Source organism: Maylandia zebra, linkage group LG6 (genome assembly GCF_041146795.1).
Source record: "Maylandia zebra isolate NMK-2024a linkage group LG6, Mzebra_GT3a, whole genome shotgun sequence".
Taxonomy (NCBI): domain Eukaryota; kingdom Metazoa; phylum Chordata; class Actinopteri; order Cichliformes; family Cichlidae; genus Maylandia; species Maylandia zebra.
The window spans coordinates 29,252,192-29,538,265 of NC_135172.1; the positions used below are offsets into that span (position 1 = coordinate 29,252,192).

The following is a 286,074-nucleotide window of genomic DNA, read 5'->3' on the forward strand; positions in this document are numbered from 1 at the left end:
GGGACCGGCATTGCTGCACAGCTTTGCAGACAGTTTTCTATATGTTGTAGCTGTTTATTGTCACCAGGGGGCAGTGTCAAATTTCTTTAGAACAACCAGTTTGTGGGAGAAGAGCTAAGTGGTAACACACGAAGCGCTGAAGTGAAACACTGTACAAAGTGTCGAGTGCAGCCACTGTCTGTGCCTTTAATGCTGCTTTTCTTGCACTTCTGTCTATGTGTGGTGACTTTACTGTCATCCCCTGACACTTTTGAACAATCAGCTTTTAACCTTAGCAGCCCCGCTCAAAAGCATGCTGTCTTTATGGTCTTTTTTTTTTTAATTATTAAGAATCATAATTAATAAAATAAACATTGTGCTGTATACTTAAAACTAACTGACGCCATAAACACAACTAGAAAGCACTGAGGATCACTTTCCTATCGACTTGTATACAAAGCGACTTCTTTTTGCAGTCAACCGTCGCCTCGCTGATGACCAATAGAAAGAATGAGGTTTTTAGGCACGTCCTCAGTGGCTTCTCTTTTCAAACACGTATCCATCTGTTATAGACAGCGTATGGCACTGACACCGCTTCTACACTATCCTCTGGATATACTGCGCTGCATGAATTGATTTTCTTTTAAGAAAATCTTTTGAGCACATGCTGCTTTTTACAAACGGACTGGATAATTTATAAGCAGGTATTTAACATTATCTAATATATGACAAGTTCAAGACCAAGCTAGTCATTCTTTTAGCGTTGGAGGAGTTTAGCAGTGGAGCTTTGGCCCACTTACATCCAAAAAGATATTCACTCAATATGCTTGAGGGAAACTGCTCCAAAATCAAATTCAGTTGTCAAGTTTCAAAGTAAAATCAGAAATAAATAACACAAAAAGCCACCAAAAACATAATTATACTGATATGCCTTTTTCAAAATCCTCTTCTTCTTGTATGTTTTTATGCTCCTGCATGTTTCCTACATGTTCCTGCATGTATTTATTTATCTTGTTGATTTGGTGCACTTTCAACCAGAAAAATTGTTTTTTCCGCTTTGCACATTAAACGATGAAACGGGGCTCGTGGCAGTAATTGCATGCAGTAACTTACAGAAAAAGGACACAATTTATGGTGAATGCAAAGGCAAAAACAAAGACAAAAGTGACCCGCAGCAGAACTGAATAACATGCCAGCATGCCTGGAGTTTCTTTGAAGAAAAGTCAGGAACCCTTAAGGTTCAGAAAGGAGAAAAACCTGATTTCTGTTCCTCTGCATTTTTCTTTGTCCTTCTAGCCCTCCCTTCTACTCCTTCCCTCCTCCCCCCTTTTTTCTAATTTTCCTGAGGACGGAGGTGCCTGCCTGCCTGGCACATGACATTGATTTCCATCAGTGCTTGGAAATAACCTCAGAGCCGTTGCCAGGGCAACCCGCATCTACCTTTTCGCATTTTTGCATATTGCCACTGAGGGTTTTTTCCTGTTTTTTTTTTTTTTCTTTCACTGTGTCGGCCGCAGCTCGCAGTAAGCGAGGATGACAAATGCTTCCAGGTAGAGAGGCGATGGCACGGGATGGAGAAGCAGCATGAGGAGGGGGGTGTTGGAAGAGAGAAGTAGAGAGAAGCGGGTGGGTGGTGGGTGATATAAGAAGAGGGAGTGCACAGAGATGGATGGCTATGCCAGGCGAGAGCAGCCAGGGCCGTGGATACTCTGGCATGAAATGTGTGTTGGGGGAGAGGGTTATTGATGTCTCCCAGTTGGGGACTGGGGGGGGGGGGGGGGGGAGCCAAGAAGGGGAAGACAATAAAACACCAGAGAAATGACACCAATGGACTCCTGCCTCCTAATTAACCACATAAAGGACACGCTCAGATATTCAAAGAGAGAAAGAAGAAAAATGCATGCAGAGGGTTGGAATGAAAAGTGAGAAAAGAAAGGACAAATCAAACCAGAAAGATGCTACTTTCTTACTAGCATGAAGCATCTGCCACACCAACATCTGTATGTGGTGCAGGCCAGCACGCCACTGCCACTCACCACGTGTAAGAGACTGTCGTCGCTGTGTGTTAATATGCATATGCATGTATTGTTGTGTGGCTATCACGAGTGGCTTTCTTACTTTGGTCATCAGTTCAGCGGAGTAGAGACCGAGGCTTCCTTGTTATTTTGAGGGTTCCTTCAAATTTGTATGTGCACGGGAGCATGGGGCGTGTGAATGGATGCGTGGGGTTGGCTATCAAATCACCGAAGTGTGTCATGAGAAATGTTGATGCACACACAGAGAGAAAACGAGAGCGAGGGAGGGCGAGAGAGAGGCCAAGCTACCTACTCCGACGTTTGCCTCCTGATTTCTCTTCCCTGTATCAACAGCCCAGTCAAAGCGCAGCCAGGGGGAAAATTAATTTCTTATTACCTGATTATATTATTGGGTTTCGCTTGGAGTGTCTGTTAAATATTCTATATCAGCATTCATGCTGGGTATAGCATGGTATAGAGGACTGTATTGTAAAGAAGGGCTATGGGCCGAGCGGGGCAGGCCAGCAGCACGAGCCTGAGTTTGGGGCTGTAATCGTCTGAGACATGCCTTCTCGTCCTGGGGAATAAAGACTGGCGGTGGCAATATGCTGGCAGAAAGCAATTTGCTCGAAAGCTATTCCCTCCACCGGACACACACACCCCTGCATGTGCACACTAAGTGCAAAGCCTAGCCGAGTTTCAGTCGGGTAAAGCACTCACCATCATACACATTTTCTGGCCCTCACTTGTACACATACACAACTACAAATACGTTTTTTTTTTATTTTCATTTTTTTCAGTAAAATAAGTGTCATCCATCCAGCCCTCAAATTTGCCTTTACAGAGGATTTCAGACATGACCAGTAACTCGGTGCACTCTGGCATCTCCCCATGTTGCACAAACACTAACTGATAGTGGAATTTAGAGGTCATCACATGGAGAAAATGAAAAATAATACACAGAACACTGCAGCGGCAGCAGCCAACAGTATATAGACTAAAACAGATCGACATTTCAGGTGTAAATCAAGCTCTCATATATCCCGATAAGTCTTGGAGGAGGTACGGTAAACAAAATTGATCATTACAAAATTCATGAGGTCCAGAAATCCTAACTTGGGCCTCTTTCCTCCTGGAGGGCAATGTTATTATTTTTTACCTCATTCCTTGCAACAAATCTACACACCATGTGGCTCGAAGACTCAAGAAAAGGGCAAATTTGCATACCCTCCATAAGGAAGAAAATCTGATCATATAAATGTAAATAAGGTGAGCTTAACTTATATTTTCCTTGAGAAAAACTGTGAATTGATAACATGAGTGAGCAGCAGGCAAAGGAGCGGTGGATGGAGTGGAGAAGGTTCCAAGGTGCCTGTGGATCAGTATATATATTAATACTGGGGACCAACAGTAGGGAATTAGTTTGTTTTTGGAGGGGTTTTTGGCCTCAAATGCTACAGCTGTGGACAAACAGCACGAGGCAATGGTGCAACATCAGGAGCACAACCATGTGCCTTCTGAATGTTTTACTCTGATAGGCAGTTTTTTAATGTTGCATTATCATTTGTTCTTTAATCGGTCGAGTACTTATTCTGAAACATTAAATGTACTGTTACAAATAACACTAAATACTATATAACCCTACACTGTGCAGCAAATAAATAACTAATATACATCATTGCATTCAAAATGGTTCTTGGCTTGTGTTAAATCACAAAGCTTTGTTTCTTTGCATAACTTCTAATTGAAACTTACAGTGAGGTCAAATATTGTCTATAACCAACTGAGTAAAAAGCATCGGTCACTAAAACTGAAAACAATCAACCATAAACTACAATGACTGGCAGATAGATGGTGACAAGGGAGGCTGTAGCAGTTAGCTTTCTGCTAGGCTACAACACAACTAATTTGAGTCACTGAAGTGAACCTTTAGGGTTTTCCAATAGGTGGTAGTACCTAGTACCAGGTATTTTTTTAGCACATACTTGACCAGGGTTCGCCTTGACATCCTCCTTTGTCGTAGCGTTTATGTTGCATACAAATGACTAAAGCAGTTAATTTCACAGGCAGACAAGTAACAACCTCAAACAACCACTCACTAACCACTTTTTGCTAGGGACCGGTGGGGTGTGTGTGTGTGTGTGTGTGTGTGTCACCAACTCCACCTTCTGGGCAATGGCACACTGCCAAAGTGCTAGCTTTAACACCAGGCTTCATAAACCAGGATGACATCCTCTTGGTTATATCCATCTTTTATATACAATCTTTGCTTTAAACATTACTAATTCAGTTTTTGTTTAGTTTGGGTTTGGGTTTTTTTGGTGCTGCACAGTGCAACAGCCCCTTACCTACAATGTCTTCTGGACAGTATGTTGGCTCCTCCATGTTTTCCTCTCTCTGTCTTTTCCTGTGCATCTACAACTCCAGGTGTCCATGCTGTAAATTGACCTATTGATGTAGATTACTGTAGCTACTGAAACCAATATGCTTTCAATATACTAGAAAAAGGGAAAACACAGTGCCACAGTGGTTAGCACTGATACCTTATAGCAAGAAGGTCCTGGGTATGAACCTCCCAAAGACATGCAGCTAGAGGGATTAGCTTAATTGGTGATTCTAAAATGCCTGTAGATGTAAATGTGAGCATGAATGGTTGTCCGGGTGCGACCTGCCCAGGGTGCAAGCAGCCTCTTGCCCTATGGTAGCTGGCTCCAGTTAAGTATTCTCTTAACCAAGGCTAAATCACTTCACTGTTTTATCAGCTCACTATATTTATGTAAAACTACATATAAATATTTTTTTTTATCTTTTAAAGTTTTGTCTTTCTTGTCCTTAAACTATATCTAAACAAATAGAGGTTTTTTTGCTGAGAACTAGACTTCTCCAATGACTTCTCATTGAGATCAACAAAAGCATCTGACTGCTTCATTTTAGTTAATATACTGTATTTGGCTGCAAGGCACAAATGCTTCCAGACTGAATGTAATTGTGACAGAGAAAAGTTCATGGCTGAGAAGACACAAGACAAGCATTCTATTAGTCTGCTCGGGGACACGCTGCTCTGCCTACAGAGAAAATGAAAGGACAATCTCTCTGGCTGTAGGCGCACCGTGGGCTCAAATCTGATTATGTTCCCCACCTATTGTGACTCAGAATTTGATCTTTTCATTTCTGTCAAACAAACAATCTAATTTTCTTCTTATTTTGACATACAATGAAAACATTAGACGTATGCAACATACTCTAAGAGCAACACAAGAAGAAGAAAAAAAACAAAACAGGTTTGGGCTTTCATTTTCTCTCTGAGCAGTACGAGCTACAGACCAACACAATGTGATTCATATTATCTTGACCTCGAAGGGGGTTTCATTACAGTGAGACTGCGAGGATGCCAACTCGGTCAATGGTGCATGAAACTGCCTCCTTTTATTGGCATGGCATTCAATCAGCTCCTCTTGGGTATATGTCCTTGGCTTTGCAGTGGGGCCACCTATAATAGCGCTCCATGCACCTGCCCACATCTTACTACCCCTTTTAATGCCTTTCCCCCCCAACCGCACTTCCATTCCTGCATAAATATAATCAGCCCTGTCAAGAAAACCAGAACCACTTGCTCTCTTCCTCTATTGTTTCTGATGGTTTATGCAGAGCAACCAACACTTTCTCCTCTCAATTCCTCCCCATGTCTTTGAATTCAACCAGAGCTGGCTCGATGCCAGCAGATCCTCCCCCAGCGTTCCTGCTTGCACTGTTTAACCCTACAGCATGCCCACCTGCCTATACATCACCCCTCTTTCATCTCTTGGACAACTATCACCCTCAACTAGTAATAGCAAAAGGAGAATAAAGCAGGGGAAAGATGCCGTTTAGGAATTTATCCATTCAGACTAACAGTAACAAGGATTCAGGTAATTATTCATGCAACTGTAGGTTTGTTGCAATCATTGTAAGACCAAACTGAAGAACTATAACTGTAGGTCTAGGTGACTTCTGTCACAGCAACAACTTATTTCTCTGAAAAGCTGAAAATGTTCTGGGGAAGCAACGTTTTGTCTGTCACCCAGTCCACAGGGAACAGTCTATCTGCCACAGAGTGGAGGGATGGCCACACGACAAGCCATTTTATTACACAGACACCGGGTTTACTGTTTTCTCGCAGCAGCCTGGCAGCGGTTGGTGGAAATAGAACTGACTTGGCATGCCAAAGTACCTTGAAGGCTGGTCTATATTTCATTGTCAATTGCTTTGGTTATCATGCAGTGTGCATTCATTCACATTCTGCATCAGTGTGAGCTTTAAATTATGTGCCAGTCAGTCAGCCCCATTAAACCCCAAAGCAGTCCCTGGGCAGCCCTTTCGTCTCCTCTATTTGTTCCCCACTGCAGCACTAAACAGCAGCTCCCACAACACTGACTCCAGCTAAACAACCTTTGCATCCCTGGAGAGGTATACTTTTTCTTGTCTCATCTACACTGGTGACTTTAATGAAATGTGCAGCTGTCTTTAAATCAAAACACGACCAATTTGCATACGGACCGGGACGGGACAGTGGACACTCCCCTCCGTCCTGACCACGTCAGAGCTGGCTGCGATCTAAGCAGATGAGCACTCTGATGTCTGAGCAGTATGAAGGAGACAGCGAGGAGGGGTTGGAGGAGGAGGAGCAGGAGACATAGAAGGTGTGGATGGGGGGTGAGGGGAGGGAGAGGTGGAGTAGGAGGGGCGGGAACATGGCTGGAAACAAGAAAAATCTAAATTAAACAAACAGATGGATGTGGCACATTTGCATACATCAACAATAAACAGGGGTACTATGCTTCATGTCCAGCAGGGCTCAAGGGTAAACCGGGCAGAGGATTACAGAGAGCGCTGGTCTGTGTACACGTATTTGTTTTGGTGTAAATAAGTTTGCCGAATCTAAAGGTGCTGATTAGCCCGGGGTGAGCTGGATGCCACGCAAAACAACTGTCAGCATGCACAGCTTTAATAAATGCAAACGAACAGCGAATTAATTACCGGCAAATTACCTTGCATCGATTACTCTGAAGGCGCTGCGGAGCGAAGCAGGGGATGTGGGAGCTGGGCAACGGGTAGCAGCCTTTTGTTTTGGGTGTTTTGCGGCTGAGGACTGAGGAACAGGCAGAAATAAGAGAGTTCTCTCCTGTTGTGTGTGTGCATGTGTGTGTGTGTATAAGTAGCTGTGAAGGAGACTGGCTGAGGAAAGATGTGTGTGTGTGTGTGTGTGTGTGTGTGTGTGTGTGTGTGTGTGTGTGTGTGTGATTTTGGGACTGAGACAAGCAAGCAAAGTAGCCACTAGTGCCTCACCAGTGCAGACGGGCGTTGGCTCGCTCAATGACAAACTTACCAGGCAGATGGTAAACTGGCTGAGTGGAAGTCTATGTGGTTGGCGTGCTGGTTGTCTGGCTAGACCGGTGGCTCATTGGCTGTCTGGCTGGAAGAACTCTGCCTGGTAACGACGGAGCCAGTGAAGGAACAAGGAAGCCTGTGTTTTTGAACCCTGCTTTTCTTCTCTCTGTTCCTTCTCTAAATCTGGCTTTGACTCTTCTTTGTTATTTAGTATTTGTTTACACACAAAAGTATATCCTGTCGTGTGGAAAAGGCGGAACGGTGTCTTATCTTTGTTGTTAAATGAACAACATGCAACGTAACCCACCTGTCTGTGTTCCTACCAACGGGCACTAGTGATGTGCCGCATTAGAGCAGTATGGCTGTGGATGAAGTGCAGTGATATATTAGGTGATATGATCCAGCTGAGACACATTATGTACCTGCTCTTAGAGTTGGTGGGAGTTTCTATATTTCTAAAGCACTGTGATGGAGGGGAGTCTGGCTGCCATTTGCTTTATCAGAATTAATCAGTTCAGAGTTACAGTGAAGCCTTCTTTTTTTTTTCATCCCTCTGAAAGAGCTCTCAATTATTATCCAGCCTCACTGAAAAAAAGGCACACATTCATACCTTGTCAAACTCCAGCTGCCCCATCACCGCCGTCAATCCAGCCGACACTTCATCAGTGAGGCACAAGCCCAGCCGGCCACCTGCAGATGGGCCGCTCGCTGACTGAGAGAAAGCAGGAAAACATATTTCACCATCACTTGCTGTCAAATTTAAACACACATCAGATCTGCTTTGGTTGATCTTACATAGCTTCAAACGATGCCGTGTAGCTAGTGTTGTCGAAAGCCTAATTAATTCAGGCCTCCCACAGCTTTACAATGTGACACTACACGTTGGCTCGTTGCCTGAACTGAGCATTGGTTGTCTGCAAAAACACAATGTAACTCAATATGTGTTGCATCAGCTATCCGCGGAAAATACTCAGAAACATAAAGCAGCCCCAGGGGCTGTCTCTGCTGTTCTTGTGACTTATTTGTTAGGAAACAAAGCCTGTGATGAGCGATGGCGGTGATGATGATGATGATGAGTCAGAAGTCTTTCTGAAGTGCTGAGCAGGACGTTTCCAGCAATCAGTGCCAGCAATGAGCTTTGTTTGTTCAGATGATCAGAAACATCCTGAGCTGCCATTCAGTAAAGACTGTGGTAAGCTCCTGACACCAGATAACAAACGAACAGATGAAGGCACGAGGGCAGTCCAGAATCTATACATTTCAGTATAGATTCAGTAAATATGGTTAGTATATTGCAGTTATGGGGTGGCTGTAGCTCAGAAGGTAGAGCAGGTCATCTACTGATCGTAAGGTTAGTGGTTCGATCCCTGGCTCCAGTCTACATGTTAGGTAGAAACAGTACTTGTGTGATTGGATGAATGTGGCATGTTGTATAGAGCACTTTGAATACTCCAGGAGAGTAGAAAAGTGCTATATAAGAATCAGTCCATTTACCAATACTTATTCAAAATCATAATATACATTTCTACTAAAACAGACATTACATTAAATGAGAAATGCAGACCGGCAAGTAACAGGGATCAATAAGGATATCCTCAGCTAAGCATTTTATATAATAGTACAATACAATACAAATAAGTAGAGCAAAGTCAGGTTTTATAAATTCCCCACGGATACAGAAACAAAAACAAAACAACCTTGTAAGCTGGATGTGTAAAAGTGAGTTGACTTACCTATCCATTCACTAATCTCTCAGTTTAGTTTTATTCTTTATTTTTACCAGGACCATGCATAAGAAAAGTGACTCTCATAACAACAACATTTGCTACTACCTAATTTCAGACCCTAGGCAGGCACAGCATTTCACAAAGCTAGGTCGCTGGATAACCCTCGTGCAGCCAGTTAGCATAATTGAAATGACACAGATAAATATATATATTTCTGTTTTGTACAAAGCTTATGTATTTTGGTTCAAATGATCCTTATATCAGTGTATGAAATAGTCTAATCACAAACAGTACAGCAGAAGTCTACTTTTATTTATGTCTGTTGCACATACAATGGCGCAAATGTATAAATTAGATGGTTGGCAAAACTTAAGATGGAAAAGAGAAATAAATAAAAACATACCTGATGCAGAAACTCCCTTTTTTTCTTTTTTTCAGTGACAAGACTTCAGATGAAATTCCTCCCTCTCCTCCCACATCCTGCCACTCTTCCTCTCAACCTCCGAACCAACCAGGCCACAACAGTGTTTCGGTCATTATTAACACCATGTTTTCGTCATCTTACTCATATTTTGAAAAGAAGTTGGCAAAAGTTTTAATCCACCTGCACCAAACTGCATTAGCAACATTCAGTTTCTCTTGTCATTAGTGCCAACAGCTAACCGTGCTAACGTTGGGTTTGCCTGCTAGCGGCACTCCTGCAGTAATGCAGTGGGAGAGGAGGGCAGCTGTCCTCCTGTCTCCAAGGCTGTCATACAAACATTGCTGGAGAACTGCACCTATCAATAGCCACAAAGGAGGAAAACAGCTGTGTGCAGCAGCAGCACTTTGGTAATGTGTTTGCACTATACAATATAAAATATGTATCATGGACCTCATTGGATATTGATAATTTCCACTCCCAAAAGAGCAGAGACAGGCCTTTTTTTGCTTGTTTATGCTGGTGAATTTGAGATCAAAACACAAAACAGTGATAAAAACCTACTTTGATTTCATAATATTTATTATAGGCACACAGAACATGTAAGATATATCTCATAAAAAATATCCCAAAATTGAATGTATATATCCTAAAGTATCATCAGCACAGTGAAATGATTGGTTCCTTTCCATTAACATATATTGCTCTGTGTGTTATGTTTTCATGCTGGTTTCTTAATCCTGATGAAGGCCATGTGGTGAAACATATCAGCTTGTTAAAGTGCAGATGCTTCTAGCAAGGCACTTGGCATTGCCAAGTTGTTTATATCTTTGGCTTAGACAGTCTATTTCTGTGACATAAAATAACCAGCTTGGCTTCACAGCAAATCTGCTCTGGTGTCATTAAATGTAAACACTCTGCTTTACACTTGCTTAGTAACTGCTGCTTAGTGATTCTGAAAGTTTAGTTTTAGGCAGTCTGTGAAAGGCCACCTCTTGCCCACTTTATTGCTCTGATGTACGATTTCCACTGGAACGGCTAACTGTAGGAGACGAACGGCAGCAGTGAGAAAGTACAGATGTCAGTTTATATGCACCAATAAATTGGTCTGCCTCTGCTAGCCAGTGAATCTGGCACTGTCATAGCAGTGTCAGAGATGTCATTATCACTCACCTTCATGACTTTGGGTGGCTGCCAGGGAAACTGTTTAGACAGAGGTGTCAAAGTTACGCGAGTTTTCAGTAGATACTGATCTTTCTGCAAATTTCATTGTCTCTCACCTTCACATTTGTCATTTGTCACCAGAGCGGCGTCGTCCTCGGCAAAGAGGACTTTCAAACCGAGGACTGAATCTAACACAAGAGACGGCTGCAAAAGCACCAGCAGGAGCTGCAACGTGTGAAAGGATGACAATGACCTTCGACAAGCAACGGTGTCAACACGTTACAATCGACAGAATAGTTGAGAAAGTGTGAAAGGAGGTGTAAATGAAAAGCCCTATTAAACCGGTGCTATGTGGGCATGGTGTGATGCCGCTGCAAAGACATATTTCCTCTCAGTTGGATTTGTTTTGTGAATGCGGTGCTTGATGGTCAGTATATTACATGATTGAAAGCTATTAGGAACTGCACTCAGAAAAGGAAATTATTTCTTTTTGTCAGTACCTTTATCATAACATCGCAATGACTGACTCGGCTCAGAAAGCATATGTGCGACCTGGTGTGCTTTATATCCACCAGAAAAAAGTTAGTCATTTAGAGATTACTTCATTAACAACACTCAGTGTCATTTCTTCAATTTAAATAGAGTTTTTTGATTTTTTTATTCTTGCTTTGCACAGTTTGATAAGTGAAAAACAGTAACAACAGTACAACAATATAACAATATAGTTAGTGATATATTTAACTCTGACTTCAGAACTGCCGCAGGGTCAACAAGGTGCCAGAAATATTCTTCAGAGATTTTGATTCATAGTCACGTGACATCACCTCGTGGTTACTGCAGATTTGGCTGCACATCCATAATATAAATCTCTTGTCCCAACACATCCCAAAGCTGGATTGAGGTCTGGTGACTGTGGAGGCCATTTGAGTACAGTGAACTCGTTATCATGTTCAAAACCAGTTTAAGATGGCTTGAGCTTTGTGATGTGGTGTCTTATCCTGCTGGAAGCAGCCATCAAAAGATGGATACACTGTGGTTGCAAAGGGATGATTAGCAACAAAACTCAGGCTGTGGCTTTAGACAATGCTCATTATTTTGCCCTAAAGGTCTAAAGTGTACTAAGAAAATACCTCCCACACCATTACACCACCACAACCCCGAACCACTGATACAAGATAGGCTGGATTCATGCTTTCATGTTGCTTATGTCAAATTCTGACCCTACCATCAGTGTCGTAGCAGAAATCAAGACTCATGAGACCAAGCAAACTTTTTCCATCTCCTTATGTCCAATTTTGATGGGCCCATGTGAAATGCAGCTTTAGTTTCCAGTTCTTAGCTGACAGAAATGTTACCCAGGGTGGTCTGCTACCGAAGCCCATCTGCTTCAAAGGTTTAGAGATGCTCTACTGCTTGCCTTGGTTCTATCAGCTCAAAGTAGCCTGGTTGATCTTGAGTTAACAACGTATTATTGATAGGGATTACAAAGAAAGTGCATATTTCTCCTATACTGGCGTCTCCCCTCTTCTTCTCTTGGCTCCCTGTTAAATTCAGAATTGAATTCAAAATCCTTCTGCTCACATATTAGGACTTGACTTATGAGGCTCCATCTTATCCTAAAAATCTCATCGTACCATATCACCCCAATAGAGCACTTCGCTCTCAGACTGCTGGCTTACTTGTGCTTCCTGAGGGGATTTAAAAGTAAAATGAGAAGCAGCTTTCAGGCTCCTCTTCTGTGGAACCAGTTCCCAGTTTGGATTCAGGAGACAGACACCCTCTCTACTTTTAAGATTAGGCTCAAAACTTTCAATTCTGATAAAGCTTAAAGTTATGGCTCGATCGGATTACCCCGAGTCCTCACTTTGTTACACACCATTAGGCCTTGGCTGCTGGGGGCTTCTCATGATGCCCTGAGTTTTTCATCTTCACTCAACGATCGCTGACTCTGGAGGTCTGTTCCTGCCTTCCTAAATGGGAGTTTTTCCTTCCCACTGTCGCCAAGTTCTTGCTCTTACGGGATCACCTGATTGTTGGGATTTCTTTCTATAATTATGAATGGGGATTATGCACCATATAAATAAATAAAACTGAACTGAATTAAACGGCTGTACCCAAAATAAGTTTTGCTCAATTAACTTTTGACTTTCATTTAACTGATTGGGGGGGGAAAGATCTGCCTTCAAAAACCAGGTATATGAGGTGTAGTCTTAAATATGAAAAAAAGGAGTACCGTAATTGTCGGGCTATAAGCCGCTACTTTTTGCACAAGCTTTGAACCCTGCGGCTTTTAGTCAGGTGCGGCTAATGTATGTACAAAACAGGATTTTCCCCTGATTTTAGCTTGTGCAGCTAATATTCAGGTGCGCTTTGTAGTCCGGGAAATACGGTAAACTGAAATTAGAATTTTTGAAATGATTATCCTTTTAACCGTAGGCGGTAAGTGATGAGATACTAGCATGCTGTGAGGAGTGTAAACACTGTGAGGACTGCTTTTCAAAAATGAAATGAATGGCCCAAAGTAAAAAATGACCTCTACCCTTCTTCATTTGTACATTTTGGAGAAAAAAAATAAACAACTATTAAACAATAAAAATATCAATCTTTATTCTTTGAGATAGCATATCAAAGATAAACCTTGATCTATAATACCATGACAAATTACACAAGAACTATACAACGGTAAACAGTGTAACCCAATAACTTTCTCTTGATAAACAATAGTTTTGTTTTTCTTTTCTTTACTCTTAAGTAATGAAAATATCTTTGACTTCAATTATACTGTTGACTCTCTTTTGGAAATTAGAATGGTATATTTAGATGTAGTCTCTATAAAATATCCCATGAGCTTTTAAAAATACTTCCCCCCCCCAAAGAATATAATCACGTGATGTATATCATATGATATGACAGGCAACATTTAGAGGTATCATTTCAGGCTTTTAGGTACAAATTGTTCTGCCACAACTGCGAGGGACATCTGCCTCTGATGAAATGATGTAAGCTTGCAATGTAAAAGTCACCGTCTTCCCATTATTTGTTGGCATGACTGATTGTAAATAATAAAATTCAATGTACAAAATGATCAATTCTTGGAAAGTTACTGGTTGCCAGGTACGGTAAAGTCTCACAAACAGCGTACAAAATACTGCATGATACAAAAAACCCAAACATATTCTAAATCTAAATTATCATCACTGGTTAAGACCTGCAACAAACCGGAAGCCAACAGCTGGAATCAACGATGAATTAAAGTGATTACATTAAACACACACATAAATACCTATTGATAAAATCAGATCTATACTGTATACTGTATGTGCTTCTCTTTAGAAAAGAAAATGGACTTTTATTTGGTCAGAAAAAAAAGGACAAAACGGCTGCATGGGATAACAGTTGCACCCCCATCTTACACAATAAAATTAGAACATTAGCAATTAAAATACAACAGTAAAAGAGCAATGCAAAATGACTGTATTACACAACATTGGCATTATATGGAAAGAGACAATATTGTTTGGCAAAAAAAGGGGGGAGGGTTTTAAAAAACATCCTAAAAACACTGGAAAATTACAAGACTCGTTGTTTCCAAAAGCTACTCCACACTGCTACCGCTTGTCTGTTTAATTCTACAATGCGGAGGTGTCAACAATATCTTTACTTTCTCTGTAACACTATAAGCCTAACCTACATATCCCTACTTAACCCTAGCGACTATACAATACTATACACCACAACACAAGTCTTACTGGGTCAGTGGCACTAAGTTAGGTGTAGTTTAGAGCTAATCTACTGGCATCTCAAAAGCTCTACTGTACTCTGCAACATGACATTTCTCCTCATCCGTGCAGCCTTGGCTCGCCAACACTTCTGTCGACCCATAATTTCGATTATCTGTGTGTGTGGATGACTTCTGTGGATTTCTGTAAACAATCCTGAATGTAGATTGGACTTGACAGTTATCATGACGGGAAAACGAACTAAAAGAAAGTAAGAAAGAAATAGATCACTGTATGATATTGTGGCCCACAGCGAGGATGTGATTTTGCTTTCAACTGTAATGATGTAAAAAGATGAGAAAACAGCTCCATGGATGGAAAAATGTAGGAATTTACTCTCCGCTCTGTTTCTTGTAACTTCCTGATAAATTAAAAGATGTAGTTAGGTAGTCCTTCTTGGTAATAAAAATGATCTTCACAGCATGAATGCGTGTGTGTGTGTGTGTGTGTTTGTGTACATCTGGGCTTGTTTTTGTAAACAGAATATATGCAAGAGAGTGTACGCTTTGTGCCAAGCTGTGTCCTGATATCATAAATTGGCAATTTGGCTCCACATTAGACCCTCTACATCTCGTGGGACAAGGCTTCGTGCTGAGCAGCGACTCCGTTTGGCTGCGGGGTGGCGGGCTGCTCCTCGGGCTGGCCATTGGCCTTTGGCTGAACAGCAGGATGGTCAGGCGGGTTAGAGGTGAAAAGGATGTTGGATTCATTTAACCGGCGAACACGATATGTCTCATAGTGGATGCTGCATGTGATGTCTTTGATGTTCTGCATATGTGTCCTGAAAACAAGACGAAGAAGAGAGTATTACATCTAATGAGAAAATACCGCAAAGCAAGCTTAACAGGAAATGCCTACAACAGGTATCACTCTATATTTATGGTCATGTGTTGTGGAAACAATCGCATGTATTTGCATACTGTGTGCGAGGAGTCAGTCCTACACTAACAAGCTTAAATGCACAGATTCATTGGAAGAACCCGAGTAGAAATGCCTGCTCTACCACTGTCTAGGGAAGCACTCAAAACATCAAAAGGAATTTCATTGGTATTGATTTCAGTCGGAAATTGAAGCTTTATAGAATCACTCCTGTCTCCAATTCATTTCAGCACATCTAAAAGACAGAGTGAGCTCTGATTTAGCAAAATGGTGAACCTGTAGCTGGGTTTTTATTCAAATCACACTATACCCCTAAAAAACAAAAACATTAAAATAAATGTAGAAGTGTGATGGATGCTCACCTGATTAGGAGATCTCGGAGATAAGCAAACTCACAGTGTGCAATGTTCTCAACTGCAAAGAGAGAAAGAGCAAATCGCTGAGACTAAATTCACAAAACAATCCCAAATCCTTTCCAATCCTGCTTTCTTGCAATTCCTTAAAAAGGTCACAAGATGGCAGTGCCGTTCACAATCCAGTTGAAGGGCGTCCTCTAACATGACATCTACAGCATTTTTCTTAAGCCATGATAACTCCCTCCTCCACTTTCCAGCAATTTAACACATCGGAGCTCTTCACTGTATTGGAGAACTTTAAGTAAGACGTTTTAACAAATTCCCTATGACAAGCTTGTGGTGCCTTTAGTAGGCCTAACATGTTTGAATTATAGATTATGTCTAGTGAAAATGAAGTAAAGGAGGCTACTACTTAAGTAAAGCTTTGAAATCCAGGGCAGGAAATTTAATTCTCTTTGAAAGTGGGAGAGTGGAATAACTGCTGGGCCTGTGAGCGCTGATTAACGGCATCAAGGGAACAAGATACCAACTTGTAACGAGCTGAACTGCTGGTGTCTAGACGCTCTACTCCTCAACTAGCAGTGAGGAGCTGTTATATCAATCGATATGTATGTCTAATATACCCGTTACCAACACAGCCCCTGAAAATAAACAGTATTTTCAGTGCTTGTGATAGTATAGAGACTTAGTCCTCCTCTGAGGCCTAATTTATGATGATGGTGCCGGCATGTCCGGGAGCTTTCTCTCCCTTTCTTTTCCCTGTTCCCGCTCTCTTACTACTTGGCTTAACCAGAACTGAGCCACTGTTCTCTTAGCCAGACAAGACTGCATTTGTCCTGAAATTCTTGTACTCTATCTCCCTCACCTTGCGGTTCTACAGAATTCATTTGTAAGCTTTCGTATGAGTAGACTGGACATCTTCAGAATGTAAAATTGAAAGGTTAAAAGTCCAAAGTACCATGTTTTGAGGAGGAAGAAAAGTCTGCATGCACCTCTGAATATAAAGCAGGTTTATACACTAGAAGTACAAAGTCAAACCTGAAAGTATTGGGATACCGTGCGACATGTACATTAAAAACAGAATGCAATGATTGCAATTTCATAAACCTATATTGTATTTATCATAAAACAATTAATCTTTAAACTAAGAAAATGTACCACCAAGGTCAGTTTGAATTTGATGGCAAAATGTTTCATAAAAGATGAGGAAGTGCTGTGTTTACAGCTGTAAACATCTGGGAGCTGAGAAGAGCAGCTGCTGGACTTTTGGGGGAGGAATGTTGTCCCATTTTAGTCTGATAAATGATTATAGCTGCTCAACAGTCTTGGGTTGTCTTTGTCATATTTTTGCTTTATGATGTTTTGGTGAAAGGTCTGGATTACAGGCAGGCTAGTTCAGCACCCAGACTCTTCTACTACAGAACCAGTGCTTACAATAGATCCAGTATGTGATTTAGCATCGTCTTGCTGAAATATCCAAGGTCTTCCCTGAAAAAGAGGTCATCTCAGTGAAGCGTATGTTGCTCTAGACCCTGTATTTACTTTGCAGCACTGATGATGCCATTCATGATGTGCAAGCTGCCAATTCCACAGCCACTAATGCACCCCGACACCATCAGAGATGCAGGCTTTTGAACTGAGAGCTGATGAACAAGCCAGATGGGTCCTCTGTTTTAGTCTGGAGCACATGGTGTTTTCAAAAAATAATTTCAACTTTTGATCCGTCTGACCACCGAACGGTTTCCCACTTTGCCTCAGTCCATTTTAAGTGATTTTAAATATTCAAAGTCATTGCAATTATTATTCATTAATAATTTATATCCACTGTTCTGAAATGATTCTACAATGTATAGACAGCTTTTTGCAGGTTGAACCCATCCATCCATTTTTTATACCCAGTCATGTTACTGACCCGATGCCAGTTGATCTCAGTTAATCTAAAATGTTCCTCCAGCTGTTTCCTCTTAGTACAACTTACTTTTCCAGCCTTTTGTTGCTCCGTCCATACTTTTTTCTTCAGTTGCTACCATCACATTCAAAATGAGCATGAGTCTCTCAGTTTAAACATTTGATATGTTTTCTATGTGCTATCGAATAAAATACAGGTTTACAAATCACTGCATTTTGTTTATTTGCATTTGAATCCTTATCTTTGAAATCATTTTTTTATTTTTATCCCAGTGTTTTCTGCTCGAAGCGTCACGCCAAGTCTTGCATGCTACCATACTGTTTAGATACTTGTGTGATTGAAATGCTCTTGTTTATCTGAACATTTGTTGTGTTTCAGACACAGTATTTCAAGGTCATATTTCATAGTGAACACTGGGCGTTTCCCCAGCTACACTGAATCACAAAACAAACATAGTCTGAGTCATTTACATTTATCATTTACATGATATTAAATAGCTTGAGGGGTTTTTTTGGTGAATGATTTATACATTACAATGCATTTATAGGACAGCAAATGAACTAGATGCTCTGCAAGGACTGTGCTGAAGGGTGTCCTTAGCAGGAGACACTATTAAACAGTGATAGGTCCCTGCTGAGCTATCCTTCCGTTGGCTTTTTGTCTTTTTGCTACGTGTCCAGAGAGATGTCCTCGCTCTTTCTCCATCTCTACACACACACTTGCACAATTGTGAGTAATGCAAGTACAGTTACTTGCTAAGAACCTCTTTGGCACTGTGAGCGTGCAGCACCGGCCAACAAATGTAAACCACATCACAGAAGTTATTGCATGCAAGTGTGTCTGTGAGACAGTGTGCGTGTGTTTTATGTTTCTTCCTGTAATCTCAAAGGACATAGAAAGTGTCTGCAAATCTTTTCCTCCTGTCTCCTACGTCTCCCAAGTTACAGACTCAGAGAAACTTATATAAACAAGGATTCAAACAGCAGATGGTTAAACTAGCTGGCCACGTTTTCAAGCAGCAGTCTCTAACTTTCCACATGCTGAAAGTTCACCAAAATCAGTCTGCTGGTTTTGCTGGTCATTTTGCCACCACAAATACCAGCATGAGCAAGGTGAGACAACTCAACTGTAGTTAGTAACTGCATGCTGCTGTATTATTTATTGGGTGAAGTCAGATGGCTTTGGCACTGTCGTCTGGACAGGTGCGACCCAGTCATGAGTACAGGAAATGGGCCGTTTTAACATTTGACCAGATGGACATTATAACATTATTAGGCCAAGCCAAGTATTTTTTTAACTGCTTTGCTGGAGCAATTAGTGGCACTGGCAGTGACAGCTACATGTCGACATGGCCGATCTACATCGAGACAGTAAATAAATGATCACATTGTTCTACCTTGTTATTCATTTTCTATTATCTGGCAGGGAAACTAACCAGCTGTGGTGTTTTATTTGCAAGTGTGTATTACCCTCTATGGTGCCCCACTTTGTTTTCCTTCCCAGAATCCTCTTTCCGTTCACCTGGTACTCCTGGTCGCTGCCCACCACAGCAAAAGGGGTCATCTCCTGTTGAGTGCACACATGCAAACATGAAGAGAAAACGCTGAAGTGTTTGCACCGATTCATTTTCAGGTCATGTTTGACTTGTTGCAATTTCCCCAGTTATCATGGATTTTCCAAAGAAACACATACCGGAGATCAAAAAAGTTGCATCTAACAAAGGCTTACATTACATCCATGCTGTAGCCACAGGATGCTATTCTTTAGGTTTGCTGTTAAAATTCGAAGTGAATGAACAAAGCAGTATCAACTTACCCTGATTTTGTCATTGATCATCCTGTCCTCTGCATCCTCATCAAACTCTTTCTGAGGATAAACATCGATCCCATTGGCTCGCAGCTCTTCCCTAATCTATACACAAGTAAAGAATGACACACAAAAACAATAAAGTTAAGATGACAAAAAATGCAAAAAAGTCACACCGGCACATAATATATAAATGAAGATGCTTCAGTCTACGCAGATAAAAATGTACAAACGGAGAGTGAGACTGTGGCAGTTGTGCACAAACTCACTTGACTGTGTCCTGGAGCATTTTGTCAAACCAGTATAACAGAATATAAGCTAGCTGTTGATACCCGTGACAGAAAGGGGCAGGGACACGCTGGTTAACAACAGACTTTCTTGAGAAGTCTGACATCCAGACAGAGGTACAGCTCATAAAATCTCCACCCCTCAATTTCAGCATGCTTTTAAAACGACTAAAACTCGGGCACGGGCGCAGGAAAGTTTCTGAGAGAAATGTCCTTTTAATGAATGACTGTTCACTCCCACAATTACTACTCTGACAATTTCCACTTGGTCCTTGATCAAACATTTTTATTGTGCATCCTTAGAAGCTTTCTCAGGGTTACATTAAAGGATGCGAACCAAGTGAAATCCTACAAAAAAGCCACATCAGCGGTGGTTATGTGAACACACATTCATAGTTGAACACACCGAGACCCAACATTTAATAAAAAACAAAACAAAAAAAATTCAGCTTGTTCTGGTTGCATGTTAAGTTGCTGCGGGGATAATGGGAGGGAAAAAAAAACTGGCACGAGAAGCTTTTAGTCAATAATCTTCAGGGTCAAACAGAGCATGTGCAGCCAACCAAAACAATCCAGCTACAAGCCCCGAGGCTTCGACTCTCTGCCAGGGCCTGGCACAGAAACCAGAAAGCAGACTCTGCTTTGTACTTATTGGACTGTGTTACTGGGATAGAGGGGAGACTGGTAGCCAAGACACCCATTGTGCTTCCACCTCTCTAAAATGAATAAAGCTTTTGGGAAGTCTGCATTCTTAAAACAAGGGATGTGACACAGAGAAAAAGATGGAGGAAGGCAGGTGGCTGTCTGCCTCCTGTGGAGTGAAAATAATCCAGCAGAGAAACGCAGCGAGGAAGAGATTCAGCATCACGTAGGGACTCAACCCAGGTGAAGCAGGAATCTGTTTAGCAGGGAAAGCCATGATAAGAAGGTGAGCGGTGTGAGGCTACAGATTGTCAGGTTTACAAGTCAAAGTGTTGACTGTAAAGCCAAATATACCCCCAAATTACACTCTGTGGATGAAAGCCTGCACAGATTTACAGTGGTTAGCCTGGATGCATTTGCTAAAATGTGCTTAAAAAACTTCAGTGACAATAAAGATTTCTTGCCATTTGCCAAAAATAAAAAATGCCCATCATGTTGCTGAAATAGAGGAAAAGCCAGGAGATCATAAAATTCATTATGTTGTTTAGTTTGGGAACCGTAACTGCATGTATAAAAGCTCTGCGGCGTTAAAAAAAAACAGTATGGGACTTAACAATGAAAAAATAAACTCACGTATCAAAAACGGGCAAATTATCTCAGATTATTTAGAGAAACTGATGAATATTCAGGGTTTACTAAAATGCTAATTTTGAACTCATTTAATTCTAGTCATGTTTTATTGCACAGTGGAGACCTCTTTGAGCTTGGCTGTATTGTATGCTCACCCCATAATTCAGTGGTAGCCAAACGAAGAGCCTGTCTGCTTAGCTGGAAAGTGGGCTTAAATCTCTTGGATTGTTGCTTAGATAAACAGTTCTTAAATATCTGTAATTAATAAGAGCTTAAAATGTTCACAGTTCACAGAGATAATAGAGTATTTCCCAGGATGGATGGAGTGTGAGTTTGCACAGATGGCTTCAGTTTGTGGTTAAGCCTGGCAGCTTCTATACACCAGTGATTAATGATTATTACTGGTTACTGAACACACCTGTGTTCATGAACACACTCTGTCGTCCGATCTACCAACGCACTGCATTTATTTATCTTAAGCACACTCTGAAGCGCTCCTACAGGCTACTGCAAGCCAGGTCTCGCACACAGCTAACACGATGCAGTTACCAAGACCCAGCAATGCATGCAAACACACTTCTCTCACCGTCTTTTTAAAGGAGTCCCTCTCCTCCAGGGTGAGAGTGTCGGCCTTGGCAATGACAGGAACGATGTTGACCACCTTACTGAGATGCCTCATAAACTCCACATCCAGAGGCCTAAGACTGGAAGATGAAAAAGACAACAAAATTCAATTTTACTTTAAGTAAAATAATTCATATTTTACACATAAATGCGCAAGGAGGTTCTAAATTAAGAGGTCTTACACTATGGAAGGACAAAGCAATTTATACTACAGATAAAAAGACACCAAGATGTAAACACCTTGTTTCATTTTTAAGTGAATAGTAATAATAATTTAATTAAAAGTGCAGGAACGTCAGTTTAGGTTTTAGATATTGTATACAGGAATCGCCACATACAGGATCAATCAGTTAGGCAGGTACCTAAATAAAATATTCCAAATGTTTGCTAATAATATGAAATAATCAATAATTCCAGGAGCTTGCGCCTGATGATGTTCTCCAGTGTGAGCACTGACCAATGCCTGGCTTGCAGTAAAAGAGAAGAACGGGGGGGACTCAAACTGTTTCTTTTCAGTAGTTGACTGCACCAAAAATAGCAAACGTGGTTAATTACATGTACTTCACTGCTCCAAACAGGCAACTGGAAGTTATATTTAAGAACTGACATGACTGTAAGGAAAGAGAACAACCACTAGAGAGCAGTCATGGTCCACTGCAGTCTTTCTGTTCGCCCTGAAACCATGTCGCTGTAACACACAGAGGGGCTTTCTCATTTTGACAGGTTCACCATTTTCCCCATTTGTCCTTAATATCCTGCTTTCGCCTAACTCAAAGCCAGTTTAGATAAAAGCATTCCTCCTCACTGGCTTTGTGAATCTTTCACATCTTAACAGTGTGTTTGATTAAAGTTGTTTACGTTTCTCCTTTAGCAGCCTGTAATCGTGCCTAGCGTAGCAATGATTAGGACCGTCAGTGTGCACACTGTTGTTCCATGTTGCCTCCAGTTGCTGCTGCACACAGTTTCCTTTCATGCTGTCTGCTCTGCCCTCCAATTAACCTCAGCCAGCCTGGTTCAAAGACCCAGAGGCAGCTGGAGGGAGGAAGGATGCCAGGCAAGTTCTCCAGAGCAACTGACAGACATGTCACCATCAAAATGGGATGAGCTTGTGCTACACAGAGCACAGAGACAGGACAAGAGAAACAGAGCAGCAGAGGTAAAGAGAGAGGAGCGATGCAGAATAAGCGAGGCATCAAATGCTCAGGGGGCAAAATGTCACGTGAAATAAATACGCAGACAGGAAGGATATCCCCCCCTCCAAAAAAAGAAAAACTGTGGCTCACGATCCATGTGTGTCAGTGCATAAATAAACTGGGGCTATATGTACATGTGTGCAGCATCACATGCATGACAGAGCATACATGCACACTTTCAGATGTACACATGCACTCTTACCGCAACATATGCAGCATGGACAGGCTTTATAAATTAAACATGGATGCATGCACAGACGTACAACTGTATGTCTGTGCATGCATGAATAAATCCTTCTGTCTAGCAAGTCGAAGAACATAGCAGTGACGTTTAAATGAACTGAGAATGGTTAGCTCGGTGGTCAAATGAAATGAGGAGAAAACAACCAACCACACTGCGAGCAGCACTCCCCTCCCACCATTTCAGCAACGGGTCAGAAAACCAGCTCGGAGTTGACGAGAGCCAAAGTGGAGTCTTTGTTTTCTCGTGACAACATGAAAATAATGTGCCTGATGCTGCCATTATCGGAAATGGCTTCTTTGATGCCAAGGCTGTGTCTTGCTTCACTGAGCGCTGCTCTTCGATCCGAAACCACAGTAGCAACCGAAATGCACATCTCCAACGATAGAGGCTTATGAAAGCTCAATCTGTCGTCATTTTGCTTCCTGTCATTCTTGGTCACATGGCGCAGGCATCCAGAAGCCTTTGGCATTGTGTCTGGGTAATTGGTAACAGGCCTCATTTAAAAAACCTTCAGCTAACATTACTGTGAGAATTTAAAATGAGAAAATAAGCAAGCAGAGCATAATAGGGTAAGAGTTTTGTGATTCTTTCAGGGACTTATGTTCTTATTTTATTTGTGAATCACTTCTACTAAGTTAAAAAAAAAAAAAAAAACAACTGCAAAGATCTGCCGTAGGTTTGTAAGTATCCTTATATGTACGTATGAAACTACCAAACAGGAACTCTCTACCACGTGCCATACTCCAACGGTAGCCCCAGCAGATGTCTCCTTTATTCTTGCATACAACTCTCTGGATAGCTGTAAGGAAGATCACTTCCTGACAGATGTTTATAACTTTTGATTAAGAAAAAAGGTGTGAATTTTTGCAAAGCGGGCACCTCTGCTTATGAGCAGTATCTGACCTGCAGCAATACTATGATTACAAAGATGACGCTGGAGGATTTAGGCACTAAGAGAAGCAATGCACAGTCACAATAGAAGAGGGTGGACTGAACTCTGCAGCTGTAAGCACAATTATCCACAAACACATTCAGGGTATCCACATATGCGCACCCGTGCAAGTTTCAGCATGCCCACTGCCCACTTGAGTCCACTCCCTGCGCCCTGCTTTACAAGAACAAGGGTACACACGAACACACACTCGCTGAAGCAACAGCTGTGGTGACATGAGCAGATGATGAGGGGGTCTGTCAAACTGTGGGGCTCGCACATGTCATCCCTCGATCCTTGAAAAACATTTAAGTGGACAACTGTTGAGTTATTGGTGCACAGAAATATGCGACTGGGTTGGATCTGCGGTAAGAAAGCCAGTTAATGGGTGTTTACAGTTGGTGCGCATTAAAGCTTTGAGTGTTTTAATTCACATATGTACAATATTTTAAAGCCAAGGTGGCTTTATCAATCACACACACTCAAGAGACAGTATCTTTCTTGCTCCTGAGGTAACACAAGGACACTAGCATTAGTTGCTAAATGAGACACCTGCACTCTTTTGGTCCACACTTTGGTATGTTAGAATCATTCACACCATTTTGTTTCTGCTTTAGCCTCCAACCACGTCTTTTGCACATTTGGCGGCTCAGTGAAACACGCTCGTCTCCGACCACTGTCGCACTGGATTTCATCATCAAGTTTCCGTCAACTGCTCGATATCACATCTCTCTATTCAGTCACAGATGATAAAGCCGAGAGATATTTAAGAGAGAGACGGCTCAGAATGAAAGGAATACAGCGGAAGCTGCAGAGTTCAGTTTCTTTGTGAAATGTGACCCTTCGAGTGACTCTTACGTGTCTTTGAGGAGAGAACGAGTTCCACATGTGGTCATTAGAGAGTGAGATGAAAAAGACCAGGAAAGCGATGTGGTTAAAGAGCTAGAAAGAGACAATAGGTCGGGGGAGGTCCCCTGAAGACCCTCTGTAGTTGTGGTGAGAAAAAAGGAGTAGGAGCTTGTATCATTTTAATACAGGCTCTTACCAGTGGCCAGTGGGAGGTATGAAGTATATGCAGCAGTGCACCCTGGAGTCTGGGATCCTTTTCTTCCTGTTAATGTTGATTTCCTCTTGCAGGTAGGATTCATACTGGTCATTGATGAACTTCATGATGGGTTGCCAGCTGTAACAAAGAAAATTAAGGAAAGAAACTATTACCTCAAAACCTCTTGTAAACAGTTACTCTGCTACAGTGACTCCTTTTGTTCTGCAACATTAACTTATAAGCTCCAAAGAAATTTGTAAAGAAAAAACTACGGATTTTTTTTTCCTTTTCGGTGATATAGCGATATTATAACATGCAGCATTGCCTCCAGGGAGGCAAATGTTCCTGTAATGCTAAAGACACTTTTAAGACATTATAACTTCTAATTAAATCATGCATATTTTACTTACACAAAAACTGAATCACATTTCCTCAACACTTAAATTATAAAATAATAACATGAAATCCACCGTCTTGATTAAACAAAATAAAATGGAAAAAGTGTTTAAAAAAAACAAAAACAGAAAGAAATTGAGTTTCAGCTTTGAGACAAATTGAATAAGTACAGGAAGTGATTGTAGGCAGGTAGATCAAGTCTGGGCTCACCAGTTTTCATTGTTGATTTGATCCCCAAAGCCAGGAGTGTCAATAACTGTTAGCTTCATCCTAACACCTTTCTCTTCAACATCTACAGAAAGAAAAAGTGATTCGTGTAATTTAGGACACTTCACTTTTGCCAGAACGATGTACCGTTTATATATTTATAATGACAGATTAGACAGAAAGCCCATATTTCATATTATTAATGCAATATGTGCTGCATCAGGTGGTAGGCTACAAAACACGGCATACCGTGACTGACGGACTTGATCTCGACTGTCTTGGGGATCCTCTCCTCCACGTTGGGCTGCACAGACTTACGGCTCACCTTGGATTTGAACAGCGTGTTCATCAGAGTGGACTTTCCCAGGCCGCTTTGCCCTGATCCGAAAAACGAACAGACGAACATGCAACATTTAGTAAAAGTAGGAAAACAACCATCTTAGGCGGTCAGAAGGGAAATCCCTCTGAAGACAAAAGCACAATTCAGCTTCTCTTTTTTAAAACCTCAGAGTGGGGAAAACTACATCTTATAACAGGACCTTACGCTCTTCTGCATGGGTTGTGTGGTGGGTGTGTAGTTGCATTGGGAGCCTCGTTATAGCCCCCAGAAGAGCCACCTTTGGACGCCACAGTATTGTACAGACCACACACAGAGATGCAGACATACACAAGATACATCACCCACTAGGGGCTGAATCCTCTTACGTTGTGTCTCCAGTATTATATAATTCTACTGAATATGGTCTTAGTGAGATGGGGTGGGTGGAAACTAAGTAGAAAGTGCATATATACTTATTATACAATATTATAGTGTCATTTCTCTTACTTAATTAAAAAAGGTCCACTGCTGTTGATACCATGAATAAAAATGCAATTTCCCCTTCCACAGTGTATACTTATCATACTTGTCAATACATTACATTTAGTATTTATTAATCAGTACAAGAGTTATACTCCGACATCTAATAGCCTCAAAAAATGTGCACCTGCATAGTATGGTATCCAGAGTCGTTCGGCTACGTTTCTTTTTTTGACTTCCAAATGAATTTAAAATTTAGTCAATCTGCTCATTTCCACTTCTACATTTTTACTCTAAAGACTGAGGTAGATTTGCATAATTCACAGTTGCTGTAGCTCCCTTTCCTGTAGCTCAACTTTACTCTGACTGGCTTAAGCATTAGCTGTATGCCTGACGACATCATTATTTAAAACCATGACACGCACGATTGTCAGATAGTAAATATGTCGAACTTGTGGACAGAGGATGCCAACATGGCGAGTCTATGAAGTTAAAGGTGACTTACAGCGATACTGTGATGCTATTCATTGCTTGTTTAGCCAATGGAAACATCGACTAAACAAATGCGTGCTTGTGCTGAAACAACAACGAGTTGGTTTCCTTTGACTGGACGAAAATAATACAAGGTGGAAGCGAAAATCTTGATTTGATACTAGCATCATTTTGAAACATTAGGAGTAACCGGATTAACGGGTCACTGCACACAGACCCACTCTGTGTGCCATGTCCCACATTTCCTATCCTAAATGTAGACTCTGTGGGTATCTGATAGGGCATATGGAGAGTCGCCAAGCTGCCAGTCCCTTTGTGACCCCTCTTGGTGGCCTTTACCGCCTCTCTCTCACCTTACATAAACACACTGCCTCTTTAGCACACACTTCACATGCAGTCTGCTCTGCTGTATGCATTAACCCACAAGCACATGGTCCCATTTTCTTTCCTTCTTCTACTGACATACACACTTAGACACATTGGCCAGGACTAGGTAGCTGAGGGGAGAAATTAGGGTCAAATGCATTCTCTGAATACCACAAGACCACAAGGGACAAGACCAACACCAGTTAACCTTTTACATTTCAACTAACCACTCAAATAGCAAATCTGTTAGCCAGCAGGAACTTTATTAGAATGGGAATAGATTATCTCTTAACGTTAACTAAAAGAAATCTAACAAATCTAACTACAGAAAAAAACAACAACAACAACAAAACAGTAGTAATCTGACTACACACGGTAGCCAGATTCCTACTGTGTTTCATGGCCTTGAGCAAGAGCTGAAGACAGTCTCACAATTATCACCAAAATGATGCACACCCTGCTGTCAAAACAGTCAGAACCCAATGGCAGGCCAGCACTGAACGGAAAGTAAGAAGTAGATGCCAATCGTGTGCTAGGTGTTTGCTAACACATTGCCCGAGGAACTTGACACGTTGCTATAGTGATGTACTTTAAAGCTCCCTTTGGCAATCAAGACGCCTCGTGCCGGTTGAAACTTGCCTTTTCTTTTCCTAGTGAGCGTTATTTAACAGCGATAGACTTTATCAGTTAATTTTCAGTTATCCTTGATGCATTTGGGGCACTGCAAGCAAACATGTCAATGTTGGGTAGAAATCTGCAGTTTTCCTGCAACAACACAAATGTGTAAGCAGGGATGCAAATCTCACAGAGATTGAAACGCGCTGCTGTTTCACTCGGGAGCTTTTTGTGTTTACTCAGAAAATAAACGTTCGGTGAGTCATGTTCCACCATCATGCTCTCAATATAAATCTGACACTCTCACTTCACACTCAATGCAATAAACAGTAACTATGCAGCAGCCCTCATTTGCCATGCTATGATCCATTTCCATGAAGCTGCACTGACATGCCACCGTACTAAACATAGCCCCGAAGAGCCTCAAATCAGAGTTTTACAGTTACTTCCAACAGGCCAGTACCAACAAACAAAACAGATAAAATCTCTGATTGTTATGTAGCTTGATAACATTCCTTTGTTTATAAGCAACATTAGCATAGGTCTGTGTCTCTTGTATGCATGTATGCACACAGGTGCAGGATTGGATAGATGTACTGACACTTTGATGGTGAGGCTTAACTGGAGGTGCGTAGCTGCTTTCTGAGGACGTGAAGTCTCACACAGAGTGTGTGCTTCAGCTTGTCAGAGTAATCACCATCGTTATAGCAATTACTCAGCCTGACAGCCTAAGTTTATCCTCTCAAGTGAGAGTGTTTGTCTGATAAACTGTGGACACTCAAAAAGAGAGCTTGTTGAGGAAGTCGCCACGTTAGCTGACTGTTACCAGAACAAGGGAAGTAGAACCACACTATCAAACACGCACGGTTCGTCCTGCCTTTGCTCTTTACGGCAGCCTCGTAATAGATATAAAAAGCGATTTTCTGAATCGACAGCAAGCAAACCAAGCATGTCCTCTTTTAACTGGCGATATGTGTGCTCCTGATGTGTGTTGCGTCTCAGTTAAATGCTGACTCATGTGTTACTTGAACCACAACTCTTCTTTCGTTGCTTTGTTCTGCATTTTGAGTTGTTGCTGCACAAACTGAAAAGTTTTAAATGACTCCCATGTGATTCCCCCCCCTTTTTTTTGCTTTGCTGAAATCAGGACTGGGACAATATCTGTTGCAAACACACCACATTTGGGAGCAATTACAGCTTCAAGCCTTCTTGGACACATCTGTGCTAGTTTAAACTGGTTACATAGTTATATTCAAATCTAACATGAAGGCATAATAAACATTAAAGTGTGAGGTCAGACTAGATGGGAGGAAAACATTTAGAATTAGGCCTTTACATCATTCCACAGATTTGTACGAAAGCGACCACCTTTACTCACTGTAATTATCTTTTTTATATGCCATAATTTAGCATCTTTAGCATCCCCCGCTTCTCCATTTAATAATAATAATAATAATAATAATAATAATAATGGATTGGATTTATATAGCGCTTTTCTAGGCACCCAAAGCGCTTTACAATACCACTATTCATTCACTCTCACATTCATACACTGGTGGAGGCAGCTACAGTTGTAGCCACAGCTGCCCTGGGGCAGACTGACAGAAGCGAGGCTGCCATATCGCGCCATCGGCCCCTCTGGCCATTTAATTTGACAAGACAGGGTTAGAGTCAACAGCACAGGTTTTCACTGGGTAATGTTGTGTGTCTTACTCACCCACAACCATGACATTGAACTCAAAGCCTTGTTTCATGGCCTTCCTCCTCATTTGCTCCAGGATGGCATCGATGCCCACATAGCTGGTGTCGCTGATCGGGGTCTTCTCCCCCTTAGCTTGAGGTTGGGGCTTGGTGGCTTCAGACATGTTGCTATGGCTCAGATTGACCTCTGACCCTAAGGGACACAAAGAGGGGGACAAATTAGTGTATTTTGTTGGTGTTTATCCCCAAAGCTTGATGTTTGAGCACATTAGTTTATGAAGTTAACGTTTAAATTTAGTACATTTGAACAAGCAACATAAATTCAAGTGAAACCTTATTAACTGCAGTGAACACCAAGTTAGGAGTGCAAATCATACACGATACTCATCTGAGAGGCTGACTTCCTGTGTGAAACAGGATACCAGACTCAAAATTCATAGCACCAACCCCCTTTTACAAGTTACTGTGTAAATGAGACATTATAGAAGAACAAGAAACTTTCCAGCAACCACCTCACGCTAGCAACCCATTGCACAAAAGCTGTTGACTTTTTCAAAAAATAATGATGTGGAAGTTGGAGCCACAGTCAAACAATGCAGCTGTGTTTTGCAGTAAAGATAAACTAATAAGGAAGACAAAAGAAACAGACCTCGGTGGAAGAAGCGACCAAATATAAATCACAGCTTACCTCACTTTAAGGCGGATCAATTGAAGGCGAAGGCTGTGTGCCAAAGCACTGCTGCAACAGGCAAAATAAAAAAAACAGTTCAACCCTACCAACTGTACTAGTATGTGCTTGCATCAACAGCAAGACTCACTCCTATGGTAGGAGGAGATATCATTTCCTGTACTGTGACAGCGTGTGCCGATGCCTGCGTGAGGTCTGCAGTCAAAGACACTACAAACCACAGACGTGTACCTGAAACTGAATCTGTTACAGCCATCCTGGATTTATCTTTATATGAGGCACGCTAAAACAACAGCTTGTCCATAAAGTGCTTTCTGCAGCATCATGCCTTTTAACGCTATAAATATAAATGAAGCAGTTATGACAATGAACTTTCTGATACTGCTCCCTGCTCAGAGTTTCTCTCTTCCTGGGTATGGGTAAGACAAAAACATTTTTTTGTGAGCGTTTTGTTTTTATATTGATACCATGCTGGTTGTTTACAGGCATAGAAAACAGAGATTTACCCACAGAGGCTGAAAGTCAAAGACTCACAAGATTGTGGGTGTCCACTCTCAAGTGGACACCATTAGTCAGCACAAGCCTGAAAACCACAGACTTTTCTACTTTACAAGTCATGCATGCTTCCCTTAGCCAAGATTAGAAAAACAGTGCACACATGTTCACCGATACCCAGTTATTTTAATAGATATAACACAAAAATTAGGTAAACTACATGCATGACGAGAAGGTAGGAAGTTAAATAAGAGTTTTCAAACAGGAATGGCTGCAGTGCTATCAGACTACCTTGACAACTTTCCTTTTGGTTAAACCTTACAGTTAGGGTTGGCCCTTAACCACCATAACTTTAGTTATGCTGCTATAGGCTCAGGCTGCTGGGGGACGTCCCATTCTCCACTCACTTTTGTCGACTCCCTGCGCATTCATGCGTCACTAATGCATGTCATTACCATCTGTCTACATTGTCCCATAGTTTGTGTTGTTTCCTGTTCATGGTGTCTCTGTGTCATCTTTTTTTCTACGTTCCTCCACTTAGCAACCAACTAACCGGTGTAGCAGACGGCTGCCCCTTCCTGAGCCTGCTGCAGGTTTCTTCCTGTTAAAACTGAGTTCTTCCACCCCACCGTCTCCAAGTTCTTGCTCATTGGGGAGCATTTGACCATCACTGGTTCTGTCTCAAAGATGGGTGCTTCAATTTATAATACAAAGCACCCTGAGAAGCTTGTGTGAGCTTGTGCGATATACATAAACCTGAACTGAACTGAATGTCTACTAACATAACATAATTTCAACCTTCTACACACTTGCATAATACTGAGTACGTCTGAAATCAATGACCGCTTCTTCTCTGAGCGAGACAAAGAGCCACAATTTTGGACCACGAGTAAGGTTATTGCACCTTCAGCAGTCTCTGTGGTATCCATCAGACCTCTGACTTTCAGACTCTGATGGCCAAATGTTTAGTGGACGAACTACTCATGTGGCTTGGCTAAAATTCAACAAATCAATCATCAGGCAATAAGTGATCACTAAACAATGCATTTCTCTTGAGAAATCACTCAACTGAAATTAAAATGCTATTTCTTTTTCAATTCGATGGGGGGAAAATCCATCCAACACAACAATTCAGGAGTTTAACCCATGCTGTGATGTAAACCTCCTGGCAATACTGCACAGTGTGATCATTTCGAGCAGCACAGCTGTCCTCAGGAAACCCAACACATAACTGCTGTCTGTTGGACATGATACAATAAGGTTTTTGGATTGGTATTTCTTTAGCCTGTGTTTCAGAATATTTGTACAGGTTTACAAATTGTTGTTTGGCTAACTATGCACAATGACATCAAACGTGAATGCAACAGTAGCTTCTTGAATGACAGAATGAAAGATCGCTTTAATGACGATATCCAGAGCATTTGCCAAACTGCCTTCTGGTCACCCTGACCATGCCAGCCCCAGACCACCTACTACGTTATAAGTCTGCTTTCTAATAATGGACAGCCACCAGCTAGGTGGGGCAAACAAGCCAGGCTACTGAAATCCTGCAAAAACAGACAAATGTGTGATACACGTAGGGAAAAAGGAGAACAAGTATCAATACCAGGAAAGTGCCTGAAAGCTCTCTGCTGTCAAGCATACTGAAACTGTTTTTAAAGTCACTTCTCCTTTTCCAAGGAGAACCAAGAACTTTCATTTTTAATCTCTGAGCTAACCCACAGCTAATTGATTAATATAATTAATCGCTGAGCTATACATTAACTGACCACTAGCGGGCATCTACTTTACTAAGAATTATTTGTGGTCTTCACGTACATAAGAGCCAATTCTGCTAAAACCATTTCTTCATCAGATCTTGATTATAATGTTGTAAAGTTCCACAAGAAAAGCACCAATAACGCTTGCTAGTGGCAGAACATATTAATCGCCAAACCTCATTCATAAATGAACATAAACAAAGGCTGTGACTCAGATCATGATTTGGCTGCCACAGCCGTTGAATAAAGACTGCTTCTACATGAGAGAGACTCAGCAGAGTCATCATAATGGAACAACATATCAAACTGTGAGATGCAAGCAATTGATGGCAAAGTGCAGTGGACTACAACGATGCATCAAGGAGCCTCAGCGAGCACCTATACCGATAAAGCACACTACATTTATTTTACCGCCCTTGAATCTTACTTCAAATGAAAACAGCTTTATTAATCTGCAAAAATATTCTGTCTTAAGATCACTTTGAAGAGGACAAAAGAAGAAAAAAAAAACCCCACTAGACAGAGGATGTTTTGCCTCGTAATATGAAAAAGCAGCACTTTGGGATTAACTGATTTCAGAGCTCTGTTTAATGAATGGAGAGGAGTTCAAGCCTTTTCCCTGCATGAATGGATAGATCCCATCAAAGAGATTACTCCAATCTCTTGTTAGTTATTTTCAAATGAGGGCACTTTATGGGAAGCTGACGTTCATTTGCACTCAAGATGGCATCTTGCTGTTTTGTTCTTGCTCTTTAGAAGTCGACACAGTTTTCCACACAAACATATTTTATGTTGTCTTAATGGCGAAATGTGTCTTTATTTAATAGGAGTTGCATGCTACAAAATAATTGCTCTATTAAAACGAGTTTCAGTTGTGCACGTTTTCTAAAAGATTTCCTGTTTGTCACAGAAGGCCTCACAGCAGACAAACCACAGCATTTACATCCGCACTGAAACGGTTTGTACAGCTTAAAGGCATACACCAGCAAACTGTACTCATGAGGATCAATTAATTTGCCACAAGAAATATCACTTAGCACTTGTACAGTATCCTCCATTTCTCTGAATTTAACCTTGTCAAGTCTGTGAAAGTAATCCCGAGGTTGTTAGACACGTCATCGGGGATATTTTAGCCTTACAGAGTTTTGTACATGCAGATACTGCAAAGGATATTTAGGCCTTATCTTATAGAAATGTACCACTGAATAAACCAACTATTGTTTAATGAACTATTATTTCTTATCATTTTCCATAGCGATCCCATTTGATACCTAATGTAATAGAAATGGACTGACATGTAGATCGTGCTTTTCCAGCCTGAAACGACAAGTCCTATTTAACCATACATTCCTAAAGTGCTTTGGTCCATAGACTTCTTTTGCCTTAAATCGACAACCAAGTTAGAGTCAATGACTGACTTAACGTGCATGTCTATGAGCTGGTGCAGGACATGGAGGAAGCCCATGCAATTACAGAGACAGCTTGCAAACTTTGATCGCTACGATCAGGACAGTGAAATCTGAAAACCTCTTAGATTTAGGTGACAGTGCTACAGAACATCTCAGTTTAAAATAGATAATTATCTGCATCTACTATATGAAAAAGCTTTCACAAAGCCTGCAATAAACTGTCTCTGACTTAAATTTACGTCATACAAAAATATGAACTATTCTGGGAGAACCAAGTTGTTGAATTTCATGCAGTTGCCCTTTGACACATGTAGCACACGGCTGCTGATAGTTTGCCCTAGCTGGGTGGTTTAGGTGAAGGTGCATTATCAAGGACGCGTGACAACCCCTCGCTCACTGGTAATTAACTGGAAAGTTATCTGCCCTATTCTTACATGGCCCCATATGGGCATTACTCAGACTTCGTACCAGTCAGGGGGCAGATTAAAGACATTTTAATCTCCATCAGGTAATGTCCTCAGAGGACTGCGGAGGGAGTGAAAGTGAGGAGAGCTCAACATCCACGACTCACAGAACAGAAATGATTGCCGTTTATCTTCAACACCAGCAGTTTTTTGTAGACAAAAACACAGAACGGCTTTCAGGCAGCAATTCTTATATCATAAGAGTAGAAAGATAGACCACTTTGAGATTTCAAAACTTGCATACAGCTGACAGATCAAAAAGTGCAATCCTGGACACCAAACCCACTGCATTGTAATATAACCTTCCTGGAAAACTAACACACAGTATTACTCTTCCGTCAGATATAATACTCTGTTTGGCTGTAACAGAGAATCCCCTTCCCATTCCACATTCACACATAACTCAACACTCCCTCCCAAGCCCTTCATTAAAATCCCATCAGGCATATCATATCCAACTCTACATTTAATATTCACCATGTGAAACTTGAACATGCCTTCCCAAGAAACAAAGCCTTTATTGTCTTCTCGAAAAGCCTCCTCAAACCAAAGAAATTCAGTTTCCATCGATCCGCGGACGCCACATCACCACTTTTCAGCCCTGCTTTAAATTACATGAAAGTTTTTCTCTGTTATTGTTCGACTACAGCCAAGACCCTGACAATGCTGCAGAGGGAAAAGGAAGCAGGAGGTGAAGGAGAGATAGAAGAAATGAGTAAAATGAATCAGTGCGTGTACAGCATGTAATTAGCGCAAATGAGCCAAACTGTTTAAACGCTGTGGTCGATGACTGACACTTTGAAATTTGTGCATTTTGAGGATTTTACAGCACCCCCCTAAAGACTTACTGTGAGGCTTTTTAGCCTTTATTTTTGAGACGACAGTAGAGTAGACAGGAAAACAAAGGGTGGGGGTTGGGGAGAGAGCAGCAAATGGTCAAGATGCACTCAAACCTGGGCCCCGGCAAAAGCAATATGCTGCTTAACCCAGTATCTGAGGATTTTACAGCTGGACATAACTTTCTTTTTTTCTGGATTCAAACAGTTCATCAGATAAATGGTTTAAAGTGCATGAAGCTACAAAAGTTTCTAGCCTCATAGAAAGGAAAGACAGAATTATGAAAAACTTTTTGCTAGTATCCTCCGAAGCAGTCAGAGAGTATTTAACTTTGTTGCACTGAGGCTCATCAGAATGCCAAAATAACCAAGGACATGGTCTGCAAATTACTCGTGGCTAGAATTCCTACATATATTGCATTGGTTGAATTTTTGTTTACATGCAGCAATGTTAATAAGCAGCATCTCTGTTATAATAAAATACAAACACAAGACTTGGTTTATGTCTTGGACTCACTTGAGTTTTTAAAAATCTACTGCACTTTACATTTTCAGATCTTGATTACCTCCCTGAAAGTTACTTGTTAAAGAGTCAGATTCTTTACTCTAAGTGAAGCGTTTAATGTCTGTTGACGAAAAAAGAAAAATTCTCTGGGAAATCTTGATTAGCTCTTATACTTAAATCACTGATAAGTCCACTTTCATTCAATTAATCTTAATAATGAGGGTAAATGTGCATTACAGTTTGAGATTCTCCTTTTTCTTCCTGTGTTCAAAACCTCTCCAGTCCCTCCTGAGGGGAAGTGAACCCTGGGTAAAAGGAAGATCAGGTTTGTTGTCGCACTCACACAGCTTTTTAACATCATCTGCTTTCTGAATGCTCTGTTATGTTTTTAAAAGTCATGGTTCCCATGAGTCAAATCCCCTGATCCTTTCCTTTCCCATGTGTGTGTGTTTTTCTGTTGCTGTCCTCATCCCTTCCTCTCTTCTTAAACCAGAAATTACATTTCCAGAGGTGGCGTCTCGCTCTCGAGAGGAAGAGATCGTTAAATTTTATGCCAGCTGCTGTCTAGAGTTCAATAGATAGACCAGAGAGAAGAAGGAAGCCACAAGAGTACACAGTAATAGAAGTGTGGGGTTAATATACGCACAATTTAGCATCCTCTAATAATTTAATGGAATGTTTCTATGCCAAATATCAGTTAAAGAATTTAAAAAGATTTTCATCTTCAGGCAAAATTGCATTAAAACTCAGTTCTACTCAAAGCTGCTGTTTTTTTTTAACCATTTTCACCAATAGTTGCAATATCAGACAAAAGTATCCTATAGAAACTGTGACACAGACAAAATAACGCAATTAAAAAAACGAAACAAATAGAGCATACAATATTGCACTTACACTTCAAATATATGCCTATATTAGCATCAACTCCTGCTACAAGGGCGTACAACATTGTCTTCAAAGAAATGAGATAAAACTGAATCACCTAAATCACACAAGCATGAACGAATTCTTGTGAAGGACTCCAGTCATAATGATCACATACGCCAAACACAGGTCTGAAGTTTAAACACACAAAAGCTATAAAGTCGACTAGTCTAAATAACACGACTGCGTATCGTGTGAGAATGCTACGAATTCTTCTCCACAGCACTAGCTCACATTTCCTTTTTCCGTCAAGGTCTATTTCCAAGTGGTGTTTGTATCATCTTATCCATATTGTAAACGCTCAATCCACAAGTCCTTCTTAAATCCTCATGAAAGCCTATGACAGGTTTTGCCTGGTGAAGCTGACAGCAGCACAGGCCCCTAGCTTAATCCTTCCCTGTGTTCTGTTTGATGGAGATAACATGATGACATGTTTACAGAAGGCAGTGACAGAGCGAGGCTGACAGCTCAAAGTTGGAAGGGTAGTGGAGCCTCTCACTGGGCTCTCATGTGTATCCCTGACAGAGGAAATCCCTCAAACATAATCCCCCCCAATCTGTAAGTTCAAACCACAGGAACACAATGATTAAAAAGGGACCTATTATCCTTTGCATTCTAGTAGACTAGCTTTGCATGATTCTTATTTCAAAATAATCTTTATTTATCTGCTGGGCCTTTTTGCAGCCCCTCAGTTCACACTGAAACAAGCTGTTTTAGCTCTTTTGCCTACACTTTGTTGCACTTTCTTCTAATTAACTGAAGGTTTCAAAAGCAAGTCTGAGCGGCTGCTGTATAATGTCTCAGTGGCATAATAATGATCCAGGAGTAGAAAAAAATTGGGGGGGGAAACCCCTAACAGATCCACTTTTAAAGGTTCTCCTTTCTCCGTAAAATGGCGTGATTTTGTGAGGTCAGTCAAGGAAAGAGCTGACACAAACTGAAATGAGAACTCAAGAAAAGGTCTGGAAAAGGCTACTGGCCCACTTCATCTTTCAGTCTTGTAACATGACAGCCCACTGAGAACGCAGCCGCTGTCCCGGTGTGGAGCAAAAGCAGATGGTGTTGATATGCTTGTCACTCGTAAACGTCTGTTAAGGACCTTTAACAAAATACCTCACAAAGATTGAAAGAGTGAGAGTGGATGACCAGAGAAAGCTGTAAATGGAGGACCCTTTAGGTGAAGGACGAGTCAAGAAAAGAAAAAAGGAAAAGAAACATGAGCCAAATGAAACAATATCAGTGACAAGCTGAAAAACAATAGGAGAATACAAAGCCCAGCGCAGCAGGGCAGACACTGTGGTGCTGTGTACCACTGTGAGAGCCTGCTGTTCTGGGCAGCACTCAGCAGACTGAGAGACCACAGCTGTAACTCAGAAGCCCGGGCGTTTCTGAGAAACATGGAAGGGGAACTAGGAGGGTCTCACCACAGAACCATCCACAGCTGCAATAAGGGAAGTAGGATAGGGCAAAGGACAAACAAAGACCATAAAGGAATAAATCAAGCAACCACTAAGCATCAAGTGGGAAAGGGGCTGGCTTGTTTGCATATATCAATGGGCAGCACTTAATTGGGGGAAATGAGAAGCAACTCGCTGTGCACAAATGGCTTCTGCACTTCTTCTGCACACAGTTTTGTTGTACCCTTTATCTGTTCAGAAAAACATCCAGCTAATCGGGTCTATTAACGGACCCTTTTCAATGCAATTATATAGACAAGCTACAAGTCAAGACTTCAGAGTGAGCCAAAGCTAAAAACTGATTCTAATTTAAAGAACCATGAGGTATCTATGTGCAAGCCATAGACCAAATTGTATCATTTTCTATTACCAGTTTAGAGTCAAGATGCCACAGCAGAGCATAATATTATAGACTGGTGCAGTTCTGTAGAGCAGACCACCGCAAATAATAATCCACTCTAACCCCCTCCACCCACCCAGTGTCGGCAGGTCCTCAAACTGTCACCTCTGACAGGACGTGACATGTCTGACTTCCTCCAGGCACTGACATACGTACAGACAGAAAATGTCAGCTGTGGGCAGATAAACAAGCCATTTTTTAAACAAAATGTGACATTTATGACTCGTGCATTTTTATTTCCTACCACCACCTGACAAAGACAAGAATGAATAAAAACTTCACAATGGCGAACAAGAAAGACAAGCAAGCTTTTAACATGTGGGTAAAAGGTGTGCACGCTAATGTGTGAAAACATATTGTCAGCCTGTTTCTTAATAGTAAAACAAGTTCACACTACTCCTCTCCACTCAGCTCTTCTTCCTTCGGGGAAAATTCTTTGGTCAAGAACACCAAAAGTGTGTTGAATGTCAAAAATGACACCAGCAGTGGGTTATGTGTCCACAGGGGTGGATTTATACCTTTAAAGGATCAGGTTTGAAGTCTTTATGCGCTCGCAAAACAACAATAAGTCTCTGAAAATGATCCATCTGCCAAAGCTCACGATAATGCAAGACTTAATTACAGAAGGGGAAGTAACCCCCTTCATTTATTTTGGGCTGCTAGCCCCAAACAATCCTAATGAAGCGTTTATCTGTTGTGATTGAATTACTTATTATTATCCAGCTACAGTAATCTGATTAGTAGCATGTAAACAATGGATGACTGACTTTAACCAAAGGATTTTGTAATAATGCTTCATGTAAATCAGACGTGAGGCATTAGGAGTAAGTAATATCAAATGTATTGTGTGATAAGCTGTAACAGTGACAGCAACACGACTGCTGTGGGGAAAAACACATTTAAATTAATTTCCTAATTCAATAATGTTCTGGTGGTATTGTGGCGCTACAGTGACTTCAGGGTAGCAACACAAAATGCATGCATTTATTCATGCAGACGCAATACGCAAGGATGAATGCATCTCTTTACTTATCAGACATTAAGATGAAATGCAGCTGGTTCGTGTTGGTTAACGAGAACATTTCCAATAACACAACAAGAGAGCAAATGGAGCGGAAAGATCCATCTGCTACATTAGCTATGAGATGAGTGGGATTCAAGGGCATCGTATCCAACAAAGCAACTGTTCAGCTACTGTACTAAAAAAAATGGGTAAGAGAAGATCATCGGAGACACCAAAAGTATGAGATCACAGCTAAAGTGACTAATCACATCCTTGCACAATTTTCTTCCTGCTTGAAGCAACTGACAGGAGTTAGAGGAAGAGATAAGTCCTTCCCTGAGAAAGTCTCAAGGCAAATCTCAAACTCACAGCATGACCTGTTTGACTCTTCACCTTTAGCTGAACTTGGCAACAAACTCTCTGGAGAGAAGACACAAGGGATTGACAAAATTAAATCACATCACAACAGCTTAGGTCCATCGGTCCTTGGCTAATCCACTGCACTGGATCAAACAGAGCCTTGAAACTGTGATGTGAGGAGAGCTGAGGCTAAAAGAAGGGATCCTTACTACAGAGAACCCTGGAGGCATGCAACTTAAAGAGGAATACGGGCTACCCTGATTGGTCAATCACTCTGCCTCTTTATGCGAGGCTGACTACCCATCCATGCTTCAGAGTTGAGGACACAATGGGGAGGGAAAGCAAGAAAGAAAGGGAGAGGGTGGGAGGAGGGGGAAAGTAAGGAGGGGGGAGAGTAGCAATGCTGACCCCCCAAACTCTTCCCGATAGTTGAACAATAGGAAAGAAGAAGAAGAGTGGGAAAGGGAGAAAAATTAAGGTATTTACACTAAATTTGGCTAGCTGTACAGATCTCCTGCAAAAAAAACCCCATCTAATCTACTCCCAGCTTCAAAACTTTACTTTCTGAGCACACATGAAGCACCTAGCAAACTAACTCTGACACCAAACAGCCCCAGAGGACACATTTACCCCCTCCCCACACACCGACACACCGCCCTTTTGTTTCCCTTTCCCTCCCTCTTACAGCCTGCCCCCTTTTATACTTTTTCTAAAACCATTCCCCACTGTTACTGCGAAACAGAAAAGTACACGGTAAACATAAAAATCCACAACTCACCCAACCCTTTCCTCTCCTCTCTTTCTTCCTCTCAATCACAGATTCAGCTGTAGAGGCCAGGCTGCCGCTTCTCCTCCCGGCCACGCCCACACGTGGTCATGTGACTGCCATCCCAAGTGGCTAAGAAGGCATTCGGCAGTCACACCCCTCATTCAAAGAAAGTGAATGAGGAATATTGTGGATATAGCGAGCTATCCTAAACCACATTTATTATAGATAAAGTTTTATGTCTTTATGGGAAAAGGAAATTACAAAAGAAGAGTGTGTGTTTGCACAATACAACAGGCAATACCTACTTCCCTGTCCTTATGTGTGCCCATATGCTCTCTACCACCCCCAACTGCTTTGCTTCACAGCAAGAAGTGTAACAGATTATCTGTGTGTGCACACTAACAGCATTTGGTCTTTCCTTCAGTCCTCATTGCGCCTCTTTCTGAAATAATAGGCAGCACACACACACACCAACATGCATCCACTCCCTCCAGCTGTAGCTGACTCATGACCAAAACCATGACTAATTCAGAACATTTCAGAGTTTATAAAAATAAAACTACATAAAGGAATATTTTGCGAAAAATGCTGTAAAAGGATCTACTTGTTTTATGCACCGTTCCCTTTTCAGCTTCGATTTCCCTCTAAAAACTGGCAACAAGGAAATAAGCTCATAGTTTGTAAGAACGCCCCCACCCCCAGTAAAGCTTACCAAACAATTAGTGAGTGTTGTTTTGGAGGGTTATGTGTTGACCAGGTATAGTGGCTTCCTGTGGTCCAAGGCGGTTGATATAAAGACTCAAGGAATGATTAACTTTAGTTGTTTTCTTCTCCTTTCAGTTGTTATGCTTAGCCAGCTGGGCTTTAGCTTTGCCTCAGTGGGCTTTAGGTACACTCTTAATTGGTAGACGTAAGAGAAGTCTTTGCCGTTTTAACCTGCAACCAAAAACCCAATACGGTTATTTCCAGTGATGCCAAACTACTTGTTTTCCAACAGAAAACGTATGTCCTGGATGTTCCCCCTGTTACACATGCTGTTTTTATTTTGCTGTGGTAACCCAGCACCGCTCAGTGTATGAAATAGTCGTGTAAGAACTAGACTGTACTTGTGTGAAGCTGCACTGAAGTAAGCATTGGCTGCGAAACAGCAGAAAGTATTTCCAAATCCCAAATGTTCCTTGGAAATGTGTAGGCCTTGTGCTCCTGCTTCCTGTGTCCCTCCTCTCCAACAACATAGAGGTTCACATTGATCAAATCCATCCCTCCGACTGAGAAATACTAATAGTGCAGTCAGCGTGCGAGGAGCTGTTTTCTGAGAACAGATTTTTATGAATAAAGACAAAGAAAGATTTCTGCTACAAAGTGGATTTAATCTTAACTTACTGGAAGAAGAGCGTGATTAATTTGTTCCTTTGTTGACTTGGCTCTGCTTTTTTTTTCCATCAGCATGCAGGCTGAAGGTCTGACAGAGGTTTTCATAACATTCAGCAGAAATACTTCCTTCCTGTCAAAAATGGAGCTGAATCTGACTCTTGGCAGCGGTTTTGTTGTGAATATGAAACCAAAGCAAACGTGCAATATGGTGTGTTGTGGGTATCAGGTACCCAAACATATTCACTGCTGTTATCAGTTTGCATATACAAGCTACGAGTTTTTAAGATACACCTATTAAGAAATCTCAAACATAGAAACAGCAAATCGATTTAATACTGAGCAACTGCTCAGAAAGTTTACATTCACTTCCTTCACTCGGACCATGATAAAAGATTAGCTTTACCACAGGACCGGATCAACCATGTTATCTGATGTCTGTATCTAGAACACCAGCATAACTTTGTGAGACATCATTTATGGTTAATTCTCCTGTGATCTATATGACTAAAGCATCTAACAACTTTAAGCTATATGCAGCAGTTCCAAGGTTCAGTTTAGGCTATGTCCTGGGCTTGTATCACAGCTGTCATCAGATTCAATTATGAATATAAATCTAATGAACTTTTGCTACATAAGGAAAAAAAAAACAAAAAGATAAATGTTTTCACTGTCCCACATGCCTTTTCGGGTGACACGCTTTCTGACAAATTTCTGTTTTATCAAAGAAGATATTTTCCCTTCAGTTGTCACCAGACAATAAACAATGTTGTCAGTATGGACCTTGCGACACACCAGTGTCTGAAGTTCCCATTTCCTCTTGGAGGAAACAAACATCAAAGGAGAGGAGACATTTTATTAGTGCTGCAAAGAGCCTAAAAGACGGATTTCAGAAAAAGCAGGCGGGGGTGCAATATGTGTGTTTGTGTATTATAGATACATTTCCTTACTTATCAATGTATATTTAGAGTGTAGTATGCATCCCATGCTAAAATGCTATGACTCATATCTGCACAACAAATAAGTGATTCAGACGGCCAAAATAACCCAACAATCACCTCTACTTCAGCCACACAGTGCTATCTGTGGCCTGATCCACGTATCGCTGCTTCACTGTAAATCTAAATAAATAAAGAGTTTCCTCTTTCACTTTAATTTCAGCTCAAATACATCAAGCCATTAAAACCTGTGGTAACCGAATGCTAATATGTAGGGATGGCTGAGGGGAATACGAGCTTTGCCTTAAGGCCAAAGCTGATTTCTGAAGGCTACCCAATCAGGGCAGAGCACATACTGAGCTGATTAAAAGAGTCGCTTCCATGACTCAGCGGACTCAGTGACACATCCTCCCCAGGAGAGGTTGGGGAGCTGAGGAGAGAGCAGAAAGCAAAGGGAAGGAAGGCCGGGAGGGAAAGAGGAGGCAGAGAAGAGAGATAGCAGCAGGAAAAGTAGCGGGTGGGGGTGGTTGGGAAAGTAAGGAACAAGACAGAGAAGGGGAAAGAAGAAGAACATCTGTCTTGGCCTAGATATCTATGGGGAAGATAGCTGGGTCTGCTGGAGACTTCCTGTTGTGTTTTTTTTGCTGTGGTTGCTCTGCTCTCCTGTGGTGCAAATGGAGACAGCATGTGTGATGAGCGAGGACACCCAAAAGTGTTCTCGCAAGACTCAACTTCTGGTTAAAATCGCCAAACATATATTAACAGTTCTGCTGGATTAGTCTGCAAATATATCTCCAGCTACTTCACATGTTGACAGTAAAATATTTCACTGCTCCAGGTTTTTTTCTTCAGCCTGCAGCTTGGACAATTTATCTCAAGGCTACTATGACGTATGCTCATGCTTGTATTTTATTAGCTTTTCACTGTACCAAACTAGAAAAGAATGTGCTTCGTTCTTTCTTTCTTTTTGTTTTTAACAATGATGAAACCATTGAAGATAAAGTGATTTTGTGGTCCGAGCAGTTGTTTAAAGAGATGTGTCTGCTTGTGGTTTACTGTTTCTCTTAAAAAGCCACTAAAGCATTCCCAGCTGGACTGCTTAATACAGAGATGAGTTAAAAAGACAAAGAGAAGTAGAAGCCTCTTCCACTTTCAATTACCATATTTAAAAAAAAATCCCACTCATTCTTCTATAACAATGTTTTCTTTCAAATGTAACCACATCACCATTCTGGTAAGAACAACATGTTTTTCCAATTCATAGGAATGAAAGGAGGAAGTGCAGAATGGTGTCTCATAAGACATTAAAACACTGATCTTTGCAAAATTGTGAATTGAAAAAATGTTGAAAAAAAAACTCTTTTCCTGCACCAATTTCCCTGCATCCCCATCTGAGGAGGATTCATTGTTCATCCTTTTCCATGATTGTCCTTAATGGAAACCAGACAGTTATTCTGCCTCTGTAAGGAGATAGTCCAAAACAGCCAAGCTCTCCCACAGATACAAAAAAGACAATGCCTGAACAGATACTCACACAGGGGTTCTGTCTTGTGGTTGTTGTACATCTCGCTGCAAGTAGAAGTCATATCTCCTCAAAGCGCCTTTCCTTCTGCACCTCTTTCTTACTTTCACAAGTGAAAGACCAGGAGTTAAACTTCTAGTCCATACAAGCCAGTGTGTGATCTCTCACAATGTCCTCTAGTCTTCCCTGCTGACCACCAAGCAGAAAAACTACAGAGAACTGGCCTTCTGGGGAATCCCTAGCCCCCTGCTAGGTCTGCGGGGGCCAGGATTGGGGATGACTCAGTTCTAAAAATGAAAACAGGACGGAAGGAGCTCTGTGATTAAACTGTTTGTGCGGTCACGGCATGTCTTCGTGAAACATCTAACTATGTTATGATGCTAATTAAATCTAAACAGAAACCTGGGATGTGCACAGACATGGAAGCAGATAGAGATGGAAAATGAAGTTCAGCTTCTGACATTATAAATATCCTTCTTCTGTAACTGGTGTCAGCATTCGTTTGTCGACAGGACAAAAATACCACATAAGGCTTCCACTGAACATTGAACCTCAGTTTGATGGTGCATGAGAGACGAATGAATCTGAGGAAACTTGTCATTTCTCTGTGCAGTTGTGTTTTCCACCCTCATCTGCCCGCTCTGCCGCTGAGTGATGCTGATGACTACAGTTGGCTGTGTACCATTAGCAAATCCTTCACACCATCGAGGCTGGACGTGAAAGTTCACCCAAAGTTCCTTCAAGCTCAATTGGTACATTTCTTTTCTCAACAGATGACGGGGTTCTTCAAACAAGGTAATTGCACTAAAAACCACAAAGCTGCAGGCATATTATCTAAATCCCTAAACTATCATTGTAAATCCCATTTATAGCAAAAGATCCAGATCACTGCTTTTAGAGTCTGTGCTGATTATTGGAAAGTAAAGACTTGAGCATCAGTAATGATGCTTGCCCTTTCTGAACTGAGAAACCAATCAGTCAGCAGCGCAGCATGTCTGAATCAGGCTTACAAAGCTAATCTAACACATTAATCAGCAGGGTGAAGGTAAGAGCGCAAAAGAGGCGATGAAGATTATTAATATAAAAAGTTATGTAGCACTTCAGTTTTTTTTCTAAACTTCATTCTCTGTTATGAAATGTCATTTACTGACACTGAAATTTTATACTTTTAAATTTCACATGTGCAGAGTCTGCACAGTTTTTATAACTGCGCTGTCTTTAAGTGGTTTAAGATAATCACCTGTTGTTGGTGCACAATGAGGGACGAGACTGCACAATCTCATCTTTATTTTTGGGTTCTTTTCCACGCACATTCACTTCAGACATACTAACACACCAGTCCCTCCGCTTTACTCGTTTCAGCAGATGGTAAGTCTGTGATGCAAAAGGCCATCTGTCTGTCCATGCACAAAACAGCCCCCTATCAGCCAACAAGTGGATAAAACATCATTAGTAGAAAATGTGGAGACAAACACATGAACTTTTCTCCTGCACTGAAACGACTCTAAACAATCAATATCTGAAATGTATTTTACCCCGACTCACACAGATCCATGAAACACGCTTGAGTGAGCAAGAGGCGTTAACCAAACGAGCTCACCAGATTTAAAAGTGGGAAAAAACTGTTTTTGTCAACTTTAGAATTGGAGTTATATACGTGTAATGCTTCTTACTATCATAATTATGCAATTCATCGTCATTCTGGTCACGTTTTAGGTTTGTTTGTAAATGTTTTTGATATGATAATAGTGGATTTAATGCTCAGTTTCACCACCTGAACATATCTGAAGATCAGTTCTTTAAATTTATCAAAGTTTTACTGAAAAAACAAAACAATGGCTGATAATAGCATGCCATATTCCATTTTAACCTCCTCTTTAATTTCATGACCAAGATAAGAGGTATGATTTTCTCATCAGCTTTTCCAAGACAAATGAATCACTAGCCCCATATCTAGATAAATAACAAGGAAGAATCATACGCCGGAAGGCCAGATAAATGAAGATAATGTCAACAGACTAAATGCTATCTTGCCTTCCTTCATTAGGCTCTGATGGCCCATATCCTACTATCTGTCTTTTTCTCTTACGGCAAGGTCGCTGCTTCTTTGTGATGTGTGTGCGTGTGTGAAAGTCTAAAGCTGAGCTGTTTACGTTTTGCCAAAAGTTAATTTCCTAGTCAGATGAGTTTAGTATATTCAAAGTAGTAAATGCTTGGGTATACATATGCTTTAAAATATAAGTGAAGGAGAACTATGTGAACATGTTTGGGTTCACAGCATGCAGGGGTAACTGAATGGAGAAGGGGGTGTTTACAGCAGTTTGGGGATTTGGCATAATGACTTAACAGGACAGAGGTCTTTCTGCAGTGGTGGGAAACTTCTTTAACCCTTGACTTCCCCCAGATGCTCAGTGTAAACTTTAACTTCCGAAAGCCTTTTCTGGGTGAGAGGGGAACTGTGTGTGTCTGTGGTCTGTGTGTGTGCGTGTGTATGTGGGACTATTTATCTGAGGCAGAAGGGCTGTCCCTTTCCCATTATTCAGCTCCACCTTCCAGTGTAAGATGTTCATTGTAAATAAGGAAAACATTTCATGTCAAGTCTTTTTAGTGTCTGCACACTTCAAAGAACTGCAAAGCAGTTTATTGAAAAAATGTCTATCCCACTGATATATTGGTGTATTAAAAACATTCATAACATATGAATGGAAAAGCCTGACATCTCTTTTCTGCACCAGCATGGTTCAAATTTCTGACCCTGGAGCTTTTTTCTTCATTAAGCTCCAGCCATGAGAGAAAGCGCAGTTGTATGATAACATTTTTCATTTGAAAATTAAACTGTCTGAAAAAGCATGAAACACAGCTTTATTTTACCTGCCACCCAGACTCATTTCATTTCATTTCATTTATTTATTTATTTATTTATTTATTTATTTATTTATTTATTTATTTATTTCACACTTGGTACAACAGTTTCCACAGTTAGTTCTTTCAGACAAACCAACCACACTTTCTGTCAGTAAAGCACTGCAACAATGTGTGAAAAGGAGCAGGAAGAAGAAAATGTTCTTATTAAACCCTGCCCCCTATCTACAATCCAACTTATATTGCAAGTGGGCACCACAAATAAAGGAACAAACTAACATTAACATTTATCTCCGGTCCTGACTCAAACCAAACAACAAATTTACAATCAGAATATACCACTCCACATAGTAACAAGGAGAAAAGATAAGAAAATAAAATAAATAAAACAAAAAACAATGGATCCTTTTTCAATGAACTCCAATTTCATTCACATTCTTCATATTGAGTTATCGTTTTAAGCATGTCACACTTTTTAAAACAATGTAAATTTATACAATTCTTTAAATTATAATGAAGAGAGTTCCACAGTCGTATACCCCTAACCGTTGGACTCATTAATCTTTGTGTAGTCCTAGCTAGCTGATGCTTAAAAGAAAATTTCCTTCTGCTGTCTTCTCCCCCCGAACACATTAAAAATACTCTTTGTAACTTAAAAGGCAAAATATTACTTTTAGCATTAAACATAATTAATTATATTAATTAACAATTTCGATTTTATAAATAATTTATTTGTATGTTCCCTTTATTTAATATTATGAATCATTCATATCACTTTCTTCTGTAATAAGTTTAGAGGTTTTATAGTATTCTCATATGTATTCCCCCAAACTTCGACACAGTAACTAAAGTATGAGAAAAACAATGAAAAATATAAAATGCGCATTGTTTTGTAGTCTAATAAATCTCTTACATTTCCCAAAATATAAATGTTTTTAACCATCTTCTTTCTAATATACTCGATATGTGATTTCCACATCAAATTTTCATCTACTATGACACCCAAAAAGCAAAATTCAGTAACTCTTTCAATCAATTCTCCATTAATGGACATAATGACTTCTTCCTCCTTTACACGATTGCCAAATATCATGAATTTCGTTTTTGTCAGATTCAAAGATAATTTATTTACATAGGGTTACTCAAGATTTACTAATCACACACTGCCTCCTGCTGGCTTGTTGGGGAAGCACAGTGACAGTGAAAGTCATGCACAAGATAATAGGAACTGACGCTTGTCACTGCTGTCACTGCAGGGCGTTTTTTGAACTGAAAAAATAGATGTAAACTCGAGGCTCGCTGACTTCACATGAGCAAAAGTGCTCATTAATTTGCAGCACAGCCAAAGACGCAGACACGAAGAGTCTCCCCTTCAGCGCAAGAGCGTCATTTTAAGCCACAAATTTCTCATCATCATGATCAAGGATCTTGAATTATTTGGCAAACATGTACTTCTATCTAAAAAAATATTATTATAATCCAACAGAAGAGAGGATTTTCAAACAATTCAAACAAAATGATTCTCGCGTTAATGAAAGAACAACAAACTAAAGTAGGATTTTATTCCCATTAAGGAACAGCTCCTCCTCACAAGCGCATAGGTAAAGCCTGCCCCCGCTCTCATTTTTTTCCTTGGCAATTAGCCGAAGGGTCACACTGAGTAATGGTCTGGGATCAGTCCAGAGTAATTACACTGGGAGAGGATTGACCCCACATGTGCCTCTGCCGGAGGCTGCGTGTTTGCATGTGTGTGTGTCGATGAGAGACAACAAAAACACGCATACACACAAAAAGAGAGATTAAGAAAGCATGCTTGTTTGTGTGTGCATGTGTGTGTGCGTGTGTGGCCTTTTTTGACCTTTGGACAAGCAGAGACAAATCGCCCTCCACCCTCTGTGGACGCCTCCTCCTCACTTTTAGAAGGTCAGTCCAAACTAAAGACAAATGGCCTCACTTGGTCTTTCTTTCACAGTGACCACATTTTAATTATGAACAGAAATGTCAATAATAATAGGAATCAATTAAGGCAATAGGCAGACATATTCTGTCCAGCTGAAATGAGGATATCACTTTTGTTCCGTACCATCACAACAGGAAGACAGGACACAATGGCACTACATGAAGCGACTCCTCAGTAACACCCATTAAATACACATTTACTCTCAAAGCCATAGCCTTGGTTTCCTTTGCAATTGTATTTTTAGTGTGTTACAGTTTACACTTTCTGATGTTCTGAATTTCCTCTCTACCCTTATCACAACAAAATACTAAAGAAGTGAGCAAATGAGGTTACTGGATGTTACCCTTTCCCAATGATAACCTATACCAGTCCCATCATCCCACAGATAAAGACACTATTTATGGTCAGCCACTCTAATGAGTTACTATAAAAGTCCATGCTTGATCTTAAAATAAAGGCTTTTCCGGCAAGAAGAAATTGTATTAAAGTTGAAAAATGTGTCAGAAAAAAAGTGCTAAAAAAATTCTGACTACAGGTGGTTCAAGCATTTCTGTCCAGAGATATTACGGCTCCTTCTGCAATGAACTGGTGAATAGCAGGCCTAACTGTCAAGATAACGAGTGGACCAGATACCCATCAGAATGCCTCTGGCCTGAAGTGAAGCTTTGTTGTTACATTTCTTAGATGTGCTGGATCAGTTTAAAGCTGTTACTTAAAAAAGCTGCTTCTTTCTGCTTCAAGTACTTAAGCTGCCATCTATCACAGCTGAACCGAGACAATATTGAGGTCTTTTGATATTTCACCACATTATACAAGATAGAAAATTCTGAATTTGTTTGAGATTTAAACACGTCTCTCCCTGTTCAGCTCAACCCCTTGGTTATTATCAGCAAAATTTTGACTAGAATTCTGTAATGAAACAGTTTTTTAACACTAAACTTTTTATGGAACCTAATAGACTAAAAGGGTGAATAAACTGAAGACAGTGGCTTACAGATAAATATAAGAAAACTCCAACAAGTGTTAATGTCAAGTCCAAATGTGCATTTGAGTCTTTGTGCATCTGTTGGGAGTAGAACAGCCGTCCACGTCCCTAGCTAAAACACCATAATGAACTTAGTATGTACAGTTGCCTGAGATGACATCTGTTGCTATGATTTGGTGCAGTATAATAAAATTTGACAGAATTGTGCGGCCTCTGTTGACTTAACCCTCTTCAGATGACGTATGTGCTATTCATTGATCTACCAGTGATTGTAAGTCACACAGCAGTGGATGTGCGTGCACATTTCTTTTCATGCTGACCTTTTACCTAAACATCCTGGCGTATTTCATTCCCCTTAATGCTCACATCAAAGTACGGAGGGATATTGTCGAGGAAGCTGACTAACTTAGATCACATGACCCCTGTGAGAGGAAGCGCTCTGCTGTGAGGTCAGCTGCAGGGGAAACAATCACACTGAGAGAACACGGAAGGAAGCAAGCACAGCGTACACTATGTGTGTGTGTGTGTGTGTGTGTGTGTGCGCACATGTGCGTGTGTGCATATGCACTCATATGATGTGTAATGTCATTTTTCTGGAAAAACTGAATAGGCCGGAAATCAGGGCAAAACACTTTAAAAAAGTAATATGGAAAAAATAATCAAATCATAATCATTAGTTGAAGTGTTGCAAATAACTTTCCCTGTTATCTATGAGGCAGATACACTTCAGAAATTTCAAATCTGTGACAGTAGTGCATTTATAAGCATAACTTTGCAGATGTGTTTTTGCCACAGTTCTCTTTTGCGTTTCTGCCGAAGAGGGCGGGCCCATTCAGGTCACCCCTCATTTAGACCCCTATTTGGGCCTCTCCCTGTGGACAAATAAGTGGCTACAGCTCACATAATCTCGAAGAGAACCGTTTAAAACTCTCAGCACACCGTCAAGAGATTTATAGTAATATGCAATAAAAAAAGACTATAAGTACAACGTGACATACTTACAGCACAGGCACATGGGCGCACTGGGACACTTTTGAACAACAAAAAATCTGCCAGATGATAAAGTGCAGTTTTCATGGTAAAACTAGTGTAATATTTCAAACCAGGTAAATATAAAATTAAATGTCTAAAATCAGCAGGAAAACACACACATTATGTTTCATCAAGTGATAATTGCAAAATACTTGGCATTGTTTATAAAAGCTGATATATCCAGCTTATATCCAGTACAGCAGAGTTTTGCATTTTTATACTAGCTTTGGAATGATGCAAGCTAATGGCCATTTAATTGGCATTCGCGGCTAAAGGTGCAGCCAAAAACTTAACAAATAAAGCAGATGGCTGTAGAGTCTGTGGCCATAATCCAATTTTTCTATAATAACAATTTAATAAATGACACTGTGAAAACAGTGTGACATGACAGTGGTTACTCCCAGTGATTAAAATACTTAATCATCACCTGAATCTGTGAAAGAGATTTATAGTCATTTTGCTAATTAATCCTAATGATGATCTTTAAAAGCCATTTGCAAATTAATTTGCAGATCCAAATAATCGACACTCCAAGGAAATAAAAAGAAAATGTCACGTTTAAGTTTTATACCAAAAACTACACAAAGCTACCAATTCATACATTCCTTATCCATATTTGTATCCATCACTGAACAGGTTGCTGGGCTCTCCCAGTGTTAATACAGAGAAGCAGACCTTCACACTCATGCCCAATTTAGTATCATCAGTTACTCATAAGTACAGAAGACAAGGTTTATTCTTTATGTTTACTTCTGCCACTTATGCTGAAAGAGCTCAAAGGTATTTAATTCAATTCAATTCAGTCAAATCATAACAACAGTTGCCTCAAAACACTTTATATAGTAAGGAAATGAACCTACAATAATACAAAGAAAAAAAGAGAAAACCCCAAGAATCTTATGACCTCCTATGAGCAAGAACTTTGGTGACAGTGGGAAGGAAAAACTCCCTTTTAACAGGAAGAAACTGTTCTAAGCCTAATCTTAAAAGTAGAGATAGTGTCTGTCTCCCAAATCCAAACTAGAAGTTGGTCCATGAAAAGGGGCCTGAAAGCTGAAGGCTCTGCCTACTATTCTGCTTCTTAAATACTTTAGGAACAACAAGTAAGCCTGCAGTCTGAGAGCGAAGTGCTCTAATAGGGTGATATGGTACTACAAGGTCATTAAGATAAGATGGGGCCTGATTATTTAAGACCTTGTATGTGAGGAGCAGGATTTTGAATTCAATTCTGGATTTAACAGGAAGCCAATGAAGGGAAGCCAAAACAGGAGAAATATGTTCTCTCTTTCTAGTCCCTGTCAGGACTCTTGCTGCAGCAGTTTGGATTAACTTGAGGCTTTTCAGGAAGTTTTTAGGAGATCGTGATAATAACGAATTACTGTAGTCCAGCCTAGAAGTAATAAATGCATGAACTAGTTTTGCAGTGTCACTCTGAGACAGGATGTTCCTAATTTTAGAGATATTGCGCAAATGGAAGAAAACAGTCTTACATATTTGTTTAATATGTGTATTGAAGGACACATCCTGGTTAAAAATGACTCCAAGGTTCCTCACAGTGTTACTGGAGTCCAGTGTAATGCCATCCAGACTAAGAATCTGGTTGGAAACTGCATTTTAAGATTTTTAAGGATGAGTTCAAAAACCTCAGTTTTATCTGAATTTAGAAGCAGAAAGTTAGAGGTCATCCAGGTCTTCATGTCTTTAAGACGTTCCTCCAGTTTTACTAATTGGTGTGTGTTATCTTACTTTATGGAAAGATAAAGTTGGGTGTCAAATGTGTATATCAATAAAATGTATGCTCTGAAACCTGAAGGAAACTATTCAATTAAAACCATTCCTCCGCAGATGATCATTTACCTTCTTTATATCTACTCTTTTAAGAATTTTTGAGATAAAAGGAATGTTGGAGATTGGCCTATAATTACCTAAGACAGTTCAAATGATGACTTTTTTAGTAACGGTTTAACTACTGCCAGCTGACCTTTGCCAGCCCAGCTACAGTGCTGAAGAGAAAGCTAGGGTTGTTTGTATTTCATTCAATCAGTGAAGATGTTCTAGCTTTACAGAGGGCTTTCTGGGCCAAATTATGATCTTTTAAATTAGCGAGGCACCATTTCCTCTCCAGTTTTCGAGTTACCTGCTTTAAGGTGTGCATTTGAGAGTTATACCAGGGAAGTATGACTTAAGGCTTTCTTTTTCAGAGGAACTACTGTGTCTAGAATTGTACTCATTGAAGAAGTAAAAATATTAAAAAGACAATCGAGCTCTGTGGGAGCAGCGTTCAGGTAGCTGCTCTACACTGAGTTGGTGCAAGGCACATAGCATAGCACAAGGCATGTAGCTGGATGTAGAGTTTTCAGAAAACACTATGTCTAGATGAACAGAATAAATGTTTTGAGACACTATCTATAGGTTTTTAATTAAATTGGCTTCGCAAAAAACACAACTGCGAGTTGTAACATGAACAGGAAGTGATGCTCTACCATAGAGAGACCCAATACATAAAGAAGTTTGTCAAATACCACATTTACCTGAACATAAACATAACCAAAAATTATATTCTGTATCACGATCAGTCATTTGAGCTTCGAGCGGCTCGAAATACAACACAGTCCTGTGGGATAAAATCATTTCATGGTCTTACTTCATCTTTCTTACCTTGTACTTAAGACAAATACTATTTAGCTGCCATAATTACTATAAAGGTCAGGCTTTCATCGTATCACAAAACTGCCCCGGCTCTAATGCGCTGTTCAGGAGAGACATGGATAACCACAAACACAGACAGCCCAGTCTACTGTTTCTACCCAGAAACAGGCCTCTAAAGATAAGTTTCCTTGTATTACTGACAGATACGCAGACATCAGATTAATCAAACCAGCTGCTCTTACTGCTGCTTTTTCCTTGGTTAGAGATCTGATACTTGGGTCACTTTGTGCAGAATGGAGCAGTGTGCAGTGTGAGTACAGAAGGGAGCAGGAAAAAATAAAGTCCAAATGGAAGTCCAATAACACCAGAGATCAAATAAAATGCAATCTGGAAAATGTGACAACATTTCTCACTGGGGGATTTTCAAATGTAAACTCGCAGCCAGGAGTTTAAAGTTGCTGTTTCTCATCACATGAGAAAATGTAATTGGTTTCATTTGACTTTAAGACAGTCTTTTATAATCCTTTTAATCTCTTTTCCACTGATGATATTCCCACATCAATATGGTAAGTCAATGCTAAAGCAATTACACAAGCTGGTGAACTATATCAATGCACCAAAGCACCACTTTACTAAAGACGTTAGAATGCATGAGTAGACAGCATGTTAACAAATCTGAGCAGTTTGTCAAAGAGAATTTTCCAAATCAACAACCAACAGCATCCATTTGAAACAACAGCCTTAAGGGTGCGTGATACAAGTAGCAGATGAGAGGCTAACAAATAACCTAACAAATCTCATGGAGATACCATAAAGTTACTGTGTTTCAGACGTGTTTTTTCAAAAAGAGTTCAGCAGACATAATTTCAGGGCACGACTAGAAGGAAAAATATGAGTGGAATAAGCGTGGGTTGGACTGATATATGGTGAAAGCAGACTTACTGTCAGGGTTGGGGGATTTGCGTCCATGGTTAGGCGAGGAGCAGCGGAAAGTGGTGACGATGGTGTTGTGGTGAGGGTTGGGGTGGTGCGGGTGGTGCACTGCTGGATGGTGGCCATTGTTCTCGGGAGGTGGTTTAGTGATGCTGATATCAGGTTTACGGATATCCCCTGGACTAGGGGGCTCAAACTTGCGGGTGTGATTTTGCTCAGGGGCTCGGCTGGTCCCGTTGTTGTTCATGCTGCTCTCATTGCGGCGTGTGACCGGGGAGTCAGTTGGCGTCTTGGCAAAAGTCACCTCCCTCTTGTGGCTTGTCTCGGGCGTCTTGGAGTGCCCCAGGACTTCTGGGCGTTTCAGGGCGCTGTTGCTCACAAAGCGTGCGGAAGCAGGGCTGGTGACATTATCGACCTGCTTGCTGGAGGAAGAGATGTCGATGGAGAGTTCAGAACGGCGGGACACAGGCTCCGGAGTCTTGGAACCTCCTCCACCCATGATAGAGCGGGGCTGGGTATAGTTGAGGTTGTTGTTGTTAGTGGCCGGGGTGGCAGAACCGAGGTCACGATAATAGATGCTGGTGGGAGACATGGCGTTACGGTGAGGTGAGTTGGTTGTCCGGCGGGAGCCGGGTGAAGAGTGAGATGAAGTGTCAACATCCTCTACCTCAAAGGACCTCTTCAGGGCTGCATGAAGGAGACCAAGACAGCGTTTTATTCATACAGTCATTCAAGTGCACGCAAGCAGTTACAAAGTGCTTTACAAGTGATCTAGAAAAAAAGCAAAAAGTTGGTGGATTCACAATAAAATATTATAGAAAATTAAAGCGCTGATTAATAACAACACAAAATCTAGTTAAAATACAGGTTAAATAACACAAAAGTATTGGTCTATATTGGTAAAAGTGTTACCCACTACATATGTAATTAAAGTAAGCAAATAGTAGTACATAAGTACAAAAACAATCTTCAGAAATGTATGAACAACATAACTAAGCTATTGTTGTTCCTGTAGAAATGCTTCAATTCACAAGTAGCAGTTTGCTCTTTTACTGCTGTCTGGCATCAAAATAGTTTAAATTATATTTATATTCATATCACAGGTCATTGTAACAAGTGTGGAATTGTTAATGAAGTAAAAAAGAGGAAAAACACTCTTCTGCTTGACAAATGCATGCAAGCAGTATCTCTAACTTGTACTAAACATACTTGGTTACTTTTCACATAAAACAGAACACAACTGGTTGAAAGCTCGTTAATTTACTGGTACAATTTCTTAAATAAATCAAGTACATCCTTCGCTTATAAACGGTGACATTTACAAGTAGCAGGAACAAAGTCATAAAAAAGTCATCAAAAAGGTCAAACCAATTAAGTGAGAAATATAAAAAGTTAACTGTTTTTTCTAAAGGCATTATGAACAGCACCCAAGTAGTAAAGCGCCTGGGGTTTGAGGGTGGAGAAGCTGTAGGAACAGTTTTGGTGGCACTCGAGAGAAACAGCATGCGCTAGTAATTAAGCCGTGTACTGTATCTAATTTCATTCTCAATCACCAGCAGCAAGTTTTTCGCTGCCGTATGGACTGACATGTTTAAGCCAGTCCATGCCTTTCTTTGTCATGACCTTGCTTGCTACGTGTGTGGTACGCTACAATATAAAATTCTAGGCTTTCACACAGAGTCACTCGAAGCGTTTCACGGCATGTTATAGCGCACGCAATCAGTCAAACATCGACTGCCAAGCATCTGGGCAAAAAAAAGTCCCAAGACTCCCTGTTTTTGAGCAAAGTCAACACACAGATAAAGGCACATAGTTCCCCAAGGTTAGTTGTGATGTGAGAAAATAACAGCACTGTCCAAGAAGACACTGAAGGATGGAATCACCCCCTGGTAAGACTGTGCTGGCTGAGAGTCAACTTGAATTTGACTCTCAGAGTTGCTGTGCCAAGCCAGTGGCCAGGAGCTGGCATCATAATGATATACTAGTAAGACTAGTCCACTCACGCACACCCTTTAAGAGCATCTCTAGTTTCTTACAATCCAAAGCACAGTGCTGATTATTTGATCTGTTTGTGGCTTGCGGTGTTCCCAAGTGTGCCTATGTCTTTATGCAACTATTTGGAGTTTTGTTCAAAATGCTTGTAAAGACATGTAAGTATGTGTTGAGGGAATGTATACATGTTTATTTTTAAGCAACTACACAGGGAGGACACAGAGCTGCAGCTTCACTGCTCTCAAAACTCTGCGGAACTCAACACAATCACATCAAAGCTGCACATCAGCCAGCATCCCTAATCTGATTTACTGCCATGAGATGCCTCCTAGCAGCATGGTGGACATTTGATACAATTTGCTGTCTAAGAAAAATTCAGGCCAAAGCCGATGTCTTGTTCTCCTTTTTGTGTTAGTTGGACACACCAAGGAAATTCCCATGCACCGCGGGAATAAATAAATCTGATCTCACATCTTGGAGTTCGTGGTGATTTGTCTTACAAATCCCTTTAACTCCCCGCACCTCCCTGTACACCACTCATCTGGACCTTGAGGTACAGTTACCTTTCATCCTTGGCACTATTACTATGTAGAAGACTGGTTTTATAAATGTTGTCTTAGCCATTAGGCAGATAAAACCTGAAGTCACTGAATATAATGTAGCTGTGCAACGCCTGTGCTATGCGTGGAAAACATCTGTTTTACTAAGAAAAGTTGAAACGTTGACAAAAGATCATTAACAACTACTAATAAACACTTTAACAATATTCTTTCTCACAATTCTGTTTCTTATTGCCTGAAGTTCAATATCCAACTTTACAGTCTATTACTTGAATATGCAATCTGTAAATGGTGTCCAAACCCACACTGCAACCGAACTATGCCCTTCTTACGCCTGCTGTCTTGTTTTTGATGATTCCTAAGAGGGAGTCCAAGGTTATGGCTACTTTCAACTCTGACCAGAAAATGAGTCGGTGTGCCAAAATCAGTCTGCACATTTCACAGGAAGCAAAGAGGCTGTGATACATGCATGAGTCTAATCAGTGAGGCATTCTTTTTAACCTCCTCTGCAGTCAGGACTGCAGACACCCGTGCACACTCTTAACTTTTCTTGACACTTGCTGTAGACTTTTGTTTAACTTTGGAGAAGTTGCAAGTGTGAGAAGCGAAACCTGGGGGATATATTCACAAGTCTGACCAAAATCAGAGAGCTGAACCAAAATGTTTTCCAGTGACCTGTTAAGTGATTGCAGATTAGTATTTCTGGTCTTGGCTGCTTTGTGATTATATGCCTTCAGGCACGTGACTGGAGCAAAGGGTTTGAGTGCTTTGCTCTCAGGTTGTTTGTATTTAGAGGCCGTGCAGCCAAGTGTACATAATTTAAGAGCACAAGTGTATTTTAATCTTTCTCTGCTTTTTTTTTTCTAGGAATAAAGAGAGTGGAAAAGGGCATTCGGGGGCATTTTTCATTCACTCATCAGTCAACTCTTATATTCTTATTCATAAAGTCTGTCATACCTCGTTCTGTTTTCTTGTTTAGCCAAAGAAAAAAGAGGAAGAAAGAATATCCTAAGTACAGGATCATATAGCAATAGAAATTGTATTTCTGCAGGACTGACAGATGGATGAAAGAGCATAGTTCCCTGTGAAAGAGCATTCCCAGACTATGAGCAAGAAATGAGAGGTCCAGTCTACCCCAGAGGAAACTCATTAACAGGAGCCAGAGGCCTCATCTCCCCACGTCCCTCCACTACCTATCACTGCCCAGTGTTCCAGTATCTCACACTATCTCCTGTGGGAAGATAATGCAGCTCAGACAATGTATCTCAGGACTACCACTATAAAAAAACCCCAAAACAAAACACACACAAAAACAGAAGCAGCTGTTCACTGTCATTTATCCTATATGCAGCCCAGGTGCCTAGCCACACTGTCTCTTTATCATCAGTGTCATCACTTACTCTCAAGGACATCCCAACAAATGAACGCAAACATTCGGTATCATCTCAGTGCAGATGGACTAATAAGAGATAGTCAGGGCTTTGAGGGCGGAAAACAAACACAAAAGAAAGGAGGGAAAGGCAGAACACTAGAAAGTGGGAGAAGCCAAAACAAAACTGTAAGCACTTCTATTACTGGCATGAGCTGGGAGTGAGGGCTTTCCACACTGATTTGGTATGTCAAAGGCGCACATCATTTGTTAAGGGATGAGCTGACACATTATTACATTGCTGCAATAAGATTGCAAAGGTCGTAAGACTGGAAATATAATAATATAATTGACAAAAATCTTACAACATGAAATATATTGCATATGGTGCTGGCAAGTTTTAGAGATGACTGGTTCTTATTTCAGTGATTAAAAACACTGATTTTTATTTTTTTATTTTTAAATTGATTGATGTTCAGTTCCTGTTAATGAACTTCACCACTTGTTATGTATGTAGCCCAATAAAGGTCCGCTGGGAAAGGGAAGGGATTATGCATCTGAACTGCTGTAAGGCATTTAATGTGGAACAGATGGGTAAAGTGCTTAGTTTGCATTAACAGCAAACTGCTTTAACAGCAAATGAACACCATAAACAGGAGCAGATTAGAAAATTATGTCTTTTTAAACTAAGATGACAAAACTGGGAGAATTACAAATAAAGGACTGTCAGATAAAAGGCGTAGTTTTACAGCACACCTGCAAACATTTCATTCATTTGAGTATTGTGGTAACGTCCTTTTAGATGGTAAATGTATATAAAAGTATATTGCATATATACTGCATATATTGCAGTGCAAACAACAACAACAACAACATAAACAAAACAGTACATCAGTATTTTGATTAATAAGAGGGCGTACTTCATTTTACATAGCCTTGAACTCACAACTGGGTCCAGTAATTCTAGCCTCAGAGTCATACGTCAAGTGATTAAGACAGTTGCTGTCTGTCACACACTGGTTATTTAAGACCATTTTATGCACAGTGCAGTTTATCTGATGTCAGTAGCCACTGAATATATATCGATGTGGTCAGGCAAGGAAAAACATGACCAAGGCTTTAATTGACAGGACAAGGCCAAACAATAAACGATAGAATTTCACACTATGCTATTCTGCTGGGTAAGACAAAACCTTAATGCTAAACTGTCAAACACACACTTCCTTCAGCTGCCCACTGACGGTGTTGGGTTAGCTAATGGTGCCCGGGAGCAGTACATCTCAGTGTGTCAGATTTACTGCACTGGTCTGCACTGGTCTGGCCGAGGAAAATGAAATTCTGGGAATGTTATAGGTGTTGTGGTGAAGTGGAAAGACATTAGAGGAGAAGCGAGTGTGGAGAAATGACCAAAATTTGCATTTTTAGTTTTTATTTTTTGCCATAATGTTGATGAAGCAGATGCTTAAAACCAAGATCTGAGCTCTAATCAGAACCAAGAGGTAGTTTCACCTGTTAGATTTTTTAATGCGCACACTTTCCAAACTGATTGGAGTCTGATGTTGAAAGGCTACCCCAGTTCTTGGCTTTAGGTTCTCAAGGCTGTAACCTGAGAGATAAATCCTTATTCTTGTACTTTGATCATCCACTGGCTAACTGTATTCCACATGAATAAACAGATTTACATCAGTGATCAGTGAAGGTATAAAGAAAGTTGTTGCATTCCACTTACCGACAGATAACAAACTGATTGGGCTTAAAGTCCTGATATAAAGGGAGTGAGGGGGAGAGAAAGTGGTTGACAAAATGCAGATTAAACATGTGATTCACTGGAGCTTAGTGACCTCAAAGTAGAAACGATGATGTTCAAATGAAGAACTTTTTGCAAGATGAATCACACAACACACATTAGAAGATGCCTCAGCAAAAAAAGAATTCTTTAAACGAAGCAGGTGCACTGAATCTGCCACTAAACTAACAGATAAAGGATGTGACGATCCAGCGCTGTCAGCTGTATCTCTAGCCTCTGGGTGTGATGATGTCACAAGCAGCAAACGCAGATTCACTAACAAGGGGCTGGAATCGAATTCCTTGCAGGTCAGAGAATCCAAGCATACAATACTTAAAGAAATCTCTGCTCTATCTAACTGGCATATTAGCAATAACTTACCACCTGCACTGTAATATGTCTGCCTCAGAATGAACAGGACCACAGAGAACCGTAAAGAATGTGTTGCATATATGCACATAATCCACTCATACCAACTTAATAACACACTTGCCTCTCTGCCAAGTTTGGAAAATGTGCCACACACAGACACTCTGTTCATTTCGATGTTAATTTCCTCTCTGTCTATGCATGTCACGCGGGACAAAAATGTTGCACCTGTAAGCAGATAATGTGCCTAAATGTCTTGGCTCTGTTTAGGCTGGAAGAAACATGAGAGGCCCACTGTTCAAACGTCTCTGTGAATATATAAATATGGACTTGTTCCTAAGGTTAGACAGATACGTTCTCTTCCTTTCAGAAAGTCATAATATTATTTCAGTGTGTAGTTTCTATGGAGGTTTCAGTCACCCATATTCCATTATTGGGTCTATCCGAAGAGGAATTATTACATCTTCAGTGTGTTCACCAATTAAATTGCCTTTTTGTTTCGGTACCCATTTCCTCCTCAGTGTGAAATATAGTGGAGTGCAATGCACTGTAAAGCATAATGATGTGGGGTAAAATGGGGATTTACTCAGTCAAGTGTTTGCTGTGCAGCTTTCTCTACCCTGAATGGAAAATGTAGTCAGTGTAATAACACATTGAATGGCCACAACATTAAAACCACCAATGCAAAGTACACATTCATCTGGATGTTACTTTGAGGCGTTTCATCAATCTAAAAGCTGTTACAGACGTAGCACACCCCGCCACGGTAATGACACTCCCCAGAGGCAGTGGTCTCAGCAAGAGAATGCAGCTTGTGAAACAGCAAAAAAGGCTCAAGAAGGGAAACGAGAAACACCCAGGCTTGACCCATCCTCCAAACTCCACAGATCCCAATCTGATCAAGCATCCATGGGATGCGTCCTAACAAGCCTAATCCACAGAGGCCCCAATGCAAAGCATCTGCTGCCAGTGTCTGTCTAATTTCTGCATCGGTGCATTCAATTCAGTGGATGAGACTTTTCTTATATAATTGAAAAAGTGTTTTAAAGAAAAAAAATCCTTAGCTGAATGTGACCAAAACAAGCTCATATGTAAATACCTCTGAAAGAGTGCCGGGACACAACACACAATAAGCATGAAACCGTTATATCGCCTTTTATTTTTTGAATCTATGGATATTATCCCCGTCTACAGCTTAACTGCATCAAAGCTGTATCAAATCACTGTAAACCAGATTACTGGGTAGAAGTTGCTTTACTTAAACAATTCAAACACAAGTGTAATTTCAATAATCTGGTCAATCTCAAGGATACAGAAGTCAGCATCAGCCCATGACGTCTGACGGTAAGCATCAGGCCAAACAGCAGCTGTAGGAACTGACAGGAGGAGGAACAGGAAAGAAACAAGCGAGGAGGAAGGAAGAAAGACAGAATAGCAGAGGAAAAGGAGGACAAAGGCAATCAGTGCTAGTTCCACACTGGCTTGACAAACAGAGACAGAGTTGTGAGTTTTTTTATGAGGGGTTAGACAGATGTTAGTTCTTACTGCTGAGGTTTTCACTGTCTCCCTTTCAGTGTTTACAGCTGAAGGCTTTCCGGTGATGGTATTGTGTCGTCTCAATACTGCGTTTCTTTCTGTTATTGCTGTAACCTCAGTATAATCAATAACAGACAAAAGGTACAGGAAGCTAGCATCCATCCAGCGCTATGTTTTTTTGTTTTGTTTTTTTAAATACATGCACAAGTGCCCCCGCCCACAGAAACATATTTGAAACTAAGAAAAGCACAATGTACATTAACACCACCTATTGATCAATTTTAGCCTTTAGCCAATGAAAATGTCTTACAGATGGAGTGAAAGAAATGCAGAAAAATACATAACAAACCTTCAAAATCTGAAATAATTCCCTCCAAGTGTGGGTTGACTCCAGAATCAGACATTTTTTCAGGCAGAAACCTTTTCTTTCAACTTCTAAAGAAAGTTTGTTGCTTTTGAACAAACTCAAAAATAGAATCAGTGTGAAACAAGTCGGAGCCCACAAGTTTCTCTTAAAGTATCAGCTGTTTCTCTCAGACTTCCCACCAACTTCTCTATGTTGCTGCATTCAGACTTCAGAGAGAGAGAGAAAAGGCAAGCCTCCTCCCTTCTCCTCCTCCCTGTAGTTACACACCCACCCTTCTCCCAAATGTCCTGTGTACGTGTGTTTCCCCTGCCCCCCACACACTCATACATGCACACTCATGTAGACAACAGACGTCACTCTGAGACCCTTTCCAACCAACCAACCAACCTGAGGTGTGATTTCCTCAGTCAGCCTCTGAACAGCTCTGAGAGCCGAAGTGGACAGCATGTCAAAAACCAAATTAAACTCAGATCAGACATCTTTGTTACAACTGTGGCTGTTATGATCACCTTCATAAAGAATACCTTCATTCTGGCACAGCTAGAGCGGGACTACAGTTAAAGTGAGCCTTTGAGGTTTCAGTTTTGGGTAAACAACCTCTAAAACTGGCTGACATGTTAATTAGAGTGCAGTCACTTCAGGAGTAGCTGCTTTCCTGTGACACGAAAACCTGAGAGACTTCCTGGAGAAAGTTGACATTAGGGATATACAATGGCGCCTCAGGGCAATCAGCAAGTGATTTGTGCACCAGCCCGCCTTGTGTGACTGTGTTATCAGGAGAAACATGGGAATTCAAGCTCCGTGGACACAGGTAATATAGCACTACTGCACTTCTGCTGGCAGTGGCACTGATGAAAAGCCTGCTTTTTGATGTGGTAGATATGGTTACATTGCTCGTCCTTGAGGCTGCTCTAACCAATTTGGTGACTGATCTTTGTAGCGATAGAGAAATCGTGTTGAAAAGGTGCTGACAAAACAACCCAAAGTGGTGAAATATCAAAGTTAGCCATGCGTTTACTTAACCACTTCCACTGTCTCCCTGTGGGACGTCCTACTGGATTTCTTATGCGGGAATCTACTGCGGAGTCAATGCAGCAGTGATGCTATCACGATAATTGATGATTGGTCATGAGTGAGCAGCTTATCACAACTTCCTGTTTGGAGACAGGAATGACTGCAAATGAGAATTGTGGCAAATACACTCTGATCCTGGGTTAGTTTTACAGTTTCCACACTAATGGTAGCGGTCATAAGCATTAATGTAGCAGATGATTCCCGACTGGCATTGAAGGGAAACCCAAAACTAAAGAATAAACCACAGGAAGCTGGTATTTCCTACTTCAGTGTCACACATTAGGTATCACAAATTAAATGGCGTCTTTCACCACAAGAATGGACAAAGAGGCTTAAGTGTTGCGTGGCACATTTACAGCTTTTAAGAAGCATTCGCGGAATCCTATCTGAATGAAAAGCTTCATTTTAAGGTGCACTGGGTGCCAAGCCCACCCAGTGGCCCCTAACCCTAACACCCGAGAGGTCAACAGTAACACAGAATAACACTGTGTGTTTGTGGTGCAGTGTCATTACTTCATACAACTGCTGTGAAGGTGTCTCAGGACAAAAAACAGAGCACAGCACATGCAGTGTATTCCAAATCCAATAGTAAAATATTAACATTTATTTTCACGTGTTGAGCTTTAAGTCCACCTTAATAAAGGACAGAGCAAAGTAATGATTAAGCTGTGTGTTCAGGTCTTTATAGTGTATATTAGTGTGTGTGTGTGTGTGTGTGTGTGTGTGGGCTCTCTCTGTATGCTGACTGTAGATTTTGTGCTGCACTGTGGACAATATGCAACATGATTCTGTAGCAGTTGCACTAAAGGACACACGGCTTGTGAAACACACACCTCATTTAAGCTTGTGTGTATTTATCCAAACATGGATACACAATCCAGGCAGGGCAACAGCATGAGCTCAAAAATCCAGAGTGACATCTGGAGTGACAAATCTGTGAGTAACATTACATGAAAATGTGCCTTTGTGTAAACTGACTGTAACTGCAGGCGCAGGTTTGTTTGTGAGTGTCTGCGGGTCCGTGTCCCTGAAAGAGCTCTGTAACAAACCGAGCCCGAATCATTCAGCGTCCTGTCTCTTTGGCAGTGAAAGACACCAGAACTGTTTGCTTTGTGTCTTTTACCTGTGCGCGAGTGTTCAACCCTTTAAGCAATGCGTTATTCCCAGAGCAGTTTAATGTTTTCACGAGCGGGGTTTGAATGGGATTTAATGATTCACGCTGAGATCACCTTGATGGGATTTTCCAGAGACATTGCATTTAATTGCACATTTATATTATAATCAATGCCTCAAAGAACACAAATACAATTTTTACTTTGAAGTGTTGGAGATGTAGAGCATTTCTAACATAGCAAAATCACAGATACTCTTAGGAAAAAGACATAATTTAATCACTTTGTTTTCTATATAGATTTGACATTAGGCCTGGATCAAAGTTGCACATTTTGCAGTCACCTAGGGTAGCACTGGCACATAAGGCCTTGCTTTAACTATGACTGTTCACTGGAAAAACTAGTGAGAACATAAAATGATTCATGTTGTCTCCATCGTAGTAAGATAAATTGGCTTAAAATTTGCGTGGACAATTTATAGTGGCAGGAGGCTGTCGTGGTCTGCAGACTTGGATGCTAGTCCCTGTGTAAGTAATTGGCCTCCTAAGTTTTTGGGTGAGACATACATTATGAGGGATGAAAAGCAAGCCTGAGTATTTTGTCCATGAAATGTTCCCACAAGTTCCCCATACACAGCTATCGCTTTGTTCATATTTTGACACTTTACCACTATTGTACAGTTGTTCGCACCCGAATGAACTTTTCAGAGGAGTTTGTTTATCTCTGTTTTCTCACCCTTATAATAACCCATGTTTCCATCATGTTGAGTAACATCACCTGTCAGAAATCCTCTCTCAGGAGGAGTGAAGGTGGGGCTTCCCTATCAGTTTCCTTTACTCTATGCACTGTTTTCATGGCTCCCTCATTTATCATTACTAAGTAATAATAAAAGAAACAATATGAGGTGAGATACTGGGAGAGCAGCGGGAGGAGAACTGCGAGGCGTTCACTCGTAGAGGATGTCCTGTACACCTTTTTTATGGAACATGGTGAGCTGAGTGATTTCCTTGATTTCCTTCAACTCTGGGTTCATGTGTATTTGTGGATGTGGGTGAGGTTATGTGCACGTGTCTTTTAGGGTGAGGGTATACAGCTCTCAGAGTGGATACACCACAACAGCACTTCTACAACCCCATATGCATGTGCTAAAAGAGTGAACAGTTAATTAAAGACAGAAGTTGCAGACTGTGTGCTCAGATTCATCTGAAGGCTAAAATTAAAAAATAATGCTAAACGTTGCGTGCTGATGTTTACGAATATAAATAGCCACAAACATAATTAGACATCTAAGATGCATTTTTAGAATATAATAACTTCGAGGAGAAAAGCAAACGTCGTATTCACATAAACCAAAAAGTTGCAAACAAAGTGGACTGCATTTTTAATGATAGATACAGTCTTTTGAAAACAGAGGGAAAAAGCACATCCTATGATTCAGTAGCCTGTAGAAGCTCGTTTAGCAGATATAAGTTGAAGTAATCCTTTTCTGTACAACTTTATCAATCTCTTACATCATTGTGGAAGAACTCTGGCCCGCTCTTCTTTACAGTGTTCCTTCAGTTCATTGAAGTTTCAAGTATTTATTTATGCACAGCTCTCTTCAGGTCCCACCACAGCATTTCTATCACGCTGATGTCTGGAATTTGACAGGGCCATAGCAACACCTCAATTTTTCAATACTTTTTCAGCCATTCTGTTGTAGATTTGTGCTTGGGATCATTGGCCTGTTGTATGACCTAAGCTTTATCTGTCGGACCGATGTGGTCTTATGGTCAACTCACTGACTGTAAGGCACCCTGATCCCGTGGCTGCAAAACAAGCTCAAATCATTGCTCTTCCACCACTGTGCTTGACAATTGGTATGAGGTGTTTGTGCTGATATGCTATGTTTGGTTTTTACCAAACATGGGGCTGTGCACTGTGGCCAGACATCTCCACTTCTCAGAAGAACACAAGTAGTGTGGTTTGTTCAGTAGCAACTTTCCAAACCCCAAGCTGTGCTTTCCTGATCTTCTTAGTGAAAAGAGGCTTTCTCCTGGGAACCCTTCCAAACAAGTCATACTTGTTCGGTCTTTTTCTAACTGTACTGTCATGAACTTTAACATTTAACATGCTAACTGAGGCCTGCAGAGTCTAAGATGCAGCTTGGACTCTACTGAGCATTGCACAGTCTGAGCTTTGGATGAATTTGCTGGGTCATCACTGTGTTAACAAAACCTGACCAGACTAACTTTGTGTTTAGAGTTTATATAATGCATCATACTAAGACGTGTCGAGACAAGAACTTGATGAAACTTCTTGATCTTAACAAATGTGAGGAGATGTTTATTTGCCTTATTTCCCAAAGGAAGTGTATCAACTTGTCTTTTTAAAACTATCAAAGAGGGCTTTAACCGTCCTATTTAATATCCTTTTTACATCTACTGAATTATTGTCATTTGATTCTAAACAGGCCACAAAATACTGCAATTAATGTAATCGCAACAGTCATGATGGCTATTTCCTTCCAGTTTAAATGCTAACACATAAAGCAACTTGACACATCTCTTATGTCAAGTCGTAGGCTTTGATTTATTTTCCTTTAGTTGTATTTTCAAAGTAATTCTAACAAGTCAATGTGTTCACCATACAGGACAGCCATGGTAGATGACATCTCATGTTGAACATATTACTTCAATCCCAAACAGATGAAGAAAAGGAACAAGATGGTTGTGTTACAAATGCACACAAGAATTATTTTTGCACTTTTAAGCAATCACAGTCTTAGCTCTTACCATTTACAAAACAGAGGCTGAGAGGATCAGCGATGGGTGGTGTAAGGGCTGGGGCAGCTGTCAAGACAACAGGTCCAAACTAAACCATACAGCACAGACGGAAAACCAGGAAACAGCCATGCAAGACTTCCTTAAATAAGAGGAAGTCTTGCATGGACCAGGGTGAAGTCATATCTAACTACAATGCTTTCTTGTTGGCAAAACAATGCTCTGTCACATATCTCGAAAACACCACCCGTGACCGCCTCCCAGTTATTGTGACAGTCTTTACTAAATTCATCAACCTCCATAAGAATCACTTCAGCTGTAAAATATGAATCATCCACAAGGGAAATTTCACAAACTGAGAGAAATGGTGACTACAGTGCAGGAGATAAAATGACACTGCAACAGTGCCATCAAGTGGAAACAAAGATAGGTGTGCCATGTGTGTCTATGCATAATGCCACTCACTGAGCTCAAACACCTGATTTAAAGAGACTGTTGCTCATCTTGATGCCAGGATTTAATTATTTAAAAAAAGCTCAATAAGTCAGATTAGAGATTTAGCAAATCTATACATTTAAAAAGAGTATAGAATAGAAGAGAACTAAGTAGCAGCAGATGCAAGAAAGTTGAAAGAGTTTTCTTTCCAGAGCTAAATCGTATTAGCAGGAATATTAGCTCTGCTTCCTATCCCCCTCAATTTAAAATAAACTGCATGTGCCAGCTAGAACTAATCTGACAACTAGGCTGTGCAGCTTAAAATGCTGTGATGACAGCAAGGAGACTCAGCTCTGTCTATCTACTGATGGGCTGTGTATGTGGATCAAATGTACCCAAAGCTGGTAGCTTCAGTTCAGCAGCAACTGGAAGATTTCTCTTTCTGGGAAGTCATATTTGACAGCTCATCACATGAGATTTACTCACTGGCTCTTTGTGTGCGAGAGCTGATAGAAATAGTCTGAGCACTTTACAGCCTACTGTACCTGTGGCTGTGCGTTCAATCAATGATAAACAAAGAAGAAAAGTTGAAGGTTTGTAGCTCATGCAACATCTATGAGACGTAGATCAGAAGGTTAAAGTTGACCTGTAGACGGACGCGCACACACAAACACACACAGACACACACAGACACACAAACACACACAGACACAGGGCAGCGGCTCCCACCGCAACAGATCAAGCAATGCAAACGCAAGTGGGGTGGCTATAGCTGAATGCTGCCGTACTGCTAAGAAGCTGCTTCCATCTGAAGTCTAACCAAAAGAAAAGAAGCTACGCTGAACAAAACGTTGAACTTACCAGCTATTCTGTCTCGCTCCATAACTCAATGGCTACCTCAGATAGCCACATGCAACCCTCTCGCTTTTCTCTCCTCTCTTTCCTTCCCTCTCTTTTTTCTGCTTGAAGACTTCCCCTTTCTCCTGACTTAGTCACCCTGTCCCCCTCTTCCAACCCTCCCTCTCTCCTCCCTCCTCTTCCTCCCTCCGTCTCCCTTGCTCTTACTTCCTCCAAGTTTTAATGTCTTCAGTCTGTCAGAATAACAAGTGAACAGAACAGACAACCACAGCCATGTGCGAGTCATATGGAGTCCCTCTTTCTTGCTTTCTTTTCTTTCTCTCTTTCTTGATTTTCTCTCCTACACACATATTTCACAGACTTTTATCATAAGCGGACACTTTTTCACTGTCGCCTTTTTTCTCCCTCCACTTTTCTTTTTCCAGTGTTTTATATTATCCCCATGATACCGAAACGAGTCCTCCTTTCTCTTTATCTCGCCTGCTCCCGTGACACTGAGGCTGTATTATCTCTTTCAAATAGAACTTCAGCCCACTTGGCCATAGGTCCTCATGTGAAAATAAACTCGCTTATTTCAAGAGAAATACTCTTAACAGTCCACAAGGACTCCCTGAACTACTCCAAGAACACACACTACATGTTTCCATGTCATCATTGCTATACTAATTATGCTATCAGGATATACAAACCCTACATTCACCAAGGCCAACATTTCAAACCACAGATGAGTCTCTAAGTGGATTAAAGAGATTTCTCATCCAACCTAATCTAAAAACACTTCAGTCCTGGCACTCATGAATGAGGAGCCTCTCAATGAGGCTTCTTTGCAACTTGCTAATAATCGTCATTACAAGATCTCCACCAACAAGCTTGTTGACCTCTGTGTCTGTGTCTTTCAGCTCAGCATTTAGGAAATGACAACATTTTTCACAGTCTGAAAGCATAATTGTTCTGTGAAACCAAAACCAGATTTAGCAGCAGAAATCACTGGTGCTCCAGAGCAGCATGCACACATACTTCACACATCATGCCTGACCCTCTGCTTGCTGCTCAACAAGGTCAAGGGCCACTTAGGGAGCTGCTCTCTTGGCAAAACAAACTCATACGCATCCATCTTTGTTTTTGTGTCTGGGAAAGAATGAGGAGTAATAGACTAACATGCAACGACTCACTTCCTCTTTCTTAGAAGGAACATCCCTTCTTTAAATTGCAAAGCTAACGTCAGCAGAAAGCATAAACCTAAAACAGTCTTTGTATCACCCACAAAAAAATACATGAAAACAAGCGGATAGACAACATCTCTCTTTATTCAGACCTTGGACAAAGTGGTCAAATAACCTGTAAGGATTACTGTCCAAAAGTCTTGAGCCGCTCTTCTTCTCTTTATATTTTGTTAGGAAAATGGGAAATACGTGCAGCGATTTACTGAAACATGTGCAAACATAATGGAAAGTATGCAAGGCAAAGAGAGAGTTTATACAATTGTAATGAGCTTGAAATTCAATATTTGGTATGACCACCTCCATTCTTCAAACACAGCCTGAACTCTCTTAGACAGGATTTGTTGTAATTTCTTTAAACAGTCTTCAGGAATAGTTCTTCGGGCTTCTTGAAGGGCATTCAGAGCTCTTCTTTGGATGTTGGCTGCCTTTTGCTCTGTACTTTGTCAAGATGATCGTACACTGCCGCGACGATGTTGAGCTCTTGGGTCTTGGAACACAAGTTCACGACTGAAAGAGTTCCATTGTGTGTTTTTCTATTCAGGTATGTATTCACTGCATTGGCAGTGAGTTTGGGATCACTGTAATGCTAACAAATGAAGCTGCTTTCAGTCCCAAGCTTTCCTGATGGTACTGCATGGTAGATCCAAATGTTTTCAGTCCATCAATTTTGACAAGATCTCAACGCAGAACCCAAACCATGACAGAGCCTTCACCATGTTTACTTCTGGACAGTCACCCTCATTTCTGATGAGTCAGATATATTTCTCAGGTCCTGCCAGGTCATTACAACAAATATAACAAATAACAATATAGCAAGAAACAAAAGAAGTACAGTGACAATCAGTATAGTAAGAAAGTGCCTAAAGATGTAATTAAAATGGGTTATGCATAAATATAACACCGGTTCATCTCTTGAGTTAGATGCCTTTTTATGCTTAGATGATTTTTAGGTGAGCGTTAAGTGGCTGAACTAACAAAACACATTAAAATGGTCAAAGAATGGACTGAAAGTGAGTGAAAAAGCAGCCAATGTCCAAAGAAAAACATTCATAAAACCTTGAGAATTATTGCAGAAGACAACTTTTAAAAAAATTACAGCCAGGTCTGGCTCCTTTTGTCTGGCGCCGTTGCACAGTACTGTATTTCCTGTAATGATGAGAAGATTTTCTCTATTTGGAGTGCACTTTTACCAGAGCACTTTCATCTTCAGTCTTTTGTAACCAAATGTTTGTTTTGCTTTGTCTGTGTTTCAAATTTCAGGGCTAGTAAGGGAAAGATTATTCCCATTATTTCACATTTTTCAACACGCTTTTCCACATGAAATGAACACAAATGGTAGAGGGGTGGATCATCCTGACTAAAACAGGAAGCGCCACTAACATACAAAAAAATACACAGCTTCCACTCTTCTGTAGTCCCGGGGGCCATCATTTGACATCTGCAAAAGGGAAGTGAGGAGAAGCAGAGCAGAAGAAACAGATTAGGGATATTCAAGTGTAGGTGCGATGTGAGGATTTAAGTAGCTTTAGCTCCAGGGAGGCTCTGTGGCTAATTGCAATAATTAGAGTTTTAATAATACCTAGAATAAAAACAATCATTTTATATATCATTAACAAGGTTAATAAAACAAAATAACTATTTTAAAAATAAAAACACATGGATTATAGCGCACATAAGTTGGTTGTAATTAAGATTTCCATTTATATTTCTAAACATCCATATGCATTTATAAATTGCAATGTTTTTACCTTGGAAAGTCTGCCTCAGATCAGCCATTTTTTCAAGGGCTGAGAACAATTACCGCAGCTCTGAATTCCACCCGTCTGGTGAGTTTAGATGACGATAAAATTCTGATGGAGGAGACCTTTTAAACCCCAAATCGGAATAAAAACACAGACAAATTGTGAGTGAGCGTCCTGGCGTTGAATCCATATGGCAAGCAGGAAGTCGATGTTGTGACAAAAGTGTGCGTTTAAAAATAGAGATATGTCTGTTTTGGCCACTGGCTCTTTCTGCCCCACGATGATTTTCCAGACTTACAAAGCTGCAGTTAATCACAAGGTCAGAACCCCCCCCCCCCCCCCCCCCCCCCCCCGCCCCCCACACACACACACACACACACACACACACACACACACACACACACACACACACACACCAAACACACAACATGTGCTTGTGCATTTGTTGACTCACTCACATATAACACAACAGAAATGTAGTTTTTGATGCTGCAAAATGTGTTAAAATGCCACGTTTGACATTAAGAGCTACTTTTGTTTTCTTTTATTTTTGGATGGAGACAAGTTATGCTCCAGAATCATGTTTCTTGCACTCTCTCCCTGTTATATATGTCTCACTCTTCTTCTCTGATTTGTGTGTGCAGGTATCTATTAGTACACAGGAATGTGCACATTTACATGGAAACATCCTTTAAATGGCGCCGATGATGTGGATGCAGGAGCTAGGGTTAGTAAAGATTATTATAACTTAAGGATAAATAGACATTCCATGACTTAGTTTACTTATTTAATATGAAAGTGAAAACAAAGATAAAAAAACCCCAAAATAACATTTTAGATATTTTATCATTTTATTTATGAGTTTAATTACCATTTCTTTTCCTAATTATCTCACATAACCTAGTTTGGGGAAGTGTTGCTGGAAGATTACTCGCAGCAGTGCTTTGGATCTTTATTTAAAGTGACACTGACCTTTCAGCTTTATTTATTTAAATGTTCTTTTTCTGCTTGAATGTAAATTACAAGTTTAAAGAGGGACATTATTAGCTTCAAACAGCTCATAAAAAGGGGTTTAACTGTGTTAGTTTTGAGAGAATTCATGTTCCCAGTGAATAAACATGACATTTATGGCCTCGTTTCTCTTGCATATGCCTTCTGTTTAACTATACTATTTTGCTTGTTTTAATCAATTTTAAATCATGCTTTTTATTTGTTCTTGTTTCTAATGTCTCTGTAAAGCACTTTGAATCACCTTGTTGTTGAATTGTGCTATACAAATAAACTTGCCTTGCCTTGCCTTGCCTATACATAGTAAACTGGCCTTGGTCCTAGAAAGAATCTCTTTTGTATAGCAAAACCCAAACATTTTAGATGTATGTGACAGACCAAAAGACTTTATTTTGGGTGCTGCAAAACAAAATTTGTGCGTAGTTTATGGGAAATTTGTTTCTTTGAGCTTGTAAAAGACATAAATCAGACAGTTTGGGGGACAGACAGAGACAGACAGAGGCCTCCCTCATTCATACCTTTCAACACCTCTCTATCACCTGCTGGAGAGATAACCTCCTATCACACACACACACACACACACACACACACACACACACACACACACACACACACACACACACACACACACACACACACACACACACACACACACATAATCAGCCTCTATTATCTGTATGTGCCTCTGTTATGAATTTAAGTCATTTCATTGACATAAATACACAAACACTATATTCAGCATGTAGCCTACAATTTCACCCAATAAGGCAGATGGTCATGAGACAGAAAGGCACGTGCGCTCGTTCACTCATGGGCGACAAGCTCAACCCCCACCCACCCTGTCCAGATGAACGCAAGGTTATCACACATTGACTAAGAGTGGATGGAGAGCCTTGGGGTGCACATTAATGTAAGCCGTCACTGCATAGCCCGACCTATGGGCAAAACGTGACTCAAACATGCTAAATTTAGTTATATAACAGTCGGGCAAAAAAGCTCACCAGCATGTAAGCCAACACTAAAGGGATGCCTGCAGGGCAGCGGTGCACAATGAAGGAGAAAGAAACAGCGAGTAGAAGATAAAAGATGAAATGAGAAGAGGAGGAGCGAGCATGGGAAGCGGTGAAAGAGGCAAATTGAGGGGAAAGAGAGGAGAAAAGGTGAGAGCTGAAAGCTTCTTGTGTCTTCAGGAGTGAAAAACACCTTTTAGATGGATCTACACTCAGACTGCATACTCTACAGACAAAACTAAACTTGGCAAATTAAAACTGATTTGTAGTTGAGTGTTTATTTTCAGCTAGTTTTACAGCCGCTGCAATGCAAGAGTTGTAAAAAGAAAATCTACAAACATTGTGCTTTCATGGGAAGATATTTTTACTGGGAGATGGGGGAGAACAGTTTAAAATGAAATGAATGATGGTTGGATTTCATTTGGCTGCTTGACTTTCAGGGTCTTGGCATTGTGCGCGGTTGGTCAGTGTAACAATGGCATGGTTAACAGGGACAGAACAAGAAAGCCATTATGAATGTTCCTGCTGACACTTGTGCTACAAACTAAAGTGAATTATTACCTTTAGATGTCACATATTTACTTTACATGTGATGATTATTAAAAGGCCAAATTATCCTATTTACATTGTTAATTTACTTGTGAGAGTGATGATGTTCGCACGGACGAGCCTTCCAGGGGAGATTGGCTTCTGATTGGCTAACTGAGTCTGTCTTGAACTTGTTTGGTGTCTTTAGAGTCATGTAGGAGAAAACAAACTCAGCCCACAATAACCAGTCATCATGTTTGTGATCTTCATGTGACCATGAATTCTGCTACATTTAAGAGAAAGTGCACTTTAGCCAGAGCAAACTTTATAAGTATGGATTCCAGGTTAAAGAAATAAATCTCTGCTGTTACACCTCATTTACACGTAAGAATAAATCTGGCTTCAAGTAAACAGACAAGCACCTGTCAAAACACAGGCAGACATACAGAAACACATTGCAATTTATGCTGCGCATTCACGCTGCAGTGCAAACACATATATTCATATGTAATAACAGAGACAGTGACATGCCTAACTGCACACACATACACACACACGTGCACAGCTCGCTCAAATCCTCTCTTTTCTCCAAATGTTCAGTATTCAAGAATCCCATCTGCACTCAGGAGATGGTGGAGAGCTAAAAAAAACAGTAATAACAAAAAGTGATGTGGTGCTGTTAGCCACAGTCTGATGACCTCACCACAGAGCTACGCAGCACTCATCTTCCCCCTGCTGCATGTGCACCACACACATACACAGTGAGACACACACACAGAGAGAGAGAAAGGCACTGTCCTCCTCATTTACGTCCCCTGCTGCTTCTGCTGCTCCAGCCTACACACACAACCTGGGGCATGTACAGGGAAGACACAACACTTCACATCACTCATCTACACAAGCCAAATTTAGAACTGGGCCCATGTGCTCACACAAACCTCGTGAAATGCATTTTTGTAAACAGAAAAGAACTCCGACGCTACAGTACTGAACTAAAAATAACAATCCACCTTCTAAGTCACTAAATCACAAAAAGCCCAGGAGCTATTCAGACACTTTTAGACCGTGAGAGCTCATCGTTACAGCAATCTGGGAATTAGAAAAAGAAAGAACGAGAGAAGATCTTATCCCAGGTTTTTAGATCGTAGACTCCCGGCCCAGCTGCACGGCCCTGCAGACAATCTACTGGGTGAAGTTTTTTTTCTATTCAATGCATCAGATATGTTTGAAATAATACATGTCAGCTATGTATGGAAGCTGAACAACCCAGCCTGCTTCCCATTCATCATCATGCAGATTTTGAACTGCTGATCTGTTGGCTTAAGTGAATCAAGTCAGGCTGGATTCAGTAAAAAGAATAAACGACTGTCTAAGTATTGTAAACATTTCATTTATATGAACCATATAAATCTCTGTGGGGAAACCCCCTTTGAGATTTCCATGTAGCCACTTCGACATTTGGGGTTGTTCAAAAGAAAGATTTACAAAATGTTAGTGCGAAAGACTGAAAACATGAGAAAAAATATAGCAGCAACTAGAGGTCTCAAACCACGACCGAATCTGCAATACAAACACCTACCGGCTCCATTTCTCAGTCTTATTCCATGTTAAGAAATCAGCCACGAGAAACTGTAAACCACCTTTTTAAAACATGCAAGTCACAATGTTTAGAGCTCCTGTGGGTAAAGAACAAAATTTGAGTTTATTTTGTGGTAATAATCCAATCATGATGGAGTCGTTACATGTTTTTATGCATGCTTTTCATCATATTAAAAAAACGCAAGAAGAATAAACAGGTCATAATTGACTTGGATGTAAATTAATTTAACACAACAAATATGACCTAAAGTGATAAAAACAAATAAATCTCAGATGTGTTACTGATATGAGAACCACTATGGCTAGCCACATGGCCTGCACTCTTGTGAGTGTGCACAGCTCTGTGTGTTAAATTGGGAGTTTAAGATGGTTCCGCTTTTTCAACAAGCTCCCACTGCTCATTGTGCGAACGACACAATCACAGAATGAACAGCAATGGAAACTATAGAAACAACACAAGAACAAACAGAAGAGAAACGGCGCAGTTCCCGATCTAATGACGATGCCGTAAGTCAGCAAAGTCGCTATTAATCATGTCGTATTGCTAAGTATTTCCTGTTATTTAAACCGCAACCCTCTGTATTGGTGAGATTATAGGAAGGAAAAGGCAACAGATTGACCTGAAAAGTGTTTGTAGATGCATTAGAGGCCACTGAAGGCAACAAAGTGGAACAGCCGTGGCATAAACCACTCACCGCCTGGAAGTAAGAGCAGCTTGCAGTCACACCAGCGGCACGGTGAGGCTGTGATTAAATATAGCAGTGCTGCAGGTATAATGTCTACCATGATCACCAGCTTACTGAAGCATGTTAGCGTGTTTATGAACCTGAACAGAACTTGTGGTGACGCTAAATACAAGTTCAAGGGGGTTCCAAGATTTAGTGGGATTCATCCCTTGAGTATCTCCGAGGTCTGTAAATAATTTCAAAGCAAGCCATCCAATATCTCAAGACAGTTAAGGCTCCGCCCGAGAAGATGTTTCACAGCTCATAATATTAGCAGTACAAAACACATAGCTGAAGTAATTACTGATGCTGACTCAGCAGCTGGTACATCCTTGTTGAGATGCACTCAAGCAATCCTCTGTGAGAACCAGAAAGTGAACCAATCCATGACACACACTTACGCAGAGTGAAACACGCTCACACAGTCCATCCAGCCAAATCCAGTTCACAGGAAAGCCCATTCCTTTAAGCTATAACTTACACAGGCTCCTCTCTCCCAGTTCTCTGACAATTTAAATCCCATTCTCAGGTCATTTGGACTGTCGGAGGCTGTAAAAGTGCTAGTAGTGCAGTCTGCATGTCTGTCCATCCCAGCGTGGTTGTGGTAACACTGCTGGCTATTTCCTATTCACCATAAGGTAATCATTAGATGTGATAGTGGGCTGGCAGCAGTCTGCATAAAATGGGATATCCTAAAAGTTCTTGATCCCTTGCAGGAAATAAGGCGTCTGTTGCAGCAACTGATAAATATTTGGACACTAAGTAGATGCTGCAGACAGTAGCCGAAGCCGCTGTGCATCGTTATTAACCGTGCAGGACTTCTTGTTTTCTAAAAAGCTCATTTTGAGTTCTGATTATCACAGAAGCCAGAATAAAAACAGCCTGAAATACTGACGTCCCAAATCCATATGAGATTTGTTAGGCTCTAACAATAACAGTCTGTCAGCAATGCTACATTTGCTACAGTGTGTAATATACCTCATTGTGCATTATAAACTTACAGTCCACAGTGGTTAACTGCGCATTAGGTAAATGACTAAGGTAAGCTTAGACAGCACGGATGAGAGGAGCAAAGCTATGCGATTTGGCTGATTATCATAAGGCACAGAATCCTGCCACATAAGCCCCAGGCCTCCTGCTTTCACCTCCATCTCTACAAATTAGCCTGAACTGATGGAGGGATAATGCTGGAAAGAAAAAGGAGGGAGAAAGAGAGGAGAGTTCCTGTGGTTCCCTGTGGCTTCAGACCTCTGTAATCAGCATGCCAAGCTCCTGATGTCTAAATCCACAACTCGGACCCAGACAGCACACGCACATACTCATCACACACAGGCAAAGATACACATAGGCACATGCACACAGATGCACACAGAGCGAGTGCCTGACACATGAGCTCTGCGGTGTTCATGTGGAGATTGGCAAAGAAGTACGTCCCAAATAAATGCAAGAAGACAGAGTTTCAATTACATAAGCTGTGTGTTGCACAGATCCGAGGTTAAAGAGAATTCATTAACATTTTTCTGACTTTTCTAAAGAGATGAGAAAAAAAAAAAAGATTAGTGAGATTTTTAACAGACCCCAAGTCATGCTGGATTTTAGAGGCAGATACTGTTACAGTGCGACTTTTGGATAAGAGTGACTTCAGTTATTATTAAATTACTGTGACCCAGATATGAGTGGGCCAAAAAAAAATTCACAAGTGGTCTGCAGTGGGAGAAAGACGTAATGGAGTTGCTGTTTTTAAACACATTTAACAATCTGTGCTGGAATTTCATTTTATTTAAGTACATAATCACAACAGTCACAAATAATACCTATAATTGTAGTAATGGCAGCTACAGTAGCAAGAAGTGATACAAGATCTTCATGAGAATGACGATCTTGAGCAAATTATTATGTTATCATTTTCACATAATAAAGGTAGAATTTATTGTCCATCCGTTTTCCTCAGCTTACCCAATTGAGGGTCAAAGGCTAGCTGGAGCCTATTGTAGCTGTCATAGGGAAAGAAGTGGGGTACACTCTGGACAGGTTGTCAGTGTGTTGCAGGGCAATACAACATTAGACAGACAGTCATTCACACCTGTGGCATACCATTAATCGGCCACACCAATTAGTTTAATCCAATGGATGCATTTAGACAATGGAAGGAAGCTGAAGTAACTCAATGGAAGCCATGCAGAGAAGCGAAGAAAATACAAACATCACACAGAAAAGCCTCAAATCAAATAAACTCAAGAAGATTAAAAACATAAAAACATGTGTAGGTTACCACGCCATAAAGCAGTGAACGCAACAAAATAAAACAAAAGAATGGGACCTATTGTGTAAGCCTGGGTGAATAAAAAGGTTTTGAGTCTGTTTTTAAATATATATCCACAGTTATAATTGATCTCAGGTCTGTAGGCAGCTTGTTCCAAAGACCAGGACCACAATAAATAAAAGCACCATTAAGCACCGGACTGGACTGTGAGCAGCTGCTTGTTGGCCAACTGCAACTGCATTCTGTTATTCTGCAGCTCAATAAGTGAGCTGACATGATTTCAACTTTATGTTCATGGAAACTGCATCTCAGTTTGATGTAAATAAAGATACTGGCCAAAAATGGATGATTGTAAGTGGTCACTGATCATCCTCCACAACTCATCATTCATGCCTTTCTGTCTTTTTACTTTGTGAAAGGGGTCAGGCTAATATTTTGACACGGATACCTTATATCATTGGAATTTTGTCTGATACCTCAGAGGAAACATTTTCTCACTGTAAAAAAAATGTCCCTGTAATACACTAATAATAACCATGTAACGGGACAGTGGATGCCCTCATTATGATCATCCCATGCTTTAACTAATGACATGTGCTTGTAACATCAGGTGTTTCTTTAATGAACATGCAGCAACATTTTTCATGACTGGCTGGCTGCTCATCATGATAAGCAGCAGTGACATGGCCTGTTTTCATCCTTATGTTATTCACGGGGGGTTTTGTTAAGCTGAAACGTCATCGTCCGCCTTCTCTATTTATAGCCAAACTCTGACACAGTGGCAAATGATGTCATACTTGCATGTGTGCGTCTGTGTCCATGCGCGTACACTTAAGCACAAGGGTATATGCAAGGGTATATCAGGTTATTCATCAGCAACTTTATTCAGATGTGACTTACAGATATTAACAGGGACGAAGTGAGATGTAAAACCTCAAGAGACGGAGCAAAATCAAATGACATTTTCTGCAGTAGGTGGGAACGCTTTAGGCTAATATCTGAAGGAAAAAGTCCAGACCTTTCAGTGAGTAAAACCTTGGCTGAGTAACTTCTATCTCAGAGCGCCACTAAGGGATAAAACTGAGCTTTTGTACATGGCAGTCATGAAAGAAGACTGATAAAAGCAGTCAAACGCTAAAGCAGGGGATTTAAAGTGATAAGGATTATATGAACTGGAAAACTTGGCAGCCTGACTCTAAGGTAGTGAATTAAACAGACGCATACCGATGAATACCAAAGTCTCCAAAGGCGGCCTTATTATCACAGGGAGAAGTAGTGAATGCAGTCCAGGCCAATATGTGACTCAGACTGAAGGGAATCTAGCTTAGCTGTCACTAAAGAGCCATTGTTAGGAAGAAATAAAGAGCTGCATTGACTTCCCTCATCTGCTCTTTCTCTAGGGGACCTACTGGTGTGGTTTAGTGGGAGGCTGCATGATGTGGAATTTAAAGTGTGATGGATTTTTAAAGAAATCAGTTAGACTCAATAGTGCTAACTTCTGAGCAATATCTATAAGCTAAAGGGAGCGAGCAGCTAGCTAGTGGTACAATCACCATAACAGTGGGTAAAGACCGTGATGTTGAAAATCTATTGTTACCATGTGCAAGTGACATGTTTAGATTTCACGCTTTGCTTTTCCAAAGCATGAAATGGACACACATGCAGAAGCTGCATTACCAGCAGGGAGAGATAATATATTTAACACCAAGAGATCGCTAGTGAACAAAAAAGGTAAGAAGTACATTCCAGGGTCTTTCATCGCCAGAAACGATTAGGCCGTGCAGTTAATGTGTATTTAAATGTAAATGTGTTAATAATGTCTGTTTAAAATGCTTTCGCATTATTATTTTTATGTTAACTGTGCTGTTAAAGCTCATTAATCTTTAGATCCAGTCTTAATGTCCAAAATCCAACCTGTTCTCATGGATAGATTGACGTTCCCCATTCTTTATCAATAGTTTTAGGTTGCTGACAAATAAAAAACAAAACGTTATATTAATAACTGTTTGTCTGTACTGACTTAATAGAGGCCAATTATATTTACAGAAAGGTATTCTGATCAATGACAGTACTTCTGTCTTAAATTGTATTATGTACAAAATTTTTAAGGAAAATAACATTTTAACATGACAGTTACATTTAATAAACATTTGCTAAACGTCTGACTGCTGGTATACAAATACTCACATGAGAAGTATAGCATGTACTAACAAAAATCAGCTCACTCTACTGTATATTGTAGTGAGTGGGCCATGCCTCCCACTACATGTAATCCAGCAGGCTAAATCCTGGCCATCATCGGGCTGGTGCACTGCAGAGAAGTTGACTCATTAATAATTTGCCATTTCCTTATAATATAAGAAAAGGTAGGACTGTGTACTCAAAATAAAGCTGTGCCCATTGCAGTGTCCTTTGATATATCAACTTCAAAGCACTGCAGTAAAGATTTTGAGAGACAAAACAAAATTCCTATAAAAACATGTGTGCAATGTGAAATTAATTATCAGCTGCACATTTTTCAGTGTCCTGTATTTCGTCCACAAGTCGACATCTCCTGCTTCATTGCATTTTTCTGTGAAATCTTCTATTCAAGTCGAGCAAATACACACAACCAGCCCTCAGCAAAAATCCACCATTAAAAAAAAAGTCCACTCAAGCTTAGGCTGTTTTCAAAAAGCATGACAATATATATCACAGCTGACTGGGATCTCTCATGCGTAGGAAGAGCAAGAGAAAAAAGACAACAGTGCTTCTTTGACTCCGCTGGATCTCACTGTTCATTGAGGTTTACATTACATGAAACTACAGAACAACATGTGCACCTCCAGTTCAACAAGCCCAACAGACTGTTAGTCTTACCGGACTTTAATAAATCAGAACAACATAACATAATCTTATATGTGACCTGACCAGGAACAACACAACGGTCCCACTTAAGAGTATAAAATTCAGCATCAGGTACCGGGAAAATGAGAGAACCTTCCGACACTTCCCAAAAGTTGCTCTTTCTGAAAGCATTGGCATTTTTCAGGCATATTCAGTGGGACTTTTTAACCTTAGCTTTGAAGGTATGTTTAAAGTAATTACGAAAAATGAAAGATTTTACACATCAATGGTCTGTTATCTTAGGCTGTTTGAACTAATGCACCAGATCATAGCTACACTCCAGAATACATCCGCACAACTTCACACATCTGCACTCCCAGTAATGTTACACTTCAACTAAAACTTTGCAAAAAAGATATGCAAAATGAGAAAGACCAAAAAACTTCCCGTTAAAGCATATTTATTAGGGGAAATGCATTTTCAATACTACTAATTGGGTTCTCTCTCAGTTCAGCCATGAATGCTCTAGCCTGGGAGAAAATCTGACACCTTAAGGTCATGATGCTGCGTGAAAAAAAAACGCTGGAGTTACAAGCTTTGAGCTAAAAAGGGGTGAGTGCGGCTGCCAGGTCTTATGGGTTTTCTTTCTTCTGGAGGGAGAGCAGACTAGACACTCTAATGATCAAAGTGTACAGAGACCTTTGAGAGAAAATGTTTGCGTTATTCACTCAGCAGTGATAATCCTCCTAGGCTGCTTTCTCTGGTAAGTGTTTGAAAAAACACTGGACACTGTTTATTTCTGCCCGCCTCTTCAGTAGTCTCACCATATACTAAGCTAGTGGAACCACAAGCTGTTAAATATAACACAGTCACAGTAATCACTGAATGTGATTGTATAGTAATACTGTGTCAGTGCAGGTGTAGCCATGAATAGATCCATATGCACTTTTCCCACAACTTTATTCCCTAAACAGTCAAGCACTAATTTATTATTGAGCCCTGTGAAGTTGGAAGACTCCTCAATGCATTTCTTTCCTTATCAATGTAAACACATAGACAGAAATAAAGTTCTGGCTATTGTTTTATTTCAGTTTTCTTATTTTCAGAGCCTGAAGCGTTAAGTGTCCAAGCACTTACAGTGTGGACCTTGTCTCCTGTTTTCAACACAAGCCCCAACAGCATCAGCTTGTGCCACATATTTTCGTGTTTAATCTAGAGCATGTTATTTTCCCCCCCAGAGCCCATCCTGAGTTCCCAATGTTAAAGGAGAGTGAACACACAGATGGGGCTTGAGCAAGGCCAGAGACATGTTGTATAACACGCACACACTATGTTGTGCCATGCACTTACAAGGCAGGGTCCCACACATAGGCTACACAAAACCATTTAGTCTGACATCATGCGCAAGCAAACGTCAGAAATGATTGTTAACGCAGACACACAGACAGCAGCGAGTCCAGGAAGGCAGCTCAGCCTGAAGGGTCCATTCCATCCATTCAGAAGGTCAGACTGGGAAGGACAGATGATGCACATCAGACTGTAAAGGCCAGGAGACCCTGAGGTGCTCCCGTGAGTGCTGCTACCTCAGCCACAAAACAGATTGGACCAGAACAACAGATGTGGTAAATCCCAAGTCAGAGTTTAAGTAGTTGAAGAACTATAAAAAAGATAACCTGGATTTATAGAATTTAAGATGTAAGACCTACAAAAAAAGCTACAATTATCTAAGATATATCAGAAATGTACGTTTAAGTACTTGACTGCAGTATTACAATATGCAAAACTTTAAAAGTATATAATAAATCTTTTTTTTTCCCAGTCTGTGCCATTAATTACACGCAAAAATCACTCTTGTAATTACTTTTTGAAGAGTTTAGTGCACGTGATATTTCAAAGGATGCTTTTTCGTGACTCACCTGTACCCGAATTTTGAGCTTTCTTCATGCTCTGCGTTTCCTGCTGGTGCACTTCAGGTATTCGTCAGTAAAAGCAGAGAAGCTGCAACTGTCGGTCGTCCTTCTCACCACGTCGACCAAAGAAACTGGAGTTGACTTTGTTGCCTCAGTTTCCCCGCACTTGTTCTTGTGCAGAAAGCTGAGTGCGTGACGACACTGTGTGACTGCAGGCAGCGCTGATGCAGATATGCCTCAATGATGTGCACTTTAGTGGGATGTTGAGAATCTCGAGACCGCAAGACCATGTTAAAAGAAACGTGAGCGCACGAGGGGGCGGGTGGAGAGGTCCACTGACGCGCTTTTACGCACGTATCCAAAGAGGAGATAACAGGATCTATCCAGTGTTGGGCAGCTTACCCCAAGGGAAATTTGTTTACTTAGTCACACTGATATAAAATCTATGTGACAAACGCATCAGAGATATAAGGGAGTTCATCCTGAAGCCATTTTCTTTGGCAAAAAACAAATAAGCAACCGGCTTTGCTTCAGTGGTTATTGTCAGGGTGGAAGTTTAGCACCAAGGAAGCTAGTAGGCTGTATCCGTTACAGGCTTATGTGATGCTAAGGAAATATTTCCCACATACTTCCCATTAGAAAGAAGAAAATGAACACATATTTTTCTGACCTACCAAAACTCACATTTTCTCCTTTTTATGTAGAGTTAAACCAGTCTAAATGCAGTCATGTTTAAACGATCACTCAGGAAGACACGATATACATTAACATCAGCCATGAATATGAGAAGTATGTTGAAGTGCTGTGAAATGCTGCTCTCTTGTGGTTGGATGTGTCACAGCTGGTGTTAGGACCACATTGGGAGTTTTGGTTGAACCACATAGTCAAACCCAATAAGCCTAAAAATAATTAAGCGTCTATTACAAGTAAAAGCAATGCGGCCTGAATAATATTCTGAATACAATTTTAAGTAATAAAAGCATTTTATTAATATACAATCCTGCAGTATAATGTTCTACCATGAATCTTGTAAGAATCTGGCAAGAGATTTCCCTAAAACAAATGTACTTTATTCAAAGGTAGGTTAACACAAAACTATAAATCGGTGTGGAGCTCAGGAATGTGGAAGAGAGAGTGTGCGTGTGAGTGTTGCATGCTGTAAAAAGTGTTTAGGCTGTCAGCTAATCAAAACTAGAACTAGAAAAGTACAGTGGGGCAAAAAAGTATTTAGTCAGCCATCGATTGTGCAAGTTCCCCCACTTAAAATGATGACAGAGGTCAGTAATTTGCACCAGAGGTACACTTCAACTGTGAGAGACAGAATGTGAAAAAAAAATCCATGAATCCACATGGTAGGATTTGTAAAGAATTTATTCGTAAATTAGGGTGGAAAATAAGTATTTGGTCACCTCAAACAAGGAAAATCTCTGGCTCTCACAAACCTGTAACGTCCTCTGTAAGAAGCTTTTCTGTCCCCCACTCGTTACCTGTATGAATGGCACCCGTTTGAACTCATCATCTGTATAAAAGACACCTGTCCACAGCCTCAAACAGTCAGACTCCAAACTCCGCCATGGCCAAGACCAAAGAGCTTTCGAAGGACACCAGGAAAAGTATTGTAGACCTGCACCAGACTGGGAAGAGTGAATCTAAAATAGGCAAGCAGCTTGGTGTGAAAAAATCAACTGTGGGAGCAATCATCAGAAAATGGAAGACATACAAGACCACTGATAATCTCCCTCGATCTGGGGCTCCACGCAAGATCTCATCCCGTGGGGTCAAAATGATCATGAGAACGGTGAGCAAAGATCCCAGAACCACACGGGGGGACCTGGTGAATGACCTGCAGAGAGCTGGGACCAAAGTAACAAAGGTCACCATCAGTAACACACTACAACGGCAGGGAATCAAATCCCGCAGTGCCAGACGTGTTCCGCTGCTGAAGCCAGTGCATGTCCAGGCCCGTCTGAAGTTTGCCAGAGAGCACATGGATGATACAGCAGAGGATTGGGAGAATGTCATGTGGTCAGATGAAACCAAAGTAGAACTTTTTGGTATAAACTCAACTCGTCGTGTTTGGAGGAAGAAGAATACTGAGTTGCATCCCAAGAACACCATACCTACTGTGAAGCATGGGGGTGGAAACATCATGCTATGGGGCTGTTTTTCTGCCAAGGGGACAGGACGACTGATCCGTGTTAAGGACAGAATGAATGGGGCCATGTATCGTGAGATTTTGAGCCAAAACCTCCTTCCATCAGTGAGAACTTTGAAGATGAAACGAGGCTGGGTCTTCCAACATGACAATGATCCAAAACACACCGCCCGGGCAACAAAGGAGTGGCTCCGTAAGAAGCATTTGAAAGTCCTGGAGTGGCCTAGCCAGTCTCCAGACCTCAACCCCATAGAAAATCTGTGGCGGGAGTTGAAAGTCCGTGTTGCTCGGCGACAGCCCCAAAACATCACTGCTCTCGAGAAGATCTGCATGGAGGAATGGGCCAAAATACCAGCTACTGTGTGTGCAAACCTGGTAAAGACCTATAGTAAACATTTGACCTCTGTTATTGCCAACAAAGGTTATGTTACAAAGTATTGAGTTGTATTTTTGTTATTGACCAAATACTTATTTTCCACCCTGATTTACGAATAAATTCTTTACAAATCCTACCATGTGAATTCATGGATTTTTTTTTTCACATTCTGTCTCTCACAGTTGAAGTGTACCTCTGGTGCAAATTACTGACCTCTGTCATCATTTTAGGTGGGGGAACTTGCACAATCGGTGGCTGACTAAACACTTTTTTGCCCCACTGTATATATCAGATGCTGGAAATGAAAGACAGCATGAGCACATGAACAGTTTTTATAGTCTGACAGGCTGAGGTGAACTATGTCAACTGGGGAAACTCCCATGTTAGAAGAATACACGTTGAAGTTGGACAGGAAGGCTCAAGGACACTAGAAAGAGCATCACAAATTTAATTTTTGTGTGGCAACAAAGACAACAAACAGAGATAAAAGAGTGACATATGAAATATTTGAATTAAATAACACTTTTAGAAAAGATGTGAAAGAAATAGATTAGATAGAATTTACATTCCTTTGTTACACTGTACAGATGAAATAATCAGAATGATGCTTTATTACACATTAGCCTTCAGAAGTATTTGCCTCATAATCAGTTACAAATAGTTTGATAACCTTGATGCTGTAGCAGTGTAGGTAAAAGATACTGTAGCATAGTATTTTCTATAGGGTTTAAAGTCACTGCGTGTAAAAGTTTCAAAGCTAGATGGGAGTAAATATAGACTGTACCCCAAAATGGTCTGTAAAAATATCTGCAAAATCAATAAAACAAATAGCACAAACTATATTTTAACTCTGAATAATATCAATACTCAGAATAAATTAAACAAAATATGTGTCAATTAAATATTTTGCAATATTTTATGCTTTTACTCTTGAGTCTCCTCAAAAACGGTGGCACTCTGGGTAGGCTGTCAGTCCACGTTTCACCTCAGCTGTTAATAAGCCAGGTAAGAAACATCTATATCTATTTTCTCTGGAGGAGTCAGTGAAGCTAACTTTGGCTATGTCTTTTCTTAGCCTTTTCTTGGTGAAACATAGGTACAGTGGCTTGCAAAAGTATTCGGCCCCCTTGAACTTTTCCACATTTTGTCACATTACAGCCACAAACATGAATCCATTTTATTGGAATTCCACATGAAAGACCAATACAAGGTGGTGTACACGTGAGAAGTGGAACGACAATCATACATGATTCCAAACATTTTTTTACAAATAAATAACTGAAAAGTGGGGTGCGTAATTATTCAGCCCCCTGAGTCAATACTTTGTAGAACCACTTTTTGCTGCAGTTACAGCTGCCAGTCTTTTAGGGTATGTCTCTACTAGCTTTGCACATCTAGAGACTGAAATCTTTGCCCATTCTTCTTTGCAAAACAGCTCCAGCTCAGTCAGATTAGATGGACAGCGTTTGTGAACAGCAGTTTTCAGATCTTGCCACAGATTCTCGATTGGATTTAGATCTGGAATTTGACTGGGTCATTCTAACACATGGATATGTTTTGTTTTAAACCGTTCCATTGTTGCCCTGGCTTTATGTTTAGGGTTGTTGTCCTGCTGGAAGGTGAACCTCCGCCCCAGTCTCAAGTCTTTTGCAGACTCCAAGAGGTTTTCTTCCAAGATTGCCCTGTATTTGGCTCCATCCATCTTCCCATCAACTCTGACCAGCTTCCCTGTCCCTGCTGAAGAGAAGCACCCCCAGAGCATGATGCTACCACCACCATATTTGACAGTAGGGATGGTGTGTTCAGAGTGATGTGCAGTGTTAGTTTTCCGCCACATATAGCATTTTGGGCAAAAAGTTCCATTTTGGCCTCATCTGACCAGAGCACCTTCTTCCACATGTTTGCTGTGTCCCCCACATGTTTGTGGCAAACTGCAAACGGGACTTCTTATGGTTTTCTGTTAATAATGGCTTTCGTCTTGCCACTCTTCCATAAAGGCCAACTTTGTGCAGTGCACGACTAATAGTTGTCCTATGGACAGATTCCCCCACCTGAGCTGTAGATCTCTGCAGCTCGTCCAGAGTCACCATGGGCCTCTTGGCTACATTTCTGATCAGCGCTCTCCTTGTTCAGCCTGTGAGTTTAGGTGGACGACCTTGTCTTGGTAGGTTTACAGTTGTGCCATACTCCTTCCATTTCTGAATGATTGCTTGAACAGTGCCCCGTGGGATGTTCAAGGCTTGGGAAATCTTTTTGTAGCCTAAGCCTGCTTTAAATTTCTCAGTAACTTTATCCCTGACCTGTCTGGTGTGTTCTTTGGACTTCATGGTGTTGTTGCTCCCAATATTCTCTTAGACAACCTCTGAGGCCGTCACAGAGCAGCTGTATTTGTACTGACATTAGATTACATACAGGTGCACTCTATTTAGTCATTAACACTCATCAGGCAATGTCTATGGGCAACTGACTGCACTCAGACCAAAGGGGGCTGAATAATTACGCACACCCCACTTTGCAGTTATTTATTTGTAAAAAATGTTTGGATTCATGTATGATTTTCGTTCCACTTCTCACGTGTACACCACCTTGTATTGGTCTTTCATGTGGAATTCCAATAAAATTGGTTCATGTTTGTGGCTGTAATGTGACAAAATGTGGAAAAGTTCAAGGGGGCCGAATACTTTTGCAAGCCACTGTATATCTTCTGAAAGTGCAGACATGACTAAAAACTTACCTCCATGGCATGCAACTGTCTACGCGTCCCTTTCTCCTCTGGTTTTGGTGTACTACGTATATGGTTGGTCTTTGGCCACATATATAAAAGCAGAGCAACAATGTCCATCTCAGCTGCAAAACTATACCCATTCCTATCTTTTTTTAATGGACTAATTCTAATTAATCATGAGAATCCATTAATTGGCCGAAGATCTATTTACACACTAAGTGTATATTTTTAAACACAATAGTCTATTTTCTATTAAATAAGCAAAAAAAAGAAAAGAAAAAGAAAAACGATTGTGTGTACCAACTCCTTTATCTATTTGCAGTACTTGTGCTTCATTATTCAAATATAGACCAATACTATACAATGAAATATGACAGTGAAAATAATGCTGATCAATACTAAGAATGATTTGAAATAATTCAAGTGGTTTCGATTAACCAGTGTTTAAAAAATGTAAAAAAAAACCAAAAACAAATTAATGTTTGACATTTTGACCTGTGATTGAAATGACTTCATGAGACTTCAGTGAGCCAACAACATTTGACTGCATTACTAATCAAACTCATAGGGACTTGAGTTTGATTAGTGCCCTGAGACAGGGGAGAGGTCACTCTTGGTCATGACTTCGTAAACGTCATTGGATTCTTGCATCGAACGTCTTGGTCTTATGTTGTCACTACGCTTTTGTTTCACCTGTTGGTAGTAAAACACCAAAAAAGTTTGTATACAAGTTTGTATACATACATACATATATATGTGTGTGTGTGTGTGCGTGCAAACATCTGCAGCTGCACTCTAAGATGCAAACAGAGCAGTCAGTGGTTTTAGATGTTATCATGAACTCAGGGCAAGAAGATTTATAATGATTACAGCAGTTCTAAGCATTTGCGGTGATTCTGATAAATGTGAAAACTTACTGTATCTGCAGCTATACAAAATAACCACTGCTGCACATGATAGCTTGCAGAGCATGACCTTACTTTAAAACCTTTAAGCAGACAGAACTGAACTCACCTTTTGAATGATCAATAGGATGAAGACTACGATTAACAGCACGCCCAAGACACCAATGCTGATGATCAACACCAAGATGTGCTGGTCATCTTGTCCAGGATGTGCTGTGAAAAATATAGGAAAATTGGATATTTGCTTATACAAGCTGTGGTATTTTAGTGCAGCTACACAAGAAATTTGCTGTAATTTTTTTTTTCTGGTCGCACGTCTTTAAATGTACTGTTTTTACTCTTTGCAATGCAATACAGAATTCTCTGAAACCCTGAAGAGAGGTCATCTAAAACTAAACTGTATGTATCATATAGGCAAGCAGTAAAATAAAAATAAGGGTGGACTAATTTATGTCAAATTAGAACCACAACTCCTGTTTATTTTGCAGCCAACTGCAAAAAATCATAGAAATTTGGCTATTTAAAACCAATAACGGTGTACTGAACTCACTCGTGGGTATCTTGGGTGTATTTTCACAGGAACAGTTCTCCACTACATGTACCCCTGTGCAAAATGAAGGAAAATGCAGGTTACACCAAATGTCTCAAATCTTGCAGCTGCCCTTAAAATATTTACACGACAATCTTTTGTACTTTTCCATCAATAAATTTTCTGCTTGTTAAATAATTCTCAGAAACCATAAAAAACCCGGAAAGAGAAGAACATTAAAAATTATTAAAATACTGGTAGACTAGTGATATTTTCTTTTTCACATCATTTTAAAAACTGAAAGAAATATTAAAACAATATGAAAGACAATAATAAAAGTAAGAGTCTTTTATTTATATAATTTAGCCCATTGGAGTTAAATTTTGGCTGTAAAGAAGCTGAGATCACATTCAAGTGTAATGTCGCCACTGCATAGGTTATGATATTGCTTTTTCTTGGATATTTCTGCAATTTCTCACCTTCACAAAATTCAAGATTACAAAACATTGCATAGATTTGCATATTCAACAGACAATGTCCTGCATTTGGCCAGCTCTACAGAGATGCGAGTTACAGGATAAAAATAGAGAGTTTTTAAGAAGAAGGGTAAAAAACAACAACACACCTCTTATAAAAACTGTGTAGACTTTGCACTCAGCACTTTTGTCTACTGATTCTTTGTAGACACAAGTGTAGACACCAGAATCATCCACAGTCAGATTAGTCACGGTGATGCTGTGGTTCATGGGAGCTCCGTTTGACTCAATCCTGCCTTTGAATCTCGATCGCACAGAAACTTTGCTGTTTACCTGGTTGATATAGTAATACACCTCATTCTGTTCAGTAAACCTATGATACAGATACATCCCGGTATATCGACTATTGTTTTGGGGGCATTCTTCTGAGGAACATTTCAAAGTGATGCTCTCACCAGGCTCTGTGATGATTATAGTGCTCTCTGTTATTAAAAAAAAAGACAAAATATCTGATTAGTTGGTGTAAAAATATATAATATAATATAATATAATATAATATAATATAATATAATATAATATATAAACGTCAACATTAATAAGTCAGTATGGATAAAAATATCTTTGTCTGATGATTTTGTAAATATTGTTCCAAGCAGTCTTGAACTATACCAACACAAGAAAATATTATAAGAAAAGTAAATGGACATACCTGAATAGCAATAATAACAAATCAATAATATGGCCCAACAGAGTTGTACCATCTCTGCAGCACTAACAGCATAAAGTCTCTGTTTCAAACACAATGCGCATACTTATGCACCAGTTCAGACAACAAGCAGTGTTTCCTGTATGGTTTTTGATGTAGATCAATGATGTGTGCATCCTGTGAGATTAAATCATTCATTACATTCACTCATTTAGACAGCGTGTAGCTTTATGTAACACTCTGAAAATGTGTACGAATAAAACAAAGGTTTACAAATGTATAAAGAACTCAATAAAACAAATAAGACACATAAATGTGCCAAGCATTAAAAAGCAAAAGAGGGGGAACTCAGTTCATCAACAATAGTTTTAATTCATGCTATTACTACGAATCCCAAAAAGTAATAAAACTATTCATATAGTTAGTTATTCATTCATGTAGGAATTCTTTTCATGTATAAACCATGAATTCTGCCATAATGGAGCCAGAAGATACATTTACGTTTAGTTCCAGGATTGATACAAAGTACTGAATTCATCCTCCTTGTCTAACTCGAACACCAACTCATAAATATTGCTTTCCAGTATAGTCTGCTAGTGAGAAAGCCTCTCTAGCAGAATGATTCATGTGGATTAAATGGTCATTTTAGCCACATGAATCCCTGGGATTTTATTCCTGGATTAAAGACTTATAAAAGCAGGAAACATGTGGTTAATACTAGTGCCCAAATATTTGGTATATTGAGTACATTAATTGATACACTAGTGAAAAACAGCAACATCCTTCTCACAGAGCTGATCTGAGATGGAGTTAAGATTTCTCTTTTATGTTTAACAGGCATAAACCAAAAAAGGAATCATAAACACACACCTTTTATATTTATATGTATATTTATACCTATATCCCTATATTTATCTATTTATGTTCATATTTATCTATCACTATCTCTGTTTCTACACTCATTTATATGAGTGGTTATGATGTTGTATATTTGCTGCCATGACAACTCTGCCCTCTTGTGGGCAAAGTGGAGAAAAAACTGAAGATATAGTTTTACACGATCGCGCAAAAAATCCATGCATTTTCAGGTCAGGCCCCTCTTCTGTGGAGCCAGCTTCCAGTTTGGATTTGGGAGACAGACACTATTTCTACTTTTAAGATTAGGTTTAAACCTTTCCTTTTTGCCAACGCATATAGTTAGGGCTGGACCAGGTGACCCTGAATCCTCCCCTTAGTTATGCTGCAATAGGTGTAGACTGCTGGAGAATTCCCATGATGCATTGAGTATTTCCTTTTCAGTCACCTTTCTCACTCACTATGTGTTAACAGACCTATCTGATGAATCACACTTGTTATTAATCTCTGGCTCTCTTCCACAGCATGTCTTTCATCCTGTCGTCCTTCACCCCAACCAGTCGCAACAGATGGCCCCGCCCTAATGAGGGAAGTAGGTACACATGGGGAAGCAGCTGACACACATGAAAATAACGACATCACAGGGGAAACATAAAGCTAAACACACTGAACACAGGACCTCTTCAAAATAAAACAGGAAACATAATGAAACGCAGACATGACTACACGAACCTGACGACAAAAGACATGCAGACATGAAACACATGAAGGGCAAGGGAGACTTAACATAGGGCTGAAGACACAAGCGGAGTCTAATAACAAAGAACTGTAACGGCAACCTAAGCATAATAGAGATGAACTCAGAAAACCTAAACGACTTAAACATAGAAATAAACTAAAACTCAAAACTCAGGGTCAAAAGACCCAGGATCGTGACAAAATAATCATAATTACAATGCACCAAAATCTTTTAAAACAGGTCTTTTTGTTTGTCCCCAAAGCAAAGGATCTGGGCTAATGTCAGAGTCATCTCTGATTACTTAGTGATGACTGATTACAGAGCGCCTGAGCTCCCTCCTGGGGAGTGCAGTAATTTCCAGTAAGAATAAGCATATTAAATAAATTGCTGTAATAATATAAAGATAAATGAGCTAATGTATAATTTCTGATAGGGGTGGAGGGCATACAACTTTTAGGTAGATACAAACTAAAGGATTATAAATCCTTAAATGTAGTCATCTCTCTGCACCATTCAGATATTGTCGTGCACATGGAGTGAATTGATTGTTTAGCTCTTAAGCATGATAATGTTTGACATTTTGTCTCAGTTATTTTGATTGAAATTACTACATTGTTAAAACAACATCAACAACAACAAAAAGAAAATCCTTAGATTTAACGGCACTGCAAAGGAAACTCTGGAGCTGATGGAGGTTGCACACCAGTGTTCGTATAACTTTGATTACAAAATCAGTGGATTGCCCTGCAGCTACTCCATTGTTTCACCTGTCAATAGTAAAACAAGACTGCAGTGATTGTGTGTGTGTAGTATAACAATTTTAACAGATTTCAAAACGATTTATTCCAGAAAAGATTAATTTTAAGCAGAAGGACATGAGCTTACCCTCTGGACGATGAATATGATGAATGTTATGACTAACAGCATGCCGAGGACACCAGTGCTGATGATTAAGACCAGTAGTAGATAACGCTTTTTTGCGGTGGTCTGGAGCTCTTCTCGGTTTGTACATGCATTTCCTGTGAAAATATAGGAAGACATGGGTTATAACAAATTAGTTGTTTTCCTGTAATTACACTATAACTCTGGGGTACATCTTTTATTAGAATGTTGTAACAATAAATATGCAATGTGCACTGAAGAACAACTCATCTAAAGCTAAAAAAATGTTTCTATTCTCGTTGTATGTGTCATACAGATAGCTAGAAGGGTGTATACCATCCACCTCTATCTATGCCACCTGTTAAATTCTCTTTTTAGATCATTTTACAAACTGTAAAAAGTAATAAAATAATAAATAAATAGATTATGTTAACATGAAGAGTCCTACACCTACAGGGGTAGGTGTGCCAAACTTGTGTTAATACAGTAACTTTTTATATATCTTTTTATAGACCTTAACCCATTCCAAGGGGGATAATTATTGACTACGTTGTGAGCTTTAGGTTTAGGCTTATGAGAAACTGACTTTCTTGTAGATCAAATGACCACATTCAGGTGTAATATCATCACTGTGTAGGTAAGCGTAAAGGAAGTTTCCTTCCTATTCTTAGACATTTCTGCACTTTTCACTTTCTTAGCTGAGGAAAAAGATAAGCATCATGTCTTGAAGATGGAAATGGGACTGTATGCATGCATACAGTACACTGCAATTAGCCAACTCTGAAGCATTGTGAATTACTCAATGAGATTGTGGAGTTTTTAACAAATAGAAGAAAAAAACACACACCTCTCACAAAAACTCTGTAGACGTTGGAGTCAACGCTCCTGTCAAGCAATTCTTTGTAGACAGAAGTGTAAACACCAGAATCATCCACGGTCAGATTAATGATGGTGATCTCGTAATTCATGAAAGCTTCATTTACCCAAATTCTGACTTTGAGTCTTGGTTGCTCCACAGTTTTGTTATTGAAGTACACCTCATTCTGTTCAGTAAAATTATGATACAGATACATCCCAGCATATCCATCATTGCTCAGGGGACTTCCTTCTGTTTAACACTTCAAAGTGATGCTCTCAGCAGGCTCTTTGACAATTATAGTGCCCTCTGTTAAAAAAAAAGAGTGTGTGTAATATAAGACACATACATTTGCATTAACGGTGACAACATTTTTATTTATTTTGGAAGCACTCAGTGTCAGGGTCCTGGGTCTGGGTCATACATAACCTCACTTCCTCAAGTGCTGGTCCACGCAACAATGAGAGTATAAAATCACACTGTTCCTCGGTGCTCTGTTCTCTGGACCTCGTCACTCTTTCAACCTCTTCAATAAATTCTTCAACAGACCTCCCGTCCTTTCCCAATTCCCCTGTAAAGACTTGGACCTGGCGTTCACGTGGAACACAAATGTATGAACGGTTAAGGGCACGACCAGCACTGTCCCTTTGAGCCCTTGTTTCATCAGTTAATCTGATAAGGTCATCCCTCAACCTCGTCAGCTCCTGAAGCTGGTTTTGTATCTCATCATCTGGAGCCCTACTTGGTCCTGCCGGCTCTAATGGGCCCTGACTGGATAAATCCCCACCACTGGCCTTATCCCCAGCATCTGGAGCACTTGAAATGGCGCTTCTAATTCAGTCCACAGTCCAAGCTTAAGTATAGTTTAGCTATAATAAGGATACTATGGGAAAAGTCCAGTTCAAGGAACAAGACAAATCTTGTTTGCTGCTATCAGATTGCCAGGTCCAGATGGGTTCTGTTCCAAGCGCCGCACCAGCAACTCTGCAGAATCACCACCTCCGCACGTCCTCCCGCAGTGATGGTTAGTCCCTGTAGTCTTCACCACTGCCGTATTTTTTTGTATTTTTAATAAAAAGGAAATAACATGCCACTGTGCTGCCAGTTATAAGTTAGTGAACTAAAACTCTCCTTCTGCTGCACACCCCACTCCTGGTACCAAAATTATGTAGCCTGGGAAATGATTAGCCACACAGGACACAATTACTGGGGTTCTTAATGTGCAGTTTTATTGTCAATGACGACTGAATAAACCAAAAAAATGTCCTTTGACCTTTACTTTTGTCAAACAGCGGCCATATGGACTTGTACTGAACATCGACAGCACGAGAGGTAACGTGGCAAAGTAACAGAATAACCGATTGAACAAAGATGCGCCAATACAATACCAGGAATTTATTATTATTTATTAAGTGGCATACTGTTAATTGCATGGGTAATCTCCTCCACTGTAATTGGAGCATCTATAATCTGCTGGTCAGTAGTAGAAAGCTGTGGCAGGTTTAAATCAGTAAAGAATGCTTCGAATTTCTGTTCATCTAAACTACCTTGTGTAGAATAAAGATTATTGTAAAAGGCCCTGAATCCATCATTTATATGTCTAATAGAAGCTGAAATAACCCCATGTGATTGTCGTATGCCTGGGATATGGTTCATACTGTCTTTCTGTTTAAGACGGTATGCTAATAAACGACTCGGCTTTTCTCCCATTTCCCAATATGCTTGATTAATGCGAAATAAAGCGTATTCTGCCTTTCTGTTGTACAGTACATTCAACTTATATTTAACTTTAACAATTTTATTCAACGTAACTCTGTCTTTTGTATGGGAATGTACTGCCTCAAGTGCCTTTAATTTGGCTTCTAACGTAATGATATTCTTGTTAGCTGCCTTCTTTTTAAAGGAAGCGTAAGAAATTATCCTCCCCCTTAAGTATGCCTTCATAGCATCCCACCAAGTAGCCAATGTAGTGTCCTCTCGATTATTTGTCTGTTTGTAAAATTGTATTTCATCTCTTATCAATTTAATAAACCCAGAGTCTTTAATTAAGGACACATTTAAATGCCATCTGCGGCTTTGAGGTATCTGTAAAATATTTCCAAGACATAGAAAAATTGGCACATGGTCCGAGAATACTATATTACCAATACTAGAATCTATAGAGTTATTCACTAAGGCTTCAGAAATAAGAAAGTAGTCGATTCTAGTATAAACATTATGAGGCGGAGAGTAAAAGGAATATTCCCTGCCTTCTGGATGCATTGTCCACCAAATATCATTCAGACCTAAATCTGAGGTCATCTGCCTTATGGCAACTACAGATTTACTCTCTGTGCCTCTCCTAGGAAGTGATCTATCTAGGTCTTGATCCAGTATTTGATTAAAATCTCCTCCTACCACTATTTGTGCACCTTCTAATTCCAAAAGATACTGTGACAGGTTATGAAAAAAGGCGAGTATGTCCGCATTAGGTGCATAGATATTACATAAAATTATTGGTGTGTCCAGTAGTTGTCCATAAACCAATATAAATCTACCTCCCTTATCTGTTATTACTTTTGTTTCAGCAAAGCTAACTGCTTTATGAATCAGAACCGACACTCCCCTACTTTTACCAGTTCCAGGACTGTAAAAGACTTTACCTACCCAGGAACATTTAAGTTTTAAGGCTTCTGACTTGCACATGTGCATTTCTTGAATAAAGGCTATATAAACTCTTGATAACTTTAGATATGTTAATATTTTCTTCCTCTTAATCCCGTTATTCAACCCCTTAACATTCCAGCTGGCTATTTTGAAATCTGTCTGTCTATCCATCTTATATGTTGTCTGCTTGACCTGGAGACAACATATAAGATGACACCGCCATGGACCTCAACCAGCAGGCTTTGTGTTACTTGTTTCTTTATACAGGAGCATGTAGGGGTGGACGGCCTTTTTATTTGATTACCCTTTTCTCATGTTTTTGTTAGTTAGGGACATTTTGGGGGACGTTATTCTCTTACTTGTTAAACACATGCTCCCATCCACTCTCTTGGTCCAGAAGCTCCATAATCCAAGTGTCCCAACTCAGGTCTGATGGCATTTTTTCAGTGGTGTTTTTAACCTCTTGGGAACTTTCACTACATTCCTTACTTGATGCAGAAAGAAGAAACGAGTCAGGGATGCATAGCAAGCACAACAAGACACCAGCAGCCCAGACCTTTCACCAACTGAAGACATTTGCAGCACCATAAAACATGACAGAGAAGAGCTGGGACTATGTGAAAGGGTGAAGTGCTGCAGTAAAGTTGCAATGGTCCTATCTTTTATACAGTCTATGGTTCACTCTATTCGATTACCCTTTTCTCATGTTTTTGTTAGTTAGGGAGATAAGACATTGTTATTTGGTTTTATTCTTTTCATAAATAAGTTTTGTACATCCTTTAGATACGGTCCCTTTTGTTTGTTGTTTTGGGGTCCACCCCGAAGCTGTAGTTCGCTCCTTTCCTTTGTTAGAATTCAATCACTGTGAAAAAAAATCACCATCAAAATTGTACTGGTTGTGTGATGTGCTGCTTGGGGTCAGACAGGGGTGGATCACCCTTATATTATGGTCTGGCCACCCTTAGACAGGCCATAACACTAACTAAAATGAAAATTAAAACTAGACTTATAACTGGCTGGCTGGTGTCCTTACCAGTGTCCTTGGGTCTGAACTGTGGGCTCCTCTTTCCAGGTGTTCGTACTGCCTGAGTGGCACCAAGGTGTGCTGTCTTGCCTCTTTTGGGTTTTCTGCATGTTTCTGGCTCAACATGCAAGTATCCACTTCTTGACGTTCGCTGTTGGTTGCAGCCACTTGAGGTTTTTGGGCTCATTTGGGTTCTCAACACTGGGCGACTTTGATGGGAGTGAAAGCATCCTCACAACATAAATCACCACACTACCTGCTTTTGTTTCAGGTTTTTTCTTTATCCTTGTTAACATGTTTGGGTACTGGGTTTACCTGTAATGCATTTTGTGCTCCAAAAGCTGTTATTTTGTGCAGCTGTGCTCCAAAAGCTGTAAGCATGACCTTTCTTATCATTAGATTGTGCCACACCAGCACCTGAGAGAAAAGCTTTGAGTTTGATTTTGTGTTTGTGTTTTGCAGGCACTCAGGAGAATAAGTCATGATGTTTCTTGTGTTTGTCATGTTAGTATCTCAGTGCTTGTCAATCCCCAGTCAACAGTGTCACCACTGTGAACAACATCCTGCGACTGTTTGAGCCAAAACCTTCGAGAAGTCCCTGCAGCTGCTTCAAAACTCATCACTGAGCTCGATCTCTCTTTTAACACGCTGGAGACAACAATGAAAGATGACTTTCTTTCATATGCTGCTTTGAGGGCTTTGCTGATGAAGTTCAGCCAAAACAGGAAACATGCAGCAGGAGACAGTAACTTGTTAAAATGTTATAAAAGGTACAATTAAAGATTTTCACCCTACAGGGTTGTCAATGATCCAAGGATAAATGTCTAATTTGGTCAAAAGTTTATAAGCCATTTCTGGAGAGACTGCAGTGGAAATGTTGTCACTTTTGGACTTTGCTACCTGCAGCTAAACATTTGCAGCTAAATCATTTATTTAAAAGCAGAAGCTGCAACTGATCGAGTGAATGTTTGTCTGAAAACTTAAACTGAACTCCAAGCGTACCATTGCTCCAGCTTACCATCTTTACCTGAGTGAATCAGTTTGTTGAACAATCTAAATGATTCAGAAACTTCTGTGACATCAACTTAACTAAGGCTCATTACAAATTTCACAAAACACTGCTGAATACTTTTAATATTTTTTTTATTAGTTATTTTTGTTTTGTTGTTATTTTGATTTTAATAAAACAAAATAACATAAAGAATCAAATAATTTCTTTGTTTTTTTAAATTTAATTTATTTTACAAATAAATTAATAATAATATTAATAATAATAACAACAAATTAGTGCTGTCAGCGTAAACGTCATTAGTTAAAATGACGTTAACGCTGACAGCATTAATTTGTTGTTCCAGAGAGCAAGCCAAACACTGGTCTAGAAAAGGACGATCTCTAGTAGTGCTGCACTACTAGTAGATTTTGTTTTAACCTCCTAGGACCTGGTGTCCACATATGTGGACATAACATTTATGAGACCAAAATACAAAATTTTGCTCTTCAAAAACCTGATATCCACTTATGAGGGAGGACATTACACTGCCCCTGTTCAATCGAACTTTAAAATGAATGTCCTCATATGTGGATCTCATTTTTTTGAGAAACAAAAAAAAGATAGTCCGAATCTGATGTCTTTGTTTTCACATTCATCAGGTCCCAATCAACCCAAATGGCACAGAGAAATTAAAAATGCATGCCATGAAAGAGTTCAGGTCTTAGGATGTTAAAAATGTCCCTGCTGATGAGACCAGTGAATGTGGGGCGACGGTGGCAAGAAAAAACTCCCTCCTGGAGGAAGAAATCTTGGGAGGACCAGGCTCTCTGGGAGGACCCTCCCTCCTGAGGGCAATACTTACCAGTACTTGTCCTCCAGTGTGCGATGGTGGGCTGGGACGAGTGTTGTTTCTTCTCAGCATGATGATGACCTTCCTTCCATTTCCTGTTTCAGAACTGAGAATGAAGACAAAACTGGTTAACAAGGTAACAGGACATTTAAAAATTCTCTCACTTCAGGATGAGATGCTGTGTCTTCTTACGTTTCTCTTGTAAAACAGCATGTAGGCCGAGTGCTGCTGTTCCTCACAAGCTGCCCATCCGGTTGTGTGGAGCACCTGTGCGTCATTATAGGTGAGCCAGCGATCTGATGTAGAGTGCTGACTCTCCTCAGGATGGACAGAACTACAGATGTAGTGTCCTGAAATCACATTAAGACAAATGAATCCAACTTCTGGAAGTCAGCTGATTCAAGCAAACAGTGATTTTGACTTAGTGCGTCTTAGAACATCAAAAGCTTTTGTGTGTGAGTCCTTCACTGAAAAGTAGAAAGTTTTCATTTTCTGTTTGTAACAAGTCTGTTGTTTTACCTGACTCTGTGCCTCCATAATGATTGATGATGCTGACAAGACTATAACAGCCACCACCCTGAGAAGGAACAAATCCAAAGAGTGTTAGTTTCACAAAGTCTCACATCAGAGCCATAATTAAGCTGATTTGCTGAGGCTACGTCCACACTAATGCGTTTTCGTTTGAAAACACATCGTTTTCTCTCCGCTTTGACCTCCCGTCCACACTGAGATGGCGTTTTCCTCAAGGAAAAACACAGCATCTTGAAAACGCTCTCGAAAACGCACACATTTCAAAACGGAGTTGTCCCGTCGCAGTGTGGACACTCGAAAACGCAGACTTTCTAAAACGATGACGCATTTTAGTCATGTGATGCAGTCATGTGAGCAATTAAACAAAGATAGCCGAGTGCATTATACAGCGGTTGTTTTGATTGCTCTCAACTTTGACAGCCCTAAAAAAGATTAATATCAGTTTGTACATGCTCCGGATAGCTTTTCTTCAAATTCTGTAATCCTCACTCACTTTTGCGCATGCGCAGGACTGGAACGTAAGCGTTTTCGGCCGTTTCAATGCAGACGCACAACTATTTGAAAATGACTGAAAACACTAGTGTGGACACGGAGTTTTCAAATCTATCAGGGCTAGTGTGGACGTAGCCTGAGACGTTCTGCAGTCTGTTTTTACCTGATTGGATGGCACCACCAAGTCCCTCTGCAGCCTGACGGGGTCATCCACCTTCTTAATGTTGTAGGTTTGTGTAAAGCCAAACCTCTTCAGATGCAAGATCAGGACTCTGGCAGAAAAGAAAAAAAAAAACACAAACAAGGTAGAAAATAAGAAGAATGAGTGTCAAACACAAACAGAAGATGGGAGAAAACGACTGCTCAAGTATTGTCTCGAAAAACTCTGATATTTGATGCACCACAGTTTGGAAACCTGGTCAGTCGATCACTTCTGATGTGACCTTACTCACCTTGGCAGTGTATCAAAAGACGACTTCAGTTCTGAGGCCGTCCCTCCACAATCACAGCGAAATTCTATTTCTTGTTCCTGAACAACAGCACAGAGAAAACAGGCTTTATGGTAGAAAGAAATCTCAACATATGCACACACACATACGCACAAACACTAACAAAAAAGGTGTGTTAAGATCGCTGACACTACAACTCTATTGGAATTTGTGATCTTACCTTCAAGTATGTCTCTAACATGTTTATAATAGACCCCTCTGGAACAAGGTCAAGAGACAAGCTGGTGAAGTCCTCGTGCTGTGATGATTGGTGACCACAGCTACACATTTCAGGAGTAACGTAGTTAAAGTAAAGATCAGGTAGGTGGAAAAGAGGTATATGAAAATATTGCAACCAGCTCTGCGTTTCTGAAAGACAGGCTTACCTCTTGCATGTCCTCATGTTTTCCATTTTAAAAATGTGATGCTCTTCTACTGGGCAGGTATAACTTTGGCCCAGGAGAGCTGCGTTCCTCTCCAGGTGAGGTGCGAGCCTTTTGACCTCATTGAGGAACAATGTTAGGAATTCATGAGCGTCCTGAAAGAAAAGCAGAGAGATTTAAAACAGTACATCAAAATCAGAAGGTAAAGCAAAAAAACAAAATGTCCAAATAGCTGACGCACTTTCTGTGCACTGCCGGTGTATTCGGGAGCTTGACTGCTGAATGCCTTCTTAAAAGCTCTTAGGTGGTGATCTTTAAGGCCATAATCTGTTGACTCATGACAGTCCCTGACATCAATGAGCCTTCTGTAGAAAGGAAAGGGTAAACAGACATTTCTGCTGTTAGATCTCTTTGTTCTTCAGGTTTTTGAAGAAAGTAGAAGGTTGACGTAGCGCACCTTAAGAGCTGAGCTTCTGGATCTGTGCTCCACAAAACCTCCTGACGCCTGATGTCTCTTATGAACTCCTCAATGTTGAGGAGGCTCTGCAGGCAGGAGTTCATGTAGCAGGTGTTTCCGATGTTTGGAAACCTGACACACACGCACAACGTTTACAGTATCAGTGTAAAAGAATTCATTTTCTCCACTTTGACAAAGTGAGCTTTGGTCTTTGTGCACCACGTGTACTCACCCGAAGCAGTCTATAGTCCCAGTTTGACTTTCTATTATTTCTCCACCGCATGCTACACTGCTCCAAAAAGGTAAAAACACAAACACAAAATTAGGAAAGATGTCAGGATGCTGAGCAGTGTATGTGCATGGATGCATGAGCTTTGAAGTTGAAACATTTTGGAGGACGTCTTTCTCTTACCTGTTAAACACATGCTCCCATCCACTCTCTTGGTCCAGAAGCTCCATAATCCAAGTGTCCCAACTCAGGTCTGCTGGGATCGTTTCCGTGGTGCTTCTTACCTGATATAAATATATAGGACATAGCTGTGTGCCTCATTGCTCTTAATTGCTCTCATTTAACTGTGATGAGTAAATGCTTGATGACAGTGACTCTTTCCATAAAACATACCTTCCCGGATTTAAAAAGAGTCTTCACAGTGTTGCTCTCTGCCTCTGCATCGCTGTCAGTTTGCTGCAGAGGACGAACAAACATAAGTTTATTAAAAAGTACATTTTAAAGAGAATGTGTATTTCATATGTTTTGTGTAAAAGCAAACCGAGGAACAGCAGAAGATGTGTCTCCATTTTCTCTTCTTTTGGCCATTTTCAGGGTTAGCTGGTGTGGCAGCAACAGAAGCATCCGGGATGCTGATGAGGACAAAAGTGTAAATGTTGTGGAAATTTATAAGAAGGAGTACATTTTGCTAATACAGATTGCTAATAAAAGTGAATAACTGTAATGGAATACCAACATGAACAAAATCATGTATTTTATACATTTACACTCTACATTTTCAAACGCTAATCTCTGCATCCATATAAATAATAGACAAGACTAGAAGGAGTAAAAAAGATGTAAATACACAAGGTGGAAGAAAAATGCCAATAAAAGGGAAATAAAAGAGCTCCAACCAAACCACTGCTATAAATATCTCCAGCAGCATTAAAGACTGGCGCATTTCTTTACCTCTGATGAGACGTAGAAGGAATTTCCTTCTCTGCCACGTTTTGTTTGTGTAATTTCTGTTTAGAAACAAGAAAAGCAACATCAGTAATGGCATAAAACAAACATACCAAGTGGGTCTCTCCATGAAAAGTGTCCAGTTAGAGAATTTGGTATTATTTCATATTATTTATCACTTTAGTGAGCTGTCAGCTCATGAAGCAGATATAGGAATATCTTTAAATAAAATAAAAACAATTTATTCATGCCTTAAATTGAGTTTTAAAGTTTGTCCTATGAAATACAAAATCCTTCATTTGGTTCTGATCAAAATTCAGTTTTTACAGAAATCATCCATGAAGCTTCAAAAATGCTTATTCACCATAAAAAATATTTAGAGAAACATCCTGCAAGTCTCTTCGAACTTACCTTTCTGTGAAAAAAAAACGTTTAAACATCTTTGAACTTAATTTGAGGACATGGCTGTGTGCTAAATTGCTCTTAATTCTTCTCATTTAACTGTGATGAGTAAATGCTTGATGACAGTGACTCTTTCCATAAAACATACCTTCCAGAATTTAAAAAGAAACCAGCGACACTTTTTTTGTGTCTTCACAGTGTTGCTCTCTGCCTCTGCATCGCTGTCAGTTTGCTGCAGAGGACGAACAAACATACGTTTATTAAAAAAGTAAAGTCACTTTAAATTAACAAGTGCAATTTAAAGAGAATGTGCATTTCATATGTTTTGTGTAAAAGCAAACCGAGGAACAGCAGAGGTGTCTCCATTTTCTCTTCTTTTGACCATTTTCAGTAACAGGAGCATCCGGGATGCTGATGAGGACAAAAGTGTAAATGTTATTTTTCAAAGTGCAAATTTTTAACAAGGAGTACATGCTGGAGATTGCAGATAAAAATTAATAACTGTAATGGAACAAAATCATGTATTTTGTACATTTACACTCTACATTTTCAAACGCTAATCTCTGAATCAATATAAATTATAGACAAGACTAGAAGTAGTAAAAAAGATGTAAATACAAAACACCAATAAAAGGGAAATAAAAGAGCTCCAACTCAACCACTGCTATAAATATCTCCAGCAGCATTTCTTTACCTCTGATGAGACGTAGAAGGAATTTCCTTCTCTGCCACGTTTTGTTTGTGTGATTTCTGTTTAGAAACAAGAAAACCAACATCAGTAATGGCATAAAACAAAGTATATGGTATGAAAATACAAAATCCTTCATTTGGATTCAAAATTCAGTTTTTACAGAAATCATCCAAGAAGCTTCCTTAAAAGTTTCAAAAATGCTTGTTTACCATAAGAAAATATTCATAGAAATGTGCTGCGAGTCTCTTCAAACTTACCTTTCTGTGAAAAAGAAGTTTAAACATCTTTGGACTTGATGTGATCGCAGCCAAAATCTCCTCAGCTTTGCAAAAGTTCAACTGAAAACAAGCAGTCAAAGGTTGTATATTTATAAACTTTCAGCATAGAACGTTCATACCCTGAACAGCAAACATCATCATTATGATGTATGGGGCAAATTTGCATATTTTGGAATGTATGCTCATTTGAACTGTATGGTGCTCGTCTCCAAGCAACTGCTACACAAAACAGGTCAAGTCAAGTGGCTTTTATTGTCATTTTAACCACGTGCAGAGGTGCTGTACAGAGTGAAACGAGACAGCGTTCCTCCGAGACCCTGGTGCTATATATGACATATACGGACAAACCCAGGACTACATAAAGTGCAGTGTGCATAAATTGCAAAAATAAACAAGACAAAACAGTGCAAAACGTGACAGAACAGGACGAAACAGACACAAGACAATGGAAATGTGCAAAATGCTGAGTATTGTGCAAAAGTAACTTGGTGTCTGTATGTATGTATATGAGTGTGAGATACTGCAGATAAGTGCTTGGTAGTGACATGTGTGAAGGTGTGCGTGTGCCAGTGCAGTCACTGAGTGTTCAGGGGTCTGACGGCTTGTGGGAAGAAACTTTTCCGTAGTTTGGTAGCGAGGGCCCGGATGTTGTGGGACCTCTTTCCAGAAGGCAGCAGGGTGAAGAGTGTGTTTGAAGGCTGTGTGGGGTCCTCCAGCAAGCGGGTGTTATAAGGAGGGGAGAGGGGCTCCAATGACCTTCTTAGCTGCTCTCACAATCCGTTGTAGGGTACTGCGATCCAATACGCTGCAGTTACCATACCAGACAGTGATGCAGCTACTTAGGATGCTCTCATTAGTCCCACTGTAAAAGGTGGTGAGAATGGATGGTGGGAGATGGGCTTTCCTCAGCTTCTGCATGAAGTAGAGACGCTGCTGGGCCTTCTTGGTTATGGAGCTGGTGTTGAGGGAGCAGGAGTGGTTCTCCGCCAGGTGGACACCAAGAAATCTGGTGCTCTTGACGACCTCCACAGAGGATCCATTCATGTTAAGTGGGCAGTGATCCCACTGTGCTCTCCTGAAGTCAACGATCTCTTTTGTTTTGTTTTGGTGTGCTGGGGGAGCAGCACAGCAAAGAAGGACTCATCCAGGCTGGAGAAACTGATCAGGAGGGCTAGCTCTGTGGTCGGCATGAAGCTGGACACTCTGGTGACAGTGGCAGAGAAAAGGACATTAAAGAAACTGATGGACATTATGAACAATGCTGGGCATCCTCTGCACATGGCCATTAACAACCAGAAGAGTCTGTTCAGTGACAGGTTGCTTCTCCCAAAGACAAGAACTAACAGACTTAAAAACTCCTTTGTCCCACACGCCATCAGACTGTTTAACTCCTCTCTGGAGGGGAGAGGGAGGGGAAACAGGAGGACAAAGGAGGGGGAACAACTAAGCTGTAGTGCCTCTTCACCTCACTGTGCAATACCTTTTGTGCAATACTTTTGTAAATAGTCAACAGTGCAATAGACTCAATACTTGAAATGTGCAATTCACTTGTATTTTTATTTTTTATTCCTATTTATTCTATTTATCCCCTTCGTATATGCTGCTGTTCCTCACAAGCTGCAGATCCAGTTGTGTGCAGCACCTGTGCATCATTATAGGTGAGCCAAGGATCTGATGTAGAGTGTGGACTCTCCTCAGGATGGACAGAATTACAGATGCAGCAGCTGTTTCCGATGTATGGAAACCTGACACACAAACAAAAGTTTACAGTATCAGTGTAAAATAATTCATTTTGTCCAGGTTGAGAAGGTGAGCTTTGGTCCTTGTGCACCACGTGTACTCACCTGAAGCCGTCTCTAGTCTGAATTTTATTTTCCATTATTTATCCACCGCCCAAATGTTTCACTACGCTACTGCAAAAAGGTAAAAACACAAACACACAATTAGACGCTGAGCACTAGATGTGCATGTATGCTAGTGATGTGTCGAGTAATGGAGGGGGCGTTTCCGCGATGCACGTATCGAGGCTTGCTTCATTTATGGGAGGAGCTGAAAATGATGACGTCCGAAGCCTCGCTGCCCGGCTGTACCACGTGACTGGTTCATGAAGTGGTTCGAACTTTGGCGCGAGATGTGACAGCGATACAAACCCCTCAGACTTCAATCAAAATGTGGGTGTTTGATGGAGAGCTGCGGTTAGTGAGAGTTGGAGACAGCTGGGAGGCAGTTTGGAGGTTTATGAGAGTGAGGAGAGAAACTCAGGAGAGAATGGAGCCAGCTAAGAAGAGGAGGATGTCCTCCCCTGTGTGGGAACATTTTGATCTTATTCCTCCCAACAAGGTATTTCTACAGAAGATGTATTTTCATAATACTGATGGTGCAATACAATTTATGTTAAGCTGTATTTACTTTTGTACAAGGTGAAGTGTTTGCTATGTGCCAGGGAGCTGGGATATAACAACAACACCTCATCCATGCTTAGGCACTACAGAGCTTTGCATGAGAATAAGGGGAACAGCGATTGTTGAGCAAGACCAGGTGAGCCATCAAATGCCATGATAATAATAGCATGCCGTAATGTTACTAAATGATATAACAATATTATACAACTGTAATAAGTTACGTGTGTGATATTTATATTTGTGCTTTGTTTTTATTGTCTTTCCTCAGGAGAACAATCTCAAATAGATGAAAACCTGGTTAGCATGGTGATTGAGGACTCCCAGCCATTTAGCATTGTGGAGGACAAAGGATTTATAAGATTTGTTAAATCATTAAATCCTAGCTATGTTCTCCCCACTAAAAAGGTCATAAAAGCAGTGAAAATTTAGTTTTTACTGAATAAAATATGGGCAGGACTGACGCCTCAGTGTGTAGCTGTCCATACCTCAACGTTACAAAAGCACAACCACTGTCCACACCCCAACCACACCTCACCTCACAGTAAATGATCATTTCCATTTTAAGCATTTCCAAATAATCATTTTCCATACTGCCAGTATAAATATACACAGTATACTGCATCACTACAATATACATGTTTTACACACTCCTTTTGTTGTTGACATTTACAGGCTGTGTGCAAAAGGCCACACTCTTCAAATTCATGCCAACTAATATTTTTACGTCCAGTAGGTGTCCTACTAGAGCAAATAAAGCTTCAAGAAGCTTTGCGCTGGGGTGAACCAATTGGATGAAAAGCTTCAGTGCTTCATCTGCCCATCACTAATGTATGCATGAGCTTTGAAATTTAAACATTTTGGGGGACGTTATTCTCTTACTTATTAAACACATGCTCCCATCCACTCTCTTGGTCCAGAAGCTCCATAATCCAAGTGTCCCAACTCAGGTCTGATGGCATTTTTTCAGTGGTGTTTTTAACCTCTTGGGAACTTTCACTACATTCCTTACTTGATGCAGAAAGAAGAAACGAGTCCATATCCAACCTTCAGAGCAGAGGCGATTAAGATCGGTATGGGTGTCACAGGTGTACCAGTCCGCCTTTTCTTCCAGGGCGAGAGGGGTTGCCATTCTTGTTCGCAGAACTATTCCTTTTATATTCAAAACTCAGATATGTGATCCAGGTGGGAGGTTCATACTTGTTACAGGTACAGTCAACTCCACCCCTGTAGTCCTCTTGAACATCTATGCCCCTAATTTTGACAACCCTGACTTCTTTAGTAAAATATTCAATCTTGTCTCACAATACAATGACCATAATATCATTATCGGTGGTGATTTTAATTGTTATTTCGATCCATTGTTGGATAGGTCTTCTGCGTCCCTGGCCCCAACCTTGAGAGCTGTTTCTGTACTCAATACTCTTACTAAATCTTTGGACTTGGTTGACATTTGGAGGCACCAGCATCCGTTAGAAAAGCAATACTCTTTCTTCTCCCCTGTCCATGGCAGCTTCAGTAGAATTGACTATTTTCTTATTGATTCCAGGCTTATTTCGAAAGTGGTTAGTTCCACTTATCACAGTATTTTAGTTTCGGACCACGCACCTCTCTCAACGGTAATTGACTTCAACCTATATACCCCCCAATACAATTGGAAATTTAACCCCTCTTTATATCTAAATGACTCTTTTACGGTTTACCTATCTACTAAAATCGCAGAATTTTTACAATTTAATGATAATGGTGTAGTTTCAGACTCTGTTTTGTGGGAGTCCTTTAAAGTCGTTATTAGAGGCCATATTATTGCTTATCAAGCTTCTCAGAAGAGGGACAAACTCAGGCTGCGTACTAATATTGAGGCAGAGCTGTCTGTGTTGGAGGAGAAGTATCGCGATACCGGGGCTGCTGACACACTTAATACCATTCTCAAATTGAAATATGACTACAACCACATGTTGGGGGAGCAGGTCATGAATTGTATTCGTCGATTAAAACAGAAGCATTTTGAGCTTGGTGAAAAGGCTGACAAGGTGCTTTCCAGACAGCTGAAGGGCATTCAAGCTGAAAGGGCGATACACAGAATTCTCTCTGCAACTGGCCAGTTGCTGTCCGATCACAAGCAGATAAATGACAGATTTCGCAGTTTTTATTGTCAGTTATACACATCTAGTACTACGGCCACAGTTGCTGAAATCACTAATTTTCTTAATGCTTTAGACATCCCGACTCTTCCTGAGGCTGCACGGGGCTTACTCGATGCAGACTTTACGCTGGAGGAAATTAGAAATGCAATCTGCTCCTTTCCTAATGGAAAAGCATGTGGTCCGGACGGTTTCGGGATAGAGCTTTATAAGACACATATTGACGTTATCGCTCCCCTGCTACTTCGGATGGTAAATTGCGCAGTGTTAAACGGCTCATTCCCTCATTCTTTCTACGATGCCCATATATGTCTCCTCCTGAAAAAAGACAGAGACGAAACTAATGTTTCTTCCTATCGTCCCCTAAGTCTTCTCAACTCAGACCAAAAGATAATTGCTAAAGTCCTAACCAACCGGTTAAATAAGCACATAGGCTCTATAATTCATCCTGACCAATCGGGTTTTATCCCCAATAGATTCTCTTTTTCTAATACTAGATGTCTCTTAAATGCGATGTACTCAACGACACTGCCCAATTCTGCGGTGATTTCACTCGATGCCCAGCAGGCTTTCGACCAAGTGGAATGGAGTTATTTGTTTGCTACTCTTGAAAAATTTGGTTTTGGGTCGAATTTTTTGAATATGATTAAGTTGCTTTACGCTTGCCCTCGTTCCTCGGTCCTTACCAACCATGAGAGGTCGCTCCCGTTCCTCTTACACCGTGGGACAAGGCAGGGTTGTTGCCTCTCTCCAATGCTTTTTGCTTTAGCTCTTGAGCCGTTGGCCATTGCCATCAGAGCCAATTCCCATATCTCTGGTATAAATTGTGGCACGTCAGAGTACACCATCGGTCTGTATGCAGATGATATCATATTGGCTCTTTCAGATTTAAAGATCTCCCTTCCTCCACTTCTTAAGCTGATTGACAGCTTTGGCCACCTATCAGGGTTCACCATAAATTGGAAGAAGTCTGTTCTTATGCCGCTGTCGTCTGGTCTGGGCCCTGATTTCCTGTCTAGTTTGCCCTTTAAGGTCTCCCAGGATTACTTTTCATACCTGGGTATTAACATCCCTAGGAACTCAAAACTCCTCTTCAGGCTTAATTATTCGGTTCTAACTGATGAGCTCAAGTGTATGATAGATAGGTGGAAACTTCTCCCACTTTCAATGATTGGCCGTATCAATATAATCAAAATGGTTGTGCTCCCTAAATTCATGTACCTATTCCAGAACGTTCCTATTTTTCTCAGGTCTTCCTTTTTCAAAGCGTTGGATGCCATTATCATGCCTTTCGTTTGGGCCTACAAGCCCCCCCGCATCTCGAAGTCTCACTTGCAAAAGCCCTCGGACGAGGGTGGTCTGGGCCTTCCAGTTTTCAGACATTATTACTGGGCCTGTAATGCCAGAGCCTGGGTCTTCTGGAATCTGCCTATAGTTGGTGATGCTGTGGGATGCAGGTCCAGCCCTAAATGGCTCGAATTGGAGCTTAGCACTGCTATCGAGCACACTGGAGCATCCTTGCCAGCTATCTTATTTTCAAAATCGGTTATTAAAAGTGCATGTGATGACTTTATTCTTTGCAACTCCGTAAAAATATTGAATCAAATTAAGAGAATCTTGAACCTCCCGGTAGTGTCAACTTTTGCCCCGATCTGCCACAATCCTAGCTTTACGCCTAGTACAATGGATGCTGCTTTCAAACAATGGCCTGTCAAAGGGTTAATTGCTATAAAGGATCTTTATATTGACAATCATTTTGCCTCTTTTGCTCAGCTTCAGACAAAGTACAATCTCCCTACAAGTCATTTTTTTCGGTACTTACAAATTAGGAATTATGTCAAGCAAGCATTCTCAAATTTAGATACCATCCCCATACAGCATGTCTTTTACAATATGATGAACGAACCTCCCACCTCAAAACACTTAATTTCTCGGCTTGTCAACCTTTTTTCTTCGGCAGCCCCCTCTTGCCATATTAAAGAGGCTTGGACAAGGGACACTGGTTTGGTTATCTCTGACGATCTATGGGCTGAAGTGTTAAGTCGGATAAAACTATGCTCTGTTAACGCCCGGCTTCAGTTAATTCAATTTAAGGTTGTCCATAGACTGCACTATTCCAAAACCAAATTGAACAAGATTTTTCCTAACGTTTCCCCCAAATGTGATAAATGTAAACTTGTGGACGGTACTCTTGGGCATCTTTTTTGGTCCTGTTCTACGCTTACAGCCTTTTGGACTAGTATTTTTAGTTTCTATAGCACTGTTTATGATAGGCAACTGTATCCTGACTGTCTTATGGTGATCCTGGGCTGCTCCGGCGACTCCTTGGCACTTCCCTTTGCTGTTCAACAGGCCCTCATGTTTGGTATGGTGATTGCCAAACGTTTGATTCTGGGGGAGTGGAAATCTGCCTCCCCTCCCTGCTTCAAGAGGTGGCTCGAGGAGATGGTCTCCTGTCTATACCTGGAAGAAATTCGGTTCTCTACGTCTGATTCCATGGAGAAGTTCAGGAAGATATGGGGGCCCTTTATAGACCACATTAAGAAGGACAGTCCACGCCCTGGGTCCTGACCACATTGTTTTAACTGCTTTCATTCTGAGCTGTTGCCCATAACTGTTTTTGCATGATTGTTATCAGCTCCTCCTAGCGATCTTTGGATTTGATCTTGTGGATTGGACTCACTAGATTGTGAGTTGTTTGACATGTATACCAGTTGCTTTGTTTGCTTCTCTGCTGTTTTTAATAAGTGCTGGCCTTGTACCCTGTTGTGTGGTTTGTTGCTCTGTTTTTTTTTGTTTGTTTGTTTGTTTTTTTTGGTTGTTATTGTCTTTATTGTCTGTGTTCTTCTGTCCCGCTGTTTGTGAATGTGTAAAAAAATTTTGAAACTTGCATAAATAAATACATTAAAAAAAAAAAAAAAAAAAAGAAAGAAGAAACGAGTCAGGGATGCATAGCAAGCACAACAAGACACCAGCAGCCCAGACCTTTCACCAACTGAAGACATTTGCAGCACCATAAAACATGACAGAGAAGAGCTGGGACTATGTGAAAGGGTGAAGTGCTGCAGTAAAGTTGCAATGGTCCTATCTTTTATACAGTCTATAGTTCACTCTATTCGATTACCCTTTTCTCATGTTTTTGTTAGTTAGGGAGATAAGACATTGTTATTTGGTTTTATTCTTTTCATAAATAAGTTTTGTACATCCTTTAGATACGGTCCCTTTTGTTTGTTGTTTTGGGGTCCACCCCGAAGCTGTAGTTCGCTCCTTTCCTTTGTTAGAATTCAATCACTGTGAAAAAAAATCACCATCAAAATTGTACTGGTTGTGTGATGTGCTGCTTGGGGTCAGACAGGGGTGGATCACCCTTATATTATGGTCTGGCCACCCTTAGACAGGCCATAACACTAACTAAAATGAAAATTAAAACTAGACTTATAACTGGCTGGCTGGTGTCCTTACCAGTGTCCTTGGGTCTGAACTGTGGGCTCCTCTTTCCAGGTGTTCGTACTGCCTGAGTGGCACCAAGGTGTGCTGTCTTGCCTCTTTTGGGTTTTCTGCATGTTTCTGGCTCAACATGCAAGTATCCACTTCTTGACGTTCGCTGTTGGTTGCAGCCACTTGAGGTTTTTGGGCTCATTTGGGTTCTCAACACTGGGCGACTTTGATGGGAGTGAAAGCATCCTCACAACATAAATCACCACACTACCTGCTTTTGTTTCAGGTTTTTTCTTTATCCTTGTTAACATGTTTGGGTACTGGGTTTACCTGTAATGCATTTTGTGCTCCAAAAGCTGTTATTTTGTGCAGCTGTGCTCCAAAAGCTGTAAGCATGACCTTTCTTATCATTAGATTGTGCCACACCAGCACCTGAGAGAAAAGCTTTGAGTTTGATTTTGTGTTTGTGTTTTGCAGGCACTCAGGAGAATAAGTCATGATGTTTCTTGTGTTTGTCATGTTAGTATCTCAGTGCTTGTCAATCACCAGTCAACAGTGTCACCACTGTGAACAACATCCTGCGACTGTTTGAGCCAAAACCTTCGAGAAGTCCCTGCAGCTGCTTCAAAACTCATCACTGAGCTCGATCTCTCTTTTAACACGCTGGAGACAACAATGAAAGATGACTTTCTTTCATATGCTGCTTTGAGGGCTTTGCTGATGAAGTTCAGCCAAAACAGGAAACATGCAGCAGGAGACAGTAACTTGTTAAAATGTTATAAAAGGTACAATTAAAGATTTTCACCCTACAGGGTTGTCAATGATCCAAGGATAAATGTCTAATTTGGTCAAAAGTTTATAAGCCATTTCTGGAGAGACTGCAGTGGAAATGTTGTCACTTTTGGACTTTGCTACCTGCAGCTAAACATTTGCAGCTAAATCATTTATTTAAAAGCAGAAGCTGCAACTGATCGAGTGAATGTTTGTCTGAAAACTTAAACTGAACTCCAAGCGTACCATTGCTCCAGCTTACCATCTTTACCTGAGTGAATCAGTTTGTTGAACAATCTAAATGATTCAGAAACTTCTGTGACATCAACTTAACTAAGGCTCATTACAAATTTCACAAAACACTGCTGAATACTTTTAATATTTTTTTTATTAGTTATTTTTGTTTTGTTGTTATTTTGATTTTAATAAAACAAAATAACATAAAGAATCAAATAATTTCTTTGTTTTTTTAAATTTAATTTATTTTACAAATAAATTAATAATAATATTAATAATAATAACAACAAATTAGTGCCAAGTGCCTTGGCACATTGTGCGCTGTCCATCTTGCGTGTTGCACAATATCGTTTATTATTTAGTAACTATTGATATCTACTGCTTATGGAACGCCAGGACTGCCATAATGAATTAATTAAATACACCATTAAATAATTAATTAAATGTGGCAATAATTAATTAAAATTGGAATTAATTAATTAAATAAATAGTTATGACACATGTAATTAATTAATTATTGACACATTTAATTAATTATTTATGTATTTCACATTTTAATTAATTATTGACACATTTAATTAATTAATTATTGACACATTTAATTAATTACTTATGTATTTCACATTTTAATTAATTATTGACACATTTAATTAATTATTTAATGATATATTTATTTATTTCATTTTGGCAGTCCTGACGCCTGGCTCTCATCATGAAATAATTTTATCTGTCAGCCTCACCCATCAAACTCAGGGGGCGGGGTTAACGCTGATCGAGTCAAAACCATTGCTTTGGCCTGGTGGCCATTGTTTCTAGCACACAACAACCGGCATGTGGAAGCTAACAGAACTGAGCTTTGAAAAACCCTGTTTGTGTGTTACCAAATACCGTTTTAATATTTTTTTAGCCGAGAATGTAGTGGTTTAATCTTCATGTGTCTGGTCGGTTTGTCAAGATACAGCCTCTTTGCAAAAGTGTTTCGATGATTTCGGAGATGTCTGCCCAGTCTCACGGCAAAGCGTGGGATAGACCCGCTCGCCTCGCAAGCAATCCCACCGACAAAGCGCAGGCCCCGGTACACAGCTGTAGTAACCCCCGCTGACTTCTTTTACTGAGGTTATATTTATCGATGTTTTATTTCCTGATGTTCTTATGTGTCCTACGTGTTTCAGTCGCCAATTCTGAATTATAACTAACATTAAAAACATGTTTAAGGAGGAGAGAGAGCAAATAAATCTGTTTAACATCTGATCTTTGGGTTTTTGTTCAGTAATCAGCGTGACCTGTGTATAAACACATAAAAGAGATAACGTTGGTGTTTCCGTCATGTAGTAACTGCTGGCTTTAACTGTACAAAGGTTGTTCGACACTATGAAACACATACAGACTTCATGATGTTCGGCTAATATTTTTATTGTGAATATTAATCATGCTGACCTCGCTCTGTACACCACGCAGCGAGGTCAGCATATCCACGATATCCTCAGCTCCATGAGTTAACACAAAGTTTCCCAGCTGACTATCTAACTGCCAACTATTCCAGAGACGTGAAAATATACAGCATAAAGAAAAGTGTAAGAGACTCAGCAGCAGATTAGAATAACAGTTATACATTTAATAAATCACCAAATGAATCCAAGAAACGAGCAAACCTGTTCCGACAATTTGAATTTGTATTCCCTCAGCTGCAGACTCGCTGCTGTTTAAATGTTTGAAAAGGAAGATTAGATATAAAAAACGTCAAACATAGACTCAGTCTGCCTTCACATTTGATATGAGGCCAGCACGTATAGTGGCCTCAGCAGGCTATTACTGAAATACACGTGCTATATCATAAACTATGATATAAACAGGGAGGTCCTATTAACATGTTTAGTTTTAAAGGACACCTTCCTGCCTTTAGTCTCATTCATGAGCAGCATTAGTTTTCTTCTAACATCCAGAAGTCTGCACAATGTGTTTCATAGTTTGTAACAAGCCTTTGACAGGTAAACATAACATGACCGAAAAAGCAAAAAAAAAGCAAAAAAAAAAGAGAGAGAGTGTTGACATAAGAAGAGAAAATTCTCTCAATTATGGAGACAGGCAAATGGTTCATTTATGTTTGATGTGTGTTTATTCCTCCCTAAATATCGTCGGTGAAGTTTGCCATGCATGTCAGATTTTCCTGCGCATTTTTATACCTCTGCCAACAGAGAGAGAAAAAAAATCACATTCTAACAGACAGCTGGTGCTTAGAATACAGTTGAATAACTATTAAAAAACAGATGATATTTAGATGATAGTTCAGTCTAACACATGTGCCAGTGAACCATTAAACGTCTGTGAAACTATGCAGTTATGAAACGTAACTTTAACCTCAGCCAAACCGATTTGCTCAGTTGTAAATAAAACAGCGAAGTAAACGTGACCCGACAGACAGAACCTGAGTGAATGAAGTCCAGCGTTTAACCACTGAGAGCTAAAACTCAGCTGAGGTTTGAAAGCTGTGTGCCGGTGATTGGACATCAGCCGCTGATAAAGCTGTTCGCCTATAAAGTGCTCTGTAAGGAAACGAGCTCCAGCAGCTCTGCGCTCGGGGAAAACACTATATTTACTTATCTTGTGCAGAAAAATGCGCTGACATTGCGTTATATCGAGCACCGGCTGCCCAGTTAAACTGTGACTATCACCAGGTAACTAGGCGTGTTTCTTGAATTAGCAGCAGGTGTTAAACAGCTGACAGATGAGGAGGAGGATGCATGCAGGTAAACTGAGGGTCTGTTGAGCTGATCGCTGGTTTCGTGAGAAAAATGTCAGCTCGTTCTTTATGTTACAGAAGCACAGAGACACAAGACCAGGCGGAAAGAGACGATCATTCGGTGAAAATGAGAATCTGCGAATGCAACATGTGGAACACGGAGAGTGGAATATGTAAACAAACCGGTTAACGTAACCCCCTCGGTGCACTCTGCATGCTAACTGTTAGCAGAGCTAGTGAAATCTCTGAAAACATCTGAGCACTTTTGCAAACATGTTCTATGTTGACAACCTGACCAGACATACGTCGCGACATTCGCGGCTAAAACACTGTTAAAAGTGTAGCTGGTGACAGAAAAACGGGGTATTTTAAAACTACACCACCACCATTGCTGCTTGTGATTTGATCTGCATTCTGGGATAACTGGCTGCCCCAAGTCTACACAAGCAATCGATTTTCTAGGATCGACCTGTTTTGACTTACTTTGCACGGCAACCAATCAAATGTTAGAGAAGCTGCATGGGCAGCGTTAACCCCGCCCCCTGAGTTTGATGGGTGAGGCTGACAGATAAAATTATTTCATGACGAGAGCCAGGCGTCAGGACTGCCAAAATGAAATAAATAAATATATCATTAAATAATTAATTAAATGTGTCAATAATTAATTAAATGTGTCAATAATTAATTAATTACATGTGTCATAACTATTTATTTAATTAATTAATTCCAATTTTAATTAATTATTGCCACATTTAATTAATTATTTAATGGTGTATTTAATTAATTCATTATGGCAGTCCTGGCGTTCCATAACTGCTAGCTAGTTTATTGTGATGGTGCTTTTTTTTTTCTATTATTATGTTGCTCTTTGTTGTTTGCTGTCTCCTCTGTTTTTTTTTTCTCCATACAGGTGACCCAGGAGTTTTTTGTTTTGTTTTTTTTCTCTCTTCCCCCCCTTCTCACCGTCTCTTCTCCCCTTTGGTTTTCTTTCTTTCTCTCCCCCTCTTTCTTTCATTCTTTCCCCCTGTCCTATCCCACAGTTATGTCTGTCCCGTTTGCAACTGAAAATAAAATAAATTCATAATTATAATAAAGGTCAATCAAATGGACCAATATGGCAAGGCCATGATGATCCACTTGGTAAAATAAATCCGCTTGGCATCTTTCTTGGCCTTAAGACAACAATTCTGATGGCTATAGATCCAAACGGGACACAAAAAAAAAAAAAAAAAGAAAAAAAAAGAGGAAGAATGAGCCGCTGACCATTCACTTTGCATAGATCGAACTGCAAGGGTATGTCTGCAATATTGTTCCGTAGTGCCTGCCTGAATTCAGCTGCATTTAGGTTTACAGGAACGACCACCCGAGTAGCAGGAGTGGCATCTGTAATCAAATTTAAACCAAATTAGCTTTCCCTAAAAACGGAAAAGGGTAAATTGTCACATTGTAGTGTCTCAACATCAACTTATTGGTGCAAGGAAATAAAGATTACAAAGGTGCTAAAAATCTAATGCCAAATTCTACAATTTGTAAACAACTGACACCATGATGTAATTCTCATTTTTCAAACCCATCACTCCAAATAATTATTATTAATATAAATATTGATTACCCCTATGAGATCGGTAGTGTGTCAGTGTGGGATTCCTTAGTACTGACACCTTAAACGTTAACTGGCGATGTCTGGTTCTCCCGCCTCTTGGTCTGCGCACTGGCCCACCTCCGTGCTGTTGGCGGAAAACTCCAAAGCTATCATTAGACCATGAGATAATTTTAGTCAAACTAATGACAGAGACACCCCCCCCCCCCCCCCCCCCCAAGAAAAAAAAAGGAAAAAAAAACAAAACCACCCAACACACTCAGAGTAAGGAATGAGTGTTCAACACATCGGTGTTTATTGCATGCATTTTTCGATTGTCTCGCAAATTAAATGCTCCCTGAAAATATGGGATATGCTACATTTATAAACTAAAATCTTTATGCATAAATGCACATAACAGGGATTAAAATGACTGTCATTTGAAGTCGTCAATCTAGGATAGACATTTATGATTACAGAATTTGTTGTTGAATTGTAACAGATAATTAGTAAACGAGCCATTTATTATTTAAAAATGTAAAAGTTATTTCCTTTTGCAAAAACAAAAAAGGCGCAAAGCTAAAAGCTTGCCAATAGAGTAACCACCACCAAAGCATTTCACCTTTGTAGAAGAGATGTCCCCTCTTCACTGTCATCTTGATTCAGTAGCCGGTTAAATTGGGCATTCATTCTGTCTCTGATATCAGTGACTCTCCGTCGAAATGCAGCGCTCCGTTCGGACATGACTGTCCACAAAAAGTTCGCCAAAAGGCTGGGCAGATATATATATATAGCATCCCTAAAATTCAAAGTACGGCGGGAGAAGGTACATTGTTTGTGATTGGATCAGCAAGACTGAAGGTTGTGGTTTTTTTTAATCCACCCCTTACCACAACCTGTGATCAGAATTTGTGTTAACCAATCACAGTCAACCTCATATTTGTGTTGTCTCAATCAAGCTATGTGCGACAAACTACATACAGATGAATGCATGCGAAATCTCTGCGCCAACAAAAAACACCGTAAGTACCCTAGTTAATCTCAATTATTGTTCGACTTTGCTAACTAAAAGCGAAGCGATGATTCAAAAACATTGCTTTGTCCTTTTAAGCACATGTTATATGTTAGCTTTGTATTGTAGTAGGCGGAAAAAAAGTCATGCTGAGAACCTTCACAGACAAGTCATGCTAACCTTTGTCCGTTAGGAATGTTGCCAACATGCCATTTTAGGTGAGGCATGTTAATAAGGTCTTTAATATGGTACTCCGTTTAGCCACTTTATATTATTTAAAATACGGTTTTATATCACTTGTTACATTAGCCGGATTAGGCTACACGGTACTGCACTGCCACCCCAGATAGCAAGACGACATTGAATTGATGTTGATTTTTTCTATAAAGTACCGGAGAAAGTAGATTGAATGTTCTTTTGTTATCACTGATTTATGGTCTAGTTACAGTTCACTAGCTATGTCGACGTGCAATTTAGGTATATCTGACCGGTAAATTAAAGCAGCGATCACCTGGACTGTTCCGTATCACCCCTCTCACAGTGGTACATCCCTCCAGGTAACCATTCACAAGTCTTGTACAGTAGAGCGGGAATTAATCTCAGCGGAATTGAGAGGAGAAAGTGGATGCAAGCTGCCGTTAAACTTGACTGAAGAAGAAGAAGAGAGGAGAAAGTAAAGAAATGAATAAAGAACAGTCAGTATATGCAGAAAATAAATAATAAAGTTAAAAGACAGCATGGTCTTCATGAACCCAGGGTACAATACAAAAATGTCGTTTTATTTAAGTGAGCAAAACAATGTAGACCATGTTCATTTTGGTAATTAGTTGGAAAAAAACAAACAAATGACAGCATTTAAAATAAACAAAGATGAATAACATGGATGGGAACATTTGACAATGGAATTGGAACATTATCAAAAATGATTTTTCAGATATGCTGAGTAGAAGATGCGGAGATTCAAATTTTTAACTTGGGTGTGTGTTTGAAATATGAAAATATTGGTTGACATCGTTGACATACTGCTATTAAAGATAGGAATATGTATGAAACGTAGATTCAAAAGCTCTATTAACAGAACTATAACCTGTTAGAATGTGACATTTATTTCAGATGCATTCTGTAACTGTTCACAGTCCCAATACTTAGTGATGACATAGTGTTTCCAGAAGTGCTCAGTCACAATTTTCAGAAGACTAACATGAAATTTTTTGATTTATTTAAATATATAAACCTGTTGAAAGCAATAATTTAAATTTTTGTCTTTGTAGAATCACAGTACAAAGTATGGCCTGGAGGATTTTCATCTCAAGGTGCAAGAACATTCATAATGACTGTACACGGCGGCTGCTGATGGACGATGTTGGGCCAGATGTGCTACAGTTAGCGTTAAGGAGGTATGATGAAAGCATGATGGAAAACATTTAACATTTTAACTTGCATAAAATGTTTAAGGGGAATATGGCCTGAAAATATAACATGAATTAAGAAGTAATTTTTTGATGTCTTTGAGGTTGGAGACAATGCAGAGAAGCCTTCGGTGGGCAAGAGGAAGACTGATCAGTGTAACTGCAGCAGATCAACTTCTGCGTGACTTGGCTGAATTGATTCAGGAGGTCGAACTGTCTACTCAGCATGGCCAACAAGGTAAGCACATATTGTGTCGATTCCTTGACTGATCAAAAGTGTGAAATAAATTATGACTCTGTCTTAACCTATTTTCCAAATACACCAAACGCTTATATATTTTCAGGCTCTTTTGGATACCAGGCACCAGTGGTTTTCAACAGAGGTAGAGGCAGATCCCTTTACCTTATCACTCGGGAACAGCTTTCATTCCTGAAGTCATGTGGATTCACTGCACCTCAGATGGCTGATATTTTGAATGTTTCACTTCGTACAATTCGAAGACGTCTGCGGTCAGTGACTTTTGAAACCAGTGTGACTTTCAGTTCTTTTGTGACACACACCCACTGTTTATTCAAATTAAATGGTATTGTGAAATTGTAAAAATTAGTATATTTGAATGTGCACTAACTAGTCAAGTAATGATGTGTGTTGTTATGGCAGTGATAAAATACTCGTGTTCTTTTTGTCTGATTTCAGACAGTATCATTTCACCCGTGCATCAATGTATGCGGAACTGACTGACAGTGCGCTGGATGAACATGTGCAGGACATTGTCGCTGGCAATGAACAAATTGGTCCTGAGGCTGTCAGAGCCTCCCTGCGAGTACGTGGACTACGTGTACAGCGAAGGAGGGTTCGAGCAAGCATGCTACGGATAAATCCTGGAGCAGCTGCCATAAGAGCAGTTTTGCGGAGACCAGAACGAAGAACGTATCAGGTTGCAGGTCCAAACTCATTGTGGCACATTGATGGAAATCACAAGCTGATAAGGTAACCAAGCACACTGATTTGTTGAACACCTATTTTGACCAAAGTGAAATTCAGCATTACATCAAATATAACTGTTGAACAGTAAGACACATCCAATAGAGCCAGGCCCTGGGATGGGCAGTCCTCTAACACAACTGGTTATGTTTAAAGGGGAAAATGAGAGAACACAGACATCGCAAGCAACGTACAGACAAACTTGACATGCAATAGTGCCATGTAAATCAATTAAGAGTGTGTGTTTCCATTGTTTCAATAACAAAGCAGAAATAAGATTTTTCTTCTTATGGACCACGGTTTTAGGTGGAGGATAGTCATTCATGGGGCTATTGATGGATACAGTCGTCTTGTGGTCTTCCTTCATGCCTCAAACAAGCAGTACTGTTTTATCAAGTTTCATCAGAGCCGTGGTATCCTATGGTGTACCCTCGAGGGTCCGGACAGACAGAGGAGGGGAAAACAATGCTGTCTGCCTGATGATGAACATTTTCAGAGGCTTTGATCGTGGAAGTGCCCTAAGAGGAAGGAGTACCCATAATCAGAGAATTGAGAGGCTCTGGGGTGATCTGTGGCGAGGAATGACCAATGTGTACTGTGATTTATTTCACCACCTGGAGGAGGAAGGCATCATTGACATTGACAATGAAATGCACCTTTGGGCTCTCCATTACATCTATCTCCCAAGGATCAACAGAGATTTGAAAGACTTCACTCAACAGTGGAACAATCATGGCTTGCGGACAGAGAGACACTTGAGCCCATTACAGATTTTTGTCCGAGGCAGCCTCCAGCAACAGGGCCGATTCTCAACTGCCATGCAGGACATCTTTCAGACCAGAGCAGCTGCTGCTGATGGGACTATTGGTGGGACAGCTGATGGTGGTGTGACAGCCACTGAGAGTGAGACGACTGCTGCTCAGGGCTCAGGTGCAGATTCTGGTGGTGGTGCTGCTGCTCATGGTACAGATGAGCTGGGATTGCTGGTCGACTGGCCTGAGAGGATTACTGTGCCAGACATTGAATTTACTCTGGACGGAATGGTGATGGAGCCAGTGGTAGAACTGTTTAATACACTAAGTGGCACCAGAGGGAGTCATGGTATTGAGCTCATCACTGGCTTAATATACTTTCTGGACTCCACATATCACTGAGACAGTTCAATTAATGACTGAAACATAATAGCAGCAAGTGGAAAGACTTCAAAATAACTAGGTGACTGGATACATACAATGTGAAAAGTTATGATACGTGTTTACTATGTACCATTGAGTAGTGGTGTAAATGCTGTTAAAATGTTCTGTGTGGATTTCATGATGTAGATGACTGATTTATAATAAGTTACATAATATCATGAATATATATAGTTTGTGTTGAAATGTCTTTATTTGAAATGTACATGTGTAAAGTGTAAGAGCTAGTGTCTCGTGAGAATACCCTTAACGAGAGTACACGAGACTTTGCATGGACTGCGAGGGAGCAGATGTCTCTCATGAAGCGATTTTAAGTTAAAAGTTTACTAAAAGAAAAAGCAACACAAGGACATAAGGACCTCTTTTCAGGACAAGCAGCCAACGAGGTATTTGTCATTTGAGAAATGTTGTTATTTGTGTTTGGACTTAATATGTGTACTCTAAAGTTGCTAATTGATTTGTACTGTTCGCTTGTGACCAGTTCTCATGGTGTATCGGCGTACTGGTGATGGTGAAGCCGAGGAGAGAAGGCCCAAGTAATAAACGCCCGTTTCAAAGAACCGACCTGTGTCTGTGTTGTTGTGAATTCTGTCATGGAAATCAGTGCATTTCCTGTATCCTTTGGGGCAACAGACCTGAGTCACACTTTTAGAGAAGTACCTGGTGAGGTGGATTGAGAGGAATATCCATGATGCATGGCAGTTTGTTCACTCACTTCCTCTCCACCACAGCTTCCGAAGTGCAGCCAATCACAGAGCTTGCTCTCCTGATCCAAGAAGAACACATCAAAGTGCACTGCACAAGCTTGCTCACAAAAAATAGCCTGCCCATACACTGCTTGTGTACAGCTTCTGTTTTGATCTTCCAGTTCAGCAAATGTATATATGTGGGTGTCCAGGTATTTGTGCTCCTCCACCACATGATATCAGTGGGTTCAGTATCTTATACTTTTGTCAAGATAATGCACACTGCAGCCGACAGTTATCAGAAAGATGTCATTACCATGTTACATGGATTCTTTTTTTTTTTATAACTTCATGTCATATAAACTAGTTATGTTATGTGCAACACTGTCATGTGCCACTCTGGTTTTATGTTTCAAATTCGTGTAAGACATCCAGAGTACTCTGATGACATTGACAAGGACATCTCCAGTTTACATGGGAAACTATTATTTCAGGTTCTTGAGATTATTTACATCACTTTTGAGAAAACGTACATACAGGTCTGATTCAAAACTGTATATCTATTTTTTTAATGCATGTTGAAAGGGCAAAAATATTCCTGAGATACTGTTAACATTATTAAATTTGAAGGCTATTATACAGTGGTATTACTTTAAACTGAGTAAAACGGTATTTTGATAAAAGTTAAGGTCTCCGTTTGTTTCAGAAAGAGCATACTGTCATTTACTTGTTTTTATTATTTATTTATATGCCCTCCGCGGACCATCTCTGCACTGCGTGGGTGATTAGTGGCTCCCTGCACAGTAAGGGCTGCACACAGGGACAAGACGCACTCGGTTACGATCGGATCTTCCCTGGGCAGGGGGAGGTGATGAACTGTATGCCACTTTTTCATTGGCATACATTAAGTACAATGTTTTATTGCCTACGGTGGGGCAGGTCACATACTGGGTGAAGGTGGGCAGTGTGGAGTCCAGCGAGACATGATTAAAGTCCCCTGATATTAGAAGAAGAGCTCTCGGAGATTGCGTTTGCAGTCTGCGGACCACAGAGTCACAGGCTACCTCCACGGATGCTAACGGCTAACGCTAATGCTAACGGCAATGTCTGTGTTGCAGAGTTGTTCTTTCACAGCGATGTGCCCAGAGATACCTCAACCGTCTTTAACAAACACCGCCAGCCCCCCTCCTTTCCTCTCACCGCTGTCTCTCGTCTTGTCCGCCCGCAGCAGCTGGAAGCCGGGCAGCCTACTCACAGAGGGAGTGCCGGGCAGTGCCGGGATACTGCCACTGTGACCGGGTTAGCGTCATTAGCTCCTCAATCATATCAGGGAGCGATCTCACATTTAAAGTGATTACAGGAAGGAGAGATGGTGTGTGAGGTGTCCTCGGGAGACATCACCCCCGTTTCTTCCCTCACTGGGGATGTAGGGTCTGTCTGCCGGTAGCGCAGCTGCAGGGCGCAGCGCTAACAGCTGATCCCTAATGTAAACAAAGGAGCCATGCCCCGAGTGTCCAAACACGGGTGAAAAAAGTGGAGTAAAAAGAAGAGAAAAGTCAACATAACTAGCACGAAGCGGTAATGCAAGATGGCAGGATCTGATTGCTAAGACATAAGTTTAAGGAAGTAAAGAGGAAAATAAGAAAGAAGCTCAGCTCATTACCTGTTAGCTGCCATAACAGGTAACACAGTTAAGGTTTCAGAAAAAGTATTCTGTCGTTTGTTTGCTCGATCATGCCTTAAACACATCAAAATGCATAGTGGGATTATAATACAAGTGAATACTGTGACAAGCACTGGTACTGAATAGGCAATCACTTAGCAGCAAGGTGAATCGGTGATGCATTAGTGTGGTCTGCACTTCCTCTTCTTTGATTGGGTGAAATGAGTTGAAAGTAATTGGATGAGGGAACCATGGGGAGTGCCCTGCATAATTTCAACAAAACGCCGTTTTAAACGCCGTTACAGCTGGCAGAGAACGCCGTAAAAAACGCCGTTCAAAGATGCATAAAAACGGCGTTTTGTGCCGAGTAGCGTAAAAAACGGCGTTTCCGTCTGTCTTTGAACGCCGCTTTTTACGTCACTCGGATGGTGCGTTCAGGGCGCCATCCGAGTGGCGGGAAAAGCGGCGTTTGTCGGAACAGAACGCCGTTTTTTTCGGCGTTTTGAATAATTAAACGGCGTTTTTTACGCCATTTCTTAACCAAACGGGTTAGGAAAGTGGCGAATTTTGGCTCTAATGGCTTGCCACAGACCGCCCCTAGCTGGTCGCGTGCACATTTGCACCTCGACGCGGGACCAACACGAATTGGTCATGCTTCAAAATATGCAATTTTCACGCGTGTGAAGCGGAAATGTGGGAGGAAGTAGTGCCAGACGGTATGTTTGCAAGATGGCAGCTGTCAATCTAGCGTTTGAAGAGAGAGTCTCCTTCTCTATTTACTGTGGAGAGCAGAGCAGCGGCGTAAAGGATGTCCTCGCCGTACCTGGGTCCATCTGGTCCTCTAGAAGCATGAGCAGTTTGGTGAGTTTCACCACTTGCTCCAGGAGCTGCATATGGATGATGGCCGCTTTCAGCGGTACCACCGTCTTTCCCTTGCCCAGTTTGAGGAGCTGCTGTCCCGCGTGGGTCCCAGCATCGCCCGCCTAAACACCAATGTCTGTCTTCCTGCGGTTAGTAAAAGTGTTTAATACGGTAGTCCTTTATTGATACCTGTGCTAATATATTATATTAGGGGTGCAACAATACTCGTATCGATATTGAACCGTTCGATACAGTGCTTTCGGTTCGGTATGCATATGTATTGAACAATACACATTTTTTATTTATTTTATCAACTTTTCTTCTGACGATGCTGTCTGTGTCGAGCGCTCAGTGGATCTGCGTTCAACTACTCCGCCTAGGCTGCACTGTCGCAGCACAAGCTAGCAAGACAGAAGCTAAGCTCATTGCAACATGGCAACTGCCTCAACGCTACCCGAAATTGAACGGCCCCCACCCTCATTCAGATCTGCCGTTTGGAACTATTTTGGTTTTCATGTGAAGCATGACCCTGATGGTAAGCGCGTCATGGACAAAAGTAAAACAGTATGTCGGATGTGCCACGCAATGCTCAATTGGTGGGAACTAGTGCGTTAGCGCAGTTAGCTCGTTAACGACAGACTGTCTGATGAAGGAAGAACAAACAAATATTATTTGAAATCAAATTTAACTTCCCTTTTCTTTTTTTTTTACAGAACTCTTAGTTACCACATAGCTGGTTAATGTGCATGACTGTGCATCCTCCCAGCCTATAACATGCAGTAGGCACGATACATTTTGCTGTGTGTGTTGTATACAATAATGTCACACATCTTAAATGACATCAGGGAAATATTAAAAAGAAAAGCTTTATTGCAGTTTGTGCACCCACATAACCACTGGTGTGCTTTCACACACCTGGAAAACTTTTATTTCTCTGATTGTGACTGTGAGAAGAACATTTGGTGTTTTGTCTTTTGACAAGACAGCCACATCCCACTACCACACAAAATGTTGTAGATGTACACTGTGGTTTTAGCTTAGCTGCAGAGGTGGGGCAGAGCATTTCAGAGAGCAGTGCCAGCTTGAGCTGAATGGTACAGCTGCTGCATATCTTCTAATCAGCCATTCCTTTTTACTTAGCAGGCTGAAATTTTGAGACACAGAGACCACAGAGCAGCCACAGCCGTACCAAGCTACTGTTAAGATTCAAGAATTGAGAAAGGGTACAAGAGGTGATCGAAAAATAACCACACTGGTTCGGCCGGGTGAAGTCAAACGAAGATTTTAATTCACATGTGGGAAGATCACTGAACACAGCAATTGATCTTCGACTTACTAAAGCACAAACAATTATTTTATAGCATCAGGGTTTATTTACTGACGCCCCTTCATGCGTCACAGATACATTTTATACATAGATCAGATCAACATCATCATGACTTTTCACCTAGAAAATCATCTTCTATTTTCATGGCTAGCCCTTCCTGTCTACCTTTCAGTTCTTGTCTTGTTCCTCTTTCTTGCCGAGACACCAAGAAACGGTTCCTCTTTTACCAAGACAATTTTGCAGTTACAGCCAAACATAACTAACCTCTTCCTCTAAATAAATCTAATTTAAAGTGTGTGTGTGTGTGTGTGTTGACCTCACATGCTCTTTGTGTCACCTCTTCACCTACTGTCTGTGTCTCGTCCTCAAATGCTCTTTCTCAATTCACCTGTTGCACTTCTGACCTTTTACCAGGCCAGAAGCTCACTAAGACTATGTGTATGTCTTCTACTAAATAAATGTTTTAACCAAGAACCTCTACTAAAACCTTAATACAAGAATATGAACATATAAAAGATAATAAAATAAACTGATATAAGTGTTTTGTAAGCATGTATTGCAATTCCTTCTATGTTCTAGTTTTCCCTCAGCATGTATCACCTGAACAGTCACGTCAGTGAAGCTTACGACCTTTAAAGAACCTGAACATCAACTCAAATAAGCTCAGATATGCAATATGTATAAAATAATTATAACTGCCCCTGAAATACAAAGTTAACATCATCATAAACATCTTAAGGCCATCTTAAAGCTATCTGTTATATTGTTAAAGCAATGCTCATACTGCAGATTATATTATGCTGGTAAAATACTTTTTGTTTATCCCCACAATCCCCCTTTCGACCTCTGACACCCCAGAGGTCGATACATAGGTTGTTGTTCACTCCTCAGTCCACTCGGCTACCTCCAGATCCATCATCGGCATCATGGACATAGGGGCCACCGCCCCAGGGTCCACTGCCTTTACAATCACTTTCTCTACCAACCTTCGGGCACAAGGAATGAGACAACAACCACAGGTCACCAAAATACCCACCAATACAGATAGAGACGACATAACTGACAGAGCAAGCCCCTTCCACTTTCCCTTTTTTTTTTTTTTACTCTTTTTATTTAAACCACCCCTTTTCAAACTCTCAATTTGTTACCACTCCTTTCTGTAGGCGCGGCGATCTCCTCCTAGGCTGCTCTTCTTTCTTCGGCCTTCCAGGTAGACTACTGGTCGGCCCGTTGCACAGGTGAAGAGGTTTATTCTGCCTCTGTTTCTTGACACCTGCGTTCTTTGAAGACGAATTTTCCTCCACCAAGCTCTCGTGTGCGGGTGCACACTGCGACCAATGGTACCAGGTGTCGCCTTTCCCTTTCAGCTGGACTGCTGTAGCCGTCCGGGCGGTCACCTCATACGGACCAGTCCAGCGGGGCTCCTTCCACTTTCGCTTAATGACCTTCAGCCACACTGCCTTTGCGTCCGGGACCTCTCCGTTCCCCGTGGGTCTCTCACAAGTGACCTGTTTTGTAAAGCTGGACACAAGAGCTTTCAACTCATTAAAATATTCTGCATGAGACCTGTTGCTTGTCCTGGGCTGCTCCACCGGGACCACTGTCCAGGGTGCTGGAAACTGTCTCCCAGTCAGCAGCTCATAAGGGGTGAAACCTGTGGATTGGTTAACAGAACATCTTATGGTCATCAAAGCAATGGGCAGGGCTGCGACCCAATTTAGCCCTGTCTGCGCACAAATTTTAGCCAACTTGTTTTTCAAATTTAGGTTCATCCTCTCTACCTTTCCTTGAGATTGAGGATGATAGACCGTCCCGAACTTATGTTGCACTCCCAACATCCTCTCTACCTCTTGCAAATCTTTATTCTTGAAGTGAGTACCATTGTCTGATCTAATTCTCTTGGGAAACCCATGCCTTGGAATGTAATGATTGATTAAGCACTTAATCACACTTTTCGCATCTTCACATTTGGTCGCCCATGCTTCGGGCCATCCAGTCAGAACATCCACACACACCAACAAATACCTCGCCCCACCTGGGCCTATATCAATCATGTCGGTATAATCAATCACGACCTCTTCTCCTGGCCTTTCTGGCATGAGAAACTTACCAGCTTCAGGTTTTACTGCTGGCTTTGGGTTGTGTGCCCCACAAATTAGGCACGTTCTGGCCTTTTCCAGTATCATCCTTCTCAAATCAGGATGCCACCATCGGCACAAATTTCTCTCCATCTGTTTCACTCCCACGTGACCAAGCCCGTGAGCCTCATTCACCTTTTGTTCCGCCATTTTGGCCGTTAAAGCGGGACGCCCATCTGGCCCCCTCCACAAACCGCCATCTTGCCAGGCTCCTTTGTTTTCCCACACCCCCTTTTCCTCTGGGGATGTCTCCTCCTGAGCCTTTCTAACTTCTTCCATGCTGTTAGTGCTACCCTCCTCTTCTGGGGTTACCTGCACCAGTTGTCTCTGTCCTTTGTAGCCCGCTGCTTCCTTTGCGGCTTCGTCAGCTTTCTGATTTCCTCTTACCACCATACTGTCTGCTTGTGAGTGGCCTTTGCATTTTATAATACTTACCTCGTCTGGGTCCTCCAGGGCCTTTTCCAGTTCCTCCATTTCCTTTTTGTGACAGATGGGTGCATTAGTGGCCGTCCTGAACCCGGCTCTCTTCCACTGAGCCAGTTCCACATGAGCTGCTCCAAACGCATATGCTGAGTCAGTGTAGATGTTCACTCTCATGTTTTTAGCCAACCTCAGGGCTCGAGTTAGGGCTATCACTTCAGCTCTCTGGGCCGACTGTTGTCCCTCAATTTTTCCTGCTTCTTTCACCTGAAACTCAGTTCCTACTCTACAGACTACTGCATAGCCCGCTTTCAATCCTTCTTCATCTCTGTGGCAGCATCCATCTGTGAACCAATCCTCAGCTCCGTATATGGGCTCTGCCTTCAGGTCTTCCCTGATTTTACCTTCAACCTGGGCTTTCTTAATACAGTCATGTGATTCTCCTGACCCCATTAGGTCTGCCATATTTATTCCTTCATGTGTGAATATCAAATTTGGCGCCTCTAAAATTTTGCTCAACCTTTGTTGCGTCAGTGGAGTCATTGTGAATGCCTGTGAGTTCACATAGGCCACTACACTGTGTGTAGTAAGCACTTTCAGTGGGTGTTCCCTCACTATATGTGCTGTTTTCTGAATTATCTTTGCTACTCCTGCTGCGTGTTGTGTGCATGTGGGATGCCTTGCTTCTGTTGAATTTAATCTTATGCTGACATACATAAGTACATCCCTACCTCCCCCTTTTTTCTGAAACAACACACCATTCACAACTCCCTTTGTTTCTGAAACATCAAGGTAAAATGCCTCATCATAGTTAGGTGTGGCCAGATCTGTGGCTCTTGACAAATCCTGTTTTAGTGAAATGAACGCTGTCTCTGTGTCCGGCGTCCAAGGCAATTCAGCCTTCAGATTTCGAACACCAACTTTCTTGATCATGTCCCTTAAAGGGGCCGTTTTACCCGCATAGTTCGGAATGAACTGCCTGCTGTAACCTGTCAAGCCAAGAAAGGAAAGCAACTCCTTCACAGTTCTTGGTTTTGGATGTGTCAGAATTTGGTCTCTGTGTGTGTTCATTAGCCCCACTGATCTGTGTGCGATCACCCGGCCCAGGAATGTTACCTCTGGCCGGACCAACTGCAGTTTTTCTTTACTCACTTTGAAGCCACACTCCGCCAATCTGTTCAACACCACGAGCGATGCTGCCGTACAGGCCGCTGCTGACGGGGCTGCAATAAGAAGATCATCAACATACTGTATTAATGTACAGCCCCCTGGCAGTTGACATGGGGACAATGCCTCTTTCAACACCTGATTAAAAATTCCTGGTGAGAGTGCAAAGCCTTGTGGTAGGCGTGTGTACCTAAATTTGCGGCCTCTGTATGTGAATGAGAAAATGTCTCTGAGTGACTCGTGCAGTGGGAGACAAAAGAATGCATTCGCTAGGTCAATACATGTGAACCACTTTTGGTCCCCAGTAATTTCGGTCAGAGCCGTGTAGGGATTTGGTACAGGCACAGTGTCAGTCCTCAGCATGGCATTTATTGCTCTCAAATCATGTGCCATACGGTACTTCCTTGTCCCATGTTTTTCCACTGGCAAAATAGGTGTGTTCCAAAATGACCATGAGGGCTCAAGCACTCCTGCCTTCCACAGTCCTTCAATGGTTTCAGCTATACCTTCTTCTGCTTCAGTTTTGTGCTTATATTGTGGTCTGTTAATTGGTATGTCAGACTTCAGCTGGAACAGGACAGGCGAACAGTTAGCTAGACCTACATCTGTGGGCCCTGCGGACCACAAAGTACCAGGCAATTTTGAGAGCTCAGCTACTGCATCAGGATGATCCATTCTTTCCCTGCCATGTATTCTGGAGATTTCTTTATGTTCTAAGATCACTGCATCGTTGGACAAACAAGTTATGCGATATATTTTACATTTTGGTGCATACCAGACATTTGGAATTTGGGTGCTTTGCCAGCATGCGTTGTCCAGCGCCCGCTTGACCATTGGTCCCAGATCTCTTGGCCCATGACCCTCGTGGACCGCCAATGTAATGTGAGGGGTTGAATCCTCTCCCACAGTGTACCAAGGCAGTTGTTCATCAGTAAATTTCACAGCCGCGGCCACACCTTCTGGTCCAACATAAATGTTATGTGTTTGCACATTCCACGTCTGTCCCTCAAGATCAGACTGGAACTGTTCCCGATAGATATCGTTATCTTCCCTATCATAAAAGAGTGTAACGTGGAAAGGATCTCGCGGTGGGGAATAGACGGCCAGGCTCATTATCCAGGGTCTCCACAGCTGATAATGTCTCAGAATGCCTTCTTCCACTAGCCTCCCCCAGTAGATTTCGGCAGTGGGTTGTTCAGAGTTCTGGACTAAATATTGAGTCTTTGAAGGTGATCCCAGTTTCACAAGCAGGTCCCTGCCCATGAGATTTTCCAGGCACCTGTGAGGACACCACATATTGGTGCTTCAAAGTCTGTTTTCCCAGCTGTGTCAATGCTGGATCTGTCAATGGCAGTGTCATTGGAATCCCGGAAAAGCCTACCACAATAACTGTGTGACAGGAGAGTGTTGCACTGTCTGGTGTGTCTTTCAAAGTTGAGTATGTTGCTCCAGTATCCACCAGGAAGGGCAATTCAGTGCCTTCCACGGTCATTGACAGCATGGGTTCTGCCGCCCCCACGCTGTTCAGTTTCTCCGGGCTCCGTCAGTATTGCTCCCTCTCCCAGCCCCAGTCAGCTACTGGGTACTGGGCGGCTGGTGCTGCATTCGGGTTTGGAGCTTGATATGCTCCCCTGTAAGCAGCTCTTTGTCTTGGGCCTCCTCGTGCCTGGGATTGATAGCCTCGCCTCTGATAATTTCGCTGCGATTCAGGGCATTCTCGGGACCAGTGTCCTTCTGCTCCACAGCTGTAACAGGCAGTCCAAGACACATTGTTAGGATTCCCTGGATTCCGAGCCCTTTGTCCTCCCCCCACGGATCCACCACGCCCTCTCTGCGGTCCACCGGTCCCCCAATTCCCTACGGGTTGACGCTGCCTTGGTGCATTGGCGGGCCAACGGTCATCAGGGTAGAGACCCGGATCCTGATCTGGCCAGTCAGGCACAGGATCGGGCTGAGACCTTGCCACCATTATTTTCCTTGCGCTCTCTTTATCCTCTTTCTTTCTGTCACCTGCCTTGTTTCTCGCCTCTGTCAGCTGTATCTTTACCAGCTGCGCCTGTGCCTCCTCCAACTCTTTCTTTTGTTTGTTTGCCAAATCCTGTTCCTGCTGAAGTCTGTGGGTCACATGTCTCTCCCACTGCACCGAGTCTGCAACGGCAAAATCTGGGTTCTTTTCCAAATCAACTGCAACCTGATTGGGCAGCCCTGCCAGCACCGCCGAACGGAACCACGCTCTACTTTCACCCTCCTTCCCCGGATGTATTCCTGTTTCTAACAACCATTGTTCCTTTGCTTTAGCTAAAAACTCTCTGGGTGTGTTTTTGGGATCCCAAATAATTTTTGGAATGGCTCCAGAGTTAGGAGTTGGGTACTTCTCCCGGACTGCATCTGCTAAGTCATTCTGCACCTCATGGTATTGTAGGTCATTTGCATATCTGGTTGTTTGAGCTATCTGCTCTACATCTGCTAACCCACCACCCAGCATACAACGTCCGGCCAAAGCGCGAAAATCGCCCAGCGCTAATTCTTCTCCTTCGGTCAGCGCGCCCAGCCTTCTCAACCAGCTAGCTCCTCCCTCAGTTATTGGTGGAAGTTGTTTAACCAATGCTTCCAAATCTCTCACCTTATAGGCGCGATAAACTGGTTCGTTCTTTGGACCTGCTATTAGAGGCAGATTTAAACCAGGGTCAGGAGCACCTTGTTCAAAACTCACTTTTCTACTCTTCCTCGACTTTCCTTTTCCCTTTGAGCTCCTAAATATGGGCTGTCTCTGTGCTTGGTCTCTCTTCACACTTCTTTTCCTCAAAATTAGGCTTGTACTTGGTTGGGGCTCAGGTCCTCCATCTTCGTCCTCCTTATCGTCCTCTTCTTCTGATGACGTCGCACGGTCTTCATTCTCCTCTTCTGGCCCTCCCTGCATTACTCTCTGCTTTATAACCTCCAATGCTGTTAATGCCTCTATTAACGCACGTGGGGGCTCATGCATTTGTCCATACACTTCTCCTTCCCAATGTTCTCCCTTGGTTATCACTCCTTGTGGTATTTTGTCCTTCATTCTAGGGGTCCTTTTGGCCTCCCCGTCCTGCTTTGGCTGTTCCACTGTAGACACTTCGGCCCGTATGATGTTTCCACTATCCACCGAAATGGGAGGCGAGGTCGAGCCTTCATCTGCAGCTGAGGCTATCATTCTCCCTCCCATATCTTGGGACTGACATTCCACTGCCCTTATCCCATCTTCGGGGATATTCAGGGGAGTAGTAGTATATTCAACATCTGCTATTCCGCCAAGGACAACTCCAGTCTGTCCATCAGGACCACGAACTTGTCCCCCTCCAAGGGTCATTACAGGCATGACATATGGTGGTGGTGGTGCACAACGTGCCAATTCAGCCCAAGGATATAATTTCGGTGTGTAATACCTGTTAGCCTCTTCTACCTTCGGAGTCAAGTCCTTCACTTGGTCCTCTAGCTTTTTATTTTCCTCCTTCAGATGTTTCAAAGACTCCATTATACTCACCATGTCTCCTGATTTTCCTGTGTCATCCTCCTCCTCAGTCATCCAGGAAGAGGCTGCCCTCCACAGGAGCAGCCACTTACAGCACCTGGCATGAGTTTCTTTTAGATCCTTAATTTCTCCTCTGGCTTTCCTGTTCACTGAATGTCCCTTGGACTCCTCTTCAAATTGTTTCAATTTCTGTTCACATCTCTCTCCCTCAGTTTTTAACACCAGGCTCAGAGCTATTTTATCACCCAGCCCTTTCTGTTGAGATGTAATAAGTTTGCTTACCTCAACCTCCATCGCATGGCACTCTTTCTCTGCTGCTTTTAATGCTCCAGGTGAAGCCAAACGAATAGCTTTCTTAAGCTGTTCGAGCTGATCCTTCAGAGGTTTGCATCCCCTTTTCCCACTAGGTGTCGCACCCGAGCTGTCAGCCATTCTCTGAAACACAGACTTACCTCTTCCAATGGCGTTGGTCGACTCCACCTTCTTGGTCTAGGTCACCCAGACACGCTTAACTTTCGGTTTCAGTCTTCGTCTCGCTGTTCTCGCAACCACTGGCTCCTCTTCCCCTGCTCGGTGATACACAAAGTTTAACCCAGCACTTTTAGACGCTGTCCTCGCGTTCTCAAGCGTTGACACTCAATCAAAATTATTCGCCCTCAAAGTGTTAATATATGACACCAGCAACCCTTATGCGCAACGCGCTCACCTCCGTATACTTACCTCTCCAATAGTTCCTCGGATTAGTGTGTTTTCATTTATTTTAAACCCATTAACGGCGCTGCGCGTCCCTTATATACTTCACAGCAACACACCCTCAAGGGTCCCTCAACTTGTCCCGTACTAATAAGTCTAAAACCAAGAAATCACCTTTATGACACTATGTCAAAGCTTTCTCCATGTTGCACAGCCTGCCACAGGTTTAACAAAAAAATCGCTGCCCGAGAAGGCTCCCACATATCAAGGTGGTCGTTTTCACAAACTTCCAGCAGACCCTCAAATAAACAAAAACAACGACCCAGGCAGACTTCCAGTTCAGCCTCCTCAATTTCTATGCACACTGAAAACTCCTGTCTCCCCGTGTCCTACACAATTCACCTCCAAATGATCCCCTACAATTGAAATTTCAGTGTGGAATGACGCAGAGATTAACATTTCCTTATTTATTCACTATATGTAACCTGAATTTTCTCTCTCTTCAAATAACAAAGGTTATCTTTACAATTTGTTATTGAACTACTAATTAAGTTGCTTTTTATGGTGTCAATGATAAACTGCCCCTAAAAAGTCCACTTTATTGCGTGCTCATTGAGTTACTCCTATCAAAACTATTTAACAAGTTCAATTTACACATACTCATTAATTTGTCACGCTTATTAGTGGCTCATGGTTGCTTAAAGCCTATGTCTGACTTGACCACAGAGTTAGAGCATCATTCAATCCTCTCCGGATGACCACTCCACTTACTCTGCATCCAGTCAGCTCATGAATTAACAACCCTTGCAGACTGTAACCCTTTTATTTTTTGTTTATGCCTTCAAATCCACCTTAAATCTTCTTTACCTAAACGTTGGTTTTAAACACAAACAATTCTTATATTCTATTTTGAAACGCTGTCACCATTCATATATTTACAATGTTGTTATTTACTAAGCCAGCATTTTAATTGCAGACATTTATCCACATTTGCAAACAATAGTTATAGAGCTGAATGACACACAAACCCGAAAGCATAGTCCTCTCATGCGCTCTGCATCAGCTGCCTCATTTGCATGCACACACACTCTTCATCTAAGAATAGCAGCAGGCAGTCAGTGCATTGCTGACTCGACCCACAGAGATCTTTTTAATACAGAGACGTCTTATATTTACAACTGCACAGATTTTAAACCTTTTAACACCTATCGAATTTCGACAAATTTAACATAACCGTTTTTTGCGATCAATTAACCAGTATCAAGACTTTAACTGTTTCTGGCCTCATTTCTAAAATCCCTAACTCAATTTAAAAGCGTCAACCAACCCAAACTTTGCCTGAAGCTCTATTTTTGGCATTTCACAGCCAAGGCTTACCCCGAAGTGTTAAGTTAAAGTTACACGCCCGAAGACCACTTCTGCTGGCCAAAAAAGCGCAGATACCGTTTCAAACGGTAAGGAGACTCTAACTCCTAGCTTAATTCCGGGATGCCCTGTACCCCACAGCTAAACCACACTGAACTAACCCTCTTCGCCGAGAGGTCAATGTCGCGCGTCCACGACAAGGAGGGAGCGTAACCTCCGGGCTCTGCGCTTCCTAGCAGACTCGAACTGCCGTTCTAGAATAATTTATAATATTTTGAAACAACAATCAACACCCGAAACAAGTGTATAACTGAAGTAGGTGCAACCTAGTGGTCAAATGGAGACTCCAACTCACAAAATGACCGCTCAGGTCCACTCTTATGACCAAATTTGGACTCTAACCAACACAATAACCAATTCCCTACCAAACTACTTGAGACTCTAACTCAATTTCTTCGGGACTTCAACCCAATATTTAAACTTTTTCCTGGCAGACTCAAACTGCTTTAGCAGACTTTACTGCTTTCATTTCTTCTTAGCAGAACTCTAACTGTTTCAACTCATGAAATTGTCATCAAAATCAAAACAGACATCCACCAGTAATTTCAGTGAGTAGACTTAAATTTTATCATGTCCAATTTGGCACACTTTGGAAATAATTCAACAGGTAGTGCCTTACCTTTTGGATAAGCCGGCTTATGCCCACTCACTTCGGCCACTGGACTTCATGTCTGCCCGTCTGACCACCTCGGACCACCGCTCACACCTCCACTTTTTTCCCTTACTCAACCACCGGACGAAGCCCCCAGATGTTAAGATTCAAGAATTGAGAAAGGGTACAAGAGGTGATCGAAAAATAACCACACTGGTTCGGCCGGGTGAAGTCAAACGAAGATTTTAATTCACATGTGGGAAGATCACTGAACACAGCAATTGATCTTCGACTTACTAAAGCACAAACAATTATTTTATAGCATCAGGGTTTATTTACTGACGCCCCTTCATGCGTCACAGATACATTTTATACATAGATCAGATCAACATCATCATGACTTTTCACCTAGAAAATCATCTTCTATTTTCATGGCTAGCCCTTCCTGTCTACCTTTCAGTTCTTGTCTTGTTCCTCTTTCTTGCCGAGACACCAAGAAACGGTTCCTCTTTTACCAAGACAATTTTGCAGTTACAGCCAAACATAACTAACCTCTTCCTCTAAATAAATCTAATTTAAAGTGTGTGTGTGTGTGTGTGTTGACCTCACATGCTCTTTGTGTCACCTCTTCACCTACTGTCTGTGTCTCGTCCTCAAATGCTCTTTCTCAATTCACCTGTTGCACTTCTGACCTTTTACCAGGCCAGAAGCTCACTAAGACTATGTGTATGTCTTCTACTAAATAAATGTTTTAACCAAGAACCTCTACTAAAACCTTAATACAAGAATATGAACATATAAAAGATAATAAAATAAACTGATATAAGTGTTTTGTAAGCATGTATTGCAATTCCTTCTATGTTCTAGTTTTCCCTCAGCATGTATCACCTGAACAGTCACGTCAGTGAAGCTTACGACCTTTAAAGAACCTGAACATCAACTCAAATAAGCTCAGATATGCAATATGTATAAAATAATTATAACTGCCCCTGAAATACAAAGTTAACATCATCATAAACATCTTAAGGCCATCTTAAAGCTATCTGTTATATTGTTAAAGCAATGCTCATACTGCAGATTATATTATGCTGGTAAAATACTTTTTGTTTATCCCCACACTACACACCTGTCTAAGAAGGAAGTAACCTGAGTTGTTGCTTAGCGTATTGTGGCAGACTGGGTTTGAGCAGCACATGGCTTTTGTTTGTATACAACTGCATGTGAGCTTAGGCTGCTCTCAATTAAGATTATTTCTTCTGAAAGTCATAAATCCCTGCAGCTCAAGAACTTTGGATACGGACCCAAGATCTCTGGGAGTATCCCCAAAGCATCAGAGTTTTCCACATTAATGCACATGGAACAACAGTAGTACTCTAAGCCTTTCCACAAAGTCATAGTTTTGCTGCCATTTGGAGCACACCAGCTTTAAAGCAAGGAAGAACACACAGAACCTTCATGGTTGTTGTGATGGAGGACATGCAGAAGGGCGATGTGACAGTGGAGGATGGGTGAGATGGAGGCAGATGTCCCACTATGTTGATTCCTAAATGGAGTGGCTGGAAAAAAAAGCTGCCGTTTCATTACCTGCGTGAAGTAACTACAATATGGCAACACACAGATGTTACAGATGGTTCTGAAATCCCCAAAATAATAAAGAAGTTTTACAGACATTCGGACTTGCTTAAAGTGAACATTTCACTTCTCAAATGTTGCAGTGTGGAAGGGAAACATCTCCAAACATTTATGTAATATAGCCAAAAAATAACTGAATGAAATAACTGTCCATACTTCCCAATCATTACATATTAACTATGCTTCTTTAATACATCCCAGCCTTCATTTATCAGAAGCCAAAATTGGCTTTTGTGTAGGTCTAAGTCCAACAATCAGAGACTCATAGTGGATCATCTGGTTGAGGCACCTTGACCTTAACAGTATTTCTTCATCTTACGGTATGTTATATATTCCTTAATACTTATGATACTCTGATGATGAGCAGGAATGTGAACCGTGAGACCAGTTGAAAATCTACTGCTATTGTCTGTTGTCAACTTTTGTAAAAGGTGATTTGATTTACATCTACATTATTTACAAAATATTGAGGTAAACTAGGTTATATGCTTTAAAAAAATTTAATTTTTAAAAAAACAGACATTGTGTCTTTGTTAGTAAAGCACAGAAATGAGTTGGGTTTTTTTTTTATTGCTGTCTTATTCTTCATTGTCAGATTGCGCATGGCAATCTGCTTTTTGCTTTTAAATGGTAAATCTGAGTCATTTTAAAGAAGTTATTGACATACTTGTACTGTATTTTTTCTCATGAACACATTTGCATCGAGATTTAAAAGCTAAACACAACTTCACTATCTAAAACTGAAACCAGTGATTTTATCCTACAAGATGCGCTAATCATCAGTCCAGACCATACATACAGGAAACACTACTCACTGTCTCTTTTATCTGTGTGTGTGTAAATAGAGAGAGAGCATTAGAAACACAAGCAGTTTATGCTGCCACTGCTGCAGAGATGATGCGACTGTGTTGGGCCCTAGTACTGATTTTTTCTTATTCCACTTCAGGTATGTTCATTTACTTTCCTATTCTGAGGTTTTCATTTTGTTTATGTCTGCATGAAATAACACTAGCTGAGAGAGGACTTTTTTACCATTTCTTAATTTGTTTCTGGTTTAAATTAATGTCACATTACATTTTGATATGTGTCTAAAGTGCTTCCAGAACAACTGGTATTCAGCCACTGTTAATGCAGGTGTCTTTGACATGTCTTTAATCAGAGACTTTGTCTCTTTTATAACAGAAGGCACTATAATCATCACAGAGCCTGGTGAGAGCATCACTTTGAAGTGTTCCTCAGAAGAATGCCCCAAAAACAATGGTCGATATGCTGGGATGTATCTGTATCATAGGTTTACTGAACAGAATGAGGTGTATTACTATAGAAACCATGTAAACAGCAAAGTCGCTGTGCGATCGAAATACAAAGGCAGGATTGAGTCAAACGGAGCTCCCATGAACCACAGCATCACCATGACCAATCTGACTGTGGATGATTCTGGTGTCTACACTTGTGTCTACAAAGAATCAGTAGACAAAAGTGTTGAGTGCAAAGTCTACACAGTTTTTGTAAGAGGTGAGTGTTTTCTTCCATTTAACTCCAAAATCTTGTCCAGTAACTAAAAGACTTTAGAGGGGCTAAAGACAGTGTACTGTAAATGTACAGTACACAGTTACAAATTCAGGATGTGATTTTTACATTACAAAGTAGCAACAGTATAGGAAGTTGGTTTATATTTACCTACACAGTGGTGACATTACACATGGATGTGGTTATTTGGGCTCCAGGAAAGTCAGCTTTTTATAACCCTAAACTCCAATATGTAGTATTTTTATGAAGTATTTAGGCAGGATAGCACTCTATAAACACCACTGTTGCTGAAAAATATATTTAAGAAAGTTATTGTACCAGCAACAACTGTTTCAGTTTAATACTTTTGCACTTCTGAATCTGTAAAATATAACCTCATTTTTTAAAAAAAGTTCACTGTAAAATGTTACTAAAAACAGCACACAGTGATTTGCAAATCTCATAAACCCACATTTTATTCATAACAGAATATTTAAACTGAAAATATATACAATTTAAAGAAAAAAATTAGGTCAACACATCTACAAAACATTAGGACAGGGTCACATTTAGTACTGTGCAGCATACCTACTTTTTTTTAAACAACAGATCAGTTGCTGGACTTTTAGGAAAGTAATGTCCCATTTTTGTCCAATAGCACTCTAGCTGCTCAACAGTCCAGGGTCTTCCTTGCCATGTTTTTCTTTTTATGATGCACCAAATGTTTTCAGTTGGTGAAAGTTTGGAATACAGGCTGAAGAGCTCGGCACCGTGTTGTCCAGATTGGAACCTACTGTTTGTTGCTCTAAAACCTGCATATACCTTTCAAAATCGATGGTGCCAAATGTACAGGCTTTCAGTTCCACAGGCACTAATGCATCCTCACTAATGGTCCCTCTCTTCTTTAGTCTGAAAGAGTCCAAGTTTTCCAAGAAGTATTTCAAATTTCGGGTTTTTTGTCCACAGAACAGTTTTCGACTTCATTTAAAACTAACTTTGGCCCAGAGAAGATGGCACTGTTTCTAGATCACATACACATATGGCTTCTTTGCATGATAAAGCTTTAACCTCCTTTTGAGGATGGCATGGTCAACTAACACAGGCAGTGATTTATGGCTGTGTTCCTGAAACCATGCAATGATTTCCAAGGTAAAATCATACCTGTTTTTACTGAACTACCACCTGAAGACCCAAAGATCACTGGCATCCAATACTAATTCTCTGAATCTTTTGATATTATGTAATACAGATGATGAGATATTCAGTCTTAATGGTTTTACATTGAGGAACATTATAGTTTTTACCAATTAATGGCCCTCTGCCCATCTTTACTTCTTAGAAACTCTGCCTCGCTACAATGCTCTTTTTGTACTTTGTTATAACGCTGACTTCCTGCCAATTAACCTAATTAGCAAGAGGTGAAGTGTTCCTGCAGGGCTTTGTTTTTGCTACTACTTTATTTTACAGTCTTTTTTTGCCCTCCACCATCATTTTGAGACAAACTGCTGCCATCAAATGAAAAATGACTTAATATTTTTCATGAAAAAGTAAAATTTCACAATTTAAATATTTGACATGTTTTCTGTGTTTATGAGATTTGCAGATCATTACATTCAGTTTTAATTTACACTTTACACAACTTCTTTGGTCGTATACAAACACAGGGCTCCTGTTTAATGTGTCTTCTATATGTTTCATTACTCCAGCTTGTAAATGATGTGACCTAATCCACTTTTCTTGTCAAGGTGACATATACAAAAAATACCAATTTTCTGTTGTCCTTCCTGACTATGAAGGGTTTTGTATCAAAAATTTTTTGCTGTTAAAGTACAGTTAAAGCTATTCTAAATTTGTATTTACATTTTTTTCCATACAGAAATAACAAACAAACCTAACAGAGAGCTCCAGACGACCACAGAGAAGAGACGTCTACCTGGTGGTAATCGTGAGCATAATACTACCGAGCATCCCAAAGGTCAGTTTGATTCTCTCAACTAACAGCCTGTCTATTAACTCCCAGTGCTGTTATCAGCCAAGTGAGGTGCACTGCATACAGATGCTTCCATTGCCACAAATTAGCTTGCACACTTTATGAAGCTATAAAAAAAAGAAGTAGCAATAACAAAGAAAACGATTTTATGTTAAGTTTTACAATTGTGATATCTCTTATGGTTGTGGTCTTCAGTAGGGCTGAACTCAACTTACAGTAGATATAAAACACAATAGACCATAATTCACAATTACTGATGTGCCATTTGGGCTTGGTGACACCCTCAACAGTAATGCTGAATAAAAGTAATATACAAGGCTATTGTTTTTTTTAAACAAACAGTGACAACACAGATTTTAATTACTTTTAATTACTTTTCCTCTTCCTATATGATATACAAAGAGAAGAGCAATCTTCCTTTTATTTTTAGATGAGCTCTTCTTGAGTTTTCTTTTGGAGAATTCTGTATTACATTGCAAATTTAAAGTTAGAACAGTGTAATTAAAGGAGTGCACCAGGATGGTAAACTTCTTATGTAGCTGAATGAAGACATCACTTGTGTTTCCCTGTATTTCACACAGAACCATGTTCCAGACAAAAAGCGCTCTTGTCCACTGCAGAGGAGAGACATCTACCTCTGGTGTTAATCATCAGTATTTCCACCATCATCCTGCTGTTCATCATAATCTTAATCCTACTGATGATCCAGAAGGTGAGTTCAGTTCTTTCTACTTAAAGCTTTCTATGTAAGGTACTGTTATGTAATCCAGCCCTGCAGCTATGGTGTGCAGCAGTGGTTATCTTCTGTCTGCAGACATGTAAATGTACACATTTATTAGCCTCACCGCAACCAAGTATGACTGCTGTAAACACTGTAAACGCTCTTGCGCTGACTTGCTGATTATATCAGAAACCACTGAATTATCTGTTTGGATCTTGAAGTGCAGCTGTGAAAGGGCTGCAGCTCCTTGGAAAGTGCATCACACTGTTCACGTCTTTCGCTCTGTTAGCTCAAGATGAAAATAATTTTTCTTTGTTACAAAACCCAACGTTAATAATACACTAACACACCTGTCCTCTGTAAACTCCACTTCTTAAGAACTCCACTTGGCTTTGTACCCACTGTGAGCACTGTTTTATTGTTTTACCATGTGTCAAATCATTTGTCAAAAATGAAAACTTTCTAGAAGTTAACTGGATGTACTTTTTTGAAATCTGCTTAAACCATCATACTATTTATACAGAAAACTGATACAGTGGTATTTTACTATTGACAGGCGAGAAAAATGAAAAGCCATGAAAGAAAAGCAAGACCTTCCCTGCAAGGATCCAATGATTATGTGTATGAAGTTATGATGAAGACCAACAGGTGCCCAGCAGCAGCTCCAGAGCAGCCAACACAAAACCCCTATGAGCTTGTTTAGATATGTAGTCGAATATTATTCACTTCTGGAGGGTTTCTTTTGAAGCTGTTGATGGGGTGTTTTTTCTTCTTCTTTTGTTTCACTGCTTTTGGTTGATTTTTGTTTTTGAAGTGATATAAATCACAATGATGCACTCAAAGTGACCATTCATAGTGTTGCATTGCCTCTGTTCCCTGATTATTCGAGAATTGAGAGGGCATTTGAAAAAAGCATAAATATATATTGTGATATCATAGGGATAGGTTTGGGTTGTTGCTTGTGTGGACCTAGACCTCAGACACCATAATAAACATCAGCAGCCTGATTATTCATCTGTTAGTTTAGCACAAATGAACACGTGGTGAGTGTTTCTTGTTTATGTATTATAACTTGGAGGGTGCATGCGAGGACATGTGAAACACACTTGTGGCCAAAAACCACCGAAGATGGGTGGGAGGGTGGGGATGGGGATGAGTGGTTTATATTTCTACATGCAGATATCTCACATGGTTTATTAATGTTGATTTGATAACAGTCGCATATAAATAACTGATGTAATTAGAGTTCTGAAAGTGGAGATGAGACTGGATGATAACTGGTTAGACTGTTTATTGGTAAATGGCCTGTATTTGTATAGCGCTTTTACTAGTCCCCCTAGGGACCCCAAAGCGCTTTACACACCCAGTCATTTATTAGAATGGAAATAACAGACATGTTTTGAAACAGTTGTAGTTTTGTTTGTTTGTTTGTTTCTTGGCTTGTATGCTTTATTATTGTTAATTCCAAACCTTCTCCATAATTTGTGTTCTGTGCTCTGGAATATAAGAACAGTAATCTGAGGTATATAATAAAAAAAACATTCAATGAAAAATATTCAATGAAACACACACAAACACACACACGCACACACATACAAACAGTATATCTGGTTTAAGTAAATGCTGCAAGATCTTTATTGTTCAAAGGGGAGAGTGTACAGTATGTTCTGGATTAAACTCATTTGTCATTGCTGTCAATAAAAACCTGCATTATGTGGTGCTTGCACTTTCATAGAGTGAAATTTGTTTTGATTTAGGGTTTTGTGAGCATATTTCCTAGGCATTGTTTCCCCACTTTTTCAGGTTACTGGGCTATTTTCAGCAGTGTCTTCTTCATATCACCTGCACTGAGAGGAATGTTTGCTTTGAGAGGAGACTTTGTCAGGAGTTGTACCTTGATAGAGTGGTGAGATTTTCAGTACGAGTCCCAGATGGGTTTAAGGTGAGGGTGGAATTACATCAGTGATTGACTCTGAGCTTCTTCTTGTTTGCAATAGTGGTGGGTAGGTTTACTGATGGGGTCAGGCTGGAGTCTCCATGAACTGATGTTTGCAAGCGACATTGTGAGAGCAGGGAGCAGGTGGATGTGTGCTCTGGAGAGAAGAGGTATAAAAGTCAGTAGAAGGAGACAGAATACTTGTGAATGAGTGGGAGAAAGGTGTAACAACAGAGCTGCAGAAGTATAAGTAGTGAAGGTAGCTGTGTTATGTATCTGGTGCGTGCCATTCAAAACAACGGGCAATGCAGAGAGGTGAAGAAAATAATGCAGGCAGGTTGGAGTGTGTGAAGACCACTGTGAAGGGTGATTTGTGACAAAGGGATAGCATGAGGAGTGAATGTGAGACCTGCTATGGTTTGGTTTTACTGACACAAATTTGGCAAACAGTGTAATTTGTGAATATACATTTTAATGGCAGTCCCAGAGTGAAAAAAAGAATATGACCAATAAAAGCCACGATCTATTTGAACTCTTAGATTATTCATTCATTCATCAGTTAGTTTTGTTTTATTTATTTAGTCTCCTGCAGAGTAAAAGCCAGTCACATGGCTACTGATAGTCTCACTTTTAACCACAAGAGAGCAGCACTTGACAGTTTTTCTATTGTAAAACTCTTCCAGTAGGATCAGCAGGACCGGCACCACAAATACAGGAAGCCTGGATCAGCTCTGTGGTTAAAAGGTTGCAATCTCTGATCCTATGGGTCTTACCCAGAAGGAAATGCACAATTCAGATGGAGCTGATGTGGGTGGGGGGACTCGCCCAGCTCTAAATACGTTGAAGTCGGCACGTCCTCCCTGCTTCCCCTGATGAGATAAGCAAAACCTGAGTAGCCTTGCAGGTCAAATCCTACCAGTCCCACCTGTTATGACAGCTCCCCTCTAGATTGGTGCACTTCTTAATAACCTATTACAGGATATTTTATTAAAGCAGTTTGGCAGGAAAAAAAGCTAAACGAAATAAAACCAAATAATAATCAGTTAAATCACTTGAACTATGCTTATCCAATCAACCTACTCTGAGCTAATGCTGATTTTGTTTTGATCGTTTGAAGGAGAAAGGCACATCCAGGCCTAGAGATGCACTTATTTCTGTGTTCTGTGTTGACTGGGAATTCAAATGTTCTTGATTCTATAATCCAACATGACAAAAAATGAGTAGAGAAAAAGCCAAAAAAACCATACAAAACCAATTTGCAGGTTCACTGGTTGGGTTGCAGTTGATCCCTCTGGCATCTCCGCTGGAATTTACGACTGTGGACACCTTAGGTCAAATCTGCAGTACTGCAGGGTCACATTCAAACCTGTTTCATTTGCCCAAATCTGCCTGCAATGCTGTAGCAATTAGCACTGACATGGCATCTCAGATTTGAACAAGTCTAGGGGCAGCTCTGTTTAGAAAAAAAGAAAAACAACACTGCGGGGGGGTTTCCATTCAGTCGAGGTTTAGTAGCCACCGAGGGCATTGACTGATTGCAGGGGAGAGTGTAGCCGAGTGGTAAATTAATAATATTTTCCATTTCAGTTAACCAAATATCCATTTAAGGTTCAAAAAGGGGTCTTAAAATGTTTTTCTTTGTTTCCATGTATGGTAAGACAAGAATGTTGTTGGGTAATTTAATGTTATTGCTTGTGCTATTTCTTGGGTTATCTGCATGTTGTGTGCACTTGAAGCTGTTAATTTTATAGGTTTGTGTAGTTGCATATTGTGGTCACTGGGGGGGGGGGGGGGGCAGTGCTTAAGGGTTAACTGCAGTTTTCCAAAAAAACTTAACAAGAAATGCATCTTGGGACTTCCTGTTTACCTTTCTTTTTGTTGTGGATGTGGAACGGGAATGTTGTGAAGGAGTTAAATTGTTGGTAGGGAATTGTTAAATATGCACATAACTCATTGAAACATATTGTTATAATTGTAGTGCAGTGGCAAAACGTCAGTATTTTAACAAGATGATGTATTTCTTAAATGTATGATGCAAAGGACCTGTATGTGCAGTGTGGAGCGGCCATTTTCTCCATGCAAGGGATAAGCTGCGAGATCGTCTGTGTGCTGCAGTATTGCAAGTGAGCTGAGATTTCTGTGGAATGTAAGTATTTATAAAAATGTATGTAACACTTCCACATTTTTTAAAGGAGCCTTGTGTGATTTAGTTCTTTGTATTTTGTTCTGCACAGACAGGGGCCACTGCCGTATTTTTGTTTTTTGTATTTCATTTCATTTATATTATTCCTCGTATTGTATTGGCGCATCTTTGTTTAATCGGTTATTCTGTTACTTTGCCACGTTACCTCTCGTGCTGTCGATGTTCAGTACAAGTCCATATGGCCGCTGTTTGACAAAAGTAAAGGTCAAAGGACATTTTTTTACACTGATACTGTAAACTGTTGTTTGTGTGTCAGGTTTCCATACATCGGAAACAGCTGCTGCATCTGTAATTCTGTCCATCTTGAGGAGAGTCCACACTCTACATCAGATCCTTGGCTCACCTATAATGACGCACAGGTGCTGCACACAACTGTATATTGTAGTGATGCAGTATACTGTGTATATTTATACTGGCAGTATGGAAAATGATTATTTGGAAATGCTTAAAATGGAAATGATCATTTACTGTGAGGTGAGGTGTGGTTGGGGTGTGGACAGTGGTTGTGCTTTTGTAACGTTGAGGTATGGACAGCTACACTGTGAGAGCAGCTAAGAAGGTCATTGGAGCCCCTCTCCCCTCCTTATAACACCCGCTTGCTGGAGGACCCCACACAGCCTTCAAACACACTCTTCACCCTGCTGCCTTCTGGAAAGAGGTCCCACAACATCCGGGCCCTCGCTACCAAACTACGGAAAAGTTTCTTCCCACAAGCCGTCAGACCCCTGAACACTCAGTGACTGCACTGGCACACGCACACCTTCACACATGTCACTACCAAGCACTTATCTGCAGTATCTCACACTCATATACATACATACAGACACCAAGTTACTTTTGCACAATACTCAGCATTTTGCACATTTCCATTGTCTTGTGTCTGTTTCGTCCTGTTCTGTCACGTTTTGCACTGTTTTGTCTTGTTTATTTTTGCAATTTATGCACACTGCACTTTATGTAGTCCTGGGTTTGTCCGTATATGTCATATATAGCACCAGGGTCTCGGAGGAACGCTGTCTCGTTTCACTCTGTACAGCACCTCTGCACGTGGTTAAAATGACAATAAAAGCCACTTGACTTGACCTGTTTTGTGTAGCAGTTGCTTGGAGACGAGCACCATACAGTTCAAATGAGCATACATTCCAAAATATGCAAATTTGCCCCATACATCATAATGATGATGTTTGCTGTTCAGGGTATGAACATTCTATGCTGAAAGTTTATAAATATACAACCTTTGACTGCTTGTTTTCAGTTGAACTTTTGCAAAGCTGAGGAGATTTTGGCTGCGATCACATCAAGTCCAAAGATGTTTAAACTTCTTTTTCACAGAAAGGTAAGTTTGAAGAGACTCGCAGCACATTTCTATGAATATTTTCTTATGGTAAACAAGCATTTTTGAAACTTTTAAGGAAGCTTCTTGGATGATTTCTGTAAAAACTGAATTTTGAATCCAAATGAAGGATTTTGTATTTTCATACCATATACTTTGTTTTATGCCATTACTGATGTTGGTTTTCTTGTTTCTAAACAGAAATCACACAAACAAAACGTGGCAGAGAAGGAAATTCCTTCTACGTCTCATCAGAGGTAAAGAAATGCGCCAGTCTTTAATGCTGCTGGAGATATTTATAGCAGTGGTTGAGTTGGAGCTCTTTTATTTCCCTTTTATTGGTGTTTTGTATTTACATCTTTTTTACTACTTCTAGTCTTGTCTATAATTTATATTGATTCAGAGATTAGCGTTTGAAAATGTAGAGTGTAAATGTACAAAATACATGATTTTGTTCCATTACAGTTATTAATTTTTATCTGCAATCTCCAGCATGTACTCCTTGTTAAAAATTTGCACTTTGAAAAATAACATTTACACTTTTGTCCTCATCAGCATCCCGGATGCTCCTGTTACTGAAAATGGTCAAAAGAAGAAGAGAAAATGGAGACACCTCTGCTGTTCCTCGGTTTGCTTTTACACAAAACATATGAAATGCACATTCTCTTTAAATTGCACTTGTTAATTTAAAGTGACTTTACTTTTTTAATAAACGTATGTTTGTTCGTCCTCTGCAGCAAACTGACAGCGATGCAGAGGCAGAGAGCAACACTGTGAAGACACAAAAAAAGTGTCGCTGGTTTCTTTTTAAATTCTGGAAGGTATGTTTTATGGAAAGAGTCACTGTCATCAAGCATTTACTCATCACAGTTAAATGAGAAGAATTAAGAGCAATTTAGCACACAGCCATGTCCTCAAATTAAGTTCAAAGATGTTTAAACGTTTTTTTTTCACAGAAAGGTAAGTTCGAAGAGACTTGCAGGATGTTTCTCTAAATATTTTTTATGGTGAATAAGCATTTTTGAAGCTTCATGGATGATTTCTGTAAAAACTGAATTTTGATCAGAACCAAATGAAGGATTTTGTATTTCATAGGACAAACTTTAAAACTCAATTTAAGGCATGAATAAATTGTTTTTATTTTATTTAAAGATATTCCTATATCTGCTTCATGAGCTGACAGCTCACTAAAGTGATAAATAATATGAAATAATACCAAATTCTCTAACTGGACACTTTTCATGGAGAGACCCACTTGGTATGTTTGTTTTATGCCATTACTGATGTTGCTTTTCTTGTTTCTAAACAGAAATTACACAAACAAAACGTGGCAGAGAAGGAAATTCCTTCTACGTCTCATCAGAGGTAAAGAAATGCGCCAGTCTTTAATGCTGCTGGAGATATTTATAGCAGTGGTTGAGTTGGAGCTCTTTTATTTCCCTTTTATTGGCATTTTTCTTCCACCTTGTGTATTTACATCTTTTTTACTCCTTCTAGTCTTGTCTATTATTTATATGGATGCAGAGATTAGCGTTTGAAAATGTAGAGTGTAAATGTATAAAATACATGATTTTGTTCATGTTGGTATTCCATTACAGTTATTCACTTTTATTAGCAATCTGTATTAGCAAAATGTACTCCTTCTTATAAATTTCCACAACATTTACACTTTTGTCCTCATCAGCATCCCGGATGCTTCTGTTGCTGCCACACCAGCTAACCCTGAAAATGGTCAAAAGAAGAGAAAATGGAGACACATCTTCTGCTGTTCCTCGGTTTGCTTTTACACAAAACATATGAAATACACATTCTCTTTAAAATGTACTTTTTAATAAACTTATGTTTGTTCGTCCTCTGCAGCAAACTGACAGCGATGCAGAGGCAGAGAGCAACACTGTGAAGACTCTTTTTAAATCCGGGAAGGTATGTTTTATGGAAAGAGTCACTGTCATCAAGCATTTACTCATCACAGTTAAATGAGAGCAATTAAGAGCAATGAGGCACACAGCTATGTCCTATATATTTATATCAGGTAAGAAGCACCACGGAAACGATCCCAGCAGACCTGAGTTGGGACACTTGGATTATGGAGCTTCTGGACCAAGAGAGTGGATGGGAGCATGTGTTTAACAGGTAAGAGAAAGACGTCCTCCAAAATGTTTCAACTTCAAAGCTCATGCATCCATGCACATACACTGCTCAGCATCCTGACATCTTTCCTAATTTTGTGTTTGTGTTTTTACCTTTTTGGAGCAGTGTAGCATGCGGTGGAGAAATAATAGAAAGTCAAACTGGGACTATAGACTGCTTCGGGTGAGTACACGTGGTGCACAAAGACCAAAGCTCACTTTGTCAAAGTGGAGAAAATGAATTCTTTTACACTGATACTGTAAACGTTGTGCGTGTGTGTCAGGTTTCCAAACATCGGAAACACCTGCTACATGAACTCCTGCCTGCAGAGCCTCCTCAACATTGAGGAGTTCATAAGAGACATCAGGCGTCAGGAGGTTTTGTGGAGCACAGATCCAGAAGCTCAGCTCTTAAGGTGCGCTACGTCAACCTTCTACTTTCTTCAAAAACCTGAAGAACAAAGAGATCTAACAGCAGAAATGTCTGTTTACCCTTTCCTTTCTACAGAAGGCTCATTGATGTCAGGGACTGTCATGAGTCAACAGATTATGGCCTTAAAGATCACCACCTAAGAGCTTTTAAGAAGGCATTCAGCAGTCAAGCTCCTGAATACACCGGCAGTGCACAGAAAGTGCGTCAGCTATTTGGACATTTTGTTTTTTTGCTTTACCTTCTGATTTTGATGTACTGTTTTAAATCTCTCTGCTTTTCTTTCAGGACGCTCATGAATTCCTAACATTGTTCCTCAATGAGGTCAAAAGGCTCGCACCTCACCTGGAGAGGAACGCAGCTCTCCTGGGCCAAAGTTATACCTGCCCAGTAGAAGAGCATCACATTTTTAAAATGGAAAACATGAGGACATGCAAGAGGTAAGCCTGTCTTTCAGAAACGCAGAGCTGGTTGCAATATTTTCATATACCTCTTTTCCACCTACCTGATCTTTACTTTAACTACGTTACTCCTGAAATGTGTAGCTGTGGTCACCAATCATCACAGCACGAGGACTTCACCAGCTTGTCTCTTGACCTTGTTCCAGAGGGGTCTATTATAAACATGTTAGAGACATACTTGAAGGTAAGATCACAAATTCCAATAGAGTTGTAGTGTCAGCGATCTTAACACACCTTTTTTGTTAGTGTTTGTGCGTATGTGTGTGTGCATATGTTGAGATTTCTTTCTACCATAAAGCCTGTTTTCTCTGTGCTGTTGTTCAGGAACAAGAAATAGAATTTCGCTGTGATTGTGGAGGGACGGCCTCAGAACTGAAGTCGTCTTTTGATACACTGCCAAGGTGAGTAAGGTCACATCAGAAGTGATCGACTGACCAGGTTTCCAAACTGTGGCGCATCAAATATCAGAGTTTTTCGAGACAATACTTGAGCAGTCGTTTTCTCCCATCTTCTGTTTGTGTTTGACACTCATTCTTCTTATTTTCTACCTTGTTTGTGTTTTTTTTTTCTTTTCTGCCAGAGTCCTGATCTTGCATCTGAAGAGGTTTGGCTTTACACAAACCTACAACATTAAGAAGGTGGATGACCCCGTCAGGCTGCAGAGGGACTTGGTGGTGCCATCCAATCAGGTAAAAACAGACTGCAGAACGTCTCAGGCTACGTCCACACTAGCCCTGATAGATTTGAAAACTCCGTGTCCACACTAGTGTTTTCAGTCGTTTTCAAATAGTTGTGCGTCTGCATTGAAACGGCCGAAAACGCTTACGTTCCAGTCCTGCGCATGCGCAAAAGTGAGTGAGGATTACAGAATTTGAAGAAAAGCTATCCGGAGCATGTACAAACTGATATTAATCTTTTTTAGGGCTGTCAAAGTTGAGAGCAATCAAAACAACCGCTGTATAATGCACTCGGCTATCTTTGTTTAATTGCTCACATGACTGCATCACATGGCTAAAATGCGTCATCGTTTTAGAAAGTCTGCGTTTTCGAGTGTCCACACTGCGACGGGACAACTCCGTTTTGAAATGTGTGCGTTTTCGAGAGCGTTTTCAAGATGCTGTGTTTTTCCTTGAGGAAAACGCCATCTCAGTGTGGACGGGAGGTCAAAGCGGAGAGAAAACGATGTGTTTTCAAACGAAAACGCATTAGTGTGGACGTAGCCTCAGCAAATCAGCTTAATTATGGCTCTGATGTGAGACTTTGTGAAACTAACACTCTTTGGATTTGTTCCTTCTCAGGGTGGTGGCTGTTATAGTCTTGTCAGCATCATCAGTCATTATGGAGGCACAGAGTCAGGTAAAACAACAGACTTGTTACAAACAGAAAATGAAAACTTTCTACTTTTCAGTGAAGGACTCACACACAAAAGCTTTTGATGTTCTAAGACGCACTAAGTCAAAATCACTGTTTGCTTGAATCAGCTGACTTCCAGAAGTTGGATTCATTTGTCTTAATGTGATTTCAGGACACTACATCTGTAGTTCTGTCCATCCTGAGGAGAGTCAGCACTCTACATCAGATCGCTGGCTCACCTATAATGACGCACAGGTGCTCCACACAACCGGATCGGCAGCTTGTGAGGAACAGCAGCACTCGGCCTACATGCTGTTTTACAAGAGAAACGTAAGAAGACACAGCATCTCATCCTGAAGTGAGAGAATTTTTAAATGTCCTGTTACCTTGTTAACCAGTTTTGTCTTCATTCTCAGTTCTGAAACAGGAAATGGAAGGAAGGTCATCATCATGCTGAGAAGAAACAACACTCGTCCCAGCCCACCATCGCACACTGGAGGACAAGTACTGGTAAGTATTGCCCTCAGGAGGAAGGGTCCTCCCAGAGAGCCTGGTCCTCCCAAGATTTCTTCCTCCAGGAGGGAGTTTTTTCTTGCCACCGTCGCCCCACATTCACTGGTCTCATCAGCAGGGACATTTTTAACATCCTAAGACCTGAACTCTTTCATGGCATGCATTTTTAATTTCTCTGTGCCATTTGGGTTGATTGGGACCTGATGAATGTGAAAACAAAGACATCAGATTCGGACTATCTTTTTTTTGTTTCTCAAAAAAATGAGATCCACATATGAGGACATTCATTTTAAAGTTCGATTGAACAGGGGCAGTGTAATGTCCTCCCTCATAAGTGGATATCAGGTTTTTGAAGAGCAAAATTTTGTATTTTGGTCTCATAAATGTTATGTCCACATATGTGGACACCAGGTCCTAGGAGGTTAAAACAAAATCTACTAGTAGTGCAGCACTACTAGAGATCGTCCTTTTCTAGACCAGTGTTTGGCTTGCTCTCTGGAACAACAAATTAGTGCTGTCAGCGTTAACGTCATTTTAACTAATGACGTTTACGCTGACAGCACTAATTTGTTGTTATTATTATTAATATTATTATTAATTTATTTGTAAAATAAATTAAATTTAAAAAAACAAAGAAATTATTTGATTCTTTATGTTATTTTGTTTTATTAAAATCAAAATAACAACAAAACAAAAATAACTAATAAAAAAAATATTAAAAGTATTCAGCAGTGTTTTGTGAAATTTGTAATGAGCCTTAGTTAAGTTGATGTCACAGAAGTTTCTGAATCATTTAGATTGTTCAACAAACTGATTCACTCAGGTAAAGATGGTAAGCTGGAGCAATGGTACACTTGGAGTTCAGTTTAAGTTTTCAGACAAACATTCACTCGATCAGTTGCAGCTTCTGCTTTTAAATAAATGATTTAGCTGCAAATGTTTAGCTGCAGGTAGCAAAGTCCAAAAGTGACAACATTTCCACTGCAGTCTCTCCAGAAATGGCTTATAAACTTTTGACCAAATTAGACATTTATCCTTGGATCATTGACAACCCTGTAGGGTGAAAATCTTTAATTGTACCTTTTATAACATTTTAACAAGTTACTGTCTCCTGCTGCATGTTTCCTGTTTTGGCTGAACTTCATCAGCAAAGCCCTCAAAGCAGCATATGAAAGAAAGTCATCTTTCATTGTTGTCTCCAGCGTGTTAAAAGAGAGATCGAGCTCAGTGATGAGTTTTGAAGCAGCTGCAGGGACTTCTCGAAGGTTTTGGCTCAAACAGTCGCAGGATGTTGTTCACAGTGGTGACACTGTTGACTGGTGATTGACAAGCACTGAGATACTAACATGACAAACACAAGAAACATCATGACTTATTCTCCTGAGTGCCTGCAAAACACAAACACAAAATCAAACTCAAAGCTTTTCTCTCAGGTGCTGGTGTGGCACAATCTAATGATAAGAAAGGTCATGCTTACAGCTTTTGGAGCACAGCTGCACAAAATAACAGCTTTTGGAGCACAAAATGCATTACAGGTAAACCCAGTACCCAAACATGTTAACAAGGATAAAGAAAAAACCTGAAACAAAAGCAGGTAGTGTGGTGATTTATGTTGTGAGGATGCTTTCACTCCCATCAAAGTCGCCCAGTGTTGAGAACCCAAATGAGCCCAAAAACCTCAAGTGGCTGCAACCAACAGCGAACGTCAAGAAGTGGATACTTGCATGTTGAGCCAGAAACATGCAGAAAACCCAAAAGAGGCAAGACAGCACATCTTGGTGCCACTCAGGCAGTACGAACACCTGGAAAGAGGAGCCCACAGTTCAGACCCAAGGACACTGGTAAGGACACCAGCCAGCCAGTTATAAGTCTAGTTTTAATTTTCATTTTAGTTAGTGTTATGGCCTGTCTAAGGGTGGCCAGACCATAATATAAGGGTGATCCACCCCTGTCTGACCCCAAGCAGCACATCACACAACCAGTACAATTTTGATGGTGATTTTTTTTCACAGTGATTGAATTCTAACAAAGGAAAGGAGCGAACTACAGCTTCGGGGTGGACCCCAAAACAACAAACAAAAGGGACCGTATCTAAAGGATGTACAAAACTTATTTATGAAAAGAATAAAACCAAATAACAATGTCTTATCTCCCTAACTAACAAAAACATGAGAAAAGGGTAATCGAATAGAGTGAACTATAGACTGTATAAAAGATAGGACCATTGCAACTTTACTGCAGCACTTCACCCTTTCACATAGTCCCAGCTCTTCTCTGTCATGTTTTATGGTGCTGCAAATGTCTTCAGTTGGTGAAAGGTCTGGGCTGCTGGTGTCTTGTTGTGCTTGCTATGCATCCCTGACTCGTTTCTTCTTTCTTTTTTTTTCTTTTTTTTTAATGTATTTATTTATGCAAGTTTCAAAATTTTTTTACACATTCACAAACAGCGGGACAGAAGAACACAGACAATAAAGACAATAACAACCAAAAAAACCAAACAAACAAACAAAAAAAACAGAGCAACAAACCACACAACAGGGTACAAGGCCAGCACTTATTAAAAACAGCAGAGAAGCAAACAAAGCAACTGGTATACATGTCAAACAACTCACAATCTAGTGAGTCCAATCCACAAGATCAAATCCAAAGATCGCTAGGAGGAGCTGATAACAATCATGCAAAAACAGTTATGGGCAACAGCTCAGAATGAAAGCAGTTAAAACAATGTGGTCAGGACCCAGGGCGTGGACTGTCCTTCTTAATGTGGTCTATAAAGGGCCCCCATATCTTCCTGAACTTCTCCATGGAATCAGACGTAGAGAACCGAATTTCTTCCAGGTATAGACAGGAGACCATCTCCTCGAGCCACCTCTTGAAGCAGGGAGGGGAGGCAGATTTCCACTCCCCCAGAATCAAACGTTTGGCAATCACCATACCAAACATGAGGGCCTGTTGAACAGCAAAGGGAAGTGCCAAGGAGTCGCCGGAGCAGCCCAGGATCACCATAAGACAGTCAGGATACAGTTGCCTATCATAAACAGTGCTATAGAAACTAAAAATACTAGTCCAAAAGGCTGTAAGCGTAGAACAGGACCAAAAAAGATGCCCAAGAGTACCGTCCACAAGTTTACATTTATCACATTTGGGGGAAACGTTAGGAAAAATCTTGTTCAATTTGGTTTTGGAATAGTGCAGTCTATGGACAACCTTAAATTGAATTAACTGAAGCCGGGCGTTAACAGAGCATAGTTTTATCCGACTTAACACTTCAGCCCATAGATCGTCAGAGATAACCAAACCAGTGTCCCTTGTCCAAGCCTCTTTAATATGGCAAGAGGGGGCTGCCGAAGAAAAAAGGTTGACAAGCCGAGAAATTAAGTGTTTTGAGGTGGGAGGTTCGTTCATCATATTGTAAAAGACATGCTGTATGGGGATGGTATCTAAATTTGAGAATGCTTGCTTGACATAATTCCTAATTTGTAAGTACCGAAAAAAATGACTTGTAGGGAGATTGTACTTTGTCTGAAGCTGAGCAAAAGAGGCAAAATGATTGTCAATATAAAGATCCTTTATAGCAATTAACCCTTTGACAGGCCATTGTTTGAAAGCAGCATCCATTGTACTAGGCGTAAAGCTAGGATTGTGGCAGATCGGGGCAAAAGTTGACACTACCGGGAGGTTCAAGATTCTCTTAATTTGATTCAATATTTTTACGGAGTTGCAAAGAATAAAGTCATCACATGCACTTTTAATAACCGATTTTGAAAATAAGATAGCTGGCAAGGATGCTCCAGTGTGCTCGATAGCAGTGCTAAGCTCCAATTCGAGCCATTTAGGGCTGGACCTGCATCCCACAGCATCACCAACTATAGGCAGATTCCAGAAGACCCAGGCTCTGGCATTACAGGCCCAGTAATAATGTCTGAAAACTGGAAGGCCCAGACCACCCTCGTCCGAGGGCTTTTGCAAGTGAGACTTCGAGATGCGGGGGGGCTTGTAGGCCCAAACGAAAGGCATGATAATGGCATCCAACGCTTTGAAAAAGGAAGACCTGAGAAAAATAGGAACGTTCTGGAATAGGTACATGAATTTAGGGAGCACAACCATTTTGATTATATTGATACGGCCAATCATTGAAAGTGGGAGAAGTTTCCACCTATCTATCATACACTTGAGCTCATCAGTTAGAACCGAATAATTAAGCCTGAAGAGGAGTTTTGAGTTCCTAGGGATGTTAATACCCAGGTATGAAAAGTAATCCTGGGAGACCTTAAAGGGCAAACTAGACAGGAAATCAGGGCCCAGACCAGACGACAGCGGCATAAGAACAGACTTCTTCCAATTTATGGTGAACCCTGATAGGTGGCCAAAGCTGTCAATCAGCTTAAGAAGTGGAGGAAGGGAGATCTTTAAATCTGAAAGAGCCAATATGATATCATCTGCATACAGACCGATGGTGTACTCTGACGTGCCACAATTTATACCAGAGATATGGGAATTGGCTCTGATGGCAATGGCCAATGGCTCAAGAGCTAAAGCAAAAAGCATTGGAGAGAGGCAACAACCCTGCCTTGTCCCACGGTGTAAGAGGAACGGGAGCGACCTCTCATGGTTGGTAAGGACCGAGGAACGAGGGCAAGCGTAAAGCAACTTAATCATATTCAAAAAATTCGACCCAAAACCAAATTTTTCAAGAGTAGCAAACAAATAACTCCATTCCACTTGGTCGAAAGCCTGCTGGGCATCGAGTGAAATCACCGCAGAATTGGGCAGTGTCGTTGAGTACATCGCATTTAAGAGACATCTAGTATTAGAAAAAGAGAATCTATTGGGGATAAAACCCGATTGGTCAGGATGAATTATAGAGCCTATGTGCTTATTTAACCGGCTGGTTAGGACTTTAGCAATTATCTTTTGGTCTGAGTTGAGAAGACTTAGGGGACGATAGGAAGAAACATTAGTTTCGTCTCTGTCTTTTTTCAGGAGGAGACATATATGGGCATCGTAGAAAGAATGAGGGAATGAGCCGTTTAACACTGCGCAATTTACCATCCGAAGTAGCAGGGGAGCGATAACGTCAATATGTGTCTTATAAAGCTCTATCCCGAAACCGTCCGGACCACATGCTTTTCCATTAGGAAAGGAGCAGATTGCATTTCTAATTTCCTCCAGCGTAAAGTCTGCATCGAGTAAGCCCCGTGCAGCCTCAGGAAGAGTCGGGATGTCTAAAGCATTAAGAAAATTAGTGATTTCAGCAACTGTGGCCGTAGTACTAGATGTGTATAACTGACAATAAAAACTGCGAAATCTGTCATTTATCTGCTTGTGATCGGACAGCAACTGGCCAGTTGCAGAGAGAATTCTGTGTATCGCCCTTTCAGCTTGAATGCCCTTCAGCTGTCTGGAAAGCACCTTGTCAGCCTTTTCACCAAGCTCAAAATGCTTCTGTTTTAATCGACGAATACAATTCATGACCTGCTCCCCCAACATGTGGTTGTAGTCATATTTCAATTTGAGAATGGTATTAAGTGTGTCAGCAGCCCCGGTATCGCGATACTTCTCCTCCAACACAGACAGCTCTGCCTCAATATTAGTACGCAGCCTGAGTTTGTCCCTCTTCTGAGAAGCTTGATAAGCAATAATATGGCCTCTAATAACGACTTTAAAGGACTCCCACAAAACAGAGTCTGAAACTACACCATTATCATTAAATTGTAAAAATTCTGCGATTTTAGTAGATAGGTAAACCGTAAAAGAGTCATTTAGATATAAAGAGGGGTTAAATTTCCAATTGTATTGGGGGGTATATAGGTTGAAGTCAATTACCGTTGAGAGAGGTGCGTGGTCCGAAACTAAAATACTGTGATAAGTGGAACTAACCACTTTCGAAATAAGCCTGGAATCAATAAGAAAATAGTCAATTCTACTGAAGCTGCCATGGACAGGGGAGAAGAAAGAGTATTGCTTTTCTAACGGATGCTGGTGCCTCCAAATGTCAACCAAGTCCAAAGATTTAGTAAGAGTATTGAGTACAGAAACAGCTCTCAAGGTTGGGGCCAGGGACGCAGAAGACCTATCCAACAATGGATCGAAATAACAATTAAAATCACCACCGATAATGATATTATGGTCATTGTATTGTGAGACAAGATTGAATATTTTACTAAAGAAGTCAGGGTTGTCAAAATTAGGGGCATAGATGTTCAAGAGGACTACAGGGGTGGAGTTGACTGTACCTGTAACAAGTATGAACCTCCCACCTGGATCACATATCTGAGTTTTGAATATAAAAGGAATAGTTCTGCGAACAAGAATGGCAACCCCTCTCGCCCTGGAAGAAAAGGCAGACTGGTACACCTGTGACACCCATACCGATCTTAATCGCCTCTGCTCTGAAGGTTGGATATGGACTCGTTTCTTCTTTCTGCATCAAGTAAGGAATGTAGTGAAAGTTCCCAAGAGGTTAAAAACACCACTGAAAAAATGCCATCAGACCTGAGTTGGGACACTTGGATTATGGAGCTTCTGGACCAAGAGAGTGGATGGGAGCATGTGTTTAATAAGTAAGAGAATAACGTCCCCCAAAATGTTTAAATTTCAAAGCTCATGCATACATTAGTGATGGGCAGATGAAGCACTGAAGCTTTTCATCCAATTGGTTCACCCCAGCGCAAAGCTTCTTGAAGCTTTATTTGCTCTAGTAGGACACCTACTGGACGTAAAAATATTAGTTGGCATGAATTTGAAGAGTGTGGCCTTTTGCACACAGCCTGTAAATGTCAACAACAAAAGGAGTGTGTAAAACATGTATATTGTAGTGATGCAGTATACTGTGTATATTTATACTGGCAGTATGGAAAATGATTATTTGGAAATGCTTAAAATGGAAATGATCATTTACTGTGAGGTGAGGTGTGGTTGGGGTGTGGACAGTGGTTGTGCTTTTGTAACGTTGAGGTATGGACAGCTACACACTGAGGCGTCAGTCCTGCCCATATTTTATTCAGTAAAAACTAAATTTTCACTGCTTTTATGACCTTTTTAGTGGGGAGAACATAGCTAGGATTTAATGATTTAACAAATCTTATAAATCCTTTGTCCTCCACAATGCTAAATGGCTGGGAGTCCTCAATCACCATGCTAACCAGGTTTTCATCTATTTGAGATTGTTCTCCTGAGGAAAGACAATAAAAACAAAGCACAAATATAAATATCACACACGTAACTTATAACAGTTGTATAATATTGTTATATCATTTAGTAACATTACGGCATGCTATTATTATCATGGCATTTGATGGCTCACCTGGTCTTGCTCAACAATCGCTGTTCCCCTTATTCTCATGCAAAGCTCTGTAGTGCCTAAGCATGGATGAGGTGTTGTTGTTATATCCCAGCTCCCTGGCACATAGCAAACACTTCACCTTGTACAAAAGTAAATACAGCTTAACATAAATTGTATTGCACCATCAGTATTATGAAAATACATCTTCTGTAGAAATACCTTGTTGGGAGGAATAAGATCAAAATGTTCCCACACAGGGGAGGACATCCTCCTCTTCTTAGCTGGCTCCATTCTCTCCTGAGTTTCTCTCCTCACTCTCATAAACCTCCAAACTGCCTCCCAGCTGTCTCCAACTCTCACTAACCGCAGCTCTCCATCAAACACCCACATTTTGATTGAAGTCTGAGGGGTTTGTATCGCTGTCACATCTCGCGGCAAAGTTCGAACCACTTCATGAACCAGTCACGTGGTACAGCCGGGCAGCGAGGCTTCGGACGTCATCATTTTCAGCTCCTCCCATAAATGAAGCAAGCCTCGATACGTGCATCGCGGAAACGCCCCCTCCATTACTCGACACATCACTAGCATACATGCACATCTAGTGCTCAGCGTCTAATTTTGTGTTTGTGTTTTTACCTTTTTGCAGTAGCGTAGTGAAACATTTGGGCGGTGGATAAATAATGGAAAATAAAATTCAGACTAGAGACGGCTTCAGGTGAGTACACGTGGTGCACAAGGACCAAAGCTCACCTTCTCAACCTGGACAAAATGAATTATTTTACACTGATACTGTAAACTTTTGTTTGTGTGTCAGGTTTCCATACATCGGAAACAGCTGCTGCATCTGTAATTCTGTCCATCCTGAGGAGAGTCCACACTCTACATCAGATCCTTGGCTCACCTATAATGATGCACAGGTGCTGCACACAACTGGATCTGCAGCTTGTGAGGAACAGCAGCACTCAGCCTACATCCTGTTTTACAAGATTAACGTAAGAAGACACAGTCTCACTAACCACTTTAATAGTGACTTGTGTCCCAAATACTGTTTATTTGTCTTAGTTACAGATAGTGAAATAAAATGGGAAATGATTGTTTCATAATTGTATACTCAGCTTGGTCGAGAACGAGGGGCAGGATTTTGAATTGATGCCATTGGTGCATTTACTAAAGTTCTGGGGTCAGTTTGAATATCAGTGACTTTGACATTGAGTTCAAGTTTTCTGAAAATGTTGTGAATGCTACAACTCTGTGACGAGAAGTAAGTCTCCTAGGTCTTTAAATTTGTATATAGGTGCATCTACTAGGAAGCTGAAGGGTTGCACTGCGGGCCATCTGTAGAGGTGTAGAGTCAACAACCTGTCTCTGAATGTTTAGATTAGATTAGATTAGATTAGATTAGATAGAACTTTATTAATCCCTCGGGTGGGTTCCTCTGGGAAATTCGATTTCCAAAAAAGCACAGCACCGACAGAAGTTACAGAGTTACTGAATATTATATATATACACACACACACACACACACACACACACACACACACACATATATATAAATACAGAGACAATATAAATAAAATATACGAAGGGGATAAATAGAATAAATAGGAATAAAAGATAAAAATACAAGTGAATTGCACATTTCAAGTATTGAGTCTATTGCACTGTTGACTATTTACAAAAGTATTGCACAAAAGGTATTGCACAGTGAGGTGAAGAGGCACTACAGCTTAGTTGTTCCCCCTCCTTTGTCCTCCTGTTTCCCCTCCCTCTCCCCTCCAGAGAGGAGTTAAACAGTCTGATGGCGTGTGGGACAAAGGAGTTTTTAAGTCTGTTAGTTCTTGTCTTTGGGAGAAGCAACCTGTCACTGAACAGACTCTTCTGGTTGTTAATGGCCATGTGCAGAGGATGCCCAGCATTGTTCATAATGTCCATCAGTTTCTTTAATGTCCTTTTCTCTGCCACTGTCACCAGAGTGTCCAGCTTCATGCCGACCACAGAGCTAGCCCTCCTGATCAGTTTCTCCAGCCTGGATGAGTCCTTCTTTGCTGTGCTGCTCCCCCAGCACACCAAAACAAAACAAAAGAGATCGTTGACTTCAGGAGAGCACAGTGGGCTCACTGCCCACTTAACATGAATGGATCCTCTGTGGAGGTCGTCAAGAGCACCAGATTTCTTGGTGTCCACCTGGCGGAGAACCACTCCTGCTCCCTCAACACCAGCTCCATAACCAAGAAGGCCCAGCAGCGTCTCTACTTCATGCAGAAGCTGAGGAAAGCCCATCTCCCACCATCCATTCTCACCACCTTTTACAGTGGGACTAATGAGAGCATCCTAAGTAGCTGCATCACTGTCTGGTATGGTAACTGCAGCGTATTGGATCGCAGTACCCTACAACGGATTGTGAGAGCAGCTAAGAAGGTCATTGGAGCCCCTCTCCCCTCCTTATAACACCCGCTTGCTGGAGGACCCCACACAGCCTTCAAACACACTCTTCACCCTGCTGCCTTCTGGAAAGAGGTCCCACAACATCCGGGCCCTCGCTACCAAACTACGGAAAAGTTTCTTCCCACAAGCCGTCAGACCCCTGAACACTCAGTGACTGCACTGGCACACGCACACCTTCACACATGTCACTACCAAGCACTTATCTGCAGTATCTCACACTCATATACATACATACAGACACCAAGTTACTTTTGCACAATACTCAGCATTTTGCACATTTCCATTGTCTTGTGTCTGTTTCGTCCTGTTCTGTCACGTTTTGCACTGTTTTGTCTTGTTTATTTTTGCAATTTATGCACACTGCACTTTATGTAGTCCTGGGTTTGTCCGTATATGTCATATATAGCACCAGGGTCTCGGAGGAACGCTGTCTCGTTTCACTCTGTACAGCACCTCTGCACGTGGTTAAAATGACAATAAAAGCCACTTGACTTGACCTGTTTTGTGTAGCAGTTGCTTGGAGACGAGCACCATACAGTTCAAATGAGCATACATTCCAAAATATGCAAATTTGCCCCATACATCATAATGATGATGTTTGCTGTTCAGGGTATGAACATTCTATGCTGAAAGTTTATAAATATACAACCTTTGACTGCTTGTTTTCAGTTGAACTTTTGCAAAGCTGAGGAGATTTTGGCTGCGATCACATCAAGTCCAAAGATGTTTAAACTTCTTTTTCACAGAAAGGTAAGTTTGAAGAGACTCGCAGCACATTTCTATGAATATTTTCTTATGGTAAACAAGCATTTTTGAAACTTTTAAGGAAGCTTCTTGGATGATTTCTGTAAAAACTGAATTTTGAATCCAAATGAAGGATTTTGTATTTTCATACCATATACTTTGTTTTATGCCATTACTGATGTTGGTTTTCTTGTTTCTAAACAGAAATCACACAAACAAAACGTGGCAGAGAAGGAAATTCCTTCTACGTCTCATCAGAGGTAAAGAAATGCGCCAGTCTTTAATGCTGCTGGAGATATTTATAGCAGTGGTTGAGTTGGAGCTCTTTTATTTCCCTTTTATTGGTGTTTTGTATTTACATCTTTTTTACTACTTCTAGTCTTGTCTATAATTTATATTGATTCAGAGATTAGCGTTTGAAAATGTAGAGTGTAAATGTACAAAATACATGATTTTGTTCCATTACAGTTATTAATTTTTATCTGCAATCTCCAGCATGTACTCCTTGTTAAAAATTTGCACTTTGAAAAATAACATTTACACTTTTGTCCTCATCAGCATCCCGGATGCTCCTGTTACTGAAAATGGTCAAAAGAAGAGAAAATGGAGACACCTCTGCTGTTCCTCGGTTTGCTTTTACACAAAACATATGAAATGCACATTCTCTTTAAATTGCACTTGTTAATTTAAAGTGACTTTACTTTTTTAATAAACGTATGTTTGTTCGTCCTCTGCAGCAAACTGACAGCGATGCAGAGGCAGAGAGCAACACTGTGAAGACACAAAAAAAGTGTCGCTGGTTTCTTTTTAAATTCTGGAAGGTATGTTTTATGGAAAGAGTCACTGTCATCAAGCATTTACTCATCACAGTTAAATGAGAAGAATTAAGAGCAATTTAGCACACAGCCATGTCCTCAAATTAAGTTCAAAGATGTTTAAACGTTTTTTTTTCACAGAAAGGTAAGTTCGAAGAGACTTGCAGGATGTTTCTCTAAATATTTTTTATGGTGAATAAGCATTTTTGAAGCTTCATGGATGATTTCTGTAAAAACTGAATTTTGATCAGAACCAAATGAAGGATTTTGTATTTCATAGGACAAACTTTAAAACTCAATTTAAGGCATGAATAAATTGTTTTTATTTTATTTAAAGATATTCCTATATCTGCTTCATGAGCTGACAGCTCACTAAAGTGATAAATAATATGAAATAATACCAAATTCTCTAACTGGACACTTTTCATGGAGAGACCCACTTGGTATGTTTGTTTTATGCCATTACTGATGTTGCTTTTCTTGTTTCTAAACAGAAATTACACAAACAAAACGTGGCAGAGAAGGAAATTCCTTCTACGTCTCATCAGAGGTAAAGAAATGCGCCAGTCTTTAATGCTGCTGGAGATATTTATAGCAGTGGTTGAGTTGGAGCTCTTTTATTTCCCTTTTATTGGCATTTTTCTTCCACCTTGTGTATTTACATCTTTTTTACTCCTTCTAGTCTTGTCTATTATTTATATGGATGCAGAGATTAGCGTTTGAAAATGTAGAGTGTAAATGTATAAAATACATGATTTTGTTCATGTTGGTATTCCATTACAGTTATTCACTTTTATTAGCAATCTGTATTAGCAAAATGTACTCCTTCTTATAAATTTCCACAACATTTACACTTTTGTCCTCATCAGCATCCCGGATGCTTCTGTTGCTGCCACACCAGCTAACCCTGAAAATGGCCAAAAGAAGAGAAAATGGAGACACATCTTCTGCTGTTCCTCGGTTTGCTTTTACACAAAACATATGAAATACACATTGTCTTTAAAATGTACTTTTTAATAAACTTATGTTTGTTCGTCCTCTGCAGCAAACTGACAGCGATGCAGAGGCAGAGAGCAACACTGTGAAGACTCTTTTTAAATCCGGGAAGGTATGTTTTATGGAAAGAGTCACTGTCATCAAGCATTTACTCATCACAGTTAAATGAGAGCAATTAAGAGCAATGAGGCACACAGCTATGTCCTATATATTTATATCAGGTAAGAAGCACCACGGAAACGATCCCAGCAGACCTGAGTTGGGACACTTGGATTATGGAGCTTCTGGACCAAGAGAGTGGATGGGAGCATGTGTTTAACAGGTAAGAGAAAGACGTCCTCCAAAATGTTTCAACTTCAAAGCTCATGCATCCATGCACATACACTGCTCAGCATCCTGACATCTTTCCTAATTTTGTGTTTGTGTTTTTACCTTTTTGGAGCAGTGTAGCATGCGGTGGAGAAATAATAGAAAGTCAAACTGGGACTATAGACTGCTTCGGGTGAGTACACGTGGTGCACAAAGACCAAAGCTCACTTTGTCAAAGTGGAGAAAATGAATTCTTTTACACTGATACTGTAAACGTTGTGCGTGTGTGTCAGGTTTCCAAACATCGGAAACACCTGCTACATGAACTCCTGCCTGCAGAGCCTCCTCAACATTGAGGAGTTCATAAGAGACATCAGGCGTCAGGAGGTTTTGTGGAGCACAGATCCAGAAGCTCAGCTCTTAAGGTGCGCTACGTCAACCTTCTACTTTCTTCAAAAACCTGAAGAACAAAGAGATCTAACAGCAGAAATGTCTGTTTACCCTTTCCTTTCTACAGAAGGCTCATTGATGTCAGGGACTGTCATGAGTCAACAGATTATGGCCTTAAAGATCACCACCTAAGAGCTTTTAAGAAGGCATTCAGCAGTCAAGCTCCTGAATACACCGGCAGTGCACAGAAAGTGCGTCAGCTATTTGGACATTTTGTTTTTTTGCTTTACCTTCTGATTTTGATGTACTGTTTTAAATCTCTCTGCTTTTCTTTCAGGACGCTCATGAATTCCTAACATTGTTCCTCAATGAGGTCAAAAGGCTCGCACCTCACCTGGAGAGGAACGCAGCTCTCCTGGGCCAAAGTTATACCTGCCCAGTAGAAGAGCATCACATTTTTAAAATGGAAAACATGAGGACATGCAAGAGGTAAGCCTGTCTTTCAGAAACGCAGAGCTGGTTGCAATATTTTCATATACCTCTTTTCCACCTACCTGATCTTTACTTTAACTACGTTACTCCTGAAATGTGTAGCTGTGGTCACCAATCATCACAGCACGAGGACTTCACCAGCTTGTCTCTTGACCTTGTTCCAGAGGGGTCTATTATAAACATGTTAGAGACATACTTGAAGGTAAGATCACAAATTCCAATAGAGTTGTAGTGTCAGCGATCTTAACACACCTTTTTTGTTAGTGTTTGTGCGTATGTGTGTGTGCATATGTTGAGATTTCTTTCTACCATAAAGCCTGTTTTCTCTGTGCTGTTGTTCAGGAACAAGAAATAGAATTTCGCTGTGATTGTGGAGGGACGGCCTCAGAACTGAAGTCGTCTTTTGATACACTGCCAAGGTGAGTAAGGTCACATCAGAAGTGATCGACTGACCAGGTTTCCAAACTGTGGCGCATCAAATATCAGAGTTTTTCGAGACAATACTTGAGCAGTCGTTTTCTCCCATCTTCTGTTTGTGTTTGACACTCATTCTTCTTATTTTCTACCTTGTTTGTGTTTTTTTTTTCTTTTCTGCCAGAGTCCTGATCTTGCATCTGAAGAGGTTTGGCTTTACACAAACCTACAACATTAAGAAGGTGGATGACCCCGTCAGGCTGCAGAGGGACTTGGTGGTGCCATCCAATCAGGTAAAAACAGACTGCGGAACGTCTCAGGCTACGTCCACACTAGCCCTGATAGATTTGAAAACTCCGTGTCCACACTAGCGTTTTCAGTCATTTTCAAATAGTTGTGCGTCTGCATTGAAACGGCCGAAAACGCTTACGTTCCAGTCCTGCGCATGCGCAAAAGTGAGTGAGGATTACAGAATTTGAAGAAAAGCTATCCGGAGCATGTACAAACTGATATTAATCTTTTTTAGGGCTGTCAAAGTTGAGAGCAATCAAAACAACTGCTGTAAAATGCACTCGGCTATCTTTGTTTAATTGCTCACATGACTGCATCACATGACTAAAATGCATCATCGTTTTAGAAAGTCTGCGTTTTCGAGTGTCCACACTGCGACGGGACAACTCCGTTTTGAAATGTGTGCGTTTTCGAGAGCGTTTTCAAGATGCTGTGTTTTTCCTTGAGGAAAACGCCGTCTCAGTGTGGACGGGAGGTCAAAGCGGAGAGAAAACGATGTGTTTTCAAACGAAAACGCATTAGTGTGGACGTAGCCTCAGCAAATCAGCTTAATTATGGCTCTGATGTGAGACTTTATGAAACTAACACTCTTTGGATTTGTTCCTTCTCAGGGTGGTGGCTGTTATAGTCTTGTCAGCATCATCAGTCATTATGGAGGCACAGAATCAGGTAAAACAACAGACTTGTTACAAACAGAAAATGAAAACTTTCTACTTTTCAGTGAAGGACTCACACACAAAAGCTTTTGATGTTCTAAGAAGCACTAAGTCAAAATCACTGTTTGCTTGAATCAGTTGACTTCCAGAAGTTGGATTCATTTGTCTTAATGTGATTTCAGGACACTACATCTGTAGTTCTGTCCATCCTGAGGAGAGTCAGCACTCTACATCAGATCGCTGGCTCACCTATAATGACGCACAGGTGCTCCACACAACCGGATCGGCAGCTTGTGAGGAACAGCAGCACTCGGCCTACATGCTGTTTTACAAGAGAAACGTAAGAAGACACAGCATCTCATCCTGAAGTGAGAGAATTTTTAAATGTCCTGTTACCTTGTTAACCAGTTTTGTCTTCATTCTCAGTTCTGAAACAGGAAATGGAAGGAAGGTCATCATCATGCTGAGAAGAAACAACACTCGTCCCAGCCCACCATCGCACACTGGAGGACAAGTACTGGTAAGTATTGCCCTCAGGAGGAAGGGTCCTCCCAGAGAGCCTGGTCCTCCCAAGATTTCTTCCTCCAGGAGGGAGTTTTTTCTTGCCACCGTCGCCCCACATTCACTGGTCTCATCAGCAGGGACATTTTTAACATCCTAAGACCTGAACTCTTTCATGGCATGCATTTTTAATTTCTCTGTGCCAATTGGGTTGATTGGGATCCGATGAATGTGAAAACAAAGACATCAGATTCGGACTATCTTTTTTTTGTTTCTCAAAAAAATGAGATCCACATATGAGGACATTCATTTTAAAGTTCGATTGAACAGGGGCAGTGTAATGTCCTCCCTCATAAGTGGATATCAGGTTTTTGAAGAGCAAAATTTTGTATTTTGGTCTCATAAATGTTATGTCCACATATGTGGACACCAGGTCCTAGGAGGTTAAAACAAAATCTACTAGTAGTGCAGCACTACTAGAGATCGTCCTTTTCTAGACCAGTGTTTGGCTTGCTCTCTGGAACAACAAATTAGTGCTGTCAGCGTTAACGTCATTTTAACTAATGACGTTTACGCTGACAGCACTAATTTGTTGTTATTATTATTAATATTATTATTAATTTATTTGTAAAATAAATTAAATTTAAAAAAACAAAGAAACAATTTGATTCTTTATGTTATTTTGTTTTATTAAAATCAAAATAACAACAAAACAAAAATAACTAATAAAAAAAATATTAAAAGTATTCAGCAGTGTTTTGTGAAATTTGTAATGAGCCTTAGTTAAGTTGATGTCACAGAAGTTTCTGAATCATTTAGATTGTTCAACAAACTGATTCACTCAGGTAAAGATGGTAAGCTGGAGCAATGGTACGCTTGGAGTTCAGTTTAAGTTTTCAGACAAACATTCACTCGATCAGTTGCAGCTTCTGCTTTTAAATAAATGATTTAGCTGCAAATGTTTAGCTGCAGGTAGCAAAGTCCAAAAGTGACAACATTTCCACTGCAGTCTCTCCAGAAATGGCTTATAAACTTTTGACCAAATTAGACATTTATCCTTGGATCATTGACAACCCTGTAGGGTGAAAATCTTTAATTGTACCTTTTATAACATTTTAACAAGTTACTGTCTCCTGCTGCATGTTTCCTGTTTTGGCTGAACTTCATCAGCAAAGCCCTCAAAGCAGCATATGAAAGAAAGTCATCTTTCATTGTTGTCTCCAGCGTGTTAAAAGAGAGATCGAGCTCAGTGATGAGTTTTGAAGCAGCTGCAGGGACTTCTCGAAGGTTTTGGCTCAAACAGTCGCAGGATGTTGTTCACAGTGGTGACACTGTTGACTGGTGATTGACAAGCACTGAGATACTAACATGACAAACACAAGAAACATCATGACTTATTCTCCTGAGTGCCTGCAAAACACAAACACAAAATCAAACTCAAAGCTTTTCTCTCAGGTGCTGGTGTGGCACAATCTAATGATAAGAAAGGTCATGCTTACAGCTTTTGGAGCACAGCTGCACAAAATAACAGCTTTTGGAGCACAAAATGCATTACAGATAAACCCAGTACCCAAACATGTTAACAAGGATAAAGAAAAAACCTGAAACAAAAGCAGGTAGTGTGGTGATTTATGTTGTGAGGATGCTTTCACTCCCATCAAAGTCGCCCAGTGTTGAGAACCCAAATGAGCCCAAAAACCTCAAGTGGCTGCAACCAACAGCGAACGTCAAGAAGTGGATACTTGCATGTTGAGCCAGAAACATGCAGAAAAGCCAAAAGAGGCAAGACAGCACACCTTGGTGCCACTCAGGCAGTACGAACACCTGGAAAGAGGAGCCCACAGTTCAGACCCAAGGACACTGGTAAGGACACCAGCCAGCCAGTTATAAGTCTAGTTTTAATTTTCATTTTAGTTAGTGTTATGGCCTGTCTAAGGGTGGCCAGACCATAATATAAGGGTGATCCACCCCTGTCTGACCCCAAGCAGCACATCACACAACCAGTACAATTTTGATGGTGATTTTTTTTCACAGTGATTGAATTCTAACAAAGGAAAGGAGCGAACTACAGCTTCGGGGTGGACCCCAAAACAACAAACAAAAGGGACCGTATCTAAAGGATGTACAAAACTTATTTATGAAAAGAATAAAACCAAATAACAATGTCTTATCTCCCTAACTAACAAAAACATGAGAAAAGGGTAATCGAATAGAGTGAACTATAGACTGTATAAAAGATAGGACCATTGCAACTTTACTGCAGCACTTCACCCTTTCACATAGTCCCAGCTCTTCTCTGTCATGTTTTATGGTGCTGCAAATGTCTTCAGTTGGTGAAAGGTCTGGGCTGCTGGTGTCTTGTTGTGCTTGCTATGCATCCCTGACTCGTTTCTTCTTTCTTTTTTTTTCTTTTTTTTTAATGTATTTATTTATGCAAGTTTCAAAATTTTTTTACACATTCACAAACAGCGGGACAGAAGAACACAGACAATAAAGACAATAACAACCAAAAAAAACAAACAAACAAACAAAAAAAACAGAGCAACAAACCACACAACAGGGTACAAGGCCAGCACTTATTAAAAACAGCAGAGAAGCAAACAAAGCAACTGGTATACATGTCAAACAACTCACAATCTAGTGAGTCCAATCCACAAGATCAAATCCAAAGATCGCTAGGAGGAGCTGATAACAATCATGCAAAAACAGTTATGGGCAACAGCTCAGAATGAAAGCAGTTAAAACAATGTGGTCAGGACCCAGGGCGTGGACTGTCCTTCTTAATGTGGTCTATAAAGGGCCCCCATATCTTCCTGAACTTCTCCATGGAATCAGACGTAGAGAACCGAATTTCTTCCAGGTATAGACAGGAGACCATCTCCTCGAGCCACCTCTTGAAGCAGGGAGGGGAGGCAGATTTCCACTCCCCCAGAATCAAACGTTTGGCAATCACCATACCAAACATGAGGGCCTGTTGAACAGCAAAGGGAAGTGCCAAGGAGTCGCCGGAGCAGCCCAGGATCACCATAAGACAGTCAGGATACAGTTGCCTATCATAAACAGTGCTATAGAAACTAAAAATACTAGTCCAAAAGGCTGTAAGCGTAGAACAGGACCAAAAAAGATGCCCAAGAGTACCGTCCACAAGTTTACATTTATCACATTTGGGGGAAACGTTAGGAAAAATCTTGTTCAATTTGGTTTTGGAATAGTGCAGTCTATGGACAACCTTAAATTGAATTAACTGAAGCCGGGCGTTAACAGAGCATAGTTTTATCCGACTTAACACTTCAGCCCATAGATCGTCAGAGATAACCAAACCAGTGTCCCTTGTCCAAGCCTCTTTAATATGGCAAGAGGGGGCTGCCGAAGAAAAAAGGTTGACAAGCCGAGAAATTAAGTGTTTTGAGGTGGGAGGTTCGTTCATCATATTGTAAAAGACATGCTGTATGGGGATGGTATCTAAATTTGAGAATGCTTGCTTGACATAATTCCTAATTTGTAAGTACCGAAAAAAATGACTTGTAGGGAGATTGTACTTTGTCTGAAGCTGAGCAAAAGAGGCAAAATGATTGTCAATATAAAGATCCTTTATAGCAATTAACCCTTTGACAGGCCATTGTTTGAAAGCAGCATCCATTGTACTAGGCGTAAAGCTAGGATTGTGGCAGATCGGGGCAAAAGTTGACACTACCGGGAGGTTCAAGATTCTCTTAATTTGATTCAATATTTTTACGGAGTTGCAAAGAATAAAGTCATCACATGCACTTTTAATAACCGATTTTGAAAATAAGATAGCTGGCAAGGATGCTCCAGTGTGCTCGATAGCAGTGCTAAGCTCCAATTCGAGCCATTTAGGGCTGGACCTGCATCCCACAGCATCACCAACTATAGGCAGATTCCAGAAGACCCAGGCTCTGGCATTACAGGCCCAGTAATAATGTCTGAAAACTGGAAGGCCCAGACCACCCTCGTCCGAGGGCTTTTGCAAGTGAGACTTCGAGATGCGGGGGGGCTTGTAGGCCCAAACGAAAGGCATGATAATGGCATCCAACGCTTTGAAAAAGGAAGACCTGAGAAAAATAGGAACGTTCTGGAATAGGTACATGAATTTAGGGAGCACAACCATTTTGATTATATTGATACGGCCAATCATTGAAAGTGGGAGAAGTTTCCACCTATCTATCATACACTTGAGCTCATCAGTTAGAACCGAATAATTAAGCCTGAAGAGGAGTTTTGAGTTCCTAGGGATGTTAATACCCAGGTATGAAAAGTAATCCTGGGAGACCTTAAAGGGCAAACTAGACAGGAAATCAGGGCCCAGACCAGACGACAGCGGCATAAGAACAGACTTCTTCCAATTTATGGTGAACCCTGATAGGTGGCCAAAGCTGTCAATCAGCTTAAGAAGTGGAGGAAGGGAGATCTTTAAATCTGAAAGAGCCAATATGATATCATCTGCATACAGACCGATGGTGTACTCTGACGTGCCACAATTTATACCAGAGATATGGGAATTGGCTCTGATGGCAATGGCCAACGGCTCAAGAGCTAAAGCAAAAAGCATTGGAGAGAGGCAACAACCCTGCCTTGTCCCACGGTGTAAGAGGAACGGGAGCGACCTCTCATGGTTGGTAAGGACCGAGGAACGAGGGCAAGCGTAAAGCAACTTAATCATATTCAAAAAATTCGACCCAAAACCAAATTTTTCAAGAGTAGCAAACAAATAACTCCATTCCACTTGGTCGAAAGCCTGCTGGGCATCGAGTGAAATCACCGCAGAATTGGGCAGTGTCGTTGAGTACATCGCATTTAAGAGACATCTAGTATTAGAAAAAGAGAATCTATTGGGGATAAAACCCGATTGGTCAGGATGAATTATAGAGCCTATGTGCTTATTTAACCGGCTGGTTAGGACTTTAGCAATTATCTTTTGGTCTGAGTTGAGAAGACTTAGGGGACGATAGGAAGAAACATTAGTTTCGTCTCTGTCTTTTTTCAGGAGGAGACATATATGGGCATCGTAGAAAGAATGAGGGAATGAGCCGTTTAACACTGCGCAATTTACCATCCGAAGTAGCAGGGGAGCGATAACGTCAATATGTGTCTTATAAAGCTCTATCCCGAAACCGTCCGGACCACATGCTTTTCCATTAGGAAAGGAGCAGATTGCATTTCTAATTTCCTCCAGCGTAAAGTCTGCATCGAGTAAGCCCCGTGCAGCCTCAGGAAGAGTCGGGATGTCTAAAGCATTAAGAAAATTAGTGATTTCAGCAACTGTGGCCGTAGTACTAGATGTGTATAACTGACAATAAAAACTGCGAAATCTGTCATTTATCTGCTTGTGATCGGACAGCAACTGGCCAGTTGCAGAGAGAATTCTGTGTATCGCCCTTTCAGCTTGAATGCCCTTCAGCTGTCTGGAAAGCACCTTGTCAGCCTTTTCACCAAGCTCAAAATGCTTCTGTTTTAATCGACGAATACAATTCATGACCTGCTCCCCCAACATGTGGTTGTAGTCATATTTCAATTTGAGAATGGTATTAAGTGTGTCAGCAGCCCCGGTATCGCGATACTTCTCCTCCAACACAGACAGCTCTGCCTCAATATTAGTACGCAGCCTGAGTTTGTCCCTCTTCTGAGAAGCTTGATAAGCAATAATATGGCCTCTAATAACGACTTTAAAGGACTCCCACAAAACAGAGTCTGAAACTACACCATTATCATTAAATTGTAAAAATTCTGCGATTTTAGTAGATAGGTAAACCGTAAAAGAGTCATTTAGATATAAAGAGGGGTTAAATTTCCAATTGTATTGGGGGGTATATAGGTTGAAGTCAATTACCGTTGAGAGAGGTGCGTGGTCCGAAACTAAAATACTGTGATAAGTGGAACTAACCACTTTCGAAATAAGCCTGGAATCAATAAGAAAATAGTCAATTCTACTGAAGCTGCCATGGACAGGGGAGAAGAAAGAGTATTGCTTTTCTAACGGATGCTGGTGCCTCCAAATGTCAACCAAGTCCAAAGATTTAGTAAGAGTATTGAGTACAGAAACAGCTCTCAAGGTTGGGGCCAGGGACGCAGAAGACCTATCCAACAATGGATCGAAATAACAATTAAAATCACCACCGATAATGATATTATGGTCATTGTATTGTGAGACAAGATTGAATATTTTACTAAAGAAGTCAGGGTTGTCAAAATTAGGGGCATAGATGTTCAAGAGGACTACAGGGGTGGAGTTGACTGTACCTGTAACAAGTATGAACCTCCCACCTGGATCACATATCTGAGTTTTGAATATAAAAGGAATAGTTCTGCGAACAAGAATGGCAACCCCTCTCGCCCTGGAAGAAAAGGCGGACTGGTACACCTGTGACACCCATACCGATCTTAATCGCCTCTGCTCTGAAGGTTGGATATGGACTCGTTTCTTCTTTCTGCATCAAGTAAGGAATGTAGTGAAAGTTCCCAAGAGGTTAAAAACACCACTGAAAAAATGCCATCAGACCTGAGTTGGGACACTTGGATTATGGAGCTTCTGGACCAAGAGAGTGGATGGGAGCATGTGTTTAATAAGTAAGAGAATAACGTCCCCCAAAATGTTTAAATTTCAAAGCTCATGCATACATTAGTGATGGGCAGATGAAGCACTGAAGCTTTTCATCCAATTGGTTCACCCCAGCGCAAAGCTTCTTGAAGCTTTATTTGCTCTAGTAGGACACCTACTGGACGTAAAAATATTAGTTGGCATGAATTTGAAGAGTGTGGCCTTTTGCACACAGCCTGTAAATGTCAACAACAAAAGGAGTGTGTAAAACATGTATATTGTAGTGATGCAGTATACTGTGTATATTTATACTGGCAGTATGGAAAATGATTATTTGGAAATGCTTAAAATGGAAATGATCATTTACTGTGAGGTGAGGTGTGGTTGGGGTGTGGACAGTGGTTGTGCTTTTGTAACGTTGAGGTATGGACAGCTACACACTGAGGCGTCAGTCCTGCCCATATTTTATTCAGTAAAAACTAAATTTTCACTGCTTTTATGACCTTTTTAGTGGGGAGAACATAGCTAGGATTTAATGATTTAACAAATCTTATAAATCCTTTGTCCTCCACAATGCTAAATGGCTGGGAGTCCTCAATCACCATGCTAACCAGGTCTTCATCTATTTGAGATTGTTCTCCTGAGGAAAGACAATAAAAACAAAGCACAAATATAAATATCACACACGTAACTTATAACAGTTGTATAATATTGTTATATCATTTAGTAACATTACGGCATGCTATTATTATCATGGCATTTGATGGCTCACCTGGTCTTGCTCAACAATCGCTGTTCCCCTTATTCTCATGCAAAGCTCTGTAGTGCCTAAGCATGGATGAGGTGTTGTTGTTATATCCCAGCTCCCTGGCACATAGCAAACACTTCACCTTGTACAAAAGTAAATACAGCTTAACATAAATTGTATTGCACCATCAGTATTATGAAAATACATCTTCTGTAGAAATACCTTGTTGGGAGGAATAAGATCAAAATGTTCCCACACAGGGGAGGACATCCTCCTCTTCTTAGCTGGCTCCATTCTCTCCTGAGTTTCTCTCCTCACTCTCATAAACCTCCAAACTGCCTCCCAGCTGTCTCCAACTCTCACTAACCGCAGCTCTCCATCAAACACCCACATTTTGATTGAAGTCTGAGGGGTTTGTATCGCTGTCACATCTCGCGGCAAAGTTCGAACCACTTCATGAACCAGTCACGTGGTACAGCCGGGCAGCGAGGCTTCGGACGTCATCATTTTCAGCTCCTCCCATAAATGAAGCAAGCCTCGATACGTGCATCGCGGAAACGCCCCCTCCATTACTCGACACATCACTAGCATACATGCACATCTAGTGCTCAGCGTCTAATTGTGTGTTTGTGTTTTTACCTTTTTGCAGTAGCGTAGTGAAACATTTGGGCGGTGGATAAATAATGGAAAATAAAATTCAGACTAGAGACGGCTTCAGGTGAGTACACGTGGTGCACAAGGACCAAAGCTCACCTTCTCAACCTGGACAAAATGAATTATTTTACACTGATACTGTAAACTTTTGTTTGTGTGTCAGGTTTCCATACATCGGAAACAGCTGCTGCATCTGTAATTCTGTCCATCCTGAGGAGAGTCCACACTCTACATCAGATCCTTGGCTCACCTATAATGATGCACAGGTGCTGCACACAACTGGATCTGCAGCTTGTGAGGAACAGCAGCACTCAGCCTACATCCTGTTTTACAAGATTAACGTAAGAAGACACAGTCTCACTAACCACTTTAATAGTGACTTGTGTCCCAAATACTGTTTATTTGTCTTAGTTACAGATAGTGAAATAAAATGGGAAATGATTGTTTCATAATTGTATACTCAGCTTGGTCGAGAACGAGGGGCAGGATTTTGAATTGATGCCATTGGTGCATTTACTAAAGTTCTGGGGTCAGTTTGAATATCAGTGACTTTGACATTGAGTTCAAGTTTTCTGAAAATGTTGTGAATGCTACAACTCTGTGACGAGAAGTAAGTCTCCTAGGTCTTTAAATTTGTATATAGGTGCATCTACTAGGAAGCTGAAGGGTTGCACTGCGGGCCATCTGTAGAGGTGTAGAGTCAACAACCTGTCTCTGAATGTTTAGATTAGATTAGATTAGATTAGATTAGATAGAACTTTATTAATCCCTCGGGTGGGTTCCTCTGGGAAATTCGATTTCCAAAAAAGCACAGCACCGACAGAAGTTACAGAGTTACTGAATATTATATATATACACACACACACACACACACACACACACACACACACACACACACACACACACACACATATATATAAATACAGAGACAATATAAATAAAATATACGAAGGGGATAAATAGAATAAATAGGAATAAAAGATAAAAATACAAGTGAATTGCACATTTCAAGTATTGAGTCTATTGCACTGTTGACTATTTACAAAAGTATTGCACAAAAGGTATTGCACAGTGAGGTGAAGAGGCACTACAGCTTAGTTGTTCCCCCTCCTTTGTCCTCCTGTTTCCCCTCCCTCTCCCCTCCAGAGAGGAGTTAAACAGTCTGATGGCGTGTGGGACAAAGGAGTTTTTAAGTCTGTTAGTTCTTGTCTTTGGGAGAAGCAACCTGTCACTGAACAGACTCTTCTGGTTGTTAATGGCCATGTGCAGAGGATGCCCAGCATTGTTCATAATGTCCATCAGTTTCTTTAATGTCCTTTTCTCTGCCACTGTCACCAGAGTGTCCAGCTTCATGCCGACCACAGAGCTAGCCCTCCTGATCAGTTTCTCCAGCCTGGATGAGTCCTTCTTTGCTGTGCTGCTCCCCCAGCACACCAAAACAAAACAAAAGAGATCGTTGACTTCAGGAGAGCACAGTGGGCTCACTGCCCACTTAACATGAATGGATCCTCTGTGGAGGTCGTCAAGAGCACCAGATTTCTTGGTGTCCACCTGGCGGAGAACCACTCCTGCTCCCTCAACACCAGCTCCATAACCAAGAAGGCCCAGCAGCGTCTCTACTTCATGCAGAAGCTGAGGAAAGCCCATCTCCCACCATCCATTCTCACCACCTTTTACAGTGGGACTAATGAGAGCATCCTAAGTAGCTGCATCACTGTCTGGTATGGTAACTGCAGCGTATTGGATCGCAGTACCCTACAACGGATTGTGAGAGCAGCTAAGAAGGTCATTGGAGCCCCTCTCCCCTCCTTATAACACCCGCTTGCTGGAGGACCCCACACAGCCTTCAAACACACTCTTCACCCTGCTGCCTTCTGGAAAGAGGTCCCACAACATCCGGGCCCTCGCTACCAAACTACGGAAAAGTTTCTTCCCACAAGCCGTCAGACCCCTGAACACTCAGTGACTGCACTGGCACACGCACACCTTCACACATGTCACTACCAAGCACTTATCTGCAGTATCTCACACTCATATACATACATACAGACACCAAGTTACTTTTGCACAATACTCAGCATTTTGCACATTTCCATTGTCTTGTGTCTGTTTCGTCCTGTTCTGTCACGTTTTGCACTGTTTTGTCTTGTTTATTTTTGCAATTTATGCACACTGCACTTTATGTAGTCCTGGGTTTGTCCGTATATGTCATATATAGCACCAGGGTCTCGGAGGAACGCTGTCTCGTTTCACTCTGTACAGCACCTCTGCACGTGGTTAAAATGACAATAAAAGCCACTTGACTTGACCTGTTTTGTGTAGCAGTTGCTTGGAGACGAGCACCATACAGTTCAAATGAGCATACATTCCAAAATATGCAAATTTGCCCCATACATCATAATGATGATGTTTGCTGTTCAGGGTATGAACATTCTATGCTGAAAGTTTATAAATATACAACCTTTGACTGCTTGTTTTCAGTTGAACTTTTGCAAAGCTGAGGAGATTTTGGCTGCGATCACATCAAGTCCAAAGATGTTTAAACTTCTTTTTCACAGAAAGGTAAGTTTGAAGAGACTCGCAGCACATTTCTATGAATATTTTCTTATGGTAAACAAGCATTTTTGAAACTTTTAAGGAAGCTTCTTGGATGATTTCTGTAAAAACTGAATTTTGAATCCAAATGAAGGATTTTGTATTTTCATACCATATACTTTGTTTTATGCCATTACTGATGTTGGTTTTCTTGTTTCTAAACAGAAATCACACAAACAAAACGTGGCAGAGAAGGAAATTCCTTCTACGTCTCATCAGAGGTAAAGAAATGCGCCAGTCTTTAATGCTGCTGGAGATATTTATAGCAGTGGTTGAGTTGGAGCTCTTTTATTTCCCTTTTATTGGTGTTTTGTATTTACATCTTTTTTACTACTTCTAGTCTTGTCTATAATTTATATTGATTCAGAGATTAGCGTTTGAAAATGTAGAGTGTAAATGTACAAAATACATGATTTTGTTCCATTACAGTTATTAATTTTTATCTGCAATCTCCAGCATGTACTCCTTGTTAAAAATTTGCACTTTGAAAAATAACATTTACACTTTTGTCCTCATCAGCATCCCGGATGCTCCTGTTACTGAAAATGGTCAAAAGAAGAGAAAATGGAGACACCTCTGCTGTTCCTCGGTTTGCTTTTACACAAAACATATGAAATGCACATTCTCTTTAAATTGCACTTGTTAATTTAAAGTGACTTTACTTTTTTAATAAACGTATGTTTGTTCGTCCTCTGCAGCAAACTGACAGCGATGCAGAGGCAGAGAGCAACACTGTGAAGACACAAAAAAAGTGTCGCTGGTTTCTTTTTAAATTCTGGAAGGTATGTTTTATGGAAAGAGTCACTGTCATCAAGCATTTACTCATCACAGTTAAATGAGAAGAATTAAGAGCAATTTAGCACACAGCCATGTCCTCAAATTAAGTTCAAAGATGTTTAAACGTTTTTTTTTCACAGAAAGGTAAGTTCGAAGAGACTTGCAGGATGTTTCTCTAAATATTTTTTATGGTGAATAAGCATTTTTGAAGCTTCATGGATGATTTCTGTAAAAACTGAATTTTGATCAGAACCAAATGAAGGATTTTGTATTTCATAGGACAAACTTTAAAACTCAATTTAAGGCATGAATAAATTGTTTTTATTTTATTTAAAGATATTCCTATATCTGCTTCATGAGCTGACAGCTCACTAAAGTGATAAATAATATGAAATAATACCAAATTCTCTAACTGGACACTTTTCATGGAGAGACCCACTTGGTATGTTTGTTTTATGCCATTACTGATGTTGCTTTTCTTGTTTCTAAACAGAAATTACACAAACAAAACGTGGCAGAGAAGGAAATTCCTTCTACGTCTCATCAGAGGTAAAGAAATGCGCCAGTCTTTAATGCTGCTGGAGATATTTATAGCAGTGGTTGAGTTGGAGCTCTTTTATTTCCCTTTTATTGGCATTTTTCTTCCACCTTGTGTATTTACATCTTTTTTACTCCTTCTAGTCTTGTCTATTATTTATATGGATGCAGAGATTAGCGTTTGAAAATGTAGAGTGTAAATGTATAAAATACATGATTTTGTTCATGTTGGTATTCCATTACAGTTATTCACTTTTATTAGCAATCTGTATTAGCAAAATGTACTCCTTCTTATAAATTTCCACAACATTTACACTTTTGTCCTCATCAGCATCCCGGATGCTTCTGTTGCTGCCACACCAGCTAACCCTGAAAATGGCCAAAAGAAGAGAAAATGGAGACACATCTTCTGCTGTTCCTCGGTTTGCTTTTACACAAAACATATGAAATACACATTGTCTTTAAAATGTACTTTTTAATAAACTTATGTTTGTTCGTCCTCTGCAGCAAACTGACAGCGATGCAGAGGCAGAGAGCAACACTGTGAAGACTCTTTTTAAATCCGGGAAGGTATGTTTTATGGAAAGAGTCACTGTCATCAAGCATTTACTCATCACAGTTAAATGAGAGCAATTAAGAGCAATGAGGCACACAGCTATGTCCTATATATTTATATCAGGTAAGAAGCACCACGGAAACGATCCCAGCAGACCTGAGTTGGGACACTTGGATTATGGAGCTTCTGGACCAAGAGAGTGGATGGGAGCATGTGTTTAACAGGTAAGAGAAAGACGTCCTCCAAAATGTTTCAACTTCAAAGCTCATGCATCCATGCACATACACTGCTCAGCATCCTGACATCTTTCCTAATTTTGTGTTTGTGTTTTTACCTTTTTGGAGCAGTGTAGCATGCGGTGGAGAAATAATAGAAAGTCAAACTGGGACTATAGACTGCTTCGGGTGAGTACACGTGGTGCACAAAGACCAAAGCTCACTTTGTCAAAGTGGAGAAAATGAATTCTTTTACACTGATACTGTAAACGTTGTGCGTGTGTGTCAGGTTTCCAAACATCGGAAACACCTGCTACATGAACTCCTGCCTGCAGAGCCTCCTCAACATTGAGGAGTTCATAAGAGACATCAGGCGTCAGGAGGTTTTGTGGAGCACAGATCCAGAAGCTCAGCTCTTAAGGTGCGCTACGTCAACCTTCTACTTTCTTCAAAAACCTGAAGAACAAAGAGATCTAACAGCAGAAATGTCTGTTTACCCTTTCCTTTCTACAGAAGGCTCATTGATGTCAGGGACTGTCATGAGTCAACAGATTATGGCCTTAAAGATCACCACCTAAGAGCTTTTAAGAAGGCATTCAGCAGTCAAGCTCCTGAATACACCGGCAGTGCACAGAAAGTGCGTCAGCTATTTGGACATTTTGTTTTTTTGCTTTACCTTCTGATTTTGATGTACTGTTTTAAATCTCTCTGCTTTTCTTTCAGGACGCTCATGAATTCCTAACATTGTTCCTCAATGAGGTCAAAAGGCTCGCACCTCACCTGGAGAGGAACGCAGCTCTCCTGGGCCAAAGTTATACCTGCCCAGTAGAAGAGCATCACATTTTTAAAATGGAAAACATGAGGACATGCAAGAGGTAAGCCTGTCTTTCAGAAACGCAGAGCTGGTTGCAATATTTTCATATACCTCTTTTCCACCTACCTGATCTTTACTTTAACTACGTTACTCCTGAAATGTGTAGCTGTGGTCACCAATCATCACAGCACGAGGACTTCACCAGCTTGTCTCTTGACCTTGTTCCAGAGGGGTCTATTATAAACATGTTAGAGACATACTTGAAGGTAAGATCACAAATTCCAATAGAGTTGTAGTGTCAGCGATCTTAACACACCTTTTTTGTTAGTGTTTGTGCGTATGTGTGTGTGCATATGTTGAGATTTCTTTCTACCATAAAGCCTGTTTTCTCTGTGCTGTTGTTCAGGAACAAGAAATAGAATTTCGCTGTGATTGTGGAGGGACGGCCTCAGAACTGAAGTCGTCTTTTGATACACTGCCAAGGTGAGTAAGGTCACATCAGAAGTGATCGACTGACCAGGTTTCCAAACTGTGGCGCATCAAATATCAGAGTTTTTCGAGACAATACTTGAGCAGTCGTTTTCTCCCATCTTCTGTTTGTGTTTGACACTCATTCTTCTTATTTTCTACCTTGTTTGTGTTTTTTTTTTCTTTTCTGCCAGAGTCCTGATCTTGCATCTGAAGAGGTTTGGCTTTACACAAACCTACAACATTAAGAAGGTGGATGACCCCGTCAGGCTGCAGAGGGACTTGGTGGTGCCATCCAATCAGGTAAAAACAGACTGCAGAACGTCTCAGGCTACGTCCACACTAGCCCTGATAGATTTGAAAACTCCGTGTCCACACTAGTGTTTTCAGTCATTTTCAAATAGTTGTGCGTCTGCATTGAAACGGCCGAAAACGCTTACGTTCCAGTCCTGCGCATGCGCAAAAGTGAGTGAGGATTACAGAATTTGAAGAAAAGCTATCCGGAGCATGTACAAACTGATATTAATCTTTTTTAGGGCTGTCAAAGTTGAGAGCAATCAAAACAACTGCTGTAAAATGCACTCGGCTATCTTTGTTTAATTGCTCACATGACTGCATCACATGACTAAAATGCGTCATCGTTTTAGAAAGTCTGCGTTTTCGAGTGTCCACACTGCGACGGGACAACTCCGTTTTGAAATGTGTGCGTTTTCGAGAGCGTTTTCAAGATGCTGTGTTTTTCCTTGAGGAAAACGCCATCTCAGTGTGGACGGGAGGTCAAAGCGGAGAGAAAACGATGTGTTTTCAAACGAAAACGCATTAGTGTGGACGTAGCCTCAGCAAATCAGCTTAATTATGGCTCTGATGTGAGACTTTGTGAAACTAACACTCTTTGGATTTGTTCCTTCTCAGGGTGGTGGCTGTTATAGTCTTGTCAGCATCATCAATCATTATGGAGGCACAGAGTCAGGTAAAACAGACTTGTTACAAACAGAAAATGAAAACTTTCTACTTTTCAGTGAAGGACTCACACACAAAAGCTTTTGATGTTCTAAGACGCACTAAGTCAAAATCACTGTTTGCTTGAATCAGCTGACTTCCAGAAGTTGGATTCATTTGTCTTAATGTGATTTCAGGACACTACATCTGTAGTTCTGTCCATCCTGAGGAGAGTCAGCACTCTACATCAGATCGCTGGCTCACCTATAATGACGCACAGGTGCTCCACACAACCGGATCGGCAGCTTGTGAGGAACAGCAGCACTCGGCCTACATGCTGTTTTACAAGAGAAACGTAAGAAGACACAGCATCTCATCCTGAAGTGAGAGAATTTTTAAATGTCCTGTTACCTTGTTAACCAGTTTTGTCTTCATTCTCAGTTCTGAAACAGGAAATGGAAGGAAGGTCATCATCATGCTGAGAAGAAACAACACTCGTCCCAGCCCACCATCGCACACTGGAGGACAAGTACTGGTAAGTATTGCCCTCAGGAGGGAGGGTCCTCCCAGAGAGCCTGGTCCTCCCAAGATTTCTTCCTCCAGGAGGGAGTTTTTTCTTGCCACCGTCGCCCCACATTCACTGGTCTCATCAGCTGGGACATTTTTAACATCCTAAGACCTGAACTCTTTCATGGCATGCATTTTTAATTTCTCTGTGCCATTTGGGTTGATTGGGACCTGATGAATGTGAAAACAAAGACATCAGATTCGGACTATCTTTTTTTTGTTTCTCAAAAAAATGAGATCCACATATGAGGACATTCATTTTAAAGTTCGATTGAACAGGGGCAGTGTAATGTCCTCCCTCATAAGTGGATATCAGGTTTTTGAAGAGCAAAATTTTGTATTTTGGTCTCATAAATGTTATGTCCACATATGTGGACACCAGGTCCTAGGAGGTTAAAACAAAATCTACTAGTAGTGCAGCACTACTAGAGATCGTCCTTTTCTAGACCAGTGTTTGGCTTGCTCTCTGGAACAACAAATTAGTGCTGTCAGCGTTAACGTCATTTTAACTAATGACGTTTACGCTGACAGCACTAATTTGTTGTTATTATTATTAATATTATTATTAATTTATTTGTAAAATAAATTAAATTTAAAAAAACAAAGAAATTATTTGATTCTTTATGTTATTTTGTTTTATTAAAATCAAAATAACAACAAAACAAAAATAACTAATAAAAAAAATATTAAAAGTATTCAGCAGTGTTTTGTGAAATTTGTAATGAGCCTTAGTTAAGTTGATGTCACAGAAGTTTCTGAATCATTTAGATTGTTCAACAAACTGATTCACTCAGGTAAAGATGGTAAGCTGGAACAATGGTACGCTTGGAGTTCAGTTTAAGTTTTCAGACAAACATTCACTCGATCAGTTGCAGCTTGTGAGGAACAGCAGCACTCGGCCTACATGCTGTTTTACAAGAGAAACGTAAGAAGACACAGCATCTCATCCTGAAGTGAGAAAATTTTTAAATGTGCTATTTCCTTGTTAACCAGTTTTGTCTTCATTCTGAGTTCTAAAACAGGATACGGAAGGAAGTTAAGGTCATCATCATGCTGAGAAGGAAAAGCAGTCGTCCCAGTCCACCATCGCTGACTGGAGGACAAATATTAGTAAGTATTGCCCTTAGGAGGAAGGGTCCTCCCAGAGAGCCTGGTCCTCCCAAGATTTCTTCCTCCAGGAGGGAGTTTTTTCTTGCCACCGTCGCCCCACATTCACTGGTCTCATCAGCAGAGACATTTTCAACCTCCTAAGACCTGAGCTCTTTCATGGCATGGTTTTTCTCTGACGTGCCTTGCTTGTCTTTTGAGAGGGAACGCCCTGTGGGTTGATCACTGTGATTGACTCCTATACACTCTCATTCAAAACTCTGGTAATCTATCATTGCAGTAAGATATTTGAGATTTGAAGTTAAATAGGTGGAAAACTGTTGAGAAAGTTGAACTCACAAGTTTCTGCCAAACAGAATCTGTTCTAGCTGTTTGAAACTGCGTAAGACAATTAGTGTCTCAGTGAGATGGCTTTTTTGGTCAAGGAAAACAGAGTAGTGTAGACGTAGCCTAAGAAGTGTAAAATAATCACTGAAAACAAAAAAAACAGCTCAACAGCAGTGAAACAAAGGCTACGTACACACGTATTTTTGAAAACGCAGCTTTTTCTATGCATTTGCACCTTTCATCCACATGTAAACTGCGTTTTCAATCACTGAAAACTGAGATTTTTAAGAACTCCACGGTGGAGATTTTCGAAAACTCCGTTTTTGCGAATGGATAAATTTAATTTTTTTAAATTAAAATGTATGCAGTAGCTGCTCTACCAGGCATAATAATTAAGTTTAAAATCCAGGCATCCGTGAAAACAGAACTTATCAAATTTAATGTAGTTAGAAGTTAGCATGCAGTTAGCTTACTAGTTTCCAGTTAAACATATACCATGTTCTGCCTGAGGTATTTCTGAAAAAATTAAAACATACAGCTCTGCTATCACTTGCTATCACTTGTGAAATAAATGAAGACCCCTCCCCCTCCTTTAATACTGACAGTTATAGCACAAACAGCACTACTATATGGTACTATTCAAGGTACTCATTCATGCTAGTTATTTTATGTCTCCGTCAGACTCTCCCACATATATAATATTTCTTTGACACAGACTTGACAGGTCGATACTGCAGATGATTGAAAAAAATGTATAACATTTTATTAATATCTAAAATATAAATTATATTTTCAAAAATATATAAATACTTTTGTATTATTAAATGTTATATTCTAAAGGTTCTTTTATGATATACATATCTGAACATTATTCTTATCAGCATTTGTAATAGATCCTTTTATCATGGGTACTGTTTGATCATGCTGGATACAAGGCCTTGTCCAGTGAAAGACTGCAAACAGCCAAAATTACCTTTTCTTTCTTCCAAAAAAATCACATTAGTCTGCCTGCTATTTCCTTTAAAATTGAAAAATTGTAAAACATATATAAATTGCAAAAACATAAACTTAAAAAAAGAAAGATGAACAATTTTGAATTATTTGGGTTTTTTGTGTAAACATATAATGTTCAAAGTTCACAAAAATAAATGTGAAAATAAATGTTAAAATGTGACTTTTAAGATTTTTAAATAAAATGAAACATGTAAAAACCAAACAACAAGAGTTTATTATATGAACCTCTATATAAGATAGAAAAATATCCTAATATGGTTAACATATGAATAAAATAATGGTTTTACAGCCAACACTAAAAGATAAGCACCCACACCATGACTGGGATGATAATTACTAATGTTTAAAAAAAGTGGTTTTATTTATATATGTTTACATATAAATATATGCGGTGGCCCCTAGAGACAAAACACGTACAAACTCCAAAACACGTAAAAACTCCAAAACACGTACAAACTTCGAAGCATGTAAAAACTCAGAAGCACATAAAAACTCAAAACAGTACAAAACACAACAGAAGTGCTCCAGGATGCTAGGCGCAGTGTTGAGCTTTTGTTACCTAGTGGCTACACAACCCAGCAAGTACCAACGACCGGATTTGGTGTGTGGTAGTAACAGGTAAATGAACATTTTTTTTTTAAATTATTTGAATATATATGAGTGCTTGTGTATAAATACACAAACAATACACATATGCTTTCAATTGTGTAATTTAAGTGATCCAGGTAGCTCTGCTTTGGAAGTTCAGTTAACGCTAGAAATGTGTTTTGGAGTTTGTACGTGCTTTTTGGAGTTTGTACGTGTTTTGTCTCTAGGGGCCACCGCATATATTTATATGTAAACATATATAAATAAAACCACTTTTTTTTTAACATTAGTAATTCCTTTTGTGCATAATTTTATATCATTGTTAATAATAAATTAATTAAAGCAACAAAACAATCTGAAGAGCCGGTTCGGAGCCGAAAAAGCCGGCTCTTTTTAGTGAGCCGAGCCGAAAGAGTTGTACGTGTTTTGGAGTTTGTACATGTTTTGGAGTTTTTACATGTTTTGGAGTTTTTACGTGTTTTTGAGTTTGTACGGGCTTCACGGTTTGTACGTGCTTCAGAGTTCGGACATGTTTTGAAGTTTGTACGTGCTTTGTCTCTAGGGGCCACCGTAAATATACTTTTATTTATTCACTCCACATAAAATGTAATAAAGAAATCATATAATACAAAACTATTCACGTTTCAACTTTTAACTATTGAAATTAAAACTATTTAAACCCCACGGCTCGCGATAAGGAGCCGGCTCGCGTCGTTCACGTCAAAGATCCCGGCTCTAAGAGGCAGCTCTAAGAGCCATTTCGTTCGCAACCGACACATCACTAATACAATCTTTACTCATTTATTGTTGCAGGAACCGACCTGAGTGAGCGTGTGGACAACAGGTATGGGAAACCCTTCAAAAGCGGACAGAGCAGTTGGGGAGCCAAGGCAATAGAAAAATATAAAAGATTTGTTTTATGTAAATAATTTCAGAAAAAGACAAAAACAGTTAAAACACGCCTTCCAGGGAGAACATAAAGTTAAAAGCATAAAAACAATACAGCCAAAAAGTCCAATGGCCTCAGCCACAAAATTAAAATCCGTCCTCGCCTGTCCTTTCTGCCTGTCTGGTGCCAACTAAAGGAGAGAGGAGCAGTGGCAGTCACTATTCTTTTATTTCACCGGAGTTTCTTCTTAAAACGAAATTGATCAGGATTTACCCCGGATAGGCAGAGCTCTTAACTCTGCCTGCTGCTTTGCTGTGTTTTTTAACATGCACATTAGTGATCAGGAGGGGGGCGGTGAAAGGAGAGGCAAGTCAAGAAATATTTACAATAAAAGCATAGCACAACTTGGAGGCCTCACACTAACGCAGGCTAGCAGAAGATCTGGCAAGGACTCATTGAGAGCGCTGGTCTTTTATGCAGGTAGTCCAAATTGCAAACAGGTGCAGACCGTTAAGGGTTTAGGGGAAAAATACATCTACTCACCCAGACCATGACATTGTTAACCAATTAGTAAACATTAATTTTAAATCCACTTTAATCCTGAATGATAAGACTTCATCAATCATCATATCACAACACTTTGCTCTGAGACTGTGAGGTAGAGCCCTCAGCTATCAGGCCCCTTTGCTATAAAGTCAGCTCCCCGTTTGAATTCACAAAACAGACCTCTCTATTTTTAAGATAATGCTGGAAATTTTTGTTTTTTGTTATAAAGATCATAGTTTGGGCTGGATCAGTTGACCCTGAATTGACTGTAAGTTAATTATCTCTTAGACAAGTTTGAAAATGTATCTCTGTAGACTCACCAGAGGGTTACAGTTCCTGGTACCATTGATACTACTACACTACTACTAGTCACCACTTTGTGGGTGGGAATTCTGGAAGTACTCAAATATCTGAATCCGTTAGTTTAACCCTTGTAATGTCTTCCAAATTACCATACTCTTTTTGTAATATGTAAAAGTTAAGATGGCATGTTAGTTTTAAAGCACTTAATTTTTTTCTTTTTCAAATCAATGGGTTGATTTTTGCAGATGTATGGATTGCATTTTTGGCCCATTTTTGATGTTTTGAAATCAGTCTTACAAGGGCAGAATTTGCACCTCCTTGGGTGATGGGAAAGTAGGGACAGCTGGTTGAGGAAGAACTGCGGCAGAGGTAGAGCTGGAGCAGAAGTGCTGGTTCTCCATAACCAGTCTGCCAGCTGCTGGTGTCAAACGTTATAACGAATCGTAGTGCAATTACACAGCAGGTTTGTCAGTGTATACTTGCATATTCCATGCATAACTAGACCTGGCATCGCATGCTGCCCATATTTTTATTCCACATTTCCCTGGTTTGCTTGGGATGTGCTGTTTGAATGGACAGCGACAATGGACAGCTGTTTGAATGACACTAGGTGCTCATCCACAGTCATATCAGTGACTGAATTGTACATCATTGGCAGAAGAGACACCTACTTATCCCATACATCTCGTATGGGAGCAACATTGCCTTGTGCATGACAATCTTCTCTTGTGTCTTTATCATTGAATCAAATCACTCTTTAGATTTTATGAAACATCTTGAGTGTCATGCTAGCACGGAAAATTGTCCTACCAGACTCAGCATGCCATAAATTAGCCGTAGCTTCTTTACTGGAGTGGTACACACCAGTGAAAATCTGCATACCCACATATGCCTGCAGGTCGATTCAATCCATCTTTCTCCACTTGATGCCATACACGTCGGCCCTCCTTGTTTGTCATGTTCAGCACCACCTCTTCAATAAACTTGGGAAAAAGTGGAATTTATGTCATCAATACGAGACCTTGCATATGCGGTTGGACCATGGTGGCTTTTGCCTCTCTTTATTGTCAACTTGCTTAATCTGTCGCTGGGAGGAACTAAAGACCAGATCAATTTTTCATCCTTTGACTGGATATTTATATATTTGACTGGATATATTCTTCTATCTCAGCTGGGTCCTCTTCCACATATTCTTCCTCTTCATCAGAAGTGTAGCACAAATGGTACCTTAAAAAGCAGGTACCAAGCAAGGATGATCTGTCATATATGCATCACAGTGTTTACAATACAGTCTTTGTGTAGTTGTAGTTGTTTGTAGATATGATCTGTTTGTTAATCAGCATTTCGACTGATGGATTCAATGAGACGAGTCAATCCAGAAGGGGTCATGATGCGAAGGTTATCTATTCAGACTGCAAGCCGTCGTCAGTACATTTCTTTTTATATTTCTGCCTTGTCAGAAGGAGATTTGTTGTCCATGGTGGGATAGATGGTTCTTCTAGGTTAATTGTCTACCTTAAAGCTGCCACCAACAACAAAGCTACAACCGTTTTTGATGGTTTTTTGTCAGCAATCAGACTATATGTCATACCATCACGAGTCCGGTAAGAGGCATTTAACAAATACAGTATACCAAAAAATTCTGCATCGGACAGTAGTTATATTCAGATTGTTACTCTCACTGACTCAGATCAAAACTTTTCTACTTTTTTTCGAGGTCACACAAGGGGTGGGCATTTCATGATGCAGACAATGGGGTAGAACAGGAACTTTCACAATCAGAAGTGTTCACAGCCAGCGGTAAGGACAAGTAAATTGATGGCCTGTCTTACATTGTTTCAAACATGCACTTGTAATAAAACAAATGGTTTATGAGCATAATTGACTGGTTGCACAGCACATTAATACTACACTAATAATTGACTCTTTATTGAGACTTTGTTTGCTAAAGTGCAGCAGTGAGTGTGGAGTGAAAAACAAGGACATATGAAAACAGTGGGGCAGATAAAGTTTGGGTGACAGGGTTAGGTTTCTTTTAAAACTAAAACTTTGACTACTATAGGTGATGAACAGCAGGAAGAGAATATCGCGCATTATATCAGTACACCGTCTGTGTTTTCTTTTTAAAAAGAAGTGAGATAACATTAAGTAACATGGACAGGGTAAGTCTTGCATGGGTGTTTAATTTTGTGGTGATAAATGTGTCTTCCAGGGGTCAACAAAAACACACACATTACTAGGGCTGGGCCATATTATACTGTTCACGGTAATACCGGTATAATGTTAGGTAACGATAGGAAAATGAAATATCGCGATAGAATATGAGTAAAACGCGCATGCGCAGTGCCTTTGTTTTCATACGCACATGGCCGATTGTTGAGTGAAACAGATGAACCACAATTGGTTTGTAAAAATGGTGCAACTTCAGTGATGTGGAACTGGTTTGGTGTTTGTCCATCAGATACACGACAAAGCACATTTTTTTGCAGAACATGCAAGCGGCCGTCGTTATTGTCGTATTTGTCGGACTAAGATGCTCTTAAATCTGGGAGTAATCTGGGTCCTAAACTCCATATGCTTCAGGTCAAACGAACACTGCAGCATCACTGAGAGTTAAAAACTGTCTAAATTCTTTCATCTTTAATAAAACGATCAGCATTGCTGCTTTACCAGGTGTAACTATGAAGTTTAACTTCCAGGCATCCATGAAAACAAAATTTATTACATTTAACGGAGTTAGCAGGAAGCTAGCGGAAGTTAGCTCGCTAGCTTCGCTAGTTACCTAAGCATGATATAGCATGTTCTGACAGAGATTTCTGGAAATATTCAAACGTACAGCTCTGCTATCACGTCCAACATAAATGAAGACAGGAAACTAAACAGCAGTGACGTTTGTAGGGTTACTGAAGTTGGGCTAGCTGGTATATAATGATGTGCTACGTGATCGCTAGCGACACAGCTATGTTAGCATAACATAAACAGTGAAGCTGGAGGACGAACACTAACATTTTTCCACTTATAAAAGTTAACGTGAAGGTTCCTCATGGTTAGAGACAAATGCAATCGCATGGCAGGATGCTGTAAACGGACCAAACTTCAGTCAGGAGAACAACTGAGATAATCCATCCACAATACGAGGTTAGTCATTAATATACTGCAACAACATGGGAATAGAGCAGCTGCCAGAGAATTCAACATTAATGAATCAATGGTACAGAAGTGGAGGAAGCAAGAAGAATGAGTTTAATAAAGTTTGATTTATCTGACTGCTTTGTTTCGCTTAATGTGCCTTATAATCCCGTGCACCTTATGGTCCGAAAAATACGTACTGCACACTGCAGTTTAATCTTTTTAACTTCAGTGGATATTATACATGGTTATGCTCAGGATGTGTCAGCACATTTCTACTGGAAATGCCTTTTGGTTAAACTTTCAGCAAGGAATTTGCATTTGCACTGTTACATTTTTATAAAGCTTTAATGTACATAAAAACCAGCTTCTTGTTTAAGTGAAAATAAATGGAAGGTTGTCTTTTTGCGCTAGTAATGTTGTGGAGTTGTATTTTGTCTTGCATCAATTATATCGTCAGTTATATCGTTATCGCAAATTTTCAAATATATATCGTGATAAATATTTTTGGCCATATCGCCCTGCTCTACACATTACACCAGAAACCACACAGCTAGACATTTTAGCCCCCCTGTCCTAGGGGGGCTAAAATGTAAGGATTTCACCACCTATCCAGTGAGCTTTGAGTGAGACTTACCTATTCATTACAGGTCCTGTGAAATTAGGATCAAACTGCACTGGTTGCCAAGATAAAGGCAAACATTCATCATTAAACAACAGCTTCCTTATTTATGAAAAGATGATCAAGGACACACAGTTTCTTACACATTTTTGAACTGCTGATTTCTCTGTGCAACAATGGAGAAGGTGCTGTTATGAATAACAGGCCCTTTTGTATAAAGACATATTTTGACCATTGTCGTCTTTTAACCTGCTTATACTGGAGGTTTCCCATATGGAAAAGAAATAGAAAAACTTATAAAAGACTTGCATCAGATGTGGCCTACTTCATATAGTGAATCATATAAGGCTTATATGATTTACTCATGAAAGTGGCCACTTTCATTTATTGTTTTAGTAAGTATCCAGAACATACAAGTTTCATTTATATAATTTTTCTGTTTTCACTCTTGTATGCTTTTCATACAAGTTTCACACAAGACGGATACAAACTTTATAAGGTTTATATATATTTTTTCCATATGGGTTATTTAGCCAGTTCCTGAAATATTTCTTACAGTGATATTTGTTTAACTTTAAAAGCAGGGGCCCTATTTTTAAAGTTAATGAATTACTTGTAAGTGAATAAGGAAAACTTTCACAGACTTGTATTCATATTTTATGGGCTGATTGTTCATAGATGTGCTGCAGTATAATTACTATGACAGAAATTCCAGTGGCTACAATAAAACACGGTTGTTTTATTCGAACACCAATTTGCAAAATAACGAAAAAGGAATAAGAAGTTTATTCTCCCCCAAAACAACATGGCAGCAGGATTTTGCAAAGTTTTATGTGAACAAATCACGAGAGTTCTGGGACAGTGTCCCTTGGACAGACATGACCAAAGTGGAGATGTTTGGCCTCAAAGATGCTGCAATACTGAAGGACTGATATGAAACAATGTTAACTGATCAGGCCATGCTCAGCTGACACTGTGGTTAATTCTAAGCATGACATTAATAATGGAATACAATTTAAAGGATAGGATGCACTTGTTTAAAGCTATTTTAGCCTCTTATTTTCTCCCATTTGGATATTTTGTCATTCTCCTTACAGTCAGATTTCTGAGGTGTCCTGATTTGTCAGCAAAAAAACTGTCAAAACATATTACAACTAAGTTATCTGTAAAACAATAAAACAGTTTCATTAGGCTAATATTGGCACGTGGGATAAAAATACACTGCCTACTGTTAAACAGGAAGATAATTAAGATAACACTGAACTTAACAACCTAACACTCATAAAAATATAATCCACTTTAGAAACAATGGGTTTATGCTAATAATAATTTTATTAAAAAAAATTTAGAAACTGATTTAAATCTCTAACAACAAATGAACACAGTTCTTACAAAGCATTTAACTCTAAACTCATTTATTCCATTGTTCTCTCAGCTGCCATTGGAAACTTTAAAGGCTGAAAGCAGATCTCTGAGAACACCAATGGTTGACATCAGCTCACCGTACTCAGATTTGGGATTTTCCTCTGGCTTAATTTTGTTAGCCATGTTGCGCACCTGTTCCTCCTTTACGTATAAAACACAACAAGAAGCTAAAACTCATAACCAATAGCTGAAGAAATCTTTTTTTTCCCCAGGCTGCTGTAACCAGGGAATGACGCGGCATGCGCGCCTCCATGGTTGACCAAAGATTGTTTATTAATAAGAGGGCTCGCTCTGCATAGCTTATAGTAACCCGGTCTTTAAGTCTGACGACATTAGCCGATTCCGGGTCCAAACTCTGCTTCAGCTCCCAAAGTCAAACAAACACTGCGGTATCACTTAGCATTACAAACTGTCTAAATTATTTCATCTTTAATAAAATGGTCAGTGTGGCTGCTCTACCAGGTGTACCAATTAAGTTCAAAATCCAGGCATCCGTGAAAACAGAACTCATGAAATTTAACGTAATGGGAAGTTAGCCTGGCGTTAGCTTGCTAGCTTCCAGCTAAACATAATATACCATGTTCTGACTGATGGATTTCTGAAAAATTTAAATGTACAGCTCTGCTATCACTTCCAGCATAAATTAAGACAGAAAACTTGTCACTGTGCCCCCCTTCTTTAATATTGACAGTTATAGCACAAACAGCAATACTATAAGGTACTATTAAAGGTACTCAGGGCCATGCAGAGATGTTTAAAGGGGCGGGTGCTCAAAGTTAAAAAGGGGCGTTTAAAACCAGGCTGAATAACAAAAACCCACATTTATCAGGAATCTAATATGGAATTGCATCATACTATATCACTGTCATCAGGTGGGAACAATGCAAAGCAAACGTAGCCTGTGTTTTACCTGATGAGCTACAATGTTGCTGTTGAGCGGTTGCTCCTGCTGCTAACAGTGCTGGAGGGCAGAGCTGTGTTGATTTGAGACTGTAGACATTAAGAAGTCCATAGGAGAGATGGTAGCTGATTAAACAAGTGCTATGAGATGATAACAATACAATGCAAAGATTGGAACCATAACACACCAGAAATAAACAAGGCTCTGCCTGTGACTCACTCTTTGCCTCTCTTCCTCCTTTCATCTCCTCACTGATCTATCACTGTCCACTTGCTGTCCATCTGAGAACAAGGCACAATTTGCTATTGCATTAAACTATTATTTAATTATCCATACTTAAAAACTCTTGTACCTAATCCATAATAAAGTAACAATAGAAAATGTTATAGAACCAAATCATTGCAATTGTGTTTATTATTGTTTTTATACTTGAATACCTCTGCAATGCAACAACCTGTACATGTGTTAATGTTACCTGTCTTTTTAATCCAGCTGCTGAGGGATCCACAGTCTCTCACAGCTCCTTCTGTCAGTTTCCTCCTCATGTCCTTACTCGGCATGTGTGGTCAATGTTGTATCATGTGTAATATATTAAACAAATCGATACATGTAAAACATGTACAAACACACGCACAATGACATTTTATACCTTCTTTAGATTACTAATACTAATTCTAATACACTATGGACACAAGTTTTCATCATGGTGCTGATACAGAATCCTTGCCTTGTTATTTACTCCTAGTGCTATAATAATAAAGTAATGAGAATTTAAAAAATAAAGTAATAAATATAAATAATGCATTTATGATGATATGATTTGTTTCACTATCAACTCTGTGCAAGGTAGAAAGCTTATTAAATGTTTAAACTGTAGAAATACAATAATTTTACTGCTGTAAAATCAGCATTTTGTCATTTTCGAAATATAAATCTAATATAATCTGTTTCTTCATGCATTTTTTTAAACACTGTAATTTTTTAAAATATCATATTATAATGATCCATAATTATAATATGATATTTTAATTATGTGGATTGGCATATCAGATAGTTTTTCGTGAAATATAAGTGCTCCAGAAAAGCAGGGAAAAGCCCTGTAACCTACTTTAAAACTAAATATGTTCTCTTGAACCGTGGGCAAAGCTACAAACCCTTGACACCCTAACCCAGTTAGCTAGCAGCTAATGACCACCACTACTTGTGCAGTTAATAAAAGGACAGGTAATGTTTTGTTGTGCTGTTGCACACACAGCCAGCTCATTTGTTTCAATTAATCAGTTTCTACAAGACAACTTACCAGCGTGTACTTACTAACCTAATACTCCTGTGTGCCATAGACTATGGTGTATGCTGTACACCCTACTTACTGGTTTTTGTTGCATCAGTCTGTGTTGTGATTTCCATCAGGCTGAGTTAGTTTTTGTTTTATTTTAAAACAAAAACAATAAACTTCCACTTTCAATCAAAACAAATAGCGCATGTATTAACTTTCGTTGTTTGTGAATAGGACTGAAAGGTGACGTGAAATGACGTGCTAAAATGACGGTCATCAGAAAAGTTTGCAAAAAGACCCCAACACTTACCCGAACTTTCTGTTTAGTGCGCCAGCGTCAGGTAAATAACACCCCAATGTAATCACCTGAGGTGCAGGAAAATCTAAACACCTGTGCCACCAGAACAAATAAACAAAACATAAACATTCAATTTGGCTCTTACAATACTGGCCCCTAATTATTCTTCTTCAAATCATAATTACAAAATAATCAAGTCTTACAACTTTTGCTGGTTTATAAAGAATTCCAATTACCCTGTAGTGCAAAATTGACCAGTACCACTACTTATAACACCACGGTTCACCATCTGTGAAGTTAATAACCCATAAGTAAAAAAAGTAAGCCACTTGGAGATGATTAAGTAATTCAAGTTTGTTAAAGTTCTCTGCTTCCTGCAAAAGACAGACTTTATTTATAGCTCTATTTAAGAACAAATCCTTTTTTGTCCTGAATTGTCTCTTCAATTTTTCCAGTTATCCAGGAATTCCATTGTGCTGAACCATCAACAATGAACACAATGTGTCCTGGCATGAAGTTTCGTCTTGGATTGCACCATTTCTGTCTTTGTTGCAGTTGTGGAAGATATTCCTTAATCCACTTTTCCAGAATAAATCCAACATATATTGGACTTATTTCCATGTGCGGTGAGCATATATGTCATCTTTCTGAAAACATGGTGCAGTCTTAAGAAGCAACAGGTGGTTCTGGGTAAGTGCTTCAAGGTCATTTGGATTTGTAGAAGCCTTTGTGTCACGGCGGGGTGCGCCGATGTGTGCGGAAACAGGATCCAAAAGCAGATGATGACGAGGAATAGTAATGATTAACAGAAAAGTGAACCTTTATTGCGATGACGGCAGGAAATGAACCAAGAGACCAAAGCAAACAGGCAAAACACTAAGAAACAAAACACTGAACTGACAAAACACTAAGAAACAAAACACTAAAGGTACTAAGACCAAAAACTATAACTATGACCGAGGTGGAAAAATAAACAGGCTATGACTATGACTCTGGTGAGAATAAACAGACGAACTGACAATGGCATGAAGAAAACAAAAGGCTTAAATACAGACATGAGGTGATCAGGGGAAGTGGCGACACATGAGGAAACAGCTGACTGACATGAATCTAATGACAGGACCAGGAGGAGTGAAACTAAATACAATGACCAAAGAACACATGACACTGTCAGAATAAAACAGGAAACACTAAAACTAGACATGACAATACAAACTTAACATACCAAATACGTGATGAATAATGCAAGAACTCAAACAGAAAACCCAGGAACAATAACTGCCTAAACTAAAGGCAAATAGGAAATAACACAAAACTAACAACATCTCAAAAAATGAGAACAATACAAGGAAAGCTCAAGGTGCTGGGTCGGAGACCCAGCCTGTGACACTTTGTGGGACGAGCATTCAAAAAGCTTCAGCTTCACATAAAGCAGTCCTGAGACCCTCTTCATCAAGACTTTGTACATTTAAGGTGGAATTGAGAATTTTTCTCACAGATCCTGTCTTTCCCATACACCTCCATGAAGGGAGCGAGCTGGGGGATGGAAAGTCCATTTAATGCCCTTTTGGAGAAGTGTACATCATATAACAGTAAGGCCAACATTTCTTGACTGCTCTGTCAAGCCACAGTTCAAACATACAGTTCCATCAGTTATTCAGGCTTTAGACAGTTCTACGTATTCCGTATCATTGTCTAAGTGACGTTAATATATATTTTGTAAAGCATTATAAAACCATAAAAAGATCATTGTATGTCTGTATGTGTTGGGAACAACAGATTTACACACATACCACATAACAACGTGGTGCTATCCCCAAAATATATAATAAACATGAGAAGTGGAAGTGAGAATAAATGCTGTTTAACTGCAAAGCAATACAATTACTGTATGGACAACACATGATTGTGTTATATGTACACAAACATTTCCTCAGTCAACCAAGTGAAATCAGAAGTCTTCACTTTCTAGTCTGGTGTGATTGTTTGTAAATGACTTGGCTGTAACGGTTCCCTGCCTCGTTGATCTTGGCTTGATTCAAAGATGGGTTTTTTTAAGCTCAAGACTTTATTCTTTATATACAGAGTTTAAGTGAATAAAGGTCTTATGGGTTGTCTGCTAAATCTCAGTAATACAGGGTATGTTTGGTTATACACTGTGTTTGCAATAGGTAAATACAAATAGCGCAAATAGCGAATAAGGAAGTGTTGCATTAAATTGATACAGTATAATCATCTGGTGTGTGGTGCCTCCTGCTGAGAGACAAAGAAACAGCATTAGGGCATTAGACTTTTGATATGTATTTGTCTTATACATATTTTGATGCATGTTGGTATTCTTATCAGTATATGGTGGCCTGTAAACATGTGAGAAGTGCAATCTACAGAAAGATTTAACATCACAATCTGAATGATGTCTTAAAACCAAGTGTTAAATACAGACAGATTACTGTGATGTACATACCTGCCTACAGATTCACTTCAGGTCTGTAAACTGGAATGATTTAAAACACTGTTTAAGATTTTACTTATATAGACGTTCAGGACATACAAGCACAGACGGATATCCTGCTGTAAGTGTCTCAAACAGAAGTCTTGGCCTTTTGAAAACTGGAAATGTTCAGTGTGATACTGGAGGAAGGAAGTAGAAGAGCAGTAAATCCAGTATATCCAAAGATTTACGTACCCGTACGAGGTTCAGTAGAGCACTTCTGGACCTCTGTCAAAAAGAGAAAAAAAAAGTTACAAGACAGTATTTGGTAAAAAAAAAAAAATTACTGTAGATATCTATACTTGTATTTTATCACCTGTATGAGACAGCTTATGATGCCTATTAAGAAAAATTATTGAAAAAGTAACCTGATTAAACTTGATTAAAGTTTACAGTAGCCTCATTTAATCCAATAAAATAACAAAAGGAGTGCATTTTCCCATCCTGAAAAAAAGGTGTTACAGGTTTTTCATCTTCACTTTAGCATTTGCCTGTAAGAATTTTCCTTCATGAGTAGCAACATTAACAGCTGAATAATGTGTTGATTAGTGGCATTTCTCAATGTTACAGTGGATACATCTAGCGAGCACCTTGTGGTAAGTTAAATTGTAAAGGAGTTTTTAAACAGTGGGTCTTGATTCTCAGAAAAACTAAAATATTAAATATGTTCAAACATCAACAATTCTGGATAGTTACATTTATTTTCTATATGTGATTCTTCTTAAAAAGACAGTTCATTTAAACAGGTGTAATCCATCAGATAAGAGAAACGAGGAACGTGTACTCACGTTGAGCTCTCCATCTGTAGAACAACAGCACACACAGCAATCCTACCATCAGTGAACCAGTTACCACCAGACGGACAACTATTTTGCAGATCTCTATTGGCTCTGGACCTTGTCCAACAACAGAAAAAAATAGTGAGCTAATCTCTAAAATTAGGAAACACAAGAATACATGATAATTGTTGGTCTTTTAGTTCTCCCTGTTATAATATACTAAACTACATTCAATGTCTCTTTACCTGTCAGAGGGGAATGTACAAATTGAGCATTTCCTTTATTTTGAAACAATAATCATGTAGAAGTAGAGAGTAAAGAAGAAACAAAATGGCAGGCATTACTTGCAGTATTGTGACGGATAATAGGATTGTGAGGAGAGTGCCTGGGATAGTTAATGAACGGGTGGGGGAATTTTCTATAAAACAACAAGCATTAGCCAGTCTGGTCTGGCCTTTAACACCAGACTGTTTTAAGTGTTCAATACGATGTTGGTCAGAAACATCTGTTTTATTTTTTTAGACGTAAAAAAGAGAATTGAAATACAATTTATATTTTTTTAAATGTGTAAACCCTTTACTGTTTTTCCCCCCTAGTTGTATATTGGTTTCTCTTCTTCTTACTTTTGCACCTTTGTGGTCCAGCTAGCCGATTTCACTGTGCAAGAAACTGCACAATGACAATAAAAAGCTCTAAGTCTATTAGAGTTTATTGTTCAATACAATCTGATGTGACACAAATACAAACTTATTCTACAGATGAATTCTCATATTTGATTGTATATCCCAGCAAATATCCCCTATCAGAGCCCTGGGCCATGCACTGGAGGCACTGTGGGGAGCCTCACAAGAACTCCTCACTGTAGCTACTCTTCATGAGCTCCCCATAGGTTTCTGTCATTAACTGTGGATGTCCACAGAATTCCCTCTTGGGAGCCCCAAAGGGCAAAACTGCTTTGGACCCTGTATGTGCACACTCACTTGAGATCCACATAGAATGTGTGGGTTTGCCCTGCTCACACAGCTGAACACACCTACCAGCTGTGGGCATGGGCATCTTTGCTGGGAATATGATATAAAGTATCACGTGTGGTGCATAATTTTGTGTAATAAAGTATACCTGAAGGAGGTGTTAGTCTTGGTGGTGCTGGCATTTCAAATATGATCTCATCCTCTTTGACTCCACTGGCATTTAACACAACACAGGTATACCTCTGGAAAGTGGATCCTCTAAACAAATGGAGTCTGCCTGTGAGTTGAAACAAACCATCGTCTGACTGTGTCACCTCCATTTCAGAGCTTCCTGTCCAGTCATGTTTCTCTTCATCAAACCAGTGAATTGTTCCCTGTGGGTAGCCTCCACGAGACTCACAGATCAGGGTACTGTCTGTATTTGGGACAATTTTCTCAGGGATGGAGTATACAGTCAAGATACTGTATTTGGCTGCAGAGACAAAATGGGAAGCACAATCACTGAGCTGAACATTGCACCTTGACATTAATAAAATAACATCTTTAAAAGATGTGATTATTATAATAGCTGATATGTAAAAGCTGTCAGCAGTAATTTTCTCAGGTGTAGTGTGCTGTATTTGGCTAAAGAAATAAAAACGTAATTACAAAGATTCAATTCAATTTTATTTATATAGCGCCAAATAACAACATAAGTCGCCTCAAGGCGCTTCATAGATACAGAGAAAAAAACCCAACAATCATATGACCCCCTATGAGCAAGCACTTTGGCAACAGTGGGAAGGAAAAACTCCCTTTTAACAGGAAGAAACCTCCGGCAGAACCAGGCTCAGGGAGGGGCGGCCATCTGCTGCGACCGGTTGGGGTGAGAGAAGGAAGACAGGATAAAAAACATGCTGTGGAAGAGAGACAGAGGTTAATAACAGATATGATTCAATGCAGAGAGGTCTGTTAACTCATACTGAGTGAGAAAGGTGACTGGAAAGGAAAAACTCAATGCATCATGGGAATCCCCCGGCAGCCTATGTCTATTGCAGCATAACTAAGGGAGGATTCAGGGTCACCTGGTCCAGCCCTAACTATATGCTTTAGAAAAAAGGAAAGTTTTAAGCCTAATCTTAAAAGTAGGCTTAAAACTTTCCTTTTTTCTAAAGCATGAAGACTGCACTTTGTTTTTAATTAAATAAAATAATAATAATAATAATAATAATAATAATAATAATATGTAATAGCCATAGTCCTTTATATGTGATAAAAAATGTAATTCAATTTCTTATTTAAAATCTTGATTTAATAAGTCTGTGCTAAAATGTTGTAATATATGTCAGTTTTACCTTGGACTTCAAGGTTAGTGACCATCCTGTCATCACCACTGTCTGTGATCACTATGCACTTGTAATCTCCATCATCTGCCACTGCAGTGTTGGTGATGAGCAGAGATACATTCATGTTCTTCCCGTTCCATGATGGTTCAGCAAACCTGTAGCCTCGCTTTGGCTCGTCCAATTTCCCTCTCTTAAAACCCAACACGAGATCACCTTCGTCTTCTGGCGAGGTCAATTTTTTCCAAGCAACCATAAGGATAGTTTGATCCTTTATATCTGTTGATGTTTTGATGACACACTCCAGCAGTGACTGTTGGCCATATTGTCCCACATTTTCAGCTTTGCATTCCACTTTCACAAATCCTGTAGAAAAAGAAAGTAAAAATAGATTTGAGGTTACATGAGTACCAAACACCATTCCATGCTTAAAGTTCTCAGATTATGAATAAACTTACCACTCTTGACTGCAGTAACACAGAGGGCAGTGAAAATGAATAAAAGAGTACCACCGGAGGCCATGATTATTTATCTGAAATGACAGTTAAAATGAGCAGGATCAGTTTACGAATATTCAGGTTTCAAGACCTGGATACTTCGTCCTGGCTCCCCCTTGCCATAGCATTTGTGTTGTACCTTGTCGATCTCTAGCCGTTCCTTCTTCTGAATTTTGGAACGCTGAGCTACTAGTTGTTTCAACGTCAGTAGTGTGGTATCGTGTCTACAGCAGTGACAACATATACTGACTTTTTTTTAAACCACAGAACACACACACACATATATATATATATATACACACACACACACACACACACACACACACACACACACACACACACAGGAAAGACAGCGAGCACGGTTTCCTGAATGATTTAATATGAAGTGATGATGTGTTTATTAGAAAGAGCCCTTAATTTATATGTGTAGATAGTTTGTGTCTGTTTAATTTGTTTTTTGGGTTGTTGTTTTTTTCAGTTTTGCAAAATTCCAAACACCACAGAGTAGTGGTCATCCCCACACTAACAGGGTAAGTGGTGTGTATATGTTTTGTTTTGTTTTTAACAAAATCTATTAAATCATTAAATCTGTGAGATTTAACATAGTACATTCAATCTCAGAGATTAAAAAAAGGTAATGTCATCATGTAATAAACTACATGATTCCAGCTAAGTTGGAATCTAAAGACAAGGAACTGATGTTGTGCTGAAGTAAAGTAAGTAAAACCTTATGAGTTATTTTTTTCATGTGATTATCTCATAGAGTTGAGAACATGATGACACCTACGTTTAAATTCTGTAGAAAACCATTTTCATAATTTTAAAGAAAATAGGTTTAGTGATAAGGATAAAATGCAACAGTGCCCATGCAGTTATATCCATTAGAGGGCACTATAAGTATGAACATGTCCTAAAACATGTACAAGAACATGTGCTTCACTTACTCTTACTCTTCACTTACTCTCTTAGGAATACCAAAGAGTAAGGCAAGACACAGAAAACAAGATCGTTGGCTATTTTAAGAAGGTGGTAGTGCAAGCTGGTATGAAAAAAGTTTCAGATTTACAGTGTTGTGCAAAGTTCTGAGGCAACTCATGAGTGACGTTTACACCTGACGGCATGTCCGTGTGGGTGCCGTCGGGTGCTGAAAGCAGACATCTCACATTATGAAGCAACAACTTTAGTCAGTTTCCAAAATTCACTGAACCAGAAAAAGAAGACCAGAAAAATCAATTCAAGATTTCATCAATCGTTATCGCATTATTCAAACTAAAATCAATGCAATTTTTAAAACCCACCCTTACTGACTAAATATCAGGTTTTTGGAAGTACTCTGTGAGACACATACCAAACATTAAAATTATATTAATTTAAACCACAGGGTCATTATGTAAACAAGGAAATCAAACACAAAATAAACTCTTAAATATATAAATATGAAAAGTACATGTAAGAAAAGTAAATGGACATACTACCTGAATGTCTGCAGCAGTGACAACATATACTGACTTGTTTTTTAAACCACAGAGTATATAAATACACACAGAGACAGGAAAGACAGCGAGCACAGTTTCCTGAATGATTTAAAATGAAGTGATGATGTGTTTCATCATGCAAGACAAAAGAGTTATATTACTTTTGGCTGTAACCAAATGACACAAAGTTTAGCTGTAAGCACTGTGGAAGTCAGCATAAGCCGAGAAATCCTAAAAAGAACGGAAGGAATTTTATTAGAAAGAGCCAGAAAGGGACTTATTTACCTGGACGATTGAGCACGCATCAAGAAGTGCCCATGTAGTTATATCCATTAGAGGGCACTCTAAGTATGAACATGTCCTTAAGCAAGTACAAGAACATGTACTTCACTTACTCTTAGATAAGTGAAGGAAGAGAAAACAAGACTGTTGGCTATTTTAAAAAAGTGGTAGTGCAAGCTGGTATGAAAGGAGTTTATGTCTAATCATTGTCAGAGACAAGACAGATACAATGAAATGTGTAGATGAGGAAAAAAGATGATTAAATGATTTAAATTTTTTTTAAAAAAAGGAAATGACTAAAATGTGTCAAACAATATAAAAGCAAAAACACAAGAATCAGATCACCATCAATTATTTTAATTCATGTCATTCATTCACATTATGAATTACGTAGAGTGCAACATGGATAATAATAAGGCCAAAGAAGTGAGGCTATTTTAGTTAATCTTTTAATTTACATAGCTTTAAGATCAGAGTTACAGTACTGTGCTGAGTTCTGCATCAGTCTTTTTTTATATTTTGCTAAGATACATATATATGTATATGGAAATACAGTAAACAAAGCAAAAAAAAATGTTTAAACATTTCTATCGATCTTGAAAGTTATTTTTGGTATGACCACTTTTACTCTTCAACACAGCCTGAAATCTCAGTAAGAAGTAGAATTGTTAAGTGATATCAATAATGGAATCGGAATTGCTAAATTCTTATTTATTCCCATCCCTTGATATAACAGTTCAGTATGTGCATCTGGAATCTGGTGCTTCCTGCAGAGGGGGGGGCATTACAGTGAGATATTAAAAATGTATATGCCTACTATTACAAGTGTCTTACAGAGTAATAATGGAAACATTAATAAAACAAAATGTTATTTTTACACACCTGTTTCATCTTCTGATTCAGTTGTAGGAATCACACACTGATCAGTAGGGATGGGTATCGTTTAGGTTTTATCCGATACCAGTACCAAACCGGTACTTTTGAAACAGTGCCGGTGCTTAAACGGTGCTCGAACCGGTGCTTAAAGAATGGAGAGCACACACTTTGTCCAAAAACCTCTCATGTTTAGCTGTTCTTTTTGTAAAAAGATAACAATGTTAGCCTTTTCTGCAGCTATAGGGCATATATGGTATCACTCTTGGCTGGAAGCAGTGCTTAAACAATGGAGAAAAACCACAAACTTTAATCAAAAACCTCTCATGTTTAGCTGTTTCCCTCTTTTTCTTTGGTCATTTTAGCCTTTTTGGCCAGGGTGAAGGGAGCATCTGCCATCAAACAAGAAGACAGCCGCATGTAACTACAACGGTGTTTGCTAGTTCACCTTACATGCATTAATTTAATAACGTGGTTAGCCTACTCAATGTAAATTACACACAGACAACATTAAGCTAGTCACACAGAGAAGAACGGCTGCTAACTCCGGGTCCGATAACAGACACGACACACGAAGTAGATGTGCTCGGTGTGAGGTCTCGCAGCAAGCTATCAAATACGGCGCATTTCTCGGCTTTTAAAAAAACGCTATGCGTCGCCAGGTGTTTCATCAGATTCGAGGTGTTACCTCCTTTGCACAGTATCACCTTAAAGCACTTGTTGCAGGCTGCTGAGTTTGCATCTTTTGCTGTGGAGTACAGCCAGACTTTTGACCGCTTCGCCTTGGGCATTTTTAATCTGTAGCTCTGCTCTAAAAGAACGTACGTACCTGGGCCCGCCTACTACCCTTGGAAAGGTAAAATGATTGGCTAGAATTCAAAGTGTGTGACATCTCAGGGAAAAAAAGCACCGAAATGTGCACTGCTTTTCGGTCTGGTTACTACCGTTTATGTCAGAACCATAATGGCACCGGATACCGGTACCCATCCCTACTGATCAGCTTTAAAGATTTATAACACTATGTAAGTGTTTACCATAGGGAGATGTAAAAACCATGAAAAAACAAGTTCATGACATGCAAAGTGACTGGATACCCACTGTAAGTGTCTGAAATGGAGCCAGATGACCTTTAAGTGTTCATGATATGTGACCAAAACAAAATGTTTTCCCAAGATCAAGAAAGTGGATGTCCAGTGTGAAACTTTACTTTCTGAAAGGACAAATCAGAAGAAACAGTAAAGTTTGTTGCACAAATGGCTTGTTAGTCCATAGTGTCAATCGTTGGTAATGAGCAGCATGTAAAGCTGGTGAATTTAGGGGCTAAATTCCAAACACTTATTTCAAGAAGCTCAAAAAGATTTGAGATCATAAATCTTTCACTTGTGAGTTTAGCTATATATCTCAAAGTGTTACTGAACTAGTCAAACATTTCATGATGTAAAACTGTTCTGAAAATCAAATCAAGCAAAAGACTTTAAATAATTTAAATTACTTGTAGACGGATAAACCCAAACACTGGTGTTGAGATCTGTTTGTTTTTTGTTTTTATTCTATAGCTTTAGTTTTGTTTATTATTGTTGGCTTAATTTTGTTCATGCGTTTATCGTTCTGCGTTGAATAAGAGTCATTTTCTGTCTTGAGCTCATTGCAGAGGTGGCTCTCGGGTGTTGTGATTATAACTGTATAATTGAAACCATGCTGGTCATGGCACCAACATGAGGAGCCATGGGTGAACACGGCTGATGGGGAAAGTCACCAGGCTGAAGAAAAAAGGAGAATTTCTGCAGGTTTGCTGCAGGTTTAGCCTTTGTGGAAGCAAAAACTCATGTGTGGCAGGAGTTCAGGGAGGGAGGGTAAAGGGCTTTATGCCTTAAAGGAGTTCTAGGAATTTGTCTGGTGACTTCAAAAGGGAAAATCAGGGCTTGGATCAGGCCTTGTTTGGTCAGGGAGGAGAAGTGCTGAGTGGGGATATTGCCCATTGTATATGGGAACACCTTGCTTAGCCTGATGCCAAAACAACCAGATTTCGGATAAGCGATGGATGGATGGATGAATTGTTAAAACATCAGTAGTTCTACATGTGGTTTTGTCTGTCAGTAGATGCAGTTCATTTAATGAGATACAACGCATCAATTCATTTTAACCAAAACAAAGAACAAGTGATCTGTACTCACATTGAAATCACCTATAGGAGGGTATAATGGATATACAACTGTTCTGAAATCAAGATTGACTTTGCTGTTGCTAACTTTGTATGTCATTGTTGAAATCAATAAAACAAAGTTGGAAAAAGAAAAAAAGAAGAAAAAAAAAGAAAAGAAATCACCTTCTATAGAACAGCAGTGCAACCAACCATTCTACGATCAACAATCCAAAGCCAACCAGAAAAGCAACTACTCTGGGGGTGTGTCCCAATCCTGGGGCTATCTGTGGGTTTAAAACATTTAAAGGAAAGACACATGGACTGCTAACTCTGAAAGGAAATAAAATAAAGTGTGATTTAAGTCACTCATTAACTCACAATAATACATGAACTCAGGAGACTCAACAGAAACTCACCTCAGCTGCCACCCCATGTGGGAGTGAAGGTAGGTAATGGAGCAGGGCTTGTCTCTGGCTGGATTTCTACCTCTTGGGCAAGATCCTGCAGCCCATCTGTGTCAATATGCTGGCATTCAGTTTGACTATCTTGAGATAAACCTTTTAACTCAACTTTAAAGCTATTCTACAGTTGAATTATGAATTATGGCATTTGATTGTTCAAATCCTTAACCAATACATCTCTATGCAACATGTTTCAAATTTAACTTAAAGCATGGTCTTGAATTTAACTGTGGCTGAAATTATTGAACAGTATTTCATTGTATTACTGAACATTGTGTTGTCTATTATATTGGACACAAAATCCCACTGTCTCTGAAATGTGTTATCAGTGCTGTTCTCCTGTAAGGCTGTATTGTCAGAGACATTTGACGATGTCACGGTTTATTGCTGACACAGATCAAGCGCATGGCTGGCCAGTGGAAAAATGGTTATGGAATACTGTATGTATAAGTAGAAAATATTTAAATGTTTCTTTCAACTATTTAGTAGCTCATAAACCTAAATATAAAGGTAAATAACACAACAAAATCTGATCGTAACCCTGCACTGTAACAACATACCTTGCAGAAATACTACACTGACACTACTAATATGAATAATAATATGAATACTAGCATGTAAATACCATTGAATACTAACGTGAAAACTAATATGAATACTAATACTGAAACACAGTACACACAAAGTTAACTTATAGGTCCATGCCAGCATCAGTCCAACTCTGCCGGAAAATCCAATAAACTTGCTGCAGCTCCGTTACCTACAGACTGAGCAATCAGTTGCCACGCAGGGGAACATATGACAGCCAGGGCTTTATAGCAGTGTCAATAAACTGAACATGAAACCTTAAAAAGATGTGGGTTGGACTGGTAATCTGGGATACCCACTGGTGGACTGACGGGTCAATATCATTTGCCAGTAATCATACAGGCTTAAAGCCTGTTTGAAGAGGCACTCTGCACTGGTGGAGAATATGTGCAGATATTTAAATGGACTAAAAAATACCAGGACATGTCCCAGCCCAGACCTGGTGATAGCGATAGTAGCTGACATGTAATAAGAAGTTGTCACCAATCAAACTTCATTTCATTTGAGGTTGTTAAAAAGTTTAATTTCTTGTATAAATTATTCATTTAAAAAGATAATTAGTCTGTGCTAAAACCATGTAAAATGTTTCAGTTTTACCTTGAGCTTTAAGGGTGGTAACCGCTTTGTCATCACCGCTGTCTGTGATCACCATGCAATTGTAAAGTCCTTCGTCTGCTACTGAGGTTTTGGTGATGAGCAGAGATACATTCATGTTTTTCTCGTCCCAGGATGGATCAGCAAACCTGTAGCCTGGCTTTTTCTCTAATTTCCCTTTGACAAAAGCCACTAAGGGAAGACCGTCTTCATCTTTTGGAGAGGCCATTTTTTCCCAACTGACCACACGTATAATTGGATCATGTACGTCTTTTGTTGTCCGGATGATACACTCTAACAGTGACTGTTGGCCGTGGAATCCCACATTTTCAGTTTTGCATTCCACATTTATAAAACCTGTAGAAAAAGACAGATGGGGTGACATGAGCAGGACACACCTTTCATGCTTGTTCTCAAATAATGAAAGAACTTACAACCACTCTTGACTGCAGTGACACAGAGGGCAGTGAAACTGAAAACAAGGATGCCACTAGAAGCCATGTTTCTTTACCTGAAATAATAGTTTAAAAAGTAACAGTTATCATATGGTGATAAGTTCACATTTGTTTTGATGTACAGCGATCTGCCCCTATGAATCAAACTGAAGGGTGAAAAATTACTTTTGATGTTTTGTGTCCTGGGATTTGGAGAGATGGAGATAAATCTATTATAGTTAATTAATACTATCTTTTGAAGACTAGTAAAGGTCTAACAAATGCAAGTGCATAAACACACACACACACACACACACACACACACGCACACGCACACACACACAAAGAATATAAGGAATTCTAACTTTATTCCTGGACTCTACCTGTTTGCTGCTACCTCAGATTTCCTGATCCCTTCTAAACATCACAGGTTTCATTGCAAGCTCTGAAAATATGTTTCAGTAACTTCATTCAGCTATTGCCTGAAATTTAGCTGATTCGCTTGGTTATCAGGAGCAAATGTTTTTATGCATGTAACACAATGTAAAACTTCGCTTTGAGGTTAGTGTGAATGCACCACCAGCCATTTTCACACCTTGAAACCATGAAATGTGCAAAATGAGTTTGTCTTTCATGAAAGAGAAAGACTGTTTGAACAGAGGGTGTAAATATATAATAAGATAGACATCTGTCCATCAGAAAGATGTCACTGATTAAATATCAGGTTATGGAACTACTATGTGAGACACATGTCAAACATTAAAATGACATTAATTTAAACCACAGGGCCAGTATGTGAACAAGGAAGTCAAACAAAGAGGCACGCTTTAAAAAATCCCTGTTGGCTGGTCTTGTGAGGATTACAAGTACACTACATTTAAAAAGTACATGTAAGAAAAGTAAATGGACATACTACCAGAGAGATATCGTAGCTGCAGCAGTGCCAACATATACTGGCTCTTTTTTCAAACCACAGAGTATATATACACAGAGACGACTTCCTGTATGGTTTGTGTAATGGAAATGTCTTTTTGTTTTATAATATTGGTTACTTGTTTTGTAATATCTCTTTTGGGTCATTTAAAGGGTACACATGTGGAAGAGCATTGAATTTTAACTTTATTGCACACACAGCTACGCCTCTGAGAAAGCGGGTGACACCCCGTGTGGGGGAATCCCACAGGTAGTGAAGCCTCTTGATCATGTATATGAGGATGGGAGAAGAGGCAAGGAGCAGTCTCTAGATGACCCTGTAAGAGGAGACAGGGGACTGTAAAATCTCCCCTGTTTCTATAGAGGGTCAAAGGTGTAAAAAACAGGGGGCGCCAGTGAGCACCGAATAGAGTAGACGTGTTTCTGTGGAGCTCTTTATACTCTCTTTACATCTTGGACTTTTATTGCTTTATACTTCACTACTCCCAGTTTTACTGAAGAATACTTATGCCAAAATGTTTGTGCCTCTATTCTAAGCTCATGAAAAAAAACAACAACATTTGCAATGGGATGGCTGTAGCTCAGGAGGCAGGGTGCTCAAGTAGAGTAGAAAAGCACTATGTAAGAGTTAGTCTGTTTACCAACTACATTACTGCTAGATTGACCCCCGATAATCAAAGTCTTCAATATTTTTTAGCTTGAAGATAAGTATGACAAAGTCATTTAAATGTTTGATTCTGATATTCCCTCATGACAGAGAAGAGTCATCTATAAAAGATGCATTGAAACCATAGTTCTGTGTAAAGGTCTTGGTAGCAGTTGTTTAACTCGCTCTGTAGTCTGTTGGTATGAAACACAAGCAAGACGATGAACAAAATGGATTGTGACAAACATTTAGATGATTGGCTTTTAGTTGCTTTCTGAGTTTTGTGTTTGCTTTTTCCTCTGTCAGCTCGGCTCTATGGAGATCCAAGTCATCTTCTTCAGGCAAGAAACTCAACTGACTGGTTCGGTGGATTAACAGCTTGAACGCTAAGGACATCGCCACCCGAATCTTTGAAGAGTTAACATTGTCATATCCATGGATCATCATGTGTGAACTTAAGCTCTGAAATACTTTATCACATGTTCTGTCTTAATAAGAAAACCAACAGAATACATTCACTGACAATCATTCTTCTTAACATGCGAATATATGAGTATTTTAGTATACTTGTCAGTGATTTCAGATAATGTGTTTGTTATCAAAAAGGTCCCAAGCTATTATCTAAAACATGTGGTTATCAGCATATATTTACCATCCTCTTCATAAGGAACACCTGCACAGTGTAATTAAATTCAATAAGAACCTTGACACGAATTCTGCTTTTACATGATCTCTGCAGATCCTTTTTGCCATGTAGGTTAATAATTTGGAGTAAATATTAAGAGCATTTTTCAGTGCAAATACTCTACTGCCCTCACAATAACCTCAGCAGCCAATATAAAATGTTACCTATTGGACAGTGCTAGCGAAAAAGTAAATGGTACCAGTAGAAATTGTGGCAGAGGCTTTGTATGAGATTGCATAAGTTGGATACATGTGAATGAATATAACATCTTTGTTATGGCTTCATTTTCTCTTTAAAATTGATGCTGTAATGTCTTATAAATGTCCTAACTGTCCCTCCATCCTGTCCACCTGTCCTGTCTCAGTGGTTTGGTGAAAGCCAAGCTTGTCAGTCTGTTGTATGCGCTGCTGTTGGGGTGCTTATCTTTGGAGTGTCGGCCGCTGGGGCTTATGGTAAATACTCACCTGGATACTCACCTGTGTTTAAATCAGCCACACAGAGATGCAGGGATGTCTGGATGCAAAGAGGAACTAGTTATTTTATCTCTTGAAATATAAACTGTCATGGTCCTAGGTCTTTTAACCCAGTGTTTTGAGTTTCTTGTGTTTTTTGTCATTTTGTATTATGTTAGTTTACTGTGTTATTCTAGGGTTGATTCTGTAGTCCCTTGGTTATTCTGTTTAGCTTTTGTTTATTAGATTCCCTTTTGTGTCTTTGCTCTCTGTGTTTCCCTGTGGGCGTCTGTATTTATTTAATTGTGTGAGTTCTTGTGCCGTGTTTCTCCTTGTGTTTTATTACGTCATGTTTATCTATGTTCCCCAGCTCGTCATGTCCTCTCTCTCCCTCGTGCTCCTCCGTGTTCTCTCTCCCCCTCCAGTCAGCATCTCCGTGTACTTCCTGTATAACTATGATATTCTCCCATCAGTCACATGGCGTTTGCTCTTCCCCTTTCTCGTTATGACTATTTATATCAGCTGTGTTCCCCGTGTGCTCACATGTCCCTCGTTATCTTTCTGTGTATTTATGTCAGGGTCTCCCTCAGTTTGGTATCACGCCCTCCCTCATGGCTGTGTGTCTCTCTCTATGCTTCCACAAGTGTATTATTAGTAGAACTTTCCCAGTTTAGTTTTGTATCGCCTTTCATCCAGCAAATAAAGCTCAGATGTTTTGAGTTCATGTTCTGCCTCAGTGACTCTGCTTTTGTGTCCCATTCCTGCTTGCACACAGCAGATCATGACACAAAGTGAGTGGAGTTAAATGAAATAATTTTGCCTTCAGATTTTTTTTTCCAGGAATATGGCACTGCTCTTGGGAATATCAAAACTACAAAGAAAACTCTGCTGCCATCGCTACAATTGGATTGACCACAATTTTCCAGAGTTATCTGGAAGTCCAAGAGACATTCTGTCAGTGCCATTATAATGCTATATAGTTCCAATCTTTGCTTGCTTTCTCAGTCTCGTCTTCTTAATGTACTCAGAGGTTGAGAGAGAGAGAGAGAGAGCTGTGTGTGCATTAATAAGCTAATTGGGTCAAATGCTGGATATAAAAGTAAATAATATAGATCTGGAAATGATATATCTACACTAGAAAATAAAGCTCCCTTCTTTATGCACAGCAGCTATACTGTGGTATTTTACAAATAGGAGTAAAGAGGAAATGAGATTTAGGAAATGGAAATAAACAAGAACCTTCACAGACAAATAAACAAGGACAATATTGGCACATATTGTGTGTACTGAAATCTCTGCATCTAAAACTAAATGCAATAAAACGATTGTTGGCATGTAGGAATTGCATGTCATGTTTACAACATCTCTTGATTAATGACATTGTAAAACAGAAGTAGTTACATAGATTAATAATACACATGATGAAATATTTAATAGCATAATAGCAGTTTTCACAGTTCCAAAACTGTTGGTTTTTAAACAACAATTAACTTTAAGGTCCTCCAGCTTGTAGAGATGTTGCATCCAAATAATCCGTTCCTGCATGACTACATTAGGTAATGCATCATCCCATCCAATCTTTCTTCGACATCGTTTTTGCAGAATCTTCTTAGCAATCAAATTACTGGTGCCAATAGGGGGTCATAATCAGAGCTGACCGCAGAGAGGATCCCAGAGAGAGGATCCCATGAGAGAAAGAAGATCCCATGTCAATGTCAAAGGTCAATCTTCCAAAGTGATTCTGAACTTTGGGCTCAACACACCATTGCACACCCAAAACTCTTTCCCTTGGAAGCCCATCACTGTTACGGGCAGGCATCAAGTCTAGACCCTTTATTTCGTTTGCTCTGTTAGTTCAGGTATTACAGCCAACACATTACGACTGTTACTTATCCACTTGTTGAGTAGAAAGCCAGCTTTCAAGCATATTGCACAGAATTCATGATAGGGAGCTATTGCATCCTCTTCTGTGGCAGCTGAGATAATCGTCGACGTAAAAGTTGTTCAAGATGGTATCCACAGCTTGAAGGTAAAACTGTAGTTTATGATCTTCAGCACATTTCCTTAGTGCAAAATGTGAGTTTTGCACTAAGATAAAAGATGATGTTGCTCCAAACACATGTACTGTCGTTCTATATTCAACCATTGTTTAAGTGAAGTCTCCAGCGGGCCACCAAAGGAACCTTAACACATCTTAATCCTCCTCTGGCACTTTAACCTGGTGAAACATTTAAACGTTTAATTGATTTAATGTCTGCTGCAATGACAATAGGTTCTCTATGGAATCTTGTTAGAACTCTGATCAATGTGCTGGTCAAGTCAAGACCTTCTAAAAGCTGGCTATTTAGTGACACTCCTCTGCTTCACAGTCAAACACCACTCTAATTTTTTGTGGATGCAGAACACCATGATGTGACAAATATAATTTCCTGCCATCATTGCGTTCCAAGTTTCTGTCTGAGACTTTTTCTCCATAATAATAATAATAATAATAATAATGGATTGGATTTATATAACGCTTTTCAAGGCACCCAAAGCGCTTTACAATACCACTATTCATTCACTCTCACATTCATAACCTTTACAGATTATATCTGACATGAAGCTTTTCTTCAGATTCTGAAGGCATTGTTCAGCAACACTTCTATTATCTGGCATGCAGACTTTTAAATCTTTAAATGGAAATCCAATGTAATACTGAACATTAAGTAGCTTGGCAGTACTGGAAACTTTAATCAAAAACTGCTGGTCTTCCTTAGAAAGTTCCTTTTCATCTCTGGCACACTCTGGAAATCAGTTTTAAACTGCTGATTCCACAGATTGTCAAGTTTCACCACAGATAGAGGCACAGAGCAAAGAAACAAGCTTGTAGACCACAATTTGACCTCTAAGAGCAGCAGTAACAATGAGCAACTTGTTTAGCTTAGTAAAAAGTAAACAGCTGGTCACTTAGGTGAATGTAAAAAAAAAAAACTGGAACAGGATATCATCACAAGTTTAAGCTCTAAGATAATTTTGAACAGTACCATATCACAATTATTCTGCATGCTGGCTAAAGACGTATGCTCCAATCATAAGAACTGAACAGGAATGCAGTGCTTTTTCAGATACCAGCTGCAAGAAGTATTTAAAACAGATGTGGAAACTTAAACCAGAGTAGAAACTGGTGGCCCTAGTTTTAAACTTAGTTATTAACTTTGAACAAGCATGTGAGCTTTACATTACAAAGGGTCCCCACACCTTCAATTACGCTTAAAATAAATTATATGGCACAATATACATATAATATGAAACAAAGCACAAGGGTTCAACAAATATTGGCAACACATTTTTGTTTTATTGTACAACTTTATAGTCATTACATTGCATTTTTTAATGTTCTGAATTGTTTTCTTATAAACTGTTTTGAAACATGACATTTTACAATTTTAATTTTATATACAAAAAACAAAACGAAAATAAACAAAAAACAAAGACACTTAAGGCTTAAAAAAATAACAAATGCATTGCAATAAAAATCCAAAATAACAATTAAATGTTGATTTAAACAGAAAGTACAATAACAGCAAGGCCAACATTTCCTCACTGCTCTGCCAAACCACACATCAAACATAGTCTCAGACAGTTCTACATATCATTGTCTAAGTAAACGTATTATATTTTGTAAAGGATTATAAAACCATAAACAGATCATTAAGCTCCATTGGTAACATTTGAGAACAACACACACAGATTGACACACTGTTAATGGAAAATTGTATTTAGTAGTCAGTATAATCTTTTAGTGATATAAGTTTGCATATGGTAGAATACTGCATGTAGTTATTTGTATTAGGAAATATTCAACCATGTAGACTTAGAGGCATATAATCAATTGTGTGTGATCTCTAACAGGCTGCAGGCTTGGGGTGCACTCCAGGAATGCGCCCCCACACCCTGGGAGCATGGGAGAGTTCGTACCTTGTTTTATTGTTTTATGGTAGGATTAACGTAGTTACGTCTGTTTTAGTCTAAGTGCTTTAACTGTTTGACTTCCTCACCAATGTTATCTAGGGTGAGGGAGGTCTACCCTCTTCCTGACCAAGGATGTGCCTTTTATGACCCTTTGATCACACACACACACACACACACACACACACACACACACACACACACACACACACACACACACACACACACACACACACCACTGAAATATAAATAAAGACCAGGGCAAAGCTCAGCGCGAGTCTCAGTCTGGAGGCTGCCCTTGCTAGCAAGAAGTTCTGTGTGTTTCTCTTCTCTGAGTCTTTACTGAAGAAGTGTTTTAGAATATTGTCCCTAACACACACATACATAAACACATAACAATGTGGTGCTATCCCCAAGATATATTATAAACATGAGAAGCTAAAGTGAGAATAAATGCTGTTAAAGTGCCAAGAGTTACAATTACTGCATGGACTCAACACAACTGTGTTATATGTACACAAACATTTCCTCACTCAACCAAGTGAAATCAGAAGTCTTTCATTTCTAGTCTGGTGTGATTGTTTGTAAATGACTTGGCTGTAATGGTTCTCTCATTGATCTTGGCTTGATTCAAAGATGTTTTTTAGCTCAAGACTTTACTTTATTCTTTATTACAGAGTTTAAGTGAATAAAGGTCTTGTGGCCTGTCTGATAAATCACAGTAATACAGGGTATGCCTGGTTGTCTTATACATACAGACGCATGTTCTTATTCTTATCGTTATACGGTGGCCTACAAACACGAGAGATGTGCAATTTACAGAAAATTAAATTTGAGGGGAGAGAATGAGAGAAGAAGAGGCAGCTGACAGCATAAAGACGCAGAAAAATTCCAGCTTTGTGTTTTTTTCCATTCTAGCTGAAGTACGGGACAAACTGCATTCCTTTTCAGCTCAATACGAAACGCGTAATATTTTCTCTAATTACGGGACGATTCCGTCTTTTACGGGACGGTTGGCAACTCCCCCCCAGCTGTATAGAAACTCTGTCATGCTAGCTAGTACGCATTATTGTAACTGACTGTAAAAAGTCAACGCAACGAAAATAAACTCCACCTAAACTTGGTTTATATCTGACCCAGATAGACTGCAGGTCATAACTTTTTACCTGAAGTTCAATTCACCTGACACTCGGACCGGGGGCCGCCTCGGGTCTCTCCTCCTCCTGCCTCCCCTTTCCCTCATCCACCTGCTGGCCTCTGTGGAAGCTCTGCCATAGCCACCACCAAACAACTGAGTTATTTTTACACATCTCCCAGCATCTGGCCAATTCTCCACCTTTCATTGTTTATACCGTTACAAAAAATCCCAAAACAACAAACAAAAAACCAAACCATCGGCCCATAAATACGAAAAATCACATCGGCCCACTGGGCATTTGCCCGGTATGCACGATGCCTAGTCCAGCTATGGTCGCCGGGCATAAAGGCTGTGGTAACTGGACTCCACTTTCATACCTGGCTGCTTTCTATCCATCAGCATCCCCTGAGTTAAAGGCAGAGGTCCGCACCTTGAGCTTAGCATGAATGTCTTACCCAGGGTTTCTGATTTGGCTATTTGCAGACGGTGGTTTTGGCGATGATATCATCTATGCATTTTCCAATATATCCATTGACAGAGTCTGTGAGTTCATTAATGTTGCCATCAGCTGCATCCTCAAATATCTGCCAGTCAGTGGTCTCAAAGCAGTCTTTAAGTATCTCATTAAAGTTTGAAAACAGTTTTCTGAATCTGACCACATAACAACTACAGCCACTCACCACTGATTATCCCACTTTCTTTGCTTTAAAATTACGAATGGCAATATTAACACTAGAATAACAGGTGAATAATGTGTTGATTAGTGGCATTTCTTAATGTTACAGTGCATACATCTAGCAAGCACCTTAAGGTAAGTTAAATTGTAACTGAGTCTTTAAACAGCTGGTCAAACAAATAAAATGTCAAATATGTTCCAACATCAACTATTCTGGATAGTTACATTTATTTTTCTATTCAGTTCAATTCAATTTTATGTATATAGCGCCAAATCGCAACAACAGTCGCCTCAAGGCGCTTTATGTTGTACAGTAGATCGTACAATAATAGATATAGAGGAAAAACCCAACAATCATATGACCCCCTATGAGCAAGGACTTTGGCGACAGTGGGAACGAAAAACTCCCTTTAAACAGGAAGAAACCTCTGGCCGAACCAGACTAGGGGAGGTGTAGCCATCTGCTTTGACCGGTCGGGGGGAGAGATGGAAATTAATAAGATCTTCTGTGGAAGAGAGACAGAGATTAATAACAGGTATGATTCAATGCAGAGAGGTCTATTAACACATAGTGAGTGAGAAAGGTGACTGGAAAGGAAAAACTCAATGCATCATGGGAATTCCCAGCAGCCTACGTCTATCCGGTTGTTCAGTGATGACACGACGAATCCTACTTCCGGGCCTAAAGTAGTCTGCGTTTAATATGGCTTTTATGTTGTTAACATGTTTAATGTTTTGTACTTTCTTCTATTTAATCTCAAAAAGCTCCTAAAACAGTCAGTGATCACTGTTGACCTCCCTCGGCTTTTATTACCGCTAATCATTTATTTAAGCTCAGTTTTTAAAACCTTAGGATGTAACTACAGCACAGCCCATGCAGCAGTATATGAATGACTAACCTCGTATTATGGATGGATTATCTCAGTTGTTCTCCTGGCTGAAGTTTGGTCCTTTTACAGCATCCTGCCATGCAATTACATTTGTTCCTGACCACCGAGAACACTCACGTTAACTTTTATCGAGTGGAAAAAAAAGTTAGCTTGTTTATATTATGCTAACATAGAATAGAATAGAATAGAATAGAATAGAATAGAATTCAACTTTATTGTCATTGCACATGCACAGGTACAGGGCAACGAAATGCAGTTTGCATCCATCCAGAAGTGCTTTAGTGATATAGATATATTACAATATATATTAGCAATAGTATAGATATGTAAGTATATTCCAGAAATGGGTCTATTATGGTATGTTATAATGTACACGATATGAAGTATGTTGTGAATGTTCTATAACTATAAGTATGTACAGGCTGTAGTGAGTACAAGCTATGTACAGGCTATGAACAGGATATAAATATGAAAAACTATACAGAATATGAAATAAATAACTTTACAGAATCTGAGATATACAGCTATACAGAAATGGGAACTATGCAAGTTGTAAACAGTTGTAGGATTAAAAATTATCGAATGTACAGAATGATTATTTACACAGAGCTATACAGTAGTGCAGTTAAGATAAGTTAGGGTGTAGATAGTTTCTACAGAGGCTATATAAAGTGCTAGTGGTTGAGAGTGGTGGTTCACTCCATGTTATTATTGTGTGTTTGAGGGTACAGTTGTCCATTGTGGGTGTGTGTATGTTCAGTCCGTGTGTTAACGTGGGTCAGATGTCAGGAGGCAGAGTTCAGGAGTCTGACAGCTGTGGGGAAGAAGCTGTTCCAGTACCTGGTGGTCTTAGTCCGGAGGCTCCTGTGGCGCCTCCCAGAGGGCAGGAGGGTGAAGAGTCCATGTGATGGGTGACTGGGGTCTTTGATGATTTTCCCAGCCCTTTTCAGACACCGCTTCCTGTAGATGTCTTTTATGGCAGGAAGTGGTGCTCCGGCGATGCGCAGGGCAGTTTTCACGACCCTCTGCAACGCCTTCCGGTCCGAGGCAGAGCAGTTCTCGTACCAGACTGTTATACAGTTGGTCAGGATGCTCTCGATGGTGCAACGATAGAAGTTCACCAGGATGTCTGAGGACAGGTGGTTCTTCCTCAGAGTCCTCAAGAAGAAGAGGCGCTGGTGAGCCTTCTTGACCAGCTTGGAGCAGTTGGTCGTCCAGATGAGATCCTCGGAGATGTGGACTCCCAGGAACTTGAAGCTGCTCACACGCTCCACAGCCGTCCCCTTAATGTGGATGGGTGGATGTGGGTCAGCATTCCTCCTGTAGTCCACGATGAGCTCCTTGGTCTTCTCGGTGTTAAGCAGCAGGTTGTTCCTGTCGCACCACTCAGCCAGACGATCCACCTCCTCCCTGTAGGCGGCCTCATCGTTGTCACTGATGAGGCCAATCACCGTGGTGTAATCTGCAAATGTAATGATGGTGTTGGAACCATCAGCAGGTCTGCAGTCGTGGGTGAAGAGGGAGTAGAGGAAAGGGCTCATCACACAGCCTTGTGGTACACCGGTGTTCATCGTGATGGTAGATGAGCAGTGGTTATCCAGCCGGACATGTTGGGGGCGGTTGGTCAGGAAGTCCAGTAACCATTTGCAGATGAGGGAACTGATGCCCAGGTCTGTCAGTTTCCTGATGAGTTGTGAGGGGTGGATTGTATTGAACGCTGAACTGAAGTCTATAAACAGCATTCTGGCGTAGGTGTTGTTGTTGTCCAGGTGTGAGAGGACAGAGTGCAGTGCGATGGAGACTGCATCCTCTGTGCTCCTGTTCTGGCTCCTGTTCTCCTGAACATAGCTGTGTCGCTAGTGGTCATGTAGCACATCATTATATACCAGCTAGCCCAACTTCAGTAACCCTACAAACATCACTGCTGTTTAGTTTTCTGTCTTCATTTATGCTGGAAGTGATAACGGAGCTGTACGTTTTAATTTGTTTCCAAAACCCGGCAGTCAGGACATGCTATATTGTATTTAGATAGAAGCTAGCGAGCTAACTCCCTGCTAACTTCTAACTCCGTTAAATGTCATAAATTCCGTTTTCATGGATGCCTGGATGTTAAACTCAATTGTTACACCTGGTAGAGCAGAACGCTGATCATTTTATTAAAGATGAAAGACTTTAGACAGTTTTTCAACTCTCAGTAATGCCATAGTGATCGTTTGATATATGGACCTGCAGCGGAGTTTAGGTCCAGACACGGCTAGTGACGTCAGACTGAACAACCGGATTGCAGGATAACTAAGGGAGGATTCAGGGTCACCTGGTCCAGCCCTAACTATATGCTTTAGCAAAAAGGAAAGTTTTAAGCCTGATTTTAAAAGTAGAGATAGTGTCTGTCTCCCGAATCCAAACTTGAAGCTGGTTCCACAGAAGAGGGGCCTGAAAACTGAAGGCTCTCCCTCCCATTCTACTTTTAAATACTCTAGGAACAACAAGTAAGACTGCAGTGCGAGAGCGAAGTGCTCTAATAGGGTGATATGGTACTACAAGGCCATTAAGATAAAATGGGGCCTGATTATTTAAGACCTTGTATGTGAGGAGCAGGAATTTGAATTCAATTCTGGATTTAACAGGAAGCCAATGAAGGGAAGCCAAAACAGGAGAAATGTTAATCCAAAATGCTGCAGCATTTTGGATTAACTGAAGGCTTTTCAGGAAGTTTTTGGGACTTCCTGATAATAATGAATTACAGTAGTCCAGCCTAGAAGTAATAAATGCATGAACTAGTTTCTAAATGATGAAGACAGGATATTTAAAGAGGTATAATCCATCAGGTAGGAAACGAGGAGCATGTACTCACCTCGAGATCGCCATCCGTAGATCAACAGCCCACATATGATCAGTGAACCAATGACCACCAGAGGGACAACTATTTTGTAGATCTCTACCTCATTTGAGAATAGTCCTATAAAATAAATAAAAGAAAAAAATAGTGAGTTCATTTTTAAAATTAAGAAACACAGGAATACATGATAACTCTTTGTCTCCCTGTAATACTACAGTGAACTACATTCAATTTCTCCATTAATTTTAAAACAATAATCATGTAGAAGTAGAGTGTAAAAAAGACAAAGGGCAGGCAATACTTGCAGTATTGTGACAGATAATGAAATTATAGATTGTGAGGTGAGTGCCTGGGATAGTTACCAAGAGAACCTGAAATTCTTTTCATCAGAAACATTAAAACATGTATGTGTGGGGGGATTTTCCATAGCACAGCAAGCATTAACCAATCTGTTTTTTTTCTTGTTATTTACAGATGTAGAAAAAAAAAAAAATAGGGCACACCTGTGGGACCCAGTATTGTGGGCCTGTTAGGGTTGAAAATTTTTCATTTTTGATTTCAATTATTAAATAAAGCTGTTTTAATTATTTTATTTATGCACAATGCAATTGTGCTTATAACAAGTTGGCGCTCCGTGTTTTGAGGGTCATGAGCTTCGTCTGGTGTTATGACTAGGCTGAAATATTGCAGGGACACGTAGATTTTTGCAGCAACGCTTACATACACACTGATAATGGTTTTCTACAAGTCTCTGTGTCAGAGAGGCCGAGCAAGATATACTGAACCAGACCGTAGAATCAGTAGAAGATAATATTATTATCAAGGTTCGGCAGGGGTTGTTTTTTGTTTTGTCTTTCAGGTTCCAGGAGGAGCAGATAGAGGCGAGGTCAGACTGAACAGAGGAAGATTTGCAGCAGACTGCCACCTCCGTGTGGGAGCAAGATAGCCATAATAATCTTTGTTATTGTCATAGTTCATGCTGTCAAAATCAATGTGTTAACGCAAATGAATGTGTGATTAAATTAGTGCATCTGGAGCGCAGAATGACTCAAAATCTCTGAAATGTCTCTGTCAACGCATTTCGGGCAGTTTGTCCAAGTAGAGTTACATTTGCACATGCGCAAATGGGCAGTAGATCTGGTAGTGACGAGCAGCTGAACCCATCAACTCAATTTGGAAGACAATAAATGCACAGTGGCCCTCTCGATGGGAAATTTGAGTATTAAAAAAATAACAAGACGGAACAATCAACCGATAGAAAGTATTATGCACATTGTGCAAGAAGGAATTTTCTTTTCACCAAAGCACTTCCAGCTTAAAATATCATATTGACACGACGTATGCGTTAGTCAGGGATGCTGCTAGGACGTTGGCTAGCGCGTCACCCAGCTTGCAACAAACTGCTCATGGAGCATTGGGGACTCAGTAAGTCTACCTCAGACATATTGACTGACACAACGCCAAGTGGATTGCAACAAACTTCAGGACTTTTAATATCGTTGAGAAAACGCGCTTTACATAGCATGGTTCCTCATTTCAATTCAGCCCCCATTAAATCTCCCATATGCACAAACAAAGTGTTTAATGGTTACATAATATTTATGTAACTCTGACATCTTTTGGGGGTGGGGAGGTGGGGGGCTGGTTCAGATTTAAATTCTCTCTGATTCCACTTTGGCTGAAATTACTAAACAGTATTGTGAGCAGTAGGATGGTGCCAGCAGGCATAACAACTATCATGTGTGGTGTGTCATAAACTATACCTCCTTGGGATGATGGTGGTGGTGGCATTTCAAATGTTTTCTCATCCTCTTTGCCTCCACTGGCATTGAACACAGCGCAGGTATACTTTGAGAAAGTGGATCCTCCCAACAAAGACAGTCTACTTGTGAGTTGAAACAAACCATCGTCTGCCTGTTTTGCGTCCATTTCAGAGCTTTTTGTCCACTCATGTTTCTCTTCATCAAACCAGCGAATTGTTCCCTGTGGGTAGCCTCCACGAGACTCACAGACCAAGGTACTGTCTGTATTTGGGACAATTTTCTCAGGGATGGAGTATAGAGTCGAGATACTGTATTTGGCTGCAGAGACGAAATGGAAAGCACAATCACTGAGCTGAACATTGCACCTTGATGTCAAATAAAATTACCTCAATTAAGTATCTTAAGATGTGATAATCATAGTAGTTCACATGCATTAAGAAGTTACAAGTCAAACAGTACAAGCTGCTTAAGTAAATGGCTGCAAGTACTTGTACAACTAGTATTTAGAGACAGGACTCTTCCAGACACTAAACCAAGGCACAATGTACATTTCAATTCCTTTCAATTCCTTTAATTTTAAATATGTTTATATTGTCTATCCTGTAAAATAGTCAGATTCTATTCATATTAATGTACAGAATTCACCTGCTTGCTGCTACTACTGCACATTCACCCAATGTATATACTATATGTATGTATATATATATATATATATATATAATGTTCTTCCTCTACACCCCCCCCCCAATTTTTGCACATGTCGAGGAGCGTGTCAGGCTACATTTCACTGTGTGTTATACTTGTATAACTATGCATGTGACAAATAAAGAACCTTGAACCTTGAACCTTTCTAGATGTTACTGCTGTCACAATGAAGTGAAAGTAAGCAGACAAGCCTAGAGTTGCTCAAGGGGAATACCAATCTGATTGGCCTGGAGTCCCCACATCTCTAGGCAATCTTGATTGCTTACAAGGTGTTTAAAAAATGTAAAAACATTCTTGATTTAAAAATATAAAAATGTTTCAGTTTTACCTTGGACTTTAAGCGTAGTGACCATGTTGTCATCACCACTGTCTGTAATCACTATGCACTTGTAATCTCCTTCGTCTGCCACTGCAGTGTTGGTGATGAGCAGAGATACATTCATGTTCTTCCCGTTCCATGATGGTTCAGCAAACCTGTAGCCTCGCTTTGGCCGGTTCAATTTCCCTCTCTTAAAATCCAACACGGGATCACCTTCGTCTTCTGGCGAGGTCAGTTTTTTCCAAGCGACCATACGAATATTTGGATCATTTACATCTGATGATGTTTTGACGACACACTCCAGCAGTGACTGTTGGCCATATTGTCCCACATTTTCAGCTTTGCATTCCACTTTCACAAATCCTGTAGAAAAAGAAAGTAAAAATAGATTTGAGGTTACATGAGTACCAAACACCATTCCATGCTTAAAGTTCTCAGATTATGAATAAACTTACCACTCTTGACTGCAGTAACACAGAGGGCAGTGAAAATGAATAAAAGAGTACCACCGGAGGCCATGATTATTTATCTGAAATGACAGTTAAAATGAGCAGGATCAGTTTGCAGCTGTTTTACATCAAAGGGATTTTTTTTGCTTTTTTACTAATCAAACAAGAGGGTGCAAAGTGCATTTAAGTATAACAAAGTGAAAGCTACTTTAGCTACTCCCTTAACCCAGAGGAGTCAGAGTATGTAACTCCACATATTGGATTTGACAGATTTTTGTAGCCAATGGTGCATCATGTCCTTGATGCACTCCCCAAGGGATTCAAAGCTGGACTCAAAACAGGGAAAACTGCGTATAAGGATATATTTAATCAATATTGATGCTCATTGGGGAAACAGCATCGGTCTTAAAAAACATTAGAGCCTCCTGCTATCGTAGCACAGAGGTCCAGTTGACATGAAGAAAGAAAATGCTCTCAGTTATGGAAACGGCCAGTGGGTTTATGTTCTGTTTGATGCATGGTGTACGTGTGTGTTTGCTGGCTGTTAATAAAGTTGCGCTCTCTCGGGGGGCGTGTTCATTCATCAAAAATGGCTGAAGGCTGATGTGTGTTTATTCCTCCTTAATCATTGTCAGTGCAGTTTACTATTGATGTCAGACTTCTCTGCCCATTTTCATACTTCTGCTGACGGGCTATGGGCCCAGATAACTACGACGTTTCTAAAGGAGTTAAAGTATTGCCACCGAGAGAAGCGTCGCAATGTACAGTGTACCCGTTGAGTATCAGTATACCATGCTAGCGCCATGAGTCGACGAGCCACTGAGTCAAACAGCTGCTGGTTTTGGCTAGTTTTTGATGGGGACGAAAAGAATTATGAACTGTGGGAGACAAAATTTGTGGGCCACCTGTGTTTGCAAGGACTAAGAGACATTATTTTGAAGCAGCCTACCAACATGGAGGGAGAAGAAGACACCAAAAAATGCAGAGGTATACGCGGAGCTGATCCAGTTTCTGGATGATAAAAGCCTCGTATAATTAGTCTGTATACAGAACTGACTTCGCTCCAAAAGTCCAGCAGTGAGAGTGACTCTATGTTATAGAGCAGAGACAGCTATCACTGCCCTGAAAAATGCTGGTGAAACACTGAGTGATGGGTTATTGGTTTTGAAGGTACTGCCAGAATCATTCAAACCACTTGCTATTCATATTACTGCTGAACGAAATTGGCGCACACTCTTTGATATGGCCAGGTGTATGCTAATGGAGAAAGAGTTACCAAAGGAGTTGTGGACCTATGTAGTGCAAACAGCAGCTGGAGTGAGGAAGAGATGTTTTAACAGATGCAAAAAACAGACATCATATTTAATGCTGACAGGAAGAAGGACAAATCTGCAAAGATCTGGGTCAGTGTGTTATGCCTACAAGCAGAACAAGAGAAAACTAAACTCACGGTGTGAGAAAGGAATCTTTGTTGGATATGACAAAAACAGTTCAGACTATATGGTCTGCTACCCAAACAGTGGACAAGTACAGAAGCATTGACTCATGAAGTTTGAGACCAAAACAAGAGCAGAGAGACAAACACAACCTGACATAATGCCAGATGATGACATTGACTTTGAGATACAAAACAGGTCCAGCAGGACCAGAGAAATGACTGATGTGAGTACAGAACACACAGATACTCAGGATCAGCTGAAAAAGTCACTATATGGGCTAAAACAGTCAGGTAGAAATTGGGACAATGTGCTACATGAATATCTGAGGGAGAACAACTTTGTGCAGAATCCACTGACCATTGTGTTTACGCAAAGATGACAGAAAATAAGGTGATTTTGATCAAATGGGTAGATGACTTTATCATTCCTGCCAGTGACGGAAGTGAACTGTTTTGAAGAAAATCCTTGCAGCAAAATTCAAAATGAAGGATTTGAGTAAACTTGGACATTTCATTGGTATATATTTTGACCATGATGCTTACACAGCATGATAACTGTGTAAAAATGTAACAAAACAAAATGTAGAAAAAATACTTCAAACGTTCAACATGCAGGATTGCCAAGCTAGACTGACACCTTGTGAACAAAAACTGAACTACACTGATGGTGCAGAAAAGATGAATGATGTCAAAAGGTACAGAGTGGCAGTGGGTAGTGTGATCTACCATGCACAAGACCAGACTTGAGTTTTATACTCAGTAAACTGTCGCAGTATTTTAGTGAGCCAACTGAAGACCAGTGGACTACAGTAAAACATGTACTGAGATATCTGAAAGGGGCATCTGAGAAAGAACTGTGTTACAGGAAATGTAACAATGAAGAACTGAGGTTGTGGGCATACAGGGATGCTGATTGGACAGGTAATGTAACAGACAGACTTAGTACAACTGGATATTGTATAAGTATGGCTGTAAATGGTTCTTTGATTTTGTGGAAAACCAAAAAGCAACCTACTGTTGCATTATCTACCTGTGAAGATGAGTTCATGGCTTTATCTACAACCTCACAGGAGTGCCTGTACTTAACTCAACTGTTACGAGGTATTGATGAACAGAAATATGCGCCGTGAAAAGTTTAAAAAGATACATTGATGCATTGGCTAAGAATCCTGTAACAGATGTAAACATGTTGACATAAGGTATCACTTTGTAAGGTCAAATGTGAGTTAAGGAAAAATAACTTCAGATTATTGTAAAACAGATGAGATGGTAGCAGATGTAATGACAAAACCTATAGGAAAACCTAAGTTCTGAAGGTTTGAAAAATGTATGTTTGGACATTGTATACGAACATGTATGTTCATTCATCCAAAATGGCCGAAAGGTGATGTGTGTTCATTCCTCCCCAATCCTCGTCTGTGCAGTTTACTATTGATGTTGGACTTCTCTGTGTATTTTCATACTTCTGCTAACAGGTCCAAGGGATCTTCTGCGAAATGGGGGCGCTATTTTGAAGATCACTTAAGTTCATTGAATGGCGATTTGGTATCTTTTCATCTTTAAACCCAACCTCAGTATAAGCCACAGTGATCCTTTATAGCAGTGGTGGAGCGGGGGGGGTGGCTTACTGGGCTTAAGCCCGGGTTGTTTTTTCAGAAGCCCGGGGTCTTTTGTATGTAATTTTTTCATAGTTAGATGCCTGGTTGACAACTGTATAAAACAAAAAACGACACACAATATTCGAAGCACATAGTGCACACTGTGGGAATTTATGACTGTGTGTAAATCCCCCCTAATATTGGTATGATCCCTCAGGCACTAAGCAGGGCAGCTGCTGCCTACAAGTGCGCTGTTGGAGAAATGGAGCTAGGCAGACAGAGGAGAACTGAAGTTTGACTAGATACCAAAGCAAATCATTCGTAGTCGAAGGAGCTTGCAAAGAAAAGCGTCTGGACTTCTTTAAGTTGCTTGAAGACGTTTCACCTCTCTGGCTGATTGGGTCCCACACCTTGGCTCAGGCGATTAGAGGATCATCAGGGGGTCCTTTTGTCCCTCTGTGGGGGGTCACTCCCACTAGGTTTATATCTGGGACTCTCCACCATTTGACCTTAGAACTGAAGAAGCTTCTCGGATGAGAGGTGAAACGTCTTCAAGCAACTTAAAGAAGTCCAGACGCTTTTCTTTGCAAGCTCCTTTGACTACGATGACCTGGATGACTGAGAACCTTCACAGACAAATCATTCGTACTGTACAAATAATGTAAACATGACGGTGTATCACGAAAGATTGATATCAAACTGATCACTTGACCCATATTACGTTACCGTACTTGCTCTTCAAGTGAATCAACAAATGGTGAAATGAAAAGCCGAACAACAACAATGCTGTTTCTTTAGAGAGTCTTAGCTTACATGTATGTTTATTTCATATTTTCAGTTGTTACCCTCCACGGCTAAATAAATCGGTTTCAGTAATGCACTGATATACAAGAATGGACATAAGTGGCTTCTTTCAAAGAAAAAACTCTGGTAGATGTTATTTTATATATTATGCTTTTAATGTTGTTCAGTATATTTCTATGCAAAACAAGAGGAACTTCAATACACAGCAGTATATTCACAGTTGAAACCAGATATTTACATGCACTTTATGGAAAACACAAGAACATTTTTTTTACTGTACAACATCAATTTAGACTAAACTTGTTTTGTTTTGGATAAATAAATATTGAATTAAATTTGAATTAGTTAAATGTGAGAATAAAAAGAGGGAGCTGTCTATTTTAATCACTTTCATCAAATTTAGGAGTACATATACACTAAGTTTATTGTTAATTAATAAGAAAACTCCAGACGATTCCATTCTGAGCTGAAGAAGCTTCTGATAGGTTAGTAGAGTCCATGTGAGTAAATTGGTGGCACAGCTGTGGATGCATATAGGGAAAAACACAGAGCCTGTTTCTGTGACATGGGAAAATCAAGAGATGTCAACCAAAACACCAGGAAAATAATTGTGGAGCTCCATAAGTGTGGCTCAATTTTGAATACAATTTGGTGCCATTTGCAATTAAGAAACACAGATAGGTTCTCTTCTTACTCTTAAAGTTAACAAATATGTTTTTTATATTTATCAATCTAAAAAAAAACATTTAGTCTGATTTGATGTTAAAATTAAAAAAGTGTTTTTATCTGAAGAGTGTGTAAATATCTGGTTTCAAGTGTATATTTGATGATGTTGGTGTTTGGCTTTATTGTCAGCACAAAGAGGGAGAGAGGGGGACAGAGAGGGAGATGGAGAATGAGGACAGAACAGAGATGAACAAGAGCAGGTGAGACACACGTTAGTCAAATGGTTGTTTACCAAAAGTATCACCGTATCATAGGTCCTCATGTATCTCGTACCTAGTGTTTCTTTTTAGGTTTGTTATTTTTCAAATTCTATATTTATTAAGTTTTGCAGCTTGTTTGCACAACAAGGCTAAATAATTGTATAAACTTTTCTCAATCTAAATAGTGGACTTTGGTAGAATTAAAAAGTGTAGTGCAGGTCTATGATGATTTTTAGTGCTACTATCATCTAGTTCTGATTCTGGTTCTGTCTTGGTTAAGTCCTCAGTAGTCCTGATTTTGAACTGTTGCAGTCCTGTTTTAATTGCGGATCAGTTCTGGGTCTGGTTGAATTGGGGTTTAGTCCTCGTGTCTTGATACAGCCCCGACTTTGTTCTGCTGTGCTGCTTAATTAAAAAACTAGTTTAAAGTGTCCTGCATATGTGATATATATTTTTCCCTATATGAAGTCATTCTTTTTTGAACAAAACTCAAAACAGAGCCTATTAATCTTTCAGTCATTTCAGACCAAAAACAAATGTCCATTACAGAGGACACATATGAAAACCCAGAGTTAACCCTCAATTACCTGGATAAGACGAAATCCTGCTGCGTAATACAGGTCCCAGTGTGATCTCAGATGGCAGCGCAACTGACGCCTGTAGTTGGGAATTTTCTCTTTTTTGGTCCACTTCTTCACCCGCATGAAACTGATTGAACTGCCACGATCAACTCCCTGTTTTACATTTTCTGCCACTTCACCGGACTAAATCACGGATTTACACACACACAAGTCCCAAACACCTTTCCCGAGAGTAGGAATACGTTGGCGGCAGTCGATTATGGCGGCCAACCAAACCGGTTTGACAGGTTTCGTACCTGTATGCATGCGTGTTCAGATATCTCCGGGGTTATCTGAGGTCATGGCGTGTCTCAACATTCAGTTATGCAGACATATGTGTTCTTAAAAGCAATTCTTTGTTTTTGCGTGGAGGAGTGGAAGCTGTTTTGTTTCACTGTGCACCTTAACAAAGCTGGAATGCTTTTTATTTACATGTAGTCAAAAGTGTTACTAATTGTGTTTTAATCACACTAATTTTGTGATTCTCACAATGTCTCAGCATGCAGTGATGCATGCATTTTATTTTAAAAACAGCACAAATGGGAATTTCTTCTGTACGGGTAATTTCAGCCTGTTCATTTAATCAAACCACTAGTTTTAATTTAACTAGTTTGTACGCATCTACTGGGGTTTCTTTCGCGGGGTGATACGATCATTATATTTAAAAATTGGGATTTCGGAATGTTGAACTAAGAGGGAGACAGAGCCAGCTAGGTTTTTATTTAACACAGTAGATGGTCGCAAATAACATTCAGGCCCTTTAGAAAAAAATACTGCAGTGATAGTTCTAAAACCAGGCGCACAGGCCCATAATAAGTCCAACTGGTGTTGGGGCACCAACACCAGTTGGACTTATTAAAGCAACAGCAGCAGCACACAGGCAGCATCAACAACAGGCTCAGAATGAGTTGGACAAGGAGATGCTTCAAGTGTTACAAGAATCTGACATAGATGTGCATGAGAAAGCTAAAAAATATGGTGATATTCTCCAAAGATACCTTACGCATGTAAGACAAGGTACCCGTGAAAAGAATGTATTGTCTTTATCACTACCCGAATAATTTAACAGGGATGCGCAAACCCAGCCGACGGACACTCTGCCTGTTTATGGTGATGCAGGGGTGAGGGATTTTGCTGCGGAGAATGTTTTGACACACATACCTAAAAGGAGTAGGAGGAATGCAGAACTTGCCGTGAGCAGTAAGCCGTTCGCCAGACTTCATTTCTTACAATGACAAAGGTGAAATTGTTGTTGATAAACACACCATCCCAGGTTCACATATTCATGATCTGATTAAAGCCATCACAACCACGCACACACCTCCTGAGGGTTTAAGATCTATGGGCTGGACAGAGTTTTTAAAGGCTGTTTCAGATTTAAACATACCGTTATCAGCCATATCCAACACTGGCATAAGTAAGACCATCGCCATGTATAAAACCAATCACACACTGCCTGAAGACCCTAGTTTTTTTAAAACACGCCAAAAAAGAACACCCCTGGCGGACCACTGTGACATAGTACATAAAAAAAAAAGAATAAAAAAAACAAATTAAAGGGGTGTCCTGTAGAGTGGTTAGATTTTTGAATTTAGACTTTTTTCTTATCACAGCTGAAATGGGTTTTTTTTTAAATTTCTTTATTATATTTATATTTATATCTACTTGGGAAAATAATGTACAGCCGGGATAATTAACAAATCCTATGTCAGCTTCCCTGCTGTTTTTAGGTGGGGTTTGACTATGCTGACTCCGTTTTTAAACAGTGGTACTGTCATGGTCCGGAGTCTATGACTCTATGTTTATGTTAAGTTTATTATTATTCTGTGGTTTTGGTTATCTTGGGTTTTTGTACTCTCCTGTTTCACGTTTCATGTTCCTATGTCGGTGTCCCCCAGTCTGTGTTTAGTTGGTGTGTGTTGTGTTCAGTCGGTGTGTTTCCTGTTTTACTTTGAAGGTCTCTGTCTGATGTCAGTGTGTTCTGTTTACGTTTCCCCTGCCTTGTCAGCTGTGATGTCTTCTAGGTGTGTTCCCCTCCTGTTTCCCATCCCCTGATTACTGGTGTGTGTATTTATAGTGTGTGTTCCCTCGTCCTCGTTGCTGGTTCGTCTGCTTCTCTCCGTCCGTCTTCCCGTGTATTTTCCTGTGCCTCCCTGCATCTTCATTTCTGGTTAGTTTTGCCCAGTTTAGGTTTTCTTAGTTTCATGTTCACCCTCGCCATTTCTGTTTGTATCGACTTTTGTTTATTAAACTCACTTGCACCAGAGCTGCCGCTTCCTGGGTCCTAAATCATTCTCACACGGTACAGCAAATCTAAACATGCTGCGGAACAAGCACCCCCAGCCCTGCCCCATATTGCATCCTGGTCCCGATATACCTTTCGAGCTCTCCTCCAGCCTGCGATACGTAGTATTTTACATATTTTGCTTCATCTGGGTTGTAGACGGCCATCCTTTTTAAAAAAATGCTGGGTTATTGGTCGGAAGTGGAGCTTGACAAACACCTTGCTGTATAAAAAGGGTATGTGTTGATTTTGGTGTCTTTCAAATCAATTTCTATGTCTATGTGTAGTGTGGGCGGTCATCGTCTGTAATATTTATAGCCCTTAATAGCCACGTGTGGGCGACGCCCACAAGCTGGTAACCAACGATATCTGCATAATTAAAGATGTTATATTTTCCACCGTATATGGATGCGGGGCGTATGTGTTTTTGTAATGAAGTACAAACGAGTCTCTTGTTTTGAATCCTAGGATTTCTACCAGCCTCCCTCTAAATGTGAGAATGGTCCCCCCAAGATGGGGGCAAGATGGCGGCGCGTGAATAATGCAAGGCTCAGTGTCTCTCCAGAATCTGCTATTTAGCGTTTTTTTTTTTTTTTGTTTGTTTGTTTTTAATCTACTTTTATCTACTTTTAACCGGATTATTCATCCAGAATTGCTGTGCGTTGCTGACCTACAGCAGACAAGAGCTTCTGGACATCTGGACTCATAACTCCAACAGTTTTATCGCCGATCTCCGACTCATCCCAGAGATCTCCAGAACACCGGAGGCTGCCCACTCTCCCCGGCCGGGCGGAAGTGCAGACGACGCCGAGAACGTAAACAAAGGCGAGGTAGGCACGGAGGGCTACGGGCTAAGCTAAAGCTAACACCACACCGGTTGCCTTTACCCAGTATTTTCCTCGCCAATGTCCGTTCTCTGGCAAACAAAATGAATGAGATACGGCTCTCCATCACTAACAACAGACAAATTATGGACTCAAATGTCATGTTTTTCACCGAAACATGGTTGAACAACAGCTGCCCGGACAATGCTATTGAGTTAGCAGAATGCTACACACACCGAGCCGACAGGCTAGCAGATGACTCCGGCAAGACCAGAGGTGGAGGTTTGTGCATTTATATTAACAATACTCACTGCAGTGTATATCCCCCCTGACACTAATGCTAGGTTGGCCATGAAAGAACTTTCTGCAGCCATTAAACAGCAGAATAAACACCCCGAGGCTGCTTTTATTGTTGCTGGCAACTTCAACCACACCAACTTAAAGACAGTCCTCCCCAGATTCCACCAACATGTCTCCTGCCACACCAGAGGAGACAAGACTTTAGACCATGTTTATTCCAACCTGGCTGGAGCCTACAAAGCAACACCCCTCCCCAACATTGGACAATCGGACCATCTCTCCCTGTTCCTCACACCTCGGTATTCTCTACTCATCCAACGTGTGAAACCTGCTGTGAGGACAATTAAAGTGTGGCCAGAGGGGACAGACGCAGTGCTCCAGGACAGATTTAAAAACACAGACTGGAATACGTTCACCCACACAGACCTGGACCAGTACGCCTCATCTGTACTGGATTACATCTCCAAAACCACAGACAGTGTCACCACCCTGAAATGGGTCACCATGTACCCCAACCAGAAGCCTTGGATGAACCGGGATGTTCATCTCCTCCTGAAGGCCCGCAACACCGCCTTTATGTCAGGAGATGCACACGCCTACAGTACAGCCAGGGCTAATCTAAAGAAGGTAAATAAATGGTAAATGGCCAGTATTTGTATAGCGCTTTACTAGTCCCTAATGACCCCAAAGCGCTTTACACATCCAGCCATCCACCCATTCACACACTGGTGATGGTAAGCTACATTGTAGCCACAGCCACCCTGGGGCGCACTGACAGAGGCCGGACACTGGCGCCACTGGGCCCTCTGACCACCACCAGTAGGCAACGGGTGAAGTGTCTTGCCCAAGGACACAACGACCGAGACTGTCCAAGCCAGGGTTCGAACCGGCAACCTTCCGATTACAAGGCGAACTCCCAACTCTTGAGCCACGGTATCAAAAAAGCCAAACACCATTACAAAAAGAAGGTAGAAGAACACTTCTCCAACCCCCGACGCATGTGGCAAGGACTCCAGACCATTACAGACTACAGGACCACCAACCCCTCCCCCGCATCCTCTGATGTCTCCTTCCTCAACGAGCTCAACAACTTTTATGCTTGTTTTGAGCGAGGGAACCCCCAACCACAACCAAAGCAGACATGACGCCAGACCACCAACCTCTGACTCTCTCCCCCACCGATGTAGGAGTGGTGCTGAGCAGGATCAATGTCCACAAGGCTGCAGGTCCTGATGGCATCCCCGGGCATGTTATCAGAGTGTGTTCTGGGGAGCTTACAGGAGTGCTGACAGACATATTCAACCTGTCCTTGGCCCACGCTGTGATACCGGCCTGCTTCAAATCCACCTCCATCATCCCAATACCCAAAAACTCCAACCCATCTAGCCTAAATGACTACGCCCAGTAGCACTGACCCCCATCATCACAAAGTACTTAGAGCAGCTGGTCCTAACACACTTCAAATCCTGTCTCCCCCCCACCTTGAAACCCCACCAATTCGCATACCGCCAGAACAGGAGCACAGAGGATGCAGTCTCCATCGCACTGCACTCTGTCCTCTCACACCTGGACAACAACAACACCTACGCCAGAATGCTGTTTATAGACTTCAGTTCAGCATTCAATACAATCCACCCCTCACAACTCATCAGGAAACTGACAGATCTGGGCATCAGTTCCCTCATGTGCAAATGGTTACTGGACTTCCTGACCAACCGCACCCAACATGTCCCCTGGATAACCACTGCTCATCTACAATCACAAGGCTGTGTGATGAGCCCTTTCCTCTACTCCCTCTTGACCCATGACTGCAGACCTGCTGATGGTTCTAACACCATCATTAAGTTTGCAGATGACACCACGGTGATTGGCCTCATCAGTGACAACGATGAAGCTGCCTACAGGGAGGAGGTGGCTCGTCTGGCTGAGTGGTGCGACAGAAACAACCTGCTGCTTTACACTGAGAAGACCAAGGAGCTCATCGTGGACTACAGGACTGGACATACACATACACATGGACTGGACATACACACACCCACAACCACCTACACACACACACACACACACACACACACACACACACACACACACACACACACACACACACACACACACACACTGGACAACTGTACCCTCATACACGCAATAATAACATAGACTGAACCACCACTCTCAACCACTAGCACTTTATATAGCCTCTGTAGAAATGATCCACATATCTCACTTATCTTAACTGCACTACTGTATAATTCTGTATAAATAATCATTCTGTAAAATACGATAATTTTTAATTCTACAACTGTTCATAACTTGCATAGTTAATATTTCTGTATAGCTGTATGTCTCATATTTCTGTATAGTTTTTTTTTTATATTTCTGTATACAGGGAGTGCAGAATTATTAGGCAAGTTGCATTTTTGAGGAATAATTTTATTATTGAACAACAACCATGTTCTCAATGAACCCAAAAAACTCATTAATATCAAAGCTGAATGTTTTTGGAAGTAGTTTTTAGTTTGTTTTTAGTTTTAGCTATTTTAGGGGGATATCTGTGTGTGCAGGTGACTATTACTGTGCATAATTATTAGGCAACTTAACAAAAAACAAATATATACCCATTTCAATTATTCATTTTTACCAGTGAAACCAATATAACATCTCCACATTCACAAATATACATTTCTGACTTTCAAAAACAAAACAAAAACAAATCAGCGACCAATATAGCCACCTGTCTTTGCAAGGACACTCAAAAGCCTGCCATCCATGGATTCTGTCAGTGTTTTGATCTGTTCACCATCAACATTGCGTGCAGCAGCAACCACAGCCTCCCAGACACTGTTCAGAGAGGTGTACTGTTTTCCCTCCTTGTAAATCTCACATTTGATGATGGACCACAGGTTCTCAATGGGGTTCAGATCAGGTGAACAAGGAGGCCATGTCATTAGTTTTTCTTCTTTTATACCCTTTCTTGCCAGCCACGCTGTGGAGTACTTGGACGCATGTGATGGAGCATTGTCCTGCATGAAAATCATGTTTTTCTTGAAGGATGCAGACTTCTTCCTGTACCACTGCTTGAAGAAGGTGTCTTCCAGAAACTGGCAGTAGGACTGGGAGTTGAGCTTGACTCCATCCTCAACCCGAAAAGGCCCCACAAGCTCATCTTTGATGATACCAGCCCAAACCAGTACTCCACCTCCACCTTGCTGACGTCTGAGTCGGACTGGAGCTCTCTGCCCATTACCAATCCAGCCACGGGCCCATCCATCTGGCCCATCGAGACTCACTCTCATTTCATTATTCCATAAAACCTTAGAAAAACCAGTCTTGAGATATTTCTTGGCCCAGTCTTGACGTTTCAGCTTGTGTGTCTTGTTCAGTGGTGGTCGTCTTTCAGCCTTTCTTACCTTGGCCATGTCTCTGAGTATTGCACACCTTGTGCTTTTGGGCACTCCAGTGATGTTGCAGCTCTGAAATATGGCCAAACTGGTGGCAAGTGGCATCTTGGCAGCTGCACGCTTGACTTTTCTCAGTTCATGGGCAGTTATTTTGCGCCTTGGTTTTTCCACACGCTTCTTGCGACCCTGTTGACTATTTTGAATGAAACGCTTGATTGTTCGATGATCACGCTTCAGAAGCTTTGCAATTTTGAGACTGCTGCATCCCTCTGCAAGATATCTCACTATTTTTGACTTTCCTGAGCCTGTCAAGTCCTTCTTTTGACCCATTTTGCCAAAGGAAAGGAAGTTGCCTAATAATTATGCACACCTGATATAGGGTGTTGATGTCATTAGACCACACCCCTTCTCATTACAGAGATGCACATCACCTAATATGCTTAATTGGTAGTAGGCTTTCGAGCCTATACAGCTTGGAGTAAGACAACATGCATGAAGAGGATGATGTGGACAAAATACTCATTTGCCTAATAGTTCTGCACTCCCTGTAGTTTTTCATATTTATATCCTGTTCATAGCCTGTACATAGCTTGTACTCACTACAGCCTGTACATACTTCATACTGTGTACATTATAACATACCATAATAGACCCATTTCTGTAATATACTTACATATCTATATTATTGCTAATATATATTTGTAATATATCTATATCATGGCTAAAGCACTTCTGGATGGATGCAAACTGAATTTCGTTGCCTTGTACGTCTGACATGTGCAATGACAATAAAGTTGAATTCTATTCTATTCTATGGTTACTAACTGCGTTGTATTGCATTTTAATGTCACCTGTGGCTTGGAGCTGCTGACATTTAAAATTAAATTATTTTATTATCTGTTCCACAGATGCATAATGACCCACAGACAGCTCAATCACGGTCACGGTGATTGAGCTGGTGGTTTCATCTTTGACTGAGTCATAAATTTCCACTCGTGAATCTGATTGTGGAAAGGTAGCCATATGCGTGGGTACTGTATCTCCCATACGGCTGATTCAAAACAACAGGTTTTGCTAGCTTTGTTCTAAAATTAGATATCTTATTTCTGGAATCCACGAATTAAAGCTGTCGGGCCATCCTAGCCATTTCAGTAGCACCTGCTTTTTCCGACCCACTTTTTTTCTAGCCAATGTGTTTTCAATTTTAAATGTTTTGTTTTTATCAACAACCACACGCTGTATCTCAGGCTCATAAAATGTCCCTTTCAATACCTCTCCTACTAGATCTGCTAGTCTATACACGGGGGGCTGTCTCCCTATACGCTTATTGACTGTGAAAATCTCATCGGTGTAGGTCTGCTCGTATCCTTTTCGAAACACTTCTCTCAGTTTTGATATTCGTATCACCAACATTAAATTCATAGCGCAGTTCCCTCTGAGGCCTCGTTTTGTACAACGCGTTGAAGACTGACTTCTCATTATCCTTATTCACCTCTGCCGGAGCCATTTGGATAGACCTGTGATAAGCATTGTTATATGCTTGTGTGAGATTGTGTATGACATCTACATATCTTCGGGAGTTGGTAGATGTTAAGTACTTCCACATTCTACCCTTGAAGCTACGATTGAATCTCTCGACAATACTGCATTTAACCTCGCTAGCTGCTGAGAAATGCTTGATATTATATCTCTTCATTAGCTTGTATTATAAAACTCTTTGCCTTCATTGTAGTTTGTAGTTTGTTTGTTGTTTCATAGGGATCCTTCCCTCACTAAGTATATCCTTGAAAGCGGCTGATACAGCGGTGCCTGTCTTGTTTGTGAGGCATCTAACCCATGCGTATTTTGAGAATACATCTATACATGTTAGCAGGTATCTCACATTATCGTTATCTGCCACATATTCAGACACGTCAACCAGATCGGCTTGAAACTGTTTGTCGAGCCCATTCACCAATACTCTATTTCTGGGGAAGTGGATCCTTGCTGGTTTATGGCGTGTGTAAGTGTTGTCTCGTTCTAAATAATGTTTGACCTGAGATAGTGGAGGCGTTACACCTGATGCCTCCCCTGCCGCTATACGTAGCTTATTTAAACTGGCCAACCCTTCAGGATGGGCAGGATCATGATATATTTAATGGAATGTGTTTTCCATGATTGGTGCAAGCCACAAATGACTAAGATGTTGATGTTAACACGTCTTTTTATTTAATTATCACACACACACCCACACACACAATGAATACTGAACAGCACACATTAAACCAGATGTAACCCAGCCCAGTAGTTTCCAATCATGCGAAGCATGGCTGGTTTAACACGGCAGGCACAACGACTTGATTCTAGCAGGTGCGCGATGTTGTCGTTAATGGCGCATACTATATGTCGCTCTGATCTCAGTTCATACATGATGTGTTCTGCAACCCTGCGGATTTGTGTTCCAGTCCCATCTATGGTGTATGAGCGTACAAACAGGCGAAAGAAATACGAAGAAATACTCAGGCAATTCCTGCAAGCAACTGTGTTGCACCTGACTGGGGTGTCCTGCTTCACATCCGTAACATGTCTCCTGTAGAAACTCATTCCGCGCCAACATCAGCAGGTGGAGAATTGCAAGCTTGATGTCGATTACTGTTTCCTCACACAGGTCTGATACGAGGGGGTCCTGCGAGCATTGTGGAGAGGGTGAAGGAGTCTGTGGGGTCTGGATTAGCAGCGCTGATGGTGGTGACTCTGAGAGGTCCCACGACTGCATGTCATGCTCTGTAAAATGAAAACCAAAAGCTCTTAATTTGTCACATAAATATATGCACAAATGCACACACCCTCACATTAAACCTACCAGTTCATTGTTTAGTTGTCGAACGGTCTTATGATTTTAGGTTTGCACAGGGTAGCAGGCAAACTAGTCTTCGGACAACTCGCCAGATCGTCAAAAACAAGGTGCTGTCTAATAACCTCATACGCAGTGTTGAGTCTGTCCCTCTTGATTGCGTCATCAATCTGGCTAAACAGACGCGACAAACCTCTTCAGTCACACCACTGTATAAAAAACAAGTCCTTAAACAATCTTGTGCGCTCTTCGAGGTTTAGAGGGTAAGGATTTAACCTCCATGGGCGATGTCCTGGCTGGGCGACATGGTTGATACCGATGTCATCCTGAGCTCGTTAGGTTGAGGTATCGGGGCTCCTTAGGGCGATGTGTCGGTGCTCCAAGAATGTGAAAGGACCACTTTTATACCTATGCAACCTAGACCATCCCACTAGGAGGAGTCGTTACCATCCAATGGGTGTTTCCACACATGAACATGCATAACCCACACCTGAACGCGCATACGTACACGCACGAAACCTGTCAAACACATTGTCAAACCGGTTTGGTTGGCCGCCATCTTATTGCTACTCCTGAGGCCAATTATATCCATAGACCACAGATTTTAATATTTAGATGCGACATTTTCTCTTGTTGACGTGCACACTGAGAATCCCAGGACTTTTTCCCACGTAAGAATTTTGAGTTTTAATTAATTAATTTTAAACTGGTTATTTTCTGCACTTAGAGTGATGCTGCGTTTCACTTACAGTGGATGAAAGCGGTTGGAGCTGGGAGTTATGAGATATGAATTACGAGCATAATGAGATATTTTCTGGCATCCCGAGAATTATGAGCAACTCTGAGTTTTCTGTGCTCTGAAATTAGTTCTCTGGGATGATCGCTTTGGTAACTTATGGTATGCTCCGAACTTATCTCCCAGAGACGGAAGAATGAAATCACCGCCTACTGACCACAGTTCTCCGGAAAATAGTTGTCTTTGAGACCGTCACTTATTTTCAGTTCTTTCGCTTTTCACAGTTAAAGTCTAATTTGACACCTCAGGTGGAGCGCAGGATTCATCCAAAATGTGTTACAGCCTACCTGTGCAGTTTGTAGAAGAACGCAAAACACCGTCGGTTCTTGGACCATCTGTCATGACGGAAAAGGAAAAGGGAGGTCCTCTTCCATTGCTGGTAGCCAAGGAGTACAAAGCAGTCAATTTATTTACAACAACACAAGCATTAAAAAACAATAAAAACCAAAACCAAGCTAGAAGTTCAATTTATATATTATATGCACAGGTGCAGCAGCCTTGAAACAGATGCTCTAACACCACAGAAATCATCTTTTTCTCCGAATGTCTCGTTGGAAATGATCTTGTTACTGGGTCTAACTCCTTCACCGCATCCAACAACAACCTTAGCATCTGTCTGGCCTGTCAGGCCTATCCATCCTGTTGGTCCTGTTACTCTGCTGAAGCTGTGCCCTCTTTATGCTTGTGTCTCTACTGTACATGATCTGTGACTGAACTCACCTCCCATCTTTTATGCAGAATGAGCAGGTGTGGATCATTTCTTTGATTAAGATGGGTAAGAGGCAAAAAAAAAAAAAGGTAAATAAATAAAAATAAAAACATTCAAACTAAAGACAAATATGCATAGAATCATACTATACAGCAAACCAATAAAACACACAGACTAAATCAATAAAACAACTTCCAGCCCATAACACATCCAGGTAATGAAATTACAGTAACTGTCTTTCTCTCTTGTCTGTCTCTCTCTCTCTCTCTTGTCTGTTTGCCAGGCAGAGGTGTTGTCCTGTCAGACTGCAACGCCACAGTCCTTTTCTTTTCCCAAGAGATGAAATGAAGTAGTCACAGTCGTCGTAATTGGAAAAAAAAGTATGTTTATGCAAGAAAGTTCATAAAAGCAAAATGAGTGGTCAAACTGTCATCATAATGTGTATGGGCTCAGAAATCCCTACAAATACATATGTAATGAGGGCAACTACAAAACTTAGCCAGATGTACTAATAAAAAAATGTGTGTTTTATTTAATTAAATCGTTAAATCTATGAGATTTAACCTAGTACATTCAATCTCAGAGATTAAAAAAAAGTAAACATGGAATCATGTAGAACTACATGATTCCAGCTAAGTTGAAATGTAAAGACAACAAAGTGATGTTGTGCTGTCGTTAAGTAAATAAAACCTTATTATGAGTTTTTTTTTCATGTGATCATCTCATAGAGTTGAGAACATGATGACACCTATGTTTAAATTCTGTAGAAAACCGTGCTCTTAATTTTAAGGAAAGGTTGTTTAGTGATAAGGATAAAATGCACCAATGTCCATGTATATCCATTAGAGGGCACCATAAGTATGAACATGTACTTAAGCACGTACAAAAACATGTACTTCACTTACTCTTCCTAAGAGTAAGTGAAGACATAGAAAACAAGACTGTTGGCTATTTTAAAAAGTGCTATTGCAAGCTGGTATGAAAGGAGTTTATGACTCATCATTCTCGCAGACAGATACAATAAAATGTGTAGATGAGGAAAAAAGATGGTACAAAAGAATAAAAACAAATGTAAAAATGAAATGAATTACCTGTGTCATACAATACAAAAGCAAAAACACAACAATCAGATCACCATCAATTATTTTAATTCATGTCATGTCATCCATTCATGTTACTATGAATTATGTAGAGTGCAATATGGATATTGAGGCTAAAGAAGTAAGGCTTTTTTTTAGTTAATCTCTTAATTTGTGTAGCTTTAAGATCAGATTTACAGTAATGTGCAAAGTTTTGAGCCAGCCTTCTTTTTTATATTTTGCTAAGAAATATACATAGAAATACAGTATATAAACACAAAGTTTAAAAACAGTGCTTAAACATATTATCAGTAGATGCAGCTAATATAATGAGATACAATGCATCAATTCATTTTAACCATAACAAAAAACAAAGTATCCGTACTCACATTGAAATCTCCTTCTATAGAACAGCAGTGCAGTCAACCATTCTAGGATCAACAATCTGATGCCAACCAGAAAAGCAGCTACTCTGGGGGTGTGGCCCAATCCTGGAGCTCCTCCAGCCTCTGAATAAAAAACAAAAAACATAATTATTGAGATGAATATTGCACCTCGGTGTTAGTAAAACATCTTAATCAGATGTCATAGCCATTATAACATGTAACAAGAAGTTTTCAGCAATCCAAACTTTCATACACGTTATTAAAAAAATAACATTTCTTAGCTAAATTTACCGTGCACTTTAAGGGTAGTGACACTGGTGTGATTGCCACTGTCTGTGATCACTGTGCACCTGTAAACTCCATTGTCTGCCGCTGCAGTGTTGGTGATGAGCAGAGATACGTTCATGTTCTTCTCATTCCAGGATGTTTCAGCAAACCTGCAGCCTGACTCTTGGTCTAATTCCCCTCTGGCATACGCAAACACGCTAAGGCCATCACTGTCTTCTGAAGTGGTCAGTTTTTTCCAAGTGACCATCCTAATGGTTGCATTCCACATTTATTAAACCTGGGAAAGCTATTTAAAAAACACATTTGTCTGTGAAAAAGTTCTAGAGTTAGGTCCAGAAAGTCAGCGACAATGAGGAAGTTCAAGGGTCTACAGGTGAAAGGTTCGTCACTCATCCAAGTGACTTCTTCAGTCTCAGCTGACTGAGACTGAGTACATTTGCATAAAGACTGAAACCAGCCCGCTGAATGAACAATAGGCTGCGAGGTCAGTTCCTTCATCGTGATTGTGCAAATTCTCTTGACCATTGATCAACAACCACTGATCAAAGACCACTGATCAATGGCCATGAGTACCATGAAAGATGTACCCTTAGGCCCCCTCCTCGATTCAGAGATGGTCTTTCCCTTTTCACGTAAATGGCCTCCTTGACTCCGCGCTCAAACCAGCGTTCCTCCCTGTGCAGATGTGTACATCCTCATCATTGAAAGAGTGTCCACTGGCCTGTAGGTGTAAATAGGCTGCAGAGTCCTGGCCTGACGAGGTAGCTCTTCTTGGAGTAATCCAAGTGACTTCTCTTCTGCTGATTCCAAGGCTAAGTTCAGGACATCTTGTTCGGGCGTCATGACCCAGAGCCTATTCTACTATGTGTGTGTCAGCATGCTGCACTCTACGTCATCCTGCAATATTTCAAATCGGACGAAGATTTTGACCCTAAAAATCCGTAGCGCCTACTCGTTTATGAGCCCATTTGAATTGTGTTTATATTATAATAATAAAACAGCTTTATTTAATGATTTTATTAACGATTTAATATTGTTTCAACCCTAACACAGTCAAGAAGAGAACAGCTATTTTTAGTTGTGAACAAAAAAGGAAGGAATTAGGAATTGCTGTGTTGCCACCTGACATCACATCAACTGCCTAGCCAGTTTGAACTCATACAGACTCAGTTTGACATCCCATTTTAACCAGTCGGGTCGGATATGATATCAGCCCTCGCTTTGCAGCTATAAAAGCTTCAACTCCTCTTGGAAGGGAATTAGGTATATGTTTATGGGAATTTTTGACCATTCTTTCAGAAGCTCATTGGTGAGTTCAGACACCAATGTTGGAACAGAAAGCCTGGCTTGCAGTCTCAGCTATAAATCATCCTGAAAGTGTTCTGTCTGGTTTAGGTCAGAACTCAGTGCATTGTAAAATGCTGCTCTCTTGTGGTTAAAAAGTGACACTGGCAGTAGCTGCTTCACTGGCTTTTTCTGGGCTGGAGACCAAAAAGAAAAAAGAAAATCAAAATGCAGTGAGTTCAAGTTGATTGAGGCCTTTGTTAGTCACAGTTATACTTCTTTTATTAGAATTTATACATTCCTAATCAATTTTACACACTGTATATCATAATAATCGGAAGTAGCACTCCAATAGGAAATATTAGAACATTATAGGTACTGAATATGAATAAGATAAACAAAAGGGTTTTCTGCTTGTGCTTTGCACATCCCCTGCTGCATGCTATGATTACACCATCGTGGTACAAACAGATCTGACAGTTAAAAGTATGTCAGGGCTTAAATGACTCAAACATGCTGTGGTTACATTTTTATATGAGTCATCAGCAGCAGCATGTGAATGCTTAGAAGATGCTGAAGGTGTGTAATTGCCTTTAAAGACATGAAGTTTTAAAGTTCCAGGGGTTCTCACAGCTTTGATGACCGAAGGGCTGCATATCGGACACTTTTGTTACATTTGTTATCTGTTCAGAGAATGGTGCTTTATGTTGGCAACTTGTGAGCAAGATGAGATTCCTGGTTCTTGGAATTAGGAATAGGAAAAAAAAATTAAAGATCCCAAACACACTGTCAATGCAGTAAAAGCTTGTGTGGCTAGACAAACACACACTGTCATTATCAGTGAACACTATCAATCATGGATTAACCTCCCCAGAGCCTGGACCTAAACATTCTTGAAGCATCTTGAAGCCAGAATAACTTTTCTTCAACACTTTCTAAAGAAAGTAAAGAAAGCTTGTGTAACCCAGTTAAAAAGGTTGAAGTTAAAAACTTCTAAATGGGACAATGGCACCACCTTGTGTGAAATTGAGGGATGGATAAGGATTGTGGGCAATAATCAGAAGGATTACCCACAAAGCATTCCGTGAGGATTTGTGTACAGGTAACGCTTCTGTGAAGCTCTGGACAAAAAGTGTGTTACTAAACAGTAATAGATATAGAAGTTAAGATGACTATTCTTGGTTTAATGTTAACTGTTGTGGATAATGTTCTGCTTTGGTTTGATGTTCGTTTCCTTACCAGTAAAGAGTCTCTGAAGTGTTGCTTGCTAATTTTGATGATCTTCTCAGACAGAACTTGCACTGTTTCTCTGCAAGAGTTAGCTATCCCACTTTGTTATACATGCAGGTGAGTGACTGTGCACCACTCTTAATTGTGTGATATGCATAGTATTATGTGCAGTTATTAATCAAGTTATTAATTTGGCAAAGATTTTATGATTAAATTAAATTTTAGAAAATGTCAATGATGCCCATTAAACATTTTAATATTATAAATATTAAAGCAACCATAGGATTTAACTTCCTGGTATATTTTCAAAATAAATGCATCATTTTTACTTTTTAAACTTGTTATTGTGTAAGTATCTTCCGTGTCTTTTGTTTGTTTATATAGCCAGTGTTTGTGTGTGTACACACACACACACACACAAAAGAAAGAATCACACATTAAACATCTCATTTGACTGAATTCGATATTTATTACATAGCTCAAACATTATATAAACAACAATGACAAACATGATAAAAAAAACAGTTTTTCATTGCATTTCTAATATAACAGCTTAATCACTTATTATTATGTGTTCATTGTGCTTGTATTTTGTTAATCTTTTTTCCAAATATCAAAATAACTTTATATGAATATGTATATATCTTTTTCAAAGTACTTGTGCCTGTTTCCCAGTAAATAATAGATACACAAAAATACACTTGCCCTATCTTAGGTCTTAGTCTCTTTGTAATGTTGTCCGTTATCCATTATTGTTGCTTGTTGTTAAAAAGTTAAAAACACTATATGAATTCTATCAGCTCAGTATTTATATAGTGTGTGACATCAGAGTGGATCAGTTCTGTAACACTATATACATATGGACAGTATTAACAGAAAAAACATTTAACTCTTGCTGGCAACTACTGGCTCTGCTGCAGCAACTCCTGCAGCGGAGCAGTTTCACCTGTCAGTAGTAAAACATCACTGTAGAGGTTGTTTATATGTATAGGGCCTGACTTTGTTCAAATTTTAAAGTGCATCCCGTAAAGTTACAAAACTCTGTATTTTGCAAAAATATTAATAATAAAAGATGCTTTTCACAGTGACTTGGTAAAAAGCTACAAGATTTGAAGATAACTGTAGATACACATGCTAAATAAAGTTCAATGTTAAAGAAGAGAAAGAGTGTTGAATTATCATTAATCTTGGTTTATGTAACAAAGAGATATGCGGTGATGTGTGGTGAAACTGCTGATGCATATCACAGCTTGCAGAGCTAGGTTTTATTTTGAGAAATAATTGAACTCACCGTCTGTATGATCAGTAGGATGAAGATCACGATCAACAACATGCTGAGGAAACAGGTACTGATGTTTAACACTACTCTTCTCCACAGTGGTCTGGGGCTCTTGACTGGGACGTCATGCCAGTACTTTGTGAAAACAGAAAAACATTGGTTCCACTAAATGTGCTGTCTTCATGTAAACTTACCATAATCCAAGGAACAGCATTTAGCAATAGCATTTGTGGAGTGTCATTAACATATTTTTGTTTTGTGTACCAATAAATTGGAAATATGGTACAGAATTCTTCATAAACGTGAAGGAAACATAAGGAAAAAATAAAAAGAAGGCTGATATTCTCTCCGTATGTGTGATATACTGTAGACTCACATGTACATATACTGGAGGACTACAGTATGTCACCTGTGTGTCACCTTTTCTGGATATCATTTCTAGACATGCATATCAAAGGTTAATGTGACATTAACTTGAACCACAGTGTTTCTATGCAGGTAACTAGTAAAAAGTACAAGAATCTTTATTCCAAGGAAACTTAAAAAGAATCAGAAAACAAAGATAAAAGCTAAATAAATGGAAATACCTGAATTAGAATAACAACAAATCAATAATACGGCCCAACACAGTGCCATTGTCACTGCAATTGTGGCCGTAAATACTGGCTTTGTTTGCCAGCACTATATTTACACACAGACAGGAAAGACAACGAGCGGTGTTTCCTGTTTGGGTAAATGTGGGGTGATGGTATGTGTGATCCTGTGAAATAAGAGTGATTTTTATCTTTGGCTTGTAAAGCTCGATGGTGTGATGTTATGTGTGGGGTGCTATAGATGGCATGTGTTAGGATGGATTCCATCAGACAGGACTGCATTTGGGATGGCTGTAGCTCAGGAGGTAGAGTGCTCAAGTAGAGTAGACGAGTTAGTCTGTTTCACTCTAATGAGTTGGCTCAGTTCAACAAGAGTGAATGATAAACACTGTGAAAGTCAATATAGATCTGGAAAATGTAGAAAATGCAGAGATGCTAAACACACAACACGAGAATGGTTAGTGAAGTGTAGGACACGCATGCTTAAACGATAAAACAATGTAAAAGACATTTCTCCATCATCCACTGGAGCATAAACTGGGTGACATCAGGATGCTACAACACAGAGTAAACACCATCCCCACAGACACAGTGGCCAGGGAAGCAGAAGAACACCACATCAAGAAGGCCCTGAGTACATGTGGTTATCCCAGCTTGACTTTTGTGAAAGCTGGGACGGCGCCAAAAGAAACCTCCAGCCAATCCAGGAGAGAAGGACAACCGCTGCCAAGGTGAAAACCCGTAGTGATCCCATATGTGTCAGGAGTATGGGAACAGTTGAGACACATTTTTTCTAAACACCGGGTCTCTGTGGCTTTTAAACCCCAAAACAGGTGCCAGAATTTGGTCCACCCCAAAATGTGTTGGGTCCCCCGACACAAACAGAGTAACACAGTGTACGCTGTTAAGTGCCAGGAGGATTGCCAGGATTTATACATCGAGGAAACCAAACAATCTCTGGTGAAGCGGATGGCACAACACAGAAGAGCTGCCTCGTCAGGCCAGGACTCTGCAGTCTATTTACACCTACAGGCCAGTGGACACTCTTTCAAAGATGAGGATGTACACATCCTGGACAGGGAAGAACGCTGGTTTGAGCGCAGAGTCAAGGAGGCCATTTATGTGAAAAGGGAAAGACCATCTCTGAATCGAGGAGGGGGCCTAAGGGTACATCTTTCGCCATCTTACAATGCTGTGATTGCAGCCATTCCCCAACTCTCTGTGAATGGTACTCATGGCCATTGATCAGTGGGTTTTGGTCAGTGGTTGTTGATCAATGGTCATGAGAATTTGCATAATCATGATGAAGGAACTGACCTCCCAGCCCATTGTTCCTCAGTGGGCTGGTTTCAGTCATTATGCAAATGTACTGTTTATAAGATTTGGGGAAACCTGCAGTCAGCTGAGACTGAAGAAGTCACTTGGATGAGTGATGAAACGTTTCTCCCACAAAACGCTACGTCCAGATGAACAGAATCAACTTGGATTTACTTACCTGGATGATTGAGCGTGCATCAAGACTGTGATTGCTATTATTTTTATTATTATTATTATTGGTATTAACAATTTGCTCTTCTTTTGATATTTGTTGGCATGTTCAAATATAGTTGAAAATATAGTTCTGTGTAAATGTCTCGGTAGCAGTTGGCAACTGGCTTGCGATCTACTTGAGAAAAAAAATTTCAAAAGTTCAAATAGATCAAGACGTTTATTAGTCACGGTTATGATTCTGCCATTAGAATTTCTACATTACTGACCAGTTTTCCATGTAAAGTTGTTGAGTGACACTCACAAAACACGCTAACATGACTGAAGTCAAACAGGCAAAACCAATCCGAAACTAGAAAGGCACCTGGTAGCAAAAATCAGAACACAAAGTACTGGAGTTGTCACAAAGTAGGCCAATAGCAAACATCACAAAAGGAAACATAAGAATATTATAGGTCATACAAGATGAACAAGATAAACCTCCCTCCCTTGCCTTCCGGTGGTTTGCACATGCTATCATGGCACTATTATGGCACACACAGACCTGACAGTAAAAGGTTAGTACACTAGGGCTCAAATGATTCAAATGTTAGCATGTTTTATTTAGGTTTTCATAGTATATAAGCCATTAGCTTTAGGGTGTTAATGTCTTGGGCCTGTGAATGGTGTCTAAGTGTCATTATAGACGCATGAAACTGTAAAGTTTATACTATTTGTGCTGCTTAATACACCAATCAGGCATAAAATGATGGCCACCTAATGTTGTGTTGGTCCTCCACTAGACCCCTGAAGGTGTGATGTGGTATTTGGCACCAAGATGTTAGCAAAAGATCGTTTACTTTTAAAATGATCACCACTGATGAGCAGAGATGGGCAGTAACGCATTACTTGTAACGCGTTACTGTAATCGGATTACTTTTTTCAAGTAACGAGTAATGTAAGGGATTACTATTGCAAAAACGGTAATTAGATTACCTTTACTTTCCCGTAGGAACGCTGCGTTACTGCGTTACTAAAACCGTGAACTTTTTGCGAGAATGTCTCATGACAATGACGCAAGCAAGTGCGACGGCTATGGTAGCTCGTGTGTCAACAATAGAAAACATGGAGCGAGGGATAGAGTACGATCGTGCAGCATTTAATACTTGGAAATACCGACATTATTTTGAATTTGACTCTTTAAAAAGCGACAAAAACATAAGCGTACGTTGTACACTCTGCATCGGAAGAAAACTTCTTTCTACGTCGAAAAATTCCACTTCCAACCTGAGCAAGCACCTAGCACGCTGCCACAAGAATGTTAAATTGACAGAAAACCCCCAGGATCCCCTCACTGACGTGACCGCTGTGGCTACCACATCTACTTCCACCGGGAAAACCTCAGATGGACCCACTCCTGCTAAACAGGTTAAACTAGACGTAAGAGCGACAGGACTTAGTGCCGCTGAACTGAAGAAGCTTGTCGCTGCCTATATCGTCGAGGACATGTTGCCGATTTCCACTGTTGACTCTGAATCATTCCGACGCATCGTAGAAAAAATACCAACTAAAAGTGGTGTCAAGCTGCCCCAGAGAAAGTCATTTGTAGGATACCTTGAGAGAGAATATGACAAAATGAACTCTAACTTGAAGGCTACACTCGAAGAGGCAGAGTTTGTTTCCACCACTGCTGACATCTGGACGGTAAATAATAAAAGTTTTATGGGTGTAACAGTTCACTGGATTAATTCCACATTACAACACAACAAGGCCGCTCTAGCATGCAAGAGAATTAGAGGCAGCCATACCTATGATGTAATTGGAGCAGAGATTGAAGAAATCCATTCATCATATGGACTACAAGGCAAAGTTATTGCCACTGTAACGGATAATGCATCCAATTTTGCCAAAGCATTCAGAGTATGTCAGCCCTGTCATTTGGAGTCTGAATCTGAAAATGAAGAAGGTGATGACGAGGAACCGACCTTTACTGATGTCATAGAAGCTCTTTCAGCTGCATCTGGTGATGCACAGTTCAGCCTCCCTCCACACTACAGATGTGCATCGCACACAATTAACTTGATTTCAACAAGCGATGTTGACAAACATCTAAATTCCTGTGCAGACACCAAGGCTGTATATAGGAGTAGCATTGCAAAATGTTCTGCTCTTTGGACTAAAGCAAGTCGATCAACATTAGCCTCTGAACAGGTGGAGGAAGTCAGTCGGAGGAAACTAATGGTACCGACATCCACAAGGTGGAATTCCCTGTATGAGGCCATTTCTAGAATCATCACAATTCCCTTGAATGAACTTAATCCCCTGTGTGTAAAACTGGGAATCAAGTGCCTTAATGAAAGGGAGTACCAGTTCTTGAAAGAGTACTGTACTGTGATGAAGCCCCTGACAGTGGCTCTGGACATCTTACAAGGGGATGAGTGCACCTACGGGGCTTTACTGCCAACACTCACAAGCCTGATGTCAAAGACCCTTGCCCTGAAAGATGACCTCTCTAGAATGACAGCCAGCCTTCCAGATGTCATTGTAAAGGTAAGATTATTATTAATTGCTTTGGGTGGATTTGTTAAATTTATTATACCATTCACAGTGGGTGGATGTTATACTTTGTTTTAAGCAGTGGGTACAATTATTAAAATGATAGAATAAAAGACCAAGTATTCACCCCTTGTTAAATATCAGGGACATTGATCATCATTAATCATGAATATTAATCATAATATCAACAAAAGCCTCAGCCAAAATTAAATCTCATACAGTATTGATAATAGAAAATATAGATGGTTTAGAGCTGTAAAGCCCACAAAATATTGACAATAGGTAATTATACAGTAAAATAATTTTATTCTTAGTTGCATCATATTGTATGTTACAGGCCATCAAGACTCGTTTTGATGCTGTTCTGGACAGCCAAGAAGGACTTCTCGCAGCGGCCACTTGTCCCAAGTTTAAACTTTGTTGGCTGAGAGATGAGCGTAGGAGAGAGTATGTGAAGGAGCTCCTGATAACAGAGTGTCGTAAAGCTGCTCCTGCAACTGAGAACACTAATGTGTCCCAAATCCCAGCCAGCCCAGCCGAAATGGACTTTTTTGAATTTCAGAATCAGCCCACAGAAAGCTTCTCAGCAGAAAAAGAAATAACTGACTTTTTAAGGTCAGGCTATGAGCTTGAGATTCTGAATCAGTTCCCAAATCTCAAAAAGATGTACATGAAATACAACAGTCCAACTCGATCCAGTGCACCAGTGGAACGGCTGTTCAGTTTAGGTGGATTGGTGCTTTCCCCAAAAAGGAACAGAATGTCTGATAGAAGGTTTGAGAAGCTTCTGCTGATGCGATATAACCACTGTTTCAGTCCAAAAGAAAACAATAAAACATAGGTCTTTTTCAGGGTTGCCACAAACTGAGACTGGATTAACAGCCTGAATGTAGCATGCAATAGCATTTTCTGTTTTTGTAATCTCAATATTATGCCTCTCTGCACTTTACCAACTGTTAAAAGATGTTTTTGTTAATTTTATTTATTTTATTTATTTATTTTTTGCTTTATTTATATGAAAAGATGTGTGTATACACAAAAATAATTTATGTTATATGCTGGAGTATGCAGAAATACAGTTTAAGCCTTTATTTTCTTAAAATATGGTGTAATGTGCAGAAATATGTTCAAATGTTAAACAAATTTATTAAAGTCAAAGACTGTTGAATTTAATTTAACTTTTGTTTGATGCACTGTTTATAAAGTTAAGATTAAAAGTAATAAACAATTTTTTAAAAAGACACTTTTCCATTTGATTCACTTTTATATGATGGATTATGCAGAAAAAATAGCATTGGCCCAAAAGGTCTATTGCTTTATCAAGCATTCAGGTAGTGTATCATGTTTTTTAAAAGTAACTAAGTAACTAAGTAATTAATTACTTTTGAAAACAAGTAATCAGTAAAGTAACGGGATTACTTTTTTTGAGAAGTAATCAGTAATCAGTAACTAATTACTTTTTTCAAGTAACTTGACCAACACTGCTGATGAGGAGGGGCTGGTGCTGAATGCCACTAAGGAAATCACTGCGGACGTGAGAAGATCTGTACACACCACAAAATCCCCACTTTACATAAGTAATGAAAAGGCAGAGATTGTGTAGATTATCTGGTTGTTCACAATACTAAGAATTTTAAATGGTTACTGAATATATCACACATGCAAGGGAAGCACAAGCGAGATTGTTCTACAAGAGGAGATTGAAGTGGGCCATAATAGCAGCTAATAAGCAGCTGCTAGAAGCAGATACTTAACACAACCAGGTCACCACCTGTTTAAACCCTTTGTGATCAGGGAAGAGATAACAAACCAAAAACAGACTAAAGGGCAGTTTCTTCCCCAGTGGTCCTGTTACAAACACGCATGCAAATAACTGTTGGGACAAATGCACAATATTGCAATATTTGCATTGATGGAAATACCAAATTCGTGATGTCTTCATTATACTTGCTGCCATAACAATCAACAACGGGGTTTATTATGGTATATTCCTGTTTTTTGTATGTTTTTATTGCAATTTTTATAGTTCTTTTCATTTTTACTATTTTAGTGTATTTTTAAAAAGCTGCCAAAATGTGTAGGTAACTTTCTACAACAAATAAAGATGGATTAATTAATAATGAGAGTCAGCTGGGTAGCTAAATGGCACTCCACTCACTCAAATGCCCCTATGTGGCTTGGTGGTCAGATGACTGCAGGAGAATCATAATTTAAAAAATCCCTTGCGATTGCAGAGTGAACTGCATAGTCTAGTTATTGTTCATGTTTCAGTGAGACTGTGTTTTTGCAATACCTGTGGTCTGGCATAAACTTCCTGTCTTTTACCGGAAATTTAGTTTAGTACCATGTTGAAAAGGAAAGTTTGACAGATAGGTCAGTTGATTGGAATCTCAAAAATACTTAATTTTTTCCATACTTTTGACAGCTTCACAGAAAAAAATCAAATAAAAAAGAAACACTGAAATAAACTAATGATGACAACTAGAGATCACAAGAAGAAACTGAAATCTTAGTAGTTTGATTGTTCCATAGTTTGCATGTTTACACATTTTATTAAAGTACATTTATTCATATAGATTATTGCTTAGAAAAAAAATTAACAACATGATAAAAACATTTTATTGCCTTTCTATTAACCAAATAGCTTTTTTTCCCTTCGAAATACCTAAAAAAAGAGTTTAAAAAACTGTAATAAAAATAAAAATGTATATATGAATTCTGTCAGCTTGTTAATATTATAGCGTGATATCTGTCATCTATTTGCACCCACTCATTCCTACATTCTTAGGTGATTTGTGCTCGCAGAGCTGGCAATGCATTCCTATTACAAATAATTAAGTCAAGTGAATTTTGTTTTCTTATCCTTCCCAATTCAAATGCGTAATATTAGCTAAAGTGGCTGCTATAGGACAAACAAATTGTAGTCAGCCAAGACTAAGGCTTATGTTTCTACTACTTTTTTCTAGGGGTGCAACAATACTCGTATCGAGTTCGATACAGGGCTTTCGGTTCAGTATGAATATGTATCGAACAATACAAAAATTTTTATTTATTTTATCAACTTTTCTTCTGACGATGCTGTCTGTGTTGAGCGCTCAGTGGATCTGCGTTCAAATACTCCGCCTAGGCTGCACCGTCGAGTGCAGATCCACTGAGCGCAGCGCAAGCTAGCAAGACAGAACCTAAGCTCGTTGCAACATGGCAACTGCCTCAATGCTACCCGAAATTGAACCGCCCCCACCCTCATTCAGATCTGGCGTTTGGAACTATCTTGGTTTTCATGTGAAGTATGACCCTGATGGTAAGCCCGTCATGGACAAAAGTAAAACAGTATGTCGGACGTGCCACGCAATGCTCAATTGGTGGGAACTAGTGCGTTAGCGCAGTTAGCTCATTAACGTGTTGACACCGTCCAGCCCTACACACGGGGCGATCCGCGGTAAATCAACGGAGATTTGCCGCGTTATGGCGTTAATGTCATTTTAACGAGATTAACGCTGACAGCACAACGATTATGACTGCACATTTACGCCGACATCATCCTAGTGCAAAGACAACTGGAAGCAGACAAAAACAACAAGCTACAGACTTTACCCGAGTCATTTAGACAGCCGTTAGCACATGATTCTCCTTATGGGACCTGATATGTTTAATATGCTGCTGAGAATATACTCCAGAAGAAGCGTATAGTATAGCTTTTATTTTGGAAAGAGCCATTTCTCTGTAATTAACTCTCTTTTCCAAAGATGAGTGATTTCTTGATCAAATTGATTTTTTTTCTTACTTTGTTGTTTCAGCAACATTGAATTTAAAAACTGTACTTTTGAGTTAAAATATATATTTATAATTTTAATGAATGACAAATTAAAAAGGCATGAACATTTTTTGTACCGAAAAAATTTCAAACCGTGACACCAACCGAACCGTGAATTTTGTGTATCGTTGCACCCCTACTTTTTTCCCCTGTCTGTGGCATCCTGTCAGGCCACTGTTTACCTCAGCTGTCAATGCAAAGTGAAAAGCATGCCCCTGTATTTACTGTAGAAGAGGCTGTAAAACTTTGTGAAAGGACTCTGACACTGGTCAATGAGTCAGAGAAGCTCACTTCTGACTGATATTAAGCTTAATATTAACAGTTCTGGGGCGACCGTGGCTCAGGGGATTGGGAAGCGCATCTTCCCCAGGCTCTCTGTCCTGGTCGTTGTGTCCTTGGGCAAGACACTTTTCCATATGTTACAGTCCTGACATTTTATTTAGATTTTCAGGGCATTGTCTCTTTCCTTTACCTTTTTGTTTCTTTGGTAACGGGGACCCCCTTATGCTTCATATCTTGAGCCTAAAGGTGCAGGCCCAAATTTAAATATCATAGCACACTAACACCGATGACTTCTCCTTGCCTCCATCTTTGACGTACTACGTATGAGGCCAGTCAAACACATAAAACGCTATGAGTTGGAATGTCCTTCCCAGCTACTATATTCAAATATGGCGGGGAACGTGGCAGCTTCCACAAACCTCAAATCTGGTCCTATGTATTTTGGCACCATTGTATTTATGTGTACAGTGTACTTTTTTCAATTTAAGAACTTCATAAATTACTGACTCTACCCTTAAACTTGTTACTGTTTGACATTTTTACTAACGTATTGAATTGCATGGTTGAATTTTGAATAAAGAGAAAAAAAACCATCCAACCAAAAAGGTTGGATGGTATTGCTAAGCAAAGTTATAGGGGCTTTGAGTTCATTGTTCTAAAGCTGCGACAGAGTAGAAGTTATTCTTCATCATAACTTCATACACACAATCATTTGATTCTTCCGGGGAACTGCTGGATAATCGCCTGCAGCTACTCCTTTGTTTCACCTGTCAATAGTAAAACAACAGTGTAAAGATTGTGTATTGTAACAGTAACAGATGTTTTCCACAGTGACCGTAAGAAGCTAAAGCATTTGAAGAGACTGCCAACAGTGAAAGTGTGAACACAGAAGATTCGTTTCCAAGAAGCAGCAGGCCTACCATAGCAACACTTCAAAATGGAACCAGCTCATTTAGTGGTTTAGATCTAATCAGCATGTCAGTGAAAGAAAGCTTAGAGCAGTCATATCACAATATCTGCAGACAGTAAAGGTAACCACTGTTGCATAGATAGATAAGTTAGCCATAAGTAGAGAGGATTGAACTCACCTTCTGCATAATCAACAGAATGAAAATAATGATTAACAGTGTGCTGATCACACAGATACAGATGATCAACAGCATGACTAGAAATCTGTCCTCCACAGTGGTGGGGATCTGGGGCTCTTGGCTGGGACATGGTGCCAATCCTTTGAGAAATACAGAAAACAAGAGTTACAGCAGGTGTGCTGCTTCATGCACCTGCACAAGAAATTACTTGTATGTATGATATAGAGAAAAACATCAGTAAATGTACTAAAGGACTATATATGCCACCTGTGAGGTTCCCTTTTGAAATCATTTTACAAACTGGAAAAAGTAAAACAATGGAAAATTAAATATATACATAATTAAGTTTCAGTGATGCTGCTTTTCTCATATATTTCTGTAATTTATAACATATTCATCAAAGATAGAAGCAGATGGGGGCCAAAAAGTAAGGGTCAGATCTTGAATCTCTAATTAGCCAGTGCATGCAGTCCACTGTGCTAGGCTGATACTACAAGCACGTGAGCTGCAGAACAAGGTCGCAGAATCTTTAACGAGGAAAAAACAGAAACTCACCTCTCACGAAAACTGTGTAGACATTGCAATTGACACCTTTGTCAGCTGATTCTTTGTAGACACAAGTGTAGACACCAGAATCATCCACGGTCAAGTTGCTGATGGTGATGTTGTGGTTCATGGGAGCGCCGTTTGACTCAATCCTGCCTTCGTATCGTGGTCGCTCTATGATTTTGCTGTTGGCATAGTTACCATAGAAATACACCTCTTTCTGTTCAATAAAGTTATGATACAGATACATCCCAGCATATCCATCATTGTTTTGGGGGCATCCTTCTGATGAACACTTCAAAGTGATGCTCTCACCAGGCTCCGTGATGATTATAGTGCTCTCTGTTATAAAAGAGGCAAAATTACAGGGTGTAAAATATGACATAAAACAGAGCCATTCGCACTAGCAGTGACTAAACATCCTTATTTCTTTTTAGAATCTGTCAAGGGTACATATAGTAATACAGTAACAAGGCAAAATTTAAAAAGAAAATCCTCTAGTCTTGTTCCAAGCAGACTTAAAATCAAAACCTTTAAATATTTGGAGAAATAAGGAAAATAAATGGACATACCTGAATATGCGTCATAACAAATCAATAATAAGGTCAAACACAGCATCATCTTTGCAGCAGTGACAGCATATGATGCTTAATTAGTTTCTCACACTCTGTATATACACACACAGAAGAGACAGCAAGCAGTGTTTCCTGTATGTTTGATGTAGACTGAAGATGTGTGCATCCTGTCAGATAAAGCCATTACATTCAGTCAGTTACTGATTTAGATTACAACACGTAAAGACTGATATGGCTCAATGAAAACGCATGAAGAACAAGTGGGTGAACAAGTGAATAACACCTTCAAAATAAAATAACTCAAATTTGTCAAACATTAAAAAACAAAAACAAAAATATTGTATTCCACAGACCTATACACACAGACGAGTAAGATTACTGTAGCTAAGGAAAAGCTAAATTGATGCCCCGTACTTTGTTGACACACCTGTTCAGGTGGCCTGTCACAACAGAACAAGGTGGAACTGACATCAGAAAGAACAGCTACCCTCCAATGAATGCTCTCATTGTTTACTATGATGGTGAATGGATCTAAGCCATATTTGTTGGCCAGTCTGAAAGGCGCAGGTACCTGAAATGTTTGTTCCCTTATCTTCATCCTGAATTTACTTTTTGCAACAAAATGTGATGTTCAAATGCAAGCTGCAGTCTGGACAACAAGTTCAAAGAATAAAGGATATACTTAACAAGAAGAAGAGAAATAATATCCCCATAACTGAATAATAAGCAGGAATCCACCTTTCTTTTCTTTTTTCTTTTTTTTCTTTTTTTTGCTCACAAACCTCCTTTTTTTGGTTTATTTATGATGAGAAAAACACCCAGAACATCTATATGTTATCCTATTGAAGTTACTTTACAGGTCATCTGTTTGATATAGGAAACATCCATAATAATGGCACAGTATTACAAATCTTCACCTGAAATTGAGCAGAAAAAAAAAAAACTTGTCCTGACAGCTGTGAGAAAGTTCAAATCTCAACTTGATGAAAGCTCTTGTGCAACAAACGGCTGTAAATACACAACTTTGTGGGACAGTTTGTTGCATGGTTATAAATCTGTGCAGCTCTGACATTTTTATTGCACTCACAGAGATCTTGTGTCCATATGCAGATTTCTGATGTCATAAGGTATTTAGGATTATCAGAAGAATAAATGATGACATGTTTTAGTCTAATTTAGTTTAAGTTGACATTTGGTTCACATGTGTTTATTAAGAAAACGAGCAAAAACACTGACTGTTTTTGACCATTCACAAGAAAATTGGACATGACAGCAGCTGTGAGGAGGTGAAAACAAGGTCTAATGGAAGCAAATATATCTGTGGGAAGAGATCAGGAGGTAATAACATCTATATTGAGTTAACTGAGTTTACATGTTGTAGACGGAGCTTCAGTCATGTCAGTGTGTGAAAGGGAAACAGATCCGTAAAGGTCTGTTTCATATTAAGGGGCTTTTTTCTGGATACAGTCACAAATGGAACCAGTAGCTGTTCGTGTAACAGTGCATGTTATTTTTTACACAACGAATCCTGCCTGTCCTGGTTATTCTTGTTTTTAATCTATTTTTATTAAAGTAAAGTGAAAAAAATCCTCAAATATGTACAAACAATAATACATTTTGTCCACAAGCTAATATTTTGTACACCACATGCATGTAAGTTACTAACCTTTATAAGTAAGGCTGTCCCATATATTGTTTTGTAATTGAGATGAATATATTTCATAAAAGCATAATAAATTATTTTTTACATTATAAATCCTTCTTTTTACTCTTTTGATTTGATTTGATTTGCTAACAGCAAGAATAATCTGCAATCTTTTAGCATGTCGACAGTTATTGGGAAAATCCCATGCTGTTACAGTTGAGAAGTTAAAAATGCAGCATCTGCAAGATCAGCTCAGTGGAACTTAATTAGTAGCATTTAATAGCAACACACAAAGTCTTACACACACATACACAAAGACACAACAACTTGCCACCATCCCAGAAATTCAAGGGATTTAATTTTTCTTTAAAACCTTGACCGACAACATAAAAGTAGAAGTAAGAAGATACATCTATACATATCAGATACTGCTTCAGCAAAGGGCATCAAGACAAACAAAGCGGTTCCCACTCCCACATCTTCCTGTGGTTTGAATATGCCCCACTGCTTGATGTTATTATGCACACACAGACCTCAGAGCAAAAGGTTAGCATACTGGGGCTTAAATTATTCTCTGCCTGTACTCTCTGAATGTGTGCAGTTGCTTTAACAAACACATGAAGTTTATACCACAGATTCTCTGCCGAGGTTCTAGGAACAGGCAGAACTCAAATGCAGGACTCAAATGTGGACTCCGGGTCAGAGTTCAATGCATTTACAGTGAATTTTCAATAACATCCAAATGAAAAACAGTGACAGTCCCAGTCTCCTTTTAGACTCTCCACAGTATCCAAAAAAATTCAAATCCAAATGCTCACTTCAAGACAAGAGGCTGCTCACAACTACGTGTCCATGGGTTTTAAGGTTTCAGGCAAACCCCTGCACCGCAAAAGCAGGTAAGAAACTCTTTCACAGGCAAGGGAACAACATTCACAGTGTCAAAGAGCTGGGAAACACTAGTGCAATGATCCAGTGAAGACTGACGCTCAGCCATTTCCTCAGCATCCTGAGCCATGATTTCCATCTCAGAATGATCTGTTTTTTTGTTGTTTTTTTGTTTTAAAATCCTGTCATGTCTGACAGCTTTTGCAATCAGAGTTATGATCTGAATGCACTGTTGTGCCATCATATTTTGTTTTTACAAGGGGAGCTCTATAAGTTTTCTACAGGCTCCTCTTGTGTGTGTTTCTTTTATCTGTTTATTTATGAATTTTTATTACTGTTAATTCAATTATGACATTATAGTTGTAGTATGACAATTTTTTAAAAAGGGAGGGGGAGAAAATATGAGAATTTATAAGCATTTGTAACACAAAAACATAAATACGAATACATGAATCAGCAACTGAACAACATTTACAGAAGCTGAAAGTCAGATCAGACCAAAATCTAAGTCTTTGAATGCCATAATACACACCAGGTTTGTAGGTCAATAGGCACTGCATATCACCCCAAAAATACTACACCAAGAGTGAGGTTTGAGGTGGGATTATCACAGTGTGGGGCTGTTTTCCAGCATGACGACACTGGCACACTTCATATAATTAAAGGAAGAATGAATGGAAAAATGTACCGAGACATTCTTGATAACAATCTGCTGCCATCAACCAGGATGACGAAGATGAAATGAGGGTGGATGTTTCAGCAAAACAATGATGAGAAACACACAGCCAAGGAAACTCTCAGGTGGTTTCAGAAAAAGAAAATAAAGTTTGCTAGAATAGCCGAGCCAATCGCCTGACCTGAATCCAGCTGAAAATGTAAAGAACTAAAGCTCAGAGGGCCCACAAAACTTTTGTGTGGACAAATGAACCACAATCAAACCAGAGCAATGCGTGGTTCTCCATACAGCCAACAAGGTTTTTGTATGAAATGTTAAATACATTTCATTAAGCATTTTCAATACTTTTTCTCTGTGATTTCTCATTATTGCACATTAGTGGTTTGATTTCTTATTTTGTGGATTGTATGGATTGTTACTGAAACCTAGTGAGACTTTCACATCAATAGCACCTTTAGAAATATATATTTACTTGGAAAAAAGCATGTTTTTTTATTGTACATTTATTTGTTTTATACACCTTTTTATGGTAAAAAAAAAATAATTGTCTGTAATAATATATCGTGCAAAATCTGCAGTTAGTCATGTAAACCATTTACCCATCTGCTCCTGCCCGTCTTCTTAGTTGGTTTCTGCTCACATCTCATCCATCCCTCCCCCACAAACCTCAAAAATGTTTGCCCTATATTGCAGTAAAGAAGCCAGAAACACTCACCAATTGCATTCATGTTGGAATTGAACAAATCAGTAAGCTTTATTGTGCAAATGTTGTGCTCCACAGTAATATAAATTCTATAGATAAAGTAATAAATAGCTTTGGTGATCAGTTTACATACTTCCTGTGGGACAGTCACTGTGCCTCCTGCATGGCTTTCATTCATTTCTGAGAGTTTAATAACTTTTAAACTTTAATTTTTAATGAGACTTTATGGAGCATGATTGATATGGTCCATGAGTCCAGGCAAACCATTAACCATTATTAACAAAATCAATAAGACACAATCAGATTCCTAAATTCTATTGTTAACCACAATAATTATACTGTAATTCTAAGAAAACTCATAAGGACTTTAAGATTGCTGCGGTGAAGTTGCCAAAGTGTAGAGGCTGTTCTTGGTCATAACTTCATACACATAATCATCTGGTTCTTGCTGCGAACTCCTGGATAATCTTCTGCAGCTCTTCCTTTGTTTCACCTGTCGGTAGTATGTATGTCAAAGGGGAAAGTAAGTCATAATGTTATTAATAATTCATCTGTTATATAACCTGTGCCAAAGTGTGAATAGTTTATAGTCTTCCAAGAAGCAACAGAACAAGGAGTATATATAAAGTGGTGGTTTTAGATGTTATCAGTCTCTCAGCACAACAACATCTATCACGGTCACAGCAGTTACATCAAAGTGTTGTGAAACTCTACAGACAGAAAGGCAGTGTGTCATAGCTTGCAGAACTGGAATAGATTATCTTGCATACTGTAAAAACATTTTAACTCCTTGAGACTCTGTGTTCTCTCATGGGGACATTACTTTTGTGACTTTTTTGCACCTTAAACTCTTTTCTGATGCAGTAAAAATAAACTCACTGTCCCCATATAAGGGCATGTTCTTGTTTTTTAAAATACAATATAGGACAGCTATGTAATCAAGTCAACTCACCCTGTGGACTATCAGTAGGATAAAGATTATGATTAACAGCACGCTAAGGTACGTGCAGGTAATGACAACTAACACCGAGGTGGGAAGGTCATCTTGTCCCAGGCATGGTGCCACTTCTGTGAGAATAAAGGAAAACAAATGTGTTGTTGTCTTGCAGCTGCACAAAAGATTTGCTATAATTATTACATTCGTGGAATTTCTTTAGCTTGCAGACCACTCACTAAGAGTAAATTTGCAATTCCTGATAAACCTAAAGGAGAGAGCATATAAACTAAAACTCCCTTGTATGTATCACATAGACAAGAAGAGATGTAAATGTACTTGTGTATGATGTTTCAGTTCATTTAAAATTTTGTAGAAAATTAACTATATTAAAAGCAAACAACTGTATTTTACATAAGTCAAAGAGCTAAATCTAGCCACTGTTGTGTTAATATAGTGATTAGGCTTTTTAATAAACAGTGTTTATATATAGTGCTACCTCTGCCAAAAACCAAAAGACCCATTTAGCTGTAACATCATGACTGTATAGGTAAAAAAACAAAAACAAGTAGATTAATTAAATTGTTGCTTTTTCATACATGTTTCTGCATTTTCTCAAAAAGTCAAAAGGTAAGGGTTATCTATTAAATATGTAACAGGTACAGGGTATGCACTGCACTGCACTTGGCCAACTCTTTTGTGAGTCACTGGACAAGATTGTGGCGTTTTTAACAAGAAGAAAACACACGTATGAAAACGGTGTAGACGCTGCACGACTCTATGGTCAAATGATTTTTTGTAGACACAAGTGAAGACACCAGAATGATCCACAGTCAGACTGGTTATTGTGATGCTATGGTTCATAGAGGTTCCTTCAGTCTCAATCTTGCCTTCATATCTTGCCACTGATATGATTGCTATAAAAATACACCTCATTCTGTTCTCATATATTTCTGTAATTTATCATATATTCATCAAGATAGAAGCAGATTTGGGGCCAAAAAGTAAGGGTCAGATCTTGACTCTCTAAATACTGCATGCAGTCCACTGTCCTCGGCTGATTCTACAGGCTTGTGAGCTGCAGAACAAGGTCGCAGAATTTTTAACAAGGAAGAAAAGAAACTCACCTCTCACGAAAACTGTGTAGACATTGCAGTTGACACCTTTGTCAGCGGATTCTTTGTAGACACAAGTGTAGACACCAGAATCATCCACGGTCAAGTTGCTGATGGTGATGTTGTGGTTCATGGGAGCGCCGTTTGACTCAATCCTGCCTTCGTATCGTGGTCGCTCCATGATTTTGCTGTTGGCATAGTTACCATAGAAATACACCTCTTTCTGTTCAATAAAGTTATGATACAGATACATCCCAGCATATCCATCATTGTTTTGGGGGCATCCTTCTGATGAGCACTTCAAAGTGATGCTCTCACCAGGCTCTCTGATGATTATAGTGCTCTCTGTTATAGAAGAGGCAACATGTTTGATTAGATGATGGACAAATACAGAATAAAACAGAGACATCTGCACTAGAGACGCACAGCAAACATCAACGTGACGTAAATCACTCATTGAAGCTATCCTTCTAAATTAGTTATGTAAATATTGTTGCAAGCAGATTTCAGCTGCATTAAAACAATAAAATATTTTAAGAAAATGATGTGGACGTACCTGAACTGGAACAAAACCCGATCAATAACATGGCCCAGTAGAGTCGTGTCATCTTTGCAGAAGTGACAGCGTAAACTGACTTTTTTTTTCTCATACTCTGTGTAGACACAAAAAGAGGTCACACACCAATGGTTTCCTGCCTGTTTGATGTGGAGTGACGATGTGCGACATCCTGTGACAAAAGAAACTCTTTACTATTATGATGATACTGATACAATGATAATACTGACTTGGACAGTGACATTAGCTCTAGCTTTTAAAGACTAATACAAAAATAAAAATGTATACATGAGAAAAAAAAGATTGTACGGAAGTGTGAATAACTTCTTTAAATGAAATGACCCACACGTTTCAGACATCAAAAAGAGCCCCACCGGTCAGATCTTTAGCAGTAGTTTTAATTGGCATTATTACTATGCACAAAGAAAATTTAGCTTGGTTATACTTCATGGAACTTAACACATGAATAAGTGAAAATCACTGCAATAAATAAAAAAAGGTAAATTCCTGTGACTATTGAATGTCTCGTGTACAGTTCAAGTTGTTCTGACGGTGGAAATCCAATAAAGAAAGTATCAACTCCTGCACTTTACCAACAAAGACAAATGAACATACCTGCTTTGAAAAATGTTTCTTCCAAAAAAATAATTGCATTCAGTCACATTACGTTATATAGATTATAGAGTATAACTAAAACATGTGCCTGACGAAGGCAACAGACTGAAACACATTGCTTAAGTAATAATACTTCCACCTCTTTAAACACCAATTCTAAACAACTGTTTAAAGTGATATGACTCATGGACACATGGAAATCTGACTGGATGTGCAAAAAAAAGGTTTCAATGAATAAAAAGATACTCGTCATGGTCCTGGGCCTCTGATCTGCACTGAAAAAAGGGATTGGCCATCTCTTGGATTTATGTAAGCATATTTAACACAATTGCCTCATGCTTTAAAGTTAAGTGTAACTATATAGTGTAGAAATTACATGATATGCAGAGAGGGTAGATTAAATTTTCCATATCATGTTCGAGTGAAGTAAGTCAATAATATAGCAATGTTAAATGAGGATTTCAGTCTTGCGCGCTTTGGATTGTGGTTTGAGGAAGGCATCCATCTCAGTTGAGCAGCTGTGGTCGCAATTAAAGTCAAGACACTCAAAAAGATGCCCTGGAAAAGAGTAGAATTCTTGGAACAGAGTTTAATACACTGAATCATATGAACAGCAGGAAAAATACATACAGACATTTAGCAAGAGAATTACATAGCAGAAAGCAAGCAAAGCAAAACCCCGGGGTGTACAGCCTTAAGCACAGACAGTAGAGCAACACAGAGACGGACAGAGAGAAACAGCAGAGGGGGAAAAAGTGCTGGGGGTGTCCTCTGGTCCACTTATAGGGCTTTGGGCGTGATGTCACGGGAGGTGGGCCACGCCCCCCTCCGCCATGACAGTAGGCCAGACACAGGATACAGCTTCAGCTATGGTTCGTACGTGTTTTGTTGTCGGTTGCAACGTTAGATCACACGATCGTGAAGGCAAGAAGCTGGATAATGGGCTCTCTTTTCATCGTTTTCCATCCTGGAAGCAACGTGAGGGATCCCATGTATCCGATATTACTAAACAAAGACATCAGGCTTGGATTGCAGCGGTGAGACAAGCAGATATCGAGTTCTCTGCAATCCACACCTTTTTGTTGGTTTGCTCACGGCATTTTCTTTCTGGTGAGTTCTAAATTAATTCATATCACTATTAAAAGGCTTTTAGTGTTATTTGCAATGCGCTGAAGTCATAGATAATGAGATAAAACATGCTAATTTGTGATGCTGCAGAACCACGTCATGTCGACATGTCGACTGAGTAGCTTATGATTTGGCATTATTGCAGGCAAAGCAGCATATGAAATGGATGTAACAAATCCAGACTGGGCACCAACACTGCACATGGGCCTCTAAAAACATACTAAATTGCTATCATTGTACACTAATCCGCACATAACTTCCAGATGAATCACACACCTGTCATTGGAATATTGGTGTACATTTACCTCATGTGTATGCACTAATTTTATCTTACAGGCTTTCGTTATGCAGCTGCAGAGTCTGAAGGTGTGCCCCGTGCAGAAGTGATCGATGAAGATCTGACAGAAGGCCAACAATAAAAATCACAATGTCATGGAGGCAGTGGACAGCAGTTGTGTTGGACAAATGGAGGTTGAGGTACCAGCTGCAAATGTGGACAGTGGTGATCGGACAGACAGCGTCACGGAAGCTATAGGGCAGACGAATTATTGTGTGTGCAATGAACAGGGCAGAGCAGAAATAAACACAACACTGCTTGATAAGATTATTAAGGTTTGCTGTGTTTTGGTGACTATGTGCCCCAGTGTGGTTGTCAAACCCAACGTCACGCCGCAGTGCCTTGTGGGATTGCGGTGCCATGTCAGTAGGCCAGAAAGCAAAACAAGCGCACAGTGTTGGAGTGTTGAAATCGGGACTGCCAGAACCATGCTCAAAATCAGCGCAAAAGACAAAGGGCTGTATCGCGACCGATTGCGCCAAGACGTCAAGAAGCGGTGCTTTGAAAAAATTGCGTGCACCGGTAATGTGGACCCGTATGAAATAAGGAAGTGGAGTGGAAACCCAGACGACCTACCGCCGTTGTCCTATCCCGATATCTTCGCATACCTTGTCTGTGGAGTCAGCGCATACACAGCAAACCAGTTTAAGAATTATAAATCCCTGGAGGCCCACATCCAATTCACAAAAGGCCGGGTGCAAGATTTGTCCATCTTTAAGCCTCCACGCTTAAAAATGTTGTCGTTAAGACAAAGGTAAGTCGGTTTGAACTTGATAACTTTCTAAACAACTTCCTTGTTACAGTTTTTGATTTGCACGTACAGCCAACCCATCTATATTAGCCTTGGTTAATTACAGACCTTTTATTAAAAGTGGCTTTTGTGTGTTTCAGGTACTGCACTCACAACGACTGAATGAAACTGCATTACAGCCATGGGTCATTGTGAGCACCAATGGGAGGGTTGAGGCTGCTCACTGCACATGCATGGCCGGAGTTGCAGAGACCTGCACCCATGTCGCTGCTCTTTTGTTTAAAGTCGAGTCTACAGTGCGTATCAGAGGCACCAGAACTGTAACAGACGAGCCTGCATATTGGGTATTGCCCGGAAATATGACCAAGATACAGCCGGAGGTTGCACATAACATTGACTTCTCCTCAGCAGCTGCCCAAAAACTTGGTCTTGATGAAATCATAAACACACCCTCTGCATCGAGAGGCAAAAGGAGGCGATCGCAAAAAAGGCAGATTCCTATTGCAACGCTGGAGGATTTTTCAGCATTACTGGATACACTGCAGGACCACAGCAAAGCAGTGAGTTTGTGTGGAATAGAAAACTATTACACCAACTACACTACACAGTCACCCACATTGAAGAAATTGAAGCACAGACTAGATCGCAGCACATGACCCCTGCATGGTTTCGCTGGCGTGCAGGGAGAATCACAGCTTCGGCTATGCATGCTGTTTTGCTACAAGTTTGGACACTCCAGCCCATAGTGTTGTGAATTGTGTGTGTTACCCAGAAAGGACCTTTTCTACTGTGCAAACAAGGTGGGGTGTCGAGCATGAAGAGGACGCAAGAAAGGCCTACAACGAGATAATGGCATCGCATCACCGCAATCTGCAGGTTCGGTTATGTGGTTTCTGTGTGAACACCAATTTTCCGGAAGTCGGAGCATCTCCAGACGGACTCACAATATGTGACTGTTGTGGTAAGGGGTGTCTGGAGATAAAGTGTCCTTTTAAACAATGAACGGACAGCATTAAGGAGGCATTGGCTGCACAGGACAAAGACTTTTGCTTGGAGGTAGCTGCTAATGGTCTTCAGTTGAAGCGGGTGCACCCATACTACTGTCAGGTACAAACACAAATCTTTGTTACCGGCGGCAACCACTGTGACCTCGTTGTGTGGACACAGAGAGACCTTGCTGTGATACGCATCTTCGGATTTCTGGGAACCGCATTTAAAGCAAGCACAAGACTTCTTTCTTAAAGTGTGCCTTCCTGAACTTGTTTGGAAATACTTCTCCAAACAACGTGCTGCTCCAAATAACCTGTAATGTTTCATTTTTTGGTTCAAGATTGATGCCAGCTGTGTGTTGCCATGTAAATAGTTTGCATTTCATTTTTATGTACTTGCTAAGTACATGTGAACAGATCAAGAATGAAAAACAAACAAATAAATATACTATTCTTTTCTGTTTTATTGAAACTACTTCACACAAAGTACAATTATTTACAATGAACTACACATGCAACACAACAGCTTTATGAATACTCAACAAGAGCAAGTTTCATTTGGCCCTGGTTTGACAACCACACTGGGGCACATATTCACCAAAACACAGCAAAACTTAACAATCTTATCAAGCAGTGTTGTGTTTATTTCTGCTCTGCCCTGTTCATTGCACACACAATACTTCGTCTGCTCTTTAGCTTCCGTGACGCTGTCTGTCCAATCACCACTGTCCAGGGACCAGTATCCCCGCCCCCTGCTGCTGGGTAACTTTCCCACGTGTCCTCCAGCCAAACACAGCTGCAGGGGTCAGGTAGCGGCCAAGGTCTTGGCCAGAGGCCAGTCAGGACTCTGACCTTGCTCTTGCTTATCACAATAGGTCATGACACGGTCAAACATCGCACATTAATCCTAATTATTAACTCTTACACAGCAAGTGGCACAATCTTATAATATATAATCTTATAACGACATAGGTTAGACTTCAGTGTAGTTCAAAGTATGTGTGTGTGTGTGTGTGTGTGTGTGTGTGTGTGTGTGTGTGTGTGTGTGTGTGTGTGTGTGTGTGTGTGTGTGTGTGTGATTATATCGTATGATATTTTATCGTGATGCGTTCAGGATCTCTGTTACAATGTTACTGTTTTGGTTGTGCTGCATGATAGACGTTGAGTGTGTATTGGGGAAGGTTAGTTACCGGAGAGTAAATTATTCAGGAGAACTCTCCCCTTACATTAACTGCCCTGTTACTGTACCACCTTAATAAACCTCGGTGAAGCAAAATGTCTTGTGCTTAAGACTCTACGTGAAAGTTAAAATATATATGTTCAGTGCACATAGATATATAGTGTATATAGTTACATAGTTATACATATCATACAAAAATCCACCACACAGCCACCTCTACTTTTTTCGGTATACTGAAAAAAGTAAATTGAGTGGTTGCTACATTTAAAAAGTCTACCTTGTAATTTGAACACAAAAATTTCATGTTTCTATCTTGAACATAATTAAATCATGTAGGATCTGTATGGAATTCAACAACTTAATTTGTTCTTGTTGAGATGACATGATACAATCTAGTAAGAGTGCTTAGTTGCTGGAATCGTGAAATTCACAAGATCGCACAAGATTTCAAACTGCAGGAAAATCACTGAAGTTATAAGGCGGACAGCTACACACACACCACATGTATGCTATCGCTATTGGTCGCTGTTGCCTCACAGCAAGAAGGTCCTGGGTTCACATGCACAATCTGGCTAGTTTGCAGTGTGTTCTCTCTGGTTTCCTGTTACAGTTAAAAGTCATTCAGGTGTTAGAGTTAAGTTAATTTGTGATTCTAAATTATCTGTGAATGTAAGTGCAAATGATTGTTTGTCTCTATGTGATAGACTGGTGAGCTGTCCAGGGTGTACCCTGCCTCTTACCCCATCACTTCAGGTTTATACACCAGCCCCCCTGCAATCCGGATAGAGAAAGGAGGATGGTAGTCATCATTCAGTTCTTATGTTAACCAGACTCTAGACTTTAGCATTTAAGTGACCAAGTAGTATTGGGGTAAAAGTTATTGAATAGTGTTGAAATAAAATGACAAAATTGCGAAGGATTAAAATATTCCAAAAGCTCACCTTACTTCATCTAAACATGTTTCAATCGCGTTTTATCAACACAAAATGCACAGGTTTATTGAATATAAAAAAGTTGTGTTGATTTAACTCAGTTGTTTAAGTTTCTGCCAAAGCAAAATAATTATGTGCAACCAATGTCCACTATTGAATGAAGTAAATCCAACATGGCCTGTTTTTTTAGTGTGGGGTTTTAAGGTTTAGTAAAGTTTGTTTGTTTGGGTTTTTAGTCTTTAACTCCACAACAATAGCAACCAACATAGCAAGCAGGTCTGGCCTGGATCTGGTATCAAGCTGGCACTGCTGGCTGCCTTCTGGCATTTTAAGACGTATGCCATCCAGATATGGGGCAGGCCTGGCATAGATGGCACTGTCTATATGATGGGATGCCATATCTGGCTCGATTGTGGTTTGGTTTATGTGGCCCAGGCTCATAGAAAACAGGTCCCGCCCGGATCTGGCATCAAGCTGGCATTTTCTGACTGGCCGGTGTCTATTTTAGTTAGAAGACACAAATGCCATGTTGCAATACTACACTGCTATGGTAGCCAACCTCTAGTCTGCATGTCAAGAGTATGAAGTTAGGAAGCACTCGATTTAGAGAAAGTGTGTGATTGGGTGAATGTAGCATGTTGTATAGAGCACTTTGAGCAATCTGCAACTGGCCCATGGCTGCACAAATCTTACACATGGCCCTCATACCACAAAGAATGGTGGCCCAGATCAGTTTTGCCAGAGGTAATCCACACCAGCACAGCACCACCTGTGTGTCTGCAACTGGCCTTGTTCTGGCCCATGTGTGGGCCACAAAAGGGTCGTCATTCTTTGCGGTATGTGGGCCAGATCCGGGCCATACCAATTTTGCTATGTGGGAAAGCTCTACAGCACTATTTTCATATATCTCTTCGTGTCTTAATCATTTTCTTCCAAATATACCTTTTCTATCATGTCCAGTCAACTGAATTCACCACAGGCAAACATACACACACCTGAACATTTTCCAGATTGGGAAAAAAAATTTGCGTGCAGTCAGACCCAGCTATTTATAAACTATTTTAGTGATCCTGCCGTAAGGTTTGTCTTGTTTGTTTCTCAATGCATACAAATTGTGTTGCAGTAGAAATACTGTCAAATCCTGCTCTCTTCTGGTTAAAACTAAAACTGCCAGGAGCCACTTCTCTAGCTTTCACTGTGCAGGAGAAAAAAACAAAACAAAGATTGAAGCCCTGTTTAGTCATACTTTCTTCATTCTGGGGCACTATTAAAATTGTATTAAAATCTCTATATTATTCCTCAGTTTTACAATTTTACAGATACATTAGCAAAATATTTAAAAATTGTTGACATGACTGTAAGACTTGCAGTGCAGAACAATAATTTTAAAAACACCGCTACAAAACTATTATGCCATTATATAGATAAGTTATACAAAATAGTACACACACCCATCATCTTCTTGTTGTTTTCACACGTCCTGATGTCTGATGTTATCATGATGCACGAACAGACCTATGAGCAATACTGGTAATGCTGGAGCTAAATGTTTACTCAAGTTTATACCACAGCTTCTAAAGGTTTTGATGATCAGTCGCCAAAACAACACTGATGACCACACAGGAAACATCACACAAGTTTAGTGTTTGTAATCTATATGGAGAACGATGCTTTATTCTACAATACGTTTGTACTAAAAATACTGGAGCGACGTTTCTGGACACCAGCTGTATTTGTTAATTTTACAAAGAGTCAGCCAGACGGTTTGAATAGAAAAGATAAAACATTTCAGTTTCAACTCTTCTGAAACAGAAGCCTGGCAGTGACCCATTGTTTGTCAGTGGTGCTAGTTTCAGTAGAAACCTAAACTGGAAACCAGACTGAGGAAGTTGCCATGAGTGACGAAACTCTTCCCCCTGTGAAAACGCAACGTCCAGATGAACAGAATCTACTTCATCTGAAAAAAACAACAACTTTTGTTCACTCCCTGAACTGCAAGTCCAAGCAATATCAGATACTACACAACAATTTCTGATGAATTTGACATTACTGACATTTACAGCAACCTCTTTCATTTAGAATCACTCTAAAGACCCACATTTACGCCTCACCCTATTAAAGTGTAAATACTCCATAATTAAGTCTTGATGCATGCTCAATCATCCAGGTAAGTAAATCCATATTTTTTTTTCTGACCAGTAAAGGTTTTATTTTAAGTAATAAAACCTTATTGATATTAATACATTTTATATATTGATACAAACGTAACAGTCTGGCATTAACTTACAACAGATCGACAGCATAAAATAAACAATTAATTAAAAGCTAAAAACTAGTGTTGAAATCAGTGAATTTGGATGCCGCTGTAACAGGTTTGGTGGGTGTAAGCTTAAAAAAACATAAACAGGTTAGAGATCAGCTGTTGGAAAGTAAGTGTAAGTACCTGGGCCAGCTTTTATGACCTTACAGGTGAACTATGTCAACTCACAGCACTCCCATATGAACTCATTGTGTTTTGAGGCTAAACCATGGGAGGGCACCGCAGTGTTTGTTTTTCTTATTATTGTGTGGAAGTTTTTCTAATGACAGTGGTGTAGCATATACCTCACATACACCTCCCGCCCTTTACTGGAAAAGGAGTTTTGTAAAGAAGAACATTTGAAAGTAAGGTTAAACTGTGATATGTATTATTGTAGGGTCTACCTTACAGTATAATGTGCCTTGAGACGACTGTTGCTGTGATTTGTATAAATAAAATTGAATTCAAAAATTGAAAAACATTTTTACCTTTTATAGTTTCTATCAGTTAGAAAAGTGCTTTAAACTAAAGTCATGAAGTCAGTAAAAAGAATAAAAGAAAAAAGAGAGGCTGATAGGTTTGTAGCTTGAACCCATCCGCTGGAACGTTGAAGACAATATAATTACACTGCTAAGCAAGACACGAAGTAGGCAAAGTTCTTCATGTTACTCGTGCACGGGAGAGACCGGACAGAGCGCCGTCCCTTCGCTTGACCCCAGTCGCTCTCGTCCGTCCTCCCGTACCACTGTCCTTTTATTGAGGTTACATGAATATGCATAGGTTCATTAACATACGACGTCTACATACAAACAAAGAGTACCTTGCCTCTGTGTGTGTGTGTGTGTGTGTGTGTGTGTGTGTGTGTGTGTGTGTGTGTGTGTGTGTGTGTGTGTGTGTGTTGCTGATCAAAGGGTCAAACATCCTTGGTCAGGAAGAGGGTAGACTAGACCCCCCCCCGGTGAGGAAGTCCAGCAGTTCATCTAAACAGAAAAGCACTTAGACTAGAACAGACGTAGCTACGTTAATCCTACCATAAAACAATTAAGACAAGGTACGAACTTTCCCATGCTCCCAGGATATAGGTGTGCATTCTAGTGTGGAATACACACCAAGCCTCTGTAGCCTGTTAAAGATCACACAACTTATCACTACACAATTGATTATACACCTCTAAGCATCTATGGTTAAATATTTCTAAGCATAAATGACAATCAACAATACAAACTCTAACAGAGGCACTTGTTAAACATTTCAGTAAAAAAAAAACAGTTTGTCTTTTATTTGATTTTGTGTGCATCTCATTACAAACACTAATGTTTACCACTGTTAAAATCATTCATTGCTTTTTTAATAGGGTCACAAAACCAGTCATCACCATGACTTTCTTCTTGTGATTTCTTTTTGGTATTTTTTTTCAATATCTAATTAACACATTTATTCATACTTGAACTGTGTCAGATCTGTAATGATATAGCTCGTGAGTTTGATTGTATGTGTTTTTGCATTCTTGTGAATATCTGAGTGATTGTTTCCACTCAGGGCTTTTATCTGGTTCCTGATGTTTGGGTTCTTTTTGATGTCCTTGTGTTTTGCCTGTGTGTGTTTTGTCTTTCTGATCTATCTCTTTTGTTTGACTTCCTGTCTTCCTCATTCACTTCTTGTAAAACCTCAGCTTTCCCTGAATTCCTCCTTTCCTGTAGCTACTGTGTATTCTTGGATTCTGTGATTTTTTTCACTGTGTACCTTCTGCTATCCATGACAGATGAAAATGCTCAGACATATAAAACCACCCATCCGCCCCATTGTGTGTTATTGTAATAAACAGATTTTCTGCTCAGTTTGTACACTTCCAATATGATAGTCACAGTGTGCTCTGCACAAGTGTTCATGCATTCATTTGATTTTCATATTCCAACTAGTTTCATAACTTTAAGTTTAACATTTTATTTGTCAGTCTTTAACACATTTGTGTAACACACAAAAGACTCCCAGTTCAACACCAGTAGAAGGCACACTCTTCTGTGAGGGTTGTATCTCTAATGGCATCCAGTATAAAAGTCTGTGTACGCCCCTTGCAAATAAAGGAGCGACGAGAGACGTTTATGGAGCATGAGCTTCCTCCAAGTTAACGCAGATGTTATCAGTAATACCTAAAGTATAGATAAGTAATTTCATAAATAATTTTTGATGGAGTGTGGACGTCATAAAACTCACTATATTAAAGACTTTTTCAAAACCAAGCATGCAGTCATTGTGCTTCAACATTCAAATACCACATAATGAATTCACTGAAGTACAAATACAGCGAGCCATTGATAACAAGAAAGATTTGACACTATTAGCAGATTCATTTACTCACTGTTTAGTGCTTAAACATGTTCATGTTTGACATTTTGTCTCATGTAATGAGGTGTTTGATTAAAGAGGGGCAAAACAGCAGGAAACCAATAATATTCATTTATACTGCTAAGCTAACTTAGTATGATTTTTTCTGGGAAATTCTTCATAGCAATGACTCTTGCTTTACTCTTCTGCTACAGATGTAAGTCAACATATTCATCATTGCTTTGCTTCAGGAGCACCTTAAAGCGATGCTCTCACCAGGCTCTTTGACAATTATAGAGCTTTCTGTAATACAAGACACAAAATATCTGATTAGAAACCCATCATAGACATCTGTAGTAACAATGTAGTACCATTTATTAACTGTTTTTACTACCAGCATACTTAGGGAAAATCAAAATAAATAAATGGACTTCCCTGAACTGGAATAAACACAGTGGCATCCTGTCTGCAGCAGCGACATCATAAATTTTGCATCTCTCAGTCTGTATATGCAATCAGATCGGCGGCCGCAAGCAGCGCTTCCTGCATATTTGAGGTGCACAGATGATGTTTACATTCTGTGAGATAAAATCACTGAATTTCATCATTTACTTGTTTAGATAATGAAACCTTTAGCTTGTAAAGCTAAAATGAAATGACTCAGATGTGTCAACCAATTTAAAGCAAAAACAAAAAAAGAAAAATGAGTACAATACAATTTTAAAAAGTGCCATCATCGTACATCCTCCAGCTTAATTTATGAGCAAAAACAAATCTAGATGTAAAAGAAACTTTTGCAACAACTGCAATCTTGTAGATCTATCCCTCCAATTGTTGACACACCTGTTCAGTTGGCGTGCCAAGGCAGAAGAAGGTGAAACTGATATTAATAAAAAAGTAACTGCCTTTTAATGCTCTCATTGTTTACTCTGAAGATTAATGGAACTAAGCCATATTTGTGGGACAATGAGAATAGCCACAGGCATCTTCCCTCATCTCTATCTTCTTGCTGTCATGAAACAACATGCGATCAACAACGTTTATTGCATATGTGTTTGTAAGAGATTGCAGACTGAAAAACTTGGGGAGAGCGGCCAATTTGCGGGGTGAAAAGTTTACTGTTTTGCTCAGATTTCAGAAACACAAATGGTTCATTTCTCTGTTTACATACACTCAGCAAACAACTGAAATTTTCACATACTGTTGTGCATTGCTGCGAGTAATCTGCCTGGTTGTCAGTTTATGATAATCCATAGGTAGAAGAATGCCTGTGTCCCTGTGATGCATTATGAGAATCCTAAATACCCAGTAATGATGCAATACCTGCTGTTGTAAACACACACTTGAAAGAAAAAATAAACTTGTTGGGGCAGCGGTGATAGACTCAAGTCTCAACTTGATGAGATCATTTGTGCAATAACAATGATTGCAAAACCTTGTGTGACAGTTTAAGTTTCCACTGTTTTTCCATGTGAAGAAATCTAGAAATCTCTGTGAGAGTGGAGGGAATACAGATATGTCAATACTGATCTTCCTTCTCAATACCTATTAAGCCATCAAACCCATACCCATCAAAAGAATTAATTATATAGACAAGTTTAGCCAACATCCTGCTTTCCACAGGTCATCCTAAGTATAGAGTTAAATAATTCAGAGAAGATAAATAATCGTAATTATGTTGTCACTGTGCATACAGACACTTTACACAAATAAACGCAGCTGAGCCTGACATTTACAAGTGAGCTCTAAACAACAGCTCAGATTGGTTCCTTCTTTGGCTATGTGTGGAGCCTGCCAGTGATGTCGCCGATCTATGAAAGGGCCCAGCCTGCTACCACATGAAAGGCTGTAGGTCATGAGAAGATGAGGAATTGTGCCGCTCCAGCTGGCACTGCACCTTGCCCCACCTCTCTGCCTGCATCTGAGCTACAACAACACTTTACAATGAAAACATTTTTTGTGGTTTTAGGGTGCGGGATGTTTTAGTGTCTTATAAGGACAAAGCATCTTTCAACACACTAAAAGTTCCATTAAAACACAAGAGAATGTAAAGTGCTGCTTGTGTGTGATAATGCACCAGTGTTTATGTGGCAATTTTATTTATACTTATAGTCAATGACCTGCAATTTGTGAGCTATGTCAGCTATGTGAGCCACTATTTTATGCATATGTGATATTGTCACACATATACACATACTAGTTTGAAATAGAGAGCACTGTACCTCACTGAAAATGGAAAGTAACCATCACAACACAACTTAACTAAAAGTTTTATTATATCATATATTTATATGGAAAATTAAGCAGCCTGGTTTTGTTTGGTTATAATGATAATACTGTGTTTAATGGAACTGTGATTTCTACTTGATTTCTACTTCTAACTGCTCTACTTCTCATTTTCTGTGTCTGTTAACGTAATAACCTCCTGCCTCATTTCCTCCTTTCACCATCTTTCATAAGTACCAGAGTGCTGCTTCCGGAGGAGTGTTGAAACAGTAATGAGGGAAAGCACAGAGAGTTTCCCCCACGAAAAGCATTTTTGGCATTTGTCCACTTGGAAAAAGAAATAAACTTTTTTCCCCTAAACATTAATGATAATGCTGATGAAACATAAATATCCCCTGGATACTTGTTTCTTCAATTACATGGTGAAGCGGGTACTCCACTGGTGAGGGCATCCTGGCTACTTCATTTACACTGCTGTAAAAAGTGAATTGGATGGGCCACCAACTGTACCTGTGTTGCTGGGCATGTCTTCAGAATCACTAGTGGATAATCCACCATGCATATAATCAGCTTTAAGGATACTAAGGTCTGAATCACTGTAATTGTTATTTTTATTTTGTAAGTTATAAATTAACCTGGCTGATGGGAGTATTTTGGGGGGGGGTTTGTTTGGTTGATTGGTTTTCCTTGAAGTCAGGCGTACAATTGCTTCATGCTGCATTATAAAGACTGGGAACATTCCTGCAGACATAACCGTGGGACTTTTTGATCTATTAGAAGCAAACTCAAGATGGCACGAACCACCAGGAAGTAAAAGGATTAACCTCTGATAGCAAGAGTTAGCAAAAAGGAGATGTCTGGATCAAGTCAAAGTCAAGTCAAAGTCAAAAAGACTTTATTTAACCCCAAGGGGCAATTAAGATAGATGACACCTTGCCAACCATAAAATGCACAACATGAGGAAAGTGTGTGTGTGTGTGTGTGTGTGTAAACACACACACACACACACACCTGCTGCTCTCTGGCAGGTAGCTCCATGCCCTCCTGGGTTTTAAATGCACCTTAGAACACACATGCATCAACATTACAATGAGCGGGTGGAGGGAGGTTTGGAGTCTTCTCTCACCCCTGTTCTCTGTGACCTGCTGGAGCGGGGGGGCTAGGAGGAGGAGTTGGCCGTCCGACTGCGGTCTGGAGTGTGGGGCCTCCCTGCTGCTGCGGAGTCGGGGCGGTCTGCCTCCCCCCACCGCAGGGAAAAGGGTAACACCACCTGGGTCTGGGTGCAGTTCCCCCCCCCCTCCAGGGGCAAGGGTACCTAGACCCGGGGCTTAGAGTACGCTTGGGGAGTGTGATCGTGTGTACAGCGTCTCTTTATGTCTGTCTCCACGTTGGTTGAGTGTGGAGTAAGTGTATATGAGAGCATGAGGGTGGGAATGGATGTTTGTATCTGTGTGTGCCTGTATGTCTGTGTCTATATGTCAGGTTGGGTGTCAGGCGCCACCTCTCTGGGGACATCTTAGGCCCTCCAAGGTATGGAGGCCTATCTCCCCCTACCACCACTTCCCCTGCCGGTGGCGGACTCCCTCAGGTGTCGGTGCGTTGGTGGTTCTTTGTGTCCGGGGGTGGGCGTCCAGGTACACACCGGCTCACTCCTTGGCGGCCGCTTATCGGAGCCTGGAGCTTGCTCGGGCCACTTCGGAGGTGGGGTGCCCCCGGCCTCTCGGCCTGGGGCTCGGTCACTCAGGCACGGCTGGCTGCCGGCGGAGCTCACGGGCGCGTCACTGCAACTCCCCCTGGCTTCTGCTCCGCGGCTGCTGAGTGAGCCCTCATCTGGGACTCTCCTCAGCTCTTTCTGGGACAGTGGCGCGGCTGCCCCTCTGTTGGTCTTCCTTGGTCTCTTGTGTTCTGGGGGCCTCTGGATGTCTGGAGTTTTGATCTCCTCCATACCTGCTTCATGCCCTGGAGGACGGGGCTCTGGCCCCCCCACACCCTCTAGCAGATCATTACATGAAGGAACCTTTTAAAAAACAAAAAACAAGCGCGTCCATGCTCACAGGTGTACACACGGGTGATCACACCCACAAACTACACCCTTTTTGGCTCCTACCTCAAAGCACACTGTGTTCTGTTGATCTTATGTGCTGCACAATAATGTTTAATATTTAGTATTTACTGTCATATTCCCATATATCATTGTGATGTTGTTTATTCTACTCTTCATGCTGTTTTCATGCTAATGTTTTCTCATCCCAGTGCTACAAACATTACTGGTTGAAGTATTGTTGGTAGCAACAGATTTTAAACACAAAAACACATCTATATAAAACATCACTGAAAAACCTGCATATTATTTTATCTACCTGTAGAAATAAGTGTTTTTGTAAATTTGTATCTTATCACATTTATTAATATGCCAATATTACTCTTCTTCGTAGTTGCACTGACTATGCTACAGTCAGTAATCATAGTACCAGAGTATTATCAGACCAGCTGAGGTGCACTGACTGTGCTGCCTATGCTACACTGTATTAATGAGGACATTATTAATGAACATGTAATAATGCTCCATTCTGAACAATATTGAGAGTTTTGCAGAACAACTCTGAATTCCACAGCTTAGTGGGAAATAAATGAGGCTTCAGTTCATGAAAACAGGAATCTGGGAGTGAAGCAGCGGGCAGATGCAGTAGACAATGGCCTTTCATTATAAGTCTAATAACTATGTTCGCTTTTTGAGCACAAAACAATTACACCTCGGGACGTGTGGATGCATTAGTCGTAATTAAGTCTTCAGACATGTCAAAATATTAATTTGTTCTGACAATATAATTAAGCTTGTGCCTTTTTGAAAATTAGTCTGGAACATGGAAGGCGGAGTTTAAGATAAATCATATATGTTCAAAAAAAGATTTGTATTGGGCTCCAGCGTGTCCTCATGTCCACAATCCAAGTCTCTATTCTTGGTTACTTGCTTATCCATTAATGAGCAAACTCAGGTTATTAAAGCTTTTGATTCCAGCTCTTGTGTAGATTTTCTTTGATGTAAAGTAAACTCAAGATCTGTCCTTGAGCTTCAGCAAAACATCTTAAGGAAGCTGCATTAGAGCTGTGAATAACTGGAATTGTAGTACTTCACATGTTAGTGATCCAATATATCTATATATCACACACACGCACACACACACACACACACACACACACACACACACACACACACACACACACACACACACACACACACACACACACAGGCTTAACAGGCTTCATTCTGCCTGTTAAAGTTGAGGTTTCTTCCTGTTGAAAGGGAGTTTTTCCTTCCCACTGTCGCCAAAGTGCTTTGCTCACAAGAGAGGTCATCTGAGTGTTGGTTGCCTTTACCTTACAATATAAAACGCCTTGAGGCAACTATTGTAATTTGACGTTAATAATAAAATAAAATTGATTTGAATTGAAATATTGGAGCTGCATGCTAACTATACTAAGCTAACATGGCTCAGTTTTTCTCAGTTATGCTCAAGCAAAAACTCCAAAAATGAAATCAGCCTGAAGACTGGAGACTTTGAGGAAGCTGAAGAAATCTTGCCTTTAAAATTTTACCTCTAAGAGATGCTGTTCAGACAAACATGTTTTGGCTTGTCTCTGAGCACACATGATCTTATCTATGTAAAACTGTGAGAGGTCACAATTCAACAGTGTGTAATGTCATGTCTGGTTAAATAATACCTACAAACTTTGTTGAAAGCTTTAATATTTTTCTCACAGGTCTCATATTTTCTTCTAGTCTTTACCATAACAAACACACTACAGTGAGTTACAGCTGATGTAACAGGAAACAATGTCATAGCTTAACAATAGACTTCCCTGAAGTCGTATCAGGTCAAGTTGCCGTGCTAAGTTTCCAGATGACTGCTTGTAGGTTATTTATTGCACCTATTTAAAATTTGCTACCTTTTCCCCAGATAACCCCACAATACATCTACCAACCTGATAACCCTTTGACTGATAATAAATTTATGCTCCTTTCCACAGCTTGACTTGTTTCATGTATAAGGGAGAAAAAAGGACAACCCTCTCTGGTGGATCTTTTAACAAGTAACTGATCCTGCTACCACAGAGTGACCAAAAAACAGCTGAGTTTAAGTTGAGGACGCTTGTATATTTCTTCAGAAGTACACCAGTCGCTTAAAGTGTTACATCAGTTACTCTGAAATACATATGATGACACATTTCATGGTAGACGTCTTATCGTGGAAACTTGAGCAATACTCAGGCTTTGCTTGGAGCGTTCATAAAAGGTCTGTCAGACCTATTAGATCTCAAGCTTTTGAACTTGCTATGCATGTTTGTTTAAAAATACTGGTAAGCTTATCTTATGTTTGCTTGTCTTGTCAAATCTTCTTTGTCATGTGACTTCAGGAAAAACAAGGCCTTATCACACTTCAGATAGCTTTCACAGACAGGTATAGGAATGTCAGAATGTTTGGACGTTTTTTCAGGTACTTGCCGTAAGAAAACTGATTTAGAGACGTGAGACTATGCAAAATCTGAAAGACCTCATGGGAGTTTTTTAAACCAGATAATACATGTTTTACCTGTGACACTAATCAATGTTTAAACTAATGATCTTGTCTTACACATGGTTACCTCTGCACCGGAGAGCTCTACTTCTCAAAGTATTTATGAAAGTATTAAAGAATACAGCAGGCTGTATGAACATGTGCTGTGTACAAAAGTCCAAAAATCTGTTGGCAACACACTTCTGTCAGTGCTGTTTGTGTTGGTTGAACTCTGCTGTTATTATTGCTACTTATTGTATTGCAGATTGTTTGCTCAGAGAAGCTTGATACAGGAAACCAATTTCACGCCCACATGCTGGTGAACAAACACACTGGGAACATTAACGATTTAGCTTAAAAGTGTAGCAATATCAGCCGAACAAATAAAACCACGTTACAAAGTAGTGTATCAGCTCACTGGCCTCTGCCCCACTCTGTTAAGGACGTTTGTGCTGGGATAATTAGTTACAAACCCCACAAAAGTTGGTTGACACAACTTGTTTCACTAAATACCCAAAAGTACTTTCAGTTAAATGGAAAATTAAACAGCCAGAGCTTTTTATGTTATAATGGTAAGATATTTTTATAACCACATTTAATGTAAGTGTGGTTTTTCCATGCACAACAGGTCTATTGTCATCTCCTTCCTCTCTGCTTCTTGTTTTCTCTGTCAATGTTCCTGCTGAGCTCCTCCGTCATTTCCTCGTTTCAGAGCTTTTTGGCAGTACAACGGTTCCACCTTCGGATGAATGTTAGAGTAGGACTCAGAGTTTTCCTCAGGGAAAACTTTTGGTTTGCTTAGAAAAAGATAAACTTTTTTTTTCTTTGACAAAAAGAGTGACAAGTTGGTGTCTTTTACTGTGGCCTTACAGCAAGAATTTCCTGGATTTGAGTAAGCCAGCCATCTGGGCTTTTCTGTGTAAAGACTGCACGTCTTCCCTCTGCCTATAGGTGTTTTCCCAGAGTTCAAAGATATGCATCAGGTTCGGTTAACTGGTGATTCTAAAATGACCACAGGTGTGAATGGTTGTTTGTTTCTATGTGCTGGTGCTGTGACAGACAGCAGTGTAGGGAAGAAAGCGGCAGGGAAAAAAAAAATTTTTGTTAATATAATTTTGTTTTGAAATAAATATGATGTCCAAATGAAGTTTGTTGTTTAGAAAAATACCCAACTTGACTTTCATTTCCATCACAGGAAACAGATTTTCAACTTGAAAATTTCAGCTACTGGATACATTTCAGAGTCAAAATTTAAGCTTTTTCTCCCTTCAAAGGGACGGAGATGGTCATTGCTTCTGTTTGTTTCTTTGTCTGTCTGTTTGTTTGCTTGTTAGCAGTCTTATGTCCACAGTTTTCAATATATCGTTTTCACATTTTGTGTGATTATAGATTAAATAGCACCTGATTTAATTGTGATGAAAATCAGGTCAAGGTCACACCAAGATATACAAACTTGTCCTGAATATTTTATTGATAATGCCACCATTATGGACAATATTGCTGATGGACTTTAACAATTATTTTGTATTGATAGGAATCCTAACTCAATGTTTCTAACAGCAGTGGAGGGAAAATAAATAACTGACATCGTAAAAAAGTGTAAATACAAAACATCCGCTGATTGTAATGACATTCATGTGAAAATTGTCAGCAAGGTCAGAAGGGATCTGAGACTGACTAACAAACATCTGCATCTTATCATTTCAGATCAGAAAAGTTCCAAACAAAATGAAACTACCCTGAGGTGTGTACCGTCTCTACACAATGCTCCCCCGGTGCTGGATTGATAGCTGCCCACTGCTTCACTGCTGAGTGAATGGGTTAAATGCAGAGGACTAAGCAATTTCCTACGGGATTAATAAAGTATACATCATCATTATTATTATTATTATTATTATTATAAAAGAATAAACTGAGTACTTCTCGACAACATCCTAAAACTGTTTTCTTAAAGGGATGGAGGATTCAACTTGAGAGGGGAATTAAATTTAAAACATTCCTGTGTTTGTACAACATGAAAACGTTTTTGCGTCTCTGTATGTGGAGTGAAGCTGTGAAACAGACTGAGCGAGGAACTTAAGCAATGTCCCAACATGTCTGTTTAAAAAGCAGGAAAGAAAATGTGTTTTTTGCAAAGTAAAGGTGAGGATGTGGGGCGTTGACCAGGTGATCTCACCCACTATCTACACACCATGTGCATATACATGTATTTGTATTTATGATAAGATGCAGGAAGAAAAAAATGATGATTATTAGTACAAATAGTAGGACGGGGTGGATTAAAGCAAGCTTATGCTTCTATGCTTTTGATTACTCCGTTTTAGAGATGTTATTTATTATGATTTTTCTGCTGTTTACTTTATTTTTTTTAATGATTATGCTTTCTTTCTTTCTTTCTTTCTTTCTTTCTTTCTTTCTTTCTTTCTGTGTTGTTGTATTATTTTAACTTGTCCAAATAAAGCAACAAAATACAAATACAAAGACAAATTTTGATTTTAACGCATAACTCCAGATGAATGCATCTGGAGTTATTTAGGGTCAACATTTGTCCCAAGGACGTGTCAACATGCAGTTGCAGAAGCTGGGGGATTAAATCGACCCACTTTCTGAACAGTAGACGGTGAGTTGTCTGAATGTTCATCCACCATGAGCTGCAAGAAATTGGGGTGCCACAGAATTGAGTAACCAGCGAGGACCAAAAAGTCCATCCAGGACATGTGACTGAAACAAAGCAGTACTGCATTACTTGCAGTGCTACACTCACACACCCAGCATTGTTTAAAAAAATGTATTTAAAGTTAGGTTTTTTGTTTTTGTTGTTGTTGTTGTGTTTTTACATTTTTAAATTAATTTCAGACTTTTAAAGTTGACTTCTACTTGGTCAAACATGTATATTATGATTCTAAGATCATTTAGAAAGGAAAGAGTAGTTTATGTGAAAAGAAACTTTGTCTTTGTCAATGCCACTGCTGAAAATGGCTACCACCTGGAGTTCAGTGCTTTATCAAAACGTGATCAGAAAAGTGTTTGTATACCAATGGTACATCTGTGAGTGATTTCCCTTTTATCTGCAGCTCTTTGTGTTTCCAGTATTTATAAATGCAACATAACACTATAGCAAGGAAGGGAAGTGAAATAAAAACCACCTTGTTTAGTAAGCTGTCAGCTTTTACTTTGCATTGTGGACATTTAACTCTTTTAAGTGCATTTTTTTATTCGTCAGCCAGATGATCATTTAATCAAGCCTCAAGGGTTAAAAAAATTGTAAAAAAAACTAAACAAAACAAAACAAACCCTTTTTGAGTACAAAAACATGAACTTAAGTACATGTCTAAATACCACTGCCTCCTAATCTACACATTATTATTAAGGGAGAGGTGCATGCTCAGTGGGCATTTGCAGGAAAGACAGCATAAACTGTAAAGAGAAAGGCTTGTTCAAAGTACTATGTGCAAAAGTATGTGAGAAGTACAAAAAACATAACCAGCGTGATCTTATCTGAACAGACAGATTGCAAGCAAGATA

General features: G+C 40.1%; 9 protein-coding genes and 3 long non-coding RNA genes across 18 annotated transcripts; 7 read left to right on the plus strand and 5 right to left on the minus strand.

The window, feature by feature from the left end:
- Positions 1 to 13,255: 13,255 nt before the first annotated feature.
- Positions 13,256 to 84,203, minus strand: septin9b (septin 9b). 6 transcript variants are annotated; one of them, XM_004567797.5, is made up of 11 exons: positions 83,957 to 84,203; positions 54,906 to 55,583; positions 29,591 to 29,767; positions 25,851 to 25,979; positions 25,605 to 25,686; positions 24,999 to 25,136; positions 21,548 to 21,665; positions 19,412 to 19,507; positions 19,066 to 19,162; positions 15,694 to 15,745; positions 13,256 to 15,233 (listed from the first exon to the last, which is right to left on the minus strand). In XM_004567797.5, exons 1-11 carry the CDS (start codon positions 83,982 to 83,984, stop codon positions 15,017 to 15,019), a joined length of 1,812 nt encoding a protein of 603 aa, XP_004567854.3. In that variant the 5' UTR covers positions 83,985 to 84,203; the 3' UTR covers positions 13,256 to 15,016. The 6 variants fall into 6 exon arrangements, with proteins under 6 accessions (XP_004567854.3, XP_004567855.3, XP_004567853.3 ...); XM_004567798.3 differs by lacking the exon at positions 83,957 to 84,203 and adding an exon at positions 69,120 to 69,225; XM_004567796.5 differs by lacking the exon at positions 83,957 to 84,203 and adding an exon at positions 62,858 to 63,058.
- A 15,972-nt stretch (positions 84,204 to 100,175) lies between these two features.
- On the minus strand, positions 100,176 to 107,645 carry LOC112435051 (ubiquitin carboxyl-terminal hydrolase 12-like). Its single transcript, XM_076885050.1, has 19 exons — positions 107,406 to 107,645; positions 105,541 to 107,306; positions 105,287 to 105,342; positions 104,934 to 105,003; positions 104,741 to 104,824; positions 104,197 to 104,252; positions 103,787 to 103,877; positions 103,639 to 103,701; positions 103,429 to 103,529; positions 103,249 to 103,305; positions 103,017 to 103,148; positions 102,801 to 102,924; positions 102,563 to 102,714; positions 102,358 to 102,457; positions 102,141 to 102,217; positions 101,852 to 101,960; positions 101,185 to 101,242; positions 100,858 to 101,015; positions 100,176 to 100,771 (listed from the first exon to the last, which is right to left on the minus strand). The coding sequence occupies exons 2-19, from the start codon at positions 105,565 to 105,567 to the stop codon at positions 100,766 to 100,768; spliced, it is 1,521 nt and encodes a 506-aa protein (XP_076741165.1). The 5' UTR covers positions 105,568 to 107,306; positions 107,406 to 107,645; the 3' UTR covers positions 100,176 to 100,765.
- Positions 107,646 to 119,850: 12,205 nt separating this feature from the next.
- Positions 119,851 to 121,914, plus strand: LOC143419193 (uncharacterized). The gene is made up of 4 exons (XR_013099169.1): positions 119,851 to 119,891; positions 121,153 to 121,278; positions 121,395 to 121,528; positions 121,635 to 121,914. It is a non-coding gene; the product is annotated as an uncharacterized LOC143419193 (long non-coding RNA).
- A 4,229-nt stretch (positions 121,915 to 126,143) lies between these two features.
- LOC112434903 (uncharacterized) lies at positions 126,144 to 145,517 on the plus strand. The gene is made up of 6 exons (XM_024802648.2): positions 126,144 to 126,827; positions 140,423 to 140,523; positions 140,760 to 141,092; positions 142,963 to 143,061; positions 143,658 to 143,788; positions 144,354 to 145,517. The coding sequence occupies exons 1-6, from the start codon at positions 126,811 to 126,813 to the stop codon at positions 144,498 to 144,500; spliced, it is 828 nt and encodes a 275-aa protein (XP_024658416.1). The 5' UTR covers positions 126,144 to 126,810; the 3' UTR covers positions 144,501 to 145,517.
- A 2,954-nt stretch (positions 145,518 to 148,471) lies between these two features.
- LOC112434907 (ubiquitin carboxyl-terminal hydrolase 12-like) lies at positions 148,472 to 154,693 on the plus strand. Its single transcript, XM_076885051.1, has 18 exons — positions 148,472 to 149,272; positions 149,471 to 149,526; positions 149,825 to 149,897; positions 150,007 to 150,090; positions 150,579 to 150,634; positions 150,954 to 151,044; positions 151,130 to 151,192; positions 151,302 to 151,402; positions 151,526 to 151,582; positions 151,683 to 151,814; positions 151,907 to 152,030; positions 152,117 to 152,268; positions 152,374 to 152,473; positions 152,614 to 152,690; positions 152,870 to 152,978; positions 153,588 to 153,645; positions 153,815 to 153,972; positions 154,059 to 154,693. Exons 1-18 carry the CDS (start codon positions 149,246 to 149,248, stop codon positions 154,062 to 154,064), a joined length of 1,524 nt encoding a protein of 507 aa, XP_076741166.1. The 5' UTR covers positions 148,472 to 149,245; the 3' UTR covers positions 154,065 to 154,693.
- A 7,328-nt stretch (positions 154,694 to 162,021) lies between these two features.
- On the plus strand, positions 162,022 to 167,863 carry LOC143419101 (uncharacterized). The gene is made up of 15 exons (XM_076885391.1): positions 162,022 to 162,155; positions 162,255 to 162,432; positions 163,412 to 164,635; positions 164,834 to 164,889; positions 165,188 to 165,257; positions 165,367 to 165,450; positions 165,939 to 165,994; positions 166,314 to 166,404; positions 166,490 to 166,552; positions 166,662 to 166,762; positions 166,886 to 166,942; positions 167,043 to 167,174; positions 167,267 to 167,390; positions 167,477 to 167,628; positions 167,734 to 167,863. Exons 3-15 carry the CDS (start codon positions 164,609 to 164,611, stop codon positions 167,861 to 167,863), a joined length of 1,143 nt encoding a protein of 380 aa, XP_076741506.1. The 5' UTR covers positions 162,022 to 162,155; positions 162,255 to 162,432; positions 163,412 to 164,608.
- A 110-nt stretch (positions 167,864 to 167,973) lies between these two features.
- On the plus strand, positions 167,974 to 185,417 carry LOC112434906 (uncharacterized). The gene is made up of 23 exons (XM_076885052.1): positions 167,974 to 168,050; positions 168,230 to 168,338; positions 168,948 to 169,005; positions 169,175 to 169,332; positions 169,419 to 169,512; positions 179,933 to 180,013; positions 180,212 to 180,267; positions 180,566 to 180,635; positions 180,745 to 180,828; positions 181,317 to 181,372; positions 181,692 to 181,782; positions 181,868 to 181,930; positions 182,040 to 182,140; positions 182,264 to 182,320; positions 182,421 to 182,552; positions 182,645 to 182,768; positions 182,855 to 183,006; positions 183,112 to 183,211; positions 183,352 to 183,428; positions 183,608 to 183,716; positions 184,326 to 184,383; positions 184,550 to 184,707; positions 184,794 to 185,417. The coding sequence occupies exons 2-23, from the start codon at positions 168,292 to 168,294 to the stop codon at positions 184,797 to 184,799; spliced, it is 1,932 nt and encodes a 643-aa protein (XP_076741167.1). The 5' UTR covers positions 167,974 to 168,050; positions 168,230 to 168,291; the 3' UTR covers positions 184,800 to 185,417.
- On the plus strand, positions 176,854 to 179,922 carry LOC143419019 (uncharacterized). The gene is made up of 3 exons (XR_013098986.1): positions 176,854 to 177,515; positions 177,615 to 177,792; positions 178,790 to 179,922. It is a non-coding gene; the product is annotated as an uncharacterized LOC143419019 (long non-coding RNA).
- Positions 185,418 to 187,811: 2,394 nt separating the features above from the next.
- On the plus strand, positions 187,812 to 213,694 carry LOC101486729 (uncharacterized). The gene is made up of 4 exons (XR_013098987.1): positions 187,812 to 187,985; positions 188,769 to 188,799; positions 203,883 to 203,934; positions 212,140 to 213,694. It is a non-coding gene; the product is annotated as an uncharacterized LOC101486729 (long non-coding RNA).
- Positions 213,695 to 217,094: 3,400 nt separating this feature from the next.
- Positions 217,095 to 231,307, minus strand: LOC112434936 (uncharacterized). 2 transcript variants are annotated; one of them, XM_076885053.1, is made up of 6 exons: positions 231,054 to 231,307; positions 225,707 to 225,780; positions 225,261 to 225,614; positions 224,228 to 224,545; positions 222,480 to 222,584; positions 217,095 to 219,241 (listed from the first exon to the last, which is right to left on the minus strand). In XM_076885053.1, the coding sequence occupies exons 2-6, from the start codon at positions 225,768 to 225,770 to the stop codon at positions 219,102 to 219,104; spliced, it is 981 nt and encodes a 326-aa protein (XP_076741168.1). In that variant the 5' UTR covers positions 225,771 to 225,780; positions 231,054 to 231,307; the 3' UTR covers positions 217,095 to 219,101. The 2 variants fall into 2 exon arrangements, with proteins under 2 accessions (XP_076741168.1, XP_076741169.1); XM_076885054.1 differs by having other exon boundaries at positions 219,122 to 219,721.
- Positions 231,308 to 257,135: 25,828 nt separating this feature from the next.
- On the minus strand, positions 257,136 to 258,372 carry LOC143419102 (uncharacterized). The gene is made up of 3 exons (XM_076885392.1): positions 258,132 to 258,372; positions 257,577 to 257,716; positions 257,136 to 257,255 (listed from the first exon to the last, which is right to left on the minus strand). The coding sequence occupies exons 1-3, from the start codon at positions 258,370 to 258,372 to the stop codon at positions 257,136 to 257,138; spliced, it is 501 nt and encodes a 166-aa protein (XP_076741507.1).
- Positions 258,373 to 262,922: 4,550 nt separating this feature from the next.
- Positions 262,923 to 265,263, minus strand: LOC111500390 (uncharacterized). Its single transcript, XM_023152218.2, has 4 exons — positions 265,212 to 265,263; positions 264,668 to 265,000; positions 263,559 to 263,674; positions 262,923 to 263,099 (listed from the first exon to the last, which is right to left on the minus strand). Exons 1-4 carry the CDS (start codon positions 265,261 to 265,263, stop codon positions 262,974 to 262,976), a joined length of 627 nt encoding a protein of 208 aa, XP_023007986.1. The 3' UTR covers positions 262,923 to 262,973.
- Positions 265,264 to 286,074: the final 20,811 nt, after the last annotated feature.

Excerpts from the sequence above, each read along its gene's own strand:
- septin9b (XM_004567796.5), bottom strand. The coding sequence starts at position 62,912 with ATGTCTGATTCTGGAGTCAACCCACACTTGGAGGGAATTATTTCAGAT. Across the intron at positions 55,584-62,857 it reads AATTATTTCAGATTTTGAAG|CCCTGAAGAGGTCCTTTGAG; the intron begins GTTTGTTATGTA and ends TCCTTCATGCAG. Across the intron at positions 29,768-54,905 it reads CAAATCCCCCAACCCTGACA|GGTCAGAGGTCAATCTGAGC; the intron begins GTAAGTCTGCTT and ends TGTGTCCCTTAG.
- LOC112435051 (XM_076885050.1), bottom strand. The coding sequence starts at position 105,567 with ATGTTTAAACTTCTTTTTCACAGAAAG. Across the intron at positions 102,458-102,562 it reads AACATGAGGACATGCAAGAG|CTGTGGTCACCAATCATCAC; the intron begins GTAAGCCTGTCT and ends TGAAATGTGTAG. Across the intron at positions 101,016-101,184 it reads TTATGGAGGCACAGAGTCAG|GACACTACATCTGTAGTTCT; the intron begins GTAAAACAACAG and ends ATGTGATTTCAG.
- LOC112434903 (XM_024802648.2), top strand. Across the intron at positions 141,093-142,962 it reads CTACACAGTTTTTGTAAGAG|AAATAACAAACAAACCTAAC; the intron begins GTGAGTGTTTTC and ends TTTTCCATACAG. Across the intron at positions 143,789-144,353 it reads TCCTACTGATGATCCAGAAG|GCGAGAAAAATGAAAAGCCA; the intron begins GTGAGTTCAGTT and ends TACTATTGACAG.
- LOC112434907 (XM_076885051.1), top strand. The coding sequence starts at position 149,246 with ATGTTTAAACTTCTTTTTCACAGAAAG. Across the intron at positions 150,091-150,578 it reads TTCTTTTTAAATTCTGGAAG|AAATTACACAAACAAAACGT; the intron begins GTATGTTTTATG and ends GTTTCTAAACAG. Across the intron at positions 152,474-152,613 it reads TGTTAGAGACATACTTGAAG|GAACAAGAAATAGAATTTCG; the intron begins GTAAGATCACAA and ends GCTGTTGTTCAG.
- LOC143419101 (XM_076885391.1), top strand. The coding sequence starts at position 164,609 with ATGTTTAAACTTCTTTTTCACAGAAAG. Across the intron at positions 166,943-167,042 it reads GGGACTATAGACTGCTTCGG|GTTTCCAAACATCGGAAACA; the intron begins GTGAGTACACGT and ends CGTGTGTGTCAG. Across the intron at positions 167,629-167,733 it reads AACATGAGGACATGCAAGAG|CTGTGGTCACCAATCATCAC; the intron begins GTAAGCCTGTCT and ends TGAAATGTGTAG.
- LOC112434906 (XM_076885052.1), top strand. The coding sequence starts at position 168,292 with ATGACCCCGTCAGGCTGCAGAGGGACTTGGTGGTGCCATCCAATCAG. Across the intron at positions 180,268-180,565 it reads CCTTCTACGTCTCATCAGAG|CATCCCGGATGCTCCTGTTA; the intron begins GTAAAGAAATGC and ends TGTCCTCATCAG. Across the intron at positions 181,783-181,867 it reads ACATCTTCTGCTGTTCCTCG|CAAACTGACAGCGATGCAGA; the intron begins GTTTGCTTTTAC and ends CGTCCTCTGCAG.
- LOC112434936 (XM_076885053.1), bottom strand. The coding sequence starts at position 225,770 with ATGGCCTCCGGTGGTACTCTTTTATTCATTTTCACTGCCCTCTGTGTT. Across the intron at positions 224,546-225,260 it reads CACTACGCTTAAAGTCCAAG|CCAAATACAGTATCTCGACT; the intron begins GTAAAACTGAAA and ends TCGTCTCTGCAG. Across the intron at positions 219,242-222,479 it reads CTACGGATGGCGATCTCGAG|AAGATCTTATTAATTTCCAT; the intron begins GTGAGTACATGC and ends TCTCTTCCACAG.
- LOC143419102 (XM_076885392.1), bottom strand. The coding sequence starts at position 258,372 with ATGTATCTGTATCATAACTTTATTGAACAGAAAGAGGTGTATTTCTAT. Across the intron at positions 257,717-258,131 it reads CTACACAGTTTTCGTGAGAG|GATTGGCACCATGTCCCAGC; the intron begins GTGAGTTTCTGT and ends TATTTCTCAAAG. Across the intron at positions 257,256-257,576 it reads TTCTGTTGATTATGCAGAAG|GTGAAACAAAGGAGTAGCTG; the intron begins GTGAGTTCAATC and ends TACTATTGACAG.
- LOC111500390 (XM_023152218.2), bottom strand. The coding sequence starts at position 265,263 with ATGACACGACTCTACTGGGCCATGTTATTGATCGGGTTTTGTTCCAGT. Across the intron at positions 265,001-265,211 it reads CGGGTTTTGTTCCAGTTCAG|AGAGCACTATAATCATCAGA; the intron begins GTACGTCCACAT and ends CTTCTATAACAG. Across the intron at positions 263,100-263,558 it reads TCCTACTGATAGTCCACAGG|GTGAAACAAAGGAAGAGCTG; the intron begins GTGAGTTGACTT and ends TACTACCGACAG.